General features: G+C 43.0%; 6 protein-coding genes across 25 annotated transcripts; 3 read left to right on the top strand and 3 right to left on the bottom strand.

The window, feature by feature from the left end:
• Positions 1-21164: 21164 nt before the first annotated feature.
• On the bottom strand, positions 21165-25911 carry TOB1 (transducer of ERBB2, 1). Of its 2 annotated transcripts, none has more exons than XM_086623960.1 (2): positions 25754-25911; positions 21165-23110 (listed from the first exon to the last, which is right to left on the bottom strand). In XM_086623960.1, exon 2 carries the CDS (start codon positions 22968-22970, stop codon positions 21993-21995), a length of 978 nt encoding a protein of 325 aa, XP_086480086.1. In that variant the 5' UTR covers positions 22971-23110; positions 25754-25911; the 3' UTR covers positions 21165-21992. The 2 variants fall into 2 exon arrangements, with proteins under 2 accessions (XP_086480086.1, XP_086480087.1); XM_086623961.1 differs by lacking the exon at positions 25754-25911 and adding an exon at positions 24146-25037.
• Positions 25912-95814: 69903 nt separating this feature from the next.
• SPAG9 (sperm associated antigen 9) lies at positions 95815-156596 on the bottom strand. Of its 9 annotated transcripts, none has more exons than XM_086624223.1 (31): positions 156291-156596; positions 149752-149872; positions 138323-138393; positions 137090-137122; positions 129772-129866; positions 124854-125007; positions 119938-120148; positions 119318-119417; positions 118076-118197; positions 114874-114931; positions 114143-114295; positions 114007-114058; positions 113446-113576; positions 112115-112171; positions 111056-111229; positions 110263-110392; positions 109923-110015; positions 109481-109648; positions 109058-109229; positions 107745-107972; positions 106743-106938; positions 106504-106626; positions 105878-105958; positions 105312-105379; positions 103947-104095; positions 102639-102810; positions 101593-101706; positions 99798-99836; positions 98743-98919; positions 97803-97940; positions 95815-95988 (listed from the first exon to the last, which is right to left on the bottom strand). In XM_086624223.1, exons 1-31 carry the CDS (start codon positions 156594-156596, stop codon positions 95873-95875), a joined length of 4002 nt encoding a protein of 1333 aa, XP_086480349.1. In that variant the 3' UTR covers positions 95815-95872. The 9 variants fall into 9 exon arrangements, with proteins under 9 accessions (XP_086480349.1, XP_086480353.1, XP_086480348.1 ...); XM_086624227.1 differs by lacking the exon at positions 137090-137122 and adding an exon at positions 115404-115418; XM_086624222.1 differs by lacking the exons at positions 99798-99836; positions 137090-137122 and adding an exon at positions 120717-120752 and having other exon boundaries at positions 124830-125007.
• Positions 156597-162553: 5957 nt separating this feature from the next.
• Positions 162554-164631, top strand: LOC104369921 (nucleoside diphosphate kinase A). Of its 2 annotated transcripts, XM_009992917.2 has the most exons (4): positions 162554-162682; positions 163208-163309; positions 164064-164176; positions 164514-164631. In XM_009992917.2, exons 1-4 carry the CDS (start codon positions 162554-162556, stop codon positions 164629-164631), a joined length of 462 nt encoding a protein of 153 aa, XP_009991219.1. The 2 variants fall into 2 exon arrangements, with proteins under 2 accessions (XP_009991219.1, XP_009991220.1); XM_009992918.2 differs by lacking the exon at positions 164064-164176 and having other exon boundaries at positions 164514-164534.
• Positions 164632-167167: 2536 nt separating this feature from the next.
• On the top strand, positions 167168-169731 carry LOC104380968 (nucleoside diphosphate kinase). Its single transcript, XM_086624288.1, has 5 exons — positions 167168-167203; positions 167495-167627; positions 168220-168321; positions 168969-169081; positions 169483-169731. Exons 2-5 carry the CDS (start codon positions 167499-167501, stop codon positions 169598-169600), a joined length of 462 nt encoding a protein of 153 aa, XP_086480414.1. The 5' UTR covers positions 167168-167203; positions 167495-167498; the 3' UTR covers positions 169601-169731.
• Positions 169732-170288: 557 nt separating this feature from the next.
• On the bottom strand, positions 170289-208267 carry MBTD1 (mbt domain containing 1). Of its 10 annotated transcripts, none has more exons than XM_086624255.1 (17): positions 208215-208267; positions 206608-206655; positions 200418-200619; positions 199156-199295; positions 198184-198298; positions 198005-198090; positions 192079-192196; positions 191294-191428; positions 190729-190817; positions 189124-189358; positions 187781-187836; positions 187510-187614; positions 186506-186653; positions 183832-183914; positions 183278-183512; positions 182542-182619; positions 170289-174320 (listed from the first exon to the last, which is right to left on the bottom strand). In XM_086624255.1, the coding sequence occupies exons 1-17, from the start codon at positions 208233-208235 to the stop codon at positions 174202-174204; spliced, it is 2013 nt and encodes a 670-aa protein (XP_086480381.1). In that variant the 5' UTR covers positions 208236-208267; the 3' UTR covers positions 170289-174201. The 10 variants fall into 10 exon arrangements, with proteins under 10 accessions (XP_086480381.1, XP_086480382.1, XP_086480386.1 ...); XM_086624256.1 differs by having other exon boundaries at positions 198005-198087; XM_086624260.1 differs by lacking the exon at positions 206608-206655 and adding an exon at positions 206090-206278 and having other exon boundaries at positions 208215-208255.
• A 689-nt stretch (positions 208268-208956) lies between these two features.
• Positions 208957-217861, top strand: UTP18 (UTP18 small subunit processome component). Its single transcript, XM_086624139.1, has 14 exons — positions 208957-209238; positions 209423-209550; positions 209656-209751; positions 210382-210461; positions 210695-210780; positions 211421-211546; positions 212425-212599; positions 212943-213043; positions 213872-213962; positions 214312-214435; positions 215336-215510; positions 216120-216262; positions 217006-217065; positions 217727-217861. The coding sequence occupies exons 1-13, from the start codon at positions 208957-208959 to the stop codon at positions 217028-217030; spliced, it is 1632 nt and encodes a 543-aa protein (XP_086480265.1). The 3' UTR covers positions 217031-217065; positions 217727-217861.
• The last annotated feature ends 8343 nt before the right edge of the window (positions 217862-226204 follow it).

The following is a 226204-nucleotide window of genomic DNA, read 5'->3' as shown; positions in this document are numbered from 1 at the left end:
AAATTATTGTCTGTCTTTACAATTGTGCACATTTAACCAATCTACGCATTATGAATTTGCTTCTTTTAATTGAAATTTCCCTAGCAGTTTTCTTTGGAATGTATCTCATTTTTAAAAGGCAACTACTACCTATCTCACAATCCTTACTGGAGGAAAAACTCCCTTGATCCTATGCCCAGGACAACAGGTCCCTGTAGAAGCTCAAGGCACAGTCTCACCCCGAAATGACTTTTCTGCCAGCAGAACAAGGTCAGCAAAACCCCTCATTCCATAGCACTTCCCTGTTTTTGTTTTAATCAATATATTGTCTATCACAAAAATTCCAGGGCAGAAGGATGGCAGCGTGCTGCCAGCTGTCTTGCTTTTGAAAACCCTTTACACCGGAGCACAAGCAGCAGTTTATTGCCTGTTTTCATTAGAAATCCTGCTTTTGTGGGCGAGAGAGCAAAGTAAGAGGAGTCAGAACAAAATTCAAAACAGAATAGCGCAAGACACAGTCTGCAGACTGTGTTACGCAGACACAGACTGCTGACACCCAACTGCACAGACACGGATGCGCCGAGCGGACGCTCCTGAAAGGCATTTATCCGTCTGACCCTTTTGGAGCACTCTTTCAAACCACGGAAAACATTTTCTGCCAGGCCACTGTATATAGGCGTATGAATAAACACCCTAAGAGAGGCAGCACGGGCTGTGGGTGTGAGCGCGTGCGTACACATTTTAACGTTTGTGTGTCCAAAAATGTAACATTTACCTATGCAAAAATCCTTAAATAAAGAAAAGGCTGATCCTGGAACAATCCTGCCTCCGCTAAGGAGCGTCGCTGCAGGGAAGCGGGGCGAGCGCGGCGCGGCGAGCCTTATCATTGCTCTGTGTTCGGTCGCTCCAGGGAGTTACTACGGCGGTGCCCAGAGCTTTCTGCCTTCCACAAAGGCCCAGTCCAAGGCTGGACGGGTATCAAGACGTGTCTGGGCAAGAGGGAGGAAGGTGCAGCCAGCGCTGCTCCGTGGTGCCATCTGACGGGCTTGCTGCGGGGTGGGCAGCAGGCCGGTGGCCGGTGGTGGCCACGTCTGCTTTAGCAGACTCACGTTGGGGCTGGGGACAATAAGGACTGGGGGAAAGAGCTTAAATAGGCTGATGCTGGGCTTCAGCGCGACGTGCAGGGCTGTAAACCTCCCAAGGCCTGTGCACGTTGGGTGTTTTGTGGTTGCAGCAAGGGAGAATAACAGTGAGGGTAACAGCGGTGACCGTAGGGCCAGCTGTGTTTCCGTGAAGGCTTTCCATGTCCTGCACTAGCCACGGGCAGAGACCCCAGCATGATGGAGAACTAGGCTCCTCTCCCAGCGGTCTGGGCTTGGGTTATGTCTGAAATGCTCTGGCAAGAGGGATGGATCTAAATCTCTGGTTATTTGTATAATTTCAGAAGAAGCTGGGTGGGAGGGAGGGGAGCCTAGACCAGACTTCCTGGCCAAGAAAATACCTGCTCGTTTTTTTGTTGCACCTTTCCTAAGCGTACATCAGATAAACTCCAGTTAAAGGTCCATAAAGTTTGCATATGTTCTTGGGAAGACCATTTTCTGGAGCCGGGAGGTGCCAGCCCCGCTGCCCTCTGCAGCACTCACCACCACTGCCCCATCGTCCCTGGCGGTGGCAACTGCCACTGTTCCGATGGCTCATCTGTCATTTTTCAAGCAAGCCGTAGGAACTGTCTTGTTCTTGTCATACTTTCTAACACAGAGGCATCAGAGGATGGAAGTTTAACAAAAACTGGCTTTATATGGCTCTTTTTTTCCAAAAGCTAAAGGATTTTGCAAGTGTGGGAGTGTTGGAGTGACTTGGGAGACACGTACCTGCTTGTTCCAGAAGAGCCGGGACGCAAACGTAGCTGAGAGCAAAAAGCACACGGTTCGTTGCTTTTCCATCCAGCACATTGCAGAGCTTAAGCCTGGGGCCTAAAACGCCGTCTTAACTTTTACTCCGGGAGAAACCCCCGGGAATAAAGCACGTGCTTAAAGCGAAGAGAGCGTGCAAGTGACCTGCTGCCCTGAGACCCAGGGTTGTGCAAGGCGTAACGCGTCTCCCAGCCCCTCCAGGCACGCAGTCCTGGTGTGCGAGGGCTCGCACGGGGGGTCCCGTGGGCATTTTGGGTCAGTTTTCCAGTGCGGTGCAGCGTGAGGGGACACCAAACAGGTCAGCTCAGCTCCCAGACGTGGTACGGCCACACTCGGGTAGCTCCTGCCCAAACTGACACGGTCCCCGCTCTGCTGTGGGTCAGGCTGATGGGTTCAGCTCCTGTGGTGCCATGCAGGCACGTTGGCCGGGACCAGCTCGGTACCAGCAATCCACCCCGCGGTGACAGGTCACCCAGAGGAGACAAATATTGGCCATGACCGGTGCTGTCGGGAGCCACGAGCTGTGCTGTAGCCCCCGGGGAGCGCAGGGCTGTGCTCTGCTGCACAGGAACACCACAGCCGCCCCCGGGCAGAAGGAGCAGTGCCATGGGCATCCCCTCGCTTGCTCCCCAGGGGGAAAATCCATCCCCGGCCGTCCTGGGAGCACCGCACCTCCCCATGGCATGGGACTGACCCTAACCCTGAGCCTCTCCACCTTCTGACCTTGAAGAATTTAGCTCTCTGCTCAAAGCCAGTATTTTAGTTCAGCCCCTTATTAAACCCTTAAGAAGCCTAAAATCCGAGCCTGCCCAGTGAACCAGGCTGAGGAAAGCCTGCGCGCCGGGCCAGGCACTAAACGATGCCGTTAAAGCCCTCGCGAGGCTAATAGGTACTTGCATGCGGCTCCTGATCAGAAAATCCCTTTTGTGTTGCTCGGGTGCTCAGTTCTCCCTCCTGCTCTCCGGGGTGCAGCTCTCAGGGATGTCAGAAAGCTGGAAGAAAATGCCAATATTTAAAGTTTGTGTTAAGTGTATGAAAGAGAGAGAGAAAGGGAAGAGCCTGCTTGATTCCGCTCCTTGCCTGGCATCGGGCTGGAAGGAGCACGAGCGCCTGTGTGAGGCTCCAGGGATGAGCTGGAGGAAGGATGCCACCTCCAAAGCCACCAGCCACTGTTGAAGCTCTCCTCTGTGTGTGGACACCAGAGAAGAAGCATTTCCCACAGACAGTGGCCCGGGAAGCAGCGGGGAAGCAGAGCCACATTAGCCAGGTCCGAGCCCTGCAGGAGCTCCCAGAGTCCAGGGCTGGATCCGACAGACACTTCTGTGGGCAGGACAGCACCGTGGCGCTGGCACCAGCACGGCGTGCCCACCGCCCAGCCTGGGGCGGAGCTGACAAGTGCAACACGTGAATCTGCAAACCCTGCAGCTAGAGCTCAATGGGAACCATCTGGCATACGGATCCGAAAATGGGTCCCAGGTTATTGTGCCTGGCTCCGATCACAGGGGGACGAAGTACCAGCAAAAAAAGGATGGGGTGCAGCTCCTGCACGGGGGCTGCTAGAGCACGTCCAGATCACGTATAGGGCCCAGTGCATGGTACAGCTGGCAGCACAGGGCACGAGGGCCCCGTGCTACGTGCACAGAGGGGTGGCTGGAGGATTACTCAGAGATAGGATCCTGCATCACTGCAAAGCCCAGAGCAGCTGAGGTCAAAGGAAAGAGGAAATTGAGTGTGTTCTCATTGCAGGGGCTGGAGGTGAGGTCAGGCAGAAATTTTTATGAGCAACAACCTCCAGAATGAGGAGCAAACAGAGATGATGACACCGTTGGAATATGATTCAGACAGCCAAGGTATTTAAGAGCTTAGCTCCCAGTTGTTTCAAAGGGAATTACGGACCCCTGCAAGAATTACCACCTGTCCACGGGTCTCGGTTCCTGAGGGAGGTGGCTGTGACAAAGGTCACGCACGGCTTCAGCCAACACCTAATGACTTCCTGCAGAAAGGAGGGGTAATTCAGCCTGCACCAAATTAGCACCTTGCACCACGAGACCCACTTCCTCCACCTGAAGCACCTCGTGCCCCGGTTTGCTGTAACTCCTGCGGTGTGCACGTGCCGTGCAATTCTCCGTGTAGGCAGTTACCAGGAAAAGATCATGGCCAGGCTGGATATGTACATTGAGGCTGGATGGAGCTGGGTTTCCGAAGGCACAGCTGCGAAAATGTCACCCTGAGTGAGAACTTTGAGTTTAGAGCCTGTGCTTTTACACCAAATATTTAGTGTTTTCCCCTTGGCCAGCTCTGGTTACTGATTGACTACAAGCGACCTCCAACTGCCTTATTGATTTACAGCGGCTGTCAAAGGACAAAAAATGAGTCCCATGTCCAGGATCTGAGAGATACTCTGAATGGAGATTGCACAACTGAATAAATGTTCCGCCAGCTCTTTAAATCTTGAAAAAGAAAATAAAAAAAGCCAGCTCAAGCTCCTGATCTACAATGCAAACACCAGTGGGATACGAAGATAACGCCACAGCACTAGCAGACGTATCTATTAGCCAAAAAAGCAGCGCAGCCTGTTTAATTCACAGCTATTTACAGCTGGGAAAATGATGTGACAGTCAGGCTTGAGAGTTTAGAAAGCAAATGGAAAGTCTTCCAAAGGCGGTTCTCCAGGTTTTAAAGTCAGGAAACTCTCTGATTTAGGTGTTTTACTCAGTGCACATCCCTGTTACCACCCGTTGTCTCAGCCAGCCCTGCATGGTGCCAGCCTGTGCCGGTGCTGACCTATCAGCTGCTGAACCGTGTGCCCAGTTGGCACACTTCGAGGGTCTCCTCCAAACCTCAGGCTTGCTGGTGGTTGCAAACCTGCACGTGCTGCAGAAGCTCATGGCCACAGCAGTTCTGACAGTGGCATTGAGAGCAAAACCCAACGGACATGAATGTCCATGTTTCAGGATTATGGGCAGTTTGGGATGGAGATGAACCTCCTCCAAACCCTGCTCCGGGTCCTCTTGTATGACCCCCTGGGGCTTACAGGGTGGAAAGGGCCATGGGTCTTGTTCCACCTGGCAAATCCTACCCCTGTCATTTGTCCCAGCAATGGCTAGAAATGCAGGAGGAAAGGAGAAGCCTGGAGAAAAGAGAATGAGGAAAAGATTCATTTAGAGGGAGGAGAGGGAGCATTTTTTCACCTTAAACTGTCATGACAGCATGGTAGTTGGACTGGATTAACTGGCCTTGCAAGGAACTACCCATAAAGGGGTTTGTGCCTTCTCTTCCTCCTTCACTTCACCCCTAACACACGCAAACCAAGGGGGTATCGTAACACCTGTAAAGCACATGACTTCTTCTGCTGCTTGAAATAAATAGAAAACCAACAGTGATAAATCTCCAGGATCAGATGGTGTTCACCCAAGGGTAAAAGTACTCACGTAAGAAATCGCTTAACCATTAACTGCAGTGGATAACCTTTGCTTCAGTCTGCGGCAGGACCTGAGGATGGAAGGGGGAAAACGTGGGGCTAATTTTAGAGAAGGGTTCCTGAGGGCTGCGTATGAAATCTCAGCAAGTCTGGTAGAAACTGTAATAGAGGATAAAACGCTCAGCTGAAAGATAAATATGATGGAAAGAGGAAGAGTCTGTGGACTTCAACAGAGGGAAGTGACGTTCTGTAACTCTTAACGAAGCACTCATGAGGATGGAGTGGTCCAGCTGATGGAGCTGACTTGGATCAAGGCCTTAGAGCAACTTCCTCACCCAAGGCTTTTAAAGCCACTATGCCGTCCTGCAGGGAGAGGTGAGGCAGTCTCTTGAGCCAACAAATGGTTGAAACATCAGAAAGAAAGGGCAAGACTGAAAGGTCAGTTTTCGCAATGAAGGGGAGTCATCAGCAGCATCCGAGGGGACCTGTGTGAGGGCCTGGGCTGCTTGATGTAGACAGTCTGGAAGAGGGATGGGAGAAGTGGGTTACAAAATATGTTGTTGATATCAAGTTATTTACAGCTGCGGAACCGCAAGCTGACTGTGAGGAGCTGTAGAAGGGCATCGTAATACCAAGTGACAGGATGACAAAATAGCAGATGAAATGCAGTATTGATTAATATACACAGGGGCAAAGTGAGTCCTAGCCGTGCATTCCTGTGACCACTTCAAACAAGCTGTTCCCATTTGAGGCATGAATGATCCACACATGGCTCTGACCAGAGTGGCCAGTCCAGACTGCTTCTGATGTGAAGGCAGCCCCCAGAGCAGATCCTGCACATCGCACCTCTCAAAACAGCACCAGCATCTTGACAGCTTGCAACACTCCCATTAACAAGCACAAAAGCCTATGGACATCTTAAAAACCCAGCAGCGCTTGCACGTAGGGCTCAAACTGGGCTGGTTACTGCCTTGCTAAGAAAACGCTACTTGCTATTAAAGACTCACTCCTAAGATCACCAGATAAATCTCAGCCACACCCCAGTCCCATAAAGCCAAATCTTGCTAAAATAGGAACCTTACCTCCACTTGCCTTCCCTGCAGGAGGGACAACAGTCACAGTCACACGTCCTCCCACCTCCGGAGCATCTCCTTAGAAGGTATCCCGCCATTGCTGTATCTACAGGGTGTTTGAGGAAAATGCTGGGAATCACAAAGCTCCCTCAGGAAACTTCTGCAAGGTTGGCCTTGGCCAAGTCCCTCCATCCCTGGACAGAAAGCAAGGAGCAAGCAGGGTATTATAGAGACAGCTGTGGGGCAGAGGAGGTCTCACTGTCCTCAACAGGACTCACCATAGAAACAGGCAGGATCAGGTTCTCCATCCAGCAATGTTCAACCACGTCTAATTTAATGACACGAGCCAAACCCAAGCGCCGGCCCCCAACGGCTCACGCGCCCACCATCGCGCCCACCGCCGCCTCAGCACGGAGGACCCGACGTCTTCCCCACGCGGCCACGTCTTCCTATTTTTGCAAAATTTGGGGGTGCAAAGAAACAAACCCCTCATGGCTCCGCGCTGAAATGACGTCAGAGCGCTGGAACTCGGGGCAGGAGTGTCGGGATGCTCCCCGCGCCCGACGCCAGAGGGCGCGTGGCGTCCGTCTGTCCGGTCGCCCGATGTGCTGGAAGCGCCGCGTTCTCCAGTTGGGGCTGGCTTTGTCCTGGTTAGTGGAACTGTTTCACAGCCAGCCGGCTGTATAATTGACATTTTCCAAGGGGAAAGCAACACCGCCCGCCCGATGGCTGGTTCTCCTTCCGTTTCATCCTTTGCCTGGTCAGTAATACAGCAGGAGAGATTTGGGATTTATGGGGGGAACAAAAAAAAAATAGTCTGGAGTGTGATAAGGCAATCAAATCCATTTGCAGAGCTGCAGGAAGAAGGCACAATGTATAATTTATTTGAGGCTTTTTCTTTCCCTGTTTGCAGATTGCACAGTTTCTAAATATATTTGGTCCAGTTATTCAAAATTATTCATGAATCTCTTCAGTGAATAGTACTTGACCTGCAGATCATCTGAAAAGTGAATATTGCAATCAAATTCTCCATTTCTGCTGTAATTTATTGTAGCTACCAGATGTATACTGCTCAGGTAATTAACTCAGGATGAAACTCAAATGGTATATTTGATCATAATATTCGCAATTCATTATTTTGACTGTGCTAGCCAGTTCCAAAAGTCACCTAATCAAGAGATGGGCAAAAGTATCTTCCTTTTATCAGTTGCTTTGGCGTTTGGATGATGGAGCAGCCGTTTACAGGCATGTGTGCCCAGAGCCGCAGTGCTGGAAGGGCTGTGTACGGACACAGCAGGCTGGCACAGAGTCACCACTGAATAAACATACCTTAAAAGGAAAACGTTAATGGCTTTCTCGGATCTACTCATCTAACAGGTGTCATAAGCAGGACTTACACCAAAATCTCCTATCTGTTGGGTCTCTGATGATGCTTTTGCCTGAAAATATTTGAAGCAGGGTGAGCATTTTTCTCCCTGACTGTCTGGCTTGTGTCTGTGCTCGGGGTCATTTACCGTGTTTGTATCATGGGGCCACAGGCTGCCGACAGCGATGGAGAGACGCTTCTCACCTGCAGAGAGCTTACAGTCCAAAGAGATGGGTGACGGGACGGATCAAGTGGTCCCTCGGTGCCACGACCTGGCGGAGCGTCCTTGGTCCCAGTTGTAGAAGCTGGAAGAGCTGAACCACCTTGCTGCAGTTGATACTCGTTGGGCTGGCGGTTAACTTGCCTTCAGATGGCAGAGCCTTTCAGCAATCACAGGTTTCAGCTTTCCTTTGCCACCACCAGCATTGAATGGATACTCTTTTTCTCACTTTTATTTGTGAGTGCAAGTTTAAGGTCTCACTTAGTCACATAATCTCCAAAGCAGGAGCTTTCCGCAATCCATCAACCAGGAGGAGACTCGCAGGAGGGTCAGGAGGAGCAGTGTTGCCACCTAGGGACCTCCTGCAAGCTCTCAAAAATGAGTTTTCTCCAAGATGGGATGCTCTGAAGCATCTCACTCAGGTAGCCGCTGTTTGCCTGCTCGCTGTAGGTGTGCTGGGAGGGAAGCAGGTTTTACAGCTGGTCTTTTTGTCTTGGCTTTTGTTTTCCTGCAAAATTATTAATTATCCCTTGTGGCTCAGCAACATGTGCCAGCCCAAAATCCTGCCCCGCAGCCCCCAGCTGCCTCGTAAAGACTGTCCCCCAGCCCCTCCATCGTGGGCACTGGGCATATATTAATCCTGAGATGCACCTCTACACCTGTTACTTAGCGATTCAATTTTTCATGTTTAGCAATAGAAGTTTTTCAGCAGCCAAAAATTGAAGGAGGATTTGCTGCTCCTGCCCTGGCAGGAAGATTTACACATGAGCAAATGATTTGCAGCAAATGCCGTGTAAGATAGATGGAGCTGCTTCTCTTGTTCACAAATTATTCACAGACTATGGGCTTGAAGAGGAGGAAATTTTTTCCTTGCTTTGTAAAATACACACACATGCATTTTTTTATTATTATTTATGACTACTTTCACTGTAAAAAACACTCCTGAGAGCATCTTTTGCAGAATTATTGCAGCTCACAGGTTGTTTAGTTGGTAATCTGGAGAGAGGACAAGTTTGGAGTTTTTTCTTTCCTTTCTCCTATTTTTTAGTACTTGCCTTGACCAGTGAGACTTTTGTCACGGGTTTGAGCCTCTGGGCATTAAAAGGTCATAAAATTTAAGTTTCTGGCCTCCACTTTTCTCACCAGCCCGCTCAAGGGAGCGTATCGTAGAAACAGCTCCTGGATTTTGCTGGGCCAGCACAGCTCCTCAAATCAAGCTCCAGGGTAACTGCTCTGGACTGACCACTCGGGATTGCATTCTGCAAGCGTTCCCTGGTGTGATGAAAAAAATACTGTTTCTACAAATATTTCTGGCAAGAAGGGAGGTTTCTAGAGCCTCAGGTCCCACCACAGGAGGAAGCGGTGGGAGACAGACACCTAAGTAGAAACAGGGAGCCCCAACACCCTGAAGGGCTCAGAAATATATTTCTAGGTAGGACCTTTGGGGTTCTGCTTATATTCAGTATTTCCCATATAAGGGACTAGTTTTCTTATTCTGGAAAAAGCTTTCTTTTCCCTGCTTCTGTAGCTAGAACTAAAATGCATCTCCATGGACGTGGCAATGCTGTGAGCGGGGGCAGATCCTCCATCCAGCTGTGCTACGTTCACATGTAATTCAGAGATCTCCTTCTTGGCCAGCCAGGTGAGTGCAGCAGCTCCAAACCTCGCTCTCCTGGTAGCTGCATCGGCAGGAGCCACGCAGCCCCATGAAATGGGCATTGCCTTATGAAATCTAACAGTTCCTTACAAAAAATAAAAGAGAAATATTATGGTTTTGCCCTGAAGATCCAGACACTGCAAGGTGCTAACTAGGTCACTATTTAAATCCCTGTCTTCATGGCTCGTGTGTTCCAGATGTGAGCGTGTGCGTCTACGTTAATGTATCGATTTGTGCAAACCATGTAATACATGCAAAACTTGGCCTGCGAGCTGAGCAAATACACAACTGGTCTGCAAAGCCATTACTGGTAGGAGCAGATGGGTTGCTTGCTTAAATAAATGTATTTGCAAACTCCTCTAGGTCTACTTTCAAAATCATGAGTTTGTTTATCTAACGCGGTTCAGCCAGGCTCCAACACTCTCTGCTCACCAAACCTTCCCTGGCCTGGGGTTCAGGTGCTTTCATTTTTGCATAAAAATAATGTGAACATGAATATGTTTTTGCAAACGAAACTAAAAAAAAAAAATTCTCTCTTGATTTGTAATGTATGAGTAAAGCATTGTTTACATTCATGCACTGTTAATTGGAATCATCCATTATACGTCAGCGGAGACAGAGCAAAATAGACGCAGGATAAAAATATCTACAATGACCTGGTCCTGCAAACGCTGAGTAACTTCATGCTCTGGAGCAGAAGTGCCTTGAACAAAATAATTTTATTCATTCCTTCTGGAGCTGCACGCACGGGATGGCTGGAGTCAGCAAGGGCAAGGGAGGGATATAAAAAGCCACATTTTCCCTTATTCTGCTGTTACATCCTCAGCTGACAAAAAAAAAAGCCCACGGGCTGGGGAAAAGCACGTTTGTTTGTTTTGTGGCTGCTTGGGTGGGTGTTGCTCAGTCACCAGGGGGAACCCATTTCCACCCAGCACAGTCCTCTGTCCTGGCTCGACCGGCCACCTCTCGCACAACCGGCCACCTCTCGCACAACCGTCCAGCCGGCAGCCCACCGCTGTTCCCCAGCCGCCCTGGAGACCTGCTGGAGAGGAGCAGGAGCGGGAGGAGGAGGAGGAGAGCACACTCACGTGGCTCATCAGCTGCCTGCGCAAAAGTGAACTGGTGGGCTCAGCCCCGCTCCTGAGCACAATGGCCGAGCGCGGTCGCGCCGGGCTCTCAATGGCCACCTTTGTTGGCAGCCACGGGCAGGAGCGTGCCGGCTGCTGACGTGGCACCCGCCGTGTCACCGTGCCCCGTCCCCTGCTCACCGCGCCGGGAGGCTGGACGAGGGGAGAGCTCTGCCTTCGGCCACGAGCTGGGGGTCACGCTACCTCCTTCCTAATTTTTACGTCTGCTTTTACATCTTAAAATTAAAGAGAAAACCAAACAAAGAAGAGAGGCCAGCAGACGAGGGCAGGGGTGGAGGCATTTCCCCTCCGATGGGTCCTTCCTCTTTCTTCATTTCCTTATCTCCCCCCTCCCAATTTCTTTCTCTACCTGTTGAAACCTGGGGTTATGATGACACGATGACAGAAAAGCTGCAATTTTAACGTGTGAAGCTGCCAAAATCTTAAATCATTGCTTTAAAAAAAACAAACAACCCAGAGGAAGAAAGCGTTGTGTGTCCCCCCCCACTGCTCCGTCACCTGCAGCACACAGCACCGCCGACCGCCCCGCTCGCCGCGCCGGCACTCCTCGGCAAACATGCTCCCACCCCGGCAAAAGCCAGTGTTTACATTTGTCACATATATTTTTAGTGCATCCTATACCCGGCCATGCCTCACCCCAGCCTCGTGGGCCAATTGCCACGTTGAAAGGCACCTCCCAGCAAATGTTACTTCATTTCTGGAAGGACCCAGGAAAGAAAAAATCCCCAAGTGAATGCTGGCAGGAGCTGGCTGCAGGGTCCCCGTTTCACCAGTCCTGCAGGTTCTTCCAGTTCACGAGGACAACGTGCACAGCAAAGGCATTTGCTCTGCAAGTGGCCTCCCAGCACCTGACCTCTGCAAAGGCAAACAACTCGCACAGCAGCGAGGCGCCTGGCCCAGACCCCTCGCCCTGCGCTGACTGCGCCGCCGAGGGACTGGCAGCCTAAATCCGTTGGGGTTTGGTACACTTTTGGGGTCTGCTTCTAAGAGGACTTTTCAAAGAGTTACAAGTAATAGCGACCGATTTCCAATTTTCTTTCTTTTTGTCCCGCCTGCCTCGTCCCCGCGCTGCTGGGACGCCGCTGGGTGCTGCACACCGATGAACGCCATCGCGGTGGGCACCGCATAGCCAGGCTCATCGCCAGCAAGAAGGATTTGTGCCCCTGTCTGCGTTAAGCGACAGCTGCTGCCATTTAGTCCCACTGGACATCATCTCCCTTAAAAACACCCCCACAAAGCCGCTGTCCCCCATTTAAGCGCGTCCCGATCACGTAGAGGATATTGAATGGATGGAAAGTAGGTAATACTTTCTCTTTTCCCGTGATGCGGGAAGGATGGTGCGTTTCACAGGAGGACAAGGCTGACCTTCGTGGTGCCATAGTCCACAGCTCACCTCGTCCTCAGCTCCGCAGGGAACGGCTGGTGGCTCCTCCATCTCTCCTCTGGCCTGTCCCCACCTCGAGGACAGGGACAGTGATACCACATGGGGCTTTTCTACAGATAAAAGTCTGTTGATGACCAGGAGATGCTTTATGATGGCAGTGGGATCATACCCCAGAGCTCTCAAGTGAGAAGGAAACCTCACGGCACCTCTGCAAGGCACAGAAACGGGGTTATACCTCATGCTGACGGGGAGGGGAGGCCCAGAGAAATCTGAACCGCTGCTGGAAGCCAGGAGCAGGCGAGCACGGTGAGCAGGTCATACCCCTTCATTCCCAGCTCTCCAGGGCATCATTTATCAAGTGGTTATGGAAAAAACAACCAAGTAAAGAAGCAAATAACTGACTAGAGGTTATACAGCCTGGGCTCCCCTTTGTCTTTCATCTTGCCCGTATAAACGTCATTATGGGAAAGGCTGGAGATCAGATACAGTCCTCAAGCTCAGGAGCTCTAACAGGGAGTGAAAGAAAAGGCTGTGCATGAAGATAACTGCAGCAGTTAGACGACTAATCCCAACATCTATGGACATTTTCCCCTCTGCCTGTAAGAGTTATGTGATCCTAAACATCCTTAAGGAAAACAATCCCTTTCTGGCTAGCAGATGACTAACTGCTTGCAAATAATACAGATATCTTTTTATACATGACAAAAGACAAAAATATCCAAGCTGAGAGCGCTGTACAGAAGTGACTCAAAGCCGGGCACAAGAGCACAGCCAGCTCTTCCCAAAAAGCAACCAGGAACTGGACAACACGAGAGCCCAGCCGCAGCACGCCCAGCCAGAACAAGCCCTTTGTTCAAGCAAATGTAAACGTCAGGAGAGGGAACCAGCCAGTTGCCACCCTGCAGCAATGCTCCCGGGGGCAGGGTTGGGCTGGACAGCCTCAGATCTCTCCGGAAAATAGGCAAAGTCAAAATCCTAGCTGTAAACATTCTGACTTTTGGAGAGAGTCATCTCAAAGTCAGTCTCACAGATGATCTCTGTCTCTGCTTACATATCGCTTGTTTTCGGTCAGGCAGACATTTAAGTATGTGGAGTCCATTTGTGCAGGCATCGAAAAGCCCAACTCATTGGAGACCTCAGACTAAAATATATTTTAAAATGCATTATTCGCTGCATATTACCCACTGCACATAGGTAGAGAGGAAAAATTTCAGTGATTGTTAGAAGCAAAAATCTGTCCTGCATAGTGAAGGTTTCCTTCCCCACAGTTACCTCTGTTTTAGGTGAACAGGGTCATGGTCATCCTCCTCTCCGTCCATCCTCCGCTTCTGAGCCTCAGCAGGAGCGGTGGGAGAGCCAAGTGAGCTGGACTGTCTCCACAGCAGCAGCAGAGACCATGGGAATCAGTCTGGGCAGCGCTCCGGGGTGCTGCAGAGAAGGAAAGGGATACAGTACGTGACATTACTACAGCAGGATTGTTGACAAGATTTGAGAGTCCTGTGTTGCCATTGGATCCAATTAACTATAGATCAGCAGAGGAACATCATTCTCTGCCATAACTATGTGTATTTTTAGATAAATATCTTCCACGAGCGTTTTGTAAAGGAAGCTTCTCTGCCTAAAGCATCTATTTCTTCTCAAGCCTCCAGTGGTGCAGCGTAAACCATGTTACTAATAACAATTGTTCCTGCGTTTGTTTCTTGAACATAGCTCACAAAATACACAGTTTATTTGGGAGTGTCCGTATACTCTTCTATTTCTGTCTTCCTTATTCAACCTCGTAGAGTAAAACAGGCAACTGTGAGTCTGGAGAGGGACACAGCCCTGCCCTGAAGAGATCACAGTCACCATCGGATAATACACTGCAAATCACACATGGTGAGGCACAGACCTCAGAACGGGGACAACGGCTTTGTTTGGGAAAGAAATTAAGAAAAGTAAGTTTTAAGGAAGACCTTGAAGGAAAACAGAAAGAAAAATCAAGAGGGGAAAATGTAGGAATTTCAAAGAATAAACAAGGTGAGAGACAGGTTGTACAGCAGAACATTTAAAAAAGGACTGATCTGTAGAGATGAGATCCAGACCCTACATTTAACGGATCTTCTGATACCTGACTTTGGACAGGTAAGCTGCTTCAAATACTGGTTCTTGAAACTGCAGAGACACTAAGAAAAAAAGACAGACAACCTTACTGACTTCTGAAAGTTCATCACCCCCAAATGCGTGCCATCTGCTGAGGTGATCACCAAGTCAGCCTTGCTCACAGGTCTCTGGTGTCACCAGCAGCTTTGCTTACCTCCCACCAGCCACTGCCACGTGGCACGCTCGGGGCCAGCAAAGCAATCTCAGACAAGGTGGGACGGATGGCTTACAGAGCGAGCAGCTCCACCATGTGATGCCTGCGCTTCCCTCCTATTAATTGGGCTAATAGAGTACCTCCCATAGTAGCTCATCAAGGCTATGCCTTCGTTTGTAGACTCAGCTGAGCAGGAACGAGCACAGCGGTGCAGCAGATGCGTTGGAGCGAGGACAGTGCAAGGCGTAAGCGAGGCAAGGGCAGGGAGAGGGGACACCGTTTATCAGGTCAGCTGGCATACTTGGAATAACTAGACATGCTTTCAGGCACAGAAGGCTTCCTTAGGTCTGAAATAGAAGCAATAACCTTAGAGCTAAATACAGGTTGAGAATAATTGTTCTGAGTTAAACTTCATTATATTAATGAATTAGGCAATTTGAGAGAAAGGATGATTGGCTCCTGCTGATCAAAGGGAGGATACTAGCCAGAGGACAGCTGATAATGTCATTTATGGCACACAGAGGGGACGAGAGAGAAAGGAATAATTATTGCCTAGGGATGGCTGGTGGTAGCAAAAATTATAACGTAACATGCAATCGATATTTTGATGCATGATGTGTGATTTTTATATCCTAGAGTCAGGAATTTTAGTAGTCGATTGTCTTCTGAAGCAGTTTTGGAGATCTTCCTTGAAGGTCAGGAGTGAGAGGTCGGAGATGGAGGGGTTGGTCTCTTCCTGAGTGGTTCTGTCCTGTATCAGTTTGTGTACGTTAATTCGAGTTGGTCTCCTGCAGTCGTTGCCACCGGGCTGTCAAATCCGTGATGCGAACGGCCCGGCCAGCAGGGCGGTGGTATCTCGGTTCTCCATCACTTAGCCATCTGATTCCATCCAGCAGCTGTGGTTAATAGCCAACACTTTCGAGTTCATCACTGTCCCTTAGAAACTTTGTTTCCTGTGAAGTGCCAGTCCCAGGGAACCTGTGATTTCCTAAGAATCTAAATTTTCACCTAAAAATTCTTAGTGGACTTGTAGAGAAAAGCTAGAACATTCTGAAATCTATTTAAGCCTATACCCAGAAGATAAATTAATATGGTGCGAGGCTGATTATTATTTACGATTACCTCATAATTTCTAAAATGTTCCTGGAGGCCTGAATCGCCGTTTCTCGAGTTATTTGGTTTGGCAATACTGAAACGAGCCTTTGAGGACAGCGCTGTAACAGTCTAGGAGGCACAAATGGAGATCATCGTTACGCGTTGCTTAAAAATGAAATATCAGTTGTTCTCAAGTGAAATACGAGCTACGGCTCAGAGCAGGAAATAAATATGAGATTCACAAATATCTGCAAAGTAGGTAACTGCCTCAGGTGTTAACATTTCCAATGGTATTCAGGAATTTTTCACTCTTCCCACGAAATTGCCGAACAAGGGTGCTGCAAATACCTGACTAACCCTGAGAGACACAGACAGACTGAGAACCTGTTGGCTTCAAAAATACCTCGCGGTTATCTGCAACATCTGAAACTCAGCAGGGAGTTAAAGGCTTAAGTATGGGCTTAAAAACACCGAAACTACGCTTGACGAGGCTGAAGCAATCTGTTGAAGGCTGGGCAGACAGTTCATAGCACAGCTGGTGGCAGAACCCAGTCTCTGTGCTGGCACACGGGATGCTTAACCCTAGAGTCTAATGAAAATCAAAGGAGAATTTGTTTTAGTTTGTAAAATCTGTATGCAAGTCTAATTTTGACCAGCACCAACTCCAGTGAGTAGGATGGTGTAAAATTTTCACATGATTTGTACTGGAAGAGTATATACTTCCATATCTATAGGAACACCCACAGAAATTCTTTCAGAGAATCACAATAGTCAGCATGTGAGACCTCACTGCCCCAGAGGCCTTCTGCTCCGATAGTGGATGAATCAGACTCTATATACCGTGGACAATGAGAATCAAGTGCTTTACTTTTATATGCATGCCTTATTTCAAAACGTAAAGGTCATCTAATACACGTTAAGTGAACTGTACAACAGAGGAGACTCTCAAAGGCCACGGAGACTAAAGGCAATAAAAGGAGGGAACGGTAGGTCAACCTCAGAAGATGTTCCTGTGGCATACGGAAATTGGATGAAGTTCCTTATTGACAGCAAAAAGACAGCAATAGCCAGCTAACGTCTGACACTTGCTAACAGCGAATTTCAATGGAGACGGAGGAGGAAACCAACACAGAAAAGGGCAGTGACTTGCCCAGAGTCAGATCTGGAACATGGGGTGCCCACATTGTCATCTATTATACCATGTTCTTCACTAACCTGCCACCTCTCATTTCCATCAACGTGACTAAAAAGTCCCAGGCTGTTGCGTTACTGGGTAAGGCTGCCCAAGCAGCAAATTCACCCAGTTTCGGGAGACTGTGAGCACCTAATATAATCCTTAACCGTATTCAGACATTCAGGAGTTGTTTACGCTCTGCCTTTAGAGATAAAGTGCAGTCAAATAAGCCTACCAGGGGTGGAGGGAGAGGGTACCTTTCGGTGGCCAGAGCCTCGCGTGCTGAGGAATCCCATGGCACAGCAGTTCCTGCATCCAGCAGCTTCAGAGATGAGGTCAGCGAGGAGCGGAGTCTGGGTGAGAAGAGGAGTAACGTGAAAGGCTGGTGCAGCAGAGCAAGTAGTGAGAGGCAGCGAACAAAGGGAGCAACGCACAAGCCGGTCTGTCCAAGGATGCTGTGGGAGAGGCAGAAAAGACAAAGGAAGGGGTTATGGGTGTAGCAAGGAATAAATATATTCTGCCAAGGAAAAACGGTGGGTTTCCAGGTCTGGTTTTAATTGCATTAGCCTGTCCTGTTGATAGAACCTTCTCAAAGAAGCTTGCAGGGGCACTAAACAATAATTAAGGCACTACATTCCCAGGGTCCTCTTTTGTTTTATGCTATGGGTAATCTTGAAGCCGAGGGGAAAAGGGAACGCAGCACAACGAGCTCCACGAGGGCACGGAGCTGACGGACTGTTTAAATGTAATGGTGTCTCAGCTCTCAGAGGAGGAGAGGATCTCCCATTTCAGGCCTCTGAAGTGCTGGATTACCAAATGAAAACTGCAGCAAGTTCCACCAAAAGTGCAGCCATCAATACCACGGGTTGTTTATAACAAACAAAAGTTGACAGAATAAAGGATTGGGGGTTGAGGGATGTCTGCGCTGCACGCCAAGGTTTTTTCTAAAAATATTTTACACCTGCTATTCGTTCCGCACACTGATCATATTTTGTCTATGAGGTAGAGAACTCGTAGTGCCAAAGGGAATGTGGTTTATGTTCCCAAGTCTTAATGCTTTTTCCCTTCTGTAAGGCAAAACTCCTTACTACCGTCACTAAAATAAAGCCAAGAGGCCAAAAGTCATACGCGCACTGCCACGGTAACAGTTTAACCGTTCCTCTCGCTGATCTTTGGAAACAATCCCTTCAGCAGGATTTTACAGCTCTGGCACTTCGATTTAGCAAACTTTTTATGCAGCTCATGAGAGGAATGCAGCCAACTCCGTACACTCAATTTAAATCAACTTGCTGATGATATAAAAAAGAGTGCTGAACCGCCGGTTTGCTTCATCTGCTCCAAAACTACCAACACAAACTCTGAGGTATTTATTCCTGAAACGTTAATAGAACAGTCTGGGGCGTCAGATCAGTAGATGAACTCTGGTTTGATCCCATGCCGGTCCAAAGAGCTGATTTAACAACTAGTTGTTTGGTTACTTGATATTGCAGAAATGCAACTGGGCTGTTTGTGACCATTGGGCTTTTGCAGGCTGCAGCAGGGAGGGAGCAGAGGGTGCCGGCAGCTGGGCATGTGGCCCCGCTGTAGCTGGGTCATCATCTGCCATGCTGTCTGCAGCAAGAGATCGTACAAGCAATGTTTAGAGGCTTTCTAATTTTGCATGGTGAGGGAGGGATGGATCTTTCTGTGGCTTACACCCAGTCCTCCATTTGTATAAATTATGACAGCTTAGTTGAAGTCAAAAGAACCACAAAACTGGTACTCACCGAGGCTCTGGTGCCAGGTCAGCTGATGCCCTCTGGATTCCATCTGCAGCACGGACCTTGAGAGCACGACGCAGTAACGAAGCACTACGTGTCGCAAACTCCACCTGTGAGCTGGCTCTCCTTCGCAGAAATAATCAGATCCATTTGATTTTGGTGATGGCTACTGGACTTCGAACAAGAGTAAGGTCTGTCACCTACCCGCAGAACGAACGCAGCGCAGGCTGTGGCTGCCCACGGAACCCCTCTGCCCTGCCACGCCGAGACACCTCTGAACTCAGTTGCGCAGATCTCGGACTGCGATTTTCAAAAGTTACCTACTGGTGCTGAATTGCGTGAGCCTTACAGATGAAAAATGCTTTGAGCTTGTGCTTGGGTGGGGACCCTGAGCGAAGAGACAGGATGCACTAAGCAGCATCAAGGGGGCTGCACACTTCAGCTTTTATCCTTTTCTTCACTGTAAATTAAAGACATCTTCCGAGGTTTAACTTAGACTGGCAATTTAAGGAAGTAAATTGCACGTTCACAAAAGAAAATACAAAAGAACTTGCATAACTGAGCAAATGCTTCCTTTTCCCCTTCGCTCCTTTTAGGTCCTTTCTCTCAAAGCAAAGGCACCTACCTGAGAGCACAGCTCAAGAGCAGAATACCGGGTACGTGCAAATTAAACCAGAGATTGATTTGGCACTCAGAACAGAATGATGCAATGTCAATGTCTGACCTAACAAGTTTGGCACCAAACTTTAGCAAAAGATCAATAAATGGGTGAAGTAGTCTGAAGAGAAGGCACATGTCTATGATTTCTGAAAGGAGTAAGAGAAAACATTCAAAATTTTCATATTTGCATTCTTTGAGAAAACTGGAAGCTCTCTCTACAGATCGTCTCCTTGCAAAGCACCATGAGCAAACCCTGCTTATTCAAATCTTTGTATTAAAAAGTGCTGCAAAAACCAACCTTGTTTCCAGAGATTCTTCCCCACTGCAAACCACTGCCTTTCATACGCACAGCTCGTTACAGTAGAATTGAACAAATCAGAATGGGAAGAGGATGAGCCTTTAAGACAAATGATCTCAGTTTAAGTCACAGGAATAGAAATATTACAGAACAGACTAGTTTCCACTGCCAAAGCTGCTCAAGCTCCTAGGCAGTTCAGGTATTATTATTGTATTGTAAATAGTAAAATTGTAGTTAAGTCTTAAAAGCCTACAAATAGAAACAATACATAGAGCTAACATTCTCCATTTTCTAGTAATTGATCCAATATTTTCTTCGAATTTTTTTCTAATTCCTTTTTAAAGCAAAATCATCCACTTAGAATTAGATACCAAACGATGCACTTTTAAGTATGGTTCTGTCCACTGATGTGCCATTAGTGGAAAGATAAACCAGATGGCAAACTCAATAAAAAGGAGCCAGTTCAATACAGACAGATGAATGCCTAAAAACAACATTCGCTCCATTATTGCTTTTGAATTAGTTGTCATGGCATTAGAAATGGATACCACGGTCAGCCTCGCACCTCCACCCTGTCCGCTTCTCCACAGCCTCTGTCCAAAGCAAAGATCTCACGCTGGTATCGAGAAACACCCTCCTCCTTGCAGCACTAGACTATTTCCACCAAACCGGCGGTGTACACGTGCGTGGAATCTACGCCTGTTGTAAAATCAAGTGCACCAAGTAGGAAAAGACTGATCTTCAGTCTCAAAATCCAGTTTTAGAATACTAAAGTTGAGAAAATTTTAATCCTGTACTACTCCTGCAGTTTAGAATTCATCATCATGAGCCAGAGGACCATCCACTTCGTGTGTATCTTCTCTTGGTACAACTGAAACTGCCATGGAAAACAAGTTGGTATTTGTTAGATTTACGGAGTAAAGCAGCAAGTTTCTCTTTCCCTTGGCAATGTCCGTTAGCACGGAACACTATTTGCCGAACAAACGGAAAAGAGCAAGGGATGTAACTTCAGAATAGCCCTGGAAAAGCTGAGTTGTTTTGTCAGACTCTGAATTTTTTCTCCTCCTACTCACGTTCACATTTTCAGAACCTATTAAGTTGAAATTGGTTAAAATCCAGCAAAACAAAAACCTTAGAATGTCACACTGCAGTTGCAGTACATTTCTCTTTTTAATAGAGCATATAAAATGAAAGTTTACAATGAGATTAGTAAACTGTAAATCAGCACTTTTATTCAGTCTGGTTTCTGAGCTATTAATCCCTAATACAGAAACAAAACGCTGATGCATTGGTCTAGGACCTCTCCAGATAACAGTTAACAGTTCAAATCCACTCTGATGACACGGAAAGTGAATTTCATCGAATCACCTGAGTCCCTTCTAGACACGTCACATCGCACAATAACTCAGCATTCACAGAGCTCACAGTCTTAACTCTCGAGGGGAAAAAAAAAAAAATTACCTTCTGGCTTCAGCAAGCTGCAGTTATAGAAAACAAGTGAAAGTTTGCTCAAATAATTGCAGGCAAGTACTTAATCAGCTTTGTCAGTAGTATTTTGGGTGAAGCACCCCATTATCGTGGTGCATCAACACAGCAGCCCCCTCCACGGCTCCTCTGGGATGCACTGAGTCAGACTCTTTTGCATCATTAGCACTGACAACATCAGAACGCAGCCTCGGATCTTCAGCGGAGCAGTAAAAACACAGACCACCACAGGCAATTAATTTTAAAGAATTTTAATACAAACTTAATATAAACTATTTCAGTCCCTCTTAACATGTAAGACACTGACTCAAAATACTTTTATACCTTTTTTCAAGTATTGCACAATGTAGGTACAAAATTAATATTTACGATTACATTTTCTTCCATAATATATAGCAAAAATCTTTAAACTTTTAACAGAAAATACAATTTGTGTTTCTTTTGAAAAAAGCAAATATTTCGTACATTTTAATTCCACCACTAAGGAATATTCTGTACACAACTTTTTATTTTTTTTTTTTAGAATTGATGTCTTTAAGATGGATATCTTACAATTTCAGTAAAAAAAATACAACATGAAGCTGCTGCAGCTGTCACAGATCACTGTAGTAAAAAGATATAAATGCCATACCATGTTGTAGAAACAATATATATACTCTGATATTTTACAAACTTTGTACTAAATTAAATTATACAATTAGAAAAAGACCAATAAATCCACCTATTACTGCCAATTTTTAAATATATATATACATATATGTTTGTGGACATATATATATACACACATAAAAAAATCAGCCACGTCCTTGCTATATCTTAAATACTGTAAGAGGCCATATTCTGAGAGTATATTTTCGTAATGTACAGTCAGTATAAAATAATTTTGTGCTTGGTTGGCAAATGAAAAAATGATGCATGTCGTATTTATCTAACCAAGCTTGAATGTATTCATACTACAAGCCTTAAAAAAAATCTCAAGAGGTGGAAAAAAAGATACACCCTTGGGTACGTGCATTTTAACTTGTACAATAGTATTTACTCGTATTTCACGTTCGGTTTATTTTTAGTTAGCCATAACTGGCTGGAATTGCTGGTTAGAATACTGCATGTTGTTTAAACTAAAATTCAAGCCATCCACAAAAGACTTCTCATTTAGACCTCCGTAGGCTGCAAACATATCAAAGGCATTACTGTACTGGAGAGGACTGAGGTTAAGGGGGCTGTCACCAGGAAAGATGCTACTGGTACTACCTTGACCCTGCATGTTGGGGAAAATGAACTCCTTTGCGTTAGGAGAAAGGGCAGAAGTCTTCTGCTGTTGTTGCTGCTGCTGCTGACTGCCTAAGCCAAGGCCGTAGAGAGAGTGCATGGAGGAGGAAAGGGCTTTCTGCTTCAACAGGTCATTGACATTCAAGCCAAGGTTGGTGGGAGATGTGCGGGCGACCTTGTTGCTACGGCCGCTATTCTTCATTTTGGTCGAGCCAAACTTGGTGGCAGCAAATGTGGCAGTGGTGAAGGTTAAAGGCTGAGTGGAGCGGGGCATGAAAGTTGGGCTCACAGCAGCAGAGTGACCAAAGGGAGGAGAAGGAGAACTAGACACTGAAGATGCTGGGTCACTAATTGGCATGAACACCTGGGCCTCTGGGTTAAAGCTGTTCTTGATTTCCTTATCCAACTCACATCCATTTTCATTATCATCCACATAAAGCACTTTCACTGGTCCCTTTTCACCGATTTGGTATGAAACCTCAAATGGGTCAATCCAAACACTAAGATCCTGAGGCAAGTTGCCACGAACATCATCAATGTCCAAACCACTCTCTTTGGATGCTTGTTCTATGACCGGGTCCACTTTCTCCCCTATATGTATACATCTAAACCCTGATCCTTTGTATGGCTTTTCTGGATACCAGTGCCCTTCATACTTCTTCTTAAGAAGTCTTTCAAGCTCTTCACCAAAAATGTTGACACGTCGTCTGGGAAGCTTATTGTACAAATATGAAATAATAAAATTGAGTGCTACTTGGATTTCAAGCTGCATAGCTGCTATGCCACAAAGTTATAAGTCTGTTTCAAAACCCGAAGAAGAAGAAAGTGTTCAAGATGCCACAGGGAAACAAAATTTCATTCAAAGTGCTGATTCGAGTCGGTTATTATCCTTCACCTTGAGTGCTCTTGTTCCTTTAAGAAAAAACAAAAGCAAACACATCCAAATAAGGAAAGCATAAGATCAAGCTCCAAGGCCTATTCTTTCAGCTTCACTTTCTGCATAAAAGAGGTTACTTTTCAAGTCAAAGAACGTGCATCCTGCCTGCAGAAGGCGAGGATGTCAACTACATCCAGTAGGTCTTACAAACAATGCTGCAGAAGATGCGCTAGGCATGTGTTTACATATACAGCACGGGGCACAGCAAAATCACATGAGCTCGCCTTTCAGTTATTCACAAAGCAGCAAGGATCATTTTTAAGACATCACAGAACTGCCAGGCCTGTCAAGGGTTCGATTACCAACCCGTATTTGGATGATTTATAGTCCTCAGCTGCAAAATTTAGCACCAGACCATGAGTTTAGCTTGAAAGGTCTTAGTCCAAGGGTCATTTATCATTTGAAAGTTTGCAAGGATATTGGTTGCACCGTAAGCTACAGGATTATAAAAATGTTAACAGTTGCTTTAGAAAATTTCACACAAGGAACTAAAGTTATGCAATATTTATTTTAAGCCCAAGCAAATCACCCGCATAAACGACGTGCTGGTGAAATTATGCTAACTGAAGAGAAAATGTCCGCTGCACATACACAAGGATTCTTCCTCAGAATAGCTGAGGTGGTAGTGCAGTCAACACGTACAGAACAGACTCATCCTTCTGTCATAAGGGTGGCAATGACGGTGAAATTATTACAATAAATTAATTCACAAGTTCACCCCTTCCTACAAATTATTCTACATTATCACATTTAATATAAAAACAGATATTAAATTCATATATCACAGTCTGTAGTCCAGATTTCAAAAAGTTACTAGAGCCAACAGGGTATCTGATAGCCTCAAAAGCGATTGCTTTTCTCCTTCTCCACGACTCCATTTTATATTTAATATAAAATATGGTTGCCACTCCTTCACAAAGGACAAAAGGGAAATTAGCCATCTGAAGTTAAAGAAGGGGCAACAATCAAGTATTAGCACATGTACTGCTATAACAAAAATTCTGCAGTACCTTAGCATAAAGGTACTCATCCACAAGAGACACCTTTGTTCAAAAAGTTCCAATGAAATGAAATCCGTATTTTTTGGCTCAAGTTAAACGCCCAACAAGAATTTCAATTAACAGTGTGTTTTTCTGCACTGCATCACTAGGAACAAAATTCAGCGTAGCTGTCACTGAAGATTGGAGAAATCAAAGTCAGTACCAAAATCCTCTAACAATGTGAATACAATGGTTTTTTATTTCTTGCTCCAAATAATCTCCTTTTAAAGTCTGGAACCCTGTTTCCAAGCCACTCGTGTTCTCCCCAACATGGTATTGGAATAGTTTGAAAGCTTGTATGATAAGGCGACCTTTAAACGTTTGCTGGATCAGCACTGGGTGGGGATAGGAAAAGATCAAGGGCAAACAGAAGATATTTACAAAAGGGACACAATCAGTACAGAAAAGCTGATTGGGTGGTTAAAAGGGGCATTTAAAAATGATGTATTAATCCATCTGTTTTGTTTCCCTTCCTCCATGTCCTTTAGGAATTAAATGATCCTTTCAAGGTGCACCGAGCAGACGCTATAAATTTTTCTAAGCCCCAAAACTGATCCACGGTACAAGCAGCTGATCAAACAAATCAGCTTGATCATTCCCAGCTTTTTAATTTTTTTTTTTTTTTAAATTAAAGAGGACAATATTTCTCCGGGATCGAAGCCCATTAACTGCTCCGGCGGCAGAGCCCCGGCGCTGGGGCTGAGGGCAGGAGCCTTAAGCAGTGTGGGCAGTTACATAACCAGGCAGTCGGGTCTCATTAGATTTCTGCTCACGGCCCCGGGAGCTCCGGCAACAGCAGGAGGAGGAGGAGGAGGAAGAGCAGCATTTTCTGAGCCCGTAAGAAAGAAAATGAAGAAGAGGAAGGGAGACGGCTGGAAGCGGGGCGGGGGGGAGGCAAGGCCCCTCTCCTCAGCACACAAGCCGGCACCGCGGGCCGGCGACACCCGTCTCGGCCCCCCCGCTGGGGCAGGGTCCGGCAGGACGGCTGCCAGGGCTGCCCGGAGAGGCCCAGCGCAAACAGCAGCAATTAGTCAGCCGGCAATGCGCACCCCTCCCAGCCCAGCGCGTCGAGGGGCCGCCTTGGGAGGGACCCTCTCGCAGCCCGGCTCCCCGGGCAGCACTCCCTCCCTGAGGGGCTGCCGGCGGCCCCCGCGCCCGTCTTCCCACCGCAGCTGCCCCGGCTCCTGCATCGCTGCGTCCCCCACGGCACCCCGGTCCTTCTCCTCCCCGCGGGGCCGTGCCCGCCTCAGGCTTCGTCACCGCGGGGACGTGACCGCCTCGGCACCCCGGGCCGCCCGCCTCACGGCCGGGCCGCGTACCCCTCGGCCGCCCCCGCCTCAGGGGCCGGGGCCGCCTCAGCCGCCAGGGCCGGGCGATCGCTGCCTCAGCGGCCGGCGCCGCGCCCGCCTCAGGTGCCGGGCGGCGGCTGCCTCAGCCCCTCGCTCGCCTCACGCCCGGCACCGGGCGGCGGCTGCCTCAGCCCCCCCGCCTCGGCGCCTGCCTTCGGCCTGGGCCTCCCCAGCGCACACCCCCGCGCCGGCCGGGGCCGTCCCCCCGCCCTCAGCGAGCGGTACTCACCCGGGGGGTGTGCGGGGGGTAGTGCAAGCAATCCCGGCGGGGGTGTGAGTGCAGGGCGGGGGCGGCTCAGCACCCGACCCCCATCTCCGCGAGCCGGCTCCCTCGGCGAGGATGGGAGGGGAAAGGAAAGAGAAAAAAAAAAAAGGGAGGGGGGAGGGTCGGAAAAAAAAAAAGGGGGGGGGAGGGAAAGGGGGGGAGGGCTGCGCTGCTCACACCCCCAGGACGGGCGCGCTCGGCCGCCGCAGCTGCGCTCCTTCTGCTCCTGCCCCGCCGCGCGCCGCGCCCCTATATATCGCCTTCCTTGCCCCGCCCCCTCGCCGCGCCCCGCCCGGCCACGCCCACCGACCCCGCCCTCCAGTGGCTGGTGCCTTGCCTGGCCCCGCCCCTCACCGCCAGGCCCCGCCCCCCTCGCGAGGCCTGCGTTTGCCTCCCCTTCCCCCACCCCGGCGTGGAGGGGTCGCTCTCTACGTCAGCTCGCTCCTCACCTCACAACACCGTTGCGTCACTGCCTACGTCAAACCCTGCCCTCGCGCCCCTCATCTCCGCAGGGAAGGGGGGGGGGAGGGGGGGGCCCCGCGCTGAACTACATCTCCCATGACCGCCGCTGCGGCGCGGCAAGGGGGGCGGGCGGTGACGGCCCGCGGGGACTTCGGCGGCGGCGATGGCGGGGGCCGGCAGCGCCGGAACGACTGACGGGTGCGAGGGCGCCCTGCAGCCCCGGAGGCGGGCGGCCAGGCTGCGGCCTCAGCCAGCGGCGGGGCGGGCCTCCCCTCGGCGAGCCCTGCCCTGACGGGAGGGGGCGCAGCGCGACACCCCGGGCGGGCCCCTCACAGCCCCCCCTGCCCGCCGCGGCTAAAAATACTCCCCCCAGGTAGCAACGCTGGCCGATTGGCTGCCTGCCCGCCCTGGTCGCCGCCTGATTGGTCACTCCGTATCGCGGAGGCAGACGTCAGACCCCAGTTTTGGGGAGAACGAAGCTCGCGGGGGGAATGGCGGCGGCGGCGGGGGCGGGGGGCGCAGGCGCTGCCCCGCCGTGCGCTGTGGGGGAGGTCGGGCCGTCGCCGGCCGGGCCCTGCGGGCCGCCCCGGTGCCACCGAGCCCGATCTGGGCCTGGCGGCAACAGCCGTGCGGCCCGGCCTGATGCTGACTGCGCCGCCACCGCCTCCTTCTCCCGCACGGAGAGCCGCCCGGGATTAGAACCAGGCCCGGTGGCGGGAGAACCGGGCCCCGTGTCCGTTAAAACATCACTGGGTTTGCTCGTCACATACCACTTGTGGGCGTTATTAGGCTCGGGGTTGGCACGGTGGGCTTCAAACCGGCGAGCAGGACCGGGTTTTGCAGGATAAATTGCAGAGGGTGTTGTGTTTTTTGTTGGTGGTTTTTTTTTTTTTTCTCCCTCCTCCTCTTGCTCTGTGTTTGTATAATTATAAAGCATTTTGGCATAAACGCTGCATGGGCCCCAGGAGAGATTTGGAAATGCCAGTCAGAAGAAATGCCAGGACTTTAACCCTTTGGAGCTTAGAATATATATGAGACTGTGTGGGAGGCAGGAGCCTGAAAACCGAAATGTTAAGGAAAGGAAGATAGCAAGGGTAGTAGTTGGGATTTTCCACAGCCAAAAATTTATGCTAGGAGGCCTAATGCATTGTAAAACACATAATCTTTATTCAACTGTGTCAATGTTGATGCTACTAGGATTGCAATACTGCAAACAACTTGGAAAATTTTAATTCAGAGTCAAAATAGTTAAGATTTTTCCCCCTATTCTTCATTCGGTTTTAACCATAAAGGATTGCACGGGCCTTCAATGAAAATTGGGTCATCTGTCATCACTCTGCACCCCAAATGGAAAATAAAGCATGAAGATTATAAAATTACAGGCATTGGCAACTGGGAGACTACTGAGAATTGCTGTAGCACAGCCAGGAATCCAAACGAGAGTCTTGGCATTTTTTTTGTTTTTAACAAGTTGTTATTACTTTTACCACAAAAATTAAGAGAATATGTGAAATAACTACCAAAACTGATAAGGCGAAAAGAGAAATGCATTAATTTTTTTTTAAATTAGAAATCTCCCTGGTACAACAAACACTGAACAAATTGCCAGCCAACATCATCTGTGTCAGTAAACAGTTCAACATGTTACTGTGCTCAGTTCTGCGCTGACTGGGGTAGCAGCAGCGGCAGATTTCCCTTTGAAGTGGGAAAAACTGCACAGCTCCGTAGATGGATGTTTTCAGGTGAGATTTCATAAGGAGCTTTACAAACTGAACAACCACGCTGCTGAGTTGCTAAAAAAAAAATAAAAATCAAGGTTGTAAAAGCAGAGACTCTCTTCCAAATGGCTTTGACACTACATGAGAAGCATTAGGAACTGAATTAAATACACGGAGCTAATGCATTTGTAATCAAGGCAGCTGTGGGGTCCTTTAAAGCTGTAAAAATGGTGATGTTGGTGATGTACTTTTCTACGGCTTATGTAAAGGAAGCTTCTAACAGTCAATGCTAAAATTGCATGCTCTTGAACAAATCCGATGTTAAACGTTAAAGACAGGTGATTGCCCTAAGAATAACCTCTTCAGTAGTAAAATTAAATTGTTAGCACCTAAAAACAGAGTCTAATCCAGGATCACTTGTATTCTTAAAATCTCAACTGGCTTTTTGATCCACAAAGAGGGCGGAATAGGGCCCGCAGTATTTTTCAGTTCTTTTGATTAATACACAGCAATAACAACGTGTCTACCTCTCCCTGCTAGAAAAATCTTTAAAAATGCAATCAATATGAAACAACAACTCCAGCAGCAAGATTTTACTCATGTTGCCAGTTCTAGTCAACTGAAAGATTAATCTTAAAAGAAAACAAAAAATACATATTCTCATCTTTCCTGACAAACTTTGACGATTTTTCTCCCCAGCAGAGAAACCAACAGAAGTATTTCAGAGCGTGGCAGAGAGGCAGGAGTGAGATTAGAAGTAAGAAGACTTTCTTAATCTATATTAAACGAGAAGGGCTTTGCTCTCATCCCCTGTTCGTAGCCATACCCTGCGATGCTGGCCAGCAAGAGCCGTCACCAGCAAGTGAACTACAATTTCTACAGTCTGGGTCTCTGCCGTCTTAATCTCGAGAGCCAAGATCTGCATTGCCAAAGACCTACATCTCTACAAGACCCTTTAGAGACCCTATAGTCTCTACAAAGGGATCTTCTTTTTTCTACTAAACCAATCTAAAGCTGGTTCCTAAAATAATTGATAGCACTCTTCAAAAATCTAAATCAGTAATATTTATTGCTCAGAAATCTAAATCAGTAATATTTATTGCTCAATACAATATCTATTATACAATACTCTTTATTAATCTTAAAAGTTGTTCAAAGAAATTGAAAATATCTGAGAACGTTTTTACTAATCTATGTCAACATGGGCAAGAATGTAAGAGAATGCAAGGCTCAGAAATTCCACCACCCATCTTTCTCCTTTTCATCTTCTCTGCTAAATGAATGTTGCTGTTCCTTGCAGAATATGTAAGATTTATCCTGACAGTGGACATAAAGCTTTGTACCATACATTCCCAAGTATAGTACAGTCTCTTTTTTAATGTTTTCCTATTTAGGAACACAATCCTCCTTTTAGTGTGGGAGCTTGGACTTTGATTTAAAAAAAATGGAAAGCTTTTCCCATTGTACTCATCCTTCTGTAGCCCAGTTTTATCCATTTGCTGATTTTAACGCATGTTCCTTTTCCCCATCATCTACCAGCATGACCAACCAAGCCTGGCTGCTCTCCAGCGTATATCTGAACAATGGTTTTGAAATGTAGTGTGGATTCTCTTACATTTCACTTTAGCAGTTTAAGCGGCGTTTTTTCCATAAATACACGTTATAGAGGGTGTATCTACCTCTCAGATGTTGCCCAGCTTCTGGAGCTCTCTGACCACAGCGATTTTTTAGATGGGAACCACAGAATTAACTTGTATGTAACATTGTTTTGATGGAGTAAAGAATAACCAAGAAGATAATTTAGCCAAAACCAGAGAAGTTCACAGGACAGTGTCCCAGCCAGCGCATCTTCTAGGGCCCCAAGCTTGTCTCTAATCATGTGAAGGAGGCAGACGGTTAGTTACCTCTGATGAGGAACAGCTGGTGGGCAGGGGCTGCTGTGGGCAGCTCCCTGTGCCCAGTTCAGTGCACACTGGGCAGGATGTGTTTGTGATAACTGCAGGCTCGCACCCCCGGGGCAAACAGCCACAGTCAGCTGGAAACTGCTCCGTGGCTCCACAGCAACTTGGGCTGTGCCAGGGCTTGTTCTTCTATAGCACAGGGGGCTGAGGAATTCCAAAGAATGGGATTAGTGTCCTGGGGATGTGGGAGCATGCAGGGAGGGGCTGGGGAAGGGAGGACCTGGTCTATTGGTCTTGACAGAGGTACAGCTAATCCCACCACAGACTGGGAGAAGTAGGCTTTGAAGTGGAAGGAGGGAAATAATTGTGGTAAAAGGGGGAGAACAGAGGGTACGGTAGTGAGGGGCTGTGATTGTGAGAACAGCCCAGCACCGTGCATCCTGTCCTGGAAGCCCGGGAAGCCCGGGTACCGGTTCTCGTGAGATGCACTGGGCTGGCCTGCCCCGCACAGCTCAGCCGGGCGGGCAAAGCACGACACTGGCAGCAGAAGTTCCTCTGCTGTGGGAGTAGATGAGCTTAGTGGCTGCAGTGATGCCAAGTTTTAGAAACTTGGCTACCAAGAGCTGGAGCTTGTATGCCAAGGATCGAGAAGCAGTTTCCAGATCTGGGTATCTACAGCTTTGTGTGGTCAGTACACTCTGAAAAAACCCTTCTGAGCTGGTACTTTCTTCGATATTAGTGACTCTTCTTTAAAAAAAAAAGAAAAAATACATTCTTTTGCTGGGCCAATATCAGTAAAGGAGACTGATCTACAGGAGCTTAGAGCTTACAAGGACATCATTCTCTCCTAAGTGGCATGCTACTAACGTTATAGCTTACTTGGCAAAAGGTACTGGAGTCCTGAGCAAGACGCAGAGGCAGCTGCTGGGTGAGAAGGAAAAATAAAAACAGGAGAAACCTGACACACTTTAATAAAGACTTTACACCAAAGCTTTGGTCTTCCCAAAGTTTCAGCCACCTTCAAGGATAAGTGAAAAGGTTTTTTTTGTCCTGAAGCTGGTATGAGGCAGGATCTGTTCTTGAAGAGGAGCCTGATAAGTGACATTTTGAGAATGGGGTACAGATCCTGAGAAGGCCAGGTAGAAAGAGTGAAACAAGGAGTAAGGAATCTAAATAAAAATGCTGAGAAAAATAATGGTCACAGGTAGATAGATATTGTAATGGGGGAGGAGAAAATGGGAAATACTTAATGAATATTGGAATTTTCTACAGCTATGAATAATTGGGCTGAAGAATAAGGCTGACCTTTGAGGAAAGTTTTATTAAAATCCAATATAATTTTTCCTCGAGTTCACCTTTGTGCTGGGATTCTGCCAGTTTAATGTCAGTTAGTTCCACACTATCTGCTAATAGATAAAATCATGAGGCTAGGGCTGTCCTAGCTGATAGCCATGTAACTTCTTAGTTAATCAGCTTCAGATGCTTTCCTGTGCTCATTCCAAACAATGATTCATAAACAGTTTTAAAGAGACAGAAAGCTGCTTTTTAAACTGTAAGCACCGCTCACCTTAATTATTTTATGGGGATCAAAATCAAACACTGGTGGTGAAGGTCTGGTCTTTTGCCCTTTCGATTTACGATACATGAAGGTAGCTTGAAAAGTTTCATTAAGAACTTACTAGAGAATTTTGTGTAGTTAGCATTTTCCAGGAAGACGGGTAAATCATTTTTCTGCGAGGGGAAATCCAGGAAAACTGTTCAGTCTTTTTCCTGAGAGATACTCAATGTGAAAAAAGATACTAGATGGGAAAAAAATGAGTAGAAGGAAGTAACTTTCAGTCAGTCTGCCTAAACTGAAAGAAGGAGCAACAGAGGGGCATCTGTTTACCAAAACTGCCTGATAAACATAGCAGTTCTGCTAATTTTTTGACATTCTGTTTATCTTCGGATAGGGTAAGAAAAGCTGATCTGAAAATTACCAGGGGGCTCCCTTAGAAACGAATGGAAACTCAACTTTATGTAGGCAAAGGTCCAGCCAAAACTACTTTTTCTTGCTACTCATGATGTCCTCTAAGCCACTGCTCTGAATCTGCACCCTTTGGCTTTCCCAGCAGTGTTTTTTTTGACTTAGTAAGGATCAGATGAACCCTTTACTGTTCTCTGGTCTTTCAAGAAAACAAGGCGGACACATTTTGAAAGAGAAGAGGAGGGAAGGATGTGTCTCACATTGTCAATTTATGAACCAATAAAAGATTAGAACCAATTAGAAGATGCCTCCATTCCAGAACAAAATAGAATTTTAACATCCCTAGAAGACCTCACCTGGTTCTTGACTAAGAATTTAGAGCAATCAAGAACAATACAGCTCAGTAAGAGACCATCCATATTTTAAGCTTTCAGGTGATAATCTGTTTTTCCTGGAGCCCGTGGCCGTTGACTGGGCAATACTGCCTTTCTGCAATACTATTCCTATTCGTAAGAGTGTTTTATGCAGAGCCCAGTAGCTGCTCAGAACTTGGAGAGTTTAGGCAGTGACTGCCAGATGACACGCAGAATATCACATTTAGGAAAGCCAAAGGTTACAGGTATTGATATGGGGTCTGAGAGCATTAGTTTGAGAAGCGCCGAGTTAACTGACTGTGCTGTCAAGCTGTGACAATTTGAATGATGGTGACTTCAAAGTAAAATGAGTTCAAATGTCAGTGTCTTGATGAATACAGTTTGAAAATCATTCTCTTGAGAGGGAGATCACTGAAAACTATCTTCGTATTAATATTAAAAATGTGGATGCTTCTTTGCAGATGAACAGAAATCTAGTGACTCTGTATTCGTTCAGACATGAAGAGCTAGTTGAGTGGAAAGATGCCAGCTTATGACAGCTGAAGGTTTGACCCTGAATCTTTAAGGTTATTATCCATAGGAAAAAAAAAGGCAAATGGAAATTTCTCTTTGAGTTCGCTGTGTTCCAGGTCTGGCCCTTATTCAACTCCTATTAAAGTCCATCAAGTCATGGCAACAGGAATAATGGAGGGGAATGAAGATTCAAGCTGCGTGTTTGCTCCTGAGACATGCAAAGTGGATTTTAACACAGTTGGTGTGTCCTGTTTTTACCACAGTTCATGCCTCCTGCTCATGTAAGGAGCAGTTCATGGAAGACTGAATCTGTCTCTGGCGTTGAAACAATCATTCAGTTTAAATTGTTGATTCAAAGCATAGTAAATCACTCATTTCCTCTCCAGCTTCTGATTCCTAAAGGTATAATTGCTCCAGAATAATATAACACATGCCTTAAAAGATTAACCAAAAGGTCAAATTAGCATGACATCTTTCCTGAACTGATGGCAAAACGCTGTGTTAACCTGGAGCCACACCTCGAGATCTTCCCGGACGGTACGCTCGGGGCTTGGCAGCAAAGCAGCAGCAGGGAGAGAAACATGGATTGTTCTGTTTCACAGATCTTTACCATGTGATGGACAGACTGAGCCATCCTCACGTATAGATAACCCACTTCGTTGTAACAGAATATTTTCTCTTGAATACACACACCAGTAGGAGCTATTATCTCATATGCTATTATTAATGCACAAAGCTTCAGATAGTACGTGCACACAGCGGTGGATCTCTCTAGTCTCAAGAGTAGCTGTAACTAACAACTTCAGAAGAAGGGATGAAACAGCCATGTTGCACAATTACGTTGGGTTTGGCAGTGGGAAGAAGAGATTTCTTCTTGATCCCACATGATGATTATTTTATATGCTGGAAAATGAGCACTCAGAGTGACATACTTTTTATTGTAGCTAATGTAACTCGGATTTGTAAAGAAGGTGATTCTGCTATATGGCCATATTATCTAAATTGCTTTGTCGCCAACGCATAGAAAACTGAATATAAAATTGCCTGAACATAATTGAGTGCTGACTCACCCTCCGATTAGGGTAAATGGTGCAGCGTTCCAGGGCGTCTTGGAGCTTGCTATAGTCTCACAATCCTGTGTGAAATCTTCTGATTGATTTTTCTCCCCTCCAAGCAAACTTATGTTTCATGCTCCTATTTGAGGCTAGATGCTACAAATCCAGCTGCTGTCACAAGACATCTTCCCCCTGCTTCGTTATCTTGATCAATTTTCTGCTGAAACTCTCATCTTTCATCCTGGCTGGTGCAGTTGCCTCCCTTGTGATTATTCCAAGTCCCGGCTCTCCATATTCATACCCATTTTCCAAGCTGCAACTCTAACTCTCTAGTTTCTAAGGCTACATAGCTGCCAATGTTTTCTCACCAAACGCTTTTCTATAAATTCTCAGAATTTTACTTGAGTCAAATCTGAGGCTGCATCGTTTTACGTACATGACACTGCTTGTAGCAGACTCTTTTAATAAAAGCACCTGCAAACACAAGCAAGCAAACGCAGCCCCAAGTAAAAAAATCTCATTTTTTTTCCCTTGAAGACCTCATATCACAAAACTCGCTTTGGAGGTGTAACTGTGCAACTACCCTTAAAACCAGAACAATTTTCAGGTTTTGAAATGAAGTGGAAGAAGGGCAATTTTAAGAAGCAATGCCAGAGACCCGAGGTGAACTGAGCCATGGATACCAGGCAGAGAGCTCAAATTTAGCTGACTGTGGCACTAAGAAACCAGCACTTGTGCCTTTGGGTAATCTCTGCTCTGACTCTGTCACTCAGGTAGTGAAAAGAAGGAGAGGAAGAATGACCATGACCTAAATAATTGGGATAACAGCAATTATTAACCAGCAATCTCACCCACAAGGATTTGCGGAAGACACCAGCCCTGAGCTGGAGGATCTGGGAGTGAAACCAGTCATGGAAGTGGCAGGACTTGGTTTAGTTTCCAGCTAGCTATGAACATTTCTTGCTGACTGAAGTATTTCATTAGTAGCTGTTGAAAATCAGGTAGGGAAGAGGCTGAAATTTGTTTCCTTTATATGTAGGACTGGTTTCATATCAGGTAATAACTCAGAAATGAAGAGTAACTTTGGCATTAACGTCAGGCTTAGGTTGTCCAGAAGCACTTGTCTCTGCACAGCCCAACCTTGTTCCTTACCAGGACTTTTAACTTTTATTATCTGGTAATAAGTCATACCTGCCTTGCCTTAAAGAGGGTAAATCTCATTTATCTCCAAGTACAGAGAGATAATAATGCAATTGTTCCTTCACACCAGGAGACTGAGTGTCTGTTACCTGTCTGTTCTCTTCCAAGTTGGATCAACTTTTCTTCAAGGACTTCCTTCAGCAGAGTGAAGAGAAGCTCCGCTGGAATATATTTGCAGAGACAAATGAACCTCCAAGATAAAAGAATAAAATTGATTGTTAAAAAAACCCACTATAAATATGGCATGAAGAGTTGAATGTGAAATTCAAAGCTGATCTGGAGCTGGGTCAGAATCTGGCCAGAATAAAGGATCTGATGTCATCTGGTTGATCTGCGCAAACGCTGTACCTTTGCGAAATACAGATATGTTTAAAAGACATAATAAAAAAAAACAAACAAAAAAGGGAATCTCCAATAGTGAAGAAAACAACACATTCTGAGAGAAAAAAAAAGACTATCTGAACCCTTCAAAGGTAGCAGTGAAATGCATAAAAACCTCCATGGCTTCCCCAGGGGTTAGGGCTGGTCGTTACTCCCAGCCTGGGCTCCGTTTGACAGGTCGCTCTCACACAAGAAGTGTGTTTTCAAAGGGGGAAAAACCAGATGCTCAAGCTCAATATTCCTGTCCGGATCGCTCTTGCTCCAGTGTTTGACACCAGCCTGTGCAAGTGACATCCAGACGGGGACAGCGGAAGTATTGATGTTCCCGATTCAGCCGAATCAGGGAAGCACCTGGATGACAAGGAGGAACATCCCCGGGAAGACTGGAGGGAGGCACCGGGGGATGTGCAGCGGGGAGCGATGTACGCTGCCGTCCGCGTCACAGCGGCCGTGCTTGTGACTCGAGCGTTTAAACTTTTCATCTACAGCGACTGGTGGGTCGCTGGGCTGCAAGTTACTGTTAGGCTGCCGGGAGGAGCGTGGGCAGGGCAGGGAGGCAGGGGACCCTCTGCTGAAAGCCCGAGCTCATTCTGCAGCGAAGATAAGCCCTCGGATAGAAATTCTTCAAAGGGATGTGACCAGGCAGACTGTCACCATGGGGGTCTCAAAGCAGGCAATCAGTCCTCCCTTTAATAAATAGAAGAAGATACAAGATGGTCAGGGAAGAGTATACTTCTTAAACGTGCTGGAGAAACAAGGCTGAAACATCTCTCGGTGCTGACCCCCAAGGCGACGGAGGTTGTTTTTGAAGAAGCAGTACTGCCCGCGGAATCAAACAGGAGCAACTGTGCTGGTCCTGCCCCGAGGCTTGTGCTCTAAACTATAACTAATGAGTGTAAAGGCACTGACAAAGAAAAAAAAAGCTTCCACAGAATCCCTTTTCGAAGGCCTTTGATTTTACTGGAACATGCACAGCAGTAAAATTCACATAGCCAACGGGAAAGCCACGTCCTGGCCTGACCCTGCCACAGAAAACAGCAAAACAAAGGGGCAGGGGTTGGGGGTCACATTTGGGGAGGATCCGTGATTCAGCATGTCAGTTTACTCAATCTCCTCTAATTTGTCACGTAATGAGGGAGCAGGGCAAATACCTGCAGCTCCAGGCTGCTGCTTCATCGCCAAAAGGTATGGCCCAGGCAGTGACGAGCGTCTAAAGAATAAATGACTCTCAATTAGGACAGTAGGTCAGAAAGAGCAAGATGATTCATATCCAGGACGTACTCTAACCATCCACAATAACACTCAGCAATTCTATACAGCTTTACGTCTTCAAAGCGCCCGCAAACACCCTGTCCTTTCAGTGGCACTGGCAGGTAACAGGCAGTGAGGCTTGAAATGTGCACTTGAGACCTGCTAATTTTGGGAGTAATTGAGCTAAGCTGGGAAGAAGTGGCTTCCGCGGTTCCTCCAGCAATAGGAAGGAGTGAGACAGCTCTGTCGCAGTCACAGCATGCCACCGCTGGTCTAGGAATTAGGGGACATGGAGATTCACAGCCCAAAATTAATAAATAAGGTCTGCAGAATTAATAGCCTCTTTTAGAGAACTCTCCGTGTGCAGCTTTCCCAGGAGTAAGCAACAGGTCGCGACAGACGGGGTTTAGGAGTGCTTGGCTCCTAGGTTAGCACCCGGACAATGCCTCTGCTCAGCTGTGCAAATCGTATTTTACTTGCTTGACTGTGAGTTGCTGGGCAGTGGGATGTAATTTTCCATGCTTGCAGTTGGCACTGGGTTTTACCTTGACTCGCGTTTGACAGTGCAAGCTCTGTTAACTGTGTTTCACCTCTTAGAAAATAATAATTAAGAAGCCGCGATGATGGGTATGTATTAGTACCCAAGAATCAATGGCCAGCTCTACTTCAACCTCATCACCACGGTTTACTACTCTGCAACAAAACGCCTTTTCCAGACTTACCCGAAGACTGGGATATCAGAAGAACTCAGGGATGCCAGACATACACTTGGTTGACTTTGATCTCTCTGAAGACAAATCTTTTAAAGCTTAGATCAAGGAATCTTTTAATGAAACAAAGAAATCGTGCCACGTGTATCAGTTCCAGATATAAATAAATCAGCTGGAAATAAACAGGAGCGAGGCAAACGTAAAGGAGACAGCCACGCTCTGCAATGTCAGTCCAAAGTGACTGTCTGATGGATGATAATATGGCTGGCGCGGAATGAAAGCCAGAGTTTAAAAGTCTTGCTGCCAGCCATCTGGCAAATCTTCCAAAATATATTGCAGTAAAACTTCACTGAATTGCTGCCTTTTTTTTTTTTTGCATCTCCTGCTATCAACACAGTCTATTTATTTTTTTAAGTGTAGTGAGGATTTTGAAGTCTCTACTCGGACTCTCTCCGTAGGGACTCGTTACAGCCGTCCCCATGGCCAATTCATTGTTCCTTCCCTCCACCAGTTTGCCATATATGTGTAATCTTCCCGAAGTAAAGATGCCTCTATACATTTAGGGGGTCACTAAAATACTGAGCACATCTAACCGCTGCAGACACACCGTCTGTTCACAATTCACAGGCGCCGTTCCCTTGTGCTGCAAGGGAGGCAGAAAGTTCAGAGCAGCGGGATTTATCACACATCCGTCCTCTTGCTCCAGAAGCATCATCACTTCTTACTTGGAACTGAAGGGCAACATTTCGTACAGCTAAACAGTATGGGGTTATTTCACATAACTGAGTAATTTGGACTCTGTACCCCAGAAGGCAATAGAAAATATCACCACTAGACGTTTCCTAATAATCCATAGCAATATACAGCGATAAAAATTTATGGTCACTTAAAAATATATCCTTTTCCATTCCATGAAAACTAAGTCTCTTTACAGAACAGGCTGCCCTGCTGAATGTTAATTAATTTTTTTTCCCTGTTTCATTAGCTCCTCCCCCCCAGCCCATAATCAGCTGTAATCGAGTCCTCGACCCTCCCGAATTGCTATGGAGTATAATGGCTTGTGGCCACGGTACTGAGAGTACCAGAGCGCAGATAACCCTCCGACACGCCGTCTGAGAGGCAGCTGGAGATCCTATCCTATCTGGTGACCAGACACTCCTGGGTTGTAACACGGACTCAGTAAAAGCTATTTTCAGCTTAAATGATCTTTGATACTGAAACCAGAGTTAACCTGGGTGGTGAGTGGAGGAGATCATCTGCTCTGAGAAGTAAACCAAGGGAGAAGGGGGAGGGAGGAATGGAGAAGGAGGATGAAGGAGACGGACTCTTTAGGGAGGGGAATTAAATTGAAAACGTGCACTGATGAAAAAGGGAACACAGGAAGAAGTACGTTGTTGCATCTCCCCATCACTACTGATCAGGTCCCTGTCCCCCCTCAACTGCCAGCCATCCTCGTCGTTTGTAATTCTCAGCCTTCTTAGATAGATGGGGCTAAGCAACAAAAGCTGTCTCTTTGCAGCCTTCAAGCTTGTCTCACCTTTGTTACAGCTCGTTTTAGGCATTTTTAGTCAAATTGGTTTCATTGTTAATATGGGTTTGATTTTAATTTCACCATGTACAACAGCAACTTGCTAACAAGCCGCTCCAGGAAATCTTTATAGGACAGTGGAAAGCAGGGAAAGGAAATAATTGCAGCATTTCCACCTACAGTAGTCTGCTTCAGGGCAGGTATAAATAGATCCAGAAGTGTTTGTTCACTTAAAAGAGAATTCAGCCTAACTGCTTTTTCAATTGCCAGCAGCAGAATTGATGGTTTGGATTTTTTTTTCTTAAAAATGAGGGTAAAGATCATCTACTAAATATCATCTTCCCTTCCTCCAGACCAGAAGTAGCATATAAAAAGTTTCACCAAATCCAGATGTCAGGTGTGTAAAAGTATGGGCAATTTTTCAAAGCCGTTATATTTGTTTGGGAAGGGAGAACTAATTAGATCAGAAAACTTGGTTCAGCCTCTGAACTAAGGAAATAAATTAAAAATAAATAAAAAAAAAGTAATTCACATTTCATTTGCTTGGAGCATGCAAAAAGCTCTGGACTGATTGATCAAACAGCAACTCCCTTTGCAGTCCCACCACAAAGTTTTGAGAAAGCGCTTGCTTAAGTGTCTGAAAATGCCCCATTTCTTGCCCGTAGGCAAGAGGAATGCCCAGCTGGGATGGGGTCCCAGCAGGTCAGGAGGGGATTGACCTGCAAGCAGGGCAGCGGGACCCTTGCTTCCATCTCAAGCATCCCAGAAATGACCTGCCTGGCTTGAGGAAGGTTAGGAAGCTTCTCCTGGGGGTCCAGCTCACCTTGGTGTGGGAGGAAGAGGAGCCCAGTGTGGGTGGCCCACCCGGAGTGCCCTGGACCTCTCTCCTGGAGCAGCACTCCCACAGCTCCATCCACCATCCCACGGCTCCGGAGCCCAAAGCCCTGCGACATCCACCTTTCCCTGCACGAAATTCATTAAATAAACTTGCTCGCTGTGCGCTGGAAGAAATGCAATAAAAACCAGTTGTGTCTTCTCCTCGGCAGCTCTGCTAATGGGTGGGATACAACGGTGTTACAGGGGCTTTTCTCGGCAAACCTGCCGTACTCTGCCGCTGGCCTCGCGCCCTAAACCTCACCGCGGTGACAGCCCGCGAGCGCTCAAGGCATGTGCCCTGCCGCTGCCTGTTGTTCGAGCTACAGGTACTATATTTAACCGAACAATAGCTCATAAACAAAAGACATGTTAAGTGGTTTGTGGTGTCTGCTGAGCACCAGCTGCCCTTTTTGTGCCGTGCTCTGTCTTCAGTCCTGATGCTCAGGTCTCCTGGGTCCTATTCAGCTGCAAAAGCCCAAAGCTACAGTGAGAGGAACAAACTTATCTGATAGGGAAATAAAACAATTGATGGCTCATAGAGGCAAAATGGACATATATTTGAAGAAGAAAAAAAGCAGAACAGATTCAGATCTCATTGTAAGTCCTACCGCAGGAGTGCTGTAGAAGCAGTGAGTTCCTCCATGTTCCCCCACTCATGCCCCAAGCCAGGCAGCTTCCCAGGTGCCAACACTCAAACCTGTGATTCCAGGCAGCATTAATAAGGTTTAGATCTGAATTAAACCGCTCTTCTGCATGCCTGGGGATGTGATTCAGACCTCTGGTATTGTGGCACGTGGCAGTTTTAGCTGCTTCAGGCTGTGCTGAAGCATTTGGAGATGCACGTTTGTGGGACCTAGTCCAAAGCGCCGGGGCGGGAGGTGGGTACAACCAGCAGAGGTGAGGTCTGCTGGAGTCTGTAGACAGTCTGAGGGAGGGAAGGAGCTGCTCCTGGGTTTCCCATGGGGACCTGACTCCAAAATCAAGCGTTTTGAAGGCAACAACAACGCAAGCCCCCAGACAGTGCAGGGATCTGTGCATGGCTCTAGGGCAGGAGGCTGAGCCCACTTACCCGAACACCCACCTTCCCCCCAGAAGGGCAGTGGGAAAGTAGCTACTGGTCTTTTGGTGAGAGAGGACCCCGGGACTGGTTCAGACACCATCATGACAGGGGGGTCATTCCTGGGGCTGGCAGGGACCCCCATCTGTGTCCCAGCTGGGTGCTGCTGCGGGGCTGGGGGCTGTCCCCTCCCGAGTCCCTCCTCTCTTCCCAAAGCAGCGTAACGAGGCCAGCGGAAATCTGGAGTAGAGAGATTTACTTTACTCAAGGATTCCTATTCAAAGCTACAGCTATTGACAGATTGTTTTCTATTCCTACGCTCGGTAGGAGGAAGCTAATAGTATTTATTAAGCTGACCTCAGGCAGAGAAGCTCCATCCTCACTCCTGATACACAGGCAATCATCAGAGCATGCTGTGGCTGCGTGAATATGCTAATCCTGACTCTGCTTCCTGAATGCACAAAGCGATGTATAGGACCATTCATCTATGATAGAGCCTTCTAGATGGCTGCAGAGGGCAAGGCAGTATGTTTAATATGGAGAACTCTACGGCGAGCTATTTTAGTACCTTAGGATCATTAACATTTTTGAATGTCTGAGGAGCTGCTAACATTTGTAAGACTTTACAACCGAGACCCATTCTTCTAAATGGAGAAAGAGCTCGTATTTTTCACATACACTTTAGATATTGATAATTTTCTCATTTTCTGATATGACAGGGCTTGGGGATTTTTTTTCCCTGCTGAGACAAGATGACTGACAGAAGGAGATGAGAATTTCTCATAAAGAGAAGCAATGCATTTTTACACAGCCGAGGCTGGAAGAAAGCAATAATTGTCCTAATACGCAGGCAGGGTTCTCCAGAACGGCTGATGATTTATTTCGAGAGACACTGCCGACAAAAATGCCAGGCATGTCTTCCCAAGCCAAGATGTGAGCCGAGATGGGATTGAACAACCCCTTGCCCCTCTGCTGTTCTGCCCTTTGGCACTGTGGCTGGTCTGGGGTAGGTGTGGTGCCAGCCTGGGCGACCCCATCCGCGGTGGATGTGGATCAGCAGAGCTTCACCGGCACCTCTGCCATGGCGAGTGTGACCCACTGTCACAGAGGTGGCACACGTTTAGTTCATTTTTAGGGTCATTCTCAGCAGATGCTGGGACTTGGAGGCCCCGGGGTGCTTTGGGCAGAGATTAGAGCTGCCGCTGCTGAACCCCTCTGGGCTCTGCTTTAGAAAAAAACCCAAACAACCCCCTAAAATGTAGAGGCTGCCTCCAACGCTTGGGCCAGCGCAGAGCCTGGGAGCAGCTCTGTGCCCACCATGGAGATGCCCATCGCCACCGCATCTGTGCCGCTCCCGCAGCCGATCAGCTTTGCTGTCTGCACGGCTCCTCTATAGCCTCGGGCTTCTCCCAGGCCCCGCAGCGGCTGTAGCTGTCTCACTGGTCAAGACAAACTTCACCCCTCTCTACCTGCTTTCTTCCCAGCCTCCTCTTCCAGCTGTTCTCTGTCTCCTCTCCCTATCTGCATCTCGTGTTCTTCTCTGCTCTTCCTAATAGCTTTTATCTATGCCAAGTTCCATCCGACTCATCTCTCATTAAACCCCAGACCTTTTGCAGAGCTTGTCTGCGTTGATCTCCCAGGCAGCTTGTGTCTCTTTGACATCCAGGTTCTCTTCGTTTGTCCTTTTCTCTCTGGACCTGGGTACAATTCTGCTCCTGTTCATGTTACCGGATCCAGGCCCTTATGTTTTATTAAACTCCTCAGGGTAAGGATCACGACTTTCAAGGGATAGATGCGTATCTCCTCTGCAGGTGTAGCGGTGGGTATGACTGCTCTGCTCCCTGCCCCAGGGTGTCGCAACAGCCTCAAAAGGCTGATGTGTATCACGAACAGTGTGAACCTTATCCTGTGCTAGATACTGGCCTGAGAGAGAGACATTATCCCTGGCAAATGTCAGCTCCAGAGAGACATTTTCCATGGCAGCCCTGCCCAGGAATAGATCCTGACTTCATCTAACAGAGGAGCAGGAGCTGTGCTGCTCACTACAGGGCGACACAGCCAGAGCGAACGGGGCAGGGGTGGCCTCTGCTATACCCATGGTGTATCTGCCTTCTCCTGCTCATCTTCTGATGGCACGTTTTGCTCTCCTGTGGCCTCAGATCAATGTCTTGATAGAAAGATATGGATACAAGTGGCCCCAGCCAGCAGCAAGTGCTCCCTGGAGCACAACACGCACTCTAAGCAGATCTCTTATTTGGAAAACTAGACGGTATTGACTATTTATAAACCTAAGCTTAAAGCAAGGCAAGGCCAGATGGAAAATATGCCACCGTGGGTGAGCAAAGGTGCTTAGTTAGGAGCAGAGTATTGGAGGTCTTCAGCCCTGAATTACAGGGCAGCAATGGGCAAGTGGCTTTGCTTTTTCTTTTTCCCCTCCCACTGATTTACTTTGAAAGCATTTCAGAGGGCACTTTCTCCTGTTATATGGTGATAAAACCCTCAGCTCCATAACTGAGATCTGCTGTCTGGCATCAGAGCGATACAAATAACAATAAAAGAAGCAAAATAGTGGTGAGTCAGGCTGGTTTTTGACTTGGGAAAACATGAGTTATCCTTATTACTCACCAGCTCTGTCGTCTCCGCTGTGGGACTCTGCTCGCCACCAGCGAGTCTGCAGTCTCAGAGAGGCTGTATTTAGCTCAGGCTCTGCTAGAAATGTTTTCCCTGGGGTTCCAGCGGGTCGGCGGTTGCGTACCCACACCATCGAGACCGTGAGCGTGAGTAGCCGGTGAGGAGAGCAAGGCACGTTTTGGAGTTGAGCCCAGTGGGACCATGGGGATGCAGACCTGGCATGGCACGAGGTGGGATGGACAATCCTTGAGGCCTGTGTCTTCATCTGGGTGGAAAAAACAGAGGAAGGAGCTGGGAGGGGGGCCACCCCCATCCCCGAATGTGGGCTCCTGAGCGACGTGCGAGCTGCGGCTCTGTCGTGCCCCGCAGAGCATGGTCACGGCAGCCCAACACGCCCAAAACACGCACAAGGGGCCAAGTCAAGCTGGAAGTTGATTTTTGCTATCGAGGTTTGTATTTATTAATTTCTAGCCCGTTCGCTTTCTTTTGGCACTGTTTTTCTCTGCAAGTGAAAAATTTACCCTGAATCACAGCGTGTTATTTCCACTTGTCAAGATAAAGGTTAATGAAATACCAGTAACTGCATCACAAATCCAGCTCTGTATCTATCAGGGATTTTATATGGCATGTTATACTGCACAGCCTATGCTTAGAAAAGGCTGTGATTAAAAAAAACCCCAAAACTGTCAGAGGTCAAGAAATTCACAGTTAGAGCAGCTGAGCCTCTGCCCTTTGCTCCTCACCTCTCATCTGTAGGACGAGGAAAACGCCCTCCTGACATTGGCACAAATGAATGTGGGTCGAGATTTAATCCAACACACGAGATTCTGCAGGGCTGCGGTATTTAAACAGTATTTTCCTGCGCAGACATTGTCTGCTTCCTCATAATGGTTGCTTGGATATTTATACACTATGTAAATAATATATAAATTACGTACATCATAGAATATCTGGAGTTGGAAGGGACCTGTAAGGATCACTGAGTCCTATGAATACATATAGGATTTAGAAGCAACATAATGCTATGTTTGACGTGCAGTTGCCTTCAAAGAGATTTGCACCAGAGGTGCGAAGAGAATTTGACATACTTGCTGCAAAGAGCTTCTCGTGCCCTGAACATGAAACCAGGGCTGGCACAAGGACACACCACGAGCTGCTCCATGTCCTGGGATCTGGGAGTCAAGATGAATGACACAGTGACAAATTCCCCATTGGGATCCGCCGGCACAAGCTCAGACCCCAGATGAAATACTTGGAAATACGGAAGATGCACCCGTTTGGCAGCGGTACGAGCACGTGAGCGTTCAGGAAGGAAGGGAGGAGCTGCTGTGTTTTCTCCCGAGGCAACGCCGGCTACGGATGGGATGGGTGTCAGAAACTGCCGTTTGGGATGAGTCAAGAGATCGGCATGGGGCGGTTTGCATTAATACCGGCGTGAACACATGCCAAAGAGGATTTCCAAAATTCACAGCCAGTTATTTCTTTTCTTGTCATGGGGTTAAAAAATCCTATAGCCTGTTCTTCCACTCCAAGGCATGCAATCAAAAGCTTGTGGAGATTATGCTGAGAAGGTTTGTTTGTTCCCTAAATACGTTTTTAAAATCTTGAATGCAGATGACTAAGTTTTTTTTTAAAAAAAACCCGCTAACAACCCAAAAACTTCCAACAGAGCGAACCTTCTCACCAACAATCTTTTCCCTCCTCTGAGGTGGATTAAAAAGCATTGTTGTGAAATCCCAGTGCAGATTTTATTATGGGCTGAATCAAAATGCTTTGGAGTTTTTGGAAGTGAGATCTGAAGTTCATCATTGCAGCCCATATGCTCCATATAAAAGTAAGATAAAGAAGCGGATGTACTTTTTCTTCCTTTTGATATGCAAAGATTTAGATGAAATACTTACTTTCCAATTTGCTTTTTCAGTAGAAAGTCTCTGGAGATCGTATCGAACATGAAATACCCTGTGAAGCCTGAGGAGCTCCTGAAATGATGGATGACATCAAGAGCCAAAAGAATATGTACAAAGCATGTGAAGAAAGAGATCCTTAGTCACGCTGTGAAGCCTGTTGATTTGTTGCCATCTACTTAACTTAAAGCTTGTGTTGTCATATGTCTAACTTTAAAATTTAATGAACCATTTAGAGAAAGGAAATATCTGTTAAAAAAAATCAGCCCTGTCCCTCCAGCCGAAGTGTGAGCAATAACACACTCCAGCAGGTGTTCTCAGCAATCTCTGTTAAAACAGTAGCACCAGATGAGACTTAATTTTCCTAATATTTCCAGAGTACAATGCAAAAGGGAGAATACTTAAGATTTTATGTATTCCTGAAGTATAGTTAAAAAAAAAACATGGTACAAGCTCCTCCCCTCAGGTTGTTTGCCAGACCACTTTCATTTACAGGTATTTTACTGTAGAAATTGAGTATCAATACTATTTTATTTTTTTTAAAAAAACCTTTTGCCCACTAGATGGCTGTAATTGTTATGACCATGCTTAGTTTTTGGTATCAGATTCCCATCTTTAACAAGGTCTGTTCTTCCTTTTTGTTGTTTTCTATTATACCCTCTCGATCTCCAGCGCGGCGTTGAAGCCTCGGGCTCCTCGCCTTGCCGATTTCAGCTGTTTGTAGGGAATGTAGCTATGCAAAACAGCTGCTGCAACGGGTTTGCATGGCGCCTGAGGAACAGCAACCTGCCGCCATTTTGAGGGATAAACCGGGAATTCGTTTTTCATTATTGAAAGAAAGACTTTGTTTTCTGCTAATACAAAGAGCGGTCAAAGACCGAGCGCCTTCGGAAAGGCTTTTCCCATCGCGCGCCCTTAACACCAGCAGCACGCCATTACTGTCGTATCACAAAAACGTTGCAAATGTGATGGACGAGAGCCCAGAAGGCGGCATTGAGCATCTCCCGCGTCCTACATTCAGTAGAGGAGCTGATGTGAAAAAGAAGCAGGATCTGCTGGAAGGAGAGCTCAGGCGATCTGTTACAGGGAACACAATTTTCCCTGCTGTTTGCACAGGCTCTGCTCCAGGAGGAGGAATGGGTCTGTGCCGTGGATTTGCGAAGCGTTCCCTGTGGCTGTGGTTTTCCAGAAGCTCCACCTAAAGGGAGCGACCACGTAGGCTCAGGTGCAGAGAAAGACTCCTGATTCAGCTCGGGAGCAGGATACTGATGCTTCATCTAAACAGAGTGGCTGAATATAAACATCTATAATGTGTTTGACAGCTCTTGACTACAAGATACATGGAACGGGAACCAGCTCACTTTTTAAGTCAAACACAAGTCTTTAAGCAGTACGTAGAAACATTTGTAGCATCTCTCCACCAAGTGCGAGCCTGTATGGATTCAGTGGGGCATTGCCCCTCCGCACAGCGCATGGTTCTGCCAGCAGCTTTGCAGCCCCTGCCCCCTTCAGCTTCCAGATAAATCTGCCCTCAATGGGAATTATTTGTTATTTGATGACGAGTTTGCCTCCTGGTTCAGTATAGCACCGAAGGGGATGACGAGGGTCTGTCAGGTTTCATAAGACTTAAGTGCAACTTCTCAGCTGAGTGTCTGTAAAGAGGCTTTTCTTGGCCGGGGCCTCGGAAGCAGCTGGAGCGGAGCGGTGCCTTTGCCGTGGTGAGAGGCACCACCCCAACAGCGAGTGCGCTCCCAGCACCGCAGCTCGGCAGAAAACCTGGGAGGCAAGGCACCTCTGGCATAAGAGGTGCTGTAATAAGATGTGGTTTAAGAGAAATTCAGGACCACTGTAATGCGCCAGTTTAATATCGGTTGTAGATAATTTCACTTATTGCTCGTTCTTGCAGAAATACCACGTCAAAGTGCTTGGAGGCTACAACTGCAGTCAAACCAGTGTGTCCCCCTGCTTTAACTCTATTTCTGCCTAACTAAGCACTCTCTTTGTGTGTGTGTACGGACGGGTCTGTGCCAGAGCGAGGGTCTCGTGCACCGCGGGTGGCTCAGCCCGGCGCTGAGCACCCCGAGCCCCTGCCTCCCCATGGAGCAGCGCCAGGCTTTGCCCTCAGCCCCACCTCTCACCCAGCTGCCTTATCGCGGTGGCGTGCGAGGTTTGTCGTCTGCTGTTCCGGGTACGTGCAAATCCAGCCTACCTGGGTATTTAAATCAAGTTCATTGCCGTGCTAGGTGAACACCTTCTGAAGCGATGGTAATCAAGAAAGAATAACAAACCTTCAAATCCACTTAAATTGTAAGTAAGGACGAAGTGCTCAAGTTAAATGGCTGTCATTCTAAACTGATCCTTATTTCTAAGGCTTCTGCATCAACAAGAGCAGAATTAAATATTTTTTATTCTGCAGCAAAACACTTTGAGACTAATGGACAAAAAGAGCTAGGTACTGCTCAGGAAGATGGAGATCTTTTTCACCCTCTCTTCCTATTCCCTTGAAAGTAATTCCTGCCATCATCCTTTGAAACAATCTGAGTAAGTCCCTAAAACTCAAGAAACCTCTTTGAGATCCTCTGACCTTTCTGTCTTTTTGTGTCTACAATGAATCTTGAGGAACAGGTTTAAGCAAAATAATCTCCATGCAAACATTCCGCAAATAGATGAATTCCGAATCTGGTATCAAATGTCCTACCTGGAGCCCACTGAATAAATAAACGTCTTTGCTATAAAATCATAAACCAGAACTTCATGTAGCATCACAACCATATAGATTTGAAATAATTTAACCTTCAGCATAGACTTTTCAGTATTTTAATAACAGCAGTATAAATAACTGCATTTTCTGAGCATTGAGAAGGAGAAGTGCTTCGGGTCAGCATCCTCGCAAGAGCAGTTTGCCTTTGGTGCCTGACTGAAGACTACCTGGAGCAGACTACTAGAGGTGCAGGGTACCCGAGGCTCCCGTTAAACTGTGAGGGACTTGTGGATGCTTTGTATTTGCTGCTAATCACTCTGGAGAGATTTTTAAGCTGTGTACACGAAAAAACCCAGAACTATGCAAAACTGCAAGGTACAAGGTACTTTCCAACAGCTTTATCCTTGCAGAGAGGATAAAGCTGGTTCAAGAACGTGGCACCTGCCCCTGCAGGTAGCAAAGCTCCCTCCGAGCGCCGCGGTGTCCCGGCGGAGCGCACCCTCCTGCCAGCTCACCTTCGCAAAGCAAACTGCATCCCACAGGGATGTGCTGGGCAAATGACACCCCTGCCATATTGGCGCTGGAGAGAAATAGAGGAAGAGCTGCAGTAGGGGCTCCTCACCGCAGGTAACTCGCCATGGGAAGGTGCTCGGGTATTCGGGAGGGTGACAAAGACTCTAATCAGGATGCGTCAGACCGCACCAGAGCGTTGCCTGAATTGCAAGTTATCCAACTCAGAGTCAAAGAGCCGGAGGACGCCGCGAAGGCTGAGAGCAACCAGGTTGGGTCAGATGGGTTGTTCAGGATGGGCCACGGTTTTTGGCTCTTGGATCCGGAGCCAAAGCCCCGCAGCTGGTGGAAGGGCTCCAGCCGGTGTCCCCGGGTGTTGGACGGGGCCTCGGGCTGGGTCACACGCTTCCTGAGAAGGGATGTCTGCCACCTTATCCGGGGATTGCTCCGAAACAAGGCATTTCACGAGCCTGAACAAAAACCCCAGGGAGCGCTCAGCGGCGAATTCTTTTGCATGCTCCCTTTTTGTTTTGTATCATTTCCAACATTTCTGGCAAAAACATTTCCTCTGACTGTTTTCCTTCTAGAAACAGCCTCTTCCAGACAGGGCTGCTCTGCCACTATTTAGCTGGGTAGACACGAGGCTATTTAAAACACAGAGCTGGAACATGAGCAAAACACTTGTCTCGTTCCAAGACAAGCAGGGAAGGGGAGGGTGCACATTGCCGGGGTGCAACCTTGCTCATCCCCGGGAGCTTTATGCCTGCGTCATGCTGATTTGTGCTGAATTTAAGGCTTCTGGGGCTGGAGTCTTTGACAAAATCTGACAAGATTTTTTCAGAAGCCGCTAGTTCACAGCCTTGAGTATTTATGGTTTTTGGCTGCCGGTTCTCGCGCACTCTGCGGTCAGCAGTTTAATTATTTACTAGGCTATGCACAGCACCGTTCAAGCAGCAACCATCAACTCCGACATTTTGATAATGCGAGGGTAATTGGGTCATTTTTTTTTTTTTCTTTCCCCTCCCACCAGCTCAAACCCCTTATTCTGCTGGGAGATGCAGAGTCATAGCTCTGCTGGATTGGCTTCCCGCCACCTCCTGCTCCTTTAAAACCCCATACCTCCCATTGAAGGAACTCGGTGTCCTGTTCGCCAGGAGGACGTCAATGTTTCTATGGAAACTCTTCCCAAAGATTCTCGCTCCGCACTGCCGCCGCTGCGTATTGTATGACCGGCTTTGTACACTGCAATTCATTATCGAGGCTGTGACGAAAAGGGAGCAGCTTTCTGCCCAAAGGGAAAAAGCATTCGGAAAGAAAAAAAAAATCAACTAAAAAACCCCTACCTTCATATTAATAAAATAAGCCACCAAAACCGAAGGTGCTAAAGCTGTTTGGTATTTGAGTTATGAATGGAATCTACTCGCCTGCACTTCTTGCAATGAAAAATACCATTTCCTGAATAATTAGCTCAGCTGAAGAAGCTTATAAATTCTACGTAAGGTCCTTTTTCTTCCCAGTAGCTAGGGGAAAATTTTCCACCTCTCACCATTACAGTCACAATGATGGATGAGCATCACGTCGGTAACAAATGGGCCTGAACAGGAACCCTGTGCGTGAACTGCTTTGAGCACCAGAGAGGCTCAAACCCAGGCTCAGATTTCTTGTTTGTATTAACATCTGCGAAGGGAGTGCAGCATTAATAGGCTGAAGGAAGAGTCACATTAGTTTCCCATTTTCCTAAATAACAGGAAATTGCTGGGACCAGTGGAGAACACGTTGATGGCCTTTACGTACATCTCCCTTGCTAATTATGTCCAAAGCTCACCAACCCTTCTGCGAACGAGCACCAGGTATTACATACTGGGAAGGCAAAAGGTCTGGATTTTGTTCTCACTTCTATCGTAGATTTACTGCTATTTTGTATTCAGAGGTAACTGCAAACTTGGAAATATCTGGAATTTCTGGGTGCTGGTCGGAAGGAGCCTGGGGACCTGATTTTCAGCGGAGCTGGGAAGCCTGAACTCCTGCTGGAAGCAGCAGCGGGCTCTCAGCATCTCAGGAAATCAGATTGCAGGTGTCCCAAAGCAGACACCCCAAACCCAAGGTGCTTGGCTAGTGACACTCGCAGAAGGGCAACCACTTAACCCTACAGAAGTCTGAGATCTCTTGAAGAAAAACATTACGTTCATCTACTGTGCTGGGAAGCGGCACCGAGTAAAAGCCGGAGTAAAGAAGAAGATGAGAGGAGACAAGTATTTTATTTTTAAACCTTATGAATTTCTGAGTAGTTCTGCTTTGTCGCTTTCCTAGGCAAGAAGGCAGGGTTGGGAAAATAGGAATTTCCAGCTCTGCTAGCTCCCTGATACTGTGCTAAAGACTTGTATTACCTTTAATTGATGTTTCTGAGTGCATCCTCATTGATTTACTCCAGCCATGCTCTTTATACAGAGAACATTCTATTCTCAGAGCGTAATCTAGACCCATGCAAACAATATAGATGTTTCCTGATAACATAATTTAGAAAGAGGAGATGTAATTACTGCCTATGCTGAATACACAGCATCGCTGTGCTTGCCAGTGCACCACGAACCCGTGACCCCTTTCGGAATCTGTACGGAGAGAAACTCCCAAATGCTTCAATGTGGTTCTCATTTTGCTGAAAGCCTTTTCCATCTTAGTAAATATGCTGGTCCTCGTGCCTTTGATTTTTAGCTTCCTAACGATAGCTCACGCTGAAATTATTTAGAAGGATCTCAAAGGCTCTTACAGATGAAATTCAGGGATGATTCCTGCGGAAACGTGTCTGTTCGTGGAAGAGGGGACAGCAGCAACATGGTCATCTGCTGCGGAGGAACGGGGAGGGGACTGGGCAAGTTCTCCCTGGGGTAGCTTGTTCTTTTAAGAAGTGCAGTGAAGCAGGTTCATGCTTTTAAGGACTTCTCTTAAATACTTGAAGAGAAGGTTGGAACTCATCTGACCTGCTCCAAAAAAAAGTCTGCTTGCCTATCTGTAGTGCAATTGCTGTGATTTAAGATGAGTAGTTGGAGCACTTTGGTCTTATAAATCATCCCATAAGCACTAAGTTTCATTGTCTTCTTGCTGATGGAAGGATATACAGGGCGAGATATTACAATCTGAATCTTTATCTCTAGGGTCAAATCTGTCTCAGTTCAGTAGTGGCTGGAAAGCATTGCCCTGTAGTGGGGTTTTAAGTGAAATAAGCACACGTCCCTCCACTGCATGGTCAATTGAGATCCATATCACAGAAAAATCACCACTGTAATTGCTCCCTGTATCAGCTGCCTCAGGAAAAAAAAATAACAATAAAAAAAATAAATAAATAAAAAAAAGAAAATCAATGACTGAATTGCCCCTGGAGACTCAATAACTCTCCTCTCATTTAGAGAGTGGTCCCTCCTGAACACTTTTCCACATTGCAAAGTCACCACATAATGGAACAATTCAGCTCAACTGACAGCCTCGGCTAAAATAGCCCCGGAGCTGCACGGGGAGATAGGGGAGGTGTTGTAGGTTAGCGCCGGGGCGCTTGGCAGGATTGTCAGCGGGAACCATGCCCACATGAAAAGAGTTTTTCAAATGACTTCAGCGAGACCAGAATTAGCTCCTAAGCCTGATGCAATGATTCAGCACGAAGCCCTTTGGTAATTTTGAGGTCCTGCTCATCAAGTGTCGGCTTCTCCCCATATTTCGTGGCAGTGGTAGCAGCTTTCCCGTTGGCACCGACAGGTAATGAACAGGTACGCGTTGGGTCTGGGACCTCCCGTCAGGGGAGAAGCCCCAACTCTGCAGTTTGTTTCCTTGCTGGGATCTGATGGAGCCTAAATTTAATTTGCCCTATGACCGTGGCTAAAGCCCAGCTACAGATAAAAAGAATTTATTCTTTAAAACTCTTTAAACATAGTCCTACATAGGTCTTAAGAACCAAAGCTGCATATTGCAATTATATATCATTATCTGAATTGGACATGGGGTGAACAAAAGAGTTCAGCAACCATTGGGATTAAGAGAGAGCAAGGAGACCACCTTCAAAGAAAATAAGAGCTACCAAATACATTGCAAGGCGGCAAAAAACACAATAAAAGAGGAACCAGTTTACACAAATGAGGGTAAATACTACTGGCAGCGTTAATCTTTTTGTCTTCATACTGCCACATGTCCTCCCAAATCCCAAGTCTGGTGGGACCAGACAACCCAGAGGGTTTGGTTTAAAACCAGTTCAGGTTAATTCTGCAGAATTAGCTAAGCTGGCTATTGTGGGTGAGACTAAACCGTATAGTTTATGACGGTTGAACAGTTTTACCTTGTTCAAGGTAAGAAATCAACCTGAAGTTAAATCTAGTGGTTTTATTTTTTAAAAAAAGCCATTTTCTCATAAGGTAGAAGAGCAGATAAATCAATGACAGAGAGGAACTAGAGGGGAAAGTTGAGAAACATTTGTAGAAAAATATATTTCTTTTTAAATATTATAATTTAAAGTCACAGGAAAACCATTCAAAATGTACAGTTCCTGGGGTTTCTTTAAACAGGGAAAGAAGATTAAAATACTAATCTCTGCTGATTTCCCTGTGTAGCAGCAAAAATGAGCGTGGCTAGAAAGATTGACTATGAGAAAAGATTAAGAAGAGCTAAATTTATATAGCTTGGCTAAGCAACAACAGCGAATGAGGGACACGCTGGCAGGGTGCAAAAACAGAAAGTGGAGTATTATTTGGAAAGACAACAGAGGTAGAGGATGAAAATTAAAGAAAGGTCAGGCAGAACACTAGAAATATGTCCTTTAAGACTCTGGCATGTATTTTAAGTAATGAAAGCAATAGTACTCTGGACGTACAAGCACAGGGTGGAACTAAACGCTGATGCGAGGATCATCGGATGCGACCAGTGACTTGAAGCACTTCTGTTCTTGAGTTTCCAAAGCAAACCACGGTTAGAAAAGTGACAGCTCAGCTCGTACTATAAATCATCCCTTCTCGATCTAGGCATCCAGCAGCCACTGCTCGTTTCTTAAAATCCTGAGCGAAAAATAAACCGCAAGGAACAATCCTGTGCTCTGAGGGAATGGACAAGCTAATCTAATACATCTTTGTCATCTCTGGTTTCCATGACAGTTGCATAATCAGACATTTATATAAGTAGAGGTTTCCTCCTTAAATAGCAGCCTATGATCTCATGTGCACCTACGGTATAACCCATTTGAATGGAAATGGCGTGCCAGTCATGTGTAAAACTCATTTTTTAATGCCTCTGTCTTATTTTTATTTATTTATTGTGGCAAATCAGCCTGGCAAACTGCTCGCACATGACTAACTTCTTGTGGTCTTCTTGTAACCACGGTCCCCAGGTCCGACAGCCGGCTGGACTCTGCACTTGTTCAGCGATTCCATACAAAAAGCGACCGCCTGTTCCCAAATCCCAAGCCCAGCGCGGTACCTAAAGCAGCAGCCTGCAAGCAGCTCTGATCTGCCACAGTTACTGGTTGCCCTCAGACACTGCTTCAGGTTTGCCAGGAGGTCGGGATTTCCTCACTGTATCCCTCCCACGAGGGGCCGGAGCGAGGGCTGTGATGGGACAGCTCCAAGGGTTTGTCTTGGCCAGTTTGGGATTTCTCAGGAAGGGAGAAAAATGCCATGGGCAGCTATGCTCCCGCTACAGAGACCTCCTCGAGGCTCCTCCAAGCTCCTGCCTATGCAGAGTATCATAAAGCAATGCCAAGAATACAGATGTCTTCCCATATGCGATATTAATTGAAATGAAGAAAAGCAGAACCGGTCTGTGAAATCTCAGTCCTCTCCCAACCTAAGGTCACGTAACAAGAGTGAAACGTGAGCAAAAGTAACTGCAGTTAAATCTGCTGGCAAAAAAAACCCCAAAACATTAAAAAAAATTGAGCTACCTGGAAGAAGTGGCTTTTATCTAAAGGCTGCAGACATCAGCAGTTTAGGGAGTTGATCCCAGTAGGCAAATAGTTCTTAATATGGATATTTTGGGATATCAGAGACTCTTCAAAACCTGTTCAGAAGCCGTGTCCAGTTAGTTGATCCTGAAATGTAAGTGGCTCTATTTAGACCGCCCTCTTAGTACTTTTTTGCATCACTCTTCATCAGCCACTGTGTGCAAAAATATCCCCCGAGAAGAGGAAAACAGGCAAGATCAGAAATCTAATCCGTTCTGCCAGCCTTTGCAGCCTCAAATTTGTGAGGCTCTTGCCAGCCTCTGGCTATTGCAGTGCCTTCTCTCCAGATCCTACTATTAGAATAACACAAAGTATATTATGGACCGTTGTTCCCAATGTCAAACAATCAGCAAAAACATCTCCGCTCGCTCCTCAGTCTAATCTCCTTTCTCCCACTGAAGCTGATTTAGCAACAAAGATAGAGAAAAATAGGGTGGATTGGGGTTTGCAAGCGATCGTCAATTGGATTTTGTCAACCCAGCAGTATCTCGGAGCAGGCTTCAATTTTCCCTGAACCCCCTGCAGCTCCTATTAGCCTCGATAACTGGTTCTAATTTTGGCCAGGACATTTGCCCAGATTTTTGAAGGGGGGTGTGTGTGTCATTTTCTTGTGCAAAGTGACTCCTACCTTCGTGCAGCAAACACAGGCTGTGTAATGGCTTAATTACAGCGCGCAGTGCTGCTCCGTAGAGCTGGGCTCTGACGCACGTTACGTAACTGGATTGTTAATGCTTTTTATATGTTGGCGGAACTGAAATTAAAAGAGGAAATTATTCTCCTGATGCTCAACTCTAATCCCCATCTGTCTGTGTTTTTACTTTTCTGCACTTGCAAAGCTCCCTGATCAAAAGGTCTTGAATAGATTCCAGATTTCCAATTTAGTTTGCTTATGCAACCCAAAATATTATGGCAGTCTTTCCTGGGGGCGATTAAGCATATATTTTCAGTTCCTCCAATTCTCTCTGTTCCAAGAGCGCTAAAAATGGCATAAAGCTTTATCTCATTCCATACCGTTAGCACCACAAACAACTTTTTTTTTTTTTAAAGCTTCTAAAAAAGATAGGAATAGCCAAGAGCTTTGCAGAGAAGGAATATACTCTGAAAAAAATATGATTTGTTAAATGTCCCCCATGCCTTGGCAAAAAAAAAGAGGAAGTCTGTACTGATAGAGCCGGGCAGCCAAGGCACGCGAGAGGGGACTAGACAGGCAAGGAGGGAGCTACATCTTCAACAACCGGAGTGGATTCCTGAACCAAAAAAAACTTGAGAGCTCTTTGGATCTAGGCTTTTGCTTTGTCCCGTCCTAAGGATGAGCTTCGGCTGGAGAGCTGGGAATAGATCTGATCTTTCTTGTGGTACTTGGATCATCCCCATCTGAAAATTGGCACTGATTGGTTTTATCCATTTACTCTTGTTTCCCAGCCCCCAGCCCTTCGCCTGGCACTAGTGCTACGTGATCAGCAGATGGTTTTATTCAAGGGACTGAGGAGACTCCTCACTCTGGAAAATGTAGCTTTTTATCCAAAGTGCCAGCAAATGAACCCAAAGCACCACCGTAACTGTTGTGTTTCATCATCCCTTTGGTTCCCAAGCACAGGACAGGCGCCAGCACCCACGATGCTCATCCGTACGCTGCGTCACCTTGACGCTGCGGCACGGGAGCAGACGACAGGGAGGATGCTCGGTGCTGTTTGTGTTGGGTGTGCTGTTCTTACAGAGATTTTTTATATACAGAAGGAAAGCCTTTATTTACTCATGGGCGATGGGTGCCTACTGCATGGCTGCCACTGCCCAATGCACCCGATTGCAGCACATGCAATGGTGCCACCCCATCTGGCCACAGTCATTGCGTTCATGGCAGCTATTAAATGACTGCATCAGGATTCAGCTCTGGGTCAAAAATCTGAACGGCACTTTTTCCAAATTTGGATTACGGAAGCTGTGATTTAAGGCTGTTGCTGAATCCCAGAAAATAGTGATTTCTGGCTCAGCCAAGGCTTTGAGCCTTTCTGCTTTCCAGGATAATTTGATTTGGGAGTCCAAGTGCTGCCAATCTCACGGGTTTCAGAGCAACTCAGCACAGGAGATGCCCAGGAACCCAACAGGTGATCTCAGGGGAAGCCCCGCTGATCCCAACCTGCCTGGTTTTGCTGGACTCCGCTTCAGACCATCTCTGCTGACTATTTTGACAAACCACCAGACTCCACCCAGAACATCTCCCATCTGAGCTTTCCCTCCAGTGAGGCTGAGATTCAAACACATCAACACGCTCGAAGCCTTAAAACAGAAAGGGTGTTGTGGAAGTCACCACCAATACAGACACATCCAGCAAAGGGAACGGGGCTCGGCCGGATGCAGCAAAGTGGCTCCGGTCGAATCACACGAGCCACTTATTGTATTTCAGCAACACCCACAGGCTTCAGGCAGGGACCTGCGCTCCGTGTGTACAACATCCCCCAGATTCAGAGCAAGACGACAGTCAGTGCAACCACAAAGCTTCACGCACTTGAAAAACATCCATCCCTCCCTGCCCTGGAAACAGTCCTTCCAGCCCCAAACTGGGGAGGACAGTGCGGGACAGCCCCTGACACCGCAGAGGAGCTGCTCTTGCTTTTACCAGCAGTATGATATTTTAAGGAATTTTTTGAAATGTTTTTAGTAGTGGGACAGATCCCGGAGTTCTAGAAAGGCAGGAGGGTTGTCATCTGCCAGAGCTGCTTGGGGTCCAGGTTTGGGGAATATTTAAGCATATGCTGAAAATCCCTTGTCTCTGGTTGAAGCAAAGCACAAGTTTAAATGCTTTGCTGAGCAGAGGTGGGCTTAAGGACATACTCAGCTTTGGGCACGTGCTTAACTACTTTGTAAAATTAAACCAAAGATAATCAAGTGCTTTTGCTGAATCAGACCCAAGTGCTCCTCAAACCCCCATCCTCTTAAGCAAGGCACCTTTCATCAACGTTTAATTGGAAAACATGCTCAGAAAATACTGTATGAAAAAAAAAAAAGTTAAGGAGCCAGGAGCCTTTAAAGAATGGACATAAATAACTAAAAAAATCTGAGGAAATCATTAAACTGCACAAACCAGCAGTGGGCTTTAGAACGATACTTGGACTTGTGCTCGTTCAACATTTGCACATAGATGAAAGATGCTTCAGCTGCGGGGACCTGACTGGAGATGGATTTCCCCCCGCCCAGCTCGTGCCACGAATGCTGCTGCTGGGTCCGGCAGGTTCAGCATCACACATTTACCCTTCGGTCCAGCCCCAAACCAGGTGATTTTGCAAACCAGGGCAGGAGGAAACTTGCAGTAACCAACATGCCCTGGGGCTGGCTGTGCCTGTGCCCCCATGTGTACGGGGGCTCCATCCAGGAGAGGCCCCCCCGATGGAATGTTGCTGCTCTCAGCAGCGAGCACCCGCGTACAAACAGCCCCAGATCCCTTCTTTACATCCTGCCCTTCATTTCTCAGCCCTGCCAGACCAGCTCTGTGCAAATCCAGACTGATCGTATTCACACCTCCAGCCCAGACAAGCGTCCCGCGGGTTTTTGGGCTCCCGTCCCAGCACGGGGTGATGCCGATGGCCCCCTAGTAGGGACCAGTTCCCCCCAAAGCAGACACGTGTCAGCAAAGGGAATGGTCCCCAGAGGAACACGGCTCAAACGGACTCAGCTTCGGCACCGTTGGGTGTTTCGCTGGGAGATGGACCACGCAGGAGGGTTTAACCAACATGGAAAAGGTTTGATAAACGGGGTTCGCGCATTCTCAGATGTCTTAGTGAATAGTTTAGGTAGAGGGTACACGAAACGGAGCTGTGCTTTGCAAACCTTTACTTTTTGTTTTCAGTGGGTCCTCTGAGCGTTAAACTCGCTGCAGATAAAATTATTGACATGCACGTATGACAGAGCACAGATTGCGCCCTCTGCCCCTCCCCAGACTTTCATCAAGAGGAGATTTCCTGGTTAGACTTAGGCTTTCAACTCCCAGGCCAGGCTGGCAGCGTTTCAAGTCAACTTGGGCTGATTTGGAGCTTGGATGCATAAACTCAGTGACCTGAAACAAGAGGAAACGTGGCTGTTCCTGCGTCAGTCTGGACCTAAAACGCAGTGCAGACCCAGCTGCGGAGCTTTGGAAAAGGGCATCCCAAAAAACAAACCCCCGGCCAAATATCTGCCTGAGCACGCGCATGGCTTTGTCATCATTTATGGTCTGTGCAGCGTTCCTCAACAGCACAAGAAGAAAATGTTATTTCTTTAGGAAACTTGCATTTCCTGTGAGATATAATCACCCATATAAATCTCGAGCACTACCACAGCTGATCTGTTGGGTTTTTTCTCGCCATAATGTGTCTACCAGCAGGCATTTTCCTCAAAATTTGATTTTGAAATTTTATCAGAACAACAATGAAAATGAGTAACGTGTGATTCTTTCCTGAGCAATTTGTTGTAAATATTTAAAGGCTTTTTGGAAAATAAATAAAATCAAGGTTACCATTGGTACTGCTAAACCGCATGGTGCGTTTCTATCCAATTGCTGAAGTGGCATAAATCCATGAATTTTTAATTTTTTTTTTTTTTTTTTTTTTTTTTTACAGATCCATGGGGAAACACAAACTTTAAGATTTGCTTGATGCCAGTGTTTCCCAGCGTTAGTTTTAAGACTCCCAGCTCCCACAAACATTCCCAGGAGCAGCAGGTTTTGCAGAAGGCAAGCAGAACAGAGTCTGGTGCCGCCACTCCCTTAAATACTCCCAGGATTCACAGTCATTATTACTAGCAGGACAGGTCAGCTTTAGGGGCAGCAGAGCAGAACACTCGAGTGGATTTCCACATTTGCCACTGCAGGAAAATCCTGTTCTGAAGCCGCAGTGGTGTCTCATGGAAAAGCTTTTGAGATACAAGACCTTCAATGACCTTTTCCATACTGGACATGGGCTTCAACACCAAGTCTCTGGTAAACCCACCGGCCATCATCCCTTCAGCATCCTTTGCCAGGGCTGAAGTTAAAACCCCCACCCTGAAGACAGGGGTAAGAGCAGATGGCCGTGTTTTCTCCCTGCCAGCAGTTCTTCAAGGCTTAAAAGCTTTCCTTTGGTTTTAAAATGCTTCTTTCAGCAGTGTCAATGCCACGGGACTTCTTTATATTAAAAAAAAAATAAATTAAAAGTTGAAAGAAAGGGCAGAAATTGTCTTCCCTCATTTGAGTTCGTCATTCAAGCAATAATTCCTCACTGAAGGAATAATATACACAACTTTACTTTTTTTTTTTAATTCACTGCTCTAAGCAGATCATGCTTTTCAGATGATGTTTCTTCAGAGCCAAGGCTTTGGGGATGTACCTATTTAAGAAACCAGAGCATGCAGGTGACGCCTGGGTTGCTGACTATTTCTTTGGACAAGTAGGTTCCAAAATGACTTGGGTATTTTGCAACTCTTCGTCACCCACAGCTTGAGACTGAAGCTGCGCTGGGCTTTGGCCGTGCCTGCTCTGGCAAAAACACAGATGGATCTGAGCAGATCCCAGTTGAGTTTTAAGCACAAACTCTTCTTCACGATGCTCTTAATTTCTCTATAATTGACAATGTTCAATCTCAGTAAGACTGAGCTGCTGCTGGATAACAAACAGCCCTCAGGGTCTGAATGGGCCAGTGTCGTGCTCTGCGACTCCGGAGTCAGTTTAAATAGCAAGGCTGCCTGTGCTGGTTGGGATCGCAGGGGGAATCCCAGCGCGTCCCAAAAATATTTCCATCGCTTGCTTGTCCTGACCACCCTGTGAACCCGGGAGCCCTGGCAGGTCCAGTGGGGTTTTTGTGCCGGTGCCAAAGCGGAGGTCAGCACAGTGATACCAGAGATCGGGTATCTTACAGGGTTATTTAGGAAAATATAGTCACTTTTTTCCCCCCTCATAGATAAATAATGAAGGATCTACTAAATTGGAAGCTGTGACTGTGCTCAACTGTTCTCAACAGGCTCAACTGTGACATTTTTATAACAGCACCATAACATTAAAAAAAAAAACAAACAAAAAGAAAATACCCAACACTGTTCAGTATAAGCCTTACTTAGGGGATTTTTCATTCTTATTAAAAACTGAAAAATATTGATATCCCAGGTCTGACTGTGACAGCTGGAAATACTGTGCAACTGTCCTTCAGGCAATTTAAAAATGCTTCCAGAAAGCGATAGGATACTGAAGCAAGCTATGGAACTCCCTATCAAAAAACTTCCTTTATTTTTCCTTTTGTCCACAGTACCACCACTTCTAACCTGCCCTCAACCAGCAGCGAGGAGAAACCCAGCAGGCGATGCGACACGCACACCTTCTGCGTTTCCCGGCGGGGGTGACCACGTCGCACCCCCGGGACCTGCCTTGGAAACGCCGTATTTGAAAGAGATCCCTAAAGCAGTGCAGCCCCTCGGGTGGATACAGCTGTGTAAAGACAGTTTGTTCTCCTGCCAGAGCAAGCGGAGCCGCAGCTGCCCCAGGAGCTTCAGCTCCGGATCAGTCCTTCGTACCCCAGTGTGATGGCAGCAGCGTTTCAGTGCTTGGGTAAAAGGGGTTATTTCCCGTAGGAAAAGCACCAATCCCTCTAGAAGACCATGATCTGTTTCAGACACACCTTTTATGTCACTAGAAACCATCGCAGCCAGACATGCACTATTTGTCACCACCAGTTATAATATAAACCCAATCATGCAGAGGCAGTTAAAAAAAAAACAAAAACACTATGCTGCCCTTTCCTGCTGCTGAATAAATACATTGCTACAAGTGTCTCCTTTTTTTGCTATCCTCGTTGCCATTTGCACACAAGCGTTAGCAAGAATAGCTAAAGCGGAAAAAACAACAATCTTTTCCTTTCCTTTCTTCTGGAATTAATTTCCAATGCATTAGGGTTTTTTAAATTGCTTGATAGCAAAGTCTAAAAGAAGTACATGTCTTCAGGATGGCCTGGGTGTAATCTAACAGTATTGTGAATCTATCAAAACCAGCATAAACTCTTATTTGTATTTTTCTGTGTTCACAGGAAAAAAAAAATATATATCAAGATAAACCGAACCGCTCTCTTTGAACTTTTTCTTTGTTTGAATTAAATACTCTGGAAGCCAGCAGGTTAATCACACTGCAAAATGTATCAGGCTTGCAAGCTTAGATTTTTTTTTTTTTTTTAATGACCAAGTGTTCCTTGTGATAACTTAGGGAATTATACTTTCTGAATGGTGGGAAAATACACAATTATGTCACATCCCCCAAACTAAACACACTATTCAGGAAATATAATTTTTTTTTTTTTTTAATTCTTTTTCTTTGCTTCTATACTGGAGAACTTCAGTGGAGGATTATGTTTGAAATGTTCTTAATGATGCTGTGCCTATTCATGTTTCTATTACAGAATTTTCTGAATTGCTTTAGGTATTTAGATCCAATTTCTTAACTTGGAAAGTGTATTTTTCCCCTTATAGAGTAACATTCTGTCTTAAAACCCTTTCAATTTTGACGTTATGAAGTAGATACTCTTGACACAACTACTAATGCCTCCTGGTGCAATTCATCATCTCGTTGCGTTTTTGAGGATAGTTCTGATACCAGTAACTCACTCGTTCCCATCGATCGGCAAGTCTCGGCTGGGCTGGAGGTCGACCACTCTCCAGTCCTGCCTGCACGATCCAGCCCCAGCACTGCAAAACCTGCCTCCGAGCCCTGCAAAGGGAGACCAGAGCCTGACCTCTTCCAGCGCCTTCAAACCTCTGCCTTTATTTTGCACCCTCCGGGCAGTCCCCTACTCTTCTCTTGCCGTGTTGACGGCTCAACTTTTCCCCCCGTAGCAGCCTCAGCTGGGACACGACCTACACACAAACTGATAATTGGCAACCGGGCTTGATCAGGGCTGTGGGAAAGAGCCCAGCATCTTTCTGCAGAGCTTTCCGCGCAGCAGTCGGCATTGTTTAGCTTTGAAACTCTCAGATTAAACTTTTCTGCAAAATTTATTTTGATGGGGATTTTTCTTGTTGCAGCAAAAAGCCACGCCAGCTTCAGGAAAAGCCAACCCGTTCCAATCAGAGGAGAAAAATGTGCAAATTGCAAAACGTGGCAAGTTTTTCAGGATGGAACGAGCCCAGATGGATTCTCCTGGTTCCTTTGCCAGGAGGAGGAGTGACTCAGAGCTCATGCATTTTCTGGTGAAGGCTCGGCACCCTGCCATGGCTGTGGGCCCCAGGGACAGGGCTGGGACAAGAGAGCGATGGCAGGGCTCGAAATCAGACACTTTTCAATTACTGGAGACCAAAGAACAGATCCCAGCACACAGAAGTTGAAGGACAAATATAGCTTTTGTTGTTCATTAGAAACATCTGCTTTTTTATTTTTTTTCTTCCAGAAATCAGCTCCTTGTTTCCTTAGTAACCCCTCTTGGTAGAAGTAAACGCACCTGAGCATAACTTTGCAATGAGAAATTTCTACATACGTTGCTGCTTCCATTTCCACCCACTCACAGTGTCTCCATAAGCTTCCATGGCAGCCCTGCCGTTCCACGGTGCACGGGCTCGTCGCTAGAGGAGTAGGTGCGGTTGGAGACCGACAAGCCCGTTAACCAAAGCCTGAGAGAAGAACAAAAATAAACCCTCACCAGTCACCACTGCAAACGTTGCTCCCAAGGGATGGGAGAAAATTGTACGCTGCGATGTGTGCGCATGAGCCTGCCTACGCCTCTGCGTGGGAAGGGCTTTAATAGAGAGCCGAGAAGGAGCCTGCGTGTAGGAGGAGAAAAGAGCAGATGTGAGCAGTGCCTTTTTGTTTTCCTGGATGGCATGGCAGGGAGGGAAGATGGAAAGGAGAGCTCCCCTTCTGCAGAAATAGAAGCTGAAGGCACGAGCCACAGGAGCTGGGTGAGGCTTTTTCCACTCATCCAGGTTGGACTCAGAGGCGTTTGTGGCAGCTTTGTCCAGGAGATGAGGACTTGGGGCTCGCTGGCAGGACCGTGCATTGATCATCCTGGAGCACAAAGCATGACACGAGCCTTCTTCTGAGATGTCGGGCTTGGAAATGACTTCTCATGGTGCTTATGGAAACTGGAGCAGGTCCCCTTTGCCCTCTCCCAGGGGTTCTGGAGCTGGAGACAGTCATAGGCTACTGGACTCTGTTTTAAATCAACGGGTGGGGGGCATCTCCCATCAGAAACCTGTTACTGGGTTTCTGAATGTACCAATGATTCCAGTTCCACTACAAAAACGCTGGTAACTTTCCAAAGAATCATTTCTCTCCCCAAAACAGCCATGTGGGACGCAAGTACATGTATTTCAATGTGTAATGCTCAAAGCAGGAGAGGGCTGGATAATTCACCACATCAGACATACACATTACGTTGCAGGGCCACATTATCACATCTAATACCTTGAATTTTATGTTTCATAATCCACAATGCAAATTGCAGGTGGCTGGCGGTGCCCGCTGAGCTGCCAGGCACACAAACCCCACTCCTCCTGCGAGCAAAGAGGCTCCTTTTTGGGAGAAAGGACTTGCAGGTCAGATACAAAGCGCAAAGTTAAGTCAGCACAGGAGCGAGTCGCGTTGGCATGGAGCACGGGAGTGCAAGTTCGAGGGCCAGACAGTGCCTGGACTTGCCACAAATACCCGCCGGTATTTAGCTGGGACTACGGAAGGCTTTCGGAGCCCTGAAGTTACCCCTCAGCCCCATACTGCGGAGAGTCCCTGCTGGGAAGGTTCGGGGGTGTCGGTATCGCAGGGAGGTTCTCTGTGCCTCCGGTGCCGGTGCGGAACCCAGAGGAGGGCTGGGGCCACGCAGACACTGCAGGAGCACCCAGACCCTGCACGCAGAGCCCGTTTGGGAGTCAGACCCACCACCTCACTGGATTTCCATCCATACTCCTGTTAACCGGCAAAGGTGAGCGGGCTGCTCACCCCGACGTTCTGCGCAGCGGCTTTGCGAGGCAGAGATACAGGGGCCCTTTAAAACCTGCATGAATGAGGCTCTCATAAATTCCATATTTGAGAACCTCTGGCTGTATCCTTTGGTCATAAAAAGAAGTTAAAACTGCATATAACATTCAGTACCCTGTAATCCCACTGCACAGCCTTGTGCCTGCATAAATCAGAGCCTCTCATGAATATTGCACTGTACCTGCAGCTGCCTGGCCCGTGTGGTTCAAAAAAGATAAATACAGGGAAAACAAAGCGACAGTCACGTAAAGGCTTCGCAAACAGCACCTGCTTTCTGAAAGCCTGAAAGGTCACCAAAAGCAACCTGAGAAGCACACAGATTTCAGGGACCTGATCAAAGCCTTTAAAGGAGAGAGAGCGTTTTTTGGTTTTTTTTTTCCTCCCCCTCTTGCAACAGTGAAGAAAGCCCTGTAATACACAGCAAATCCTCTGCCAGGAGTTTTGTGGTCATGGAGAGGGACAAACTGCAGAACACCCTGAGGGTGGTGAGGAATAAAAACTATTTTATAAGCCTTGGAGGGAGAGTAAGACCCAAGCTTCAACAGTGAAGTTCTTTTCCACCAGAAATAACTCACAAAAGTTCAGGATTTCAAATTCTATCCTGGTTAAAGGTAAAGATTTGCTCCATTTTTATTTGTTTTCAATTCCAAAATTTTAAAGAATATAAATCTAGCTTCTTGTCCAGCTCCAAAACAGAGACCAGGGATAGCTGCTATTAGCAGCTTCCCCAGAGACCAAGAAAACACATCATGGTGCTCAGAGGGTGGGTTTTGTTGCAGAATCTTTAGTAACAGGCAGTAAAAAATTTGGCCAAGACATCCCCCTCTGTCCCCTCCACCTTCCCCAGTTTGTTTGCTGTCCAGCAGGTCTCACGTCTCAAACTTCTGCACAGGAACAGCACAAAGGCAGGTAAGAGACAGTGAAAAGCCCAGTGTGGATCCACCTTCTCTGGACAGGTCAGAGTCTACAGACCAAGATTGTCACTCTCTGACCATTTACGTGCTTTGCAACCTTTCCCAGGCTATCAACTTCTGCCTCAGTTTCCCCACTACTAAAGAGTGAATCTTTAGCTATTTCAAATTCCTTGGTGTCCACCAAGAGTCCTAGAAGATACCTGAGCTTTGACCCATACGAATTTATGTCGTGCCTTGTGCGGGCTTGCTGCACGCTGCCTTCCCACCAAATAGTAGAGTTTTTTTCTCTAATAACAGCACCCCCCCTCTCAGCTCCTCACATCACAGCTGCTTCTACATCAATCAGAACCACGAGGCAGCATTGTGCCCCTGCCCCCTCCCCCCCCAGTTGCTGTACTGCAAAATCCTGCGCCTTAAACCATTAAGCAAAGGTTGGTATTGTAGCCAGTGAATACCGTTAAAAGGTATTGGATGGCTTTTCCATTGCCATTAATTGAGTGAAGAGAAAACAGACTCTGCTACTGTCATATCACATCAAAATAATTAGCTCAACTATAAATAGCTCAGCTTACTCACTTTTCTTTTCTTCTTTTTTTTTTTAAGGTCAAGACTGCAGCCGAAAGGAGTAGCAGCACGTCCCAGAAGCGCATCCCTCTCTTCTACTTGGATTCAGACAAAACAAGGAGACGAGGAAGAGCATCTGTAATCAATGATCCCAAGGCCACACAATTACATCATAATTAGAGAAATAATTAGTCCCAGTTAGGTAAGAAGAGGGGGAAAAGAGTGTTAGCAAGCCCACATCTATGCTAATTTACATTAGCTTAATTAATGAGCATTTTCAAACCAATTTTAGCTGAACTGCCTTTGTTTTTGTTGGATGATGCTGCTGTGGCAAGTTAGCTTAGTCTTTAATCACTTCAACATTGAGTAGAGCTTCTACAGGACTAAAATGAGTAGAACAAGCTGTGATGCCAAGGCATTTCTTCACCTTAATTAAGGGGTTTCAAAGCCCAAGTGGGTGGGGGCCCTGCCCTTGCGTTTGCTGAGCTGACCCTCGTCCCCACTGTCACTCATTAGAGGTTGTATCCTGAATATGCCGGTACCTCTGGCTGGCACCGCATTGAGATACTACGAGGAGCAGTAAAGACAAGCAGTTGTAGCAACTCTGAGCACAGTGCAGGCTCTTTTATTCCGCTCCTGGACATATAAAATAGACACCACTGTAAGAAAACTGTTTATTGCTTCCCCTGAACTGCAGCCATGCCATGTCCCCGTGCCTTTCCTGCTCTATTAGCTCTGCCATCGTTTCAGAATCATCACCGTGTTACAGCAATTAGTATCGTCAATAGCCAACAGATCAAATCCACACCAGATGTGTGTAATTTATAGCTGCATTAATTAGAAGAGATCCCTACAGTTTCTGTAAGGGTGCTCTAACAGCCGTGTGTGGGAGGTGGCTGTTGTCCCCTGGGAAGCCCTGATGCCTATGGCTGCACTTGGGTATTAAACTCCTTTGGAGTGGAGTTTGTTTTGTGCAACGCACAGGCTCGGTTCCAGCCCAAGGGTTGCACAACGGCGTATTTAGGTCCATTTCTAGCCAGGGTTTGAAACCTGAAATATTCCTTTTCTTCCTTTGTAATTTCCCAGCTCTTTGTAGCATCACAAACCCCAGAAGCCTCACCGTGCTCGCTCAGGGCTTACTGCAGCCAGGGGCAACTGGAGTCTCTCTCTGCTGTTCAAAGCAAAAGAATATTTTCTGCCATCACTGAGTTTTCACGGGAGCCAGTGGGAGTTAAACATCCAGCTTGAAAAATATATTTGTGCTCAGGCAGGTCTGGCAGGACTTCAAGTGGATCCTGACCTACTCGCAGATATTTTTCCCTGCCTAGTCTCACATGCGGCGGTATTTTCCAGATACACTTATCTACCTGCCATATGCAATGATGTATCACCCTGAAGAAAGCAAAGTAGGTGATTGCATTTCCCCAGTCAAGTGCAGCAGAAAGGTCAGATTTAATATGAAGCTGAGGGGGGATGAAACGACACAGAAAAGGTACAAAAATAGAGCCTAGCTGCACTGAAAGGCAGCGCGTCTGCTCGCCCGGGCAAAGCACCCGGCGGCACAAACACTCCATTCATCTCCACAGAGGCTCTTTATTGCTCCCTGCCCTTCGGTTTGGGACATGGCTCCACTTCCATGGGAGATGATCCATTTTTAGGAAGATGCTGGGAATTAAGCAGGTGAATCGTTTTCATCCACGTGGCCTCTAGCCCCCAGTTCCCCTGAGCCCCCTCCTGCCCGCATCCCCCCCAACCCCGCTGCCAGCTGCCGGCTCCGCACAGGACCGAGGACATCCCGCGGCTGCCTGGCCCCTCGCCTGCCTTCCCCCAGAGCAGGTGACCCAAATTCCACTTGGATCATCCCAGGCTTTTAGGATGGAAAAGATCTTTTTCCTCCATCCCACCCTTCAATGGCTGGGGAGTGTGTGCAGTCCTACAGTTATTTGGTTTAGTTGTGGTCAGGTCTTTGTCTGAGCATTGCTGGACTCTTCGCAAATAGCCAGACTGTGTGTGTAAATGGAAATAAATGCACAATGCAGCAACTCCCGCATTCACAGGAATGCAGTGGCCGTCCCTTCCCATGCCCTAAATGCAATGGGATGTTTCACAGCTTCCGTGTCTAAATTTGATTCTGCTATGCATGTTTTTTCCTCCAAGTCCTCCCTAAAGCCTGCAGAAGAGAAATTCTGACCACTCACTAGAGTTCGAGCCTCAGATCAAAACCCCTTATGCTAAAGATCCAAGATCAGCCATAGAACATAGGAGCACCTTTTGAAATAATTTCACAGTTGAAAAGTAGCTCCTGCTTTGACTCCTCTGCCTCAGTTTTGAGTTGAGGATTCAAAGTGCCTTTACGAACTCAGCTCCAGGCAGACCTGCCTGCATGGATAAATGCCTTGAATGTTGTGGATAAGACATCAAACTTGGAAGTGGTTATTCTTAAAGTTAAGAAAATAAAGTTTCTGAAGCTATCTATGATAGGTCGATAAGAAATAATGGAGAATTGTTTCTTTTAAACACAAAGAATGATTCAGTCATAGTATGACTCGTGATAGAGACATTATGAAAGTTATCAGATGAGAGTCTGCATGCTAAATCTTTTTAATATTGAAGAGAAATGTAACAATTTACTGCCTGTGCTAAAGCCTGGGCCTCCTGGAAGAGTATCTTGCCTTGCTTCTGCTGCTCTGTGTTTCTCATATCTGCCTCTGTCTTTTAAATGAGTGCCATGAATCACAGTCTAATAATAATTTTTATAAGAATTACTTCTTTCCTAGGAAGTCAGACCAATCCCAGTTAAAAGTGAACTCCGTGAATGTGCCAAATATTTAGAGAATAAATCTAAAACCCAACAGCGATCTGCTTCCTTTATCTACAGATATTGGTCATGATCCAGATACCAGCACTCCCATCACCTCCTGTGGGCCCATGGTGTGCAGCTTATCAGGGGAGTTTTTAAAGGAAAAATAAAACTACATGTAGAACCAAAAACACGTTCCAAAAAACCACTAAGAGCTAATTCTGGCCAGCTAGAAAATCAATATATGATCTCAGCCATTCATGTAGACCTTCCCTATTGAAAGTCTGCTTTCTAGCAGGGCCCCTGTGAGCGCACGCCCCCTTCGTCTGAGACGTAGCACCGCCAACCAAGGAGCTGGTCTCAAACCTCTTTAAGACCCATATGAAGAGCTGATGCCCTGCAGCAAGTTTGGCAGTCAGCACTTGAAAAAATAGACTCCGCTACAGCATGGTGATTTGCATAGTGCATGGTGACTAAAATTAGCCTGCCTCGACTCCATCTCGAGAGGAAGTCTGACTTGCCACTGCAGTTTCAGGTTTCTTGGCTTTGAAAGAAATTCATAGCATCCGAGGAACACAGACGTGTCTTCTGTGCGGTCTTGCTCCTCTTGGCTGGCACTTCTCCGAAGCGACATCTCAAAGCTGTCCTACAGCACCAGCAAAAGCCTCATTCTTCCTAACATGGGCAACCAGAGTATGCCGAAACCTGTGACAGCCCTATTTTCAGTATGAAAATGTTTAGAAGACGATTCATTAAGGGAAAAACGTGTTGCAGGTCACAAGATGGTCTGTCCTGGATGTAGGGAGGATAAAACCTCTCTGAGAGTTAAAGACCACAGGAAACAGAGGTTTCTTAAAGCAGAGGTGTGCTGGAAGGCGCTCTGCAGAAGCCATACGCGCTGTAAAGTTGCTTTAGGTTAACCTCGTTAGCTATTGGGTTAACGTGAGGTACCCCAGCTTGATTCTCAGTCGTTGCTCCATATCATCGTGGTGCAGGAGCTTGTGTTCCTCTGCCACCATTTGGTGTTGTGATCTGACTGGCCAAACAGCCCACATGCTCGCTCTGTCTCACTTTATTTTGCGGATGAATGGGTGTCCATAGGAGGTTGTGCTGGTCCACCGTGGATGTCTCTGAGGAATCTAAATTATTCAAAAAGTCAGTCATCAGCTAAGTGCTAAGCTGTTTGTTGGGTTTTTATTGTTTCAGCTTCAGATGTGGCTCTAGCTTCTCTCCCCAAGATGTATAAATAATTCATTTAGTTATGTGGTGGGATCATTCAGGACGTGTGCTGCAGAGTGCTGGTGCGCAGATCCCTTCTCACTACTGCACACACTCAGCTTAGCTCAACCATGTTTCATCCATCCTCCACAGCTGACATTTGAGGTCGGGGCCTGGGCCCTTGGACCAGGTTTCTCAGGGTTTTGGTTCCTCTGCCACTGTGAGGTTCCAGATACCTTTGAATCTGAGATCATAGCTACCAGAGGTTCATAGCTTAATGCTTGTATTAAATTTGTGCAAAATAAACTTGCTGTAGCGATGATCCAGTTAAATATTGGGTTTTATATTTTATATGAACATAAGCTAGCATCTAATTTCATTTTCTGCTGTGTTGTAGAATTGAAAGGTAATGATTCACTCTTAAAAATACATTTGAAATTATTTAGTTACTACTTTGACTGCAATATATATCTTATGGAAGGAGCCCAGAGTAAGAGCTCACTGATGTGCAGAGTCCTGGCTGGTTGCAATTAGGAACAGAACAGCCCCATGACATGAAATCTGATGATACATTGAACTTCTGACCTATAGGAGAAATCTGATCGTCTCAACCCGGCTTCATTTCAGCTCTGTTCAGGAAAACAAAAGTCTTCATTCAACATCCAATTTTCTCCACCCTTCACCACTGGAATTTTTATATGATCTGAATTAAATATGCCAGACTTCAAAGGTAAATGTTATAAGTGGCTAAGCAAAATCCATGGTGTCTTTCTGTTTCTTTAGCTATTGTCATTAAGCCTTGTACTGCTCTGATGAGGCCCTGCAGGAAAATGAAGTGATACTGCATTCACTGTGGTTTAAGCAGAAAAAAATACTGAATTTAGTATTACTGGATTATTTTTTTTTCTGGACTGGAGGCAATCATTGCTTTTTGCCAACCTTAGCCACATTCTCTGCTCCTAAGCTTAAGAATTAATCCTGAAGTTCTTATTCAGGACTCCTAGTATCCAAGGCAAAGTTTGAGTAAGGCACAGACTACCCAACGTTTAATTACTGTGCAGCAGTGGCGAGCTGGGGTGGCAGTACCCAATAACCTGTGGTGTGTCACAGCCATGGAGCTGACAGCTCCACAGTGTTGTGTGAAGATAATTAGGTCTTAAAAGACATGCCACGGTGCTGGATGAAGTCCAGTTCGGCAGTCCTCCTTATCTGGGTTTCTGCTCAATTTTATGCACATGCACCCTTTGCTCATCAAGAGCCAGTCTCCACGGGAGTCAAGAGCATGTAAGAGGACAACAGCTTTACCCACCCGTGCTACTGATAAGCTAGAAACAGATTGAAGGTCTGAGTCAATTACACTTAAGCATGTGATAAAATTCCTTGCTAAACTGGGGCCTAAGTCAGTGTGATCTTAGGGTGGAACTCAAATAACTGCTCTTGGAGGAGGAAGAACGGCCACAAGAACGAAGCCAAAGGTTCTCCTGGGGTGACAGGCTGGGATGAGTGGCAAGAGCCCAGGCAAATGGGAAAACATTGTGATCCAAGAGAAGGAGGGATTGTACAATTGGTTCTGTGGCTCCGTGGCTCCAGCTTGGGAGGAGGAATTTCCTCATGGGAACGTTTCCAGGAGAGTGAGGAAATTGCTTGCTTTTCTAAGCAGAAGCAACTAATAAAGGAGGGGTGAGAACAAAGGTTCTCGCCTGTGTTGTAGGCAGTGTCACTAAGGCACAGGACTAGTGGCACTTTGAGTTGTGTTGTCTAAAATAGCATGTTTGCTTTAGACTTTAAAAAGTAGGGTAAAGCCATAGAGTTCATCTCTCACAAGCATCTGTGATCGCCATTCAGGAAGCCTATGGCAATGGCCTTTGTGGTGAAGAATAAAGATAGCTCAGGTCAGAGATATCAGTCCCAGATTTCATCTTAAGTTCTGGAGACCAAGTGTTAGGTAAGACCAAGTGTTAGGTAAGTCCCTGGAGCTCCTCATCACAACAGGCTGCTTCTGCTGGGCTGCTTGCTCCCTGTTTCTGCACTTACTTTGAGGTGTTTGGGCCACCTCTCAGTTCCTTCTTCTGAAACGTGCTAAAAGTTCATCATGAAATAAGGGAGAGTTTTTCTCCTCCAAAAGAGTTTGTGGGAAAGGCGTGGAAGGGCTAGAAAAGATTATCAACTTTCATGTTTCAGGCTTTTGTCTCTTTTGGAAAATAAGTAACTTGCAACCTGGGAGACCTTAGCTTCCCTGGAAAACATTTTAATACATCAGGAACTAAACGCTGAAATTGGTGGAGCTGTGTGTGCAAGAACCCAGCTTCTCCATACACAAAGACACGTTAGATAGAGCCAAAAAGTCTGTTTAAGACAGAATAAAACCACCTCCCAAAAATGCATTTTCCCCCCAAGGCAGCTTTTGGGCACTGTGCTGGCTGAAAAGAGGTTTGGAGCTGTGCAGAAAAGCTGTTTCTGAAGATATTCCTACTACATAGAGGGAGAGAAGACTTCGTGCCTGAAGGATCTCCTTGATTACATCGCCATCTCGTAGGCGCCGTCTACAAGTGGTTAGAACCTGAAAATGGTAATGTCTTCTGCTCAGAAGAGACAGCAGCCTCTTTTCTCTCCTTACACCAGAAAAAATTGTTTTGAACTGACTCTTCTAGACAAATAGCACTTAGAAGTAAGTGTAGCACTCATGATGAGTCTAGTGTAGGGGTTTGCAGTCACTTTTCATGCCAAGGATCACAAATTAATTAAGAAAATCTTGTCGCTTGGAAACTCTTCTATTCACAGTTGCATCAAGTCACTGTAGCAGTAACTTACATGGAAAAATAACATTAGGGATATTTTTATTTTTAGCTGTCTTAATGAAATATAGCAGATGGAAATAAAGAGGAGAAGCCTGTCCTATGTGACTAGCCATCTGTCTGGGGATCAGCAACAAGTATTTCATAGATCGCAGCTAGAAAATTAGTGGGTAATTAATGTCAGTCTTCAAGCTACCTTGCAGTTCTTCACTCTCATTATTCCACTCTATAGAGTGGCTTTCAAATGCCACTCATAGCTTACCTGGCCACGAGAGGCACGCTCACAGCACCACCCTCAGCTTCAGAGCGCCAGACCTTGGGTTGAGCCCCATCGGTTCCCTGTGATCCCTCCCTCTGGCACAGATCTGCGAAGCTCTCAGCGATCACGTAGCTATCCACTCTCCATGAGCTCAACTGGCGAGATCCTAAAGACTACTCCAGTTGATCTAAGTTTGCCTTAAAGGCATTCACATCCCGCCCTTGGCTCTGTAGCGCACCAAGCACTGGGACCACTGGGACCTGCACTAGACATGTCATGGAAACCAGGTTACTCACTTGAACACGGAGTACAGAGCTATTATCCAAAACTGATTTTTTGTGTTGGGTTTCTTACTGACACATAGCTTTTCCAAGTTGGTTAACTAGCTAGTCTGGAATTCCGCTCCTCAGAACCGCTCCAATTACTTCTACGCACTGTTCGGTCGGAGGAAGCCTGTCTTGTTTAATGACGTCCTAAACGGACACACGATCCCGAACGCTGCTAAAGGTCACGCAGCCCGAGCTTTTGGAGACGAGATACTTACTCAATGTTGTCATCGTTATACCCTCTTGGTGCTCATACACGCTACATTGCGGCTGCAGTTTGTTCTCCCTTCCCTTTTTGGGAAAATCAATGCCTTGTCACAAGAAAGTTTCTCTATTTCACCGTAAGAGAGTATTGCTTGTTCTTCTCCGGTAGCAGGATATTGTGATCAGGCTGTTTTAACTTTGTTTATTACCTCCACTCTGCCAGCTCCTACAACTCACTTGATACTGTTTTGGTTATTTTTATGCTTTGATTTAAGAACACTGTGCTCCAAGACTGCACTTTAAGAAATGCCCCAAGGAGCAGAGCCAAGGGAGTCATCAGCTTATTTACTGGGCTGTACTGAGCCCTACACGGTGCTGTAGGAAATACCTCTGTTCCTGGAAATCCACAGCTGCCTGGTAAAACTCAACTGTATGGCATAAACGTAATTGATCCTCAGGAACACATAATATCTGAACCTGATGTAGCAGGTGGGAATTGTGTTATTCCTCACACAAGGAAAATGGCCCCACTGGCAGAGCTTCAATCTAGGAAATTCTGTTTGTAGACCAAAGTTTTTGGCTGTGTCTTCTATAACTTTTGCATCCCTTTTTTTCTCCTTCTGAACAGATAAGCAATCTCAGTTTGCTGACAAATATCAAAGAATTGCAAACGTGTTTCAGCCTACCCTTCACAAACTTGTGAGTACAGTTACAAGTTGTGGAAACATCCCCTCGACTCCACAGCGGTAACTTCACCACCTCATCCCTCTTCCTTTCAGCCCATCTCAGGTGAGCCAAAGGTGCCGGTGGCAGTGGGTCCTCTGCAGCATCGCACTGGCGAGGGTGTTGGGGCTGGGGGGGGTGGGATGGCAATTAGAGGGAGGCCATCGGTCCACCCCTCCCTTCCTGCTCTCCTCTGAAAACACCTGTAAGGAAATTATTGAGGTGCCTCCCTGCTGATGCCCCCGGCCACATCTACCGAGGTGTAAATTAGAGCAGCAGAGGTGTGAGTTAGGTGCGCACCGCTTTTCCAGACGAGCGGCGGTGCCGGCTCTGCGCTGCCGCCAGCCCCGGTGCCAGCCCCGTGGCCGCGTGCCAGCCGGCAGCGGGTCGGACCACCAGGCACAGCCTCTGTGTGTCAGCCAGCGGGGCGCGTGTGCGAGCGAGCGGTGGTTTGCTTTGGTGGTTTATCTGCCTTAAAAACGGGGATGGTGTAGCTTGCCCACTTCATAAAGAAATGGTGGCGATCGCCTAACGAACACTCGGAAGGGTGGCTGGAACGCTGAGCGAGAGCTTACGAGGCGTGAAGTGTCGTTTGCTTTTTAATGAAGAAAAGATGCAAAGATAATCTTACAAATAAACATATGTGCAGTGTCACGTGTCTTCTGCGTATCCTTTTGTCCTGGTTTCGGCTGCAACAGGGTTAGTTTTTCTTTTTAGCAGGTAGAAGAGCTCTGTGTTTTGGATTTAGTCTGGCATTTGTTGTGAGAAGGATGTTGACAGCGCACTGATGTTCACAGCTGGCACTGAGACACCAAGGACCTTCCAGCTCCCCGTGTTTGCCAGGGTGCAGGAGCACAACGGGTGGGGGGGCATGGCTGAGACAAAGGGGCAACAACTCCCCTTGTGATTTGAACTTAGATTTAGGATTGAAGGCCAAGTTGGCCAATGGAGTATTCCATGTCATGGAATGTCATGTAGAGATGAGAGTTGACTGGGAAGTTGGGAACTCTCTTCCGAGGGCACTCTCGCACTCTTGGTCTCTTGGAGTTCTATCTCTCTCTCGCTCTATTTTTGAACCTCCCACTTGTCTTGTATCATGCTGTTGGGACTTACCTGTTTTGGGATTGTTTGCTGGGATGGGACAGGCATTGGTCACCAGGAAGTGAGCAATTACACTGTGCATCACTTGTTTGAATATATTATTATAATATTTTTATATATTCACTTATTATTACTATGTTATCATTATTAATTTAAATTTTATGTTATTATTATTAAATTATTCTTATCACAACCCATGGGTCTCCTTCCCTTTTCCTCTTTAATTCTTTTCCCCACTCCCCAGGGGTCAGGGAAAGTGGGCGAGTGGCTGAATGGTGTTTAGTTGCCAGCCAGGTTAAACCACGACACCTTTGCTGTAACCCGGTTTCTGTTTCAGCTGCCTGTGCACATCTGGGTGTGCACACAGCAGCTGGAGGGGAGAAATGGAGCATCTTCTGCTTTTTGCTTACTGGAGGCTGGACAGATGTAAAAGCGAACGTGCAGAGATGCTTGCTGCCCAGAGAAGGGCAATCCCTGCCTTACTCTGCCCCTACACAGTTGGCTGCACTTTGAGAACGTGTACAGCCAGAAGATTGACTTCCCTGATATTTTATACACAAATTAAGGCAGTAAGATGGCAGGGCAGCTCCAGATCTCTCTCTCCTTTTCTCTCCTCCTAAAATTTCAAGCAGCCGGAAGGCTGCACGAAGACCAGGATGAGGAAACTTTCTTCATAAACTTTACCTAAGCCGAAGTCCCCAATAGTTAACTCAAAAGAAGTTTCTTGAAGAGCTGTTGGCTCTTTAGTGTGGTTTGTTTTTCAACCCCAGGAACAAGGCTAAGCCTTTTGCAATGAGAGCAGCACCCTGTTGTGCAGAGGGCTCCGACGGCGAGGCTGGTGCTGCCAGCAGGTTGCAGCAAGGCGGATCTAAGCATAGACACAAAACCTGCCCAAGTGCTGGGGGGTGGCCAACCCGCTCAGCCACACCGTGGCTGCTGGCTGAAACGGCTGGTTCGAAGCTAGTTGGGGGCTTTGGGCACACTCTTGGGTCCCTAGGGTGTGCGCATCCCCCGTTTGCCGCCCAAGGACCACGAGGAGCCTTTGCCAGGTCTTACGTTGCCTTCTTTCTCCCACCCGTCCAGCCTGCTGTTGGCAGTACTGGTAGCAGCAGTCACACAGCACAGAGCTCATTTCAAAATCCACCTCTGCTTTCATGGCCAAATTGATCTCCCATCCATCCAGGAACCAGTAACAAAACCTCATGGCTTCACGGGCTCGATGGTCTGTTAATGATGCACAACATAATCATCCTCCCTCTCTACTCTGCCATTCCACATGGAGAAATCCAAGCCTTTTTATAGTGTGTTTAACCTGGGGCTCTACCTCCCCATAGGATCTGGCTGGGATTTTCAGATGAGGCTACTGGGAATTTGTTGCTCAATTCCAACTGTGTTTCAGGGGATTTGGCGAATAACTCACAGCCTCTTTTAAACTCACAGAACGGCGATGGAGATAATTTGCAGGTTATCCACAGAGGCAGACTGCTCGAGGTTCATTACAATACCAGCTAAATATTATTTATCTTCTTCGTTGTCTCATTCTAGTTACTCGTTTCCCTTGGAAAGCCAAAGAGTTGGACACAGGAGCTGGCTGGACAGGGTTCTTCTTTCAACTGTCATTATCTGTTTAGAAACAATACCTAGAAATATCTTTTTCTACAGAGTCTGAAGCCGCCAGCCAGGGCAAACAACTGCTTTTTACAGGAGCTCAGATCCAACGTTTACCACCATTCATGTGGAGCTGGATCCAAGGTTTTGGTTTGGCTGATGATAAAGAGAGGCAAGCAAAGCTGCGTAAACCCGGATCTGAACTCCTGCCGGTGTCAGCAGCCAGGAACTGGTCTACTTCCAGCTTATCTTCACAAACGCCCATGGTCTGAGCTGCAAAATCAATTCTGAAGAGGCAGAACAGAAGCATTTGGGTAAAAATGCATCGCTGTTACTAACAATAAATAAATATACGAAGCAAGATCTACTGTGGTAAAGAAAATTGCACCTGAGCGGTGATATTTCGAGCACTGAGCTGCATCCCCAGGATTTGCACTCTGGGTTTGCCAGGTAGCTGCCATCCCGTCGGGCAGCTAGCACTGACCCAGGCATTTCTGTAAGCTGCAAGTGTTTCCTGGGCCATAATCCAGCCCAAAGCACTTCGGTTGCCGGTTTGGGTGACATACAGCACAGCTGCTCGGGAGAGAGGCAGGAGAAACGTGGACGGCGCGTATGGTGCTGTGTGATCCAAGGAATCACAGCTGAGCCAGCAGCAAGCCCTGGCAGGCATCGCCCCGGTGGGCATCGCATCACCCCGGCAGGCATTGACCCAGCAGGCATCGCCCTGGCGGGCATCACATCGCCCTGGCAGGCATCGCCCCAGTGGACATCACATTGCCCTGGCTGGCATCGCCCCAGCAGGCATCACATCGTCCCGGCAGGCATCGCATCACTCTGGTGGGCATCACCCCGGCGGGCATCGCCGTACGACTGCAAAAGGGCAGGGAAAAGTGCTGCAGGGGAGAAGGTTCCCCAGCACATGGGCTGGCTGCTGCTCCGGTGACAGAGCAGCCGCCCTCCATCGCAAACCAAATCCCTTCCCTGATCCCTCGTTTCACTGCACAGACACAAACACCAACTGGCCTTTGCAGCTGAAGGAAAAGGGCAACGGGGTTTATTTTCTCTGTCAACCCTGTCCTGACCGTTCAGACCTTGTGAGTTAGAAATCCCCAGTATTTTCTGAAGCCTGAAGGCTGCCAAAGTGCGACTAGTTCCCTGACATTGGCCTTTTAAAGGTCGTGTTTGAGGACTGTTTCCATTACAGGAATGATAAGAAACTATAGAAGAAAACCCCTCAAACCCCAGGTTTTCTTTTAGTCACACAAAGCCAGGAGGCGCATATAGAAAAATGACAGCAAGCCTTAGCACAGATAAAATTACATTGCAGAAAACTCCATCCTACTCTTCAGCATTTAAATTCTCTTTTCCAGTAAGACATGCCTACTGAGCTGGGGTGTTTCCCAAACGAGAGCAAGTTCCTGAGCCGTGTTTTCGGATGCCATTCCAATGGGCACGCGCCTGAACGCTCTGCTGAACCTCGGTCTGCCAAAGTACAAGGACCTCTCAGGTAAATAACTGGTAGCTGCTGGAGCTTATAGCATTGAGGATCCTTATGGGATCAATCCTTCATAAGCCACTTAGAAATAAAAGTACGAGCAAGTCAGTTCCTGCTGGTTTTGGTTTTACCTGCCCTGCCAAAGCATCATCTTCATTTCCAAACTTGCTGGTGTCTTTCTTAGGACCGGGATGATATGTAGGTTCATTAGGCTGGAGGATCGGTGAGCCCAGGCTCTCATCTCGCTTCCTCGGCACTCGAGAAGTTTAGTCCATGGTCTGTTTTGGCCGCACCCTAAAATAACAGAGGTAACACATGAAAAAGGCAATAAAAGCAATATCCTTATCCACGTCCTGTGCCTAGCGAAGCACAAGGGCCGCTGTGTACACACCAGCGCAGCGGCTGTTTGGGGGTTTGGTTGCTGTTCTCTGGAGATGGGTGCTAGAACGGGTCCCCTTGGTCACGCGCTCCGTCCTGGGTGACAGGCTCATGCAGCAGTCAGTACCTGCTTCCTTTCAGGACACGTGTTTTGATGTTACTCATGGATCAAAAAGTAGCCAACTTGCTTTATTTTCACATCTGCTGCAGTAGCAGGGGGTCAGGTGGGCTTTGCGTCCATCTCAAAGTGTTGGAGACCAGCCCAAATCTGGAAGGTTTTATGGATGTTCTGTGCAATGGAAAAAACCTGTGGGGTGAGAGGAGGAAGGACCAAGCCAGGAGAAACTTGCTGCTTCTTCCAGCTCCAGCCCAGCCGAGGTCCATCAGGAACATAACTCTTACCAAACACTTTTCACATCCTTTTTTTTTTTCCCTCCCAGCCCATGAGCAAAAGCGGAAGTTGTGTTTCCAATCTAGAGGAGCAACATCGAGTCAGTGCTTTCTGCAGCACAGCTCCAGGTTGTCTCACCTGCCTGTTTGAACCTGGTTTTCTTACCCAGTTTGTATATTAGGAGCTGCAGGGCCATTCTTACTGGTAATGCTCACAGAGTGTCTTGCCCAGGGGATCTGGTGAACCTCCTCGTACCAACTGAATACCTATAGAAAGACCTTGCCACTGCCACCCAAATCAATGGGTAGGAAGGCACGACATGTGCATTAAATCATGCTTAGCAGTCCAAAGGATTAGTCGCCTTGTTCACATAAGGGCTAGCGGAGAAAAAGAAGCTTTCAAAGGGTTTCAGTTTTGGTCCCATCACTTTGCTGTGCATCTGGCCCTCCCACACCGTCTGCTTTGATGTGAATCTCTCACGCGGGGACTCCGTGTGCTCAGAGCCCTCCACTGCCACTCGCAATCCGCAGGCAGCGATGTGTGCGTGGAAGTGCTATCCATCACCAGCCTGCGCTTTCCAGCAAATTAGCAGAAATATCACGGTATTACATTTGCTGTGATCTGCCTGTCAATCAAGGAGACTCCCATGGTCCTTTCTGATATTTATACCAGAATTGCAGCCATCCGCTATTTGCTGCTAATACTTGAGTCTCTGTCCATGAAGACTGATGGAAGCATCCGGCTGGTAACATCTCACTAAGGAACCCTGGGCTTGGCCTCCCCCCTGCCTGGAGTGGCTGCAACAGCAGCCAGCAGCAGGGGAGCTGTGTCATAAAAGGCTCATTAAATAAACCCGATCTTAGCACCAAGGTTGCTACAAACAGCCATGAAAAGCGGGACAATAAAAAAGCAAAACGCATGGCAACATCATATCCTAGACGCTGACAAAAATGGATTTCGTTTGGAAAAGGCTGCCCAAAATTCCGTCTCCTGAAGGTGATCGGCATGTCCTGTTCTGGCAGGATTACTGCTAGCACATACATGTGTACGTCAGCTTGTATTCATAGCCCTACAATGTTCCTGTCAGTTAGACACTCCACAAATACCAGCAAGACTTGAGATTCTGCTTCCCCCTCGCCCCAGCCCACCCCTGTTGTTGCATCTGCTCGTTTCATCTATCATTGGTCCCGTCCTCATCTTCGCCTGAGCATATGTTGCAGGAGGAGAAATACAATTAAGTTTGGAAAATTCATTTTGAGGTAACCAGATGTCTTCCACCGCCTCGAACGTATTTCCCACACCCTGATGAGCGGAGGGGAAGGTGCTGCCCGTGCCCGAGTGGCGCTGACGGCAGCAGGGGCTGCAGCCACCCCCTGCCCCACTGCAGAACAGATGCGCTTCGCTCCCCGGCGCGGGGAAGCATCCTCTCCAGGAACGCGTCCTGCAAAGGCTCTTAGAGAGCTGTCGTGGATTTGGAGAGGACTTCATTTGTGGTGCTCATCACCTGTACACATCCTGACTGCCTCGGTACACGCTTTAGCTGTGACTTCCCTTTGTTTTGCTTCAGGGCTGCATGTTTGATTTATTAGGGTCAGAGGAGTGTGGCTACAGGTTCGTACACCGTATCTACGTTGTTAATTCACGTGGTTACTCCTGGGTGCTTGCTGAGAAACTTGCTGGTGGATGGGCAGTAACATAACTGCACTTGGGCAGTGCAGTCATGGGAGCTGCACACCCTGAGTCAGTCAGGGCACCCTGTGCCCACAACACAGACATCCACCAACAACCTGTGAAAATGGCATTTCTATGTTGCTGTTTTACAAGAAATGCCTTGTTATGCAGAAAAACGTTGCAGGAGACTCGAGCCTGCCAGTCAGGGCCAGACACTTACATACCAGTGGTTTGCACGGAGCAGCAGGGCTGGTTCAGCTCTGCAAAAAACTTTCATCCCTCTTCCAATGATGAACTCCTGGCCTGCAGAGAGAGAAGGGATTGCGCGGAGGTGATGGAATGATGCTGAGAAGCCCGGTGGCAGTGGGGAGAAGGGAGAAGAGGCACTGTGGGAGGCAGTCGGACACTGCCCGGATCTACCTCCTGCTCACCCAGAGGGATGCTCGCTTCAGGGCAGGGTTTTCCTGTCTATGTCCACACTGTGTGCCCGCACTCTAGGGAACTGGGCACTATTTCCATACCCTCATCTGCGGCCAAGAGCGATGGGGTATCCCCTGCCCACCCCGCTCTCGCCCCAGGGCCAGGGCCAGCTCGCTGCATCCCTGCCAGAGGCCCCAGTGCCAAGGGAGGGGTGACGCAGCACTGGTTTTCCCAGCTGGAGCAGGGAGGGACTCGGAGATCTTCTCCGATTTATGCCCTTGTCACCTCCCTGCTCCCTCGTCTCTGCGCGATCCCGCTGCCTTCGTGCCGGGAGGACCGCGCCGGTGTTGCGTTTGGAGCAGGGATGCGGCTTCCCCTGCCCAGAGCACCCCCGCATTTGCCAAGCTGGCACCTCAGCTGCGCAAAACCCAAACCAACGCCCCCAAACTGACACCACGCCCCACTTCTGTATCCTCAACCATGTTTGAAAACAGCTGAGACAGACCCACCGCGCTCTCTGTTTCCAGCAGGAGCAGCCGTGCCCATCCCCGCACCAGCTGCGGCACAGCCGTGCCGGGGCAGCCGGAGGGGCACAGGCACTGCCCTGGGTCGGGGCTCCGGCTTCGGGCTCAGCTGCCACGCTCCGTCTGCGACCCCGGGTGGTTTCAGCTGCTGGCCCAGCGGAACGGGACCCGTCCCCCCGCGCCCTCGGAGCCATCTCGTTGTGCCACACGGAGACAAAAATACTTCCCCAGCTGCTGCCCACCTGGTGCCTGAGACGAGTTTAGGAAACGGCAATGAGAAACTGAAAATAAAAGGCCAAAAAGAGAGAGGTACAGGGCTCACACCAGAAGTGACAGCTAAAAATAGCGGGGATATGATCCCTCAGAGCTATAGGTCAGAACGAACCGCTCGAGTGTCTTCAGGCATCGAGCAAGTGCCTCTCCAGCAGCAGGAAACTCACACGGGTTCAACAGCCGAGACGGCGTGTCCTGGGCTCCCGGTGTGCCACCGCCGAAAATAGACGTTGGGATGGTCCTCTGGGTGGCTGATGCCGGGCACCGGTGGGGTGCCGCCCCCCTCTGCCCACGTTGGAGACCACCACACTCTGTTCACCCCTGCCAAACCCTGCTTGGTGCTCAAGTGATGGAACTGACCCTGGTGAGAGGCCTGGATGTGTCCTGCCTCCCCCGAACGCAGCCCCTCAGGCTGTGCCCAGTTCCCAGCTCCAGCCCTCCCAACGCGCTTGTGCTTTGCAGAGCGCAGCAGCATCCCTCTGGACGGGAGGGACTGTCTGTTCCTCGGAGTGCCCCGTTTCACCAGGGAAAAAGGAGCTGCCCAGGGGATGTGCAGGAGGAGCTGGTGAGTGCAGTGCCACTGCTGTGCAGGGGGGGCTCAGCTTCGGCCCCACGGCTCTGCTCACCCCACATCCCGCGGGTCCGGGGTTTGGACGACTGCCTGAACCCAGTGACACGTTCTAATAGTCACAGGGGTGGGTCTGGCAGATGAAAGTATCACCAAGAAAAGGCACCTCTCAAGTCAACTCATGCCTGATGCTGAGTTTCTGTAAATACAGGATATTGTGCCTGAGATCAAGTGGGAAGTTTCTTCTTTAATTCCTTCCAAAACAGAATTATTTAACTGAGCTGCTATTCGCTGGAAAGATTTGACTTAAACGTTACGACATTGTGATAGAGGAGGAATTCAACACCACAACAAGCAGCTAATCCGTTTTCCTTTCTGGGACCAGGAAAGCTCAGACTGGGAGAAAGATATTTAAAACCAGTCCAGCTCTAAGAATGGGTGGTAGTTAAAACCAGACTGAAACAGGGAGAGGTTTCAAAAACAAATACATGACTTAATCGATCATGATCCTAAGCGAAGCTAAAGCAGCTGCAAACCATAAAGAAAGCGGTGGGTTTCCGTGTTCCCTTTTACAGGTGAAGAAGTCTGACGTAAGCTGCATGCTGGGAACAGCCCCTGCACGGCACGGCCAAAGCTGGGCGAGATGGGAGCAGCCTGACATCCCACCGTTCCGGAACCGCCCGTGGCCGTGGAGGTCAGCAGGAGGGGCGAGTGCTGACATCTTCACAAAATCCCATTTCAGCTCACTCGGGTACCCAGTGGCACAGCCCCCCCGCCCCGACACCTCCACTTTAAATCCTGTGCGGAGCCTCTCCTACCTCTCCTGTGGCCCCAGGGGTCACGCCTGGCCCGGCAGAGGCATGTATCCCATACGTTCCTCGGGGCAACGTTACACGGTGGTGACCAGACACAGCCCGATGCCCGTCGAGAAGGGCCGGTGGCAGGGGCGAGCACGCAGCCGGGGGCACGAGGGCGGACAGCTGGGCTGGAGCAGCTGGAGCTTCACAGGGCACCAGGGATGGATACACAACGGATTTATCCTGGGTGCAAACAACCGAACGCTTTCTGCTCAGTGAGTACGTGTCTTGCTCTCGCAACACCTTCTCCCTGCCTCAGGTCCCAGTGCTGCTCTGCACGGTGTATGTGGGGTGTATATAGGACCTATAAGGAGACCAAAGGGCATTGCAGCCATCTGGGGCTGAGTTTTGGTAGAACTTTGGATTTTATGGCACGGGTGCATCCCGCTGGGTGCCCTGGAGACCTGCCGCAGCTGCAGAGCTAGACTGGTCTTGAGTCAGAAGAGCTTGAAAGTCATAATTTTATTTTCTCTCAATCTCCCTATTTTTGGCTTCAGATTCTTGGATGTCTCCTGCCTACTCCCCAGATATGTGACAAGGAGTAGGTTTGAGATAGTAACAATATTAAAATGAGTCAAAGCGCAGCATGAGCTGAAAGCACAAATGCAGAATAAAACTTCTCAGCGAAAATAACAGCCGAGGAGCAGCCATGTAGGCAGGAGATCCTCAGGAAAAGACCAGGGAGCAAGGGGGGAGCACAGGCTCAGCAGGGTCCCCTGTGCTGCACGGTTTAGGAAACCTCGTGGGGACTGTCATGTATTAGCTGGGATCTGCTCAGGCTGAACAACCGAGGAGGCAATGGTCAGAAAACATGGGCTGTGAGGAGAGAGAAGGACATGTGTAGGCTGTGGAAGACCAAGGGAGGTATGGTCTCCAGAAGTTACTGTAAATAAGGAGGGAATAAAACCATTTTCCATATACACTGATTGCGAAAAGAGTAAGGCTGTCCTGACTTGCTTTGCGTGAGCTCCTGAAACGCCCCGGGTGAAGCGGTGCCTCGTCCGTGACAGTTAAACCTGCTCTCAGGTCGGAGGTGACAAAGGCAAACTGCCTCAAGCACAGCACGGATCCCTGCGGAGCCTCCGCAGGTCCCTCTTCCAGCCTCATTCTCCTCCAGCAGAGCCGTGGAGGCCGTTGTGCCGACTACTGCTGCCTTTAACGTGCCCTCTGGCACGACGGCGAACTGAGCCAAGCCAACCCAGCTGTGGTACCCATGGGGAGCAAACCGGGACCTGGCCTATGGGCAGAGCAACCAGAGGGAGAAAGGAACCAACGAGCCAAGAAACGCTCGTTTGCTTCGTGCTGATCCCTCGGCAAGAATGGGTTTGGGGAGGAGGTGAACCATTCACAGCTTCCAAATTTAAGTGATCTGTGTTAATGCTCACAGTTACTTGTCATCGTCTTTGGGGTATGGAGCCTTAGCTGTAGAAGATGTATGTTCTGTTTGAAGGCTCTGTTCTTGAGCATGGAGCACTGTAACAGGCTTTAATGGCAGGAGCTACGGGGCAGCGCAGGACACAGCACCAGCCTGGGGAGGTACAGAAACTCAAGGAACCAAGTGGGGAAGAGAGGAAATGAAAACGATCAATCAGACCATGGAGGATGCTGACATGAAGGAGCAGAAGCCTCGTGGTTTGTGCAGATGCCAGTCAAGTGGAGAAGACAGCAAACCAGATTGTAACCAAGTGGAAGCAGAGACGGGAGAAAAATGGCTTCAAAACCTTGTGGAGCACCTGGCGTGTGCCGGGAGGTGCGTCGTGCCCGGAATGCCCCCTCGCTCCGGGCTGGGGCAGTGACTCAGCCCAGCACACTCACGGGCAGCGAGAAAGAGCAAATCTAAAGTTCATCTTCTGGGAACGAGAAAGCACTGGCTTGTGACTAAGTCATTCCGTTGAGGAGGAGGAAAGAAAAACGACCTTTTCCCCATTTGCCAAAGTTCCCAAAGCCTGAAGTTGTTGCTGCCCTTGTCCTTCCTCTGTGGTAATAAAGGAACTCATGGTGCTTTTGGGGCAAATCTTATTTCTCTCCTCCCTTCTCATGCCCTCCATTTAAGGCTTGCAGTGGTCTTAATCCCACCAGAAGCAACGCGGACGCTCCCCGTGGGGACATCAATATCCCCACTGAAGTCATGTGCTGCGACTTTACGTGCATGCTTAGAAGTTTGCAGGATTGAAGCTGCAGAGCCCAGGGATCATTTCTGGCAGGAGTCTCCCTGACACCCCAAGCACCCCACAGAAGCCAAACGTGCCCAGATTACGATTTCCGAGCCATGCATCGAGCAGGTACATTGAATTTGAAGCCTGCTCTGGGAGGCTCGATGCACGACACAGTCTGGGTGCTCTTCTTCAGGCCACCAGCTCAGCTCTTGGCATTTTGCTTGTCTCTGGCACTTGTCACAGCCCCAAATGGACCAGGACAGTCCCTGAATTGCAGTATTACCAATAGAAAGTGTTTAACATTCCCCAAGTGGGTACGTTTGATAAAAACATTTAATTACTACACTTCCTAAAGCATCCCAGGAAGCACAGTGCTGTCAGGCCAATAAAACTTCTAAATAACTCCAAGCTATTAAAAGCCAACAGGTTCTTGCACCCTCCACAGCCATAAAACCTGCAGAAATGAAGACGCCGGATGCTGACGCTATTCAAAGGGACGGCACGACGTGGTGTCACCGTACGGTGATGCGGCGCTGGCCAAGCCCCTCGCTTACGGCGTGCACGTGGCAATGCTTCGTTTTTCACTTCCGTCCCTCTCTCCCCTGGGAGCACCCGCCGGCTCGCGGGGCAAGGAGCTTTTCCCAGCGCCGTGTTTGTGTTACGAGACGATCAACTGGCTCATTCCTATCACGTAGGATTTTTTATATTTTTAACCAGAGACTGTAAAAATCCAGGAAATGTGGATTTATGGCCTATAAAAGGCTTAGTTAGAGCTATGACCTACCGACTCATGTGACTTTATTTACTCCTGGTCTTGGATGGGGCTCCTACTGCAGCACCCTGCTGAGCTCATGGTGTAGCGTTTCTTTCTGGGGGCTCTGTTAAAGCCGCAGCGATGTCGGGCAGTCGGCGGTATCGAAGGTCGGGCACAGGGGAGCCGGGCAGCGCTGGCATCCAGCTTCTCACCAGGAGCGTGACTGTGGCGAGTGGAAAAACCCACCCCAGTCTCAGCCCTTGGTGTTTGTCCTGGACACCAGTTTGCCCAGAGGGACGGTGGGAGCTATTCCTTCCTTAACCCTCGTCCGTCCTTTTAGGTGATGGCGAGTCAGAATCTTTGAAGAGGTAAATTCAACGGGGGGTTGTGTCTGCCTCTCTGCTTGCAGGAGGAGCTGGTCCCGGAGAGGTGATCCAGGGCTGTGCCGCGTTTCTGCTGCGATAGCAGAGCTGCAGAGACAATCCCAGAGCATCTCTCCATCACAAGGCGCTCTGATGGCCACATCACCTTGGACGCTTCCCTGTGGATTCGCTCCTTGTCCAGCACCAGCATGTTCTTCCGTTAAGGAGCAACGTCCCTGATTACAGCCAGTGCTGGCAGCTCTGACCCACGGGGCACTGCTCTATCTGTCAGGAATTCACCCAGATTTGCCACCAGCCCTTCCCAGCCCCATGTGGGAGCTCCAAGCACTACCACAGCACCAGGGCACGCAGCCAGGTGGACCATACTCATGATACAAATGAGTGCCCTCCTCTCAGAACTGCTCCACTGCACCCCAAATCCGCAAGTCCCAAGGCTGTAAACCATCCAGGCTGGTTCGGCTGCAACTGCTTGAAACTCCACAGGCAGCACAGTGCAGGCAGACACCAGCACCCACATGGCAGCTCCCACCTCCGGGCCGAAGCAGCCCCAGTTTGAATAATCCCAGCCTACATGTGAACCAGCTGCAGGCCAGGATGTCTTGTCCCAGCTGCTCGGTGGGTCCCTTTGGCACGTTGCGAAAGCCACTGCGCAGCATGGTGCACGGTGCACGGCTGGAGGGGAAGGCAGGATTCGTGACATCAGTGATGTATTTAGTTTTTGATGAGACTTGACCAGAGCTGCTCAAGTTCAGCACACGTGGGGTGCGAGATACACTTAAGAAAAGGAACTTGTACAAACAGAGAAGAAACTGCGGCGGCTGCGGAGATTAGCAAAAACTCCTGCGTCTCTTGTCCAAACACCAAAGCTTCTGTGGAGGCAGATGTGCTGTGCCCTAAGGCCAATATTCAGGTCCAGAGCAGCTGGAGGACCAGAAAGATCATCAGCACTGAAAAACCTTCAAATCGAGCCTGTCTGAGCTGCAGCTCTCGTGAACCGTGATCGTTTCCACTAGCTCTTCAGCTCTCATTTTCTCTTTTGAGGATAGGCCTGTATTTTATGGTATGTAGATACGAGCCTCGAGCAATGCTGAGCAAGCAGTCAGAAGCGTGGTCCAGCCTGGAACCATGCAACCCAGCTGCTTAGGTGCAAGGAGCTGAGCCAAGTCTACTTTAACTGTAAGAGGAATATGGAAATGGATTGTTGCTTCATCAAGAGGCCAAACCCAGCCAGTGCTGGCCCTCCTTCTTCACAAGCTGAAAATGCTCCTTAGGACCTGCTCTGATTTACTTCTTCCTTTGTCTCATTTAAGATCACACCTCACCAAACCCGGCCCACAAAACCCGAGCACTTTCAACACCCAAGTGCTGCTGTCAGCCTGGAACGCTGCTGCTGGCTCAGGCAGAGCTTCGTTAAAGTCCTTCATTCCTCCAAAACTTTTCCTCCGTGTTTCCTATTGCTGTGTTTCTGACCTGTTTGTTCGATTCCCAGGCTGAGTGTGTGAGGGCACGTCCATGGCAAGATTGGCTGTCCGGATCCCTAGGGAGCCGGTACGGTGATGAGCCGCCTCTCCTGCCCTCTCCACTGCTGTCACACGAGAGGGGCTCAGATTTCATGAGAACGGGCCAGTTGTCGGCATTTTGCCTGACCAATGCTGAATGGTGCGTGACCATCAGAGCCCCGAGCTTCTTGCAAACCGGGACCGTGACAGAGCCTGGACTGGAAGGCTCCAAAGAGATGTAACTTTTCCCCAGAGGACCCACCCAGCAGGGATCGTGGCACAAGCTCCACCTCGCCACGCACCCACCTCTCTGCTCACAGCAGTTGTTCAACCACAGTTTTGACCCAAAGCTGACGTTTCGGGCTCCATTGCAGATGCAGGTTGCTATGGTGAAACGACCTTCCAAGCACTCTGAAAAGTTCAGTGATTTGGCTGAGAAACAACTCTTAAAAACGGTTGCAAAAGCTGATCAGCTGCCTCACTGCGCCGAGCCGGTGGCAGGTCGTTTTCACAACACGTCGTCACCCAAAAGGCAGCAAAAAACCATTTCCTTACCTCTGTTGCATGAAGTCTTCACTCTGTCATGGTGTTTTGGAGCGACGGCACTGCTGGTCGGACATTGCTAGGGATGCTCCTGGTGCCATCTCCCCTTCTCGAGATGCCCTTTCTCCTTTTCTCTTGCCACACGTGGAACACCCCAGCCCCCCGTGGCCAGGCAGAGATGGTACCTCGTGCCCAGTACTGAGTTTGCAATGCTGTGGCCGGGGGCTGATCCTGCTCGCCTCACACCTCCGGGCCTGGAGGGGCGCAGGGACCCCAGCCCCGCATCCATCCCCCCCCGGAGGAACGGCATACAGGCACAGCCGCAGAGGGCAGGGAGCTGCTGCTGCAAGCGGGCACCCGCACGGGGTTTACTTGCAAGTGCATCAACTGGACTCTACTGGTTTTGCGGGTCCCGCACGATTCACCTTTCCCATCTCAGGGATTTTCATTACCTTTTGGGCCATTTTGACAAGAATCCAATTTTCCCCACCCACGCACACATCCTGCTATTCTGTTGTTGAAAACATCAATTAGCAGCCAAAAAAAGCCCTCAGCACCTTTTCTCTCCTGGATTCAGCCTCCCCCATCAGCCTTTAACACCATTTCCCTGTGCCATTATCCACCTCAAACCGCTGCCAGGTCTGGCCTGAACAACCGAAAGCCTTTTCACTTGATCCATGTGCTTCTCATCCCTGCAGACGTCTCTGCTGCCAGGGGGAGCAGGAACCGCCACCCAGGCGAGCAGGGACAGAGCTGGGTGTAGCACCCACATCCCTGTGACACTGTCTGCTGGGAGCGCCCGTGCAGTAGCAGAAGAAATGTTTTAAGTGGTGGAAGAAGTGTAAAGCTTTATCTCATTCTCAGTACTTATTACGTCCAGAGGAGTATCCAGAGGTTTTCCAGCTGCTCTCCAGGTGGGGTATGAAGCAAAGGGGTCGGTAACATCCCACCTGTGCAGTGGAGCAGGACCTTCCCGAAGGCTGGAGAAGCAGCAGGTGAGGGATGCTGTGGAGCAGCTGCTCTGCCCTAGTGCACACCACGGGCAGCACCCACCCTGCCCAGCACCTTCCTGCTGGCTGGGGGAAAAGGGGCTGCTCAGCACGGCCTTTTCTAGAGAAGAAAAACCTTTTCCTTCCCTTTTTCTCAGCATCAGGTGTCATGGGCTGAAGAGGTCCCAGCTCCAGAGCAGCCGCCTCCAGCCTGACCCCCGGCTGGGGCCATACTGGAGGCAGACAAATCCCACAACTCGACTTCCCCAGCACAGAGAGGCAAAGGGAGAGCCATCTTCAGAAGCCTTTGATGATCACACACTCAGATTCTCCTTCCCCTTCTTTGACCACTGACACAACAGCTTCACCTTGAGGTTAGAGGAAACCTGAAACATGGATGTTGAGAGAACGGCAGGGAGAAGAGGATACTCCTGGAGAATGAGTTTTTCCTCTAAGTCTCCGTGTTGCCTTTGAGTTCTAAGAGCACCATCTTGTGTTTAAACACAACACAGTCCGGGGGGTTCCATCCTGCCTAGAAGCACAAGCAGATAATAACGAGCAACAATCCACATCAATTCTCACCAGCCCCCTTCTCACCATCACTTTACAGAGTGGTTTAAAAAGCAGAAAAACAATTCTCATTCTTGGGTTTGTCATCTCAAAATAGCTTTTTAGGAATTTAACTGTAATCATGCTCGTTTGCAACAAGTCCTGAAGGCCACACCGAGAATCTAGTGTGGTCCAAGGCCAGAAGACCCCCCCAATGCTGCTTTTACAGCAGGATTAAGGGGCACTTGTGCATGAGAGATCATCACAATGCTAAATAACATTTCTAGTCTGTATTGCTCAAACGGCTTTCAAAGAGATTACTGGATGCTGAAAAAAGGGGGGTAATGGCATAAAGAATCCCTCATTTCAGTTTGCTATTCCATTGTAGAAATTTCTAGCAAACAAGTATTTTCCAATAAAAAGCAGTCACATCGAAACATTTTCACTTCTAGTACGATTATTAACATTTTATGTGTTCTGATTTGAATACCTCCTTTTATAGGAGACTGATATAACTGAGATGGGTTTTTAAAAACCTGTTACAGAAACTGTGAGTGCTTTTCCTGTTATCACCGTGTTCGTTTCTGAAGGCCCTGGGTATTTACAACAGCTTAAAACCTCAGTCCTCAAATATAATTTGTAACACCTTAACCTAGTTCACAATTCTATTAGCACTTCTCTCTCAATTCAGGATCTGAAAAATTACATTACTCACCCACAGAGCTGAGGGGCTGCCAGAAGAGCTTAAACAATTCCAGAGTAAAGATTTCTAACACATCATCTTATTTAATACATACACACAGAGTCTTAGCACAGTGCAATGTGACACACATGGGAAGGGACACTTCCCAAGAATAAACACTGTTGAGGAGAGGGAAGTTTGTCAGTACATCTGTTCTGGAGAAGCAGAAATCTTGCAGGAAAACTCCAGTAAATCAGCAAAAAAATATATATCTTTTTAAGCACCAAGATGATAAAATTTCTAGTTGGTATAACACCAGTATCACGACACTTTGTGTTTTCGGCACCATGGATGATTCCTACGTTTGCACGTGCAAGTATGAACTATTTGCATCCTTGAGGGATTCAAAAGCAACAACTTTGTAGGCCCTTCACCGCTGCCGGAGAGAAGCAAGAGTAACCTACTCCTGCACGTTCGCACAGGCACGTCGCGAGACGCAAGGTGCCCCTGGCACACCAGGGCGCAGAACGCTTTCAGTGCACAAGGAGGGGCCACCCCAATCCATGGTAACAAAGGTTAACCAACTATTTTCTGGGGCATGGGCACTCATTAAATACTAATCAAGATAAATTGCTGGGACAAACATGGTTAGAAAGTGGCAGGTGAGCCAGGAAAAAAAAATTAAAACCTGGCTCTAGCTGAGTGTTCTGTTTCTGCAGTAGAAATTAATCTCTTGTCACCAAGTTCTCATTCTTCTGCCTTGTAAATACACTATTTCCTTTGCTGAGTGGTAAGTAACCAACATGTGTTTGAGCTTGGATGAATCAAGCCAGATCTTTGGGAAGGTGCTAAGAAAACTTGAAAAATAAATTCCAGTGCCTGTTTCATCTGAGCTGCAGTTGAGCACATCTCCTGTAGATTCTTAACCTACGCACCAGCGGGTTCGGGGGGCCACGTAAGAGACAAACACAGCAGGGCACCATCTGGGAGCCAGTTGGCGAACGCAGTTTTTCTTGAGGGTTTTTGCATAGGCCCAGTATGAGATACGAGGATTACACTAGTTCTGGTCCCAAATACGTTATCACCTGTATTTATGATGGCAATATTTGGCTGTTAGTGTAAAATACCCAATTACTACACCTTCTGGTAGCATCAGAAACTTTGGAACTTAACATGAGACTACAAAGAACACACCAATCCGATGCATGTTTCATATACATATTTATATATATTTCATGTACAAAGTTACATTCTGAACCCCATGGATTCAATAATAGAAATAAATACTGAAATAACTACACTGCTATATGAGCTTTTCTGCTCACAGAAAAGAAGCCTCAAGTTTTAACAGACAGCAAGTTTAACGCTGTAGTATCCGTCTTGGATTACAGAGGCAAGTAAAATTCAGCGTAAAGTGTCCAACAGACAAAACTTTCAAAAATTACAGACCATAAAATGTTTAAAATATATGTTTAAAAGATTGAGAAATGTGCATCAACAAAATTAATAAAGGAAACTTAATCTTGTTAGAGGGCGGGAGAGACATTTAGTGTATAGAAAAATGCTTTGAGGTGCAACATAGGTTGTTACAATATGGCATAACCCTGTTAGAAAAAACATTTAATTTCCCTAAAGAACTGTATTTGAGTTTACCGTGTCTTGTTTTACAGAGCAGGGCCTTCACAAGACCCTGTCTCAACAGGGCCACTTTTACAAGAGTGCTAAATCAGGTTTAATCCTTTGGTAACTTTTATAATACTCACATGGAAATAAATATTCAGTTACACAGCATTTTAAAAGACACACGTTCTTTAGAACAGTTAGTATAATAAAACAGATTTAACAATTGTTTGTTGCTAAGGCAGCCTATGATAAAGTGTCTACGCTCTGCCAGCTCTATCTGATCCAACGCAGGAAGACCTTTACAAGAAACGGACAATGCAGCAGCTTACACAACGCGTGTCACCTTCACCATGCAAACACCCTTACCCAGGCAAGTAATGTGCTGCATATTTTGTGCTCGAAATGTTTCCAAACTATTAACAAGCTGTAGCTATCAAGAGATTAGCTCCTATTTATATGATGCTTTAATCATGAGTGGATGCATAAACACATTCTTGAGACGGATCCGTAGGAGTGTATTGTCATCTCAACGCCCGGGGTTTCACGTGCCTTACTCCCCATTCAAAGTGACTTTAAGTAGAGTTTTCAAATCCCAGTGCACTGGGATGACAATATGGACCCATTTAATCTACTGTACCTTAGGACAGGGGATAAAGTTTTTAAAGGAGAAATACAGAGAAGTGCACGTCTTATCTACACCCACAGTGGTACATAGTTAACCTATTGTTTTCCTTAAAACCTTTCCACTTTTGGACAGAAACAATCATTCTCTGAAAAATTTGCAAGAGTTGGCCCACTGAGGTGACTCAAGTGGCACGGTGGACCAGATACATTTGGCAAAAGACCAGGTACACACTTGCCAGATCGAACTGCTCTAGTTGATAGCAGTAAAGCCGTTCAGAGAAAACAGCTCATCACTAATTACAAATAAAATGCTACACAAGAACCGAGGAACAGAATTGTGCGCTTTTTTTTCTGAGAACATGAGAACGTGACAATCAACCAGTGAGTAAAAGCTTTGGAGACTGTGTTTTCCGAAGAGAAAAACAAAGAAATTTAAGAAAATGGCAGGAGAAGCAATGAAACTGCACCACTCACAGTGAAGATTCTGCACAACAGTGAAAGTTTAGACAGCATTTTTCTTAGACATCCAATTTCATAAATTAATTCAGATGTGCTTCAGGTTCAGCATATACATCTATGTAAGTTTTAAATAGGTCTTTCTAAGAGTCTTTAGTCAGTTTACTTTCTGTATTTGTATAATTTTTAAAAAGCTCCCAGACTTTATATTTAAGCCGAAGTACTTTAAGAGTGATGTTAAAGATGAATTTGGAAAGCAAATTATGAACAACATGCTCTCATCACTTTTGGCATTCTGAAGAGAAAAATACTACCAAGATATTAGACATCTTTAATAAGGATTTTTACTACATAGTTTGTGTCCTAAATACATATTTACGAGAGGAACAGCTGTGTACAAAATATGTCGCTTAAAAAGTATTTATACATATAAATCTAACCAATAGACCTGAATGGAGTTTTTCTGGTTTATCAGCTATGATATGCATTTGAAAAAGCTGCCTAAATATATATTTACACAATAGACCTCAGCTAAATGTGTTCATTTAAAAAATTAAGAAAATATATAAACACATGTTTGCCTGATAGACCAGAACTGCTCCTATTGCATAAAAATGTTTAGGCAGTTTTAAAAAAGTGTTTCTCTATTTACTGCTCTGAAACTGTTCTTACGTAATCAAGTTACTAAATTTCTCTGCTAATCTGAACAGAACAGTCCCAGCCTTTTGGGGGGTAAATGCTGGATGTTTATTGAAACCCCTCAAAACTTTTACTTTCCAGAGACTAAACGAAAGAGCAAATCTGTGTTTTAAAATATTCTGAAGTACAGAAATCATGAAGTGTTTAACTTAGGTCTGATACTAATGTAGGAAATTCAATGTAAAAGGAAGACAGTCTTCAACTCACACTTATGGTTAAAAAAATAGATGGTGAGTAGACAGAATGTCAGCCTAATATTAGAGTCTCCTGACTTTCATCAATTTACTCAGTGTTACCTGCTATCATTGTTGCTAAACTTTTTTTTTTTTACACGAAGTTGGAGTTTGCAGCTACAAAATATACATTCTGTATCTAATTATCTGGCACTAAAGTTCCTTTACAATCTCACTTGGGCAGAATGCATTTTTCCTGTACACTCTCAGTCTTTTCTCATGCTCTAATCGAGGTCTCTAACCTTCACACATGTGGTGCCTCATGAGTTTGACCAGCTAGGCAGAGAAGATCATTCTAGTGCTTAGGACATAAGGAGTTAAGACAAGAAAAGAAAAAAAAAAACATCTCCCCTGTTCAATAATTTTAGTTATTTTCAAAATTTAAATCATCCTAAAAAACCCTTTCGAAAACAAGTTACTCCATGTCAGGGAAATGGGAAAACACTATGCTCAAGATTGCTCATTATTGAGGGCAGCAGTTCTCAAACTTTAAGGTTCAATAGTGAAAACATGTAATTTTATTTAAATATTATCACTTTAATTCCTATACAATCTCCTCTTCCCCCCAGAAATTCAGATGAACAGAACAAATTAAGCCGTATACACTATGTAAGCAAGATTTTCCAGGTTTGAAAACAAAAGCTGAAGTTTACAGTTTGCTTTAGCCCTCACTGAATATTTGGATGAGTCTTGATAAATCGTTTTATAATTTGTCAATTTTTTTAATACTCTGGGAATAACTTTGCTGTTTTACTCAATGCATTATGCAGTGAAACAAAGCTCAGTTGTAAGAAAGCTGAACTCAAGTCAGACTACCGAAGAAGTGAACTACATCAGATTGCTGTGGTACAGTAAGACTACTGTCTCAGTTGCTTACTATGGTGTGCACACCAGTTTTGAGAAAGATCTGATTTCAGTATACTGTTCCATGTAACACGGGTGCAGTAAAACAGCACAAGCTAATTCCTGTATAGTAAAGGTATGACAGATTTGCAATATAAAGTTAAACAGCGAAGAAATGCTTCAACATCATGTAGTGAAACAGGTTTCACAAAATAAAAAAAACATGCAGAAGCTTTTTTTTTTGCCTTTTTTTTTTTTCTTTTTCTTTTTTAAGGTCTCCAGCTGCATCCTACAGGCTCACTCACTGCCACACATTACTTGCCACACTATCAAGTGACTCCTCTCAGCTTTGGCTACAGAAGGTTCAAGTTGTAGAGCTTCTCCAAGGAGTTCAGATTCTCCACCTTCATCACCTGAAAAACAACAGCTTTGACTTAGGCAGACAATAAAAAGCAGTATTAACATCAAATGCAGCAAAACAAGTGACATCTAGGTTTACAAGAAAAACACTGTAAAAGACAGTAGTTGCCATATGCTCATATAAAAGCATATTCAAGGTTGTGAATATATACATTACAAACTGAAAGGCTGCTGAGTTATTTCAGAGCCTAGTATTCTGCTGGGCATATTCTTCAGTTCCAGCCCCCCAAATTAACTGTAGTTTTGCAAGTACCCATTTTCTACACATTTCAGTACTCCTAATATTTTGAGGCAGAGAAACAGCAACCTAATTTGCAAACGTGCTGTATGTCCCAGGCAGAAACGGGAGATGGTTATATATGAGAAGGTGTGCTAGCACAAACGACACAAAGCACTCTGGAAATAAGAGCAGTAATTCAGCACAAGTGAGACAATTCAACATTCATGTCTATGATGAATCTTTCCTCTTGTTCTGGTTATCCTACCTTGTCACAACTCTGCATAACGCTGGCACAAGCCAGCCTTAACCCTGTTCTCCATTATTGCTCTTCAAAAGAGAAGAGCAGTTTAGTAAGTGCATCTAAATTCTTGATGACATGAGCTGACTTGGATCAAAGGTGACAGACTAACCACTACACAAAACTGCACGTACACAGTAATAAAGGTCAATTTAGAGGCAGTCTGTGGTACTGAAGAACATCAATTTCATCAGATGAAATGGGAACTGACCTACAACTACAGGAAGGTCTCAAGTCATAGTTTGGCTGGTTTTCTGGTTAGACTACTTTGGAGCTCTGAGGAATCTGAACACAGAACAGCCTGAACTGCTCTTGAGCCAGTTTGCTGCACTCACGTGGGAACAGCTGAGCTAATGCAGCTACGGGACTGACACGTAAGTTCATGGCTTTGCCTCGTGCCACAAGGACAGCAAAAGGCACACTCGGTATGTGGCTACACCAGCTTGCTTGGGATAAGCACAGAGTTTTTAATACTCACTACAGTGCGGCACAGAATTGCCTCAGGTCCTGCCTAACTCCCATCAGGGCTACCAGCAGGAACTGGTTTTTCATTGACTAGTGGGATGACAGAATTTGGGCTGGTCCTCACAGGTTTTTCTTTGTAGTGGTTTTTGTGGGGTTTTTTGTTGTTTGTTTGTTTTTGAAAAACACTACAAACAGATTCAGACAAAAGGTCAAAGTCAGGTCTAGGAGCTATGACTCTTTTACACACTTTTTGTCAAGGTGTCCAGCTGCAGATTCTAAGCACAGAATCACGATCACTCATTTTATTTCCCCAAAAGTGTCAAAGAAAAAGTTTACACGAGCGAACTTTTACTGGCTAGATCATGCAAAAGTGCTATCTAAGAAAAGCAGTGATCAAATTAAGGGCAAAGATAACAGTGAACTACTACTTCTCAAAAATGAGTAAATTTTTGTTTGTGTATTCTTCATATAATGCATGATCTTTTTACAGTCAGTCTGTGTATTTAAGTAACTAAGGACATGTTTTTCAGCAGTTTGAGACAGAAGACTAACCTGTCAAATAAGACTGAAAGTATAAACGGTAAGGTGGTACATGACTCCAAAGCAAAATTTCAAATAAACCTTTTTACGTCATGGTTTACTGGGAGGAGAAGATGAAAGGGTGTGGGGAGAATAAAGATACTTCTATCTTACTCTTGCTTAGTAAAGACACTGTACTGACTGACCACACAAACACACTCTGCAGTCACAATGGAAATGATTATATGGTTAAGGATCTTTCCGTATGAGGAGGTTACAACTGATTTTAATATCAGTTTTCTTACCCATTCTGAAGTCAATATATCCTTCTCCACCACTTATCACCAACATTGATTTTAAGGGACTCTGGTTGAAGGACTCTTGGGCCGGTTTATCAGCTGTTAGCTCTGTTCCACCACTACTCTGTGGGCAAACAACCTGACCTGGATTAAAAACAGAATACATTTTTATGCCACATCTCACAGATTAATACCACCTGTATTTGGTCATTGGATGACAGTCCTAATGCCTAATGAAACACTTAACCTTGGATTTTAGTATGTCTTCAACAAGGGACAGAAAGCTAGCTTTGCTCTGATTTCATCTCTGAAGAGAGGAAGAATCTGTTTAGGTCAGTTCAATGAAAATCAGAGAATTAAATGTCTCTTGACAGATTTCACAGGCATGCAGATCTAGAAAATGGCACTGAAACAGACTTTTTTTGTGTCTGAAAGAGTTTCAGACACACAACTGCAATGATTCAGTGCATGTCAGCCCATTAGGCAAACTTGTGTCGTTTACTTCCAGCACCCGAGGTGCATACAAGCACAGAGGGTATTCAAGCAGCACCGCAGCTTCTAGGAAACTCTCAGCTTTTTCAACTGAGATTCTTTCCTTCAGGGGCTTCTCCCTTAGCAGCTCATCCTTCCTTCAGGATGTCAGACTCTTAAATTGGATCCTACATCAATTAACAGTTGACTGCCTTCTTAATAGGTGAGTACTGACTCATCACAGTACCTTTTTCCCACATGGAAGCAAAGCACTTATTCCTTTGTGACCAACCCTTTTTCCTTCCACTAAACAATACTGCACTTAGGAATCAGATAAGCCTTGTAAACAAAAAATAATAAATTGTTTCTGAATGCACAATTTCATACACTTGCTATCTTTGCCTAAATACTATGTTTAACTAAGCAAATGAGGGTGAAAAAAAACTTCATTTGAAGAACAGTAATAAAACCTCACCAGGTACTGCAACAAAGAATTTAACAGCATCACGGTGCCCATGGAAGCAAAGCTGTGCATGTGCCATTGAACAATACGGTATGAACGTCCCCGGAGTCACTTTGTCGCTGTTTTCATCGCCGTATACACGTATGACGCTCCCCGGACGGTTTCCGGAGCCTGCTGCTGCTTTATTAGCTGTAAAAGAAGAGAAGTGTGTGCTACTAGAAAATACAGATTACAGAAATGGTTATTTGTTAAGAAACCTTATGGTACCATCTAAAAGCTAAAGCCAACTTAGATAAAAATGAAACAGGAGGGCAGCAATGCCAATTCAAGACAGAGCTGGAAAGAAAAAAGATTGCATGCTTCGTTATTTCGAGTACATCAGAAAATGGAGCAGGATTCTTATTAGTCTAGCATAAACACCAGATTTTAATATCCTACTTTTGGAAAAAAAATAATTTGTGAAAGGACTGTATCTTTCATAGAAAATAAGTTCCTCTAATATACTTCAGTAAGAGCAAATTCCATGTACTTAAACATGTAATTAAAGACAGTTTCATTCCAACTAATCATAGGGTAACCCTTTGCCAGCAAAAATTCTCCAAGAATAGTCACCTGTGGGCATGAAGGAGCTACCCTATTATAATTCTACGTCTAGTTTTTACTGAGAAGTTTTAAAATCCATTAAAACAGGGAAGTACTCATGCTAGACAGACAAGCCATCTCCATTCCAAAGACTATCAAAGTAGTGAAAGAAACGGTGATTTGTAACAAGACAGTAAATGATGTGGATTAATGACAAAGTTATAAGATATGGTATCACACTGGCTGGAAGAAAAACAAAGTCTGTATGAAAGTTCAGCTGCAACACAGGATGATATACTAAACTGCTGAGCAGATTGGTGGCCATTTAGCAAACATAAAATTGCTGCAATGCAGTAACTGCAAGTGGAAAAACATTTAGGAACATACAAAGGGTAAATCTATAAGGAGTGGGAAACAGCCTCGGAGTGGCTATTAGAAGCCTGAAAATAGTTTTGTTTTTGTTGTTGTTCAGGATCTGCACTTACCCCTCAGCCCCAGTAAACGTCCCTGGTGGAGGATTACAGCTAAAGTGAGAAAGGAGGAAAGGGGAAATGGATAGGTATGACAGTAGAGGAGAAGGATTAATGAGAACCCACCACTCTCATATTTTGGTTTTTGATAAGGTAGAGCTTAAAATTTTAGCTCCTAAAACCAGTAAATATATATTTACAGAAGATTCAATAAAAAGTCACAAAGAATAGCATCTTGTTATGAAAGTTTCAGTACAACACAGACAACAAAAGCACTGCCACTTTCACGTGCTTTATCACTACGAAGTTTATTATTGATTAGCAAGGTTTCCCCTTTCTCTCTTTCGTTGGCAGGAGGCTACCAAAATAATATATAGCAACTCATGTTTTCAAGTCCCCTTTAGAAACATCATCTGCGGATCTGGAAGATGCCCTGCTATTGAGACCCAGGGAACTGAGATATGCAACTGCTTCTTCAAGGATGTGACTGGTTTTGAAAATCATGACTATTTGTAACAAGGCTTCTCAAATGCACTATCAGGCTACCCACCAACAGTTGTTCTGATTCATGAACAACAAAACTGAAATTAAACTGAATAGCTTTAATAGGGATTTTTTCGTGTTCACTACTGCTTTAAAGCAAACTCCTCTGGAAACATTAAATTAAACTTGACACCAATTAAGAGCTATAATTTTTGAAAGCATGATTTAAAATATTTCAAGTTCATGACAGGAAGTCTGTCCTTCCTTAGTATATTCGTGTGATGCAAAAAAAGACATTTACTGAATGGATGGACAATGTAATGGAACAGTATGAGGAACAACGCATGTATGTGCTGTTCAACAAAGCAGATACAACACAGAGTTTTTACTATTCAGTTACCCTAGAGTTTCACCTGTCAGACTGTACTACTTGCTATAACAGTACAATTAAGACTATCAAAGTGCTGTATTTTATTTTCTGAAACTTCTGTCCATGTGTTTTAACAATCGTCTCAGGTACAAGTGTTGTGGGGTTTTGTTACTGTTTTAAACACAATCAATGTGCACACATATTCTTCCTAAGCTTTACCTACTTAAGATCTGTGTTGCCCTTGAACTGGACTGTTCCCTTCTCCCGAGGTTCAGCTGCCCATGTCTGAATGCCTCCCCTCCAGCCCCCAAGTAGCTTCAGCCTATGACAAGAGCCTGGGGTCTGTTACTAAGCAGATGCCTGGATTTGCATTATTGGAATTTTACCTAAAAGTTAGTGCCCTGTGTGGGGGATGTGTTTACAACTCCCATAACTTTGAACATGCCCTTTAAAGCAGTCGGCACTGCTGCTGTTCCAGTCCTTTACAGCAGCTTTGCCATGAATTCTGAAGAACTAAAGCCGATGGAATTGCACTAGCAACAACACCAACTTGCTCAAATCAAACAAAAATCTATTTTGGCGATCATACGGAAACAAAAAATGACATTAATTAGAAAGCTAAAGCCATTCCTTACAAGCAATAAATGTCTACAAATGCTGCTAATGATCATAACACTTCTAAAGCATCAAAGCGTCTCTTTCACTCACGCCATAGGAACTCTGCTCAAATTGAAGTACAGGAGATTTTGGAGACGTGCTTTTTAGCTCAGAGTAATGGTAACCATGTACACAGATTAGGTGCTAAACATCACACAGGCCCAATCTGTTACAAACCTGAAAGATTCAGACCTGGCAGTAAAGCTTTCTATCCATTAGCAAGCATCTGAATGGTGTTTAATATTCTCTTGTCGTGTCTACAGCATATTGCACAGTGCTATTCATTTATATTTTACTTACTTTCTGTTAATGGAATGGAGATGATGACACCATTTCCTGTTCCTACCCATAAACGATTACAAGACACCATAAGAGCTGTGATTCTCACAAACGAGAATCCCAGTTTACCAGTACCTAAAAACAAAAGATGCTTTTCATCAAAAATTATGAGCAAGAATAATGTTAGTTCCATAACAGAGAATCTTAACTCCAACTCCCAAACCACGCAGACAAGTAATTCCCTCCCACTTCAAAGAGAAACAAGGCAGAGGAGTACATTTAAGTTGTAAAGAGAACCTAAAAGGCTACATCGCTCTGTTAATTAAGTTGTGAAGCTGTACAGAAAGAGACTAACCTAAACAGTGAGAAAGCACAAAAGGTCTAACAGCTCCATAATGCTGCACAATAAAGCCTTTTAAGGCTTAGAGCACCAGGGCAGTTAAAAATAAGTGGGTTTACAGATGTAAGATAATGGTTTCTCATCCATTAGCACCATGAGGGGAGCAGTAGACTGACCAGCTAAGCACAATGTGAAGGATTTCCCATGGCCCAGTTACCTGTATTTGTTGTGTTACGTAGGTGGTGAAACTGCTCTTATACAAATATTAATGAAAAGAATCAGAAAGCTTATTAGATTCAATAGGAATAAAAATTTGCTATTTTGCATTTGTATTTTCTTGAAAAAGAGGCAATTTTTCCAGGCAAGTAATGGATTCTTCCTGCTCTTAGATTTAAAAAAAGGCATCAGTACAGTAAAAAAAGAAAGATTTTAGTGTCTATTGATGCCTGCCCAACTCAACTACTGTCTTCCTCATTAGTTATGAATTTTTTGGGACACCATCAGGTAGTATCAACAGATTGTATCAGAAGACCTATCACCCTCATCATGGTCTACAGACTGACTTAGACTTCTACTTCCAGATTCAAGTTTTCACAAACAGGATTTGACTAGCTTCCACCCACCCTTCCCCCTACTTTGCAGTGAGAATTGCCTGATCCATAAGAGGAAAAGGAAGCACTAGATAGCAAAAGGTGTGAGAATACAACAGTTTTTCTTATCAACTTACCTAGCATTTTGCTTACATAAGGTTCAATGTCCACATCTTGTAGATGCTGATACGTGTGTGCATGATAGAGACGCAGGGTGGAGTCCAAACGAATAGACACCCATACCCCATCACCCACCCATGCCAACTGTCTCACTTGGCTCTCTCTTCTTGGGTGTGCATCAAATGACTTCTAAAAAACATTGGATTTTAAATTAGAAGATTAAAAAAAGGAAAGAGTAAGACAGACTTCTGTTACTCTTACACTGTCAATATTGGCAATTTTAAGTCACCAATGGCCCTCTGATTTGCAAGATCACTAGCACATACAGTGTTTATTTTAATTACAATTACCTTATGACGCTGGTAAAGTAATAGTAAAAGTGCCAATTCCCTTCCCTAGAGTCTGATCTCAAAGCCATAGTTTTCTACTGTATCTTCATGTACATACTATATCCCAGTCTGCTCTGGTTTCTGTCTCCATTTTAACATGGAGCCTTTTTGGTATGAGGTCCTCCATGCCCAAAAAGCGTTTGTCTTACTAGTTCTGTCAAGCTTTGCCCTAGCATACAAACCCACCTGTGCAAAATACACGCTATCCACCAGCAAGTCAATTAATTTCACTGTGGTGTAACTTCTTTAATTTCCATTTTTCCATTTATACAGTCTTCTTCACAAAGAGAGATTATTAACTGGGTACTTGATGCTTTCAGAAGAGCTGAGCAGTCACCCTCAAAAGGTCTGGCCCATGTCTCAGGCCAATTAGCAGAAGCTGAAGTATTAATACTGCTAATGGCTTTCAGAAACCTTAGCCACCTCCTGTACTTGAGATGTCAGGTACACACACAACACTGCCGGAACACCAGCTTACACACCTTACATAAACAAACTATCTTATAACTGAAGGGAGAGCACATTCAAGATTAACACTTACAAACCCCTAAAGTATGCAAAGACAGATTATAGAGAAGGTTACAGGTGGGTGGAGAACATGAGGCACGCATGTGGAGAACAAGCTGGGAGCTGGCCTTACAAGCCCTGCACGAGGATACTTTCCAGTTCCTGGCCAGCTAGAAGTGGAGAACTAAATCCCTCAAAAATTGGTTTCAATAAATGAGAACTGTCTCATCATGGCTTAAAATCTTCCAAAACAATGAAAACGTTTTAAGAAAATGTAATAGTATTTCCCAAGACAAATATGCTTGGTTGCTTGTTTCTGTGCTGATGAACAAGTAACTGCTCTCTGGAGTTACTCCGGTGTTTTGAGCTGCAGCATGAGACAGCACTAAAACATAACATTTAATTATTTTAAACAACATTTTAACTTGCCTCTATTTTCATGGCCTTTGGTTGAACAACATAGATTTTGTTCCTGTAGCCACACCAGACTTTGTCATGTACCACTGTCATGCATCTTATCGAATGGTGTGGCCGGCCCAGGTCCAAGAGGTGATAATTTGTCAAATCCCACTGACCATCTATAAAACAGAAGGAAAAGAAAAAACAAAGCATCGGTTCCTATGAGCTTAAAAATAATTTAAAAGTATAGACAAATACCTTAACAGTCTAATTTTTTAAAAGCACTGTAATAACCTGGGTAAATTAATGCAAATTTATGGCTAGGCTCCTCATTAGAAAACAACAAGCAACTAGTTACATGAACTACCAACATTTCAAATGCTACTTTGTTTTTATATAATAAGGTTGTACAGTCACTATGTTCAAAACACGTCCAAACATTTTTACAAACAGCAAGTTACCTAGTGCTAAGTGCTTTACTTGGACAGCCATCAGTAGACATTACAACGAGCAACTACCCACATAGCACTAGGCACTTGCTGCTTGACTGAATGTAGAAATGCTGGCCAGTGCATCAAGATTTTTTTTTAAATATGCTGTAAGATCTTATAAGTGGCACCCGAAATCTACTGGAAGCATACTAAATTTGGTCATTCAACACCAAGTAAAATTCTTCTGTAGACTGAGCTAAGCTACAGATCATCACTGACATTTACTCGAGATCTTTAATGACTGTAAGCCACTAGAGCTTGAGTTTAGAAAAAAAACAACCCAACACTAAAAACAACTTCATCCCACATGTGTCTTTCTCAATATTTGTATTAGTGCTGTGAACTTTTTTAATTCCTCTAAAAGCTGAGCACAGTGATTTAAATTCCACAGGGAAAAGAAGAAATGAATAGGGCGTCTGTGGAAACAAGCCAACAGGTAAGTTCCAGTTACTCATAGTTAACACCTTCTCCTCCAGGTCCTAATTCTGGAGGCTGAAGAAGAGAGCTCGTCCAGGAGTGATTTAGGCAGAAATTCTGAAGGGATGCTTACAAAGTTCTCTTGGAAGGACTTGGCCACAGACAATTATTAACACTATGAACACAACATGACTATTGAGCATGATGAAAAAGCAAAAGAGATGACGTTCAAAGCGAACTTTATTAACTGGCTTTTTGCTATTTAGCTCAGACATATCCCATTCTCCTTCTCCGAGTAAGAAAAAAATCAGGAAAGCACCAGGACAGTGCAAAAAAGGTACTTGAAACTGCAACTCAAATACTAGAAAGATTTCTCAAGACAACCTGTAAAAAGGACATTGGGGAATACATTTTCAAAACAATTGATACATTTCTTTCCTAAATACTGTTACAGCTTCACTGGTTTCAAGATTTAATAGAAGCTTACCAACTCCTCGGTGGAATATTGCTAGTGTTCCATCAGCTAGTGCAACTAATACTATTCCTTTCACATGTCTGGGAAAAGAAAGGAGGTACAAGAGTATACACTGTTAGACTGCATTTCTCAAAATGCAACTTTAAAATAAGGTATAAACATTTTGTATTTCACCATATTTTTTTATATTCACATTAGCTCTAGTGTTTTGATTTCTACAATATAGCTTAAGAGAAGGGACAGTAACAAAGAGTCAAAACCCAGTTCAGAAAGCTTAAAATATATCTATCTACAACGCCTGAAGAAAACATCAAGGATAACAACCTATAACGATTTTGAGTATACAGCTACAGCTCATCATCTGAGCTATGGTATTTTCAATAGATACTATTGATAGACTATCAAAAGATTCCTCTTATTTTCCTCACTTCCCAAATGATTTCCACTGCCCCTCAAAGAATACACATGCATTTATGGCAACTGACATTCCCAAAATCTGAGGAGGAAACATAAAACTACTTTGCAAGTATTTTAACAAAAGTTCATTATAATTTACATGACATTCTTTCAGGACTTACACAATACTGAGAATAGAATCTTTAAGTTTAATGGCATGAACACATTTCCTCCACTGGGCCACTGATGAATGAACATAAAGGCTGCAAAGACAAATCAGGAGGGATTAACAGCACTAGGAAAGGTCTACCAGACAGGAAAAAACAGGCAAACCCCCTATAATTGAAATTGGCAATTAAAGGGAAAATAAGTTTTCATCTTTCACTGGAAACTACATACAGACTGAATGAACAAACTACATGAGCAGCAGAATGTTTTTTCAGATGCCTAAAACATTACTAACTCCTTTGCAGATACAACTGCAGTTAAAAGGAAACAATATATTTTTCTAGCATAATAAAATATTGAAAGTTATGGAATTGTAAGACTGTAACAATTTCTTTCACTAAAAAACCACAAACAACTTTTCCACAATAAGTGCTATCTGCCAAAAAGAGCTTGCTAATCACCTACAATACTTTCTTTGAATTCTGTAATGCCTAAATGTAGCAAAGCATGCAAAGTTTAGGCTCTCTTGAGGCCTTCTTGCACTCAATCGTGACTCCAGACAGTTATCAGCCTGTAAGTACAAGAAGCAAGTTTAAAATATTTTTTCCAAATAAATTTAACGAGATCAGCATTTTCTTACCATCCATTCTGTGCTCCAAGCCACATTGTCGGTAAAAGGCTACTCATTTTCTGTGCTTCTTCTCTCACTAGATCTTGCTCATTTGGCAAAACTGCAACGTCTTTATATAACTCTGACTCAGTACTAAAAAATAAAAAACCACACAGTTAAAATACATTGACTAAAGTGCACAGATGACTCAGATTATAACCTATGTTTTTCTTTCTAAATACATTTTAAGAGGTGTGAGGACTATGTACCTAGGCTGGTACACTGGAGATGCCTCTGTTGTATTCTGCACTCCCAGAGGATCTGTAAAGACATGCTCCGTGTAGACTCCAGTTTGTGCAGTGTCACCTGCATCTTCTCCTGTCCCCGCATTGACTTCTGTTGCTTCTGTTGCCTCCTCCGCTGTCGGAATATTCTCATCTACTGAATTACTTTCTGTTGCAATATCTATGGAACAAAAAAATTGACGAAGACTCAACAACTGCAAGAGAATTCTCAATTGTTTGTATCAGTCAGAACTTGATACTTAAAACTTCAGTGAATAGCTGTAATAGCTAGACATAAAATCTGGATTGTGACTACCTCAAAAAATCCCCAAAACCACCAGATCAGAAACAGTGCAAGCTACTGAAGTTCAGGTATCAACAAGTGTCAAATGCACTTGAACTATCAACCCAGCGACTGATGGCAGAGATTGCCCTCTAAGTGATTAACTAGAAGAGCAGTGAAATCCAATCAATTAAAAAATACAACTATGGCAACAGTATTATATGCCATTAACGTTTGAGTCCAACACCACATATCCATTAACAATCGTATCACCATACAACTCTGAAGGACATAAGATAGAAAATATTAAGAATGACTATTAAGTAAACAGCTTCACTTAAATCTGTTAAGACTTCACAAGATTTAAGGTGTACGTCCACTTTACCTCTAGTTATCCATCAGCAAGTACTGCATTTCAAATACTGAATAACCTGAAAGCTCTCTTTAGACCATGCACAAGATAGAGTTCTCTCAAAAGTATCTGAAAGCCACAAGTGTCTCTACCCATTTCAAATCACCTCTGCAAAGTTCTCAGCTACAATTATACTATGCAAGTATGTCAGATTTATAGGCCATTTCCTACAGAGTACTCATGTTATCACCGCTTACGGAGAAGCTATGACACTCAACACTTGCCCCACTGCTGCCTCAGTTACACCTAACGGTGTTTGGCCATCCCTGGCACACTTGTAAGCTTTTCATACCTGACTGTTTATCTGCCATTGGTGAGCCACCGTTTGCATCGTGAGCTACAGGTGCTCCTGTGATACCCTCTGCCGTACAGCCAACCACTGTTATTCCTCCGAGCAAGCTATCGGTTTCCGCAGAGCTGTTGCTAGTCATACTTCCACACAGAGACGACTTGTCCACTTGACTGGGATCTGCTTCTTGAGACCCTTCTTCTCCTGCAGGATAGTCTGTTTCCCTTGCCCCTGAAAGAGATTAAACTCATGTGTTGCTTATGGGGATACAGGTGAATCACTATTCTATCTAGTAACAAACTAAGCTTCAACCTGAATCAACTCTTCAGCAACTGAGATTTAACATGCAGATATCTATCCAAGAAGCTTATTTTAACACGATCAGACAACACGAAGCTTAAAAAGCAAAACCAGTATCTACACATACTGCACATCTGATTGTCATACAGCATATTTCAATCCGCAGAGTTTTCCAACTCGCTTATTTCTATTTCAAATAAACTTTCCATTAAAATTAGATTTCATAACAGTGCATATATACAGGGATCCCTACCTACATCTTTATGAAGAATTTAACTGCAATAGATCCTTTGTTCCGGAAGAAAAGCTGCTTTTTTCTCATACAGTCCTTTCAAATACTTTTAAGACTTAAAATATTATTCTTGGTTTCTTGAAATTTTTATCATATTTTACTATAGTTTACGTTGGTTTGATTTTACAAGTTATACATAGTTTCATGGAGCAAAACCTCAAACTTCACTGGAAAGAGATTTCTTCTGAGCTTATTAAACAAAACGACTTCACTGGAACTAGTGCAACAGCTTCTATAGATGTAAGCCAAGAAAATCAGAAACACTACCAGTTCTTCCCCAGAATCACAATATCCTCTCATTGAATTTCCCTCAGTACACTATCCACATACACTCTCAATGTAACAAGGATTCCCTCTACAGGAAGCTCAAAGACTTGCTACTTACTCTGCAAGAGGCTGAAGAGGTCTAAAAAGCCAACATATTTTAATGTTGTATGTTCACAGTTCCATAAAACATTAGCACTATTACACAATTAATAATACATTTAGTCTTGGTTGCTGACATCTCTCTACCTTTGAGTTAATTTAGGTCAAGAGCCAACTGAAGAGTGGAACAGTAGAGTAGGAATCCAATAGTTTTCCCTACAACTAAACACTTTTTATTGCTGTGTTACAGTAACATTTTATGACACTAATTAACAAACCTTTGGTTTTTTCATTGCGTAAGAAAATCTGAAGAAGATAAAGTTAAAAAAGCAGGAGCTAAACCATGACAAGTCTTTACCTGGTACACTAGCAATACAAAGCACATGAGAATTGCAGACAATGAAACTGTCCAGAATATTTCCTGGTTGATTAGCATCAATAATGATAACTTTTGTAGCAGAATGTGTGCTAGTACAGATCCAAACTAGACTGGATAATTCTTCCTGATGTTTCAGTTCCTTCTGCTGATCCTGAAGGAGAATAAAGGCAGAATAGAAGTGAACAACAGCAGGAAGGAAGACAAGAATAGAACCATTACCTTTGATCTTGCATGTTCTTACATTATCAACTACAAAAATATACATAAATATGAGATAAGTATCTTTAATGCCATTGTAAAATTACATGTAGTTACTTGTTCTCTAAGAATTTGGAATATAAAACCTCTTCATATTTCATAAATAAACTATTCAACATGCCTTATAGCATGCAACAACCTTACCTTGAGCTCTTGGTCTAGTCTGTCTAAGCTACTTTGAGATCCTGTTTGCTGCTTGTTGCCATCCGCGTCCATACCCGTCACATCATTGTAGAATACACTAGCACCAACCACGGATCCACCATCCCGTGTTTTCCCTCCTGATAGGTTTACCCCTACAGCACACCATAGCTTGAAAGAAAAATAAATGATTCATTTAAATTTTAAACTTAAGACACACCCATTGTTAAATATGCTAAATAATATAGAAATTATTATATAAGTGTAGTCTAATTTTAAGGAATTCATTAGATTAGCATCACGTATATTTCTACTGAAGCTTAAATTCTGATTCGCCTATGCTTTAAAAAGAACCACCCATTTCAAAAAAAATAATTGAATTCAAAATAAAAATGTTCAAGCTATACGTTGTTCAAGTCTGTATCATCACTATCAATTATCCCACCTTCATCGAGGTATCCTTCTCATCTAAAGGTCTCAAGTAAACGGGTACAGGCAAGTTCTTCATCTTATTGTCACCCTGGCTACCATTTGCCACCTAGGAAAAAAAAAAGGAAAAGCTTTCTCTTTTAAAAGAGATTTACAGTCTCTGGAATCAGTTGATCAGACTGTTAAACACGATTAAGAGTTTTGCATTGTGGTTTTCCTTAGACAGACTCTTAACCACAAAAGTTCAACAAAAAAACACTGGAATGACTCAAATACAAGCTGCGAAGCTATACTCTTTTCAAATTTCACAAAACATGAAGTTGTTACCACTGCATTTGAAAACATAAGCATAATACCTGTTTGTACTTCTGAGGTAGACTCCAGCCAAATGCTTGCACTCTACCATCCTCTTTCTGAACGTGCGCTTTCACTTGGCGATACTGCTCTCTCTTCTGCTCCCTGCGCGAGGCTAAACTGGCTTCAGTTCTAGGGAGAATCATTATTTCAGAACCTGTTATTTATGCTCTTTAGAATTCTCTGTGTAACTGAAGTTGCTATCAAACTCAATAGACAAGATCTCTGTGGAAGCACTGGGTTACCACAGAGATCACTAGTTTTTCATAAATCACCTACAGAACAACAGGTTTCCTATGGGCTATTTCCAAGGGAGCTGTGAAAAGCAGGCAAAACCAGAAAGTCTATTGTCAGTGTCCTTAAAGAAAATTAACTTGGGTTATGTATCTTTACTAGAAGCTTTAGAAATTGTAAACCAAAAGCATATATTGCTCAAAAGAAGCATAATTACAGATACTTGTTAGCCTGACTCATGTTGTTCTAGTTTTGCATCGAACTTTAAGCGACAGTATCTGCACAGTTATTGCTTAGCTACAACACTTGCATATAAAAGTGCTGCCTCCTGCACCTAAATGCACTTTGATGAAAGGCAGTGATATTTGCCAAACACAACACTACTGCCAGGTGCCCAGAATACTCATCCACTGCCACGCAGTTCAGTCTGCACTGAAGTATCAACATCCCCTCCAGGAGAATATGAGACTTCACTTTGCAGCAATGCTATTTATCTCCGAGGATTAAAAGAGTAAATACTTGATAGAGCATATCTAGTATTATAAAATGAAAACATCTTACTCATCACTGAGGAATTCAAAGGCTTTAGATTTGTCACTAGGTAACTGAGATAAGGTGCTGCTTCTTTTCTTGACTGATGGAGTAATATGTGAGGTTGGAGCATTATATTTAACATTGACAGGTGGTTCTGGTTTCTTAGCTGTATTGCTAGATGAACTGAAGAGCCTGCTAAAACTGGAAGAAAAGGAAAAAAAAGAAAGGTGAGAGTTAAGATTTGTAAAAGACATCCAAATTTGACTATGCAGGCAAAACACTGCATATGCTAGCCTGCTCAAGCCAGCTAGGGTAAGAAACTGGAGCCCAACATAGCAGCAGCCACCACACACTCAGCAACACTCTCAAAGCACAGAAACTCATGTCAGTAGGAAAAATTCTTAAAGAATTATTATCCCATTTTCCCATTTGTTTATCAACTTTAATGAGATATTCATCTTGAATGAACATCTACAGGGAATCAACAAAATTAGGACGTGAACATCACACCTGGAAGACAGTTTTATGAAGCATATTAGTTTATGCACAGAGCAGGTTAACAAGCCCACCATCTCCTAGGCTAAAACAGAATAGTAATCAGCAAACCACAACCTCAAAAGGATTATTTCACAAATATCTTGTTGCAAATAACGCAGGTTTAGATTTAAAGAACTTCAAGTTAGAAAGGAAAATTTAACAATCAGTAAGACGTACTTCATAGATGAAAAGGAAGCTGAAATACATGCAATCCACACGAGCTAGTCAAGTTTCTATTTTTCATCATAAAAAAGAATCCAGAAAAATGTTCAGAACAAGAGTCCTGGTGCATATTCAGCTAGAAAAAAAATTACAGCACTTTGGCATTTAACTTCACAAAGTGCACAGCCATTCACTATGTGATGCAGCTTACGATACATTTTGTCTTCAAGAACAGTCTTACCGAGCTGGCATGCTAGGTAACAAGAGGAGAACAGTTAAGACATCTTCATCTGCCAAAAGATAATTAGCTAACATACAAAAATGTACCAGCTAATTGGTTAGGGTCTTTTATTTATTTTTGCCAGTGAGTTGTGTTTCGATACTTACAACTGCCAAATGCTTGATCTCTTCTTTTCTTGCATGGCTGGATTTTCTCTTGATGCTCTACAAGAAATGAATTCCGAGTTTACTGAGTAAGCACTAATTAAAAAAAGGAAAGGAACGGAACAGTGTTCAACTCTTATTTAAAAAAAAAAACAGGATAATGTATCACAAGCATCAAAGTCTGTTTCTTCACATTGCCACTTCTTTTCTGATAAGAGCACAACATTGAAATTCTCACTAGATGAACTAAAAGTTACATGATAAACATCATTTGTATTTATTTGAACCACGTTAAATCATGACAGCATCACAAACACAACTGGTGAGTGCTTTTCAGACAGAAAAGACAAATCTGTGTAACACTTTGCAATGGAAACAGGTAGAAGAAAGCAGAAAACAGTTTTACATTCTTCTGCCTCCTGTTTTTTAACATTTTAACCATTACCTTTTATTTTAAAACCTCTTATTCTGCAACACAGCAGTAAATCAATGATAAAGTGATAGTTCCTGAAGCCACAGATGCATTAACAGCGATAGGCGAGGATTTCTACAGAAGAAATAGTGATGGAAAAGCAAGCCACATCTGTTTGGCAATATATATTTTTCCTCTCACAGACTCACCCTCAACACAGCTCACAGGTACTGAGGACAACAGAAGAATTAGATGCCACTGTTATACCTGACCAGGTGACACCGGTACCTCCGGACACGGCCCATGCGGATGCGACAAGAACGAGCTGGGCTGGGGTCCGAGGCAGAAGACTTTTCTTTTTATAATCATACCTTCCAGACAACTCAATATTCAGGATGCAAATTAGACCAGACCACCATCTTTACTGCCTCCATTTAACAAACCTCACGGTTTTGGAAACGTGTTTCTTTCCTGAACAGCCCACGTCCTTACAAACGGATTACACTCCATCTGGAGACTCTGTTATTCTCATTTTTGACAGCTCAGCTGACAACTGGGTGCACTGCTTTAAGGTATGTGCACACATGCACACAGTAATTTGTCTTGCCCACCAAATTAATGTTAATTACAATTACCACGTTTTGTAACTCATCCAAAATAGACACATTTCTTCAAGGGATGCTAATTTCACATCATATGAATTAACACATCTTCACTGAGGTCTCATCAAGAACCCATTTTGACGAGATAAGTTATATGTCCATAATTTAAAAACACAGTTATTCATGGGCATGTAGGGAGACAAGAAGGGCAATTAAGGCCTCATAACCGAACCTACTGACCAGATCACACTCTGCAGCTAAAAATCAAAAGCTTGTAAAATCCAAGGAGCTCTATCAAAGATTTTAAAAGAGCCTTTTACCTTATCATCTCAGTCCATCGGACAGCTTCCTGAAGCTCCATCAACCTCTCTTTATACTGATTTCTTTCCATCAGAACACGGGCCATTTCGACACGAGTAAAACGCTTCCGCTGAGCAGTGGGGACATCACTCTGAACACACAAAAAAGCAAACATAGGACAAACAAAGGAGCACAGTAGGGCCTTGCAGAGTCAGCCTCTGCCTTCTGATAAGAGTCAGTTTAGGGCACAATTCCAGGTTCCAAATCATCTGGGGCTTTGTAAAACTAACTCAATTTACTTTCCTCTCCTCCCATCCTTTGTATGCAGTATAACCTGAATAAAAACAGTCCTTCGAAAAAAACGTGACACACAATAATGGGCAGAGAGGAAAGAAAGCAAGCTAGGCATGGTCAGTTTAAGTTTACTTGTGCTCTTTAGATCTTTTATCTTTTCTACACATGGAAGAAGTTTACCACTACTTTTTAAGCAGTAAAGTTAGTAGCACTCACTAAACTCACGTGAGCTTCTAATGTCCCATTGTGAACTATACATACAAAAATACATACACACATACACCTACATCATCATCCTCTTTAGCTTTCTGTCTTGCTTCCTCTGCTTCTGCACGAGCTCTAAATTCAAAACAAAAGATAGCTGCATTAGATAACACAGCAGGATTTTTTTTTTCTTTTTCACAACCACAGAATTAAACTTACTTTCTCAGCTCTTCTTCTAGTTCCTTATTCTTCTCTTCAAGCTTTTGTTTTGCTTGTTTTACAGCCTCTAATTCACCCTGTAGTACATCCTTCTCACAGGTCAATTCATCCACCTTTGCTATCAAATCATTCTTCACTACATTCAGTGCATTTCTACAAAAACATTTAAAATACAGCATTACAAGGATGACTATAGTCTCATAGTTTAGCTTCGGTCTGATTTTGTTCTTGAAGACCTACAAAACTTCTTACACAGAGTTGCTGTAAAAAGATACGGCTTTCTAAAACAGGTCAAACCCTCTCCCCCCAGATCTCGAACGCTCAAACACATTCACACCTCTGTATTAGAAAAAAAACACTGATAAATCAGAGTGGTTTGCTTGGAGATTGAATTCCTCAACAGTGCTCCAATGGATTAGCTTCTCCAGTTACAATCGTGTTTCTAACAGAAAAGGCAGGGAGCTGATCTCATCAGGACAGACCACTGCATTCCCTGCAGCCTTACAAGGACAGAAGCAGCCTTTGCTTCGTAGGGGCATAATTTCTAGAATACCACCAACTGAGCTACACATTTAGCCAAACATACCTACATATTCAAAATACTTATACCACTACTACTCTTAGAGCTGAAAGCACATTTGTATAATTCCAATTTTTTGTGTATGAAAATATTGAAGATATACAAAATAACAGAGAAGGTCAGTGCTTTTTACATACTCTTTCTCACTTACTTTGTCTCCAACAGCTGAGTGTTTTCCAAAATAAGGTTTTCAACCTCACGACCCATTCCTTTCCAAAGGAAACAAACACATGATATTAGCAGATAAAATGGATCTTTTCACAAAACCTATGTTTTGCCATTGTCTAAAACCAGCTGAGTTTTAAGTATGACAAACTTGTTAGAAAAACTGCGAGCTATCTGAACTTTCAGGACTGACCTACCTTCTACAACTAGCTTTCCCCTCCATCTTCTTCCCAATCTGACTTCAATTAAAGCCTAAAGACAACCCTGGCTAAACACAGGCTAGTGCTACCTCCACCTACTCATATTTTGCAGAGGTTACAGTACTTCTAAGTCAAAAAACAAACACAGCATTACTGGGGAAGTACTAGTCCACAAAAAGTTAAGTTTAAAATACCCAACTGTCTTTTATACCACATTAGATACAAAAGTGTATCAGTTATAGACACAAAACATGCTGAATTATAAAGCTCAGATTGTGAAAGCCCTGCAGATTTCCCAGAGCAAATGATACCTTACCAAAGAAATTATGGTCTTTAAAGCCCATGCATTCCATGTAGAGCAAAAACAAGAACAAGAAACATTTCATGTAAGGTGTAGTATGAGTGAAGAACAATAAAAGATTTAGACTTATGAAGTACGAGTGAATTAAAACAAAGCCACCACCAAGAATCTGAAGTGGAATGCGATGTGATTAGAAGCAGGATTCACATGATAGACAGATGTTAAAAAAGTTAAGTTTGTCACAACCATTTCTATTGGTTAGACCTCTTATCAGTAATGTAATAAAAGTCTATCTCATTTTCTGTGAAATAATTTAGAAGTACAGCACTTGGAAGAAATGTTAAGTCATTCAGTAAAAGTTTCTAATTAATATGCTACTAGGGAGAAAAGTGAACTTAACTCTTCATGTAACTACTTCAATGTTATTTAAATTTTTGGAAATCAATTATTTTTGGAAATTTCTCACACTATTGTTTGTATGCCTAAAATAATACAATTTGTAGGATCTTGAAAAGAAAGAAACTTTCAGGCAGAAAATAATTATCTTATATCTTGCACAGCAAAATAATTACCACACTGATAATGGCAGAAATTATGCTAATTCAAGATTAACACAACAAATGAAAAGGGTATCTTAATGGTGGAGGCCTTTTAAAATACTCTGTGAACACAATCTTCTAAGCAACTTTGGTAACAGAAACTTAAAAGATCTGAATAACAATAAAAAAGATATCCAAAAATAGACATGCAAGTCAGAGTTCCCTCTTCTGGAATTTCTCTCTCTGGGTTTTGAATTAAAAGTAAATGGCATTTAATACTGAAGGAACTTAGATCAGCTATTTATCAATATCTAGAGAAATCCCCTACACTAGTCATCAAGAGGTTTTATTGAAGTGGCTATGGCTTTTCAAATATTTTCAGTATTCACAGATAAAAGTACCTAGGATCACTTCCAACAGGATTCAGGATTCTTTATAATGCAAGAACAAAAGCTAGAAAGCCAGAGTGCAAAGGCAAAAAAAAAAATGTTACCAAGCAGGGAAAAAATGCAGAGAATGTATTTTATGAGAGCAGCAGCCAAGAACGCCTAACTGTAGAAGCAACAGATTTCAAAGAATTTTTTTTAAAAAAAGAAGCATACACACCAGAATATTCCCCTGGGTATGCAGCCCAAGAGAAAACAGATTAGAGAATCCCAATTAACTACTTTTACAGAAGTCCAAACTGAAGTTTAATGCTCACTTAGAACAGATCCAAACGCTTGAAACACATCGACTATCCTGGGTGCAGATGTGGCTTTCAAGTAACACAGAGTAATTTGGACAATGGTTGTGCTCAAAGTGAAATGGTGATTAAATAGTAAAACTTTTAGACTGACACATTCTGCATAACCAATGCAGTTATAACAATGTGTTTATTTTGCACACACGGGTGTTTCTAGTAGTAGTTCTACAGAAAATGGTCATGAATTCAGTGATAAAACTTTTGATACGTTATACTAAAAATAGCATTATTTTTGCCCATGGAAAACAAAGCAGCTATTATCAGGAAGTCCTGAAGAGTAACTTGATTTCTTCAAACAATTTATCATGTAGATAAAGAATGGAAGTTGCTACATGTTAATACTTTCTCAAGTATTTATATTTTTGCATGCAGAACGTGTCATTAGTTGTCCCTGTGACAACAGAATGCAAGAGTTTTGGATGAAGTATATTCCAGCAAGGATGTGGTGGTCCTCTGCTCAGGATTCAAAGCAGCAGAGAGTGACAACAAAGAAAACCCATCTCTCAGACTGGAGGTAGGCCCATTACTCCCAGTCAGTAATACTTGGCAGAAATGTCACCTGCTTGATGTAAAATAAGTTTCTGGTGGAACACTGAACAACCAGAAATCCAGATTGCACACACAACACTTCTAAATAATACTACTAACAATCTGTATTTCTGCCAGGTCAGACAGAAGCAAACAAACTGCTGATTTTCCATATACAACACATTCCTACAACACACAGGAGTTGCATCTGCATTTTATACATTCCGTAGTACCAGCTTTCATTATTTCAAAATGAGGCCTGAACCTTTGGTATGTCCAAAAATATCTTGTTATAATACAAGATACTCATTGTTTATAGACAGATCCTTCTCTTAATGACCCTTTTGCTCATGATCAACTCATATTCCCAAAACCTACTTTTTGTTCAGTCAGCACACAAGCAGCAGCACGCTGCTTTGGGAAAAGAAAAAATGTGGGTTCCCCCTCCCCTTTCAATTACGGGTTTGATTCTGAAATGACCACCATTGCGTTCTGCTGCAATTCTCTTACACGTTAAATTCCACAGAAAGGTGATAAAGCCAGGTCATTAAAGACTGGGCACAATCTGAACTCAACTACCTAAAACTAGTTCAAGAAAAAAAAAAATCCTTGCTTGAGATAAAAATCCTTGTGTCAGAGAACATATAGGGAAAACTGAAATAGAGATGGTGTAAGAAGTGCCCCAAAAGATTAAACCTGGTACCATTATGTTGGAAGAACAAACACACGCTTGCTCCAGTTTTCTGCATTCCAATAACCACCTTGGGATGATGCTCAAAAGATTTTAATGCAAATGAACGCTAACAGTAAATTCAGCAAGGATAATTAAGCACTCCACTAACAAGGAAAATTCTTCTTTAAATAACCTTTCTTACCCAGTAAATCTGCACCTTCATCAACATCTCCAATTAGGCCAGAACCAGCAGATGACAGCTCTTCAAAGAGTGACTCTGTATTACGGTCAAATGCTTTGTTCTCTATGCCTTTGGTAGGAGTGCTATTCAAAGAATTAAAACAAGACATAAAAAAGAAGAAAGAAAACATTCCCACGCTGAAGAACATTTTCTCCGTGTTTTTACCAGTAGTTCATTTGTTACCCCAAAAAACCACAGAAGTAAAATTTTGGCAAGTTTTCTATTGGCTTAGAGTCCTAAATTACATTTTCAAATACTATTTTGGCATCAAGATCCCAAACTTGAGGTAGCTGCTGATACTGACCTGGTGAGGATTTTAATAAATTAAAGCATATCAAGTTTTGGCATATAGAAATTCAGCCCCATCAGGACTCAGCCAGCCTGAACGCTTACAGAACAGACAGCTCAGCCAAACTGGAAGTCATTTGATACAACAAGAACACAAGAGAACCAAACAGAGATCAAAATACTCCTCTGGCCAGAAAGGGGGCTTCTTTCACACAAAGATCTCGTGCTGTTAACATTCACTGTACAAGGTCATTTTTTCCATCTCATCACAAGAATGAAACACACAGTTGAAGAACTTGAGGCTAGACCCTAAATTCTTCAGGGCTTGCCTAGAAGATCAGGTACTCCCCCCACTACTAAAACAGCACTTGTTTATATTTTGGGGCTTTACAGAGTTTTTTAAAGAAATGTTATCCTTCACAAGCAAAAGCCTGTGAAGAATCAGACTCAGGCAACAGCATTCTGCCAACACTGGGATTCCACCATCAGATTCTGATAAACAAACACCGTAACATTTGCAAAGTCAGTCATGAATCCAGACTTTAAAGATACGGGTGAAAACACAAGGGGCCAGCTTGGAAACTGCTAGTACCTTGAAACTTTGATCTAAGGAGAAAAGGTCTCTTGGTATAGACCTTTTGCTTGAAATACAGAAAGAATACTTAAGCATTCTTGCATCTGCTGTAACATGAAGTACCTTGAACATTTATCAGGTGTAGCACCAGAATGAAAAACTCCTGTTGCACTTCAAACCTCCTGAGGAATTTGGGGAAGCAAGGTCACAGAAGTAGGAAATTAGTTATATAATGTATGACCTCGGTCTGGTAAAATTTCTAAACATGTCATAAGTTCAAAACTGAAGTCTGGTACCTTCTAAAATCAGTCTTCCTACTCAAATCACACCACACAACTTACCTGGAACCTTTATATCCACTGAGATCTTTATCCATATCCAGCTCTGGAGTTGACTCAATGATTGCCTGAACTTCAGATTTTTCTTCATTTTCATTTCCACCTAGGGAAAAGCAGGCGGTATGTCTCCATAAACCAAAAATCACTGTGACATATGACATCATCTACATGTAGTTATTATTAATCAATCACCAAATTAGTAGACTTCTATTCAAAGACTTATAACAGTAATTAAATGAGAAGACCTACGGATTTTGATACTCTAGTGCAGACACTGGAATTTCTAAGTCTCTCCTGAATTTAAGTCATCCAACACTAGTTATTTCCCACTATTTCTGCAATCAAAACCACGCAGATATCAATCATCTCATGACTTTTTGTGTCTAGATGAGCAACATTTCTGCTGTTCACAAGGAAGTGTCATAAATAATTCTAATTCTAGAAAAATAAGGATTAAAGCCACCAATAAACACCACAATTGTATCTCATACCAATATTCTGCATTCCTAAAAATACTGAGTAAAAAACCATTTCTCATCTGAAGCTCAACAATTAAGATATTTCATAACAGATTAAATATGAGGTCCGTAGTAACCATATACTAAAATGTTAAAGGAGCTCACCAGTGGACACATTTCTTGTCTCTTGAGCTACCTGTACTTCAATATTCTTGCTTACGTCCAGCTTCTCGTTGGGCATATCTGTGTCCTTTGCAAGCCCTTCAGCATCTTCCTTTTGAGGAGTTTCAGCAGGCAGTACAGGTACATCTGAAGCAGCTGTGGATGCTGGAGTAGTAGATTTTGAGCCTGCTTGGCTAACATCAGAGAGCTCATCCTAAAATTGAACAATTACCATTAGAAAAATGAACACAGATTAAAGTACTATTAGAAGAGTTAGGCGTATAAACTACAGAACAAACCCCAAAATTACTGTATTTGACTAAAGAATATGCACATGCAAAGAAACAAGAATGGAAAGAACATGGGATGTATCAAAAGAAGTGTGGTCAGCAGGTCAAGAGAGGTGATTCTCCCCCTCTACTCTGCTCTTGTGAAACCCCACCTCGAATACTGCGTCCAGTTCTGGTGTCCCCACCATAAGAGAGACATAGATCTGTTGGAGCGTGTTCAGAGGAGGGCCACGAAGATGATCCAGGGGCTGAAGCACCTCTGCTACAGGGACAGGTTGCAGGAGCTGGGATTGTTCAGCCTTGAAAAGAGAAGACTTCGGGAGGACCTAGTAGCTGCCTTCCAATTCCTGAAGGGAACTTACAGGAAGTCTGGGGAGGGACTTTTTACAAGAGTGTCCACTGATAGGACAAGGGGAAATGGGTTTAAGTTGAAGGAGAACAGATTTAGATTAGATCCTAGGAGGAAATTCTTCAGTACGAGGGTGGTAAGACTTTGGAATAAATTGCCCAGAGAGGTTGTGGATGCCCCTCCCTGGGGGTGTTCAAGGCCAGGTTGGACGGAGCCCTGAGTAGCCTGGTCTAGTTGAGAGGTGTCCCTGCCCATGACAGGGAGGTTGGATTAGATGATCTCTGAGGTCCCTTCCAGCCTATGCCATTCTATGATTCTTTGATATGATTTTAGGCCAGTACTGCCAAATTCATCTTTAGACTATGGCTGTTTCACTTCTGTTAAGGAGGTTATCGCTACATAAACCATGTCCATATTGTTAATATTTATGTTTGAGCTCAGCTGATAATTATAGCCACAACTTTAGGGTGCTTTTCTGTTACGTCTTCCAGACAACAGGCAGCATTCCCATATTAATAATCCTTCTAGCTGCACAATGAACTGCTGAATCTTCCCAAAGCTGTTATAAAATTTCTAACTGCTCAAAATGTGCATGATCTCTTAAAACATCTTCTCAAAAAGCAGACATTGAAGCACTGTTGCAGAACATGGATTTAATTGATATAAGAGTACAGTATTTGCAAGCACTTCACTCAAAACTGTTTTTACGTGCTTTCCAGTCTGAACTGTCAGCCCTGGATGACACTGGGAGTGAGACACTGAACTAAAGTGACTACTTGTCTGGTTAGATCTTAGCTCAGCTATGGAACATCAGTAAACAGCTCCTTCTTAGGGGCCGATTCCTGGCAACAGTTCATGTTCCAGTGACACTGCATGAAGAATCGTAAGTCTGGCTATTAATCCAGCTGCTGGACCCAATGTTATGACCATTACTCAGACAGGGCTGCATCAGGCTCTGTGTTCGAGGGCAGGAGAGACTGTGTTTGATATAACTAGAGGCTACTACCTGATAATAGCAATAGCCTTTCCTGGACCTTGTCTCCTTTATTCACATTTTACCCCTTATTCATGACCAGAGCCATACCACCATCCTGATGTCTTAACTATGACTTAAACAGCACACAACAGTGAACAAGAGCTCAGTGCAGACAGGAAAACAAATTGGTCTGTTTAGGCCAATATTTTCTAGAATAGAGCATTAAAGGAATCTCCCTGGGAAAAATCAAGATGAAACACTGAGGCTGGTATGTGCAAAATGAAAGTAGAACAGTTAAGTCTTGATAAAAAGTTATTTTAGGGCTTTGTTTGGGAATCAGAGGTGAAAGCAAGGCTCCTAGACAGGCCTGTGACGTTTAAAGAGAACATACCTGTTAGCACAGGAAACCTAAACTTGTTAAGAATCAAGCAAGTTTAGATTTTGTGAAGCACGAATTCATGTACTGCTAGCATTTCTTTTTGAGAAGGAAGTGAAACTGAATTTTAAGGTTATTTTGAAAAACAAGAGAGACTTGTATATAGACACACATTCTCTCATTTGTACTTACTGTAAGATTACTAAGAATTGTAATTTCTAAATTTTTACTTTTGGAATTTCCTGGAAAGAAAAGACTTGAATTTGTGGGGGCTGGGAGGAAAACACACATTTATGTATATCAGCATAAATGTAAAGCCTGCATCCTATACTGACAGCCCCACATGAAATTTGCAAGCCTTAGAAACAAAATTCAGCACTTTCAAGACCTGCCTATCAATTACTACCAGTTGTCATCCTTTTTTAGTAAAATTCAAAATAACCAATTATTATATTTGACATTCTAACAAAATTATTCAGAAATACAGTCACCTAACAGACACCTCTAAAGGAATAAAACACGTACACTTACCCATGGTTATACAAGGCAACAAAACCAACACATGAAAGTGTTATATGAGATACATTCTGTTCACTTGAAAAAAAGAAAACAAAAGCTACACAATTTAGCCAATTGCCTTTTGAATTGGTGAACTTCAGCTGCTGGATAATGATTCATACTTCAGCAAGCAGATACAGAAGGGAGGAAATAGTACCCCTTACCAAGGGAATCCAGGGTTCAGACAAACAGGGAATAAAACCTCGACAGAGCTGTTGGCTCTGTTCAAACGTTTCTACATCTTTGTATTCCAAAAGCATCCACTAACTGATGCAGCACAGACTGATCACTGACTTTCATACACAAAGCTCAAGAAAAACAGCTTGATAGCGTGAGAGAAAACAATTAAGAGAACAGTCCTTTCCTTAAAGGAATTTCAAATAATCCCATCCATTTTATATTTCTGACTTTATTACCTACTGTATTTTTTTTTTAGCTAGCTCTTGGAAACCATACTGATAAAACTATCATGAATGTTTGCTCTAGAACTAATGAAAATGAAACAATTCCATTAAGTGACAATGAATTAATCAAAATATCTCAAAGCCTAAGCATTTGAAAGTCAGTGCTGTGTTGATTTAGCAAATTGGACCTTTTTAGCAATGTTGCCAACAGACTTTTCCTGAAAAAAGAAAAATTAGTTTAAAAATTAGATAATTACATCTGAAGTAGTAGCTCATCTGCAGTACTTTGCAGAAATGAGCAGAAGAGAATGAATGCTCCATAGCTGTATGTTGTCTTACCATGACATCCAGCAATGTCACTACTGTACGAGCTGTAGAATACCCGGTCTTTTTTGCCTGGGTTTCTCCTTGACACCTACTCTTTCTGATACTTTTAGAGGAAACGCTGACCATTAATGAAAAGTTCATGCAATGAATGGAAAACAGATGTCTGAAAGCAGCAGAATCTTGCTTGTGCCTTGTACTTGATATTAAAAGTATTTAGAGGAAATAAAAGTATCAGAGAAAAAAGTTTCAAGTTCTGGTTATGACTTTGATATATCACATTATTCAACAGGTTCACTTCTGAAGTACTTTACATTCACAGCTAAAAACCAAGGATGCTGCTTTGGACCCAAGGAACTTACTCTGACTAACGAGGTTTGAAAAATTAGTCTGTGCTATTTTGTAAATTCTCTTTCGGCAGTGCACTGTTTTCAGAAGAACTATACCAAGAGGTCTATTTTGACAATCTATAGTAATCAATACAATTTTCTGAGGGGACCGGATGGGATCAGAGAAGACTTCCCTTTATACCTCATCTCCACTTACTCTTAGCCGTAAGCTTAGAAGAGCTGACTGAAACACAGCTTAAACTGTGTCAATTTGTCGACGTTGATTGGCACAGGACAAAGCGAAGAGGACAAATTTAAGATCCAAAAATGGTCCTGGCCAAGAGCTGGTTGAGTGACAAATTTTTAGATCCAAACTCCTGTTGTCACTTCGATATGTTTATAATTAACCATTACTTACACTTCTCATTATCTCCATACGACCTCCAGGCAACAAGAAAGTCTGGGTTTTCTCGATAGCTTTTTAATTCTCACCAGGTTAACATTCCTCTGCTAGGTACTAAGTTCACTTAGGAGGAAATCCCCCTCAGTTGTATGCTTTTTCAGAAATAACAGTACATCCACAGTCTTCCCAAAAAACCTCATCAACATAAAGATATAGAGAGGCTTTACACATTCTGGATTCCTCACCCTGCAGGTTCCTCCTCCCGCTCTGTTGTTAATGCACCCTAGTCCTGACTGCCAGATTCATCACACTCCAACACCACTCCCCCATTTTGTCATTTCTGCAGCTTGTTCTATGCCACCCTCTCACTGTTGGAACACAGAACAATTGCAGGAATTATAGCCAAGCTACATGTAAGGGAAATCATAATGACAGGCTAATTTAGGAAAGTTAGGTCATTCTCAGCTCCGCGGTATACCTACGCTATACGGCTGATAGTAGGCAGAGGCTGCATTACGAGTACTGCCTGTGTAGTAATCGAAGTTTTCCTTCTAAAAGGATATTAAACCAGCAGACCTGTTTACACTGTCTAGTTACATACCTAGTGTGTAAAGAACAAGTGACCGACCTTTGGAAAGGGTCCTTAGTCAGACAGAAAAAACCCACTCCTGTGAGTAAGGAGAACCAGCCTGCATTACCACTCATGCAGAAGATGCAACCCAAACTCCGTTTCTTCCAGTAAATAAGTTCCCTCAAAGCTCATGTCAGTTAGCAACATACTTGGCTTACACAGAGTTGATTTAGAGTTTTCCCTCCTCCCCTTCCATTTGCTTTTTCTCCCCAGTAAGGCTCTATAATCTGTTAATGTGAGTTTCTTCTTACACACAAGGCAGCCAAGCTGAGTGCTCACCTTTAGGCTTGTGTGGGACCGTGGCTGGCTTAGCTCATGGAATTTCCAGTGCTCTGACCCAGGCGTTTCCCCTGCTTCTCTCTGAGTTTCAGGCGTAAGTAATGCATCTCCTGGAGGTAACGGGAAGATGCCCAGTGATATCGGACGCTCCTTTCTGTTTGAAAGGGAGACAGGTTTCATCAGTCATTTCACGTCACACAATTTATTTTCCTGTACACCTCTGAAATCAGCAGGGAAGTGGTAAAATTAAAAGTTCAAACATTCATACGCTATGCTCTATTAAATATACAATGTAGCATATGCAGTTTGTATTATAGCACATAGATCCTCATTTCACATTATTTAATTACAAATAGCCTATTTCATGGCTTTAGGCAGCAGTTATTGATTGCACCAAAGCTAATCTACAGTAAACAAGTTTTACAGAGCTGGAACACAAACAGGAGTACAAGATGAAAGTGTTTCCTTATTTCAGACTAAATTGCAGTTTTCAGCAACCACTTTTAAAAACACCACTTTGCACTTTTTTATATTTTTGGCGAGATACAGTACCATAACTTCTCTGACAGCCAACAGCTAAATCATGAACTGAAGCCTTTGGGAAAGTTGTAAACAATCAGCTTAAAGACCAACTCTTCTCAAAATTGACGGTATTTTTCTTCTGAAGATCGTAAGAATTACATGGATTTGTATAACTGAAAAAAAAAACTTGGTCAAGGAATTACTGATGTTAAAGCCAGCCTAGCCAAAAACTGCATAGTTTTAACCAAGATCAGTTCAACACTCTACTTCACCCTAAAAGCTGCACAAAAGCTTGTGCCAGTCAGGCAAATGACTTCATTCCAACTCTTCACCATCTTTGCTATCTTTATCACTTCTCTATGGCAAACAACATTTGGAAATGCCAAAGCTTTGTATTAAAAAAAATAAATAATCCCCAAGTCAATCTTGCTGTCAGTAGTGTGATCAGCAAACAAAAAGATTAATTCTTCCTGCTAGCAAGAGACAAAAACATTGTGTAGAATGCAATTCATAGGATGCTACAGCCAGCCCTGAAAAGGAAAAGTATCAGCCAGGCATACAATTGAGATAAAGCAAAGTATTTGTTCAGTCAGAACAATGAAACACAGAAAAAAGGACTGTAATCAACTAGCACAGCTTTAAGTACACTAAAGACAGAAGATAAAAGTGTGCAAAAGTAATGGCAGAAAATTACGCTTCTTGAGAAAGCACTGCCTGTAAATACTCCTGCAGAGAGAATCCAGACAAAATATTAAGATTTGAAAGATTTCACATTTTAGTATTATAAAAAGTCAAATCACAACCACTTTCTTTTGCACGGCTTTTCACAAATTAAACACAATCTCGGCAGAATTCATATGCAGATACTAATTCTGCACAAAGTTATATGCAAAAATATGAAAGGGAATGCTGAAAAGGAAAAGCTAAGCATTTTTATAAATTTGGTTTGGTTTTGGGTTTTTTTGCTTACTTAGAAGAAAAAGTAGCCAAGAAGGGATTGTATTTAGCAATTAAGCAGTAAACTCCTTTTGGTAAATTTTACATGGCCAAAAGCTCAACGGTCAAATAGAAAACAGTTTTAACTGGCATGAACCTTTCCAGTACAGGTGCACAAAGATGCTCCCTGTCACAAAAATCTTTGCAACTCCTTCTCACATTGCATGCATCTTGGTCTCTCATAAATATTGCTCCAAATTACACCGTTAATTCGGAAGTAGTTCAGCAGCGCAAAGTAGACAGCAAAGCCAATAAAGCAAAACCAGTCAGGGTTACAAAATAAAAAACATCAGCCACTGTTCCAGCATCTGCAAACTAATTGCTGAAAAGTCTTCCTGAAAAACGGCCGCAGAACCACACAGAATTTGATTCCAACGGTTCCCGCTATTGTTACCAGGTTCTGCTTTTCTTTAGATTTCCCACAACTCTGACGTGCGTGGGGAACAAAAGACACACCACAGACGCTTCAGTTATGGTAAAGGACAGAAAACCATTTCACTGGTTAAGTCGTCCAGCAACAAAAAAAAAAAAAAAAAGGAAAAAAGCTGCCCTTCAGTGGGAAAGCAAGCAGGCGATAAAGCGTGCATTGTGCAGGGCCCTGCGCTCCGGAAAACGCCTCCCGGAGCAATGGTTCGGAGCAGAGAGATTTGCTTTCTTGCAGGATACATCACAAAGGTTATCTAGTCTTCAGAAGAGACAATTCAAAACAAAACGGGCATCAAAAGAGTTCGCAACTGACAGTTGCTTTTTTTTGCGGAATAGTTTTAAATAAATTTTATAATGAACGTATTTTGGTGTCTAAAACACAGTCCCAGACTACACGGTGAATGAAGTTTGAAAAGAGGCTTATTTTGCAAACGAAGGTTATGTGCACATCTACGTTAAAAGAAATTATCTGATTAGACTGAAGCGATTTCAACTTGTTTTACTGGTGGTTGAGCAGAAAGCAAAGAACCCCTTCTACTCTCCCAATGTCCAAGAAATATCTGAAAATACAGCAGTGAGCAGAGGCAGGCACATGTATTAAAAGCCTAAATATTCTTAAGTGATGCATTGAAGCACTTACAGGAACCTTTAGAATAAGCAACCAGATGCTCTGTCCTAAAATCCAACTAGTGTTAAAAAACCAGAAACAATTCTTCTACAATTAGATGCCTTCACTCTATATTTTTATCTTTTTTTAAGTGAATAAAAGACTAAGGAACCAAGTTCCAACTCCTGTATTTCTTAAAACAAATTACTAGGGGCAGGAAAAAGCATAGCTTTCCAAAACCCCTTAAATCCTTTAAATATTCTCCAGAGGAGCAAAAGTACATTAAAAAGAAATATTTCTTAAACCATCTGATTGTTTATAAATATAAAAAAGTCTAACAGAAGTTACTGAACATGAAGTCCAATATTTTGCTTTGTTTTCCTTTAGAGTTAGGGGTTATTTGTTTTGGGTTTGGGTTTTTTCCTCCCTTTTAAACTAGCACAGCCTTACTAAATAGATCAGTCTACAGAAAGTTACACTTAGAATTTATTTTATTTCTTTATGTTTAAATATTCGTACCCATTTACTATCAGATATTAATAATTGGTATTTATTTTATGTATTGATTGGCGTTAAACATTTGGAACAACCCTTCTGTGCTCTGAGACCCAAGTTAAAAGCTCACTACCACAGAAAGTCTACATGCACCACGTATTAAGGAAAAAGAGTCACATAGCTCTTCCAGAGAACATATTTTCCAGCATTTTCCCCCTTTTAAATAAAGTTTACTATTAAATTTACAACCACAGTTAAAGTAGGTCAAGTTTTCGGGTCAGAAAGTGATGTTTTAAAACTTTTCCAGCTTTTTTCCATTTGTAAGTATAGTACCAAAATGTGTCAAGATGACTTTTGGTCACGATATTCTCATGCATCTCTGCTACTGCTCCCGGCAACTGGGACAAACCGAACATAACTTGAGGGGGGACAGAGAGTTGGCAGCTTGCCATACAAGTACAGAAAAAGAGGAGAGGATAACATTTGGCTGAACAATAGTGAATAGGCTTTAAGAGCTGTAATGCTTAAATAATGAAAGATTTTTTTTTCCCACCAATCAATAATCACATTTTTTTAAAATAATGTGATCGATTAATTACCGCGTTTTTGAGCACATCAATCAATTAACTGATCTTACATAGTTTTTTTGATTTAAAAATGTGGAATTTAAGAGTACAATGCCTCAGACTGCATGCATTTATGGCTACACAAGATCAGCCAAATACCTGACAATACACTGAAAGTGAGCTTTATCCACGATATTGCCAACACAGTTTTTTTTCAGATTACAATAAACCAATGTAATAGCTTTCAAAAAAAACCCAACATAAACTGACCTTGTACTTGCTTAAATAAAAGGCAATCAAATTTCAGTGTACAAAAAATACATTGCCATATCCCAGTCCACAAAAGAATCTGATATTTATGCTAATTTACATCTGTAATTTATCCTTGCTCTTTCTGTTCGAAAGGCAAACGGAAGGCAGAGAAGGGGCGCGTGAAGCCAACGTTCAGTAGGTCAGAGTACCTGAGTATCCTTGGTAGGTTCTGCGTCAGCGCTGGCACACCAGTAGAAATAGAAAAGTGCACAAGCAGCAAAACAGAGAGAGACACCAGGATAGCCGAGTTAATGACCACCGCCCCGCCAACGAAGCCAAACACAAACAGCAGCATGCATCCAGGATTCATGGCGCTGCGCTGGCATGGTGAAACGCCGGAACCAAGGCAGCTACACGGGGGCCGAGGGGGTATCTTTGTAGGCAAAGTCTGTCATTCAGCCGCTGCCACAAAAACAATGCCATCAGCAGCAGCTTTCCACTCTTCTGCAGCAGCTCCAGAGCAATGACATCACCGCTCTCCTCCCCCTCGCGCCGGGAGCCGCCGGGCTCCTCGCAGCATCTATGCAGCGACGCAGAGGCACAGCCAGCCCTGGAGTTATCCTCCCCTCCTTCCACGCCGAGCTCATAGGCTAGAAAGCTTCAAAATCTGCATAATATATTCACATCAAGCCCTCAGAACAGACGGGCACCGCGATACACACCTTCATCAACCTGTACACAAAGCCGTGGCAAGGCATCAGTTATTTTGGGACAGCTGCAGACATTTTCCCTGCCTACCCGAATGCAAACACTCAGAAAAGCTGAAATCGTTTAAGGCCAACGTACAAAGTCTATCTCAACGTTTAGCAGCACCACTGCAAAACCCTCTTTCTACTGATTTCTACACTATTCTCTTACTGCATTCCAATCATACAACAAATCTTCCCGATTCAGCCAAACTGTTGTTGGAGGATTAAAGAACAAAGTCTTGCAAACACAAATGAAAGGATTTTTTTTCTTTCATTTCAGGGTGAGAGCGGAATAAATAGCTTACCTAATTCTACTGTGTGTTGTGGATTCTAGCTGATCACCCCCTGTTAGCTGATGAAGTTTGGTTCTTTCCAAGTGCTCCATATAATTGTGAATCATCTGTTTAAAATAACAGAGAAACAGCAAGAAATATTTAACAACATTTACTTTTACTACAACCACATAATTCTTGGCCAATACAATATAATCTTCCCCTGTAATGCTAAAAACAGTAAAAGCACTCAGAAACTTTAAAGAAATAGATAAAGAAAGAAGCAAAATTATATATTTGTAAACCCCAAACCAGAAGAGAGGCCCACAATAAATAAAATTGGAGAACTTATTTGTGCATTCGTGCACAGGAAACATCCTAAGGGCACACAAAGTGCATGTGATATTACAAACAAAAGTTCTGAACATTAAGTACCATGTTCAAATCCATTTTAGAGGCTAAGACTTCCATTTCCAGCAGATATTAAAATTTATTATGTGACACAATACATTTCACTATAGCCTAACTGCAAAGTACTGTGAAGGTCAGACAATGTGCACCTCAAATATTAAACATCATGTACCCACAAACTAAGAATCCGGTCATTTCTGTAGGCAGGAATATGAAGTCAGCATCTCTTCTCTTTTTTTCTTCTAACATTGAAATAATATCAAGCTTTCTGTATTTTCTAGAAGTGAAGTGTGGTTTTAAACTATCTAGACTGACATCTGATAAAAAGGATTGAGTGCCTGTGGATTTTTAGCACTCAGGAAGAGCTTTGCTTGCTTGTTCTTTCTTTTAAGAGAGACAGCCACAGGCCAACGTGCTGACTCCTGCAGTCATGATTTATTTACAGAATCCCGAGTCCAATCGACCAAAGGATAGTATGATGCTACTCAGCATGTAACTGATCCGGGACATGCACGGGGAGAAGTAACAGGTATCATCACATCACTCCAAAAGGTTACCTTGGACATACACCTTTGAAATGAAAACTGGGAAAGCCTGAAGAGAAGCCTGCTGACATTTGGTATTTTTAGCATTCCTGCACTCACACTCACAAATGAATAGGGCACTTGGAACAAAAAGAAAAAAAGAAAGAAAGAAATCATAGATGTATTGCAGAAGAACTTAGTGTACTTTTTGTCTGAGACATATTCAGGTCACATCTCAAAGGCTTCCTCTAGAAAAAAATACCTATTCTGTATAAACACCATTTTTTCTGCTATTCTATAAAGGGTATAACAACACTGTTGTAAAAGCGCGTGCAACAGGCATTTGTACAACCAGTATTACATAACCTCTTATTCTGGGGGCAGTTGCACACATCAGGACCGAATTCAGCAACACCTGGAAGCCTTCATCTATGTGTTAATTTCACGTAGTCAGGGCTGATGTGTCCAAGGCCGAGAGCTTGACCTTTGGATGCTTCTAGCCTCAGTCAGTATCAGCTTCTGCACAACCACTGCTCGCCAGCACTAGCTATAGATGAGTATATATTCTTAGCCTGAGATATTTTTGGTCCAATGAACTGGCTTAAGAGATCCTGATTGATGGATATTCTGTAAATCAGTAACTTATATGGTAAGTGCTCCTTATGTACAGATCCTGGCTTTCCCAGCATTCACCTGAACTAATTAATATAACTCAGATGAGAAAAAAAATCTTGCTATTTTTAGAGAAACATTATATAATATACTTTAACTGCTGTCAAAAGCTTACAAAATTTATCCTCCAACAAAATGATATAAATGCAGTGCTTTACTAGGACCATTTCATTTGCTTTCTGAATTTTTTTAATGCTTGCTCATGCACAGAAGCAATCAAAAGAATTGAAAGCTCCACCTTCAACTATCCACATTTCTTAGTTTTTCTGTTTCCACTAAGCAACCAAAATTAGGTGTTGCATTGGTTCCTGTGCATAGTTTTACACAAGTTTATTATAATCCAAATTAATTTAAGAATTCCAGGGAGAAAAAAGCATAACTTTGAAATGCACATTAGACCATTCTATACCCTGTTCATGTATCCCCTCATCAGAGGGGGGACAGATTACTGAACAGAAGCTGACCTACCTGCAAACACTTCTATTCACAGCACATCAATTGGTTTCTCTGAATAAAACTTTAAACAGAACATCTGTGGTGCTTTTTTTGCTAGTGAACAGAAGCTGAGTACTAGTACCTTTCCAGGGAACAACTAACAAATGGGGAAAAAAGGGTCAGCAAAACTCCCTCAACTTTCATGTTTTGCAAAATACACGGTTTAACCTACTTTCTTCCCTCCCCTCAGTCTATTCTTTTGTTTACTGAAATGTCTCATCATATTTATTACTCACATACAGAGGCTAGAGGGCAGGTCAATTTAAAGGACTATGTAGTTCAGTATTGTTCTGCAGATGAAAATAATGCTTATGGAAAAATAAGCAATTCTGAAGGTCACATACTTCAGCATAAAGGGCGTAAGCTGTAGAACACAAAAATAAGGTTGAAAACCAAACGCGTGCATCATGTGCACATGCAGGGCAGCATGGCAATGTGTCCACAGATCCAGGCTGTACACGCCAGTGGTGTCCCAAAAATCAGAAAGACAGTGGAACCACCATGTAAAGTCCATGCACTGCCTCAATCCAGAGTCCCAAGAATAAAAGCTGACAAAACTGGAATATTGCCCACAAGCAGTAGAGTTCCTCACTCTCTCTCCCTACCCATGGAACAGGGGATGGGGGCTACACAGCTGGTGCTGTAGAGTCATGAGACATAGCACATGGATTCTCATCTTCTAGAAATCAGTTAATGAAGAGGCTGAAAAAAAAATAAATACTGTAACTTACTGGGAAGTTAGCTCACTAACTGCTCGTCTACAAAAAATAATTTGAAGACTCTCTCCAAACCCACTGGGATTTGAATCAGATGACCTACAGAGGTTCTTTTCAATCTAAATTACTACAAGTCTCAGAGCATTCTTGAAGGGCCATCCTGATCAAAAAAAAAGTCAAATGAATTAATATATCAGAAATTTCAAGTGTTCAAAATTTGATCAAAAGTTTTGCCTATGTTTTGAAATTACTCAGCTCTCCAAAGAAAACAAAACTAGTATTACTGACAATTTAAAAATAGATATAAATGGAATAATTGCTCTCTACTCAGCACAATTCTAAGTGAAGTTATAGTAAAGGACAGGTGATAAATAAAAGACTACATCTACTATCCTTCTCTTCAGTAAGAGTTGCAGTCAATATTTAATCATCCATAACCTTTTACTACTGACAGCTCACCTTGCTGCCCCTGACGTCGAGTATTTTGAATACGACCAGTTGTTCCAAGGAAGACAGGAATACTGCCCACTCTTCACCATTGTTGTAATTAAATACATTGCTCAATTACCATTAGCTGAGGGGATTAAAGATAAACTCAGAACTTGGAAGAATCACCTTATGTAGTTAATAGCATTTCACAATTCATGTGTTTGCTCATTTTAGGGTACAACATGTAAAAACTGACCACAATGAGCTTTTTGAAGACATTACAGCATGAACATGAAAGTCGTTCCCTTCGAATTGAAGTGACAACCATGCAACGTTTTTCCAGCTCAAAAAATGCTCAGATTGGTTTCCTCATACAGCCACTGACAAGTTCTACAACTGTAGAAAGCATTACAGGTTTTTCTACATCTTAAGCTTCAGCACTCAGTGAAAGACGATGAACATGCTGTCACTTGTGTCTACTCCTACCCTACAAATACAACCGCTCCCAACGTGCCTGATACTTTCCTTTGTCACAAACGTACATGTATATACCGTGTTGTGGTTATTGTTACCTGCACCTTTTCCTTAACCAGGTTGAGAGCATCTCCTTTATACCTTCCTTTCTCTTTTACTCCTCCTTCCTTTTTGTGTCAAGGCTTTAACTCCCCCAGGACAGGTTTGAGTAATTCTTTCGCAGTCAGACCAGGCTCTGTGCTACTGCCCTCGCTGTTCATCCCGCAGATCCAATCAGGCACAAGTGGCTCCTCCCTTTGGGAATGTGTGACCAACTGTGTGTATATAGATCTTTCTGTGTCCCACATAATCTAGATTTATTAGGGTAACAGACATTTCTAGAATCTCCTTGATTCAGTACAGAAGTCCTAAACACACTTCCATGTAACCACCTTTTACCTTTACGGATTCATGGTGAGCTTGTCACCCGAGTAAAGCATCATTCCCACTGGTGAGGTCGATGCGTCTTTACCCCCATGTAAGATGATGTCGCTGGCAGATACAGTAGTACATGAAGATGTTAAATCCAGACTGTTAATGCTCAGCATAAGGCTTTAGAAGAACTATTTGCTTGAACAGATACCAAAAGTTTAATCTCAAAAATACTACGACTGGTACCTCTCCTGCACTCAGCCACAATTGTAACTAGACATCTCCACTTGGCCTTCTCTTCCTGCTCCCCCTACAGAGGGACTTGCGGGGGATATCTGCTTATCCAAACGAACCTGACAAAGTACATTGCCCATGCCAGAGACAGGCTCACTGTCCTGTCACATTGTATCAGTGCAAAACACTGAGAAACTTCCATGGCCCAATTATGCTTCATTAAACTAAGCCCATATTTTGTGTGTCAGGGAAAGAGATATTGAACCAACTTAGCCTTGTGTTTCCTAAAGGTTAAAAAGAATCACTCCCTTAAACAGAAAAAAAGTTTTATTTTGGAAATACGTGCAGAAAAGTGTCACAGGTGTTAGTCAACTCTCAAGTAGATGCTAAAGTACTGCTTTGCCTCAGTTTCCCAACTGAGTAGTAAATGTAAAACAGCCGGCAGCCAAGTCAGTGCCATAGTCAGGAAACTGCCCCACTAACTATGCAGAAAAAGAGAATAAGACCCTTAATGTCCTACTCAGGGGCTTTGTTCCAAAAGAGCCCCTAGCAGCAGTGCATTGTAACAGCATTTGAGATAAAAGCTGTAACCGAGTAACAAAATTCCCTCCTAAGCCTACAGAGCACAGGTCCAAAGATTTTTGGATTACAGCACTGTCAACCATTCAACTTTCTAGCGTACTGTCCTTGCAGCTGTACGATCATTTCCTGCATCTGACCCTTTACAGGGAAAGATGGAAACGAGACTTTGCAGAGTTATAATTACAGAAGTTCAAATTCAGCAACTCCAGCATGCTGCTTTATTGCTCATCTGTTCTGAGCATTAGAACAGAGCAAGATCACTGCAAGATCAAAACACGCTGCAAGCAAAGGAAAGACAAGGGACCAGAGCACGGTAACTATGCAGAGAATCACAACATGGATTTCACAACATGATCAGGTTGCACTCATGCACTCTGTTCTCACTGAACACATTTTCTTCTCCACTACCTGCTGCAAACGCCCAGCTACACTCTGCCTTCCAATCTGTCAACTCAACTGCTCAGGTTATCATCCCCTAATCCATTTAAAATCAAGCCAGTTAGCTCAGGCACAGACTTGGCAGGGAAGGAAGCTTAAGGGGATATATTCCACTCACACCCATTAGCTCATCTCCCACTCTATAGAGAGCAGCAAGGAAGATGAAGGCTGATTTGACAGAAGGTGAAGAAGGCTAAAGCCTCTTCCCAGAGCTTTAACAAGCCAAGGCCCTGCTGTCTCTGCAGCTGCAGACACCTTGCTGCCAGGGCAGGCTGGTGCCCCCGTGCTGCAATGCAGAGCCCTGTCTCTGGCAGGCTGAGCTCCGGGGAGCACTCCCAGCACTCGGCACAACGCACACCGCGGGTGAGGGATTCAGAGCTCTGGTTCGCATCGCTGGCGTGACTTCCCGTGGCTTAATCAGTTTAAGTAGGTCTTGGTCCATTTTGACTGGCACTGTGAAATTCCCGTGAGCTGCTGAGCCAGCCAAGAGGGAGCCACAGGCAGGTGGGGTTGGTGCTGAAAGACGATGTGGTTACAGAGCCTGTGAAGTCAGACTGGTAGAGAAAGACATCCAAGTCTGAAATACTAAATTGTGAATTAAAGAATAAGGGAAGAAATGGAGAGAAGCAAATATTGAAGACTGACAGAATAGAGAAAAATTGCCAGAAATTCAGAAAATGCATCAAGTTGCATCTTTAACATGACATCTCTCAAAGTAATCACTGTCAACACCTTAGAGTTAAAAAAAAAAAAAAAGTCTTTCTAATGCTGTCTTCATTATTTGGTCAATTGAAAGGAAAACAACTGCCATTTCAGTAAGTACCAAAGATGGATCACTTGCAAGGACAAAGGTGAAGCTGATTCAGAAGAAAAAAGTATTCCTTCCTAGAAAAACATGCTAGTACGAAAGGTTCAGAAACAAGTATTGTGATAGAAATATTTAAGCCAAAAATTTGATAACTAAAGTGCCTAAAGTAGCTTGAATATTTGCCAAAGTGTCTTGCATTAAAAGAAAAAAGTTACTACACAGACCTAAAACATTAGAATTTCTTAGGAGAAAGGGAAGCAGGAAATCACAAAGGAGATGGGGGAAGACAGGCACTATTACCAGACAATTCTTGTCAGTCCCCAGGGATTTCAGTTCCCAAGTCTTACACACACGATACCAGCACTAAACCACTGACCTCCTGAGCCAGCCTACGACTAAGGCGAGGCACATCAGGAAGTCCGTACTTTGATGGATTCACAATGGGGTCTCTACTTGTGCTCAGAAACATCTTTGCAAATGAAGATAAGCAGTATGGAGCTTCCTGAGGTTAGGCACGCAGTTGCTAAAAAGGCTCCCAACCTTTTAGAGTTAATCCACACTGCTGGTAGCTCTTCTTTGTTGTTAGTTCCCAGCCCAGCCCTACGATTTTGCAGGCTACAAACCCATTATCCCATCAACCCTCCACGTTCTGTCTTTAATATACTGTTGTATTTCAGCAGCTGCCAGCTGGTGGCCAGAGAATTTTGAGTACCTCTAGCAATGTGTACACACACCTGTCACCTAAAGACAGAGATCAAAGTCTATGTGGACAAAAGCAGAAACATCCTAACTTGTTTGGTTTTAGAAGCTATGTAATATGACTTTTTCTTCATCGTCCTGACTTCCTTAAGTATTTTGGCTTGTCAGAGTTGGCTGAACAAAGGGAGAGAGGTGAAACAAAAATGAAAAAAAATGCTGAGACTGCAGAAACAAAGAAAGAAGGAAGTAAACATGCTGAAAGGAAGGAGTACAGAAAACACAAGGCCTGATTTTAGGCAACACAGAGGTATCAATAGTCCAGGTTGCATTACAACTTATTTCTTTATGAAGAAAGGACATAGTCACCTCAGTAATAATAAAGCCCAAGGAAACACCTCTCCCTACACCAAAGAAAGTGAATTTAAGATGTAAAAGCATTTAATAAATCAGAATCAAACCAGCAGAGGCTGTTGTCCATTTTGGAGCAAAACCTACATAAAAAGACATTCAGAACATTTCATTAGCATTTGATTGAATTAATGGTGCCCAATACATTTAGTTACCTTGCACTCTGCAAAACAGGATTCTATAATTTCAATTGAATCAATTAAAATTCAATACAGGATTTATTTTGTAATAAATGTGATCTTAAATACATTAGGACTTCAGTAAATATAAGAATATTTTTATTAAAGAGTTGCAGAAGTCTTGTTGCACAATGCTCAAGAGCTACACACTGGTTACTGTTCCAAGCCTCTTTCAGCTGTTGTCAGTAAAACATATTCATCCTAAGATTGCTGAGGAAGCATTAAAAGTAACAAAATCTGACATCTGTATTCCCTTTCCCCACATGTGGTCTTTTGAACTAGGAACAGTCAGTATTGTGCTGCCCTCTGCATTAGTGATGACCTAAAATCAGCAATCTGACCTTTCTAACAAAGGCAAAGCAATTGGAGTAAGTAGAATAACTGTGCTCAGTATTAGAACTCCAGATTAAATCAGAATTATTCAGAGAACCTACCGATTTCCTCATTAAAATAACTATACCAGTTAGGCAGTAAGCATCCCTTCATGGGAAAGGCAACCTGCTACTAAAAATCAAAGCACTGCAGGTCCCTTTATGCTTTAGAACCAACTTTAAAAGTGTGGCTCTTACTTATTTAATTTAACAAAGTCAAACTTGTCCCATCTTCATTAGCAAACACTGTTATCAATGGCTATCAAAAAGTATGGCAGACTCCTTTTGATCATGAATCTCAGCAGGAAGCCAGTTTTTGAAGGTATTTGTTCCTTCAATGGTACAAGTAAAACCGACTCAGAAAACTGCTGGAAAGAGTACTGAGATTGCAATTTCATCTCTATTTCTTTGAGGTTTGTTAGTGTGCTTTGGAGAATTGCCTTTGAAATATGAAAATGCAAATTCATGGGTTTTAAAACTTCAGAATATGTGACAAAGCTATACAACTGACAAATGTGTAATCAAACTAACACGGAGAAACAAACACTTAAATGTGAACGAGGTAAACTACATACCCAAATGAAGCTTGGTTACAACTAACATTAGCAACACAAATACCAAGCATCAGTAAATAAACTAAAATGTCCAATAATTTCCAATTGCTCACAACACAGTTTTCTGTAGACGTACATTTTTACAGACATCCTGAATTCACCTTGGCATAACAACCTACCTCTGTATGTCTTGAATGAAGCGCATTGTATTCTTTCTTGAGTTCGGCCTCCCTCTCCTCAAGTCTGCTAACTGGAAAAATGAAAATTAAAAAATAAAGAATTAAAATTAAATTCAAAGTTCTGGTAAATGAGACTGACTTGCCTAGGACTATGCAACCAGATCAGAGATGAGATTATTCTTAGCAGTGAATAGCAAAGAGCAGAAGAAAAAGTATGTCAGTTCTTGTGTTTTCAGACTTCCATCACTTGAGCCTCCAGGTACAGCAGCACAATCTCACTATTTGCAGCCCTCGTAAAAAGCCCCAGTACTGTTTTCCCTTGCTAACTGCTAGTCCAACGAGAGGGGATTTTCATGTTCAAGGACAGCTCGCCACTCGCACCAATCCAGACTGTTTCACACGTGCACATGGAAAACGCAGGAAGAGGCAGAAGCCACGTCACATATCTAGACTCAATCTTGGATGAGAGCTGAGAGTTCCACTTAAGGCTTAACTTGGGTTTCCTAGAATATAACCACACAATCTCCACAGGTGTTGAACTAGGATAAACACAAACAAGGTATTTTTTAAATTGCTTCAAGTCATATGTTGTGGTACAGAAAATAGGACTTCTGTTGGCATTCACTCGTATTCCACTGAGTATTAAGGCAATAGATTCAGGGAAAGAAAACATTTGAATATTTCTATAGGTATTCCACGAAATTAAAACCACATCTAGCAGATTTAGTAGAACTTTAGACAATAACTTCACGTTAAGAGGAGATGAGCTGGAACAAACCATGCAGTTAATTTGCAGAAAACCAAAGACAATTCAGAACTTCTTCCGCACAACTAATTGCTTCCATTCAAATAGAAATATTTTTTTGCTACTTACATATGAATCCCATGTTTTTGTTTAGGTATTTTTGAGCATGGTATTTATGTGATATAAGCATGTGTTCTGAGATCTGTAACTGAGCTTCTCTTATTCCACTTGTCATCTTTCAATACCCCTGGGAAACTTTAAATTTATAGTTACTTGTCTCCAGAGACTCACTGCCAAACACGTTATCTGAAGACAAATGCCAGCATATTCTCTGCCATTTCCACATTTTCATATTGCCAATTGAGTCTTCTGAAAATGAATTCTCAACATACCATTTCTTTTTGCTCCATGTATCTGTATTTTGCACAGTACCTTATTGTAAGTACATTTCAATCCAAAAAAAAAATCATCTTTTCCAGAGCCAAATGCTGGAACCAAAATACGTAATTGTCTACTCATTCAAATCTGTATAAACATTCTTAGCTTCTGATCTACTCTTGCTCTTATAAGAACATTAAGTTCCTTGACACAACCTTTTGCGCTCCACCTGTAAATACCTGACCAAAACTATTACATCAAATTTTATTTATACTAACACAAGATCGAACACTTTCACTTCTGCACTGCTATCAAACTGAACAAAAGCTCTTCAGGTCAAATAGCAATAAGTGATGTACAAGTTTTTACAGCACAACATATATAAAAATATATTTCACAGCACTGTACATATATAAATAAGTATTTTTGAGATGCAATGCAAGACATAATATCTAATGAATAGAAGATTTTAGTTCATTACTTTTAGGCAACAGATGCTTTAAGCCTCCTCATACATTTAAAGGGAGGTTATATGGAAGCTTGTGGTAAGTGCCTACAGAAACAAGTGTCAGAATTTACAGTTGCAAAGCGTGACGTGACAACCCAAATTTTATCCACTATCTTGGACTGACCAGCATTCCAGCCGGAAGTAATTACATTTCACAACAGCTGTCCATCAGAGACATCCTGGGAGTAACCAGCCAGCAGCTACCAGGCAGAGCTCAGCAGCTTCAGCTGCCCGTGCCCCATCCAGCGGTGGCCGTGCTCTCTTGTGAATCCACCATCTCCGGGCTCTGCACTACAGTTCCCAGCGTCTCTCCTGTCGCCGCAGACCACGGGCCCAGTAACACCTCTGCTGTGCTAAACCTGCTTTAGGACAGGTGAATAGTCTGGAAATCAGAACGTGCAAACCACACAACTAATTGGCTTTGCCTTTTGTGACACCCTGCCGCAGCCCGCGACCACGCTGCCTCCCTGCGACACCCCACCGCTTCGCGCTGGACGGTGAAGTCACGTTCAAGGCAGCCTCACCAGGAACCTGCAGAGAAACCACGGCGATGCACCCTGATGCTGCTCAGCACGCTCATGCTGAGACACAGTAGCCAACACTGGCTCCTAGAGATTAATTTTATCCGGTGGATTTTAGGAAAAGTGCTTGACACAGTGCACTTAATGACAATTAATGCCACATGAGGTGTTAAAAACAGCCTTCTTCCTCCGTAGCTGTCCATAACCTACCGTCATGAAATCCACAAATGTTTCCCACTGTTACCAATATAAAACACTCACAATGGTTGAGGTTCCATAACAAAGCACACCATTTTCTCCTTCTACAGCCCAATTTAAAATAGTTCATTAAGTCAAGTCGTAGAAGACAAATGTACATAGATAGGGGTACTGTATAGTCAAGGAGGATTATCTTCATTTAAACTGCTAACTTTTTTGTTACATAGGTTAAAAAACTGAAGGCCCTAGAAGATGCTGTAATTGACATTCAGCATTTCTGGAAGCCAGTTCCAGCTGTGTACCACATGACTGCCCTACAGCTGGAAGTTTCCGTCTAAGCAGAGGTACACTAAGTTTATATACCCTCAGACACAACATCAACAACCCTCAGAACAGGTTTTTCCAATACCAGCAGGATGATGCACAACACCGGAAATCTATTCTACCCAAAACATGCCTCCCATCAAAGATTAGATCTTGACAAAACAACCAACTGACAGAACATTCTCCCCTTTTCCAGTTAAACACTGTGGAAGAGATCAGATATTCCCTAAGAATCAGAGATCACGAGACTTGAACACAGAAGATACTTGAACCTAGTGAAGAACAGCCAGAAGAATTTTGAGGAAGACCACCAGGTTCTTACCCCAAAACCTTGGAAAAAACTTATTCACTATTCAAGGTACACTCCCATCAGCAGTAACAGGAAACTGCATAGGAGACCAAAAAAAAAAAGCCTTCCACTGGCACCCAGAAATACATTTAAAACTGATTTGTAACCAGTTTCATTTCACTCCACCAGCACACAAAAGAGTGGAAGTCTGGCACCACGCTGATAACATCCCCACAAGAGGGACGGAGCTGGGCGCTGGCACTGCCTGACACACACTGGGTTCACAAAGTGGCAACCAGACATGGTTCTCATCAATATGACTTTTGAGTAACAATAAAAAAAAGCTCCTCTGATATTCCAGCCTGAGACTTTTTTCCACTAAGATGTCAAATTCTTAATGGGTAGATGATGAAAATCAGCTTGATGTTAAACATCATAAAAGCAAAATATCCATTGTCTCTGCTGTAATGTCTTTATAAAGCCATTATACCCTTGTTACATCACAGAAGATATTACAGTGCAAGATTACCTTGTGTAAGATATTACATGTGCAAAATATAATACACATCAAAAAAGTTTCACTACTCACAGTTACAAGTCTACCCAGAAAATCTTAAAAGTCTTCCAGCACCATAGGTATGAGCATGAAATGCAAACACTCTAGTATTTTTAGGTTGATGAGAAAGCATCCCACTGGAACAGCAGCACAAACTCATAGCCAAGGTCTACCTGCAACCTTCTCCAGCACTGTCAATATCCCAACACATTCAATGACCTGAAGTACCAATCCTAATCAAAGTTCTCTCAAATCAAACCATTCAAGCCTAAAAATGGGAGATTAAGTATTACATCAAACTAGACAGAAAGCCTCTGTGTTTCTGCCTCCTGATACCATTCTTCCAATGAAGAATTAGGCAGCAAAGCTGCCCACCCTGCCTGTTCAAAAATCAGAGCTTACCTCCCAAGTCTGATGGCTTTTACCAAGTTTGGAACACCCTCCATCTGTATGTTGTCCTCTGCCTCAAACTGCTGATAAGCCTGAGGGGGAGAAAGAGAAACAGACCTGCTAGAACGCCAGATCCAACCAGTACGATGCCTTCAAGAGGAATTAAAAGTTCCTGCTACACAAGCCAGGAGAGAAATCCAGCTCATTAACAAGCCTTTCCTAGTACTAAGACCATCTGAAGGATCTCCTTGGACAGTTTTCATCCAGCTCCATTCTTAAACACTGGTCTCACACCAAAGTTAAGATATAGATCAAGCATAATCAATCCCATGATCCAGTAAGACCTTATGACCTATTAAGCAGTTGCTAAAGAGCACACACATCAACCATGGATTGGAACAGGGACTGAAGCTATCCAACACATTTAACCTGAAAGTGAGAAGACCTAGAAACAAGCAGCACAGAAAACTGATTTGTAAAACAAGTGATAAAATCCGACTCCTTGGCAAGGCCAACATCTTCAAGTAGCTCGTACCACTGTGAACCATAGGTCTAGTTCTCAGTTTAAAAAGTAGGGCACTTGAAATTATGAAGATAATTTAGCTGTCAAGAATACTCTGTTGATAACAAATACCAGCACATACAGCTGCATAGTCTTATCCCTGACACTTCTGGACTGTTCAAGCATCCACTGAGTCTCAGACCCACAAAAATCACTGTAATTTATCACCAAAAACCTGATATAAAACTTGAAAAAAATATCCTTAAACATTCTGCTACAGCCATTTAATATAAAGACAATCACATGCCAGGAGATCCCTCACATAGGTTGACATTCAAATGAAGAAGGAGATATACAAGCCAACTTCTATCCAAAATCAAGCTAAAAATCATTTGAATTTAGTACCAACTTCTCACCTCGTCTCTGGCCAAAAGAGTGTTTCACTGAGAAAAGTTTTGATTGATTGACTGTTTTGAAAACAGTGGGATGCTTCATTTATACATTTGGCTATTGAAGTATGTAATTTTTTGAGAAAATCCAACATGAAGTCAGCACAAACACAGAAACTACAGCAGACTGGATTTGTTTTTAAAGCCAGATAGCCAGTGGCAACTCAGGAATGTAAGATTCTAAAAGACATTTCAAGCCATTTTCTTCATTACTGCAACATATACAGCAATAGAGTTACTATAACAATCAAACTCCAGCACCTAAACCACTAGCAAAATACTTCATTTAAAAAAGCACACGAGCAGTTAATTATATGCCAATGGATTTCAACCTCCTCCCACCACTTCTGCTCAGGTATATTAATAGCCAAGTTTAAAGCAGGCCAACCACTGCTCTCATTTCCTACTCCATTTTATTTTAGCCCCCAGTCTCGGAGCGTGGCTGGCTGCCATCTCCGGAGCCAACTGCACCCTCTGCTCCATCTAGTGGAATACCGATTCCTGCAGTACAATCCAGAACCAGCTCCTGTACCTTCACAACACAAAACAGCCAGGAAAGTAACTGAGAAACGCTTCAGCCAGAAACAAAGCCTTCCTTTCCAGTACACTTTGATGCTCGCACTTCTCCTTATAAAAGATGCTTCAAGTTTAATAAGTGAAACCCAAGGCACAGTGTAGGGAAGGGCACTGGGGGAATCTGCCTTGTAAACAAACCAGTGTAGATGAGAAACAGTTGCACTGAGAAAAAAAACATCAAACAGTAAGCTCCAAACTTTTTAATTAAGAAATACAAGAAGTCAAACTGCTCTGTTCCTTCTTTGGGGGAAATAAGATTAGTTCTGCTGTTCTCAGTCTTTGAAAATACATAGGAACAATCCAGACTGAACAAACCTCAACTTTTCAACTTCTGTCAAGATCTATTGAAAAGCTTTCTTGTATTCCTTAGAATAAACACTACAGCTGAGCCATACCTAGAAATAGCATTACTGACAGATGTATTTCTTACCAGTTTAGTTATTCACATCATCACGTGTACAGATACACAAGTCACAAGTCAAATCTCAAAACACTGTTGAGCTCCACAGCTGAAAGTTCATATTAGAACCTCCTTGTTAAACAGACAGGTCGGTGTCAAACTGCTGCTGCAGCTCTGTGCAGGTAAACCTCAGAGTACTGGATTATACACCAAGAGGTTGTCCACCTGGTGTGCATTACAGTAATGCTGGTGTCTGCAGAGCTCAGATGAAAATGAAATACCAAACAACTTGACATCCACAGAAGACTCACAACAGACCCTGGTCTTGCACTTTCTCTTTAAACCACTGAGAGCACTAGTTCTGTTTAGCTTCCACGGAAAACAAATCTGCATGTTTTTAGGTGAGCTGCCAAAATGTTTGTCTCATATCCCAAATAAAACCTACAGCAAGCAGTATCAATTGCTGCAAGATGTCACCTGATGTGGGAAATAAAATCATCCCAACAGTTGCATCACATTTGCCGCTCTGAAGATCAAGAGCTTGGGTTTTGTTTGGGTTTTTTTGTGTGTGTGTTTTGTTTTTTGTTTGTGGGGTTTTTTTTGCACCACGCGCCCCCCCCCCCCCTTTTTTTTTAATTACATGAGTGGTTTTGCCCAAATATAATCTAAGTTGAGCATAAACTACAAAGCTAAGGTTTGACAAATGAAGGTACGGAAATACATCTGTGCCTTGGTTGTCCTGCTAAATGCAGCATGTTACCTTGGTTGTACTTTAGCACTAGGCAGATCCAGAGAAGGAACCAAATCTTTCAACTCCCACAGCCTACCACCTCCATCAGAAAGCACTTCAACCATGCAGACATCGTGTTTTTCAGATTCTCTCGTAAATAAGTTGAGAGAATGACTGAGAATGACTCCTCCAGAAAGCACACTCCAAAGTCGTTCCATTCCTGTATTAAGTCAAAATACACTACAGTTGCCTTTTACCCCCCAAGAATTTAATTAACTCACAGCCTGTAACACACAAAACGAACTGACATTCCCAAAGAGGGAGGCCAGGAAGGGAAATCAGTTAAACCTCCTGAGCCCCCGCAGAACTCCGTGGCACATGATGTGAGCACCGAAGGGCACGTGCCCCGAATGGTAACTGGAGACCGCGCAGTATCGTGTGCCCTCGTGGAGCGTTGCTGGACAAGTGAGCTGTGTGTTGCTATCACAAGTTTTTAACAGTTTTAAGTGACAAGTTTTCCCAATTCAAGGTAGAAATTTCAAACGTTCTAATGCTGCAGACTAATTACAAGCAGAGCTAGGGGTCTCACCACAGCAAAGGCTTGAAATAATGGGAAAGTCAGACACATTCAAGCTTTTGGATTGTGTTTAAGATTATATCAAAGACTGGTGTTTGCCTCAGACACATCACTGAAGTGCAAAGGAAGGAGAAGACTTTAAGTGTTAAACTTTTATTTTTTTGAAAACCTGGCATTTCCATGCTTGGTGCACCTCCACAATGGTGCACCTCAGAGGTGCCCTCTGCTGCCGAGAGAAAAAAGCAATAACCCATGAAAGCATAGTCAACTCAACCCCCCAAAAAACATTTGCTCACACTCAGTAAAAGCTTGCTGAAGATCAACAGCAAGAGCTTCTGAAAACTCTGCCTGTACCAACATCGTCCCCAGACAAAACTCCAGGAACTTTGTGATATTTCATTTGCTTTAACATCCCACAAGCCACGGAGAGCACCAGCACTGCCTTTGCTCTGTTCCCCGCACAGGGAACGCTGGCAGCCAACACGCTCCGAGGCGAGGGCAGAGGCAAACCATGGAAAGTTACAGAGGAGAGCAGCAGTGCAAAACGAGACGAGGAGGCACATCACAGGCCAAAGAGCCCCACCACTACAGCACATTCCTGCACTCAGACATTGTAAATCCTTACACCTCTGCTCTCCTTTAAGCAGTTGTAAAGTTTATCAAAAAATGTCGCACCACTTTTTGGTAGCAGACTTGACTTAGGCAACCACCACAACCCACCAAATACCAGGACTGAGTGCTATACATTGTGCAAGAGTGGTAAATCCCTGTGCATCTGCCACTGCCATTCAGGATTTCATCACCTACTGTGGCTCACAAGCCTCCCAGCAGTGCCGCCAGGTCCTGCTGTCATCTCTCCCACTTTCCATCTCCCCCTAGGAAAGAGTACAGTACGATAGTTCACTCAGGTAGGAGATGTTGACAGCAACTGTTTGAATTCATAACGCAGGGAAAAAAAAAGTCAGTGAGCCACAGGAACTTAGTAACTGGTTGACACAAGATAAGCTTCCTATTTCACTTCTTTAATTTCAAATGGCACATTTATGCCAACCCAGTTGCTTGAATATGTGGCTATGAGTGTATCTCACATGATAAATTTAAATGCAAATAAATATTTTTTTTTTTCTTTAGCGTGATGATTACCAAGACTACAAAACCAAGCACTAATAATTCAGGACATAACAAAACTACAACTTCTTGAGCAATTTGAGTTGGCGTGCATGTTTAAGCACATACAATTGTGCTGAACCTTACTGTATAACTTTAAGAGCTGCCCCCTCCCAGGGCTAACCAGTCTTCACTAAATGCTCAGGGTGGATGGTGTTCAAAGGAATGAGTTAGAATTTTTTAATGGACAAAACTTGTACACACCCCCCTTGCTTATTTGAGGAAAAATGCATGTACCACAAGTAGTAATCTACAAAAAACAAAAAGTCTTGTAGTTAAAGTACTACATGGAACCATGTCTTACCTGTTTTCTATTCTAAACTAGCAACATCAGTTTATGATGTGATTAATATCTCAGATTCTACACTCCAACACAAAAAAGCAAAGCCAGGTTTTGTTTGCTTACTTGCTCTGTGCCAGGCATTTGCCATTCCTATTATCAATGACAACACTACCACTATTTTAATATCGATGTGGTAACAGTTGGCAACACCACAGACTAACAGATGCATAGGCAGTAGTACAGGAAGTAGAAGAGAAAAAGGATTATATCTAGAAGATTTGTAGCCATATCCAGTGAATCAAACTGACACATTGGTATCTTTGGTATCACAGGACATGCAAATCACCTCGCCTATAAAACAGAAAACAAGATAATGCAGTGGAGTTGGACTACTTCAGGAATATGGACCCTAGTATGGTTTTCACACCCTGGAAATTTAGATCACTAAAACCAGTTCACTTGCATAATATTCATTAGGTGTTCCACAATTGTGTTTGTGTCTCCTTTGATCTTGCTCTGCATCAGCAGCATGTCAAACCTTCGTAACAGTCTTTCATGTTGTCCCAGACAAGATATCAACCCAATCATAAGCAAAGCCCAACGATCAACACAGCTCTATTGTTTCTTCAGTTACATTCTTGCTACCACAAAACGTTTTTCCCCCAATACAAAAAATAACACAACTTTATGATGTTATGAAAACTGTTTTAACAACATTATTTCTTACAAAAAAAGTAGTTCTAGGCAACACCCAGTGCTTCTCCTGGAATAATTGAGTTTCTCATGCAAATATTTTAATTACATTGTGTAATTAAATTGATGAAAAGCTTAAAATCATATTTTTTTTTCCAGAGGCTTAATATTCAAGGCAAAAAAAAAAAAGAACATCACTCAAGAGGATTCATAGAACAATATAAAATGGCTTTATATACATGAGTATGCAAGTGCAATTTCTATGAGAGAAACTCCGGGTATAATGCCACACACATTGCCAGGAATCCAAATTATTTTTCTTTCCTGCGCAACTAATTAGTACTTTTTATTGCAGTAACAGAAAAAGTAATGGCATATATGACACGAAGCAATCTTGATGCCACAATCCTGTTGTCCGAGTACAGGGTTTCCCATTACCAAGTTGTTTGGGCTGTGGGATTAGAGTACAGGCATTCTGGAAACAGTGTCCTATGTTACCAAAACAGACCGACTCAACTCTGTTCCAATGTTTTCTTTTCCCCTCTTCTGTTGCTTTTAAACAGACACACATTTCCATTCACAAAAACCATAACATTTCTGATACGAGTCTCTACAACACGCTTTAGGATTATCCATTTTAGCTTGACTTGATCTATAAAGATATGCTCCTGGAAATCGATCATCCTGGTTTTCACTAGGAAAGACCGCTTGAAGTGTTCCTCCATCACTGCCTGCATAGAATCTGAGAATACTTTAGCTGCAATAGACCTGAAGTACATGTCTGCAAGATTTGCCAACAGCATTGTAAACCATTCCGATTTCAGAAGGATTCAGCTCCGTATGTCGCCTACATTAATCTTAACGCTAGCACACTAATACTTCTACCCTGCTATAGACTCGCTTATGCCACTGAAAAAATCACACTTTACAGGGAGGTTATTATAACTTAAGCTGAAAGAGAAAGCTATAACTTTTTGCATTATGGGCAGGAAAGGCGGCTGAGTAGAAATACAGGAAGAAATAACCGTGAAAAAGCGCCTTTTGACAACCGGCACTCTGCTTTTAGGAACTGATCTTATCTCAACCTTATCAGGCTTGATACAGACTGTCTTGACATTTCTGCATGGCCCAGCAATAAAAGCTGTGTATTAACTGACAGACATGCTAACCTTACGTCAGTAGAAGCTAGCTCAGAAGCTTGACAAGATGCTCAGGTTAATTTGTATTGATCATTATTTCTACACTGTGCTAAAAAGGTTAAATGAAAACAAAAATTACAACCTTCACTGCAAGTTTAACAGACTTATAGCAAAAAAAAAAAAATCTATCATTAGCCGCATAGGTCTTTCATCTTCAATTTAAGACTGCAGGGTGGGTGGGAGAGAGGAAATGAGAAGACTCCTGTGGGTTGAGTATTTTTTTCCCCCCTCTAGCCTTTACTCAAGCAGAAAAACTGGTGATGGAGTTTCATTCAATGACTACCCACCTGGATAAGAAGCAGTCCAGCAACATGCTTAAGCTACAAGATACTCACATTGTAACTTTCAGTATTTCAGGAAAACTGATCATTGTTACATTTTTTCAAAACTTACACATGTTTTTGTAAACTACACAGAACATCTCTAAAAGAAGAAGTGTTCTTAACTCTTTTTCTGTAAAAACTAAATACCTCCTAGAAATAATTCAGTAAAAATTAGACAAAAACTAATGAGAATCAGCAATGGTATTCTCATCCCAGTAGTGCTTTTAAACCTGAAGATTACATTTATTTTTAGCACAGACAACAGTTTAATGGGAAGAAAATTAGCTTATTTCCTAATCACTAGCAAGCGAGTAAGTTCTAAACATCTCCTGAAAAAGTTGCTAAACATGAAAATAGCATGGTCTAAATGGAAAAAAACAAAAAGCCAAACAAAAACAAGTACGATACCAGAAGACTCAGATTAGGAGTCACAAGCTTATATCTAAATTTGCTTGCCTTAATTCTATGGAAGACAAACTTGCACAAGAGTTAAACCTAGTCATTTGTCAAAACACAGGATTCAGATAGCACAGATATTTAGCATATGGATTATTGTTTGACAGAATGAAACCTAAAATGCACTAATAACAGTTTAAAGGGAGAGCAATACATTTTACTTACTTTGATCAGCATAGTTTTTTGCTTTTAGTTCAAGCTGTCGAGTTTGTGATTCTAATGCCTCCACTCTGGTCTGCAAGTCCTTTTTCTCTTGTTCTTGAGAATCTTCAAACTCAATAAATTTCTAAAAAAAAAAGTGAAGTTAGTCTCAATAACGAACTAAGGATTACTTTTTTAAAGGCATGAGCAATGTTCTTTCACCAAAGAGGAACAACAATCATTCCTAGATTTGTTTTTAAGTAGAAAAACTTTCATCTCAAGCAGCATGTAGGAGGCAACACAGCAGCCCTTCGCAGCAAAGAAGGGTGCAAGCAGATTTACAACGCAGCAGAGGAGATCTACAGCCCAAATTTAACCAGGAAGGACACTAATGCTATTGCAGTCCAGTGTCCATCAGTCAAGCATCACACCTACGTTGCTCTGCGTAATCACTAAGTGCCAACTACTTCAGGGAAGTCTGCTTGAGACTGACATAAACATGAACTATTTCATTCTTTTCTACCTTCACACACTTGCCTGCCAACACTGAGAGCACTGGTGTCCTTAGATTGGACCAGTGAAGGGTATCCTCACCCATAAGCCACGAAGGGACAGACACGGCAGTAGGGACACACCAGCAGCAGCAGCGCTAACCAAAAATTACATGCTACCTTTTCATTCCCACCTAATTTCTGCTATTGTTTGACACATTACAGAATGCTCACAGTCTTCATCAAATACTTCATAACCATCTCCTATGATCTATCAACTACTTAGACAACTATTTACTGGCACTCTGCAATTCTGCTGATCATCATCATCATCCTCTGCTACCCTTGTTTATCAAAGTGTCTCACTTAAAATACAATGGAATTCACTGATGCATGTATCAATGTTTACATTTTATACCATTAAAGTTATCCATTCTTCATTATAGCAGTTTTAGAAGCATACTTTTTGCTATTTATCTTAAAAAACTTCAAAAATTCAGCGTGTAATGGCTGCACAAAGAACACTTCTAATAGCCAAAGATGTCTTAGGTCGAGTAGTGCTCTCTCTTCTGCATCACAGTGAGAAAGCAAAGCCACCAACACAACCTACACAGAAGGCTCACCAGAAGACTCTGCGTAAAAAACAAACAAACATCCAAGATAGCTACAGGGTTGGAAAGCCAGCTGCAGCTGGGTACCACATGGAAGCAAAGAGACAGAGGAGGCAGCAACTTAAAAATAGTAATGTTACAGGTGATTCGAGTATAAATTTTTCCTATTTATTGCTAGGATAACCTAGTGGAAACAGTACTTTGAATGCTCACACATCGACTTTTAATAAGCTACTAATAAGTCTTAACCAATGTGTTTTATAGCTTTTACAAAAGCAGAAACTCACGATCCTATGAGAAGAGCTTCAGTTTAGCAGGGTTATCAGAAGTTTTGCTGGAAAATTTCTTCAGATGTATAAATGCATCTAAATCTACGAGGTGGAACAAGAGTTCCTTTCAGACAAGCTCTCCGCAGCTATCACAGGACCAGGCATGGTGTTCACATGACTGTGCTTGAAGCTAAATCACAAAACAACGGAGAAAGAGCTGAAACTGGCCCAGGTAGGGCTGCTTTGGGTTCTCTGATTTAAAATGAGTTCTTCCTCTGCTTCAAAATGACACATATGCAAAAATCTTCTTACTGCCTCAACACAGTTTGAGAACATTCATTTGACAATGTAATATGGAAAAACTCAAACTTTTAACTTGCTTGTTACAAAGAAGAGATGAAATGATACAAGAGTTTTGACCCTTTTATATTAAAGATTCAAGTCATGTCCAACTCATTCATTCTTAGCAGGCTTTCTGTTTAAAAAGAGCTCCAAAGTTTGACACAAATTTGGCACTGGGTCTAAGGACCAACATGGTTTGTTAAATTAAACATGGGAAAACATGAAAGAAGAATTATAAAACTGTAACATCTTTGTTTAGTTGCTTCTCTGACGATTTCCCAAAGTCAGATGTGTCTCATAACTTGCAAAAGACCAGTGGCAATCACACTTTTGAACAAACAGCCGTTCAAAGCTACCAATGGCATTGTTACTCAGGAACTAAAGGTAGATATAATTCTGTATTTCCTCTCAAATTCTTCAACTGCAACTATTAAAAGTGGGTTTGTATTAAAGTTAAATGGTTTAGTTATTTTCCACTAGTTTACCTTCTTTTTGTTAAAGTTAGAATTTAAGTTACATCTCTTCAAAGTATTTTTTTCATTAGAGCTGGATAAATTTTTTTCCTCTGCTGAAATCTACACCTGACCAAATCATGGATTGAGTACTTTAGACTTTGTTTCTATTTGGTTTCATTTATCATTCCGGTGATAGCATTAACCCAAGCAGAGTCCCAGAAGATCGGGCATCTTGTCCTGACTAAGCCTGTACAACTGTGACGGAAGGACTAGTCAGATAAACCTCTGCAGCAGCCAAGGACAGGCTGAGCGCCCATACTAAAAGACTTTTTTTTAAAATTTATATTGACAATACACTCAAATATTGCACGTCTGCAATACTTAAAGTAAATGCAGCAACATATGTAGGAACATGTTAGCCACTCAGTGTATGGATACTACACACAATCTTATTTCAGCTCAAGGTTACACGAAATACTAAGGCAGACACAAAACCCCAAAAAACGATCTTTCCTCATTTTACACGACATCCTGCCTAGGCCACAAGGCCATATCTTACAACTCTAACAAAAAGTGAGGGGTTTTTTTTTGCCTTTTTTTTTTAAACAAGAACAAGCTAAAGGACACCAACACGTCTTTAAAACAACCAGATCTGATACCACAAGATTACGGAAGAGAGGGCTAGAACAGTCCTTAAAAGGTCATCTTGTTTCAAGGCTCTGATGCTCAGTGTTGATGTCTGGATCCTAATTTTGATTGGGATGTAACGAGGTGTAAGCACAGGATATGATGCATGCCGCCTCCTGCACGTGCCTGCTGCTGAAATCCAGGCCTGTGATACCTTCACAAACTATGTGTGGCAACTCCCATTTAATCCTTCCCATCTTCTCCAGGCAGGATCAACTATGTCATTTCAGACAGACGTTTGCCTGACTTGTTCTTAAAGACCTCCAATAAAAAGTATGAAAAAGTACTTCAGAAATAAAATTCAGAAGTCTTTATGTAACCAATTTTAAATCTACTTAAAAGTTTGCAGCAATAATCATTGCAATAAACAGGAACTCAGACCACATAATAGCACAGCACACGCATCTGGAGCCTTCTCTCACGCACATAACCATCTCATCACTTAGTAAGACAGTACAGCCAAATGAAACATTTTTTCCCACATTTATGTCATCTTTCCTTACGGTTTAACCTGTTTTCCCATCACACGATCCAGGTGCAATACTAAGCATATCTGATGTCAGGGTTCCACCTACTTGGCATTCTTTATTACTCTGTGACATGTACTTCAATAACTTTTATTGCAATGATGTCAGTTTTTCAGCCAATGGCATGTTCTTCCTGGAGGCAGGCAAAATTAACTATGAAGCCAGCTCAGCTGGACTTGGGGTACAGAAAAATATACATAACTGAAAACAATCTAGTAACTTTTACACTATTTTAGCAAGCTTTCTGCATGATGGATCTCAATTTTGCTCTCATACACATTAAAAATACTTGAACTGCACAGTATTTACTTAATTCTCTTCCTTAGGATTGTATGTTAACTTTGGGAACAGTAAGAAAAGGCAGCTGTCAACTTTACTAAACTAAGCTTACCTGAACTGATTTTCATGGTGGTAAGTCCTCTTTCATAGTTGCAAAAGTAGCAACCACATATTGAACATCAGATTTCAAGAACAGCTTAATCCCACCAACAGCAGAAAAGCTAAAAGATACATTAGACAGCTTGACACAGCTAACAGGAGATTTTATCCTGTTTCCAAAACCCCTTCTGCTAGCCACACGCACAGAGGTATGGAGGAGTACACGTCTACGGAAGTAAAACTTAACTAGTGTATAAAATAGCAGAACCCCAAATCCTTCTTCTGCTCCCACTTCTTGCGGCAGGGCATGCCTCCTAACATCCACCAAGTGGGCAGATAAGTTATGCAGAAGTGTAAGCAGAACAGCAGAATAGCTGGTTCCTCTCTTCAGCTATAACACAAATGTACCACGTTAAAAGTCAGAAAAGCAACTTCATAGCAACAATAAAGATCATGGCTGTTACCTACGGGACTGAGAAGTAGGCCCAGAACTTCTGAAATAATCTGGTTTTCAAAGTCACTATAACAGAAGTCCACAGGCCACGACTCTGAAGATGTTTCTTTAGTAACGCTTCTTAAGGAAAGGAAATAAAGGAGGAAAATTAGGACAATGGTGTAAGGAGATTCCTATTTAAACAGTAAACTATTAATATTCATCAAGATACGACTGCCAATAAAAATTCATACAGCAGCAAGTAGAAAGTAAAAGATGCATTAATTCTTCAGGACGGTATGAACAGATGATATGGATATTGAATTTACTAGCTCAAAATTCTCCATTCTGCTATCAGATTACACAAGCAACCTCCACAATGAAACGAAACACACTAAGCCAGTAACTTGCTGTCCAAGAGTGTTATACTCATGTTACCTCTTTCCATTTCAACCATACTGCACCCATCAGATTATCTCCACATTCAAAAAAAAAATCGGTTGCAACAATCAAGCCTGAATAAAACATGTACCTCCCATGAACACATCAGGCTTTATCGATGACAGATATTTTCACAGATGTACAGCATAACTGATCTTAGCACATACCAGAAAGATCACCTTTGTGCTTACAACTGAAAAGACAGTCTTTGGTCTAACTGCACTCTGGAAAGCACCAGTAAGCTGTCTTGCAGCCGGAGTACTGGTTTTTAGACTGCATAACGCTTGTCCCCCCAAGTCAATTTATCATGACACAAAGAAATGGAGACTGCAGTGAAGTACACTACCAACATAAGTGTGTATAGCCCCTAAAGAGCCACGATAACAGTTAATACCACATTCTATCTCATCATATTCTCATGGTTTCTGTTCTGCTGCCCAAGGCTTGCTTTTTTCAATCTGGCAAACGCTGCCTGTGTTTCAAGCCTGATTGATTTTCTCATGAATTAGTTCAGAAATATTTATCAGTCTCTTACTCTCTTAATCAAAACGTTTTCTAAAGAAGTCTTTTACATGCAGCTTGTGTCAGAACTAGTGATTAAGCCTTTATGGCACTAGTTTCCAGACTGAAGTCCATAAAGCACTGTAAAACAACTACATGTGTGACAAGGAAGATAAATAGTCTATTAGTCCAAGAGCTGGGGAGACACCACTCACACCACATTATTTCATAACTACTGAAGTCCTGGAACAATTTGCAGACAACATTTTTCACTTGCTTATTACCATGAGGTACACAAATATTTGGAGAGAGGTAATGTTTTCCAAGCTCAGTTTTTGTTGTCAATATTGTCTTCACCCTCAGTGTGGTTATTTTTCTGATTTTTGGAAAATTTAGGAGGTAAGCACAACCACAGAAATAAGCACAGGACACAAAGTCTGGAAATAGACTTATAAGATGGCTTGTTCTATTACAGATAATGCTGTCAATCCAATTTCCTACAGGAGTTTGGCAAGACAATGAGCTGGAAGAAGTCATCCTGCACAGCTGCTTTCTATTGTATTGCTTTATAATCTCGCAGAAAATAACACTTCACAAGCTTACTTGTGCCGAAGGAATTCTTCGATATTTTTATTTCAATTTTTGTAGTAGCATCCTAAGTCAGTGCTTATGTCATCGAACAGTCTGCACCACCTGTTGCTGGCTGCAGCTTTTACGGATCAACTCTGAAGAGCTTCAGCCTAGACAGCACATATTTCCATATTCTTTGCAAGGCATTCTCACTATTTTTTGCAAATACAACCGATGCGGAATGGACAATCCACCTCCTGCCGGGGAGAAAGTCCAGAGGAAAAGCGAAAGAGCGGAGCGGCCAGCGCACGGTTCCACGTTCGCTCTGCAAAGCGGCGCTGCTGTTGTGCTGCGGGCCTGGAAACGGGAAGAGCCGCGCTCCGGAGGGGCTGCTCCGGAGCCCTCCCGGAACGGCTGCGCTGGGCGGAGGACCCGCGGGCACCCCCGGCAGGGCTCTGCCAGCGGCCGCGACCACCGACCCGCTCGGGGCGGCACGGAGCAGCCCCTCCGCGGGGCCGGCAGGGCCGGCGCGCTCCCCGCCTCCCGGAGACACGGCGCGGTCCGACGGACCGAACTCGCCACCCGGCCCCCCGGCCCCTCCGGCAGGAGCCCCCGCCGGGGCCGCCCTTCGCGGGGCCGGCAGCAGCCCCCGCCGCGCCGCGGGGCAGCCCGGGCCCGGGCACCGCAAGCTCTCCGCCCCCGGCAGCCCCGCGGGAGGCGGCCCGACCGCCGCCGAGGGCAGGAAGTCCCCCCGCCTCCACGGAGGAAGCGCGGAGCCGCCGCCCGCCTCGGGAACGGGCCCCCGCCCTGCACCGGCTCCGCTCCCGCCTCGGCCCCGGGCCCGGCGCCCGCCCTCACCTCCTCGGCCTGCTTGCGCAGCGCCTTCTCCCGCTCGTACTGCGTGAGCAGCTGCTCGTTGTCGTCTCGCAGCAGCTCCAGCTCCACGCTGGTCTCCTGGCTGTGGGCGCACACTGAGTCCAGGTTCTCCAGGACCGCCACCACCAGCGGCATCAGCTCGGCCACCACCTCCTCGTCGTAGCGCCCGATGAGCCGCTCGAACTCGCGGTAGATGGAGCCCGCCAGCCCCGACACCCGCTCCGACATCATGGCGGGGCCGGGGCCGCCGGGGTCCTCCTGGTACACCACGCCGTCCGCCAGCTCCATGGCTGCCGGCGAGCGCCTTCCCTCTCGGGGCCCGGCGGGGCGGCGGCGGCGGCGCAGCGCGGGCCCGGCGCCTCCTCCTGCCTCTGCGGCGGGGCCGCGGCTGCAGCCCGGGCGGGGGGGCGGGGCGGAGAGCGGCCCTGGCGCGCGGCACTGACCTCACCGCCGCGCCGGGGCGGGGCCGCGCGTCACGGGGCGGGGCGGGGCGGGGCGGGGCGAACCGGCCGCCCGCAGCGGCGCGGGGGGCGGGGCCTGGCGGTGCGGTCAGCGGGGGCGGGGGCGGGGCAGGGCGGGGCGGGGCGGGGCGGGGCGGGGCCGGGGCGGGCAGGTGGGCGGGGCCGGGGGCGCGCCGGGCGGGTGTAGCGGCGCGGGGGTGGCGGCCGCGCCGCTCCGTTGTGTCCCTCCTCGGGACAAGGCGTTCCGCAGCAGCGAGGCGGCCGCCCGGAGGGCCGGGCTGTCTGCGACATGTTGAGGGTCCCCGGAGCAAAAGCCGAGGGGCGCGGCGTGCGGAGCGGAGGGATGCCGGGCCCTCCGACGGGGCGTTCGGCGGAGGGGAGAGGGTTAGGCCGTGTCAGTACCGGGGCCAGTGGGGTTGCGGAGCGGGAGGAGAGGCGGTGGAGCCCCTGCCGGGAGCCAGCCGCCTGCCGTGGGGCGGGGGCGGCGGGGAGGCGGGCCCGAGGGCTTGCACAGTTAATCTTACCTCTTGGAACAGCAGAGCTAAGGAAATGTATCTGACGGTTCACGTGAAAGCCGTATTATTTATTTATTGCACCCACGGAGGCGTAAATAGATCGAGTGATTCATTTAGGGATGACTGAGGGAGCTAAAACTGGATTTTAGGACTTCGCAGCTCCCAAACTGTCCATGAGTCGCTGTGTTGGCTAATCTCTGACAGCGAAAAGACCTTTTGTTTCTAATAAGGTCTCCAGATAAATTAATGTCAGAAATCTTGTTTCATTAGCAATAACACAACTTAGAAAGCATCTTGCACTTGCTAAAAGAGATCAGTTTTCCTAGGACTTGAAACACTGAATTCCATTCTGGATTATGTGTTTCGTCATGGGAATAACGTGAGATACTCTAGACATTTACTGTAAATTTGTAAACATCTGCTGAGATGGAAAAGTTCTAGAGTTGCTTCACATCCCTCGTTTTTATCATACAATTCATACCGGAGTGTCGTTCCCCCACTCCCCAGCACGTGGAGGATATCACTATTCGCCATTAAGTCAATGTATTTCATGTACAAGAGCTCAGGAACCCGGGCAGCAGTACAGGAGCAAAGAAATGAGTATTTTTAAAAAAGCAAGAGCTTGAGAAGTGGTGGAACTCATAACTGTGGTGATTGCATTCATTTCCACTGGAGAGCAGTAGAGTTTTGCACTGTATTTTTTCTCATTTCGTCTGATTCTAAGACAGTAACTGTTTAAATGCGTGTGCTGCGTTGTCTTTTTATCTACACTAGCGCGTCTGCGCAGCAGTGATGAAGAAGACAAGACTTCAGCCTCGTATATTGGATTTTCAGTGAGTTCTGTTTAGACATCATCCTCTTAAGCTAATATTTAACATAGTGCAGCCAGGGCATAGGCAGTAAAGTACAAATTTATTCATAAACATGGCAAAACAAAAGAAAAGCTGTTTGCTTTTTTACATCATTTTAGCTAAAAAATAAATTTAAAGAAGACACAATGTTTACTTTCCTGCTTGCATCTCCTCAAGTGAAATTTTCATTTCAATTATTGGAAATTAGCATTATGAAAAGATTATTTTTTTCATATTTCTCTTTAGCTGTTGTCCACTGAGGAAAAAAAGCAACTTCTCAGTGTGTGCCTGCTGTCTCCATGGATTGCAGTCTTTACTTGACGCAGGAGCGCTGAGGGAAAGCTGTCTTTCAGAATTTCTCTTTCCCTCCGGGTCATGCATAGTTTCCCATTTTCGTCAGTTGTTTGTATTGTGGGACACAGAGCCTTTGGGGTAGGAGTTATTGACTTGTGTCTTTTTTTACTGAGCCTGAACAAATCTTGTAGAAAGACTGCAAACAGCCGAAGTTGAGAGATAACTGGGATCTGCTCTCAGGACAAGGTCGGCAGGCCGTGTCTAATTGCAGTGGACTTTTAACCTAGATCTCACATCATTCATGTGTAACACTGCATAATGTGCAGGCAGCTCTAAACAATTGCAGATTATTGTGAGGATAAAAATACCAATCATCTGGAATTGTGGCAGAGATCTCTTTCTTTACAGAGGGTTTTATAGTTATTGCCATCATACTTGGCAAATTGCACAAATACATTAGCTCAAAAGACGTACATGCTGACAGATGGCAAAAATGGGTCAAGGTGTCTGCTGACAGCCTTTAAGGGAAAGGGTCTCTGAGGATACACTATTTTTATCCTGTTTCTATTAGCAAAATTGATAAGATGTGGGTTTCTTTCACAGCTGGAGCGAGTCCATCACTGAACAGGCAGGCTGTTGCCACTAGAGTTGCAGTCAGGCTGACAACTACAGGTAGAAGAGACACATTTGCACTCGTGTTTTATTTCCAGTCACCTGGAGGTTTTCTAACATGGGTAAATGAAGCATTTAAAAAGAGGAACATTATAAAAATTACTTGGGAGCCAAGTTTCAAGTGGTGTAAAAATGTATCTTACTGACAGTCTTGTAACTGTCATTGCATTTTACGATGTGCACCTTGCAATCAGCGTGAGATCAGAAACTCAGGGGATTGAAAATAGAACAAGTTATGAAATTATATCATAGTTGCTTGCCAGGAGATTAAGAGACTTTGATCACCTGTCGATTTAGTAAACTAATCAAGCATTACGAAACAGCACAAAAGAAACTTGATAGTATTGTCTTTGTAGCTTGAAAGCAGTGGCGGTCTGTGTTAACTACTAGAGTAAAATGCAGTTCACACTCTTGGGGAAGGAACTGCCTGAAAATGAATTTTTTTTTCTCAATAATAAGAAAAATTATATTCCCTATCCCTAGAAATAACAGTTTATTTGAAAGTAAATTGATTTGCAATTTACCAGGGAAGAAAATCAGCCCTTGAGTCATTCTGGGGTGAGAAGAGCTTAACTGAAACTTTACTGAGAGGAAGAAATCGTTGTAAAAGTTTAATTCTATGGTGCTTTATATCTTAAAGCACGACAGAAGTCGAGCTAAACCCAGATGAATGATAGCTAAATGAAGAGTAATACAGCCATGAGCAACACAACACGTCAGACATACGAGTCAGGTTACAAGGAGCAAGAATTGCACAGCACAAATTGTGAGTCCCTATGAGAACTCCCCAGATGTTCTGAGCAGTACAGATATGGGCTGTCAGCCGAGATCATTATAAAGGTGGAGCCAAAATGACAAAGCTTGGAGCCATGTTTAATACTCCTGAAGTTTGGAGACATTCAAAATCAGTCTTTTGCCTTAGGCCTGATTTAAAAATCTCTCCTGGTTTTAAGTAATGTGTAAAGGGCTTGAGCTTACTAATTATACTTAGTTCACTCACTGAAGACTTTGAAGGTCTTTACTTTCTCTTCCCATGATCAGTATTTTTTTAGGAAATTGTCTAGACTGACTACCTCTTTGCATTTTAGGTAAACATGTAAGTTCAATGTAATTTTGGTAGAATTTTCAACCAACAGAAAAGCTGCTCATTTATACGTTAAAAATACCAAGGAAGCATACTTGTGGGGTGTTTCATGTACTGTATAACGCACAACATGCTCTGCTAATCATGGATTAATCTCAAAAGTGACAAAGATGACCCTTATTTAATGAGGTTAAAAGACTTGGCAAAGATCACACAGCAGACTTATGGGAAAGCTGCAAATAGTGCTCGCCCACCTTATGGCAAGCCCTAAGCTTTAATCGTTAAATGGCATAGTTTTAGCAAGGCTGTAAATAGACGTGCTATTACTTCTTTTAAGTGAACATTTTTCTAAACTTCCTGTTTCTAGAGGCCTTTTTCTATTTTTAAGTATTATTTTGCCTTAGTGAGGGTCACAGCGTTAGAGTTTGTAATAGTAATATGAAATGTCTTAAATAAATGTGTATTGAAACAAAAGAATATGGTGGATTTACATTATCAGGAGAACACTCAGAAATTCTAAGTCCAAAATAACTTCAAGGGGCACTTGCTGAAATATACAATGCTGTGGGGTTTTAAACATCTTTCGTTAAATCAGAGACTTCGGAAAAACAAGTACATCATACACAGTATGATCATACCTGGAAAAAAACCACCCTAAATACTACTAAAGAGGTTGTTTGAGTAGATGCTTATGTCAGATCTAGATTCTTCCACCAGAACTAAAAGTAAGACACGGATGTGTGATGGATTGTAGTGAAGAAAAGGGATCCCAAGTAAGAAAATTCATGCTATTGAAAAGCTGAACTTATCCCTGTTAATCAGCAGCTCAGTCCTGGCCGGAGGGAAGTGAAACCCACATTATTTTGCTTTCAAGAAGAGCCAGGGAGTAGAGCCCAGGACGTTCATCCTGGTTTGAGTAACAAAACCAGGACAAGCACGACTTCCTCTCGGCAGGACATGCTGAGAACGCAAGAACGTAGGTGTCCGGATGTTCTGTCCTCAGATCTCTCAAAGGGAATAAAATGCTCGAGGCAAAACAGGTGGGAAATTGTTGAAGGCTGTTTTGGCTCAGGGATCTAAGACAGTATAACCAGTGAAAAAAAAATTACCTTTTTTAAAGAGGAAACTTAAACAGAATGGAATGATAATGAGGTTGTTATTTAAATAATTTTGTTTGCCTTTTGTTACATAAAATTGACATTCAGCAGTTAAGACCTAAATGCTTAAAAAAGGCGTTTCCCTCGGATCCCCACTTTAAATAACCTGGAAAAGGGGAAATCAGAAAATCGTGACGGTATAAACCGGCACCGCAGCCGGTGCCGAGGAGGGCGGCAGCGGGGCGGGGAAGGCGGGAGGTGAGGAGGGCGCACGGAACCGACTCCCATTAGCGGATTAGGGGTGCGGGCTGGCACCGCTGGAGAGGTCCGGGACGGGCTGAGGGGGGAGCCCAACGGCGGGGGCGGGACGGCGACCCCCGCGGGAGCTCGCGCCGGGCCCCGCCCCGCGCCCGCGCCCCCTGCAGGCGGGAGGCCGCGCCGTCGCCATGGCAACCGGCCGCGCCGGGCTGCGGCCGCCCCGAGGTGGCGGCCCGCGGGGGCGGCTCAGGGTTAAGCCGCGGCTTGGCCGCCGGCGGCCGCCGCGACGGAGCGTCAGACGCAGCCGGGACCGCCAGCGGGTGAGACGGGGCGGCGGGGCGGGGAGGGTCGCTGGGCTCCGGGGCCCCCCGGTTCCGCGGGGCGCAGGGGCGGCGGGAAGGGCCTCGCCGCGGGCAGGGGCTACACCCCGACCCGTTCCAGCGCTTTTCTACCGTACTCAAACGGCACCGAGTGCTGCGTCCGGCGGCACACCCGGGGACATCCTCCCCGGCGGCCCCCCCGGGCGGGCGGCCCCCCGCAGCCGTGCCTCCCCCGCGCCCGGCGCCGTGGGCACACACGGACACTCCCCGCAGCGAGACAGCGTTCCAAAAACCCCAAACCCGGTAATTTTGGTTCGCAGATGAAAATGGTGCGTGCGGATTTATTCAGCCTGCTTTGCCATTAATGGTGGGCAGCAGCCTCCCGCGCTGCACTCGGAGATGTATCTGTGACAGGCTTTACCTTCCCCTCCGTTTAGAGCTTTTCTGATTTTAGATCTGCTAATTACTTCGATACACGGCGCAGCTATTGTTTTAAACTTACTTTTGTAGCACTTGCAGAAACCCATGTACAGTGATTGATTTATCAAATCGCTGCACATCCTGGGTTAATGACCTTCAGCTGTGGCTGATTTAATTATAATAATAGCTGATATCAGACACTACACAGGGCTGTGATTGCTCTTGCCTGCTCATCCTGGAATAAAGACTTGTATTCCTTTCCTCATCAGGACAATGGCTTCCATCTCCGAGCGCACGTTCATCGCCATCAAGCCCGACGGAGTCCAGCGGGGACTGGTGGGAGAAATCATCAAGCGGTTTGAACAGAAAGGATTCAAACTGGTGGCCATGAAATTAATACATGTAAGCTTTCCTTAATTGGTATGTCTCCTCTTTCATATGAAGTGCAGCCTTACAATAGAGCAGCATGCTGTAATGACAAATGTAGCCTTCAGAACAATTAAAACTGAAATTTTGAGAAGTCTTTGAAGATTTTGGAAAGGTTCCAATTCTCAGCTCTGGCTAAATGCTTTAGACATGCTAAGTACGCTAATTTTAGTAACATCATGTCCTTAGTCTGAAGAGAATATTCTTTTAGGTGCATCCTATACCTGGTAAATATCTCTGAATGTCTTCAGCAAATAGCAGATCACATAAGCTGACTATATTGGCAAAAGATACTTTTCTAAGTTCATCTGTGGTTAAAGCAAACAGTTCAAATTCGCATCAACCAAAAGTACTTCTAGGAAGATGCTAGAAATGCTGAATTTTCAAGTGCGTGCAAGTTTTAGGATTAATAGTGCTCTGTGGTTAATCTGTGTGATTTCAGCATGCTCTTAAGTTCTTACAGTAAGCTTTTTTCATTTGGTTGGTTGGTTTTTAATGCAGGCATCCGAAGACCTTTTGAGAGAACACTACATTGACCTAAAAGACCGGCCGTTCTTTGATGGTCTGGTGCAGTATATGCACTCTGGACCTGTCGTAGCTATGGTGAGTTCTTAAAAATGAAGCTCAGCTAAGAAAAATATACTCTTTAATTGTCTTACCTGCAATAAGATTTTGTTACCTATTGATTTCTAGTTTACTTTTAAAAAGACTTTAAAACCTAGATTCAAATGCTGTGATTAGGAAGATGTGCTGTTAACTCCTTTTTCTTTAATCTTTTTTCATCATCTTTCTCTCCTTTGAATCTATATGTTGAGGAAGAGGACAGGGGTGAAGGGGGAACCAAAGCTGGGACCTTAAGAAACAGCAGACCTGCACAAAAAAACCCACTATGAAATGCCATGCATTAAGCAAGCTGAAAAATGACAGTGGAATATTTTTACCGTACTCCTAAGCTCTAGTAACTTGGAAAATCTTTTTCAGTCTAACTTCATTAGAAGGGATTTTCTCTTTTTTTTTTCCTTGATAGCATATTTGTAAAATAGTTGAGCTGGAGGTCTAGATCTTCAGTGAGCAGACAGCTTTGTAAGGCTGTTTACCATATTGAGATTTAAAATTGTTCTCTTCCCATCTTTGGTGAGGAGAGGTATTGTGCAGAAGGAGACAACTTCAATAGATGCTTCAAGAACCTGACAGAAAAATTGGACATAAAATATGTCTTGCTATTAGGAATATTCAGATGGTGATTTGTGCCATGATGGACAGCACTGTGTAATTCTGGAAGGTGTGATTAACTCTTGCTACTTTATCTACTGCTAAGATTGAATAATCTCAATGGAATTCTTATTTTTTTTTTAAGGTGTGGGAAGGTCTTAACGTAGTTAAGACTGGAAGAGTGATGCTGGGGGAAACTAATCCATTTGATTCAAAGCCTGGCACTATTCGTGGTGACCTCTGCGTTCAAGTTGGAAGGTATATTTTGAAACTATTGATACCATCTAAAGACACTAAATGGGCAGGGTTATGTCATGATGTATGTAGGAACTGTGCTGCATCCTTCTCTGGCTTGTGTACGGAGGTGCTGTTCCCTGTGCCCGTGTAACGTTACGATCAAAGGATGGAGGTCGAGTTGTGGTCTTCCCTGTCGACAAAAACGATGAGCAAAGCTGGGACTGCATACTCCGTGCCTATTACTGCTTCACAATCACTTACTTCTCTCCGTAACGGAGGCCGCTTCGAAAAAACAAAGCTTGGTTTGCTTTGAGTTTGAGGATTATATTACTTTGATATCCACCTTTTCTTTTCCTAGGAACATCATTCATGGAAGTGATTCTGTAGAAAGTGCTGAGACAGAGATCAATTTATGGTTCACTCCTGAAGAACTGGTTGATTACAGAAGCTGTGCTCATGAATGGATCTATGAGTAAAACTGAGCCTATACCTTCTGATATCCTTACTGTAAACAGCTGCTAGCCTCTAGCTGTATCAAAGCCCTTCGTATAAACTGGTAGAAACCTGCCTCAGAAATCTGAGCCATCAGATTGCTCCGTTGTGAATATTAAATATAGTCAGTGTTTGCTGCTGCTTTGGTTAAAAAGCTGTCAAGTTATAGATAGAGTTGTACTTTTAAAAAGCTGCTTCTGGGGGTGAGAGATATGAGATAAAAACACAGAGCATAGAATGCATGTATTTTCCTGAAACACTCTGTAGTCAAAGAGGGTATTTTGGTAAATAGAAAAAAAAATGGTAAAAATTTGTTTAGTAGGTAAATTTGCAAATGGCTCAGTGTCAAAGGTTACATTGCTAAACGTTAGGGGACAACTGATGGTATGTAAATATATTGATGATGTGCCCAAATGCTGAGGATTGAACTTGATATCAAGCGAATTCCCGTGCCCAAAACGGCTGTAGGAAAAAGTTTATTTATTTCTCTCTCCAGAACATGCTGTGGCTGTACACAGAGCATAGCTTCCATTAAACCGAGAACTTTCCTCTAGACTGACATTGTTTCAACTTGCATTTTTTTCCCCCACGTGGGATTTATTTAGCATTTTAAGGAAGGATTAATAGGCCAGGCTTTCTGAAACACCCTTTTATGAGAAAAGAAGATTAATGTGAGGAGGGATGAGGGAGATTCTACCTTCAGCCACTTGACTGTAGCAGTCCTCTGACGTTGCACAGAGCAACAACAGAGTGATGTTTGCTTTACTGGCTGAACAGCTGGTAAGTTAGCTACATTCTCATTTGTGTTCTTTCCTTAATAGTTGGAACTACAAAGCAAGCTGTTCTTGTGTAAGGTTATTTCAGAAGTGACTTTAGCATTACTTTAAAGTTTATTTAATCACGTAAAGAAATTCAGTTGTAATAATGCTAAATGTATTTCATTAGAGGTGTTGGCTTCTATCAGAGAAAACTATCAGCCTCTTGCAGAGATTTTAACAGCAAACATTCACCAGCTGTACTGGAGGAGGAACAAGAAATGTGCTGGGGTCAATATTATGTATTTATCTACCTGCAACATTGCATTCACTAAAAGCAGGAGTTTAATGAAATTAATTGTACAAACTCCTAGATCTTTCTCTATAGGGAGTTCTTGTTTCAAATACTAAACTGTGCATTGGATGTTGAACTCAATGCTTCATGAAGATCTCTAACTCCTAAAAAAAGATGGTGCAAAATAAGGTAACATTTACTCTTCCTTAAGTGAAATAAAAGGAAATTTTCATTATATTGTCTTAGATCTAATTAATGAGTATAAGGGGAGGCAACAAATTCCCTACCTACCAAAATGCAGGTGAGGTTGTTAGCTTCTCTTCTGAAAATATTCAATGTTATAGAAGATAAATAATTAAGTTAAAGGTTGTTAGAGAAAAGGGGACATGTGACAAACCTGTGCATGAGATGAGTAGTCTCCAGTTCCGTTTTTGCTTGAAGGATGACTTGAAATTTCTTTTCATTCATTTTCTTACTACAAAATAGAGAAATTTGGGTTATCTGGAGATACGGGAGTTGTCGGAAAGCTACTGATGAGTATTTTACTGCATTGAGTCCGAGAGGAGGTGGGAGTCGGGCATCTCTCAAAGAAATGCAATACTGCACATGGGAGATGTCTGACTGGGCATGTCTGGTTTCACTGGTCGTGAGTGGCCCGTCAGCGAGAGACTGTGTTCGTACTGCAGAGGGTATTTCATCAATTCTACAATGGCAGCGGCGGTATCTGGTTAGAACTAGCCCAGCAAGAGAAGAGATGTTCTGTGAATTAGTAATTATCATAGAAAGTAGCAACGCTCTTCCCAATTCTTGCTACGACACGGATCCAGGGACTGTGAATTTTACACCTGCGTTTTGACACTTTGCAGCTTCACCTTCCTGTATCCCAACAAAATAAGCGACAACTTTCCTGGCTTACAGATCCTCCACCGCTTTTCTGGGAGAAATGTAACTGCAGCAGCCGCAAGGCATGCCGCAAGGCACGCTGCTTTGGTTAGGCGAGGCTGGCAGCAGCCACCGTCAGTCGGCAGGCAGCAGGAACACCTCTGAAAATAGCAAAGCAAGTACCTCTGCGTAAAAAATTAGATAGTTCAGTTCAACATCCTTAATCTTTCCACTGTGGAAAAGGCTTATGCCCCGTTGCTGCCAGTGACGGCGCTCCGAGGCGGCGAAGGCGACGCGCAGCGCCGGCCGCTCCAGCAGCTGCCGCGGCCGGGCGCGCTGCCAGGCTCGGCGGGGCTCGGCGGCAGCGGGGCCGGGCGCTGGGGGAGCGCAGCGGCCGCCGGGCCCAGCAGCGGCCCCTCGCCGGCGGCACCGCGGGCTGGCGGGGGTGGGCGGGCGGGCGCCGAAGCGATCCCCGAGCCCCGCCAGGCCCGCCCCCAAGCGCCGCAAGCCGGGCGGCTCCTCCTCTGCGCAGGGCGGGGGATGCGCCGCCCGCCCGCCTCCTCCTCCTCTTTCTTCGGCGGCTGCGGGTCGGGCGGCGGCGGCGGCTGCGGGAGCTCCGGGGAGGTGAGGCGAGGCCCGGGCCGCGCCCGCGCCGCGCTCCGGGCCGCTCCGTGCGGGGAGGCCGAGGCGGGGACGGGCGGGCGCCTCACGGCGGCCGGGCCGCCTCGGCCCCGGGCGCGGCGGCGGCTTTGCGGGCGGGAGCGCGGCCGGGCCCGGCGGCGGCGCGGTGCCACGTGGGCCGGGGCGGGCCGCGCGCCGCCATGGCGGGGCGGCCGCCGGCGCCCTCCGACCTTGAGGCGGCGGCGGAGGGCGGCGGGGCGGGGGCTCAGCCGCGCGTGTGTCTGTGCCCCGCAGCGCGATGGCCGCCAACAGCGAGCGCACCTTCATCGCCATCAAGCCCGACGGCGTCCAGCGGGGGCTGGTGGGGGAGATCGTCAAGCGCTTCGAGCAGAAGGGCTTCCGGCTGGTGGCCATGAAGCTCGTGCACGTAAGTGGCCGCGCCGGGAGCGCGCCTCGGCGCCGGCTCTGTCGCGATCGCTTTCCCCGCTCCGGCTCTGTCGCGATCGCTTTCCCCGCTCCTGCCACAGTCGGTGCTGACATACACGTGTCTGCCTGTGGCTTTTCCTGCGGCAGATGGGGCAGGTGATGTTGCGTTTGCGCAGCAGCTGGAGGAGCTGCATTGCGCTCCTTAGGCCAAGCACAAATGTTCCATCCCTGCCCTTTCCCAAGGAAAGGAAATTTGCTCGGATGGCTTAATGCAGCCTCATTAAGAGAGCTGGAATGACCTTGACTCCAAGGTGGTATCAGGTGACCCCATCCAGACATCCACGCTCAGTGGAGTGCTGAGGGTTACTCTCATGAAAAGAAACAATTTTGACAACTCGCGACACTGACACTGCGACCCACAACGACGGTGGGTCGTGCATGCCTTGAATTTTGCGTTAGGAACTTTCACTGAAACCCATAATGGCATTGCAGCAGCTGTTGGTAGTATTGATGACTGGTGAATCCAGCAGCCACACCGTTTGTGCTATGGCTTTTGGAAAGTGATCATTAATGTTACATCTGCCCTTTCAAAGGCTTCTGAAGACCTTCTCAAACAGCATTACATTGACCTCAAAGACCGACCGTTCTACCCTGGTTTGGTTAAATACATGAACTCTGGACCTGTTGTGGCCATGGTAAGCAGCTGGACTTTAAGTAAAGATTGCTTTCTCAAGTGCATTTGTCTTGCTCTGTAAGTTATTTTAAAATACTGAGATATACTGTTACAGAAACATTTTTTCAAACTACCCAGTTCTGAGAGTGGCAAAACAAAACCAAAATTAAGACAACCACGTAAGAAGTTAATATTTACTAACATGAAGGAAAGCGTGCATTTATAAAATGCATATTAAAACCTTTTGTTTTGAAAAAAAAAAAAAAAGTCAAGGCTCTCCCACAGAAATCTGTCTTCTGTGTCATTCTTTTTTGCCCAAAACCAATATAATTGCCCCAGTAGCATCTCCTTTGGTCTAGGAGCGCCTGTTCCTCATCAGGCTGTCTCTGCCCTAAACCAGAAAGGTTTTGAAGTTGTACACATCAGTTAAATCTGAGGCTTGGTGAAGTGTCTCTACTGGAGTGACAATGCTGATGGTCCTTTTTATAATCACTTCTAGTTTGTATGTTTTTTCCCTGGTTGTCTTTACAGGCCTAAGAACGAATCTAGGCTAGATTAATTTTTGCAAAGAAACAAAAACTAACTCAAAGTATGTTATTGGCAAAGATTAATCTTGGATATTTTGTATAAGCATGGATTAAGAGGATTTGTTTGTCTTTTTTCCTGAAGGTATGGGAAGGACTCAACGTAGTTAAAACTGGGAGAGTAATGCTAGGGGAAACAAACCCTGCAGACTCCAAGCCTGGTACCATCCGTGGTGACTTCTGCATTCAAGTAGGAAGGTTTGTGCTCCGTTTGTTGTTAAATTTTGAGACTAAAAACTCTTATTTTAGGAAGTTGAAAGTTCTTGTTAGATACTGTAGTCTGATGGTATTTTATTTGCAGGTTGCAATCGATAACTGCTACTTAAGAAAATGGCTTGGTACAAAACTGCCTTTTTTTTGAAATAACAGCTACTCACCAGAGCTTCATGTAAGAACAGTCTGTGGCAGTGGTGGTTGTAGCACAGTAGCCCTTGTCACCCTGCTAGGCTTAACAAGCTCCTGTAGTGGGGGTATTGGATCAGTGTACCTGGAAGAGTAGTCTCTCAGCTCTAGATGCTTCACCCATGTTTGTGCATGTGGAGAATAGGTTGTTGAAGGTGTATTTTTGTATCAAACAAGGTGTTTGTCTCCTTCCGCAGAAACATCATTCATGGCAGTGACTCCGTGGAAAGCGCACAGAAGGAGATCAACCTGTGGTTCAAACCTGCAGAGCTCATTGACTTCAAATCTTGTGCACATGATTGGATCTATGAGTGAAATGAGTTTCCACAACGAATTGTGCCTTCGTAACACATCATCTCATTCCAGCTATTGACCTGGGAGCAATTACGACCGCGGTTATCTTACTCATTCTCAGCACTGTCAAATAAATGGATGATATGAACTAATTCGTTGTGTTGCATTCACTATAAACCAGACTACTGTGTTCAGATATTCACAGAAGTCACTTTACTCAGCCCTTCAGCATATTCCTCCTGTAGAAAGAATCATTGAATACAAACTTCCTTGTACAGGCGTATCAGAATAAAAATTCAGTAACTTTTGCTCATGGCAAAGTTGCTTTTAAGGCTACTGAACTACATCACAGTTGCAAAGCCAACTTACAGAGGGAGAGTTGAAGGGATGCTTGAGCTGCTTCCAACATAGCAGAACTCTACTACCCCATGACAAAATTTCCCTCCCTACCATTAATACCAACTGTGAAATGAGACCGAGTGCAAAGCTTGCTCTCTATTAAATGCTTACCTAATTCCATCACCTTTTCATATTAAAAACTGTACCTCGTGATCAAAGCCTCGCATGCTTTTTTTTTCCTCAGATTAACCCAGCTACTCAAAACATGCATGGTTTTACAAGTTGTGGATATGTTTTTCATCTCTTAGGAGATAAACAAGCTGGAATGCATTCAATGCCAAGGAGTGCCTGTTAAACAAAACAACCACTATTCAAGAAAAAGACTTTTAATCATTTTTATTTTGTGTAAAAAAGGCAAATTTAGTGAATTATTTTCATCTTGTACACAAAGTTATAATTTTAATGCTTTTCACATCCATGCTGAAAATCTGCAGTCTCGTAAAAATGAAAGTAACATTAATTTCTCCAAAAGCATTTTTTCACTTAGTTATGTACATTGCATGAGAAAGCTTTAAATGCTCTCTCATTGACCACACAAATTACCAAGAAAATAAAAGATTAAATTTGTACAGATACTGATCTATATATCAAATACATACAGAAATGATGTAAAAACCCTATTTGTTTCATCTTGATTCCCGCCCCAACATTGTCCCAGGGGCCAAAGCTGATGCCTTTTTTGTATAAACGGCTGTGGCTTTTTGTTTTAAATACGAAAATTAAAAGGAAGAAAAACTCTGTTTAAATCACAGTTTTTTTAAAATCCCTTCCCAATAAAGGATTGTTACCAAATATATTAGCACCATCGTACAAATATTGATGGGAGAGGGTATTCACATCACATAAAACAACAATAAAAAAACAAACAAACACTGAAACCCGTGTTAGTATCCGTAGAACAAGGAATTGGTAACTGCTTTAGCTTTCCTCAGATGCAGCAAGGAAAAGGTTAAAGACTTGTATTTAAAATAACAAAAATCAAAGATCAGCAGAAGGATTTTGAGCAACAAAAGACGGGTAGCTGCAAAGTAAGGTACATAACTCACACTACATTATGGTTACAAAAACCTGCTATGCCAAATACTGAAATTAGTTTGACCCCATTGAAGATTTCAGGTGTCCAACACTCTGCTGCTCTTTTAGCCAAGTAACATGGCTTAGAGTAAAACGAAGATAAAACCAGCCACAGCCACATTACTAACAAAAGCTTTACAAATACAGTGAAGCCTACACTGTGGGTACCACCGCCAACGGGTGGCCCACTCTGATGAGACCACTCTAAATACCTGGTAGAATTTTGCTCTGTTTTTCCTTAAACCTCTCCTAAGCAAGTGACTTCAGGTCGTTCCTTAAGTGGTGTGCTCCAGACAGATTTCACTGTACTCGATGCTTAAACAATTTAGGTATATTTTGCATTCAGAAACGAGAAATTTCACCCATAATCTCAGCATGCAACTCCTACTGAAGTCACGTGTATCTGAGAATGCGAGTCAACTCTCATACTTTAGTGTTTAATGAATAAAATACCTATTTTTAAAGAACATCCTGAAGACTGACAGACTTCAAATCAGATTCTTACATTTCTCCAACACAAGAAGTGTGTTCAACTTAAGTGCTAATTTTACCTCCTGACATTTGAAGTCTGTAACTCAGGGATCAGGTACAAGCCTGGGCGATACACGCAAGCCCAAGGTTCAGTGACTTGACAACATACCTTGCTCGTTAACTACCCAATTCTCACATTATGAAACACAAATTAATGCAACAGTCTTTCTACTGGAGTCAGAATCTATTGATCAGAGGAGAAAGCAAGTGTGCCAACCTTGTTCCAGCTGACTGGGACAATCTGCAAGTTGCTGCATTAAAAAATAAAATAATAATAATAAAAAAGACCAACAGTGATGTACTTACCAAACAAAATCAATGCTTGCAGAGCTGGATTTTACAGCAGGTTAAACGGAGAACTCAGGAAAAAAAAAAAAAGGAAATCAACAAGGCTCAAAGTGTCATTACAATGGTCTCTAATCCTACTTGTCTCCAATCCAGGATGTTCAAAAGAAATGTCATGGGTGGGTCAGAATCTGAGAGAATATATTTGAAGTCTACCAAGCCTGACAAAGTCCTTTTTATGGCTATTTTGGAGAGCTAAAATGTCTTCACTGCCTGAAGTTACAGATACTTATAAGCTGATAACCAGATTCTGTCAATATAAGAAGCTGTTGTTAAAAAGGGGTCATTATTTAAGAAATTTTACCAGTAAGGGAGAAAAGAATTCCAGACATTCCTACACTATACAGGACAATTTTACTTCCAGTAGTAAATACAAAACTTTACATAATCAACTCCTCTTGCATAGAATGAGGTAAACCTGTGCATATTACCAATACTATGTACCCAAAGTTAGAGCAATATTTTAGAAAATAATCAAATTGCTGGTTTTCAACTTTCTATGCATTTTTTTTTTTTTTAAGCTCAAACAACAATATACAAAAATGGTCTCCTGGGGCTCTGTGGGTTGATATCCTTAAAGCATTTCTTAGGCTGCAGGAACACAGGTGTTAATCATTTTGATTAATTCTTCAAGCCCCAATTTATGGTCAAGACTCAAATGATCATTGTACTGCTCTGAAAGGGACCTGCTAAGACCCAGAAGCACTTATAGAACCTATGCAGTTAATTCCTGAGAGTTTAGTTAATGAACCTTACTGGTAAAAGCTAAAGCTCTTGATGCACGTTTTTCCAGTCACAGCTCTGCAGGGCTGATTAGTAAAATGATTAATCAACTCCATGAATGACATCATTTACAAAAACGTACAAAGTTTAAAAAGACGGAAAGATAAAATCCAAATTACTAAGAGCTCGTGCTAAAATATTCATATTTTACTGGTGGTCATTTTCACCCTTTCACATAACTTTTGCCTTTAGAAAATCTGTACAGTGAAGCACGTGGGGCTAATGGGACACTTGAGTGAGACACAAGGATTCCAGACAATAAGCAAATCCAGTTTATGAATTCTATACTAGACAGTATATGATTTATGTACTGTTCTTGAGTCTCAACTTCCATATTACACTATTGCTGCAAGAAAAGAATACTGCAGGCTGTGCAGAATTGAACTCTCTTTTTTTTAATCTGCAATGTATGGCTCCTTTTAGCTCACCTGAAACCATGTGGAACATCAGTTTTGAATGTTCAGAAATAAATATTTCAGATGGTAAGGAAACATCTAGGTCTTTCTGAATGGAAAAAAAAATAACCAGAAGAACACCCAGAAATTCCTTCCTACTACCAAGGGAGGCCTGAGTTACTGTCCATCTAAGCTTCTTCTTTAGTCTAGATCCATAGCTAAAATTAAACTTCCAAATAAGGGAATTTTCTGAAGTTCCAGTTTGGCATAATGCTCTGTAAACATATGCTGAAGCATTCCAAGACTACAGACATTCATGTACAGACAAGAGCTTTACAGTCCCAATCCAATGCCCGCTGTAGTCAATGGAGACAAGGCTACTGATATTAACGGGCACTGATTCAGACCATAAGGAACTTATTTTTTTCTTAAAAAAATCTTATATTAAAAAAAAGTATTTTAAACTAAATAAAAACGTCTTGAAAAGTTAAAATCTTCCTCAGGTGATGGCTCCATTGCAACTGGGGCTACTCACTGAGTAGAGCTTTACAGGACTATCTTCCCCATACAACTTATGCCTCTAAATTAGGGCTTAAATGCTGTATTTTCACAATAAAAAACCCAGAGGCGTGACCAGTGCAGTTCACAAGAGTCTAAAAGTCTCCCAACTTGTACCAAAAAGGTTCATTTGTTATGACAGTTCATTTGTATTTGCAACTGTATCTTCCTCCAACCGCTTCCCACAATCATGCTAATTAAACTTTTAATCTTACCAAAAAATTAGAATTTCAGTTCTTGTTAACAATGCACAATAAATCTGAACTTGAAAATATTACAAAATTCTTTCAAAAGCTTCAAATACAACACAAAAGTGTCCATTTTTGTTTTTAATAAATTGAAAAATCTTTTTCACTAAAATAGTTTCCCCGTCCTTCCAAAAAATTCTGAACTGAGTCTAACTCATCTACAGTTAGCAAAGTGCCCCAGGTACAGTCACCTGAACTGTACCATCGAAGTGGGAACAAAATCAGTCAGTCTTGGAGAAAGGCTCTTTTCCCATCACCAGTACTCTGCCCCTCACTCTTCTGAGCTGCCTTATGGTTCCTGTTTGATGTAGTAACTGGCAGATCCGTTGCTTTCCTGATCAGATGCTCCTTGAAGGAAGCTGTACTCTTCTCCATCTAGCAACTCCTCCTTCAGCTGCAATGAAGTCACTAAAAACAAAAGATGAACGTTAAAGATCTATAAAATTCAAAGCAAGTACAATTTTTCCTGAAATATACTTAATATTATTCAAATTGGGAACAGACCCCAGATTTCCCATTTCCTGCACTTTAGTGATTCTTTAAACACTCAATATCCCACAGAAAGCAGATGCTTTTGGAATGAAAGTTTAACCTTAAGTGATGCTCTGCTATTAACATATTTGAAAAAATTGCTTACAATAATATCTTCTCTACAGGGCTTTCTCAAGAATTTAGTATTTTAAAACACTGGTTTAAGACAGAAACTGAACATGTTAATAGGAATAACAACTGTTGCTCAGAAGAACACTTATTTTTACTGTTTACCGTTTACTTTCTATTTAGTCTTCACAGAAGAAAAAATAAGATTAAATGTTGGCCATTTACAAACTACGAATCACATTACTTAGCCCAATTACTGTAAACAGTCTATGAGAGACAAGAAAACACATTAACAAAGATTTCACAATACATTAAAATTTTAAGATCCCAGAAGCTGTTTCATTCAAGTGAAACATCTTTTTTAGCTTTAATCTTTTCTCTTCTTTCTTTTGTAAAAAGAAAATAGAAATGAGATCAAAGACATAAAAGATATTATCAATAGCAATGTCACAATTACTTTTCCAGTGTCATTAATGAATAGTGATAATTATCAAAATGATATCAATGATATATGAGCACAATGAAAAGAACATTGAAAACAAAACACATCAAGGCTTTCATTAAAGGTGCAGTACCCACATTAAAGGGTTGATTATACAAAAATAAATGGTTCTTTATGACCAAATGAATGGGGAGAGTATTAAAGCTTGTAGCTACTGAATACAAAGTTTATATGCATATCAATATATCTTGAAATGCAGAAATATGCAGTGAAAACAAAAATAAAACCCATAACCTGTTGCTATGAGTAGCCCTGCAATAACTTACAAGCCATTTGATTATTTTTTTCTATGTCATCTTCCATGTTGAAACAAACTCTTGTACTAAATAAAAATTAAATATGAAAATTAAGATATTAAAAAATGTCACAAAGTGGCAGCACAATGCAAGCTCTCCTCATTTCTTTCTTTAGTAGATGCCTCCTCCCACTTACATAGCCCACAATCCCTTGTTGTTTTTTTTTTTTTCTTGAATACTTTTCCCTGCTTTATACCCAACCCTGATCAAGAATCCTGACCTGTGGAGGACAACAAAAGTGCTGTCTAAATGAAAAGACACATAATTGGTTACTTGGATATGCTGCTAACACCTTAAGCAAAGCCTACACAGAGGTCAGGGATACAACGTGAAATCCTCCAGGCATGCTCTTTTTCTTCTCTACCCCTACTATTTGTAGCATGCTTCTGTAGGTACAAAAGTAATAACAGTCTCCATAACTTGGCTTGCCTCTGGCTAATCTGAGCCTAAAACCTAACTTATAGATATTTCATGATAATTTACTTCATTTGTCCATATTATACAGCTTTTAACTACAATCCTCCATAAGAAAAGCTTAGCTACAGCTATACAACAAAAGTTACTTGAAAAAAGAAAAATAAAAAAGTCAATGGAAATCATCTGACTGATCATCTTGGAAGTAAAAGGATGCAGTGATTTGCCTGGAGACAAAGACAGACTGTCTTTGATGCAATGTCACTCAAATCCCCAAAACATCAAGAATGGAGCAATATGGTCCAGGACACTGCAGCACTAGGGTCTCTCAGAACGGTGTCCTTCTCTGACAGGCTGACTATAGGCTCTTTGAAAAAAAGTGAAGCTGTCCAATGGTTGCAAGTGCTTAAGAGATCATTTCCTATGACTCAAAGATGTCAAGTATTTGTGTATGCTAAAGAAGCACCCTGACTTTGCTAGAGCAAACCCACTTCATACTATACAAGATGACGTACTGAACCCTTCTCCTGTGCTTACGACAGCACAAAAGAGGAAAGAGTTGTTTAATGAGCCTTAGTGAGATCTCTGGTAGGCAAGAGGTTTTAGAGCAGATGCCTGTCTCATCACTAACCTTACACTACTTCCATTCAAAGTCACATAAGCATCTCCTGCAACGTGCTTACATCCTATTATGGCTATTAAAACGTGAGGCAGCGTACAATGCTGAGGAATACACATGCAATTAAGTTCCAGTTGACCTCAATGTGTTCTTAACTCACTATAGGTTATCAAGGTTATGCCCTCCTCTTCCCTAGACTTAAAAGGTGTGGGCTTGCTGGTTTAAATGTAGATGTCTTTGGACAATGACAAGGCTACATCACAAATAGAATTTATTTTGTCCAGCCTCTCCAAAATTCAGAACTTTGAAAGGCTCCCCCAAAATGATCATAGAAAGCATCAGGTGTCAGAAATCAAAGAACACAGGTGTTTCATAGGAACTCAGAGATGTAATGACACAGGAAACTCAGACTGCGTGTGCCTGTGCGCTACATAAATGCGCTTTAGATGTAGATTTGCAGTAAGAGAAGAAGAAAAGCTGTGCAGAAACAAACACTCCAGAACGCTCTCCTACAAGGCTTCTCTTTTCCAAAGACTCAGTTACAAGACAGGTATGTACACACGAGTTGCAAGCTGAAATAAAAATAAAGGAGATCTTAAGAAGCGTTGAGAGGTGTGCAGAAGAGAGTCGAGACTTGTCCTCGGAGTCCAAAGGCAGCAAGTAGGTTACCATGTCCCACTCTGTTCATGGATAACACATGGGCAAGAGAAACTGTTCTGGATGGGTTCCCCAGTCACTGAGAAGTGCCCATATGGCAGCCCACTCAGACTAAAGTGAGTTTAAAGGAGTGCAAATCAAGCAAATCTGAAGCTAAATCTACCAACCTGCAACTGTTTGGCGGGGAAAGCATAAGCCAGTTTGTCTGACAGACCATACTGCTACCACGTAGTTGTGAGAAATAATTTGTTTATCTGCTACATTATATTGCCATATATATTAGGAAAAAGGAAGAGAAAAAACTACCAGATCCTTGCAGTGGACTTCTGTAATTGAAGATTGATTACAATACATAAACTACCCTTAAATAAGCTCAACATTTTCATCTAGTTGCTCAGTATTTCTGATAAATGAAGAGTTTTTCACTGCTTACTCATACAGATGCACAATTATACTGTCTATACATAAACCAAACCCAGATTTTGCAGAAAAAAATAGGGAAAAGCTCTAATTCTAAAAGGAAAAACTATTTTCAAATATATTTTTTATATTAGTAACCCACAAAATCTCAAGTAATGCTTACATTCTGACGCTCTTTTCCCAGATAACTGCCTTTTTCTGACACAAAGGCAAAAATCACTCCATATTTACTGCGTACAGTTACTTTCTCTCCAAAAGATAATCCACACTAAGTTCCTGCTCACAAAGTTGAATTGTCTAGGCAGACTTCTAAGGTACCCTCCAAGTATTCACCTGCACAGCTTTCTGACCAGTAGGAACACGGTACAAAATCCTACCCACTTGAAATAAACACTATTGGAAACAAAACTGGAAGTAATTCCCAAGTATTCACAAAAGCACTGACAAAACTTACCCTTGCAATTAGCAATTAACAAGTAACACAGTAACCATCCAGCAAACACCCAAGCCACATGCAACTTGGATCTTAGAATCATAGAATCGTTAGGGCTGGAAGGGACCTTCAAAGGTCATCTAGTCCAACCCCCCTGCAAGGAACAGGGATATCTCCTTCCCTTGAAGGGATATCTTCCTTCCCTTGAAGGAAAAGCAAGCAGCAATGTGGGACGTGCTGCTGGCTTGGAACGCAGTGACAAAGCGGAAGGCCCAGGGAATAATTCAAACAGTCCACCTGGTCCGTTGCATGTACACAGAACACCTTACAGTTATAAAACTTTCTAACTACAAGTAGAAAACTAAAAAAGGTAAAATAAACGTATCTTCACAATCCAAATGGTAGTGAATGGGTTCACTGCTAACATGACAAGCTGCCTGCATAGCAACATAATAAATCTACGAAAAAAACACCAGCTTTATTGAAGGCTGGGACAGGTAGGATGCTAGTTAATCTCTACTCCCTTTTGGACAGTCTCCTTATTTAAAATAGGTCAAAGACATTGCTACAGCTTTAAGGAAATTATTTATACTCTGTGTATCAGTAATCACACCAAAACAAGTTGTTTGGGCATTCCCAACAGTTAACAATAACAAATGATGCTTAAAAAGTCCCAGGAACATCTCTATTACAATCAGCCTCTACATGAAAACGGTAACAACCTGACATTTATTTTTTCATCTTCTTTACTAAATGTGTGCTCATTAATTACTTCTGAGTCACAACAACATAGGGGGAAATTAACATTATGTTACATGTTGTAGATTTTCAAGAATGGAAAAAAAAAAAAGCACAGCTGTATTCGCAGCTCCAAATTTACTTGTTTTTATGGATTAAGAAATTATCCTAAACCAAGATCTCAAAATCTTCCCTGGTATTCTTTTGCTGTTGAGAAGTAAAACATTATGGCTGGAAACACCACTTGTTAAGTGGTTCCCATTCGGTGTTGAGTGTTAATCCAGCTGGTTATACTAGTTTCTGTGGTGGCACAGTAGACCAGGAGCCCGATTTTCCTCTCTTTTACCATGATCCCATTACGGCAGAGTTCACCACACAATCGGTTCTACCTCACACTGAATACACGCTACTCGCTTCCCTATGGACTCCGTAAGGAGGCAAAACACTGTAGAAATCTGAATCATTATACACAGCAGAACGACTCAAAGACATTCTGGAGTGAGTTGCGAGTACATATGAGAAAAATACGTGGAAGTAACACCCCTCTGAGCTAAAAATCATCTTGTTTAATTAAGACATATTCAGTTTCTTGTTAATCAGCTGTGGTCACTTTACCATGAAAGCATTAGTATTGCATTCTACAGTTTTATGACTGAAATCCTCTTCAAAATAAGACTTTATTTATTTTTATTTACAAGTGCTGAAGAATTAAATGCTACATTTTCTTATTATTATTTCCTGTGACTCAGCACCTCTGTTGCCATAATCTGCTAAGAATAAACATGAAGGAGGCAGCCAACTAACTTTTCATGACCTTGTTCTCTCATCTTTTTGATGATTAAGCAGATTTCTTAGTATTGAGTAAATAGTCCAAAAAAGAAATCCATCAGAAGTTTTTCCTTGTTTCCATAGCCCACATGTACTTCAGGTTAGTGAGAAGTGACGAATAAATTGCACGAGAACAAATCTCCATCCTATGGCAATAGATAGGGGGAATTGTCTTGCTAAACAAAATCTGCTCAGACAGTCCAGAATTGTCTAAGAATTTTCTAAGATTCCTTTCTATTTAAAAAAATACAGCTGCAAAATTCTGAACAGTATCTGGATTTTACCGATTTCTTCAAACAGCAGAAAGGAGAAAATGCAATGTTTGAGGCACTTAACAAGAGGTCGTAAGAACTTCTCAGACACCTGCTTTATCTATGGCACTTACTGGTCAACTTCCTTTTACACCCAAAGACCAAAATAACACAGGTTGCTTTCTGCAATGCCTGTTCCAGTTTGCCTGAATAGATCCCTTCACAAATTTACTGGGAAGACAAGCTTTTTAATCCCTCACATTAGCTGCGCACTGCTGCACAGCTCTTCATTTTAAGTCAATCACAAGGAAAGCCCCAGATTAAAAAAAAAGTTTTAATCTCGTTTAACACAATTCTCAAAACCACTGCAGGAAGCCAGGGTAGACCTAACTCAGAGTTCAGCTTCAGGTCCTACTCTGAATGAAGATATCTTTTTTCCCTATGCCTGGTCAACGGGCCCTTCCCTGATAGCTAGATCTGTGATGGAACAGAAATCAGTGGATGCATTTGATTTCCACACAACAAATTACCGTTCAAAGATAAAAAGATATGAAATAAGGGAAACTGATGACAGATTCTTTTAGCTCACACAAATATGTCTGAATATTTTTTTTTTCCAATCGCCTCAAGATTAACTCCATGAAAAAAAAATTGTTAACAATTCTGGTTGAAACTGAATTACTTTAAAACAGGTCAGCATCTGTCGACAGACCCCTGCTCTAGGTTTTATACAAGAGTTGTCTTGGGGGCTGTTAGTTCACCTTGCACAATTCAACCCAGCAATCGGTCCATTTAATCAGACTTTACAATGAGTACCAGACTCATCTAAAGCCCTTTTCCCTCACTACATTTAAAGCTTTATTTTTATGAAATCACTTTGCCAATACTCTCCTCCCATACCTATTCCTTCCTCTAGGACCAGTGGCCAAAGGCACATGATAGTCCTTTTGGAAGTCTCCAGTCATAGCATTGGCAGTAATACTGGACTCAAAACGATCGATCCTTTGTAAGATAAGGCTGTCCGGAATTACAAAGACCACATAAGGATTCATCATCAGGAAATATGCTTTACTGGGAACAGCTGCAAAGCAGCTACACCTCACATATGACAGCATAGTTTGGATTTCAACAGCCTCTGTATTTCAAAGTGAGTTTTTAAAGGATGGGGGAAATCTGTTCTCCTGTCTTTCAGGGAACATGCCTTAAAATTTTAGCTTTATACTTGGATGAACTCAAGTCTCAGAGCAACAAAACTCTCTGGAAACAACTCTAAATAAGTCAAGACGATACCAATTCTAATGGTAAGAAAGGACTAATGTTCTTGCTCAGAAGAGTATCTCATAATAAAATCTCTCCTAATGTCACATTAAGGACTGTTAAAGATTCTTGTTAGGCAAGTTAGCTGACTTGCAGGTAAAATAACTTTCAACAACAAAACTGTTCTGTCTGCTAGGCTGTCCTATTAGAAAATATCTTGACAAAGAAGCAGGGCCAGTTCAAGATGACAGATTATAGACTCTTTTCTGTAGCTGATATGCCCGTATGTCTGCAGTGTAAAATCCTGCACCTTCTTTCCAACTCTTCATTGTTTCCAAGAAAACACTACGAGAATGAGTCAAGCATAATGATTCGATGCATAATGATTCGATGCTCCAAATGTAATATACAGTTAGGCTGTCTGGAACTAGACCATATACATCTACGAAGACAAACTATTCATTCTTATGTGGCAGAAAAAGCCTTCCCCTAGCTGTAAATGGTTCTTTCTTAAAAAAAAGATACTGTAAAATCTTGAGTTAAACATCATGAAAAACTGCATAGCACTTAACAAGACTATAGGCTTACCCTATGGTCTTATTTATCATGTCATTTTTTGCACGCAATTTCTTGTACAATGGCTGTCTCACACTGCTGCTGCTCTTGACTCAAGAGGTAGCTGCCTATCAAAATTGTCAAATTATTGGAAAAATGGCTTGAGAACCTTTGGAATACAACTGCCATATGAAACTACAATACTTCTTAGAGGAAAGAATACAGATGGATCCGATTTCCAGAGCAGAATGATGGGAGAAGGCACAAGATCCTCTTACAACTGGTTGCCTCTACTCCCCTTATTTTACTCAAACAGATTTTCAGTTTAAACCAACATTCATGCAAACAAAAACACAGAGGAATGTAAAACGTGCATTTGTGCAAACTCAAATTGGTTGTGAATTCTGAAGATAATATGAACCTGAGGGAAACGATTACTATGAAAAGAACCTGAATACTTCAGATTCTTAAAAGTGTCATTACTTTGTTTTACTGTGACAAGAATAGTCACATACAGCAACGCTATTTATTGTTTCTGAAAATAATCATACGAAAGTTTTATTTACATACAGCTTCCCACAGATGTCTCATCTAAAAAAAATGGCAAATAAGTCACTGTGTTGAAAGCAAACCAGTTAAACGGTAATTTAAGTTTTCTGCATCATGTTCCCTCTGATCCAAGGAAATTGGTTCTTATTCCTACACCTGTGTTACAAAGAGCAGGGTTAAAACTGTGTTACTTAATACCTGAGTATTTCGTACAAGGCAATATACCTATGTAGTCAATCTAGTATTTAACTAAAATGTTGTCTGAAGACCAAAAAAACTTTAACAGTTGTTCACCTACAATTCACATAGATTAACATTAGCAACATCAACCCTGTTGAAAGTTATAAAAAAATGGTTATTCTCAATGAAAAAGTTCCTTTTATGGCATACTGCACCTTTAAGCATAACGCCTGTTTCCACACAGACATTTCCAAATAGAATAGGGACTTAGGGAGAGACCACAAAATTTTAAAACAACAGGAAAAGCGCAAACGCTACTTTGTCACCCACTTTTCTTATGTCCTTTGTACTGTTGAGATTTAGCTTTTTTCTTCTGTTTTGATGAACTTGACTGGCTATCTCTTGATGCTGCAAAAAATTAAGAATTCAAAATAAAAGTTTAGTATTTTGGAAAAATTCTTCAGAATGTGTCAAAGCTGGTACATAGTTACAGAATTTTTCCTTAGTGACTGAACCAAGGCAGAACACCTTTATTGTGGGAAAAGCCTCCCATTAAACTACTAACAGTAACTACTACTACCTTCCCATTTAACAACTAACAGTTCTGGAAATACAGTTGTCAGTTACTGTATAACTTGACCTGACAGGACCAAGTCTTGATGCACTAAATAAAATACAGACTTCTCACAAATACTTCTGCACATAAATAGCTATGCACATGGTGAATTCCATCAAATTCAATGTGCAAAGTGTATATATTTGCAATCTTAAAGCAACACAAATTCTCAGTGATAACATCTAGAACTGATAAGTAAGTAACAGGCTTTTTCTCTGGATCAAATAAGCATCTTCTGGCATTAAAAAATAGTAAGCAGCCACAGAAACACCCAGAAGTACCTTGAGAGTCTAGGACAGATTAGAATCATGTACTTTTATGCAGAAGCAAGAATTTGTTCGATTTCTGTAATGCCTAGTGACCCAACTTGAAAAGGATGAAGTTAGGAAAATCACCGGTGAACAAAGACCAGTAAGCAACTGTCATGTTATTTGCAAAACAGGAACTTACATTGTGGCGCTGGAGGTTGTAGCTGATATCCAGTTAGCTGACACCATCCCACTGGATAGAGGTCTGGGGACTCACAATCCACCCACTGATCATATTCATCTTCCCACCCATCAAAGTGTATCCTCAAAAGACGATGGATAATGCGAGTTACTGTGGCCACACATACCAGGCGAGGTTCCATCAGATCAACAGCCTCCAGTTTCATTCCAACATGAAACCCATGGTTTGGAACTTCCTGGAAAAGCAAACACAAATAAGGCAAACATCAGTAAACAAACATGTTAGTTAAGATGGTTGAAGGAAATATTTTGGTCAACTTAATGTAGGAAAATACCAACTATCATTTATGAAATTTCATCTACTTCTGTATTTATTTAACATTTCAGAAATATTCATGTTTAACGATTCAAATCATTCTTATTTCTAAAAGTTTTCGTTGTCTTAGCTTTTCAAAACTGTATTTAATGAAACAGGTCAATCCCATGGACTACGCAGACAGAATTTTAAAGATAATACTAATTACATTTTAAATACACATGCATAATTTTTATTACCTTATTGAAAAGCTTTACAGGTGCTGCTATTGAGTCAGTTTCCCTGAGGTAGTCAAACCATTTAAAAGGGAGTTTTGCATAACCTGTGAATTTTAAACAACATTTTCATACATCAATTGCAAACTTCATGCCTAAGAACAACAACAACAGTATATTGGCACTGTGTTATGGCTAAAAACACAACAAAGAAGCAAAACATTAACATCAGAAACTTCAACTCTCTGCGCTTTGGTCTAAGGGACAAGACAGTCATCTGGACATTGCCCAGTTGCAACGGACAAGATGAATGAGCCTCTGGATAATATAGAAAGTGTCATTTCATGTTAAGATTAATTGTTTATACTTGATGCTTTCTGTCCACATAGATCCTTGATCTTTACAATGCCCTACACAAATGACCCAGAACAGATCATGTCATTAAGCACATCCAGTGTCTTTCCTGTGGGGAAGGAGCTCTACTATCAAAACACTCGAATTGTTAGTAACAGAGTGGTATAGAACAAGCACGGATTTTTTTAACACTTAAATATGGCTAAAAATAGCAATAATATGGAAAATTACAGGATTTTTTTTTTTAATCTTAAAAGCTATTATAAAGGGAAGAAAACTATCTCTCAAATATACTTAGCTTTTGTTCATGCATAAAACACGCAGGACTATTTTTTACTTTAGACAATTTCCACAACTGCTTAAGCCAACAATTTTCAAATTCTAGCTGCAGCAACAACAGCTCGATAGATTTCTTTGTGGTAGTATGGACAGTCGGACATTCTGAAAAGATGGCAGTGTAATGAGCATGGCATGGGAAAGGGTGGATCTCATCTAAGTGGGGTAGAGAGCTCCCACTGAGTCATAGCTCCGTACTGTAGGGCAGAACGCATCGGGTAGCTAACATCCACAGCCCAAAATACAAATCTTGTTCTCGAAGGTGTCTAAGCATCTTCATCTTCCACTAATTTCAGCAAGAGATTAAGATGTTTGAGAGAAATGAGCTTATAAAGGCCAATGATTTCACAGCAACTTACTGAAGTTATCTACATCGCTAAATGTAATTTGGAAAAGTGTGTTCATGTTAATTATGTAATATCTGCATGAGCAGGTGTAGCTGGATAGCTAACACATTACTACCCTTATTAATTATCAGTTGTGCATATTAATGTTTTTCTTAATGCACAGTTCCTCTGACTAGACCAACATACTCGCATACAAGTCCTTTATTAACTCCTCACCACACACAAACTAGAGACACATGTGTGTGGTCCCTGTTAGAATAGTCACGATTAAGAAACTGTCCATTTTCAAGCCCAAAATTTGGAAACCAAAATACACCTCTCAGAGCTAAGAAGCTTTGATCACTTTGATCCTATTAAATATGTTAATGCGCATTATGTTCTGTATTTTACTCCTGTTAATTCCTCTTTCAAATGACTTTTAGACTATTGCATGTGTGATTTATAATTGCCTCTCAGTGGATGATACAGGACTGTTAGGGAAAACTGCAATAAAATGGAAAATATACATGCAGATAAAGAATAAGGTTGCCATGACACAAGAAACACAGAAGTATCATAAACGTGTTAGCAACAAAATTCACATACTATTGTCTAAGTAGTGTCTGAAGAGTAAAGAGGAAAAACTTCATCGTACAAGGGTTTTTTTTTTCCTTATAATGTATCATCTACTTTATGTATTTATTTCTAAATGGGTTGATATGTATTGATACGTGTGCTTTTTCCTCCCACAAAAAAACTTTTCCTATTGCAAGAGACTCTCAACACATATGTCTGAGGGTTGATTATGCCCATGAATTTCTAGGCCATAAATTCACTAAATGAGCTGAATGAAAAATAATAGTAAATCTGTCCAATTGCACTTTCCATATTCTCGAAGATGACAGATTCATTAGTGTGCAATAATGAAGATGATATGAAATAATTTTCTTCATGTTGCATTGCACTGTCTGTCGTTATTACCTAGAAAAATAATTCAATAAACACAAGTAAAAGCCTGCATGAATGAGAATGGAGAAAAAAATCCACAGAAAATCGTTATTATCTGCTGTTACACAGCTTGTTACAATCCTTTTTATACATTGCTAGGCCAAGACAATAAAATGGAAAAACGAAGGCAATACAGCCTTCTGTTGGCACACATGCTAGTGGACAGAGAGTTTTTTCTCACAGAAGAGATTACACAGATTACAGCTCTAACAGCTGCTTCCTCAAAGTTCAAGTTCATCCACATTCTTCAAAAAAATTAACTGGTATTGTTGCAAATTAGCCTGAGATTCTTTACAATATTTGTTAATCCTTTTGGTGGCCAGGACTTCCCAAGCAATGACATAGTCTGAACAGTCCTTTTAGTGACCAGCATACTTCTCATTGACTTAATGGACATACTACTCAACTAGTGTCTGTCCTTCAGTTTCTGACAGCAAAAGCATATAATTTAAGCCAGAGAATCAATCAGATGTTCAATTTGACTTTTTCTAAATGAAAAAGTTATCTCTGTTTAAGATTACTTTGAAGTTACACTGTATTATTTGTTTCAGACTTGAGAAAGTCCTAAAAAGTGACACGAATTTTGTAGACTGAGTTAAGAAACAAAGCATATGGCACATACAATATCACTGAAAAATATTCAAAGTAAAATGTGGTCAGAATGCTATATGTACCTCTGGGTGGAGTTAGTTCAATCATGTTAATTTCACAGAAACCAACAGGGAAAATAGAAGGGGAAGTGGCATGGTAACAAAACCAATCAGACCCATCTGCTGCTTCTGAGCCATCAATCCCAATCATAAGATAGCCATCTGCTAAAACCTTTGTAAAGAAAAACAAAATTTTACATTAAGTATCTTTAACTGTGTGATAAGGCTAGAAAGAAAGCATGCCATGTTTCAGAAGAGTGAAAAAAACCTCAATAATAATGGAAGCACACTTAGGACATTCAACTGTAGGAAAACAAAAGACCCCAAATCATACCTGTCTCCAAGACTGTGCGGACTATCGTCAAACATACCTTTGTTAACTGCAAAGTTATGAGAGATGATAGTTTCCTTTTCATGCTCTCTAGTTAATTTTTCCTGTGAACATCAGTTCTACTTCTAAAGCTTTGTCATTCAGCCTGCTCTTTAGCTTGCAAGGACATTCTGCACACCGTTAAGAAAAAAGTCTCGAAATCATAATCATGCTTGTCATTGGTAAGGTTATGGAATTCTGCTAAGCTCTTTTTATGCTTTCTTCCTCTTTTAAAACAGATTTCACATGGATGGGATGCCTTTCAACCAGGCTAGGAAAAAAGTACATCCTTAAAATGTCTTCACAGGCTTCTGCAAGTAAGCGAGACGAGGTTTCTTTTTGAACAGTTGCAAAGCATTTGGTATAATTAGCAGCAGATAGTCCTGCAAATTAATCTCACAAACACTTTATATTCTAAATAAAGATAAGGCTGAATTTCAAGACATTAAAGTAAAAAAAAAAAAAAAAAAATACACAAGTATATTCTTTTGCATAGCAGTTGTATATAAACAATTAACGGACGTATTCCATAAACATTCACTGCGTGAATGAACTGCATTTATTTTGGTTTTGAGCTTTTTTTCTTTCAAAGCTGAACAAAGGTGAGTGAAAAAAAGATTCCTATCCACCTTCCCAAAATACATATTTGTTTTCTTACCTTTCTAATAGTTGCCACACATATTGCTGAAAGGTTTAAGGGGTCTATAGCTTCCAATTTCATTCCTTCTTTGAACCATTCCCCAGCTGCATCAACCTCTTTTACCTAAAGAATCAGACAACAGCACCACAAGCTAAAAATCTCATAAGCCTGGAACACAGAACAACCCCACACTGCCACAGCTCGTGCTGGGCATATTTCCAGGGCTTAAGTGGATTTTCAAGTCTGTTTTATACACATTAGGAACTAAAGGTCCTGCTAGCAAACTCACCTTCATAAATAAATGTGGGGGTGCATCAAAATGTCCGTCCTGTTTCTTTGTAATATCTATAAAGAATAAGAGCACCTATTATTCAGAAGTTTCGTTAACAGAGCAGACAATATGCTTTATGTTTTTCCGAATACGTTAACTAGTATAATGTAATCACAGGTGTGGCAGGCCCACAGTTTGTAATAAGACTACCACGAAATCTAGGGGACATAATCCATCTGTTTTCCTTACTGATTTCTACCTGAAATACCTCTATAATACTATCTATTTTACAGTGGAAAAAAAAAATCCAGTATTTACAAGAGCACTTGATTATGTCACAAAGTTGATACAAAGATATATAGAAGTTTTTGCGAAAAATTGGCAAGTAAACTACTGTGCACTATGTTAGGACACAAAATTATATTTTTTTTTATATATATAATTACACATAATGACTTTAAATACATATATATAGCTGGTTTTAGCCAACTGTTGAATACTGCTTTCCAAGGGGAATCCCTGGAACTCTGTTAGAGACATTCTTTCTGGAAAGTAGCACTGTTCTTGATTTCTCTAACTACTCTTCTTTATAAATGGTTTCAGTGAAAGTTTAGCACTAGGAAAACTGTCAGTTTTCCTGAAGCGATGCCTTGTGCAATGTTTTACAGAGATTCTGCTTCTGACAAGGGACACAAGCTCCATAAAGCAGAAAAGTGTTATTAGACTTTTTTGTTTAGAAACCTTAAATATTTCATATTACAAGTATTTTTGTGTTTTAGATAACAAGGGCCTTGACTGTGTACCATCTAATTAGACCAGTCACTAAATCTTCCCTGCCCATCCTTTAAAACATTTAAATCTTGCAATATAAAAATATTAGTCCTTAAAATGTGCAAGTCAAAAAAAATAATCAGTATAATAGGATACTTGTCCACGTTGTATTGTACAAAAGAGACAAACATGAAGAAACGAGAAGTTTGTGGAGCAGAACTGTGTAATTCCAGGTATCAACATGAAAAATTATGTTTACTGTGCTTGAATGTTGCAGTGCAAGGTTTTCCTGCCTAGACAGTTTGTTAACCACTGTTTATTGATTAATCTTTCTAGATATCGATGAATTACAAATCAACTAAAAATTTATTTTGGCTCTTCCAATGCTGCAGAATACACTAATTATACTTTGAACTGAAACTTCTGAATGTAAGGTAACTGGTAGAACCCCTGGGTCACATTACATACATTTGTAAAGACCATTATTCCAGCTAGTTTTATTCATTGTATAAAGTGACAGAACTGCTTAGGTCAGACTTCTCCAAGCCAACATCGCCCACAAGGACACCTCTAAAATGCAATAAGCTTACCAGATCTTTTGAATCTGTGTCCTATACTTCGAGACCAACCAATGTGATGGATGAGTGGACTGTACATATGGCACCAGAAGTCATCGCTCTTGTCTTCGCTTTCTTCATACACCAATCTCAACCGGCCCCCAATGACACTCTCTACAACTGCCACCCTTGTTCGACAAAGGTGCGTTTTGTCAACAACTTCTACTCTCATGGAAGTTTTAAATGGATACTGCATACTCTCAGACACCTTAAAATAACAGGGAAAAAAGGTTCTGTAAGAATATACTTTGTTTTTCCTCAGTCATCTGCCTTCTGCTATCAGAGCGCAATATCAATGCACTTTTCATCTAATTCAAGTACTTGTTAATCAACCTGCAAAAATGACACAAATGATTTATCTTGTATTTCACTGCACATGGGGAAAAATCAAATGTTTCAGAAAACTAAGTAGAATAGATCCTACAATGCTTTAATTGTATCAAGTACAGCCCCTAATACAATTCTCACTTAGGTTAAAGGAATTTTCCGTTGACTCAATGAAAGTTTGTTCAGTTGTTAACATTAAATAAAATTTACCTTGAGAGACAATTTTTTTTTTAAAAAAACAAAGCCAACCTAAGATGGTGGTTTGTTTTTTTTTTTTTTTTGCTTTGTTATCCACTCAAAATATAGCACTTTAAAAATAGGATTAAAATACTTTATTATAAAAGATACGGAAAATAAACCTTCAACATAATTAAAGCTGGCCACTCAAACATATTTCTTCACAATATATCAAAAAGAAAGGAACAGAATGGAAATAGATGTCAATCTGCCTTGTGACAATACATTCTGTTTAAAAATCAGTATCTGTGACTTGCCATTTCCACTACTAACTCCCCCACAGTGTTGAGACCTTGCCAATTTAATTTGGCTTCTAACTGAGCCATTTTTTTAAACAGAAATGAATAACTGCAGAAAGGTGTGGGGTTTTTTGTTTGGTGGGTTTTGGGTTTTTTTTAACATTAGATGCAGTGTAAGACAATAACCCAATAAAGTCTCATATTCCTACTAAAAGCTATAATACTATCTCATAATACTAGTAAGTAAACTTACAGCACCATTATACAGGCAGCTGCCACACTTAAAGACATGACTTAAAGACAGAAAAAAAAAATCTAGTCCAGAGCAGATTAAAAATATTAACATTTAAAAGTGTGTACTTTATTGCATCTAGATATGTGCTAAATTGACAACTTTTGTTCAGTTTCTTGAAATAGTGCATGATAAAAATAATTCTTGAATTAGAAAAACAAGTTGTAATTTTTCTAACATATCACAGGGTAGCTTATTAGCACTTTTTTTTTTTTAAATTGGAGTATTTTAAAATTAAGATAGACTAACAAGTTTTTCAGGAAAATTACTTTCTGCTAGAGGAAACAGTTTTCCAAATACATACTGACAGGTGTGGACATAAATGGAGAATAGAGATTCCAAGGAAAACTGTATTTAAGGGAAGAAACTACTGTATCATCTTCACTCTAAAAGGAGCCAATGTGCCACTGTAAAATATTTCAGTTCTTCACATTGTGCTGCAATTTTGTTTATAGTACATCATTGATGTTGCATCAGCCTTACCTTCTGAGAAAAGTCAGGAGGAAGTGTTTTGGCACCAGTAAGTCGTTTCACTAGAAAAGCTTTCCAGTTTGTGTATTTGTGTTGGATGGCTGTTGCAAATGAAGGGGAAAAAATAAGCCACTGATTTTTAATTGTGTCCGTTAGAGACAATATTAGAGTCTGGAATATGTAAAGAAGAAATCCCAGATGACTTAAAAAGCCTGGACCACAATAATGACAAAAACCTCTTTAAAGAATGAATGCTACCCCAGATTAAGTTTATGGGTATGTCAGGGCAAAGAATTGAATAACAAAATAGAAATAAAATCAGTGCATGTTCACATCACTGATTAGCTAACTGCTTCCACCTTGATCTAAAAAACTTTAAGTTGCATCAGATGGGCTACTCCAAGAAACACTTTCAGTATCAGTCAAGTCCTTATTTTTCCAAATGTTAAAATGATTTATTCATAACTGTTGAAAGAGTTGCTATGACAAAAAAATACTTTGATATCTGAACCATGAGCAACTTTAGTTTAATAACGACAGACTTTTATATCAATCAGTAAGGCTACTATTTACATACTTCGAGGAGGGACTAGAGGCTTCCCACTGGTTGCACACCAACCAACTGGGTGGATGTCAGACTCGCAAATGTTGCACCAGAAGTCAAGACTTGAATCATTTTCAAAGCCTTCATATCTTAGCAGAGCATTGTAGCCTGAAAGAAAGCAATCCCATTTAAAAGAAAAGATAAAATTAAATAAAAGACCTAGTGATATTTCTTCACCAATCACAACATACATTACACTGGATTTTCTAGACTAGAACTTTTTATAGAACATTTTTCTTACGTCACATTGCTGCGTGCTATTAATGCACAGAATAGGTTAATTTGACAAATGTGCACGTGCTATCATATAAGTCAAATTTTAACTAAAAATTAAAGTTCTTGCACTATAAACCTCTAGAAGTTATACGTAGGAGGACAAAAATAATTAATTACCCTGAGTATCTGCCTTTTCACCATAGCTGTATACCTTGAATTTTTAACTTTACTTTTAACCAAGAGAAGTATAACGAGGCTTACTTGCTAGCTAACATACAATTTCCTATCTCCTCATTCTGCTGCTCTTACTATACTCTGGCGTAATACAAAAAAATCCAACAACTAGATATTCTCAAGCTTCACTGAAGCCACTGTAAAACAGTACAACACAGTGATATTGCTAAAACATGTAAAACCTATTGACACAGCTCTTGCAACTTAACCAGTGTCAACATTCTACTAATCAGGCAACTGCTAAATTATTAGTTCCCTTCACATAGTTATTTTGATTATTTTAATAATTTCAACTAAAAAATATTCACCTGCTAATTTTACAATTCCAGCTATCCAGAAGACTTTGGTAGGCAGGCTGCAGTCAGTGTTTGGAACCTCCACTCGCACTCCTTCTGAGATATCACCCCAGCATGTCCCCATAGGTGCCTATCATTTAAGGTAGGAGGGGGAAAAAGTCACCAGTTCACCAAATGAAGTTTGGTTGTTGTTGTTATATTAGTGTTTTACAAGCGACTTAAAGACAAAACAATCAATATACAGGATAAGCCATAAGCATATGTTTAGAAAACAGTCCTTCTATGAAAACCTGGTTTGGTTTTGATTTGAACCTTATGTGTAGTATTGTAATTGTACACAGTTATTACCGTGTACTTCCTGCAAAACATACGGGATTCCAATTTTAAGTCTGTAAAGCACAAATTGCATATACTCACAGGCCACGTTTATTCTACTGTGTTTCAACTATGTGCAAGCTACTGATTTTAGTGAGAAAGTTTAATTCCTCTGCAATTCTGCCTACAAGAAAACTAACGTACTTTAAATTCATACCTGTACCGTAGACATCAAAATCTTTACGTTCTGTCAACCACGAACGTTCTTGAAAAAATGCCTATAAGTTATTTATTCCATCTATTCTGACCATTTATTATGGTGGAGTTGATCACCCACTGGTTCATACCCTCTCAGAGGAACAGGCTTTCGCATCACCTGCAAGTGATCGTTGCATCAAGCAAGCAGAAGGAATAGAAGGCTGGGTGGCAGCTTTTTAATGAATGCCAAAAGGAAATTTTGCACAGCTAGATTCCTCACACATTGTCCTGAAGGCTTAGACTAATGTGTTAGTAAAAAAAAGGAAGTACAAGCTTGATGAACTATTAAGGGTCTGGGGAAATTGAAGATAAAAGTTACACTTAGTTGCTATCTCAAGAATAATATTTTGTTGAACAGAGCATCATGAAAAGACAGTCAAAGATGGTACTGTAGAGCTACCAGAAATGCACAGCGCTGAAGAATCTAAAACCTTAAAAGTGACTCAACTAAAGTGATATTGGTAACAAAACAGAAAATGACTCAGGATCCATTAAACTTGAGACCACCAAGAAGGGAAATATTCGGATTTGGGATATTTTAGAACAACGGTCATAACAATTCTAAGATGTTCTGAGAAAAACAAATTCTTATCAGTTCAGAGAAAATCCAGGTATCACAGAGACAACTGAGGGACCATCTGGCTCTGTACCGTAGTGGGCAGCCAGCATTCTAAGGCCGAGCCCCATTTGCAAAGCTCTTTGCAAACACAGAGAAGTTAACAGCTCAGTGAGAACAGCCTCCAACTTCAGAGTTTTGGCCAAGAGCTGCAAGTGAAGAAAGCTGGATTAATCCTGAATGACTGGAAATCATGATACTGGAATTCTGCTGGCAACCAGCAATAGCCAACTAGCAGCACTAAAAGCCAACTTATCTTAAAAAGAGATACCCTTCAGTAGTAGAAATATTCGAGGCTAGGCATGCAAAGCTTAAAACTAGTTTTAACTATTAAAGAAGAAAGAAATTATTGCAAATACACCAGTTTCTTATTGTTGAAGCCTGGTCTCTTCATGTTCTGCTATGTCCCATCTACACCAGTCTAGACAGCAGAGCTCTCTTGTGCCATCTGGCAGACAGAGAGAAAAAAACAACTTGAAAAATGATGGCTTATTTTCATACATAAAATATGCAGATACAGCTTCTTAATCAAGTCCTATTACATATTTGCTATCATCTCTAAATCGAGGTGTTGCTTTTTGAATTGAATTGGGGAAATAAACTTTTCAAACTGCATCTTTTAGTAAATCTTGTTGTCTTGTATACAGATGAGGCCAAAGAATCAAAAATAGCAGTGCTGAATATCATAATCCAGCTGCACTTAACTGAAATATATTTTACTGCCTGCTCATCTATTCAGTTGATTCAGAGAGAAGAGTATATCGAAACACTTCTCACATCAAACAGTAATGAAAATGTCAAAAGTTTTTATTTCTAGAACGTGGATTGGTATAGAGGGAAATAGCAGAAAGTTAAATTTGTCCTTGTCTGTGAAAATATTGGTTCTGCTAGTTCTCCTACACCAATCCATATGGCTCATCCTTTAGAAGAAGGAAGCCATCCAGTGTAGCATTACTACTGAAATGCCAGATAACATTACTGTCCTGAAGTGGTAGTTTACAGTATACCTGGTATACTGTGCCATTTTTTCCTTTCACTCATCATGAAAATTCTTAAGGGAGGAAGACTGGATAAACCAGGGCTACAACAGCCATCTTCCTTCGTATTTCCTCTGTCTTCATTTGATTAATCAATCGATGTTTGTACAGTGCTTTGAAAAACTCACAAAGCACTTTGTAAGTGTAAAGTCTCACTCATCTGCTGGCTGGAAGGGCAACTCTGAAGTCTGGATTGGCATAGAGCGAACTAGCAGAACCATAATTTACAGGTAAGAACAAATTTACCTTTCAGACTCATGACGAAGAGATCCACTTCATATCACTCCCAAACAAGGAAGATCTGGTTCATCGTTTCCTGCTCCGGGAGATGACTTGGGAGGGTTTATCTGTGAGCAGCAGCTGCCTTCTCTGCAAGGTAAGTTGCAATCAGGAAGGTCCTGTTTGGCAGGAGCACCTAAAGGCTAACTATCCCCACACGCCTAGTGAACAAAGATCTCGTGGGTTAAATAACTGGCTTCTAAAAGTTTTGGATGGCACTGACACCACCATGATTTCAGATTTGAAATTTGAATCAGGATTTTAACAGCAAAGTGGTACTATCAATTCCTGAAGCATAAGGATACGATGCTGATACCCTGTGTGTGATCCGTGCCCCCACAAAAGGTAATGCCAGAGAAGACAATGTGCAAAATGGTTTAAAATAAAAAGTTCAAAGCAAAGCACTGCCACCTAGTGTGAAATCCTGGGAATGCTCCCTTAGAGCAAATGAGTGAGTTGGTTATTTATTTTAATAACAAAAGAAAACAAAAGAACAAAAATATTTCAGCTCAGAATAAAATTCAACTGGAAGACAAAAAAAATCCTCACTTAGAAAAATGTGCATCTCACTAGCAACGGAGTGGAAAAGAATAATTTAATTAATTTTCCATTAAGCTGTACAGTAAGTAGTGCTGACAGGATGACTCAAAGCACTGTATTTGCTTTCATTTCTAGGAATGATTTGAGCTAATAAAAGCAAATATAGAAAAAAGTTAAAAATTTTTCAGAAGATGAAATTGAAATGCAGGTTAGCAAAGAGCATGTTACTAAGCTATAACTCAATATTAAAAACATTTTTTTGCTGTTTTCCTCCTTGCATCAGCTAATGCTGGGCGTCTGATTAACATAATTTGACAAAACAAAGCTGCAAGGTGCACAAACGGTAATTCTGGCTTTGCTACAGGCTTCCTACATGACATAAACCAAAGCAGCTTCTCTACTTCATTTTACTGAACTACAAAGCAGGCGTAGCTGTACTGATGCTAGGGAGTTTCTTTACTATTACTCAACACTGAAATCTTCAATGAAATTAACAGGGAAGTACAAAAGGCACATTAAGGCATCAAAAGACTCTGAAATTAATTTTTCTCATACAAAGAAAGAGACAGAGAATTTCAAGATTTAAATGTTTTAATTGTAAAATTAACTGGTTTAAATTGAAGAGGAAATAACTCCCCAGAAAAAAAAACAACTGACCTGGGAAAATTACGTCAGACCTGACTCAAGTATGCCAGGTTATTTAAAAAAATAAAAATCAATAAGCCAAATCCCATAACTTATGGTTCCTTAAATTTTCTTTAATATTGATCCCTATTGTTCCCTACCAAATGTCCATACAGATACATGTAGTATAACCAGATACATGTTTTATCTAATAAAAAATTTGAGAGTAGGTATGTCATGATTTTACTGTCAATGTAAAACTTGTTTTCAACAGAATAAGCTTTATATATTTAATTTCATGGACACACACAACATATGCATGGAATGCATAATAACAATAGTAAACAAACATCAACTAATACAAATTTATGAATCAAAGCAACATAGCACATAGAAAACAGCAATAACATTTCCAGATAGAAAGAAAGAATATTGTTTCTTTTGAATATCAACAGAGTGGGGGAGAGAGAAGGACCTAACAAGAGAGAACTAATGCAATTTCAGATGCTGATTAGTTTAAATGATGCATTTTTCAAATAAATAATTACAGTAAAACTAAATGCAAATCACACCCTTGTAACACTAATGTCCACCAAAGAAGCAGAAATCTCCAAAGGAGACTGCAGGAGTTGCATTTTACTTGCATAAAAAAAGGAAAACAGGGACAGAAAAGCAACAACATTCAGGCTTAGTGGCACTGCTGCCACGTAGCTTGTGAAAATTTTCAAGGTAAAATACGAGCATTAGTATTGTATCTGTTCACATTATTAGTGTACCATTCAACTTAATGAACAAAGCAGTAAGAAAGGAAGATACAACTCCTGTTAACATGGAATGTTGCAGCATAATGGAATGTGCTCCCTAAGGAAGTGGTTGAGTCACCATCCCTGGAGACATTTAAAAGAGGTGTAGATGTGGTGCTTAGGGACACGGTTTAGTGGTGGACTTGGCCGTGTCAGGTCAACAGTTGGACTTGACGATCTTCAAGGTCTTTTCCAACCTAAATGATTCTATAATTCTATAATTTACAAGTGATCTGACTATTGTAGCTGTATCCTAATTAGGGATGCCATACACCATGAAGCGTTTGTTGTTATAGCAGCCCAGCCCACGTTATCAAACACCACCTTTTGATACGTACTCACAAAATTACTTATTGTAGCACGCACGTAACTATGAAAGCAAAGCACAAACATGCTTACTTAAGCCCATGGAATTCGATACCAATTCACAAAGCTATACCAATTCAAGGCTCTGCTCTGGGCAGTAGCTAAGGCCTCCAGCATAAAGGGTGCTATTCAGAAAGTGCCAACTGCCAAAAGCCCTCAGCTCCTACTGATTTATGAGTTGACAGGGCTCAGCACGAATTCTTCAAGTGGACAGAAAATATGTGTCTCTTCTCCCTTATGGACAACTTCCATGAATCAAAATGTTTGTTTTGATCGCAATTTTCATCAGATCATTTTAAGCAAATTAGAACTTCTGGAAGATGTTAACACTTCAACTTTCTAAATAAAAAAAAAGCTAAGTAAAGGCTTTCTGACAGAAAGTGTTTTCTCAAGACACAGAAAGTACTGACAATAGTTTAAACAAAATCCAATAATTGGAATTTAACAAACACATTAAAGATAGATACTGCTAAATATTTCCTTCCTCCCCTAATTACATTCAGTAATGACTGAGAACTTTTTGTTTGGAATTTTTCTAACTCCAATATGAAGAAAACTAACCACTTTAATTTCGGATTTATGAAAAGCTTTCATTATCCTCGATTTCTACACTACCTAGCAGCATGACTGACAGGAAGAATCTGACTAAAAATTAAGGAAAAAAAAATCCCAAATCTAAATATATAACCAAAAGATCAGTTCAACATAAAGGAGCAAGCGTGACTCAATCTAAAAAGCCTTTTGTAACCTTTTCTAATATTGCATGATCTGATTGGTTTGACATTCTGCAGTGCATTCGATAGATTTTGTGCCTTGTATGTGAGAAAAATAACTTCACAAGTGTTTAAGAGTCCTCCTTTTACTTTTTGCTTTGTTTATGAGAGCATGTACGATGAGAGTAACAGTGTTCAGAATAGTTTTAAAGGACAGGTAAAAAACCTAAAGAGCAGTCAGACTAACATAGTTTACAATGTAATAGTCTAAGGCCATAAAACATTTGTATATGAGCGTTTTGCAAAATGGAAATCAAGAACTAACGTGCACTCGCTCTCCCTCGCATGCACACACACGAAAAGACAGCACATATTAAAAATACTTACGTGTTTAAAACAGGTAACAGGAGCTGCTGTAAAGCTATTGCTATTGATGTAGTTACCCCAGCTGAAACCTTCCACAGGGACAGCTGCTAAGAGAAAGTTATTTTATTTAGGAAGCTGCTAATGAGCCACAAATCTTGTATTACCAAGATTTTGTTTCAGCTCTGTTGATACGCCATTACCTGCTTTAGTCTTTGCCTGGTTTTGTAAAGTTGCTTGGTACTGAGCATATGCCGCTAACTTAGCCACCAAGGGCTGTTTTTGTAGAACTTTAGCCTTCTTCGTTGGAGGTTTACCCTAAAACAAAAAAAAGCTAAGTAAATAAAGTCTTTCCAAACTCCCATCAGGACATTTCCTTAAGTCTGAAGCATATTTCTGGTAGATTTACTAAAATCAGACCAACACAGAATGGAAGCTGACCAAGTATCACAAAACTACATGTAATATTACATAAATTTCAAAACCAATAGTAAAGAATGTCCAAAAGATGACTTCTGTACTAGTATTCCAACTTGAACAGCAATATAGCTTCATGGTTGTTTACCTGAAAAAGATATCTTTTAAAAGCAGGTCAAAAGGAAGAACCTTAAATCTAATTTATACCAATACAAGTTTTTGGCATTTGTTGCACTGAATTTGACAAAGGATATAATATTTCTTAACATTTCTATCTCTTTTCTTGAATGTTACAAATATACCTTCATGATTATTTGACTAATATTTCAAGTGAACAGACCAAAACCCATTTTGCAATTCTACATGCTTAAGAAAACCCTCAAAACAAAAAAAAACAATGCTAAATAAACCTTTACGCTCTCTAAAGCCAGAAAGTATCTTGGGTATGAGATGCATGGAATTTCAAGTCACTACATAGGTAGACTGAAGATTTTCCTGATCTTTTTCTTGCAGAAGGGCCACTGCAGCAGAAATGAAATAAGGAGTCAGTATTCTCTGGAAATTGTTCTGCTGAGCAAAGTTATTTGTTTGTTACTGGTACAGTTTTGAGTTTTGGCTTAAAAAAAAAAATCACTTATGTGAAAATGTTAATGTGTTCAGAAACTTGGCTTATCTTAAGACATCATGCAAGTTTTAGGAACATCCATGTTTTACAAAGACAGACTATTGTAAGTATATAAAGAAAACGGTGTCTGTACCGCTACCTGAAGCCTGGCCAGAATGCTGGCCTTCTTGGAGTTCGATGAATAGCTTCTAGAGCATGACACACTGCAGAAGCGTTTTGTTTTAGAGTAAAAAGCGTCACGGACACCAACCATTCCACACATCTCGCATGTAGCTAATCAGAGGAGAGAAAAAGCCAAACGTTAAGAGCACAATAAAGACCTCAGCAAAAATTCAGAACAAAGACAACATGACGAAGGTCCTGCAGGTGACACCACCAAATGGTTTCTTCGGGTTTGACCCTGAAGAGAACTGCACAGAAAAACATCTTAAAATAGGAACGCTACCACAAATCTCAGTGAAACACTAAGAACCTCAAGTTCACTGGTGAAAGGCTGTCTCCTTTCTGCTCCCTATTAATTTACCACTGGTAGATGCAAATGACCCAGCTAAAGCCAATTCTGTGTTTTCATGGTTCTCAAGGAAACGTCTGCTTTGAATCTGGGCCTGCCAGTCTTGATTCCTCTAAATATTTAATACCCCGAAATAAAACCAGATCTCTTTTTCCAATCATAAACTAGTATACCCAAAGTACCCTAGCCCACCAATACTCTCTTCTAGCTTCAGAGCCTGACAGCATCACCCACCACTCAGTTGTTCCATGATGAATAAGAGTTTGTGGCCAACCTATGCCAGCAAGACAATCCCAAGATTCTACTCATAAAGAGCTCTACTAATCACTAATGATTTTGGCTAAAATATTTTCCCCCAATGATAAAAGCAATTTTCTCTCTTTTAATTTTTTCTAGTATATGCTAGCTCACAGCTAGCAGGCAGTGAACAGGTATACGCTGACAGACTTCATACAGTAGCAGTAATGAAGTTTTCCTAGTATGAGAGGAAATATATTTTAATATATTGTATATATAAAATAAAAAGTACAGAGAATATATGCCCAAGCATAGACAGAACACACTGACGTTTTCCTCAAAGCTCAAAGAATAAAACAACATACATGACAACACGTATGTGCATATATACTCAACACACATGTGATGGGAGGGCAGATGTTCCCATACTATTTCTTTCCTGACAGCAGGATTCAAAAATTGTCTTATTTCAGTTTAGTAAAACCCAAATAATTTCTGTGCTCCCTCCTGCAAAATCAACCAACCCTTCAGCTGTTCTGGTCCATTTTCAACTGGGACCAACATTTGAGATTGGACCCTCAAAACTCACAGCACCAGCTGAAAAACATAAGTATGAAACTCTTTGTACTCATGCACCACATACTCACCCATGCCAGATTTGCCATCTGGGTAAGTATAGACCTGTCCATTGTTCTTTATAATTGGGAGACTGGATGGCAAAGGAGCAACCTCCTCTTCACTCTCATCCGAACTGGAGCTGCTGCTGGTGTCCTCACTACAACTATCATAACCGTCAAACATCCCGAATGAATCACGTCTTTTCCTTTCTGCTCGTAAAGTATGTTCTGTCTAAAAATAAAAAAAAAAAAACAACACAACGACAAAAACCCCAAAGAATAGCAGAGTGTTCTGAATGCAAATATTTCAAATTCAAGCTTAAAAAGTTTCAAAGGTCAAAGTCAGCCTTCAAAAGTAGATGTATTAACAAACTGCTCTATCAGCACAGAGATACGAGTCATATATTGCCCATTAAATGATTATTAGTATAGTCAAAACTGGCCAATTTTTGGTATTGTGACAAACAGGAAGAAAAATCTGTCTCACGATCCACTGAGAACACACAGTAGCAGTCCCTACATTTCTTTTTCGCGGTATCTTCAGAGTTCGTTAATCTTGATGTGCTGAATAATGACAGCCACACAGATCTTATATGCAAATCAGCACATTCCAGATGGCTGCAGCCAATTTCACTAAAATTCATTCATTTGAGAAAGCTGGGCAGGGAAAAGACAGTTCAACCAAGAGGGCACTATTCCACAGGAACAGAAATGAGAGTATATATCTGCTCCTGTTGGCTTGTGGGGTTATCAATAAATCACTCAGCTTCCCGATGATTCAGCTTCTCACGTGCGAAACAGGAATACCTCTCTACCTCACAGGGAAGTTCTGAGGATTAATACATTAACAATTACAAAGAGCTCAGTTACTATGGCAATAGGGTCTGTTTAAACGCTAAAAGATAGAAAGGTGACTAATTTGCCACTGTCGTATACAAAAACTTGTTACATAATAGTTTCCCTATAACAAAAAAAAATCTGAGGTCAAATAAAGACATACAGTTTTGAAGAATGCGTAACAGTTAAACCAATTTCTAGCAAAGACATTAAAGAAGCATAAACAGTAGATTAACTGATGTCATTTTTCTGATGTACATCCAATATATGCATTTAATACAGTGACAGTTTTCACTTTATTAATATCTTACACAGCTCTACTGAAACAAGGCCACTGCTACATGAGCTGCCCTCATTAAGATAAAAAAATTAAAATTTTCAAAGTATTTCCATTATTCTTAATAGTATCTAAGTTTGAGAGGAAATAAAAGATAAAGAAAAGACAGAGTAAAATGGAAGAACGAAGTGCAGCCAAGAAAACAAGAAAAAAAAAAATTAAGAAAGCCTTTGCCACTACTTCCTTTTCCAAGAGCTCATTTTATTTAAAAGTCATTCATTAGAGACAAAAAAATAATATGTGATTGGACTTTTCCTTCTCAAATTGCATTTGGATTCATAGCTTTAAGATTTCATTACAGTAATTCCCCAAATCCCTTTCCTAGAGAGTATATGCCTGAACATCTTCATTGTTGGATCTCATCCGAGTCTTCTTTTGCCATGCGATCCCTTTATTATATTCTCTATTCTCCTTTGCAATCTGACTAAACCCTATTATGAAAGGATTTCCTTATAGTTAAAAGGGAAAACTGATTTCCACACTGACCCAATCCTAGCATCCAATTAAAAAAAAAACAGCAAAAAACGGTAAGCACAAAGGGTTATGCAATAAGGTAAGCAAATTTGAAACACTTAAAGCAGCTCTGAAACAAAACAGTCAGTTGCTTTGAGCACCCTGATCTAGTGGAAGGTGTCCCTGCCCATGGAGGGGGGCTGGAACTAGATGGTCTTTAAGGTCCCTTCCAACCCAAACCATTCTCACATTCCTCAGCCAGTAATTAAAAATTGTATTAAAAACAACCAAAACTTAGGATGGGGCATAACTCGACATCTCCTTGAGGAAGGGCCGTGTGGCTGGAGTAGCTGAGGTAACAGGTGCAATCAGTAGAGGACACACCGAGTGATGGCAGAACAAAACCTAGTCCTGACCTGCTCTGGTCACCAGCCCTCCCTGGACACTGTCACTGGTGCCATCAGCCAGCAAGACGCAAGATCAGTTATCTGTTTGTGTGTGCACGTGTGCGCAGATTCGGGCAGAAGTTGAGCACAACGTTGCCATGGATACAGTGTTCTGCGAACACTGCCAGTAATTTACAGATCAGAACATGAAGACTAATCATCTTCCTCAAGGTTTCATGAACTCCTTAACGTCTCACAACATTCAACTTTCCTTGACCACAGCTTCCACTAAGAAATAAAACGCAATACCATATTAACCCTTCACAACAGTAACACCAGAACACTATGATGCCTTTGGCATTATGGACAGATACCAGTGGTGTTCCAGAGCCCACGAGCAGGATCTCTTCCTCATTCACACATCCTCCACAACTCAGCTGATCTGATTTCCCTAAGACATTAGGGCCTCATCCCACATAAAGGACGACTTCGACCCTTTAGCAGAGGCTGCAGTACAAGGTAGTTTCAGGACGTCTCTTTTCCATCTCAGACTGGAGAACTCTGCTTTGCCCAGTTCTTTGCTGGCTGAGGTCTGAGATGCTGTAGCAGCTCAGATGGAAGAGAACTGCAGCCCATTCCCAGTCCCTCCAACTCCCAATGCTACAGTAGAGAATCTCTACAGCCAGCACTGCTCCCCCGCATGGGACATGAAAGAAGAACCAGGAGGCTGGAGGCGAGATGGAGGACCAGTGGCACAGGAGGGAAGGCAGGCTGCTCCAGGCAAGTTGAAGCATGGTACCAGATTACAATTGCAGATACCACAGCTGGCTCTTTTTTTGGTTCTTCTTTTGCATCACATACATTTAGAACCTCGATATTACTGCCAAGCCCTCTTTGCCAAAACATCCACAGATGAGGAAGAAAACATTTTCACTTTCTATATGGAAAGCTGGACTTTCTACTAAGATAATCATCCTTCAGCATTATACAAGTTCCTAAGTAGCAATCATCAAGTTTGTTGAGTTTAACTACACTGTTAAAACAAGTCTCATTTATCACCTTTCCATTTACTTTGTATTTGGCCAAATTGTCCTAGTTCAGGTTACAAACAATGCAAAAGAGCAGCTTTGCTTACTGTTTTCAAATAATACTGTAGTTTGATAAAACGTTTTTATCCAAGCTTTTGCCAGAAGATGACCACATTTGCCAGATAATTTATGTAGGACATTCTTGATGTTAATTTATAGTTATTATCTGGATTGCAATTCTGGGGAAATTACTCAAAATGTGTTTTATACGACTTGGAAAAGGTATAGTTTAGCAATAAAAAATACAAAGAAGTAGGTGGAAGTCAGGGAAGATGATATGCAAACACCTATGCTGGAATTTTGCTAGAGCAAATCAAAACATTTCTATTTTTATAATAAACACCACTAAGGTTCTTTTTAACCCATGTTGAAGCACGGCATTTGTAGAAGCAAGTGAACAACATGCGGAATCTCTGGTAACTCTTCCCGCAGAACTGAGAGGACCTATCCTTTTGCAAACTCCACCTAACACCTGAAACAGAAAAAAGCTGGAGTACAACTCTGAACTCAAAGGTCAAAAATGGCATCCTTACAAAAAGGACCACACATGCCTCCAACAGAACCATAACTGAGATAAAGCAACTGCTCCAGTAACAGCAGCAGCCTGCAATTTCTGCCGAGTTCCTGCCAGTGATGAGCAGTAGCAAGCTGCACCAGCTAACTAGCCCTGTCTTGTCTGGCTGACAGAGAACCACCTAACCATGGTAGCTACAGGACCCCTATGGCCAGAAGCCTCATTATCACCCTGCAAGGTGTTCTCACTGAATTTCGAGACACTGGCTATGAGAACGCAGTCCTTCACTCGAAAAAGCTACCAGAGACTAACAGCAGTAGTAACTTAATCCAACAATCACAACCATAGTAAAAACAATCCATCTTTCACAATACAGGCATATACAAAAGAAAATCCCACATTTCCTACTCTTAGAAGATGGATTTAGCACTAAAAATCATACTGAGGAGTTCGTCTTTTCCTCAAAACTGAAGCAGATTAGCATTCTTCACCTGGTAACACATGAGAGAACAGCATCTCACCTATCTGCGCAACAGGCTTCGAGCAGCAGCCTGGCTTACTATAGAACATAGAGCCTTGTAGCTGCTTAATCCCAAAAGAGCAGTAGCTTAAGTAACTTCACTAACAGAGAGTCTACTAGTACCTCAAACAGAAGCAATGCACAAACAAAAGAACACGACGAACTTTTAGGCATACTGGCTAAGGCTTATTTTCCTAACGAGATTACCGGCTCCTCAACAGCAAAGACTTCTAGACAGAGCAAAACAAAACCTACAGTAAGCGGGACGACTATTTGCTTGGGGGTTTTCTTGCATACTTTTCTTTATTGAGGGATGGGTGGAGAAAGGAACTCTTATGAACTGCTTTCTTATTCTGCCCAACTTCCCATTTTCCTGTTCTTCCTCTCCTCCCTGTGAATACTTGGCAGCAATGTACTTTTAAGAAATACTCTTAATTAACCATTACACAAGGCAAATGGTACGATAAAAGAATATAGTTAAGGAAAGCAGTTTCCCTAAAAGCAGAAAGGCAACAAATATGACAAATGACTGGTTTCTCACCCTCTTAACGTATAGTGTTATAAACATAACAGTTGAATTTGGTCAGCACATTACAGCACACATCCTTCAAGCATAACAGCTACTCTTTCACCATAAAAAGTTGGTTACACAAGGTGAACAATGCATGACCAACACATAAAACTATTAAATGTTAATTAGACATCAAATACTTACTCAGGAAATTGTTTTAGTGTCTTGATGAAGACTGTACTCAGGTATTGGCACAATTTGTGAGAAACTGTTTTGATTAAATAACCAAACTTCTTGCCCACAAAGAGGTGCATCCTGGCCAAAGGAGGATGATCCAGAACAGTCACAGAAAGGTTTCAAACCGCTCAGAACGGTTGTTGCTACTACTGAATCAATTTGGTGCTTAAATTCAGAAAGGTAGCAATTTAGAGCTCTGAGTACAAGAGCTGTGGCTTAACAAAGGCGTACCAGCACCTATACAGAGAGGCATCAGATCTGTATAGGTGCTGTACACAGATCTAAACCCCAGGAACATGACAGAAGTATGGACAGATGGTATTTGAGGCCAAGGTCAATGATGAGGTCAGCACAACCTTCAAGCCAAGGGTCTGTGATAAGATACATTTACTTTAATCACATATGCTTAACAGATTGTGCATTTCCCATAGTGTAATTCCAAGTCGGTATTAAATTTGATGCACAGCTTTTGTTTGCAGAAGTTCATCAATGTTTTATGCTGCAAGCTTGGTTTTAGCTCTGGATGTTAGCATTAAGGAAACGAGATGATGGAACTAATTTATTACAACTCTTCTGAACATAAGCTGGCCAAAATGATTTACTGTAGTAATACTAGCTTGCCCCCTGTGGGACTGACATCTAATTGTGCCTCACAGCATGACAAAAAAAGAAAATTCAAACATGGTACCAATTTAAAGAAAACATACTTTCAGCTTTCATTAAAAACAAACAAACAAAAAAACCACCCAAAGCTAAACATCTTGGGATTCCTGGAAATCAGAACCAACCAAACTTACTTTTTTCATGTAAGCAACTCACCTCTATCTGGAAATGTGCCTTCCACTCCTATTATAAGTAAAATCTCTGCTGGAAAATTACAGAAATGTTTTTTCCTGTCTCTTCATTTGCTATGTATGACAGCATTTTGTCTGAAGCCAGTTTCTGCTGTTTGCCAATGGTTTTGTCCATAGCCTCTTCCCCAGGGGGTTTCACACAAGAGGGGAGACTCTTTCATAAAAAAATATATCAAATTAGCAGGCAATTTTGGAGGGGGTGTTTGATGATTAATATGTGAAATAACTGAATTTTGAGAAAACTGAAAATCTGTTACAAACTCCATTACATTTCAACAAAGCCCTTGCAGGAGTATCTGGAAGAGGCAAATATTTCACATTAAACACTGTGTTACCATTTAAAAAAATAATCAATTCAAATGTAAAAAAACAAAACACAACAACGACAACCCAAACCCAAAGTCTTCAACACCTGAATTCATTCCATGTACTCGGAACCAAATTCAGCAAAACATCACACATGCCCAGAGTGCACCAACTTACCTGAGAAATGAAGACATGCAGTAGCAGTTTGCAGAAGGTATCAAAAGCCTTGCAAAATTAAATCAAATTTTAGAAGGTAAGAGAAATGAAAGCCAATGAGGGGGAACTTTTGTACATGTTTTAATTACTGCCAGTCATCTAGCTCTTCAGGGAATCACAATGAAGAGAATTCTTACTTTCAGTCTACACTTTTGCACATGCACAAGCCTACACGCTCTCAAGAACAACACCTAAGCTGTTCTTACAGCATAAACAATAAATTCCACATAGGAGAGTATATACCTCTGCTATGTTCCCCTATATCTTACGTTACACAGTTCCTCAAAACAATTCCCAGGCAGAAGCAAGGAGCAAAGGCTGCTAACCTACCAAGCTCGACTGCTCTTTAAAAGGAATATATTGGTTTGGTTCTCATTTAATGTTCCATATTAGACTCGCTCATAGCCTTTTTATTCCACGCCTTACAAGTCAAAATTGGACTGTTATAAACGAAGACAACAAACAAACAAGTAAATGCAGGTTCTCAAACCTGCAAAATAATCTTAATTTAAAATACAGAAGACTGCCCTGCAGCTTTCAGTTTTAACTGGTTTTAGATGGGAAAAATCACAAGGGCTGCCACCCACATTAAAATCGTTTTTTTAAAACTAATTACTTTTTCACATGCAATAGTTTCTACCATAATCAGCATATGCTTTCCAGTAAGTTTTTTTTTTTTTTTTTTTTAAAGCCACACTGGGCAGAAATCGCTACACTTTAAAACATTTCCAGCAACAACCTGAAAGTGAAACTGGTTTCGCGGGTTTACTGCTCCTCACGTTAAGAACAAAGTCACAATATAAACAGCCATAAAAATTACACAGGGGGGGAACTGGATGCGAAGAATCCTGAACTTTTGAAGCGCTAATATTAAAGAACACTCTCCAGCACTTAAAACGAGCACGACGGGAAAACTAAACCTTAAAGGCTTTGGCTGCAAGAGGAAGTTGCTGAAAACCAGCAACTCAATGGATCGCTGAAAGAAGCGGATCCCAGCGCGCCTGCATCGCTCGGCAAAGACAATCTGAAACTTTTTACTGCCGACCCTGACTGCGGGCAGGAAGAAGAAGGGGAGGGAGGAGGAAAAATCCCTCCGAGGCAGCCCGAGAGGGCCGGGGGGAGCGCAGCGCTCCGCCCGCGGACGGACCACAACAAAGGGGCAGCCGCCGCTGTCCGCCTCCACGTGTGCGCGGCCGCTCCGCGGCTGACAGGCGCCGCGGCGCTGCCCGCGCCCCCCCGGCCCGCTCCGCCTCGGGCCGCCCCCGCTCCGCGGCACGGCTCGGCTCCGCGGCGCTGCCCGCGAGAAACTTTCCGCGGCAGCGCCCCGCGGAAAGCCGGCCCCGCTCCGCGGAGCGCCCCCTCCTTCCCCCCCGACCCCGCGCGGTGCCGCCCCCCTCCCCGCCCCCACAAAAGCCGCAGGACACCGGGCCCGCTCCCCTCCCGCACAGGTGCGGGGCCGCCCGCCCCCGGCGCCGAGGGGGATGGCGCAGCCCCCGGCCCCCCCGCCGGCCCCCTCCGCGGGGCAGCCCCCGCCGCGGCTGCCGCCCCCCGCAGGCTGCGCTACTCACCAGCTCCTTTGTGCTTTCCATCAGGCCCTCATGGGCAGGAGACGCCCGCTGCCTCTGCCCCCTCCCCTCGGCTCGGCCCCCTCCGCCCGCCGCCTCCCCCTGCGAGGGGCCGGGCCCGGCGGGGCAGGAGGCGGCCCGGGAAGTTCAGCCTCTCACTCCGCCGGAGAAAGGGACCCAACTCCCTGCGCCGGGATATCAACAACATTAGCATAACGCCCCCGCGCATGCGCGGCGCCCGGCCCACCGCGCGCGCTCATTGGGCTCCCGGCTGCTTCGGGCTTCCTCGCTCGCCGTACCCCCTCCGGGCGAAACCATTCGGGAACGGGGGGGGTCCAGCGGCAGGGCAGAGGCCGGGAGATAAAAGCAGCCCCGCCGCGGCTCGTTTCTCCTTCCAGTGGGTGACGGCGCGCGCGGGGCAGCTCTGGGGAGGCCGCCGAGCCGCTGGTGAGGGGCGGCTGTTGTCAGGCGGGGCGCGGGAACCCCTGCGGGTGCGCGATGGAGCGGCCCGGCCGTGCGCCGCGTCACGTGGAGCGCGGGGTGGGAGGAAGAGAAGGAAGGCAAAGAAAGGAGGTCACGTGACAGCGTCTTGAGGCTGGGGAAGCTGACGGAGTCACGTGGGCTGAGGGAGGGGCAGCAGCGCGAGCCTATCACAGTCAGGGGGCGGGCCAAGGAAGGCCAAGGGTGTCACGTGGTCAGCGGGCACGCGTTCCGGTTCCGGCGGGCGGCGGCCCCGTGAGGAGTGATGCAGCCGGCGGCGCCTCGGCCGGGCCCGGCAGCGGCTGCGAAGAAAAAGAAGAAAATGAAGAAAACGAGGAAAACTGTGAATCCGCTCCAGCCTGGTGCGGCGGGGGCCGAGCGGGCAGCGGCTCTGCAGGCGGCGGAGGAGGCGGCTCGCCGCGCCCGGCACTTGACGGCTCTCTCCCGCGCGTCGGGCGCCGAGCGGGACCTGGAGGAGCTGGTGTTCGGCGGCAGCCTCAACGTGGAGGAGGACGAGCTGCTGCAGTGCCTGGCCGGCCCGCAGCGGGTAGGGCGGCTCGATCCCACTGCCTTTCCCGAGGCCCGGGCCCCGCCGGAGGGGAGCGGGGGGGCGGCGGTTTCCCGAGCAGGGGCCGGTGCTCGCTGCGGCCCCTGCCGGTTCCCCGTCACCGTGTCTGTTTCCCTGCACCGGTTCGTGGCTGGGCTGAAATGACGCGTTTGGTTGTTTTTAGCTTAGTGCTGCAGAGAGGAAAAACGTCCAGAGACATTCCAGTGATTCGGAAGTAGAAAACGAAGCAAAAGGTAATTTCGTGTCTAAAAAGCCAGCTTGGGTGGATGAAGATGATGAAGCTGAGGAAAAGTAAGTTCAAGCTCGCACGCAGGAATTACGTATTGCACTTAGGAGTGACTGTAGGTCGTTTCAGTTTGAATGATCTTCATGTTCTGTGTGTTTTTTCCCCTCTAGTGTTGACATGACCCATAGGTATAGGAAAGATTTCATGAAAAGTGATGCTGAGAAGGTGCTTACTAAGAAAAAGCTAAAAAGAAGACTCGAAGAACAGTGAGTTTCATTAATGTTTTTGTGGCTGAATTTATTAAGATAAGTTTACATGACATTCAAAGTCACTTTCATCTTTACTCAGCTGCTGCTCTTTAAAGCAGTGCTTCTTGCAATATTTGCAGTGTTTTAAAATCCAAAATAATACTAAGCATAGCAAATAAAATGCACTAGCATTGTCTAGACTAATTTATTTAATACTTGTTGTAGTATAGGTGCACAAACTAATTTGTCTTCTAGGGAGTTATACTGGAATTTTTTTGTAGTGATGCATTGCTTTGTAAATAGAATGATAGAAGATGCTCACTTAGTACAGCACATAAGAATGAGCTGGAATGTGAATATCGTCAGGCAGCAAAGCAGAGCTTTAGATGTGTTTGGTTTCTCTTGTTATTAGCATGTATTGCTCCAAAGAACCACTTTAATGTTTGGTGTCAATTTTGCTGTAGTTTTACGTTCAGGAGGTCAGCAAATCACAGAAAGCTGAGTGAAATTTTAAAAGACTTACATAGTGTTCTAACTATAAGTAATCTTGCAGAACTGTAACTAGATGTCTTCTACGCAGAGAAGGAAATTACTTTCTAAAAAAAAAATATTATTTTCCATCTTTCCCCCTCACTTTTCTTTTGCTAGGTTTCAGCGAGCTATGGGAGGAGTTCCTGCCTGGGCTGATTTAGAAAACAGGAAGAAATCCAAAAGGACTGCAAGTGATAGTAAATAAATCCATTACTACTCTAATAAGCATTTCTGTGTTTTGCTGTTCAGCATCTTAGAAAATAATTATTTTTGATGTTTTCTTAGTTTCAGTAGGGTGATAATAAGCTGGATAAGTCAGCCTTATTTTTTCAGTGTGCTTTGATTTAATTTATTTCTGTAAGGAGTTTATACATTTTGATGTGGGAGTGTTTGTGGAATTAGCCTTTTCAACGTACTTTGTTTTAATTAGGTGACAGTGATGATGATGATGATCTACTATGCAAGACTGGCAATTTCATATCAAACTCAGAGTCCCTGCCAAGAGGTATTTTGAAGGTAAAGGCAAGCCTATTTTTCCACCTCAGTTTGACCAATATGCACACTTTTACTTTTTTGCTGCTGTTTGGGCAGTAAAATTAGTGATCATATGAATTTCTCTGCTTTTATAACTGGAAACTAAAGAGTAAACAGTTGAACGAATTGGATAGTTTACATCACGAAAGCATGAAACAATAAATTGAGATGTATTGGTTGACGTAAGAGTTATTTTTATGTACTCTAGAGTAGCATCTTGTAGAAGGATTTTAGCTTCTATATAGGAAGGATGGAATTCTCCTACAACTTCGAGGCTACTGAAATGGTCTTTGAGAAGTGACAGCCTTAAACGAGTGTTTCTTACAGTGTCTCTACAGATATTTCAGATGAGTCAGAATGCAGCTAGTTCTACATAGAGGGTTAATTTCCAAGTCAGTAGAAAGGCTGCTTAGGTTATCTTATGTCCACACTGCTGCATTGAAGCAATTTACCCAATTTCCTGTGTGTGTGTTCTGCTTATGTGATGCTGTCTAAAAGTCCGGCACAGGGTTCAAGATCTTGCTTTTGTAGAATAAAGACCTGTTAAACTGGCAGTTCATCAGCATAAGCAAAACTGTGGAAGTTGTATTTGCTTTTTTAAGCTGCTTGATCTGTGTTTTAGGTGAAGACCTGCTTGCCTGCTAATCAGGAACGTTTTGCTAATGGAAAATTGGCAACTGTGCAGTTTCATCCATCTGCTCAAGTAGTCATGACTGCTGGGCATGATCGGTCTGTGTCACTCTTTCAGGTGAAGAATTTCAATCTATACTTTGTAAATAGCCACTAGTATGGAATCTTTTTTTTCCCCAAGTATGCCTGAGATAGCTTGGAATGGTAGACTTTCTTTTGTGTCTTCCTGTGTTAGTGTGCTCACAGGGGTTTTAATGTCTGTGGTTACAATGGAATTTGCTTGGTTGAAGGCATCTTGTTGGAAGAAATTTCCATCTGTGACTTCAGACCAACCACTTAGAGTATAGACAAATTTAGTTGTATCAGGGTTTTAAGTGAAGATTTGTTTTTGAAAATCTTTGTTTTTAAGATTTGTAGTGACTGAAGAGATTTTTTTTTTCTTCTTAAGTTGTTCATAAAGCTTATAGTGTGAGGAGCAGTCTGTTTTCAATTAAAACTATAATATTGCTGCAAATTCATTTTGGGGGTGGAGAGCCTGTACTACAGCAGGAGACTATTCATCCTGGGATACTGCTGCCCTGCTCCTCTGAGAATTAAAGATCATGACTCTAGGAACTTTCAGCATGGCCCAGTGTCAGTGAAGTGATGAAAGACACAAACTGGATCTGACGCTCCCACAGGGCTGCAGGGAAGAGCAATGCGAAGCAAATCTCCGTTCAGAAAAGCACAGTAGAATTGATTATTTGAACAAAGCATGGGCAAGACAGTGGAGGGTAAGAGGTAGGATGTACATCCAGGAAGCCTGGGAGTGCCTGATAAATAGCTTGTGGAGCTAAGAGCCAGGTTACTTGTAGACTGAGAAGAGAGGAAGAGATTAATGCTCCAAAGTGGTGTACCTCTTACTGTTTTAAGTCTCTTGTACCTGCTAGTTGATATGAATTTTCTATGGAAAAGTATTTAGTATGTTCCTTAATATGATAATCTGTTTTTTTGAAGGTTGATGGTATAAGGAATCCAAGAATACAGAGCATCTATTTAGAGAGTTTTCCGATCTATAAGGCTTGTTTCAGTGTTGATGGAGAGCAAGTTATAGCCACTGGTACTCATCATAAAATGTTCTTTGTGTATGACATGATGAGTGGAAGTATTATTCCTATACAGAAAGTAAGAGGTATGTTTTACAGTGCTTTAAGTGTCTGGGCATAGTTCAAGCTGTCCCAAATAGAGATGTCATATGAATTTGCTTTAAAAGAAAGTGCAGTGGAATTGTTGGAGGTGGTGCTTTTTGCTTGTCTGCAGGGATCTTTACTCAAGTACCTTCAGCTTTAGTTTGTCTGGGATATTAAAAGTTAATTGCCACAATAAACTGGGTTGAGTTGTAGCTTTCCTGTGACTGTATTACAGAAAGGAAAAGCTGAAGTGGAGTCAGGTCTCATTTATATTCATCATACCTCTGTATGTTGAGGAAAAAGAATAAGTTATGCAAATTTTAAGTTCTGAATCTCTTTTTAAAGGTGTGGAGGAAAGATTTCTCAGACACTTCGAAGTCTCTCCAGATGGATCATTTATGCTTCTAACTGGAACTTCAGGTTACCTTCACTTGTTGTCAATGAAGGTAGTTGCTCTGTATGGTTCATGTGACTTCAGCTTCCTGGTGCCTTTTTCCTACTGGATCTGCTTGTTTGTGTAGCAAAACCAGAAAAGCAATCTAGCTTTCGGCTGAAACAAAAGTGCGATGTATACGGTGACAGCCTTCAAAAGGAGCTGCTGAATCAACTAACTGTAGCTTTAGAAAATGATTTTGGGGTGCCTGAGAATTTATTGCTGGCTATACAGTTCTCCTTGGGACTGGTGGAGCTAAGGCTAGCATTCCGTGGGTTTTTAAGCTGTCACTAGAAAAAGTTGTTTGCCAGTGTTGTATTTCAGCTGATGGCACGACCACTGTGCTGGCAAAAGGAATGGCCTCAGCATGGAAACAGGCATCTGAGGGCGGAAGAAATATGGGACTGCTTTTTTGGGAATAGTGCTGGTGGATGCTGGTGTACTGTGTTCATGAATCACGCCATCCACTGTGATTCATAATGCATATAGAATTTTTTCTGTTACATTTTAAAATGCCATATGATGACAGCTGGGTTTGTTTTAAACTTTTACGAGGAAAAATACTTTTTAAAAAGAAAGCTTGGTTCCATGATATAATGCCGACCTTCAGTGAGGGAGCAAATGGGCATTTATTGAACTAGCTGTAGTTGTGCAGTAATAAATCAATCATGGGCTCGAGCACCGGCTTGTGCTCTGGTCTGTAGGTGCTGACAACATTGATGCTGTTCTTCTAATGTTAGTGTAGCTAACGTAAGATTTCTGTGGGACAGGAGTGTGGAAACAACTTTCCTACAGATTTTTGGCAGAATCATTGTCACCATTGTTGTTCTTCATCCTATAGACAAAGGAACTGGTTAGCACTATGAAGGTAAATGGAAGATGCACTGCATCTGCTTTCACTCCAGACAGCAGTAAAATATACAGCTATTCAAGTAAGTGTTCTCTCTAACAGCACATACCGTAATTCCATTTAAATTGTGTAAGTTTTTATAAGTTGTTTATTGTTTTACAAAGATAATTAAAAGACTTTATGCCAGTATCTGGCCTAAAAATGCAACCAAGTGATCAATCATTAAAGAATGGAGTTAACTATTGTAGTATGCCTTTAGTGGTTGGTTTGTTGTTTTTTTTTAAATACCCGATATTTGATAGTTGTAAATGAGCTAATAGTTGTTATCTAATGAAATTTATTTTAACAAAATAGACAAACAATGTATATAAATATATATATAGGTTCTATATATATGGTTTCTATAATCTTTTACTTTATTATGCAACTAGAGGAAGGCGAAGTTTTCATTTGGGATGTGAGAAGCAGGAAGTGTCTACACAAATTTGAAGATGAAGGTTCTTTGGAAGGAAAGTGCATTGCCGTTTCAAAAAATAACCAGTATGTGGCATGTGGGTAAGTGACCTGGATTTGACAGCTTCTTCCTGTCCCATTTTGAAGTTCTTCAGTAAACTTACTGTTGGCTAGTGAGGGTGTAGAAACGTGGAATAAGTTTGATTTTAATAAAATTATTGTACAGGTGAAAAGAGGAATATTGCCTGGTTTATAATAATAATTTGTTTTGTTCCATGTGTATCTAAAATACCATAACACACTTAATACCAGTATCACTCCTAATGTATTACTGTCACTATGCATGGGTTTAGCAGTTAATTTTGAAATCATACTGTCTGAAATAACGAATTCTACAAACAAATGTCAATTCAGGGTCTTCCCCCTTCTCTAGTTCTCTTTCCTGTGCTCCTGATGTGGCTCCTGCAAGTTGCCATGTCAGTGTTTGAAAAGATGCCTTGACTCAAAGCCACAAGCTTGAAAGTGTTTCTGCAAGTACACTTACTGAGATGCAACTTCAGCTAGCCTGTCGGGTCTTTCAAATGAGACTAGCAAATACTGAAGCACAGTGTGCATTTTCTTACTGTAGACGAGGATTTTTTAAGTGGTCTTACTCTACAGAGTATAAAAAAAAAATCAAAAAACTTGAAACTATTTCAGAATCTTTTGATACCAAGCTCTCATTGCTTTGAATTCATTCTGTGTAAGAGATGGGCTTATCAAGGCTCTCCACAGTGAAGTTTCTCTCTTTATATATAAGTAAGTAAAAAAAAAAATCCCAAGTCTCCATTAAATACTGTTATAAACTCCAAAGCAAAATCAAGCTCCAAGCAAAATATTGTTCCAAACTCCAGTATATAAGTGGAAATTACATTTTTAGTTCAATGATGACTACAGATAACAAAGTAATACATACTGGAAATGTTACTTGTTGGTATAGTCTTTGTTAATTTCTTTTTTTAGTTCAGCTTCTGGAGTTGTAAACTTATATACTACTGATGTCTGTCTCAAAGAAAACCGTCCTAAACCAGTTAAAGCCATAATGAACCTAGTTACATCTGCTACATGTGTGACCTTCAATCCCACTACGGAAATTTTGGCAGTGGCTTCCTGTGAAACTGATGAGGCTGTCAAATTGGTATGTTCAGCTTCTTTAGTGCAACCTTTTTTGTATGTTGATCAAAAATGTTCTTGGGGACATAATAAAATGGCTATTGAGCAGATCAGGACGTGTACCAGATACTGTATGTTTATAAGGAAATTATTTTTATTTTTAGCTTCTTCAGGAAGTTATTCTGAAAATAACATGTTACAGTCTAGTTTACCTTTTGTTTTTCCCTCTTTAAAATGCCCTTATTTCAGTGCCGTAAGTATAACTCGGCAAGAAATCTGAATTTTCAGCAGCTGTTAACTGTAACAGTCTTATGATGTGGTGTTTTTCCTAGCTCGTTTAAAATTTTGCCAGCCTTGTCAGAATTCTGGCCAACTGTGGAATTAATCTGAGGGTTTGGAAGCCTATTTTTACTGCTTAGATGTAATTACTTAAAAATAAATGAGTTGCAATAACTGGCTCCATGGTGTTTGCTGTGCCTTGTTTCTCCAGTAGAAGTCTATATGAGTGGTGTAGGCTGGGACTATAACTGAAGGTTTGAACTTAACATTGACCTTCAATTTCAAGTTTTTACTTTAATTTGGCTTTTACTGGCTTTTTCCTAATTGTTGTAACTAATGACGTATTTCTCTTCAGGTACACATTCCTTCGTATACTGTATTCTCAAACTTCCCAGTGTTCAGAAGAAAACAGATTTATTTTACCCAATCTATGGACTTTTCTCCCAGAAGTGGTTTTTTCTCTGTAGCAAATAACAAAGGCAAAGCTTTGTTATTTAGGTATGTACTCTTAGCTTCATTAATGCCAGATATCGTGTTTATGTTCTGTGAAGTGGGGCAGATCACTGGTAAATGGTAAGATTTGAACTGGTGATCTAAATTTCACCTGATGACTTAATTGAGTGTGGAGCTGGCTTTCCTTTCTGGAGGATGAGTGAGCCTTGTTTATTGACTGATTATAAAATACATGTTACTGCAGACATCCCTGTCAAAACTGCCATTGTCCTTTTCTGAAATAACGTGTACATAAAAAGCCAGATGCTCTCCCCATTGAAAAACATAGAGGATTAAAACACTTCTCTTTTTTGTGAGAAGAGAGGTGTGGTTTTTTTCTGCTGGTGTGGTCAGGGTTCAGCAGTATTAACTCAGAGCAGGAATATTTCTTTTATTTTAAACTAAGTAACTTTGTGTTACTTGAAAAACTTTGTATTTTTAATGTGAGATTTTAATGATTTACGAAGTCTGACAGAAATTACAAAAAGGTTCCCAAGCAAGTCTGTAAAAATGTGAATAAATCTCTTGATTTGTCCTTTATTTGAACTCAAACTGCATATTATAAAGGCACTTCAAGTAGTTCTAGCATGTGGATGATGGCTATCTTTTGCTCCACCTGCCTTTCAGGTTATCTAAGAATACTCAAAAGTGACACTACTGAGTAGTTGTTGCTTCTTCTTTGTGGTGTTCACTCAACAGATTACTGAGAAGTTTTGAACCTACCTCAACAATTTTTTTTTTCCCTTCAGGCTGAAACATTATTCAGATTTTTAAAAGAAGATACAGGAGAAAATGGACCATTAACTAAGGTAAAAGTAGCACTAGAACTCTTGACAACATTGTCTTGAGGAACAATGTTTTTGTTTTGCTACCTTCACCTCTTTGTAGATGGCAAGAAGTTGTTCTTAATACTGACTAATCTGAAACTGTTCTGTGTAGATCGTTCGTGTAGTAGGCTCCATATGATTGTCTTGTCCATAGGCTTGTCTTGTCAATCTCAGATTTTCTAATAATGCTCTTACAGGGAGCTGGTAGCTCAAATAAACTTCTGCTCAGTCCTGTTGACAGCAGTTTTGAAAATCTGGTACTTAAACTCCCAGGCAGTGTTGTTAAAAACAGTTGTAGGCTGGCAGATATGTGCCTTGATCCTGCTGTGAAGTCATGTGAGTGTGCCCACACAATTCTGCATGATTCCAAATTTAGATTACATACATTACTGAAGTATGAAGTGCAGCTTGTGTGCAGATATCATTTTATTGTACACTTTAACCTCTTCTTGGGAAACTGGAAAGAGTAGTAGCCTCGACAGTAATACAGTCGTTCTGTTCGACCCAGAATGTGTTCATGTTTGGAAGCTAAACACACTCAGACTGGGAGCATGTTTTGTGCATGTTAAACTTGCATAAAATTTTGTGGTGGCTAAATATGTGGAAGATACTAACAAAACTCTCTGTACTGCTCTTTCCCCAGGTGTTTTAACCTGCAGATTCAAGTACGCTGACAAAATCAAACAAGTGTTTTTATTTTATATAGAAGTTCTAAAATATTAAATAACATCTGTGGTTTTGAATGTTTCCTTAATAAATGTACCTGATAACTTTCCAAGCAAGTTGTTCTAACTTTTTCCAGTATTTTATGTAAGCAAATGACTAGGTGGATTTTAATGATTGGCATTCAAGCTAATGCCTTCAAGAAATGCTTAAATGTCTTCAGTTATTATGAGCATATGGAGTATTCCATGCTGAAACAGCAAACATCAATTTTGTGTAAGCCCTGTGCGTTTAGCTTCAGCTTTTCCATCAGCCACCTTCACTTTGGGCTCAGTTGGAAACAGCTGACTGGAGGAGCAAAGTAACCTGAAGCCCTGTTGGTGCAGGGGGTGTAGTTCAGCCCAACTTAATGGGCCAGCTGTGGCTTAAAGGTGGCCTAAACCCAAAAGTGAGACACAACACCCTCAGTTGTGCTTACTGCCTCCTGTGTGTCACAAAACCAACTGTATGCAATTTTGTATGTATGTTTTAATTCTTGAGGGAGACCCCATTCTTACCTTTCTGTGGAAGCGAAGCATCCTGAGTATCACTTCATACTTGATTTTTAAATAAATTGTGGAATTCTGATGCCATCAGGGTCACCTAGCAAGGACTGCTGTACAGCCGTTGTTGCTGGTTCCTCATCTGGTGCCAAATACTGCACCTCTGATCGCTCTGTTCCTGAAGTGGCCACCTCTTTCTTTTTAAATACATGAACAAGAAGTTGACTAGGAATCTGCTACAGCAAAACCCTGCTTTGAGAACAAATTGTGACTAACACATCTGTCTGCTTCACACAAGGGAGCTTTTTGGGCAGTAATGTCAACAGCCAAGGTCCGTCAGTAACCAGTGGTGAAGTCATTAAGTCTTCAGTGAAAGCAGCATGACAAAAAAAGGTATTCTGACCTTGAGAAAAAGCTTATTCTAGAACCTTGTCAAAAATTTTAAATATGCAAGTCTATTATTAACGTCTTGTCATACTGTTTTAAAACATAGAAGATTGTGTTTTCTGATGTAATGGATTTGTAAAATGGCTTTGCTGGTGATTCGTTGTGAGATGAGTGGGCAAAAAGCCGAATATGCTGTGGAGGTGTTAAATTGGCTGGTGTTTAACCTAACTGCAGTGCTGTCGTGGTTTTTTTGGACTGAGGGTCGAGACAAGAACCGAGAGGGAGCACCCACCAACCATGGTCTCGGGCAAAACATGACTCAGGCTTTCTTCATAAAAACAAAAAACAATTTATTAACAGTTACTAAACAAGAGACATAGGGGAACGAAAAACCGGTTACTTGAGAGGAGAAAGAGAAAACAAGGCCCGATCTTAAAACAACACCTCCCCACCCCCTATTTTCCTTTCGTTCCTGGCTCTGCCTTCCCCCCAGCGGCGCAGGGAGACAGGGAATGGGGAGTGCAGGTCAGTCCGTCCATGTTGTTCACTGCCGCCTCTTTCTTAAAGGAGGAGGAGTCTTTACACCATTTTTCCCTTGCTTCGGTGGATCCCCTACTCACAAAGAAAAAGTCCCCAAACTTTTCCAAAGTAAGTCCTGCCCGCAGGATTGCAATCCTCCCCATGGATCGCACCAGTTCGGGCTTTACCAGTCTCGGCCTCTTAGGGAGCTGCTGCCACTCGCGTCGGCGTGGGTCGTCCCACGGTCTCCAGATGCCTCCACGACCTCGTCGTGCATTCCATGCCCCATTATCAACAGTACCTGGTCGCGCATCCCCTGCTCCACGACCTCTCCTGGGCTCAGGCATCTCCTTCCCGACGTGGGTTTCTCCACAGGCCACGAGTGGGCCGCTGCTCCGCCGAGTACACCCTGGCTGCAGGGGGGCCGCCTGCCATCTCACACCGATTGCAAGGGAAACCTCAGCTCCAGTACACCTCCTCCTGCTCCATCTTGGCTGACCCGGTCGTTGTGGTTGTTTTCTCTTAGATATTAATCCTCTCTGGAGGAGCTCGGCCCGGTGGGCACCCCGGGAGCGGGGCCGCTTACCGAGTCCCCCATGCGGCTCCCCCGGCGCCATCTTGAGCACATGGCGCCGGCCCGGGCCCGAGCGGCCGCTCGGCCGGGAGCCGGGAGCGAGGGCAGCGCCCTCCTGCTCTCTCCTCGCTCCTGAGCAAAAAGCCCCTTTCCCGCCCCTTTGTCCCAACTTAAATAGGGCAATTCGCAGAGGCGCCGCCTTGGCTCAACCTCCCCCGGGGGGGATGGGACTCAGATCTAGTGGCACAGGGAGCAAATCCCCTCCCCTGCCACCAGAACACCCCCACACACATCAAACTATCACAAGTGCCAAACCTAAACTGAAGATCTTGATATGGGAGAATAAAATTAAATCATAAGCTCGTTTTTATTAAGGTGCTTGCTGTGGGATTCTTCTGTTACAAACAAATCTAACTAAAATCTGGCTAGCCCTGAGATGCTGTTGAATTTTCAGAAATCTGGATGCCGAAAGGGGTTTATGACGTCACTAGAGGGCAGCACTTAATCGTGTGTTTGGAGACTTGACTGCTCCATGTTACTGAACAGTTGTCCTGTGGCTGCTGCTGCTGAGTGAGGTTTTGGTTGTGGTTATCGACGGAATTCGCCTTCAATCATCTCTGTATTTCACCGTTAGGGAGGTTTAAGTAGTGTGACTTCATCCACAAAACTATTAAATCATTCTAAATCAAAGACTTATTAAAAGGGTAGGTTTTAAAATATATTAAGTCTTACCAAATCTCACTGAAGTAACTGTGAAGTATAACACTCCGCTTCTCCTGAGGCTGTGCCCCTTTTTGCACAGTATGTGCTTTTCCACTTTACCCACTAAAAAAAAAAAAATCCCAAATCCAGTGATTCAAAGCCATATAGCAAGTCATTAGCAAATCTAGAATTAGAACCTGATAATTGATGGGTACTCGGACTCGTTTCGTTAGCATAAATGTGACGTTTTCTCATGTGTTCCTCCTTGCTCATCCTGCTAACTTCTGGTTGTAGGAGGTCCAGGTTGGGTGGAGCAGGTGGGTAAATGGAAAACGTGTTGTAAGACGTGCTGAGGTGCTGTGTACTCTTGTATCACTGCGAGTGATTTCAAATAGTGGCAGGAAGGAAGGAGAGATTAAACATTCCTTCTTGCAAATTCCGTGATGTAAGTTGCAAATATTAAGCTTTATACTGAGTTATGGGGAGAACTGCAGTACAAAATGTTTCAACTTTGTACTAAATATCTTAGTTCTTGCTGGTGCGTTTTCATCTTCTGGAAAATGCAACTTACTGCCGCATCCAATATAAAATGGAGATGACTTGCCTTGAGAAATAAAGGAAACCTCAAGGTGCTTGTTGTATTCCTTAATGACTTTTCCAGCAGTGACACTTTCATGTGCTAAACAGGCCTTGAAGGTTGGATGACAGGAAGTATAGCAAGAAGTTGGAACTGTCACTACTGTGTCCAGGGATATTTACTTGCAATGGGATGAGTTACATTAAGTGTACGTATGGCTTGTACTCTGATTCGAAAAAACTCAGTTGTTTGTCACTTTGCCATGTGCTAAGATTACTTAAGCTTCTGACCTATTTAAAACCTCTTTGTGTTTAATTCCTTTTTTCCTAGCATGGCTTTTTTTCTGGCATTGCTAAGCTGAAGTTCTTTTAATGAATTATTTCTCTGCTTTTCCTCTTCATTCTCCTTGGCAAAATAAATTTTATTGATGTAGCCCATTAAATATTTATCATTGCAGCCTTTCCCCTTCAGGCTGTGATCTCGTCCGATTTTGCAAACTGAAGAGAATGAGTCTGGTTAGTGCTTAGAAAGGAAACCTCCAGGACAAAAAAAGAGTAGATGTTAGAGTAACTCTGGTTATTTAGAAGATTATTGGGTTTGCTACTAAGTCTGTCTTGGTTGTTTGATGCTGCTCCTGTTTGAGAGCTGTGTTTATGGTGCAGGTGGTTTAGCGAATTCTTAAAGGACTGAATGATTTCTCCCCCCCCCGGTCCCCGCCCTGTATCTCATTGAGAATCCAGGATTGCTGCTCTCAAAATTATTTGGAAAGTTACGGTTCTGTAAATCTCTTCCATGTGGAACTGTTTCAACTGATACATGATTTTTTTCCAAATTCTTCCTGATCAGGCAGCAAATTAGATTCTTCTCTTCAGACGTGGTGCTGAACCCATCCAGTGGATGTGTCCATCGTAGCAACTTGAAAAGAAGCTGGTTTCTCACCTAATGATGTTTCTCGAAGTGTTTGAAGGCCTCTGGTGATCCTCTAAATCCGTTTTTTTGCTATGGTTTTTAAGATCTAGAGGGAGGATACAGAGTGCTTCTGGAGGGTGTCTGAAATAAGTCTGTACAAGATAAAATCCTCAGTTACTGCTGTTGGGCACCTCCAGGAGTCTGGCTGGTATCCAACACGCCACGCTGTCGCTCACTCTTGCACCGGATTCTGCTGTATTTGTGCTGTGTTTCCTTTTGGGTAACTAGCAGCAGCAGTGTGCTGGGCACTGAATGACACGTTACTGTCATCGTTTGGATTTCTTCTGTTGAAACTATGGAACGATATATTTCTTCTGGAACAAAACATCTCTTGGGTACTTGGACCTTTTGTCCCATGTTTGTGTCGCAGCGAGATGGCAAATACAGTCTAACCCATTTTGGGACACTTTCATTGAGGCCATCTCCACTTGTGTGTTTTTTTCCAATGATTAAAACTATGGAAGTTATACATCTTGCTAAACTACTTTGAGACCTCTTAACCTGAATGAAATCTTACAAGCTGATCAAACACTCTGAAATGGCTACAGTGTGATTTGGTTTTCATAATGGATATTGTAAAAGGTGCCCGAGATCTCAATCTTCATAGTGTTATATTTTGTGCATGAGATTGCCTGCCGTGTGAGACTTCCCTTTCGTGTGTGCAATGTTGAATGTTTTATTATGCTTAAACAGATGGGAGGAAGAGTTGAAGCAGAGGGGAGTTTGGAAATGTGATACAGGAGCCCTTACTCATAATCCCTACCCGTTGCTATTCTGCCTTGTCAGAAGATCATGGATCTTTATTATGGGTTTAGTATGTATTCAATTATTTCAGTCAGTTTCTACTGAATTGAGACTGACTTAAGAAATTAAGCCTAGCAAGATATTTTAAATAGATTTACATGGCTAGGAACTGGGGGAGTTGAACTTCAATTTAGGATCTTTGAAGAAGTGTCTGTTTTATGAAGACTGAGTAACTCCTGTCTGCAAATCCTGATGCAGTGTAGTGTTTAGCTAAGGGTCTGTGTCACATGCTGAAATAAATGTGCTTAACCAGGAGGGTTCTTTATTCCTCTTTGATCTTTGTGTGCAGATTTCTAAGTTACTGGAAGAGAAAAGGTGTTTTAATTACTTACAATTTAAAGATAATTCTTCAAAAACTTGCCTCGTCTCTCAGAACCTCATCATCCTGCTGTTTGTGAGGTTGTTTCAGTTTCTTGGTGAAAATCTATTAGCCCTGATCTACTGGGAGGAATCGCATTAAGAATGAAATAAATAAGCCATGTGTGGTGTTTGGGTTTTTTTCTGTAGCTTCTCTAATGAATGCGTTGCAGCAGCAACAGCTTGTTCTGAGTCTCACTGCATTCCATCGTTGCCTTGCCCTTCCTTGGAGAATGTTGTCCTTCATTTGTACAAACATGTTGCACACGACCGTAATCACAGCAGCGCTTTGTGTGCTGTAATGGGCTTCAGTGGGTCCGGGAGGCCGTGCAAACTACCTTTTTCTGCACACAAGGAATAGATTCCGGAGATGACAGCTCAACTTGCCGAAGAAGTTTCTTTGTAGCTTGAAAGATATGAACTACATTACAGAAGAAAAAAAATAGTGCCTCATTGATCACTAACACCTTGCGTCGATCCCTTGTGTGAATTCTGCAGAGTATTGAATTTGTACTGCTGGGAGTCATTTCTGACAAAATACAAGTATCTGTTGTGCTGTGGGACAGTTGTTACTGCTCTGTCCTAGCTGCAATATGCTTCAGTTCAACAGGGTAAACTAGAGGGAAGATCACTACACTGTGAGATGCAGCGATTGTCATTTGGAAATGAGTGGAAAGGTCTTTGATAGTAGGAAATTCAAGTTTATGTGTAACTGAGGACACCCAAGAAGTGGTTGGGTAAATATAATAGGAAAACGACACAGGATTCATGAATAAGAGACATATTCGTGTAAGTTAATTTTGTATGTAACAGTCATTGTTGCTTATAAAAATATGTATATCTATATTAACACAAACTAGTCTTTCATCTGCATAAATTTATCTAGCAGAGTCAGGCCCCCAGGCTGCTTGAAATAATTACAGAGGAATTCATGGCTGTCAGTTCTCAGACCAGTTCCTGCTGGAGTATTTCAGCTATGTATTATACCAAATAATGAGATGGAGCTATAGAATAAAGTGATGTCTATCAATTAAGATTAATTACTGGAGAAGATTGAGTATTATGGATAGATACTTGAGCAAAATTGAGCAAATCTCCAATTAAAGTTTTCCTTCTTGAAAAAACATTGTTTGATTGAACAATGCTGATTTTCTATCCCTAAATTTGTCTTGACCTATTATAACGAAATGTAACGACTCATTCTAGTGTAATTATGGAAAAGAATAGAGGTTGTACTTGGCATCCCTCAAGTGTGCAGGTTTCAGTTACAGAAAAAGCCAAGATTGAATGCTGTTTCCAGTTGAGTGGAAAACTCTTTTTTTGTGACTCTTACGCGTGGTTTAAGACATGTGTGACATCAGCCCTGATAGCAAATGGCTTACTGTAAAGATATTGAGAAATTCAGTAATATACAGATTATAACGAGGCCAATCAAAAGTTTTAACTTTTACATAGTTAAACTTCCCAAACAGACCTATGTGACTTCTGGGTAAGTCTAAGCTGTTGGAGATTTGAAGGCCTTTTTGAAATTCAAGACTATAAACAATACCCCTTCCCATTGTAGGATGGGGATTATGTATCTTATTTTCTTCTAGCTTTTGAAGAAGTGCTGCAGCTTCGCGCTTATCCCCTAGGAGCGTTGCGAAGCTGAATCCATGTTTCTGACATTCCTTGAGGTTTGAATAAAAGGCATGATAGGCACAGACTAGCAAAGGTGCAGATTATTATGGTCAGAAAATAAGCCAGTGTTTTGCTGAAAACTCATCCTATTGTGCTTAACATAATGATGATTTGTACTTACTGCAGGTACAGTGTAACTCAAATCAGTGTCCTGAAGCCCAGTGGGGCAAAGTTACAGAAAAATGTTCATGTATTCTTTGATTGGAATCATCTGTACCTGCAGCCCCTTCAATTTGAAGATCTGGAAGGGCTCTATTAAGGCAAGGAATAATGCATAATAAGTAATATTAGGCTCATCTCATGGGTGGGGGAAAGAGGAACAGAGGTGAAATGAATTACATACTGAGTCAGAACTGGGAATTTCAGCTTAGTTTCTTGATTTCCTGTTGCTTTTTTTTGACCACTAGATTAGCTCGTTTCATTGAAAACTGTGCCTCATTCTGTTCTCACATGCACGCCTGCTATTTCCTTTTTTCCTGGCTTGCAGTTCTTGAACAATACTCAAGGTGTTTCATTCTTTCTCCAATCTGTTCTCCTTCCCCACGTACTTAAAAGTGACTCTACTGATGGATATGGTGTTTAGATTTTTGTGAAGAATACCAGTTCTGTGGGAACTGACATTCATATCAGTATTTCTAACTAACCTGTCAGCTTTGGCAGGTTTCTGCAAAGATATTAATCTTAGAGAATTTCAGATAGTTGCAGAAAATTCCATCTTGCATAAAAATTCGTAGGTTCCTGTAGCTCTTTTGGATACAGATGAAGATGTGATCTGGCAACGTGAAAGGGAGAGGGGCTTGTGGAAAAAATAGATGCAGTGAAGTTGGCTGTGGTCAGGACCATGTAAAAGTAACTAAATTTAATAATAATACATAAATATCTGATAATAATACGTAACACAATAATATATAATACATAAATATGTAATAAATATGTACATATCCTGCTGCCTGCATGGCTAATAATGTCAGAGCTGCTTTTCCACTGTGAATTTTATCTGAAGTCCTAAACACTTTGTGTCACCATCTGTCTTTACTCTGTATGAGAGATGTTAAATACAGCCTTTGAGAGCGCTACAATAAACTTCTCCCCCAAAATCTCTGAGAAGTAAATTTTTACACAAAGCCTGAAGGAGACTACGTTTTGTACTAGCTGTCTATTTTCTTGTCAATAAAGTGAATTCCAGTGGCGTTAGATGTAGGTTTGATATTTAGGGGCCGTGACATATGTAACAGCAGCAAAAAGTCTAGGAGAAACCATCTACAGGAGTTTTAATCTGTGATGACTTCTACAGATTGGGTCAGGGCACAGCACAAGACTGAAACGTTCAGTAACATGCAGTCAGTG

This window comes from Tauraco erythrolophus, chromosome 20 (assembly GCF_009769465.1).
Source record: "Tauraco erythrolophus isolate bTauEry1 chromosome 20, bTauEry1.pri, whole genome shotgun sequence".
Lineage (NCBI taxonomy): Eukaryota > Metazoa > Chordata > Aves > Musophagiformes > Musophagidae > Tauraco > Tauraco erythrolophus.
This window is presented reverse-complemented; position numbering and strand designations above follow the sequence as displayed.

Excerpts from the sequence above, each read along its gene's own strand:
- TOB1 (XM_086623960.1), bottom strand. The coding sequence starts at position 22,970 with ATGCAGCTTGAAATCCAAGTAGCACTCAATTTTATTATTTCATATTTG.
- SPAG9 (XM_086624223.1), bottom strand. The coding sequence starts at position 156,596 with ATGGAGCTGGCGGACGGCGTGGTGTACCAGGAGGACCCCGGCGGCCCC. Across the intron at positions 109,230-109,480 it reads GACTAGACCAAGAGCTCAAG|GATCAGCAGAAGGAACTGAA; the intron begins GTAAGGTTGTTG and ends ATTCTCCTTCAG. Across the intron at positions 95,989-97,802 it reads ATATATTGACTTCAGAATGG|GTGATGAAGGTGGAGAATCT; the intron begins GTAAGAAAACTG and ends GTTGTTTTTCAG.
- LOC104369921 (XM_009992917.2), top strand. The coding sequence starts at position 162,554 with ATGGCTTCCATCTCCGAGCGCACGTTCATCGCCATCAAGCCCGACGGA. Across the intron at positions 163,310-164,063 it reads CTGGACCTGTCGTAGCTATG|GTGTGGGAAGGTCTTAACGT; the intron begins GTGAGTTCTTAA and ends TTTTTTTTTAAG. Across the intron at positions 164,177-164,513 it reads CTCTGCGTTCAAGTTGGAAG|GAACATCATTCATGGAAGTG; the intron begins GTATATTTTGAA and ends TTCTTTTCCTAG.
- LOC104380968 (XM_086624288.1), top strand. The coding sequence starts at position 167,499 with ATGGCCGCCAACAGCGAGCGCACCTTCATCGCCATCAAGCCCGACGGC. Across the intron at positions 168,322-168,968 it reads CTGGACCTGTTGTGGCCATG|GTATGGGAAGGACTCAACGT; the intron begins GTAAGCAGCTGG and ends TTTTTCCTGAAG. Across the intron at positions 169,082-169,482 it reads TTCTGCATTCAAGTAGGAAG|AAACATCATTCATGGCAGTG; the intron begins GTTTGTGCTCCG and ends CTCCTTCCGCAG.
- MBTD1 (XM_086624255.1), bottom strand. The coding sequence starts at position 208,235 with ATGGAAAGCACAAAGGAGCTG. Across the intron at positions 199,296-200,417 it reads AGATGGCAAATCTGGCATGG|CTACATGCGAGATGTGTGGA; the intron begins GTGAGTATGTGG and ends TCCTCTGATTAG. Across the intron at positions 198,299-199,155 it reads TGGCCAGGCTTCAGGTAGCG|GGTAAACCTCCAACGAAGAA; the intron begins GTACAGACACCG and ends TTTTTGTTTTAG.
- UTP18 (XM_086624139.1), top strand. The coding sequence starts at position 208,957 with ATGCAGCCGGCGGCGCCTCGGCCGGGCCCGGCAGCGGCTGCGAAGAAA. Across the intron at positions 212,600-212,942 it reads TCCTATACAGAAAGTAAGAG|GTGTGGAGGAAAGATTTCTC; the intron begins GTATGTTTTACA and ends CTCTTTTTAAAG. Across the intron at positions 215,511-216,119 it reads CTGATGAGGCTGTCAAATTG|GTACACATTCCTTCGTATAC; the intron begins GTATGTTCAGCT and ends ATTTCTCTTCAG.